The sequence below is a fragment of the Chanodichthys erythropterus genome, chromosome 7 (assembly GCF_024489055.1).
Source record: "Chanodichthys erythropterus isolate Z2021 chromosome 7, ASM2448905v1, whole genome shotgun sequence".
NCBI classification, from domain to species: Eukaryota; Metazoa; Chordata; class Actinopteri; order Cypriniformes; family Xenocyprididae; genus Chanodichthys; species Chanodichthys erythropterus.
The window spans coordinates 8,044,027-8,332,384 of NC_090227.1; the positions used below are offsets into that span (position 1 = coordinate 8,044,027).

Below are 288,358 nucleotides of genomic sequence, written 5' to 3' on the forward strand. Positions count from 1 at the left end.
TCGTTTGTGCTGCTTTGGTTTTTAAAATATAAAAAAAAAAAAATGTATAGGTCATTTTCAGGTCACTCAGCCCCCCCACATGCTCCAAATTTGGCCAAAACTGTCTCATTTGTTTGTGCTGGTTTGTGCCGGCGAAATTTTCGTTTGTGCTGCTTCGGTTTTTAAAATGTAAGACATTGAATTACAGGCATTAACTCACTAGCCTGAATGAAGAATCAGAAAAGCTTAATAGCCTAAATAATCTATTTTAAGTCTTCAAGTAAAAGGTTAAATAAATGTTTACTTTTAGCCTAACTTTACACTTGTAAAATATTTAGCCAAAAACGAAAAAAGATTGAATAAAAAACATCGGACTCTTTTCTCTCATAATATGTAAAAACAAACAAAGAAACAAACAAAAACAAGAATAACAGTTTCATATTTCAAAGAAATATGGAATCATCATAGAAAATACTACTCCCGGTACACAAATCATCATACACAAATCAAACTCAGCATGTCTTGCATGTCCCATCACGCAGTTCATCTGATGTAGGCTACAGCTCTGTATATTAGTTACAATTTTTCTATTTGGTTGTTTCATATATTTCTTGCTACTGTAGCTGTCTCGTGCAGAGCACAACAACACACTTCTCTGTCCGCGGAGGCGCCGGCGCGATCCCTTCCATTGTTTTCTGATATTTTGGGTTTTTCCAATGAAACACAAATTGTTATTTATAAAAAATAAAAAATCTTCTTGTAATAGTGAGTGAAACATGTTGCATCATGGAGGTTTTAAAACCAATTATTTTAAATAAAAATTTCCTCAATGTTGTTTTAGACCACATATAGCCAAAATTAGTATTTTAGGGGCCGCCCACACATTCGAAACAAATTTAAATAAAGCATTTTTTTTTCGACGTAGGCTAATTAATTGAACGAATTACACGTACAGATGCTGCACAACTTTCCGTTTCTGACACGCGCTTGTCACTGAAAAGGAGGAAAGCAGAGACTTAATTTGAAATCACATTGCTCCTAAGTGATTTCAGTGTCATTCAATTCAATCAATGTCTAATATTTATAAACCGAAGCAGCAAATAAAACTTTTATCGGCACAAACAATTGCGACTGTTTGGTGAATGAGCTATAAATGACATACAATTTGATTTGCAGCCTGATTATTATCGAAATATAGTCTAACAGTCAATCTAAACATCTAAACATAAAGTAGTCTAATCTAAACACCTTGGCCTAATTAACTGGTTCCAGCCAAGAAGGGAAAAACAAGGACTCAAAATCATATGAATTAATTTATAAACAACACTAATTTTATCCGTTAACTCGTTCTATTTAATGTAACAATTGCAATTCACTTTATACAGTGTATTTGTTTTTTTTTTCTTCATTATTATTGTTTTATTTAAAGAAAATTGCCTTCGCCTATAGGCTACTTTACATGGACAGTGATTAAAGTCTGTGTTTGTTTGAAAGGTGAATTGCAGTTAGATGATGAAATAATCTGAGCATAAGCAGTTCCACAAGAGGCCTGTTAGTTGCAGCGTTTTATCTTTGTCCGCGGAAGATGCGAATCGATGTGTTCAAATGTTATACACGCGTTCCTCTGGGTTTCTTGATTGCACAATAATTAATAAAAGAATTCCCTTCTCTGACGTGCCAAACAAATTTTAAATTAACCTGTAAATTACCCTGCACACATGACTTTTTTAGTCTCAGTGCATACATCTTTTCCGTATGCAGACCTTTATGCATTGTTTAATGTTTTTGAAGGGCGCAGAAAGACGTTAAACATGTATTTGAAAATTTACCATGCAATGGTATTGTATTTTATTATAATTATTTATTCAAATATCTGTCCCAGTGCTATAGCACAGCATAGAACACGCCTGGTTCCAGAAGTAGTCAGGTAACATGTAGGCCTAAGTGGTTGTGACAATATCTGGCACAAATTTAGTCCATTTAAGAAGGGGTCTTCGTACTTTTCAACGGCACAAACCTGGACAAACGAACAGCACCATTTTGGAACGATTTAAGATGACGGGGAGGAGATTTTTTTTATTATTAGGCCTATATATATATATATATATATATATATATATAAATATATATATATATATATATAAAATATATATATTAAAAAAAAAAAAAAAAAAAAAGGGGTAATCAATTACAGGGATTCTTTTAACGGCACAAACCGGCACAAACGAACAATACCGTGTTGGAGCAATATGGATGGCATGGGGTGTGGAGAGTTAGGCTACATAACTGTTAATAAAACATTTTTTCGTTATATTTAAGAAGAGGTCTTTGATACGGTGTTTGTTTTAACGGCACAAACCAGCACAAATCGAACGAATGGTACCAGTTTGAAGCGATTTGACCGACATGGGGTGGACGTCACAGCTCCCAAATTATATTTGTTATATCTGTGGAAGGAAAACAGATACAGTGTTTGTTTTAACGGCACAAACCAGCACAAATCGAGCACAAACGAACGACACCAGTTTCGTGCGATTTAGACGAAGTGGGGTGGAGAATGACGTCACAGCTCCCGAATTATATTTGTTATATCTGTGGAAGGAAAACAGTTACAGTGTTTGTTTTAACGGCACAAACCAGCACAAATCGAGCACAAACGAACGACACCAGTTTCGTGCGATTTAGACGAAGTGGGGTGGAGAATGACGTCACAGCTCCCGAATTATATTTGTTATATCTGTGGAAGGAAAACAGTTACAGTGTTTGTTTTAGCGGCACAAACCAGCACAAATCGAGAACAAACGAATGGCACCGGTTTGAAGCGATTTGAACGACATGGGGTGGAGAATGACGTCACACGACCAAAAAAATAATGCTTAATATCTCAAACACCAAACCAGCACAAACGTTCGTTTTTCGCGGCACAAATCAGCACAAACGTAGCACAAACGAATGACATATTTTTGGGGATTATTTCGCTTTATGGGGTGCCAACTTCACGGAGTTCTAAAACATTTGCAACGCTCATTTTATTCTGTGTTTCAGTCAAGTGTGCGCTCACGATACCGGTTTTCTTTTGCGCTGCACTTTTCTGTGCGGATCTCTTTATGGCAGTGGTTTGACGTGGGGGTGGAGTCAAGAAACGGGGCACGCCCCCGCGAAATGCATTGGAGGGGAACGTAATCGGCGACAGGTGAAATAATTCTTTGACATGGGTAAAAATAATGAATGGTTTGTTTTTGTTGGTTTGTTTAGCATATGTTGTCGCCGATTACGACACCCTCCAATGCATTTCTTATAGTAATATGACCCGTTGCGCTCTGTCTCACTGCCTGTATCCACTTTTGTGTCCTTAAATATTCGTTTTTTGGGGTCGACAGCTTATAAAAACTTATTTCTGGGTTTTTTAGTTTGTTAGCTGTACACCTTGTCACACAGCACCTTTTAGGTATTGTTCTGTTTTTTGTAATGAGTCAGAAAAGACAAGAAGGCAGCCTCACGTCAATGGAGACGGTTGGATTGTTTTTCCCTCGGTGGGCGTGGTTTTCAGATTATAGTAAATGCGCTCTGTCTCTATCTGCGTCTCCTGCCGATGACGTGTTTCGCAGGGGCGTGCCCCCGTTTCTTGACTCCACCCCCACGTCAAACCAGTGCCATAAAGAGCGCAAAAGAAAACCGGTATCGTGAGCGCACGCTTGACTGAAACGCAGAATAAAATGAGCGTTGCAAATGATTTAGTAGGTTTGAGCATGAAAAATATGTGGCAAGGATAAAATAGGATTACAGCTGTCATTGATTTTTGCAATTGATTATATTTTTATTTTTGCACTACTTTATTTTATTTTGCAATTTATTATTTTTATTTGCAAAACTTTTTTTTTCCGCTCAATACTTTATTTTTCCTTTGCAATTCTTTATTTTTGTTTGCAAAACATTTTTTTATTGCTCAATTCTTTTTTGTGTTTTGCAAAACTTTATTTTTGTGCTAAACTTTAAGGCATTAATTTGACTCCATAGAAAACAGCCATATACATAAACATAGTCCCCTCTTGTGGCCATTATGTGCACTGCAGTCCAACATTAACTATTTCAGTAAGTATATTATAATTTTCAGGAACGAGTTAAACATAAATTGTAACCATTGATCTCTAAGTACAGCATCCCTGGGAAGGCCAAACAAAGGTGATTGGACTGCGGGATGAAAATCAAACAGTTTCGACGACATGAAGACAAACACACTCTACAAACGTAACACTTCTCCTTGGGAGCGCAACAAGACCACACACCCTTTTTTGTGTATTCCTGTGGGCGGAGGTTAGTCAAAAAACTGTTTTAGTGACGTCATTAAAGAAGGAAGTAGAGGGATGTAGTCCAAACTGGCCGTTCGATGTAGGCGACTTCTGTTAAATAAAATATCTTGCTTGGCATTGAACTTTGAGCTTTAAAATTTTACAGATTTTATTTATACTCTAACAACAACATTACACACTAACTAAAGTTTGAAACATGGGATCGCGAAGAACGGGACCTTTAAAGAAGTTTGCCTAAAACTGGAGTAGATTGGTGTCATGACACTGGAGTAATTTTTCACTATTTACGGATGTGACGAGACATGCACTGTCTAAAATAAGCATTTATAATAGGAAACACGGAAGAAGGATTGATGATATATTGACTCATTATTTAAATTAAATACTTTTGAACAAAAAAGGTACAGAAAAATATATATATTTCAATCTGTATTATTTTATGTCAGGCACTGCAGGGTTAACTTCAGAAAATTATTATCATTCACCTTGAGGTCAAACTAAATATTATGTGTATAAGATGTATTGTATCGTATATGTTTGGCAGTTTTACTTTCTGTTCGTTTTTTATAAGGTTTGCCGTTTTTGCATCCCTGTTAATATTTTTAACACATCTAAATACAATTTAAAGGGTTAGTTCACCCAAAAATGATAATTCTGTCATTTATTACTCACCCTCATGCCGTTCCACACCTTCGTTAATCTTCGGAACACAAATTAAGATATTTTAGTTGAAATCCGATAGCTCCTTGAGGCCTTCATAGGAAGCAATGGACACTTCCTCTCTCAAGATCCATAAAGGTACTAAAACATATTTAAATCAGTTCATGTGAGTACAGTGGTTCAATAATAATATTATAAAGTGACGAGAATATTTTTGGTGCGGCAAAAAAAACAAAATTTATATACTGATGGCCGATTCAAAACACTGCTTCAGGAAGTTTTGGAGCATAATGTATGAGCGTGTCGAATCAGCTGTTCGGAGCACTAAAGTCACGTGATTTCAGCAGCTTGGCGGTTTGACACACAATCTCAATCATGACTCGACACACTGATTCATTTATGCTCTGATGCTTCCTGAAGCAGTGTTTTGAAATCGGCCATCACTAAATAAGTTATTATTTTGTTTTTTTGGTGCACCAAAAATATTCTCGTCGCTTTATAATATTAATATTGAGCTACTGTTGTCACATGAACTGATTTAAATATGTTTTCAGTATATTATTGGATCTTGAGAGAGGAAATGCCATTGCTGGCTATGCAGGCCTCACTGAGCTATCGGATTTCACCAAAAATATCTTAATTTGTGTTCCGAAGATTAACGAAGATCTTACGGGTGTGAAACAACATGAGGGTGAGTAATAAATGACATTATTTTCATTTTTGGGTGAACTAACCCTTTAATACAACCAGTTTAAAAAATTAAAAATAAAATACTGATTCAAGGATGAAACATAAAAAAAAAAAAAAATAAGCAAAATGTGTAACATTCACAAAATTTGCAAAATAAAAAATGAATATTTACAACTATATTGTGAATATTCAATATATCTACCATGATGTGGCTTAATGTGTCATATCTCAGGCGGAGCTTTTGAATTTATTGCATTTTTCTTCGTCATATTGCCTGTATTCTGAAGGGTGAAAGGACAGTTTCAAAAGAAAGATTTGTTTGCATTTGAATAGACGGACATGTCTCAGATACCTCCATTATTTAAAGTGTGATTATGCAGAGATTCAGTATTGGTCAGAAGGATATTAAAAATCTGGAGTCTGTTTGCTCTCTGATAATTGGAAATATCTAGATGGCCTTTTTGACTTCAAAGGAATGTAGCAAGAAACCTGAGCTTATGTTGCAAAGGTCTGTCAATGCATCTCTGCCAGTCAGATGAAAAGAGGAAACATCGCCCCCTAGAGGTTCATAAGCAAATACTGATTAACAGGCATTAGCATTGTAAGTAGCATAAATGTCTCAGCATGGCAATCCAAAGCTTAAAATGTCCTCTCTCCAGAGAGTGTAAAAACCACACCACTTTGTAGTAGTCTCTAATATCAAATACCCAAATATAAAATCAGATTTTACTTGTTTTTTTTTTTTCATGCTAAGAGCCTCTATATTGTGTGCAAATTTTCCCTCTGTGCTCTGCACTGCAACATGACATTGGATTTTTCCCTTTTTTTTTTTTTTTTCTATGTAATGATTTCTAATGTGCTCAAATGCCCGCCCGCAGAGGAGACATTAGCCAAGTGGCATGACTGGGTGCAGTGAAGCCATTTATCGGGCTGAAGAAGGGCGAGCGGTGGAGGAGAAAGCCCCACGAGCACTCGCCAGTTAAAAGTGGAACAAAAATGCATGTGCAGACATGCTACACGGACTTACCAATCCTGTGAAAGGGGAACTTAGCTATTTATCATCCCAGCCTCAGATTTGCTCTGGGGGCCCTAACCAGACAAGCCCCTCCATGTGAGTCATCAGGGTATAAGGTATATTAAAAAAAAGTGTTATAGGCAAACCTCTACTCGAGCAACATCTAAAGGCATCTAATTGCAATCTTTATAGCTTGGGATGCATTGCGCAAAGAAGCCAATGGGGAAAAGAGAGCAAGGAAGAAGGTAGTCTTAGAGTAATTTCTGCTCTTCTTAATGTCCTTTCAGGTGATAGATCAGACTGTGAAAGTTTACTGCTGAAAGGAAGGCAAGCAGCATATAATGTATTTGTCTGGCCGCTCTTTCAGAGTGAGAAGCAATAAACCTTTTAACTCAGAACCAAAATCCTAGTGAGTCGCCAACATTTTAAGGCATCATATTATGACACAAAGTGTTTGAAGCTGCATTAGGCTGCCTTACACTGTAAAAAATATTTTTCTGATTTGTTATCACAACCTTTTTTTCTTTTGTCAAATCAACTTAGATAATAAATGTAGTTCAGATAACAATATTTTGAGTTTCTGTTGATTTCGCCTTCATTGCCTTCATTGTATTAACTCAATTTTTTTATTTCAATGAACTCAAAATTTTAAGGCAACCAGGTTATTTACTTTTTTTTAAATTAAACCAACAATTCTTTTTTACAGTGTATAAGAAATTCATTGGTCTAATTCTGACAGGATTACATGTAAACTGCAAAAAAAATAATAATAATCAGTTAAATTTGTGGTAATATAATGCTGCATGACTTGGCCAAAAAAAATTATTGTGATTATTTTATCATATATTGTCATTGAACTGCGATATGGCATTTAATTTCATATGAAAATGTCTTATAATGCTACCAGGGCTATCCTTGTTCCGAACACATGAAATGCACACTTCTGTCCACAAAAATGTTGGAAAAGTGAACCTTGTACACATTGCGTTCAAATGCACATTAAACTTGCAGCGCTGGCAGAAATAAAGTTTGTGAGAAGTAGCATTTACTGTGAACTGAGCCGCTCTGAAAATATAAGCTGCAAATGTGTAAATGAACATAGTGCCACTTTTCACTCTGAAACACGCAGGTGATTATATACTTCAATTAAAGGTGCGATAGAGAATGTTTTGTTTTATACATTTTTGCAATATTACTTGAAACTGTCTTTACTAACTGATAAAAGACTATTTATTAGGTGCACTGAAAGGAATAATATTAATATACATCATCTGTGCACAAGGTAGGGCCTTAAAAACATCAGCCAATCGTTTACGCGATCATTGCATAAACGATTGGCCCTCTGGCTTGTCAATCACTTCCATGACATTCCTTGTGAGAGACGTGCATATGCTCCAGTAACTTTCCACAGGCACCGCATGCAGTGTTATTGTCAGGAGTAACAACTTCAGATTATGAGTTACCTGCAGTGAGTCCGACATAATGAATCCACTAACACGACACAGCAAATGCCGGTGGTAAACACTCGTGTTCCAATACTTGTGCACGAGTTTTGGGAGGCGTTCCCTCGAAATGAGTGTGAAGGAGGGGGGTTGTTCTTACGAATGCGCTCATTTCAAAAACTCACTAACAGTCTTTGGTTTCTCAGTCGTCGAAAACATCCTCTATAACACCTTTAAATTGCAGCCTTTGATTTGATAATTGTGAGTAGATATGATATATCATGATTTCAGTTTTATTTTGATTAATTGTGCAGCCCCATTTATTTGTTTTAATGTTACATTCAGTTTAATTATTCGTTTTTTTAAAAAGTGACAACCCCCCTGCAGTTCCCTCATGAACCCCTGTCTTAGGGGGCATTTACACACCACTGAAAATGGGAAACTTTTTATATATTTGGCCATTTATTTACACGACAATGGTGTTTTGCGGGCCTGAAAATGTAAACTTTTGAAACCTTTTGAAATTACGTGTTCAGTCTATAGGCGCATAGTGTTTCTTTACAAAGTGACATCGCCAGCTACTAGCCTGGCATGTGCAATACAGCGTTTTTAGTCATTTTTGTGGATCCAGGTGAATGGGGATTGTTTTGACAACGTTGTCGTACATTGTTGTCATGTAAATGTACCTTTAAAAGGAAGCTGCCTATATAGGCACCCAGCTAATGGAGAATGCTTTCATAATTTTGTATAATATTCTGGCAAGGTTCTCTCAAAGTTATGAACAATAGTTACTCCAGTAACATTAAAAGGTTAAAGACTAGATAACTTCTGTTAGCGTTCCACTGTACAGCTTGCAGTACACTACCTTTCAAAAGAGACCAAAACCATGCATATGTATACTCCAAATGCAATTTACTTTGGGTATGCCTTTTTTTTTTTTTATAGGTGTTTTAGGCAAATTTTAAAGGAATGCTAAGGGGTTAATAATGTTCTCAAAACATTAGACCAAAAACATTATTTATACATAATTCATGGAACCAGACCAAGATATTTTTCTCTCTCTTTTCCTCTCTCCCAGGTGCTGTTGCCACTGTAACGGGTCCTGAGCACATTCTCATGGGTACGCCTGGCCTGGGAGAGGTGATGGGGGCAAAGCCCCTGAAAGGCAAGCCTGCAACCTTTAGCCAAAAAAGCGTAACGGCTAATGCTAACACTCCGCCTCTGGCGGTACGCAGGGAAGGAGACCAGAGGCTGTTTTTTGAATGGATGTCAATGGATGAGAGGCTTCACTATGCTGATAAAACAGCTTTTGTGGGGAAATAGCTAATCGTTTAATTAATCGACAGCCTATTCGCTAATCTTCAGCATGTTTTACACTAAACAATACTTTCATTGGGAACTATATGTAGATTTATAGCTTGATAAAAATTAATTTTTTTAAGAGAAGGCAGACTAGGGAATGTTGGAACAGGTAGGACTCATTTACGGCATTACCAACAGCAAGTGTGCCGCATTACTGTTTAACAGATAGAACAATCGAGGTTGTGTAAAATCCACTGGAAGGCAAGCCTGCAACCTTTAGCCAAAAAAGCGCTAATGCTAAGGCTCTGATTGTAAGAGATACAGACCCTCTCACATCTCCCTATAATATACAATCACTGATGAGGGTATGTAGCAAACAGGACGACGCCGAAAGCCATGGAAACGAGCAAGGCGAGCGCTGCGATTGCTATATAGCGTCACCTGCAGACCGCATTGGCCCCGAGCTTCACAGAAGGAGATCTGGATGAATAAAAGGAGGAGTGATGACAGTACAAGACAAGAGAGGACCAGGCCTGGACATTTTATGTTGTTGTTTTGTTTATATGTGTGAGGCAGTCGTCCATGAGGGGCTGCTGCTTTACTTTCATTTTTTATTTTATGATTCTTTTTTTTTTATTTTTTTTTAATCAGTGTTATAACTGTTACTTTTGAATGTTCCTTAAACATTGTGAAGTGTTCCCATAATGTTTGCAAAATGATAACATGGAATTTTCCCTTAACGTTTGCATTACCAAAGAAAAACGTTTTTAAAACGTTTGAAAAACTGGACAAAAAAAAAAAATGTATAACTTAATGAGAACATTAGAAAAACATTCTTAGAACATATTTTTGTTAGCTGTTCAGCAGACAGCAAAGCAGGTTTTCAAAGTCAGACTCGCTAGGTTTTCAAGGACTCTGAAGTCACCCCTGACCTCCTTCTCTTTTAAAGATCTTCTCTTCCTCTTCTCTTTTCCAATTATATTCCCTCTCACTTCCCTGTCTTTTGTTCCCTCGCTCTGTCTGCCCACCCTACTCATTGTTCTCTCTTTATCTCTGTGCTTACCACTTTGTCTCATGAAAAAGTCATCAGGCCTAACCTTTCTGCTTACATGTGGGCAAGGGTGTCATCAACAATAGACTCAGTTTCTGAGAGTAAAAAGACCTTGCTTTGTGTCACGACACAAATAAATGCGGGAGGGGGACTTGTCCGGCAGTAAATGCCACACTCTAATTGATAAGAAATGAATCTCAATTAGGGTCATTAATCATGAGGAGAGGGAACCGGTGACAGGCAGAGCGCTCCACAGGCTGCCGTCTGCAGACGAGCCGAGCCGAGCGGCGGAAATTGTGAAATTACCTCAAACGTCAAACTGTGGAAGAAAATGCAACGCTGTCATCGCAGTCAATGTCAGGCGCTGAGACAATACATCCAGGCTGTAGGATCACATAACGTTACAATAAATGTGCGAACAGGGATTGTCGTGTTCCGCCCATGAATTATTTGTTTGTTAATCATCAGGGCCTTTGACGTACAGATATTTTTGCAGTGCACAAAGAACAGTGCGCTACACATGAAGTGACATTGTGGGCACTGACTTGCATATAGTTTTCATTACAGTTTTGATCTTTCAGTGCCAGATCACTATAAGATCTAATGTTGTGCCTGCCTGGTTTACAAAAACATCCATTTACAATTGATGAGCACTCCGCAGTAATTCTCCCAACACAGAATGTGAGTGACAGGCCCTCGTGGCAGTAAATACATCATCATTTACGCATTTACGCATTTGGCCATAACTGTTACAGATCCCCATGTTTCCATTTTCCCTGTGACCTAGTTTCCCCATTCTGTTCATTTGCTGCACCTGTGTCTAATCATCCCATCACCTTGTTAAGTTCCCTTTGTTTGATACTTGTATTTAAGCCCTGTGTTCACCCTCATTCCTCGTCCGTTCTCGTCTGTGTAAGGTTGTGTATATTCTAAGTGTTATCATTAAAGCTTGTATTCCTCAACTCCCCTTCGTTTATCCTGGTGTTTGCTACCAACTGTGACAGAAGAACGGACCAATACCGATATGGACTCACCGGCTGTCCAACTGCTTTACCTCGACCAGGAGCAGCAGTCCCTCGAGACCCACACCCAAAGGTTTTTAGATCTGGCGTGCCATACCAACATCCCGGATGAAACGCTGAGTGTTTTTTTTATATGAGCCTCAGCACAATGTCAAAAGCTCGTCTACCTGGTGTGGGTCCTTGGGGGAATTTCGCCGAGTACGTGGAGTGGGTGCTGGTGAACTGTGACTCTCCATTTACCATCGCCATCGCTGCAGAAATCACCAGCCCCACTCCCCATCCAGAGTTCAGCCTACCTTCACCCAGCGACACGGACGACAAGCCAGAGCCCACCGCAGATGGATGTAATCAGCCTGCCGCAAGAAACGAGCCGGAGCTGACAAGCGGGACCGAGTTTCACTTCACCCCAGAACTGGAGTCCCGAGGACAGACATCTGACCAGGTGTGTGAGCCAGCAACAACGTGCGCCAATGTGGGAGTCCTCGTAAAGTTCGAGGGGATGGAGTGGAGCTCCGCCCACACTCCCACCACAGAGGGTGAGCAAATGTTGGACAATTTGTCTTTTTATGAGGACTGTAGTGAAGAGGAAGATCCCCTGTGTCTCCTAACCCCGCTGGTCCCGTCCAGCCTAGAACTGTCCGTCTCCCCGCTGGTCCCGTCCAGCCCTGCGTCTTCTTTGGCCCCTCCCAACCTCCCTCTCCCACCTCCTCTCCAGCTACCATCAAGTTCCTCTGCCCACTCGTTGCTGCATCACGCTGGCACCTCAGTGTCTCCTCCACCAACCCTCTGTGGTGTGGATCCACCTCGGGCCAGCCATTCTACAGCACCGTCTGGACGCCTGGGCCCATTGGCTCTGCCTCCTGCCTTCGATCCAGTCTCTCCACCTCGGCCCGTCGTCCAGACTCCTCCGCCATGGCTCCTCCCCCCCTCGGCTCCGCCTGGGACCATCGGCCATTCGGCTACACCGGGCTCCCTCGGACCTCCAGCTACACCTTGGTCAGACGTCGCCACGCCTTCGCCACGGACTTACGAGTCGTCTGCGGCACGACGCCTCTCCACCCCTACGGCTCCATCGGGCTCCGCCCTCCCTCCGGTTCCGCCTCGGTCCTCTGTCGCTCCGGTTCCACCTCAGACCTCAGGCACCCCGACTCCACCTCAAGGGATCATCGCCACGCCTCCCTCGCGGCCTCCGAAACCTGCGGTGTCATGCCTGGTCGTCGACCATCCATCTGCGCCCTGGGCTCCTTCTCCACCGGCTTCGTCTCCATCAGTCCTACCCACGGTTTCGTCGAGGAATTCTACACCATGGCTCCTCCCTCCCTCGACTCCACCGTGGATCACCATCCTGGCTGGACTCTGGAGTCTCCATCCACTCGTCCTGCTCCTGGTCTCCCCCTGGCTCCTCCCACCCTCCACGCCCCCTTGGACTATAATTTCTGTTACATGGACTCTTTTCTTTTGTGTCTTTATGTTTCTCCGCCCTCCTCCAGAACCCCCTCCCTCCATCCCTCCTCTGGACTCTTACGGCGCGAGGACGCACCTATCCGGGAGGGGGCGAACTGTTACAGATCCCCATGTTTCCATTTTCCCTGTGACCTAGTTTCCCCATTCTGTTCATTTGCTGCACCTGTGTCTAATCATCCCATCACCTTGTTAAGTTCCCTTTGTTTGATACTTGTATTTAAGCCCTGTGTTCACCCTCATTCCTCGTCCGTTCTCGTCTGTGTAAGGTTGTGTATATTCTAAGTGTTATCATTAAAGCTTGTATTCCTCAACTCCCCTTCGTTTATCCTGGTGTTTGCTACCAACTGTGACAATAACCAGTTTCGTCAAATTCCTAGTTATTTGTTAACCACTTTTCACAACATAATCGTTCCGACTTCCAAAGCAGTTTTTAAAGTAACGTTCACTTCTAATCTTTCCACAATCTGATTCTTTATACTCTCATTGAGCAGGTAAATCTGTACTAAAGTGTCTTGACTGATTCATAATTTCACCGCTCATTATGATGATGAGTCAAACAGGACCCTTGGGACACTCTATTAGTATGTTCACATGGGAGACTCACGTGGCTGGGTAAGCCAAGGCCTCCAAACACACACGCCTCAGCCAAGATGCTAAATAATTCATTGACGTCAGCAAAAATTTAATCAGGAGCTTGCAAATAATAGACCCGTGCAGGGACGCTAATCAATGAAGTTGCTTACGTATCGATGTCTATTGTGTGTGTAATTACCTGACACAGAGATTACTGACTGCACTGGTGCTCCATTTTTGCCTGCATGTGTGTAAGCGGGTGGGATTGGATGCATGTGGGGTGAGGCGCCTCTGGGCTCCTTGGCTAACTTCTCCAAAGAGTAAATACAGAGAGGCTAATTTCTCCATCAACGGGCAGGGGCTTTTTTGTGGCAATTTTCTACATCATTTGGGGGTTGAATAGCACCAATCATGCCCCCCACCCCCAGTGCCGAACAGCCAGCTTTAGAATTTTCTTAATCTTCCCCCATGTTATGGCACCCTTGCATGTGGGAGTATATGGTAAGTGATGTCACTGCTATTGCAGTGCGGTCACAAGGTTTAACTGAGTGTGTATTTGTGTTTAAAACAGACTATACAGTAGCCATTTCCTTGCCTGGTATCATCCTAATTACAGAAAACTGCTTTGAAAGACACCACAGGCGGCCGTGCTACATTGCAATTAGCCTAGCCTCATGCAGCCTGCTATTGTACGATTGCTGTTAATTTTTTTTTTTTTTTTTTTTTTTTAAAGAACTTTTTTTGCACTGAATTTTCCCTCTAGGCAACACAATTACATTAAGCCTCACATTCACAGGGAAATCTCTCTGCCATTACCCCATCATAGGAGCATTTCTGAGCATCAGGCTGTGAGTAGGTCTCTGGTTCATCAACAAGACTGTGAAATAGCACCAATTCTCCCTGTCACCAGAACTGACTGTTGCTGAATCAAATAGGTTGAATACTGGATTCTGAAAGCGACATCTGTGGGAATTTACAGCCTGAACACCAAAAGAGTTGCTACGATTTGAGTTTTGCAAATATGAAATGAAATGCAACACTGCAGAAGTTTTTCTTTAGAAGAATTATGATGAAATAATGTAGGAACATTTCAAGACAGACTTCTCATGAGTATAAGATTAAGGGAAAAAAAAAAAAAAAAAAATTATATATATATATATATATATATATGTATCTGAAGAAGCCCTAAATTATATATATATATATATATATATATATATATATATATATATATATATATATATATATATATATATATATATATATATATATATATTATATATTATATATATTAAATTATCACCTTTACTGAAGTCAGTGTTGTCTTCATTAACACAAACTATTAAAAACATTTCCATTAATTAAAATAAAATCTATAAACAATAATAAGAAAAAGCGAGCTAAACTAAAATGTTGCCCTTTTTAACTGATATAAAATGTTTAAGTTCTAAAATGACTAAAACTGGAATAAAAATTAGGTTTTGCTTTATTTTGATGGTCCCTTTAACACATTCTGGCCTGGTTTCACAGACAGGGCTTAGCCTAACCAGGATTAGGCCTTTAGTTCAATTAGGATATTTAAGCCCTGGGTATACTTCGTTTTTTTACACGTACACTAGTGCACAGTCGAACGCACAGCCTTGGAAATAGGGCTGTCAAACAATTAATCGCGATTAATCGCATACAAAATAAAAGTTTGAGTTTGCCTAATATATGTGGGTGAACTGTGTGTAATTATTATGTGTATATAAATACAAACACATTAATGTAAATATTTATTATAAATATTTATTTATATTTTTATTTAATTTATATTATATATAAATAAAAATATTTTGTACACAAATAACATATTTCTCTTGAATATATACATTAATTTGTGTGTATTTATATATACATAATAATTACACACAGTACACCCACATATATTAGGCAAACTAAAACTTTTATTTTGTATTTGATTAATCGTGATTAATCGCGATTTATCGTGATTAATCGTTTGACAGCCCTACTTGGAAATTATACTTCATTTGACTCTTACGCACATGAGGAGCAAGGAAAACACATGACAAACAGGATCCAAAAGCATTTCTCAATACCAAGCACGCAAAGTTCGGACTTGGAAAGTTTGACTCAGTAGAACGGACTCCCGAGGATGGAGGGACGCAAGTCTGGCGATTCTGCAAATGGTACTCAATAGCGTCAGACAACTCGCTCTGGCTACTCCGGTTATCTCTGTATGTGTATTTCAGGCTACAATAAAATGAAATATGTTATAATGGTAACGTTACCGAGTTAAATTTATGAAACGATCTGCCAGTGAACGAATTATAGATTCATGAGACCAAAGATCGCCCATTAGATATAGCCTACACAAGATGAATTATATCTCAGGTTTAACCACTAGAGACATCACAGCCAGCGGTAAATGTTCGAAGGACTAGCAGAGTTCTAGCAGAGGCTGTTCTCGGCTGGGTACATAAGTGCCGGGTGATCGTCTGGATCTAAACTCAGAAAACTTCAGATCAAATTTTTAAAATAGGCACTACAGGATCTTTATCAATAGACCAGTAAATTCTCGCCTAAAAAACTCTTAAAACTACTTTTAATGACAGTAGTAATGGTTGGTGTGAGATGCATTCTGGGATACCTGGCTGTCTCAAGTCCGCACATGTCACCTCTCGATGCATCTTTGATAAAAGGGGTGGATCAAGAACACATCCAGAGATTTAAATTAAATTATACTTGGCTAGATGTGAACTTTGGCCAGCGACTGATTTCTTAAGTCTGTAAGAACACAAGTACAGACAAGAACACATATTGAGAAATGGCTCATGACTATGAAAATTTACAAAATAAAAGACATGAAAACATGAACTTAAAACAAAACCCAAAACAGACGTGACAGACAAAACACAACAAAATTATTAGAACTTACAGGAAAGCTGAATAATATGAAATTAAAACTAAAAACATAAAACTAAAAACAAATTCAAAATATTATGTGTTTTAGTATTTGGATTACTAGATTACACTTTATTTCAGTAGTGCACTTTAGACATTCTACTATCTGTAGGTAATTTTGCAATTAGGCTACATGTCAACTAACTTTCATTAATTTGCAATTACCTGTCAGCTAACTCTCATTAGAGTATTAGTTAGTGCTAATACTGTTAGGTTACGATTAGGATTAGTAGAATAAGTTGAAATTGTTGCAAGGTTACTTATAGTCAGTAGATCAGGGGTCTCCAAACTCGGTTCTGCCTGCCTCAACACACCTGCCTGGTTTTTAGTATGCCTAATGAGACCTTGATTAGCTGGTTCAGGTGTTTTTAATTGGGGTTGGAGCTAAACTTTGCAAGACAGTCGCCCTCCAGGACCAAGTCTGGACACCCATGCAGTTGGGGGACCATCAGAATAAAATGTTAGCAGATATTAAACAATCTACTAATACTCTAATGACTGGCAATTGAGATGTAGTTCCAAATTTACTTAATAATAAACTGTTAAATGTACTTTTGCTTGAAAATACAGTTTGTAATATTTTGATTAATGGCTTAGAACTCAACTTGCTGAAAAAAGTTTTGAAATGAAGAAAATAAATGTGGAAAAATACAGCAAAATGTCACTGAAAAAGCAGGTGGTCACTGCTGCGCTAGTCTTGTCACCTTACTTCACCAAATCTAATTGAAAATAAATGACCTTTGGTTGCTTTTTTCACTACTATGGTTGTCAGTGTGAACGCCTCTTTATAGGTTGTCTGTTATGTTGCTCTATTGTTTTACTTTGGTAGTTTCTCATTCTATTGCTGCTGTGCCTTTCAGTTTTGGAGTAATGGAAAGTGGAGCATTGCATATGCAAATGAGATGGCTAAAGTGTTTTAAATTCTTTCTCCTGCTTTGCGTCGACTGAATGCTCATTTGGAATTTGACATCATTATCGTTCCAGCGTGCCCTGTATTTGTGGCCGATTCTACCGGCTCCAATTAGGCTGAAGTCTAATTACTTTCATTTAGTAAGGTATTAATTCAGAATTCACTCTCTCCCCACTCTCATTAGTTCCGGCACGATCTATCAGAGAGTATAATTACAGTTGCCTGTTTGGAGTAGAAAAGGGGAAGAAAAGAAAAAATGTGCCCGTATGACATGACAATATTCATCGACTGACTTATAGGCCTAAATGTGATTTCTGTTTCTTTATAGTTCATTTCAGTTGTTTTATTTCCTTGGTTGACATTTATGTGAATTTGGTAATTTTACATCTAGGTTAAAGGTGGTGTGGGAGTTGTTTGAGGGTTTGGTTTATGGTAGCCACATATGCCTGGCCTGTTCTATCAGACCTTGAGAAACGCTGCAGGTCATCAGATATCCAGCAGCTTTACAGATGTCACACACAGATAGATGTAAACTGGTGTATGGCCCTTCAGGCTGTACAAGCTATTGTCAAAGCGATCTTTCTGATATGTTTCTCTGCCTCTCTTTCTGAGTATTAAATTAGTTGACCATGTTTGTTTTTTGTTTTTGTTTTTTAATTACGCAATTACATACAGACATCTCATTCACATGTTAACCCTCTGGAGTCTGAGGCTGATTTGGGGCCTGGAGAAGTTTTGACATGCCCTGACATTTTTGCTTTTTTCAGTTGTTCATAAACATATTAATGGCAAAAGTGTCATTACACTGTATTCAGCACAAACTAGGCTACAATAATATGTGAGGAACATGTATGTACATGTTTGTGTTTTTGAAGGAATAACATTTATGCGTGGTTATTGAAAAAACAAAAAACTTAAGTCACTGAAATAAGGCCAAAAAAGTATAGTAACTCTGTGTTTACAATACTTTAGGGTATTGGAGGTTGTAAACTAGAGTTTTTGCTTCAAAATTATGTAAAAATTATGCTGCCTACTCCTTCATATAAAACAATATGTTGATTTAGTTTTTGTAAGACACTTTTTGCCAAGAAACACAGTATGCGAGGAGGCGTGAATCACCACTGAAAATGGGCCATTCTCACCTGAGAAGACAGAAGAATTGGATAGTAATGAGCTGAAATGACTTGCATATTAATGAGGCATTTCAGTAGGTAGGATGTGAAAAAAACCTTCTGTGATGTCTTAAGCTCATTATGATATATGAAACATACAGAAAAATATTATTACAATATAAAGTAATGGTTTTATATTATACTTTAAAATATAATGTATGTCTGTGATGCAAAGAGTCTGAATATCGGCTTTTAGTTTAAAAGCATGCACATTTGGAGAAATATTGGATTCTCATATGTCAATTTTCTATACAGAGGAGTTATATTTATTTAATCCAATACATCTCAGCTGTGTGAAATAATCAAAGAGTAAATCTGCTCTGTTCATTTGTTTTTACATGCGTTGGGTTTAGTCAGGGTTGTTTTTAATCCCTTCTTAAAGTTTAAAACAAGAATTGACCATTTTGTTTTCATAGTGACTTTAATTTTGTCATTAGAAACTAAAAACGGAGATGTTTTTCTGCAGAGACGACAATCTGTGAAAACTATTAAAGGTTAGTTCACCCAAAAATAAAATTTCTGTCATTAATTACTCATTCTCATGTCACCTGTAAGACCTTCGTTCATCTTTGGAAAACAAATTAAGATATTTTGATGGATTTAATGGATTTATCATTCATTAAAAAGCAATGAAATGACCATTTTCAATGTCCAGAAAAGTAGTAAAAACATCATTAAAATATTCAACGTGACTACAGTGGTTCAACCTTAATGTTATGAAGCAACGAGAATACTTATTTGTGCACAAAAACAAAACAAAAATAACGACTTTATTCAACAAATTCGTCTCTCCCCGTCTCTGCTCTGCTACGCTAGATTTGTAGAAGCTTCCAGGTTCTATAGGTAACCTGGGGGTTGCTAGGGTGTTGCTAGGCAGTTGCTAAGGTACTAGGGGTGGTTGCTCAGGTGTTGCTAGGCGGTTGCTAGGGTGTTCTGGGTGGTTGCTAGACAGTTGCTATAGTAACCTCGGTGGTTATTAGGGTGTTGCTATGTGTTTGGTAGTTGTCAAAGATGGAGTTTTTATAAAGTTCTTAGCATGTTTTTTAGCCTGATTTAGCATTTAGCTAATTGCTATTTGCATTTAGCTATTCACTGATAGCATGTGTAGCATGTTGGAAGTCAAGTTTGCTAACATAAGTCAAAAGAGCCAACCCACATGTCTCTACGATGTTCTGATGCAGAGATATAGATCTTGCTGAACGGTTGCTAGGGTACTCTGTTTGGTTGCTAGGGAGTGGCAGCTCAGTATTGGCCGATGCCTCTTCGCGTGAGCAGCACGAGACGTCCGTGTGATTCTGACACAGGAGCTGGAAAATAATGAGCTGTCGTTCAGACACGGAAACACAGCACTGCGCCAAATGCTTAACAGACTGATAGGGTAGAGGAAAAATTGTTGAATAAAGTTGTTATTTTTGTTTTGTTTTGCGCACAAACGTATTCTGGTTGCTTCATAACATTAAGGTTGAATCACTGTATTCATGTTGACTATTTTAATGATGTTTTTACTACTTTTCTGGACATTTATTGTGATCAATTCATTGCTTTCAATGAAGGATAAAAAAAAAAAAAAAAAACCCTCTCGGATTTAATCAAAATATCTTAATTTGTGGTCCGAAGATGAACAAAGGTCTTGCGGGTGTGGAACGACATGAGGGTGAGTAATTAAATACAGAAATTTCATTTTTGCTTGAACTAACCCTTTAAAAACGCTGTATTATGCATGCCAGACCAGTAGGTGGCGATGTCACTTTGTAAAGAAACACTACGCACATATATAGACTGAACACGTAATACGCATATGCATAACATCACCATTTTTGTAGTTTACACGAAGATGACAACCTTATCATTTTCAAAAACTTGCACTTTGAAACCCATTTCAAAAGCTTGCGTTTTCAGGCTCCCCAAAATGCCATTGCCGTGTAAATGAATGGCCGAAACACATTAAAATTTTCAGTTTTTAGTCGAAAACAGTCCTTTAAAAAAAAAAAAAAAAGTGATCTGGACATTTTTATTTTTCCAGAATAAGGAAAGGAGTGGCATGTTGTTACTATTATTGTTTTTTGTTTTTTTTAATGTACTACTTTTTTAAATTCATGGGGTAATTATGCAATAATTTAATTTCAAACATCACCATTCATTAATAGCTATATAGGCCAATTGAGTGAAATAATTTATTTTATGCCTTTATATGAGTTATAGAATAAATTTACGTTTCAGATTTCTTTTTTGGGGATTCTGCTTTGTTTGTCAACAGTTATTTAATTATTTTAACAGTTTACAAAGAATGAATGGATGAATGAATAGGCGAAATAAATGTCACATTAACAAAAAAATAGATTTTTCTTTTTTAATTACGTTTAATGAAATTGTGCTGAAAGCCATTACAAATCGCACGTCTATGGGTGTTATCTAATGTAACCAGCAGGAGTCTCATAATCTCAGGCTGACTCCAGAAGTTTGGCTTGATGAAAGTTCAGAGCGCGGAAGTGAAGAGAAACTTTCGCATGAATCTCTGCAAGAGAGCGACTCTTCCCGCGTTTGAGTAGGGATGATGATGATGATGATGATGATAATGATGTTGACACTGATCCGCCAGTGTGTCTGAGGAAATACTGAGTTGCTTGTGAGGCTTTATTTCAGGTCTGATTATGGGGTTGCCGACTTTAGAGTTCAGTGACTCTTTTGTAGACAGTCCGGACTTTAGAGAGAGACTAAAATGTCACGAAATCGAGCTGGATCTTACCAACAAGTTCATCAAAGAGCTGATTAAAGATGGACACCAGCTGATCTGCGCGCTCAAGAGTGAGTACATAACATTTCAATTCAATACACCCGCATCTCTCTAACCGTTCATTTTGGCTGTAACTCAATACCTAGTAGCCTATGCTGTCTACCTAGACAGCATGTGGTCACTATAGGTGTGTACTAAAGCGCGCTTGTGCTGTCTAGGTAGGCGTCTCACTAAGTTTTGACACGTAGCCAACGTGATGAATAAAAACACTTTTTGAGTTTGTAAAAAAAGTGACAAAATTACCACAGCTAACAATTAACACACAGCATGAAACGTAGCTGGTTTAAACACATCAAACAACATGATTAATTTCAGCCTCACCTCACTGATCTTTCTCTGTAGGATCCAAGAATTCAATTCACAGATATTTTAATTCTTTAATGACCAAAACATAATATTTACCAACAACAGCAAAAAAAAAAAAAAACCTATGACACTCAAAGTAATATAATTTGGAGTGACATACCTCACATACATCAGCCTGACAGGGACACAAGTAAATAATATTGCATTTGACACACTAATTGTAGTGTGCTGACAGCATTTCTCAAACTATGTTCGACACAACTAACATTAGCTGCCAAAGATAACTGATTAAACAAATTTTAAGGAAATTAATTACCATAATCAAAAATAATTACTTTTAAGCTAAATGGCAGAATTGTTACATACAAAAGTGTTACCCAGTTGGACATGTTGTTAAACATTTAACCCTAAGATTTCATGAAAGTTTATTACCTTGAACTTAATATAAAAATGAAACCGCACATCTGATAGTTAGTTCATATAATGAGAAATATCACAAGTCCTTTCACTACCTTGTTGACAATTTAAGAGTTTTAAGTACTTTCAAGCCTTTTTAGTGACCATTAACAAGTAGGGTTGTGACGAGATCTCGTGACATGAGATCTCGCGAGACTAAAATGTGATGAAATTTCTCGTCGAGGCGAAAAGTAGTCTCATGATGTTGCCATGACAGCGTGGTTAGGATGATTAGGAAAGAATATGCCACCGCTACGTTTACATTACGCCTCCACTGTCGTTTTGCTTTGTATTTAAATAAAAAAGCATTTAATTCAGTTGGATAACGGTCGCCGCCGCTCCATATTCAAAGAGTACGCGCGATCACGAAAGTGAAAGTAAACGCGATCTCAACACCCCGCATTATGAAAGCGGCTCCCTTATGAATGCAAATATCTCTTAATATGAAAGCTATTTTAGACTGGGCAGTGTAGTTGTAACCATCTCTTAGCTCTGTATCAAAGAAAAATTTGGTCTTGCACTTTGAATATTGAGAGAGGGCGATTTTGGTTGCACTTAGTGTTACCATAAAAATGAATAGCAGTTTTCTCTTAATCTTATTAAGCACAAACAATAAGGTTTCATTTGTTAACATTAGTTAATGCACTGTGAACTATCATGAACTAACAATGAATATTTTTATTAACTAACATAAACAAAGATTAATAAATACTGTAGCAAATATGTTGCTCGTTGTTAGTTGATGTTGGTTAATACATTAATGTTAATAAATGAGACCTTATTGTAAAGTGTTACCATTTTTATTTATACTGTTTTTATTTCTGTGATCAGTTTGTGGAAAGGAGTTCAGTTAGGAGGTCTAAAGTTGTAGAAGCTCATAAATCATGTACAGTAAGGTCTAAAGAGACTGAAACAAAGACTATAGAATAACACAAGACGTGTCACTCATATTGTTTTGAATGGGAGAAAGTGTAACGCGCAATATGGCGGAATAAGTCCCGCCTTCTAAATAAGAGCCAATCGCCGACTGGTAAAATCATCGCGTCACTGCAGCAGCTGTTAGAAGCACTGGTTTCTATAGAAACAGTCAGACGCGCGCCTCTGAAACACGGCAGAAGAAACGCACATTTAGGTCTGCGCATGCACATTAGCTTGATCCAGCCTAAAAAATATGTTTTTTTTGTCATGATTCGAGCGTTTGGATAAAACATTTATAAGACAGCTGTTGTCAGATTTCATTGGTGATTTCAAATATGAAATGTAATCATAAGGTTGGCGAACAGTTTTGGAGAACTTGATGTTTCCCCATTCAAAGAGATAGGGCATAGATGCCCAGGATGCCCGAGAGGCGTTTCAAAGATGTCCGCCGAGTGAAATGACTTGTCTTAAAGGGACTTTGACTGAAATCATACAGCACAGAAGCCAGTCAGTTGAGTTAGTGGCAAAAACTTTTACAGTACTTGAGTATTGTTGTCTTTTACTGCATATGATAATTCATACTCAGAAAGTAGAACTGAAATGACATTCATTATAAGATGATTAGTTAAAACATTTCAAATACACCTACAGAATATTTTTTCTAGTCATGTATTTCGCCATTTCGTCTCGTCTCGTGAACTCAATCTCGAGTCTCGTCTTGTGAGATACCCGTCTCATCACACCCCTATTAACAAGCATTATTTCATTATGAATATGCTTGTCTGATCATAAATTAATGTACATTTAGATAGGCCTAGTTTATTAATTATTGTGTGACATAACTATAAAATTAACTATATATTTTTTTTTGCTATTCGGGGTAGAGAGACAGAAAAGGAGAAGATCAATTTTGAAATGTCAACATTTCTATTTCAGTTCATGTTTGTGTGATAGTATCTTTTCCGGGTTTATCAAAAGTTCTAAATGACAAATAGTTTACTGATCGAGGTCACAGATACATAGAGACTGTTGTGATTCCCAGTGTGTGTCACTAGAGGCCTTTGGTTTGTTAGCTTTATATTTCCATCCAAAGTTGTGAATTTAACTTGCAAAACTGGAATATTGCATAAACTATTTGCAAAAGTTGCAGCAATTGGTGAAGCCACTTTTTTCCTATACATCATAAATTAATTGCACCTATAGAGTTCACAGACAAAATGCAATAAACACTGACATGTTATTTTATCTTGCTTTCAGAGGCAGAAGCCTGTTGCTTGGGAATGCAGTTGTGTGAGACAGATCTGGGAGTTAAATAAACCCAACTATTTTGATGACATACTTTGGCTTGGGCATTTCAGAATGACTAAACCAATTTTTGAGATGCTGTGCAATGAAATTGGCCAGCTTAGTCCAGTTTATCCAGTCACATCCTCTGTTGAGACATATGCCTCTTTCACACAGCAATACTGTCATAGTTTATGATTGCAGATATATATGTTTGTATTGAAAATTTATGGAGCAACAGATTTTGTGTTTTTTTCTTTTGTTTAAGAATCTTATAAATGTATGAGGTGGCAAGGGGGTCTTTTACCCCACACATGCTATTTTATCACATGATATGATAAATATAATATTTTTTAAATTTGATGATTTAATTATAAATGATTATCTCTAAGGTAGGGCTGGGACAATAAATCGATGCATCGAGAAGGATTGATTCTGAGATTTTCCGAATGCACCTCGATTCTCTCTTAAATCGATTCTGAGCTTAGATTTTAACAGAAGATGACACTGCATGCTTTAGAAACAGCTATACTCTGCTTCCTTCCAATTTAAAGCAAATAAAAGCTTTCTGAGGTGCAAGTACATTCTTAGACGCATGAGTGCTCTTCTTCGTGAGCATTTGAGTGTGCAGTTAAAAACTAGCCTAGAGTGCCATCTGTTGTTAAAAACTAAGCTCAGACTCGATTCGAGAGAGAATTGCGATGCATTCGTTAAATCTCAGAATCGATCCACGAATCGGTGCATTGATTTATTGTCACAGCCCTACTCTAAGTTGGAAACCGAACTTAATATATGATATTTACTAGGGGTGTGACGAGACCAGTATCTCACGAGACGAGACTCGAGATTGAGTTCACGAAACGAGACAAGATGGCGAAATACATGACTAGAAAAAATATTCTGCCGGTGTATTTGAAATGTTTTAACTAATAATTTTGTAATGAATGTCATTTCAGTTCTACTTTCTGAGACTGAATTATCATATGCAGTAAAAGACAACAATACTCAAGTAATGTAAAAGGTTTTGCCACTAACTCAACTGACTGACTTTCCTCCTGTATGATTTCAGTCTCTTCAGACCTTACTGTACATGATTTATGAGCTTCTACAACTTTTGACCTCCTAACTGAACTCCTCTCCACAAACTGACCATAGAAATAAAAACAGTATAAATAAAAATGGTAACACTTTACAATAAGGTCTCATTTATTAACATTAATGTATTAACCAACATCAACTAACAATGAGCAATATATTTGCTACAGAATTTATTCATCTTTGTTAGTTGATAAAAATAGTCATTCATTGTTAGTTCATGATAGTTCACAGTGCATTAACTAATGTTAACAAATGAAACCTTATTGTTTGTACTAGTAAATAATAAGAAGAGAAAACTGTTATTCATTTTTATGGTAACACTTTACAATAAGTGCAACCATAATCACACTCTCTCAATATTCAAAGATCAAATAAGTCCAAATTTTTCTTTGATACAGAGCTGAGAGATGGTTACAACTACACTGCCCAGCCTAAAATAGCTTTCAAATTGAGAGATATCTGTATTCATCAGGGAGCCGCTTTCAAAATGCGGGGTATTGAAATCACGTTTGAATGCGCGCGCGTTTACTTTCACTTTCAACGGTCGCGCGTACTCTGTAAATATGGAGCGGCAGTTATCAAACTGAATTAAATGTTGTTGTTTTTTACTTAAATACAAAGCAAAACGACAGTTAATGTAAACGTAGCGGTGGCATATTCTTTCCTAATCATCCTAACACTCTGTCATGGCAACATCACGAGACTACTTTTCGCCTCGACGAGAAATCTCGTCACAGTTTAGTCTCGCGAGATCTCGTGCCACGAGATCTTGTCACACCCCTAATATTTACCATCTGAATCTAACCATGTCATGTCAACAAATGGAGAAGTCAGCCAGCTGTTTATTATCATGTTAATTATTGTGCCTTTAGGTCCAACAGCAGGGGTGATTTTCCTCCCAAATACTATACTTTTACATATTCTTCCATTACTGAAAAACCGTTGCTTTAATTACCTTTAAAGGTGCCATCGAACGTTTTTTTACAAGATGTAATTTAAGTCTAAGGTGTCCCTTGAATGTGTCTGTGAAGTTTCAGCTCAAAATACCCCATAGATTTTTTTAAATACATTTTTTAACTGCCTATTTTGGGGCATAATTAGAAATGCACCGATTCAGGCTGCGGCCCCTTTAATTCCTCACGCTCCCCGCCCCCAGAGCTCGTGCGTGCCTTAAACAGCATAAACAAAGTTCACACAGCTAATATAACCCTCAAAATGTATCTTTACAAAGTGTTCATCATGCAAGCTTCATGCATACATCAGATCATGTGAGTATAGTATTTATTTAGATGTTTACATTTGATTCTGAATGAGTTTGAGGCTGTGCTCTGTGGCTAACAGGCTAATGCTAACATTACACACTGTTGGAGAGATTTATAAAGAATGAAGTTGTGTTTATGAATTATAAGTGTTTAAAAATGAAAATAGCGACTGCTCTTGTCTCTGTGAATACAGTAAGAAACGATGGTAACTTTAACCACATTTAACAGTACATTAGCATCATGCTAACGAAACATTTAGAAAGACAATTTACAAATATCACAAAAAATATCATGATATCATGGATCATGTCACTTATTATTGCTCCAACTGCCATTTTTCGCTGTTTTCCTTGCTTGCTTACCTAGTCTGATGATTCAGCTGTGCAGCTCCAGACATTAATACTGGTTGCCCTTGTGTAATGCCTTGAACATGGGCTGGCATATGCAAATATTGGGGTCATACATATTAATGATCCCTACTGTTACGTAACAGTCTGTGTTACGTTGAGATTCGCCTGTTTTTCGGAGGTCTTTTTAACAAATGAGATTTATATAAGAAGGAGGAAACAATGGAGTTTGAGACTCACTGTATGTCATTTCCATGTACTGAACTCTTGTTATTCAACTATGCCAAGGTAAATTCAATTTTCCATTCGATGGCACCTTTAACAAAACTGAAAATCATTAAGAAGACCTTTGTCTCGAAATATATTCAATAAATTTAGTGATTGTCATTTGCTTGTCAAATCTACAATATATATATATATATATATATATATATATATATATAATATATATATATATATATATATATAAAAGAAACATAAAATAATAGATCAAATTAGCACAGAATCAACTTTGCGCTGCTGCCCTTGATCGCGTCAAGGATCAGCCAAATTTCTGCATGCATCTTGAAAAGCGGATGTTTTGGAAAGTGCTGCGGCAAGTTTTTGTGCCATCTAGCAGTTAAGAAGAAAATAAAATCAAAGGCGCCTCTTACCCCTGGGTGCCCTTTAGCCCTGTTGTACCCTACATACTAAATTTGGTTTTGAAACTTACTTCGAAAAAGATGTTCTACAACTTCTCATACTGATAAATTGCCAGAACCACCGGTACTTTTGAAAAAGTCCTGTTCAGACATGATCTCTTGATGGTAATTTACCTGTAATTTACCAGTAAAGACTATAGTAAAGTAAAGTCACATGAGGAATTTATTCAGTAAATGCGATTCCACTGTAGTTGCATGTCTTCTTTTGGAAAAAAAAAAAAAAACTGAGCACACAATTTTTTCATGTGCATTCTTAGGGGTATGCACATCTTGGCACTTCCATGCAGCATTTTTTTATGCAATATCCCAAAGTATAAAAAATAGGTGAATGGAAACATAGGCTATGTTCACACATTACGCCTTAGTGCTCAATTCCGATTTACTGCCCAGATCCGATTTTTTTGTAGCTGTTCACATTGTTGTTTTAAATGTGGCCAATATCAGATTCCAGTGTGAACAGATCATGGTCCTGGACTGACCCACATGCGCAAATGATAAAAAGATGTCACGCAGCTCACTATGCGGAAGTAAACACAGAGGACATTTAAGTAAGCGATTACGCATTTATTTATTGTGTGATCTGCCACAGAAGCCAGCGAATTTATACGCAGGCAATATAAAAAACATAGACAAGTATGTGAAAAAAAGTTTTTTAAATGATACGAGCCATCATGTTTTGCTTGTAGAGCTATCACTGTAATACTTATGAGTTATGACATATCACTGACCTTCCACTGTCTACTTTTCACAATTGTCTTGATAACATTGGGTATGTCAATTCTGACTCCCATGAGCACAGAATTATGATGAATGTGGATCTAGAGTGATGTAAAAGTCATTTGAATTCTGATTTGACTGTTGAGACTGAGGTCACATTGCAAAACATCTGACCTGTATTTAGGACCACATATGGAAGTGGCCCAAATCAGAATTGAAAAGATCAGATTCCATGTGGTTTGTGCTGTTCACAATGTCATGAGAAAAAACGGATCTGAGTCACATATGAGCAAAAAATTTGGATTTGGGCCACATTTGTCTGCAGTCTGAACATAGCCATTGCCACTGATGGATGCTTTTCCTGAGAAAAGAAATCAAGGCAGAAATCTTTGTCTCTAGTGTTTGTCGGCCAAATGCATGAATGTAGATGTACTGTGTGTGGAATGCTAGAATTGTGATTCTAGAGGATTGTGGGTAAATACAATATGCCCCCTGCCCCCCTCAAGGTTCCTGGATTATCTGATTTCTATTCCAAGGCTGTGCAAATGCTGCTGCTTCTTTTTTTGTAATAGAGGTTTTTACCTAATGATAATATTATGTGGCACTGCTGACCTTCAGATGTAGAAACAAAAGATAACTTGTTTTTAGTGCAGACAATAGAGAACTGTTTAATGTTGTTAAAGAAATAAATAACCCCAAAATTAACATTCTTTCATAATTTACTCACCCATGTCATTCAAAAGTTGTCTGACTTTGTTATTTTTCCAGTTCTGAATATTGTGCTGGTATTTATTTCTGTTTTTGTATTATTATTATTATTATATTAATTAATTAAGGGTAACACTTTATAATAAGGTCTCAATTTTTATGTATTAACTAACATGAGCTTACAATGAGCATTACATTTTTTACAGTATTTATTAATCTCCGTTAATGTTAGTTAGTAAAAATACTGTTGTTCATTGTTTGTTCATGTTAGTTCACAGTGCATTAATTAATGCTAACAAATAAAACATTTGAAATTTGAATAATGTATTAGTAAGTGTTGAAATTCCCATTAACTAAGATTAATAAATGCTGTAGTAGTATTGTTAACTACTTTAGGGAACATGAACTAAAATTAACTAATGAAACCTTATTGTAAAGTGTTATCTAATTAAAACTGGAGGTTTCAAAAAAATACACAAAAGCACCATAGAAGTGTCATAAAATGTCCTATATGACTAATTATCTCACATACTCTCAATATTGTGTCAAAGACAGCTAAGATTGATATCAACATTTTTAGAGAATAATGTGTTGAATTTCAGTCTGTTCATAAAGTTCATAAAAGCTATCAATTGACTTCAGAGGTACACAAGGCACACTTTAAGACCCAACAGTGGCATTAAATAAATGAAATGAGTTAATTGTATTTAATAGAAAAAAAGCTACATGAACTCAATAAATTATTATATTAAGCAGAACTTAAACTGAATGAGTTGCAACATATTTCTAGGCCCCAGCATGCTTTGCATCAAGCTGAGTAAGGAGAATAATTGTTTAAATTAACTGTTTTTGTACATGTGTGTTTTTGCATAAATATTAATATATGGAGAGATGTGTTTAATATTCTGTTATGTTTGGATTTATTTGGGGTTCTATTATGTTGTAATTTTGCAACAAAATTACAATTGTGCAGAGTAGAGCCTGTGGTTAATTCGAGGATGGGCTGTAAAACTTTGAAGTTATATATGCTGGATGTTGCTGAACTGTGTATATACAAGTGTGATAGTATTTTTGCTAAATACATTACCATATGCAAGAGTGCTATTGCTAGTGGACATGTGCTGGTATATGGTAATACGATATATCACGATAATATGAATATGTGCGATATTGTTATCGTGGGCGCTTCAAAATACCGTGAATTCTTTTTTATTACTAATTATTCAGATTTTTAGAATGCATTTTTTAGAATACTTTACCCATGAACCGTTTAAAATCCACAACACTGCTGTATGCTGCGTCAAAAAGAGGCACGTGCACTGATGTAAACAAACCCAATGTGCATGAGCAGCATGCCGGAACGTGTTAAGGAGATGCGCTGAATGAAAATGCTCTTTCACTTTCTGACTGCAGAGGGAGCTGATGGAACAGCAGAAATGCAGCGGTTACCCCAGTAACCCCCATAAACAAAGCAGCTGTGCTACAGCTACTGCAGTATTTAAATGTCTTAAACAGCCATTAAGATTTTTGTATTCAGTATCATGTTCATCATAGCACCAAATACTTAAAGACTTAAGGCTATTTATTTTTAAACTTAAATATTTGTATATTTTAATCTGGACTACAACATGCCCTATATATATATTGTTTTAATATATTCTGATTCTTTATTGATCAGGCACACTTTCCAATAAAGTAAATAAAGTTACAATAAAGTTACTTACGTTAACTAATGAGAACTTATTGTATAGTGATACCTTTTTAATTCTCTTGAACTTCAATCTGTTTGAAACATTTGTTTACTTTTACATTTTTTTTTGTGCATTGTTTTATTGTATTTATATGTTCAGAGTTTTTTGTTACAAGAAAAAAGTTATCAAACCTGTTATAGTATGACAAACATTTTTTTGCAACTTAATTAAATATCGTGATAATACCGTATACCATAATAAAAGCTTCAGCAATTATCGCAACATGAAAATTTGATACCGTCACATGCCTAATTGCTAGCAAACAGTTAACCATAAAATAGATGAGTTAAAGGGATAGTTCACCCAAAATTGAAAATTATCCCATGATTTACTCACCCTCAAGCCATTCTAGGTGTATATGACTATCTTCTTTCAGACAAACACAATCCAAGATATATTTAAAAATATCGTTAGTCCTCCAAGGTTTATAATGGTTGTGAATGGTAGGCCAAAATCTGAAGACAGAAAAAATGCACCCATCCATAATAAAATGAATCCATACACCTCCTGAGGGTTAACAAAGGCCTTTTGAAGCGAAGGGATGCATTTTTGTAAGAAAAATATCCATATTTAAAACTTTATATATTCAAACAACTAGCTTCGCTTCAAAAGGCCTTTATTATATCTCCTAAGTTGTATGGATTCTTTTTTATTTATTTATTTATTTATTTTTTTTATGGATGGATGCATTTTTTCTGTGTTCAGAATTTGGCCTACCATTCACAACCATTATAAACTTTGGAGGACTAAGGATATTTTTAAATATATCTCGGATTGTGTTTGTCTGAAAGAAGATAGTCATATACACCTAGGATGGCTTGAAGGTGAGTAAATCATGGGATAATTTTCATTTTTGGGTGAACTATCCCTTTAATATGATGTTTAAGTAGTTCAACTACTTTTACATCCTTTTTGAAGCTTGAAAGTTTTAATTCAGTTGCACCAAAAGAGCATAGAAGCTTTTTTTTAATTTCCATTTAACTGTTACTTACAGAGTTACTTTTATTATTTTTGACACTTATAAAACACTTTCGCTTACTTTGCATGGCACACAGACAAGACTACCATGCAGTTTAATACAAAAAAAAAAAAAAAAAAAAAAACTAAATACAATTTCCAAAATCGTACAGAGGACTAATTGTCCTAAAAGCTCTGTTTCAATAGGTCTTTGATCCTTCCCTGTCCTGTACATTTTGTGACTTTAACCTTGCTTTATACCCAGCAGGGAACTTATAAAACTAGCATTTCTTTTTAGTTTTTATCATCCAAAGATGCTTTTAAAATCCTTCTCTCCGGTCAAATGAACCCAAATGAATAATACTGCGTCTTTCACATTGATGTGTCACTGGGCGGTAGTGCAATTTTGTTCACTTCATTCAATGCTTCAGTGGGGTGCATGTTTTTGTAAAGGTCACATAATCCTGCGGTTAACGGCGGCACACAGTGTCTGTCGGTTAGAATCTGGGGTGGTAATTTTCTGTGGCTTTTTCTTAATGTAATATACTACATTCATTGAGCTACTGTACCATATTTCCACCTTCTTTGTAGGGGCTTACAAAAGTTTTGTTTGTTTTGGAATTTATAAAAATAAACCAAGAAAATTACAACGTGAATATGTGCAGTTGTTACCATCTACGTGATCTGACCCTTAAAAAATGTCTTCATTGGCATACAGCCTGGTCTCATTGTTTATATGTAGGTATTCACTTCATGAAGGCATGTATATTTTATTTAAATTCATACAGTATCTGAAACGATTACAGACATTTATTCATTTTAACATTTAAAGTATAGTCTTTCAAAGTCAAACAGAGCAAAATAAAATGAAACTGTGTTTTAAAGGGATAGTTCACCCAAAAATGAAAATTTTGTCATCATTTACTCACCCCCAAGTTGTTCCAAACCTGTATGAATTTATTTCTTCTGCTGAAACCAAAAGCAGATATTTTGAAGAATATGGGTAACCAAACAGTTGACAGGACCCATTGACTTCCATAGTACTTTTACTATAGAAGTCAATGGGTCCTGACAACTGGGTGCTGCTCATCAAATCTTTGGTTACCTATATTCTTCAAAAGTTGATCAGAATAAAGAAATTTATACAGGTTTGGAACAACTTGGCTGAGTAAATGATGACTTAATTTTGGGGTGAACTATCCCTTTAATAAATGTGATTTTGAAAAGATAATTTAATTGATCATAAATACAATAGAATCAACCAATTAATTTCATGAATTAAATATTCAGAGTTGAAATAAGGATTTGTTTCATCTCTAAACATTTGTACATCTGTAAAGTTGTTGATAAATGATTTATGTTTCAAATGCTGTCAATACGTCGTTCTTGTATGTTTAGTGTCTATGCAAATGCAAGTAATTATTGTACCTGTAGTAGAATGACATTTACATAAAATACATACAGTATCGATACTTAGGAGATCGTGATTTGACATAAGTTGCATACTAGACACTATTCCTGTTTAGTTTTGTGTGTGTTTGTACCATTTGAATACCCGAAACAAACATATAATACTTATATTACAACATACATTAATCTATTTACATTATGTTACATTTAGTCATAATTGTGATTGCTATTTTTAGGGATTGGCACTGAAAACTCTTAAATGTTGTGTAGGGACTACCGTCCGTACCAAAACACCCATTGGGAATAGTATCACATTCTTGTTAGATAATCTCATGGGACGTCACCGTGATTTTGCCAAGTAAGACATATTCCTAGATCAACATATTTTGTTGATCCTGGAACAACATTCCTGCCCAAAAATGTAGTCCTATCTCTACCCATAAGTTATCCCTAAAATCAGAGGGAAATGATAGGTAAATAACACTGATGTAGAATCACCTAACCCTGGGTGTAAGCCTAAACTTGACATACACTGTAAACATGTCCCTCAAATCTGATTGGTTGATTGGAATGTTGTTCCAGGATCAACAAAGATGTTGATCCAGGAACATGTTGTACTTGTTGAAATCACATTCACCCTCATGGGATGCTGGGTATTTTTGCACGCTGAGTAATTGGCCACAGATAATATTTTTTTGCTCAAGCATGTCTGTTAATGGAGATATTCCCACACAAATCACACCTTCTAAGTTAACTAACAGAACATTTTTAGAAAGTTTTATTATCATCATAATTTCAACATTAAATCAAAAGTGATGCTATATACAAATGACCTTCATCTAATTGTGAGTGTTTAATCAGTGCATATAAGAATCTAAACAAAATTGTTCATTTTATGAGCTAACCATCATACCACAACATTTTAGTTGAGTGGCATTGTTAACAAAGCCAATCTATTTCTACTTAAAAGTTGCTCACCCAGCAATGGAAGTTCGAAATGAACCACGGCCCTTCTGCAAACATGATTAGTCCCATCTAATTTTGCAGCAGAGTCTGTCAAGGTAATTAAGGGGAGCTTCAGTTGAATAGACTACTTACCACCCTAATAGGTTAGAGGTGCTGCCTGATCAAAAAGTCCTGTGCCTTATGAAGGTGATTAGTGATCTTCAGCCTTGAATATGCAGGATGACAGGGTCGGATTTCTGTCCATGTTAAAATAATGATGTTTGTGCAGCTGCTACACAATCGCTCCTCAGCACTGACTTAAATATTTAGGAAGAAGTATTGTGCACTTGAGCCCGAACCCGTAATTGTACAGGTTAGAATTTTTTGTATTAAAGGATGAAACTAATTTTGACCTTCAACTGTTTGGTGCCCATTGAAGTCTACTATAAGGAGAATAATCCTGGAATGTTTTCATCAAAAACTTTAATTTCTTTTCGACTGAAGAAAGAAAGACATGGACATCTTGGATGACATGGAGGTGAGTAAATTATCAGGAAAAGTTTATTTAAAAGTTGACTAATCCTTTAATTAGTACAATCTGACTTAAAAATGTTTAAATGTCACCATTTAAACTTCTCAAAATCATAGAAGTTTGTTTATTTTCAAGGTTAATCTGATTAGACTTTGAATAACAGATTTCCAATGTGACCCTGCTAAACCGCACAGTATGTGTGAATATTGTACGTCGGGGCTGTCCGTGAGAGAGATCACTCTGATTGGCTGTTCAGTTTAGCGAATGAGTCAGTGCACAAGAATAATAGTGAAAGTGATGAAAGTGAGCAAAGAAGTCAAGTTGGCACAGACAGAAGCCTAATTTTACGTTTTCTTACCTGAGCATTCCAATATGCAAATATTTTCTTAACAACATGAGCCGACTAGTATGAAGAATGTGATCAGCATGATTGATATGATTGCCTACCCCTGTGTTAAAGCAGTGTTCTAGGTTGGTTAACTTTATTTACAGTCTGTGAGAATGTTGATTACCACAGAAAATAATTTTTATAAATTTGAACATTTAGACCAAGGCACTCTGAAGGGTTTATAAAATCGAAAAACTACTCAAATATGCATTAGTGGCTTACAACAAGTATCAGCAAATTTAGGGTATATTTACCTGTCAACTATGTTCTAAAAACTGAAAAGACTTTCCTTTGCGTTTTTTTACCTACAGAGGACAACGTAGTTGTAATGATCCCTGTTCACACGGATCCGCGAAAGCGATTGAAGGATTAGTTTACTTCAGAATTAAATTTCCTCACCCCTATGTGATCCAATATGTTTATGTCTTTCTTTCTTCAGTCGAAAAGAAATACATTTTTGAGGAAAACATTCCAGGATTTTTCTCCATATAGTGGACTTCAATGGCTACCACGGGTTGAAGGTTTGCAGTTTAAATGCAGCTTCAAAGGGTTCTACATGATCCCAGACGAGGTATAAGCATCTTATCTTGTGAAACGATCTGCCATTTTCAAAAAAAAAAAAAAAAAGAAATTGGTGTGTATACTTTTTAACCACACCACAAATGCTCTGAAGAAAGAAAGACATACACATCGTGAATGACATGGGGGTGAGTAAATTATCAGGAATTTTTAATTCTGAAGTGAACTAATCCTTTAAAAATGCTGTATTGGCAATGCCACTTGGTAAAGAAAACCAACGAGCCTGAACAAATAATAAGCAATTACACATACGCATGATGCCGGCGTTTACACAAATTTGCATTTTTGTAGTTTACATGGAGACAATATTGTTTCTAAAACTTGCATTTTTTAAAGCAGTTTTCAAAAATTTGCATTTTCAGGCCCCCAAAACGCTGTTGTGTAAACGCATAAAAAGTTTTCCATTTTTAGTTGAAAACGGTGTTGTGTAAACGGCTCCTAAATGAACAATAATAGAAATTCTACAAGATAAACATCAAGACACAGATAGCCTAAATCTACATTACAAAAATATATACCATTAAGTCTAAGCAATGTTTTAAACCAGAATTGTAAAGTTTTTTAGTTTGTCAAAGCACTTATATTAACTCTTTCCAGCCATTGACGGGATTTTCTGGCAATCCGTGTTTTCAATGTGACATGGTGGGAGGCGCTATTACGTAACTTCTGAAAGAGTTCAGAATCTCTGCATCAAAACACAGGCGAAGAAGAAACAGAATCAAGTGACAGAAGTATTGCTTATACACGTAAAAAAAAAACGGGATCATCAAACCACATATAAATCAAATGTCGAACTGTCGCCCTACATATATATATATATATATATAGCAGAGGCTTTGTTCTTTATTTTGATATATTAATATGATTTATATGATATGTAATACAAAATATTATAGGTCCATGAAAGTTTTGTGAAAATGATAAAAAACAAAACACTGGTGGGGAAAGAGTTAAGGCCAGAACTAAGCACTCATGTCATGGGTAAAGATTCAGTTAATTCAAATACATTTTTAATACATGTTGCTTACTTTCTGAGCTGCTGCGTTAGCCCAGCGACAGCCATTGAGATTATGCTAATGGATAAATGCTAATGTATAGCTCTCTCCGGGTATTTATAATCTTGTATTGTGTGTCATTTACAATGAATATTATAAAAATTGATTTTTGAGTTGTTTTTGTTATTTATAAATGTAGAAGCAGCTTTTAGCAGCAACATTGCAGGCATACAAAACAACAAGTCCACATTGTGGAATTAATAAGTGACATTTGTGCTTCCCTACTCTTGCAAAGCACAAGCTGCCAGTGCATTAAATTTGAAAGCATTTCTCTTCCTCTATCTCTGCATTAGTAAGGTCTCTGTTTGGATTTCACTACTCTTCTGGGAGTGGTGTGTGTTTATGTGAGTTAGTGCAATGCTCCAGGGGCTTTGCCACAGGAAATGCGCTGTAAACAATGTTGTGTAGCCTTGTCCTTTCCTCCCACTGATAACTTTCCTCACTGACAGTACTGTAAGTGTGTGTCTGTATTTGTGCTAGTTGGTATCAGTAAGACTCGGGATGCTGAGAGGGTAATTAATCGGAACAAAGATTGGATTGTGGGGAGTTATTTACACAGTGAAAGGTTCTAATTCTTCAAAGCTCTAAGAAAGAAGTTACAGTTTCCACTGTGTTAGAAAATGTTACACTAGCCATTCTCTCTATAACAATGTCAGCTTGAATACCCCTCTATAACAATGTCAGCTTGAATATGGTTCTGACCTTTACAGATTCACTCCCAAGAGCTGTTGCCTGATTTGACCTGGAGTCCTTGTTCAGAGAAACACTCTTCATTGACTAAAGATGATGATACACGGGGCAACTTTTTGAGCAATGTTGCTGAGCAATGTTGCTTGGGCACTTTCCCATTGAGAATGTATTGCCCATTCTCAATGGGAAAGTGGCCAAGCAACACTGCCTGGCAACATTGCTCAAAAAGTTGCCCCGTGTATCATCACCTTAATACATCATTTAACATCTCAAGTGTTGATAAATAAACATACCTGTACAGTAGAGTTTTCTAAACCAGTTTTTCACTATTTGCTTTTGTTACTCTGTACAGATACTGTGATACAGTATATTATACCAGCCATATTTACCAGCAGTTCCAGAAGTACAAAAAACGTAAATGCTGTCATTGTTACAAACCCGATTCCAAAAAAGTTGGGACACTGCACAAATTGTGAATAAAAATGTGGAAATTTCAAATTTCAATATTTTATTCAGAATACAACATAGATTACATAGCAAATGTTTAAACTGAGAAAATGTATCATTTTAAGGGAAAAATAAGTTGATTTTAAATTCCACGGCATCAGCACATCTCAAAAAAGTTGGGACAAGGCCATGTTTACCACTGTGTGGCATCCACTCTTCTTTTTATAACAGTCTGCAAACGTCTGGGGACTGAGGAGACAAGTTGCTCAAGTTTAGGAATAGGAATGTTGTCCCATTCTTGTCTAATACAGGCTTCTAGTTGCTCAACTGTTTTAGGTATTCTTTGTCGCATCTTCCTCTTTATGATGCGCCAAATGTTTTCTATGGGTGAAAGATCTGGACTGCACGCTGGCCATTTCAGTATCCAGATCCTCGTTCTACGCAGCCATGATGTTGTAATTAATGCAGTATGTGGTCTGGCATTGTCATGTTGGAAAATGCAAGGTCTTCCCTGAAAGAGACGACGTCTGGATGGGAGCATATGTTGTTCTAGAACTTGGATATACCTTTCAGCATTGATGGTGCCTTTCCAGATGTGTAAGCTGCCCATGCCACACGCACTCATGCAACCCCATACCATCAGAGATGCAGGCTTGTGAACTGAGCGCTGATAACAACTTGTGTTGTCCTTGTCCTCTTTAGTCCGGATAACATGGCGTCCCAGTTTTCCAAAAAGAACTTCAAATTTTGATTCTTCAAATTTTGATTTTTTAAACGCCTGCGCTTCTGGATCATGTTTAGATATGGCTTCTTTTTTGACCTATAGAGTGTAACGAGGTTCGTAAATGTGGGAAGAAGGAGGTGGGAACCGGCGAACATTCAACGTAACTTTAATTCAAAATAAACAAAGAACAAAACGAAAGTAATGTCGGCAGACCCTCGCGGACGTCTGCCGGCCACACAAACATAATAAACCATAAAATAAAGTCCAGGCCTGGTCCTCTCTCGTCCTTCATTGTAGTCGCTCCTCCTTTTATGCCTCCGGAGCTCCTCCGTGAGAGACTCGAGGCCGGCACGCCTCGCAGGTGACGCTCATTATCACTCGCGTCATTGGCCTCGCACCGTTCCCTCACGGCTCTCGCCCGCCCTGCTCGTCACATAGAGTTTTAGCCGGCAATGGCGAATGGCACGGTGGATTGTGTTCACCGACAATGTTTACTGGAAGTACTCCTGAGCCCATGTTGTTATTTCCATTACAGTAGCATTCCTGTATGTGATGCAGTGCTGTCTAAGGGCCCGAAGATCACGGGCATCTAGTATGGTTTTTTGCTCCATTATTTTTCGCCGCAGCATTGGGGGAATTGGTGATCTTCTGCCCATCTTGACTTCTGAGAGACACTGCTACTCTGAGAGGCTCTTTTTATACCCAATCATGTTGGCAATTAACCTAATAAGTTGCAAATTGGTCCTCCAGCTGTTCCTTATATGTACATTTAACTTTTCCGGCCTCTTACTGCTACCTGTCCCAACTTTTTTGGAATGTGTAGCTCTCATGAAATCCAAAATGAGCCAATATTTGACATGACATTTCAAAATGTCTCACTTTCAATATGATATGATATGTTATCTATATTCTATTGTGAATAAAATATAAGTTTATGAGATTTGTAAATTATTGCATTCCTTTTTTTTTATTCACAATTTGTACAGTGTCCCAACTTTTTTGGAATCGTGTTTATACTTTATGGGCACTCAGTTGTGATAAATATTTTTTGAGACAATCACTTGAGCCGTAAATGGATGGAATGTGACTTATTCTGTATTATACCTCCTTACAGCAGACAAAGAAATAGATGTATGTCTATTTTACATCATAAACTATGTTAAGCTGTTTATATAGTATATTGCTTGCAGAAATATGTTCACAAAAATGGTACACAGTCCAACAGATCTTTGGCTTACTGGTTTGACAACCTTGATCAAAGCCTGTTTTATCCTTTGAGGTTTCATATCATAAAAAAAATCTAAATTGGGCCATGGGCCTATTTTTTTATTTTGATGCATGTTCCTAGTGTTAATTGTACATTATTCATCAGTTCAAAAAAAAAGTTATCTTTGTAATATTTTATCAAATGTGATTACATGCTCTCCCTTTTAAACAACTCTTCAAATGATTAGGAATCACTTTTACTTTTCAATCTCTTCTCCTCCAGCTGTTCCATTCTGGTATATATAATGGCCACATTTTTATTTATTTTTTTTATATCCTGGTTCCTGTCAAAATATGTGACATTATGGAAGTAAAGTTTCATGTGCCATGTGAGGATACAGAACTGAAAACTTCCTTCTTACTCCAAACTAGCCATTAACTGAAACTCGTCTTAACTTCCTGAACTAGGGCTACAATTATAAATTGATATATCATGATTCTTTTTCAGTATTTTTTTTATATATACTGTGTGCATGCACATGTTTCATTTCTTACAGTTCAATTAATGAAGCAGCACGTTGTCTAAGTAAGTGTATACAGCACTCTGAAACCGCCGTTTATCAATACAGTCTACAGAGCTGTTTCTATGCAAAGTGAAGTGAATTGATTGATACAGATACTGCAGATTTACCCACTCCAGAGTTTCAGTGATGATCTTATGAGATTGTGATGTATTGATCTGTATTGTGATATGTATTGTATTGTGGCATAGTTGGCAATACACAGCTATTGTACCAACCAACTGATATTTGGACATCAACAAGACTTTTTAGTATTCATCAGTATGGTCCACCCAATCAAAGTGAAGCAATAAGGAGAAAGGAGATTTGATACTATTATTCCATGTGGCATATAATTAACAGGAAGAGTGATATAAGAAATGCTTGCCAGATGCTGTGCTGTTTCTGACTGATATTTTTTTTTTCCAAGGTCACTGATCGATAATGTCGATAATAAGGGTTCTGCGAAGGCCCATTTCCCTTTCCTTTCCCTATGTATAGATAAAATGTTATCAAAATTATTCCAATTTGCATAGATCTGTGGATACAACCAATTTTTCTGCATTATGCAGACCAGTAAAGCAATTTGGCAAATATCACTTTTTTAAAAAGACCAAGCTTCTGCGCACATGCACACTCAAATACACAAACCTATAAACTAAACATGTAAATGAACGGTAAGAATGTATTAAAGGCATTCGGTTTTCAGTAGGAAAGGTGTCTTTTAAGCGGCCCCTAAAGTAATAATTAACAATTTTAACAATGGAAGTGATTCAATCAAAAACCAACTTTAGCTCGATAAGAATTTTCCTATTGTTACTGTGAAGCTGCTTTGAAACGATATGTATTGTGAAAAGCGCTATATAAATGAAGATGACTTGACTTGACTATGATTTCACAATGCGGAAAACACAGATGGAATCGCTGAATCCAATCATAAAAATGGAATTTACTGGAATTTGCCAAATTTTAGATAAATCAAAAGTAGAGTACAATTAATTAAATTGTGATATACTGATAAAACTATCATCAGATACACAGAAACTCAAAGGTCTTCACTACAACCTGCCAAAATAATAGTTAGATTTAACTTGAAGAAATTATGACAGACATATATTTCTGTTGTACAATAGAATATACTTCTCAAAGTAGTAATAACAACAACAACAATAATAATACAGTTTATTAAAACATTATTTTTTGACAAGTAGCGCACACTTTTTTGTCCATGTTTAAATTTAAACAGTGAACCTCTTTTATGCAGTACTTCGTTTGCCAAAAATATAAAAGGAATTGTTACAATTTTGTTTGATTACATTTGAAAAAATTAATTAAATCAATGAAAATACATTCATTCATTTGATTACCACCGTTTTTGGTATTGCATTTGTATTAAATCTAGGGCCATAACCACCATAGACATTGAGGGGGTCAACCATAGACAAGGTCAGATTGTCCCCCCAATATTTTATATTCTTGATGCTGCTCTGCTGCACTTTACACAATTGTCTCTTTGTTGTGAGTGCGAATTCCAACGGTTTAGTTTTAGCAATAAAAGAGTGCGTGGTAAGATGTAAGTAGCTAAACATTTAATATTTGACAATCGCTTTATGATAGAAATATTCACCTACATATTCAACTACAATTAGAGAACTTCTTTTACCGTTCTTATTTCTCTTTCTTTATTGCCTTAACTTTGTTTTACCCAATGTTCACGATACGGTTACGGCCTTGATCACAAGAATCTTGTCAATTCAGAAAAATTAATAGACAACACAGAATTTCTTTACAGAAATAGGGCCCTATTATTGTTAAAATTTTACTAAATGGTTATATTAAAGGATTAATCCACTTTTAAAATTAGAATTTCCCAATAATTTACTCACCCCTGTGTCATCCAAGATGTCCATGTCCTTCTTTCTTCAGTCGAAAAGAAATTAAGGTTTTTGATGAAAACATTCGAGGTAGGGCTGGACAATTATGGCATAAAATCAAAACCTCGATTAATTGAACATTTTACCTCGATTACGATTAATGAATGATTATTTTGTTTCTGTTTTTTTTTTTTTCTATTAAAGGTGGGATATTTTTTTCCTATTGAAAGAGTGATCTGACATAATAGCTCACTAGCAGTTATTTTATCTATGGTTTGTAACATTTCTTACAGGTTTTTGCTCGTTCAATCAGATAAAGATAAATTAGCACAGAACCAGAGTGATTGCGTGTGTGATTTAGTCATACTTTCTCTATTAATTGTGAAGCTGTGGGTTGTAAATAGTTCCTTCAAAAGTAGAAAAATATATGCTATAATATCTTTTGAGTTTCTAAGCTACTTTAGTGATAAATCACAGGACAGCTCTGACGAGTTTCTGCATTCCTCTTTGTGCACTCGATCTTCACATTTTGTGCAGCTACTGTTTGAATGAGCGTTCATGCCACAATGCAGCTGCACGAGCACAGTAGCTCGATATAATAATACACATCCGATCGTCTAATCGCTTGAATGTCCAAACCATAAAACAAATACAACTGACAAAGTTTAGTGAAGACGCAAGGCTCACCGCTCGCGCGCCATCACTATGTTTTGAACTGGCGTTCACCTCCGTATTGCTTTCATGTCACTGACTGGACGGGGCGAAGTCATGTGGCTACACATGTGGTAATGTTTTTAAGGGGGAAGTATTAACAGGATTAAAAAAAACGAAATAACCGACATGGGAAAATTACGTCGGTTACAGGTTCTGAATTTCGGTTTCGATTACTTTTCGATTAATCGTCCAGCTGTTTGGGGTCAATTGAAGTCCACTATAAGGAGAATAATGCTGGAATGTTTTCATCAAAAACCTTAATTTCTTTTCAACTGAAGAAAGAAGGACATGTACATCTTGGATGACATGGGGGTGAGTAAATTATCAGGAAATTTTAATTTGAAAGTGAACTAATCCTTTAAACATTTATGAATTCAATTGATTAGACAAGCTTTCGATATATTAAAATGTATCATTAAAACTGAATCCAGAAAAATTAAAAAGTCTATGGAAATTATATTATAATATAATATAATATATTAAGTCCTTAAATTCAGTGTGAAATCTTTTGTGAATCCATCACAATGTAATGCAGATTTTGCAAAGAGGCTGGGAACCAGACTGTAAAGTAATCACTGATTCTCATTTTACATGCAAATACAGAATTCACATAGAAGCTTTTTAAGGCATAAGAGTAAAAAATAAAATGGCCTGTTTAATTCTAAGGATTAGTGGAAGATGGTCATGGAAAACAATATTATGTTGTTTGTTGCCAGAAATCTTAAGCAATATCAGTGGAACGTAACCTGACCCAAATGACCGAGCAAGTACACAGTAACTTTCATGTTACACTTCTTTCTGTCTGACATTTTGTTATGAAACACACGTCAGGATCTGAACATTTTCAGTACTGTATAATTGATCATTTATGCAGATGAATTCTCAGATGTAACTGAACTTCATACAGCTAATGCATATAGCATTGATCTTTAAATAATCCCTGCAGATGTTAGTACGTGATGAGTTGTGCTAAACGGAAACATTTCCCTTTGCTCAGCAGAAAGGAGCAATTTGTACTAAACAGTATGCTCTTTGCTGCTAATTGAAAGTGACACTGTTTGATGCAATCTGAATGAGATGCATTTGTTTGTTCTGCTGGATGGCTGTTTGGCTTTTGCAGTTTATTTCAGGCATTGTTTTTCTTTTTTATGCATCTAGTGCATCAAAGCCGACACCAAGAAAGCTGGTTTTGTCATTCCGTCTTTCCTCAGCTTGTAGACATTCCGTGATTACCGCCTGAGATGCATATGTCACTTTGCTTGTTTGTGAGACTTGTAAGAGTGATTCTCTCCAGAATTAATGCATTTCTGTTGAGTTACCGTGAACAAAGTTGTTCGTAGTCTGTGGTTCTCATGTCTGACAGCTAGTATTTCCGTCTGAACGAGGCCGATAATGGAAGTCTTGCAACCCGTCTGATTGGCAGATATGTTTGGACATCTTATTTGCTGGTTGTGTTTGTTGTACTACATGAACCTCTCTTTAAAGATGGAACTGTTTCATAAGTTGGTAACAAATAGTCAACATTTTATATACATTTTTGACACAGTGTGTTGAAGAATTTTGTCAGCGCGTTGACACATCACATCAGCTTGCCTGAAACGTCTGATTAAGCTGCTGCTGGAAATACTGACAGACTTTAGGTACTAGCTCACCTATGAGCACAGAAAAACACAACCTTAAAAGGTTCATATCAGATATAAGTAAAAAAAAAACTAGAACAAAGAATAAGAAAAATGTGAATATGTATTAGCTTAGTGTTCAGCTGGAAATCAGATAATAATTGCCCCCGAATATATAGGCCATACACTATGGCTAAGGCAATATATTAGCAAAAGTTTGCCAAAAAATAATGCTATTAGGCCTGTCACGATTATGAAATTTGGCTGACGATTCATTGTCTGAAAAATAATTGCGGTTATGCCGATTAATTGTCATACATTTTTGTGTGCTTCATTCATTAAATAATTGAGATGAATTTAATTTAATTTAATTTATCATTTTGCAGAGTAAGATTACAGTTAACACATTTAAATATTAAAGAAATGTATACAATTCAGTAAATAACTGAAACGATCACAACAAACTAAAAAAGTAAATATTGAAACATTTTTTGGTGCAGAGTAATTTTATAAAATCTAAACATTAATAAAAAAAATTACAAATTATTATTTGTATTCATATAAAATAAAATCACGTATTCATACATTCAACAATTTTTATATTTACACACACATACTGTATATATATAAATAAAATCACATATTCATACATTCAACAGTTTTTTTATTTGTGTGTGTGTGTGTGTATATATATATATATATATATATATATATATATATATATATATATATATATATATATATATATATATATATATTGTAACAAGGTTAGTAGATGTGGGAAGAAGGAGGCGGGAACCGGCGAACATTCAACAAAACTTTAATATAAAATAAACAAACAAAACGAAAGTAATGCCGGCAGACCCTCGCGGACGTCTGCCGGCCACACAAACATAATAAAACATAAAATAAAGTCCAGGCCTGGTCCTCTCTCGTCCTTCACTGATGTCGCTCCTCCTTTTATGCCTCCGGAGCTCCTCCGTGAGAGACTCGAGGCCGGCACGCCTCGCAGGTGACGCTCATTATCACTCGCGTCACCGGCCTCGCGCCGTTCCCTCACGGCTCTCGCCCGCCCTGCTCGTCACATACCCCCAACGCCCCTCGCAGGCCGGGGGGTACCTCCGAGACTGCGCTTTACTCCCCCCCGGGGCCTGTCTCGGCGGCCGCAGCACCTGGGGGTAAGGACAGACGAGACGAGAGAAAGGAGACGGAAGCAAGGGGAGCGACAGGACGAGAGAGGGGAGAGAGGAAAAAGAAAGAAAAAAAAAAATGCTGGGTCCGGCTCCCAGACACACTGCCGCTCGGTCCTCAGCCTGCCAAGAGGCTCTTCTTCGCGGTGCCATGCGGTGGCACTGGACGCTCGGTGGACGGCCCGATCCTCGACCGCCTCCTGGCGGCCGGCGATGGCTCCTCCGACTGAGGGCAGCCGGCAGCGAGTCCCCCGTCCCCTGCTCCTCCCCTTCATGGCGGACGGCAGCAGGCTCCGGCCCACGGCAGACGGCGGCGACTCCTCCGCTCCCTCCAGGTCCAGGACGGCAGCCACCCCACCTCGTCCCAGGAGCACGGCATCCGGGTCTCCGTCCCACCTTTCACAAGGCTCCAGCACCACCGCCTCGGGCAGCCTTTCGCGGTCTTCACTTCCGCGCTGCCCGAACTCCGCAGCACCGCGATCCCCCTCAGCAGCGAGGGCTCTCCGACAGCATGTCCCTCCTTCCTCCCGGGTTTCGGCACCAATGTAACAAAGTTCAATGTCAGGAAGGAAGAGGACAGGGTCAGCTTGACTACTGACTGCTTTATTTGGTTTTCAAAAATAACAAAACAGGTGTGCAGACAGGCACAAAACGGTCCAATACAAACATAAGCAACTCCAGCCAACAATTCCAGCATCCAGGGGGTAAGCAGTCAGTAGTCCTTCTCTCTCTCTGCCACTCCTGTTTCTCCTGGCGTTATATACTCTCTCCACGCCAATTACTGAAACAAGAAACAGGTGTTCGTCATTTGCATTTAACCCACTCACTCAACCGCTCGTCTCCTGCCTCTCTCTCCCGCTGCAGACTTCGCTGAACCACGCCCCCCTCGCCACATATATATATATATATATATATATATATATATATAATATGTCGTTTGAATGATTGACAGTCGCAGCGAAGGGAAGACGGGTTTACGTGAACTTTAATTTAATGGTGTAAATATTCTTCTGTCCCTCATTGTAAGCTATGGAATGGCTTCAAATGACTTAATTGACAAAAACTTAATTGGTGATTGTCTATTTCTTTTGGTCCATGACTCCCACTTGTGCCGTAGGCCTATAAAAAGTGCAGTAATCATGATTGTCTGAAACAACCGCAGTTAGATCAAATAACCATCAGATGGTTATTTAAGTATCGTGACAGGCCTAGTCGCTATTCACTGCCATTATATGAATGAGGGTAAGCAGAACGTTTTAAAAAAATCTCCTTTTGTGGCCCATAAAAGAAAGAAGGGCACACGACATTAGAACAACAACAGGGTGAGTAAATGATGACTTAATTTTAATTTTATGGTAAACTATCCCTTTAAGATGGTGTCATTTAGGTTGAGATACAGCAGGCCTGACAGGGGTATTGGTGCTCAGAGAGGTGCTGACTGGAGGAGAGCCAGGCCTGATTTCCTCTGGCTGACACATGGGCACCCCCGCTGAGAGGCTGATGAGCGATTGTCATCGTTACCTGGAGCAAGACTCATCCTCTTTCGATCCCCTCTGAGTGGAATCAAAGGACAGGGAACTCCTAAGGTTCGATGAGAGAACAATCCCATGCTTCTTGTTAAGCTGGAGGTATAAGAGGGTCTCTTTGATGGGCTGCTCTCATGGCAAATCAGTATGGTCTTCCTGTCAAGAGCATCTGATTGGGTATCAGAGGAATACATGTGCTCTCTGAGATGTTCCCTAATACATTACCTGTCAGTTTTCAAAAGAACATTGTAATTTAGCAGTACTGTTCCATGACTTTTACATGAACCTCAAACAAAGGAAACGTTAATGGTCCCTTCATGTGTGTGACAGTCTGTAATGGATAAATAAATGATGATGTAAGCGGGCCTGCTGGTGTCCATATTTATGAAAATACATAGACATTTGTTAGATTCATATATACCACAGGTATTTTAGGCAAGGCTACATTCCTAAAAGTTGTATTATCATTTTCTGTATTTTGCAAATAGTTTGACAAATAATTTCAGAAATGCATCCACAAGCATTTAGGAATGCAACACAAATATTATTTTATGCAGTTGTTCATTATTGTCAATAAAAAGGCAAAAGAAATGCAAATTGTTTTAGATTTTTTAAGCTTTATAATGGTAGTGAATAGGGCTTGAGATTTTGAAGCCCCCGAAAGTGCATCCATCCACAATAAAGGTTTAAATATGGATATTTGCTTTTAGAAGGTCTATTAACCCCCTGGAGCCATATGGATTATTTTTGATGGATGCACTTTTTTGGGCTTCAAAATCTCAAGCCCCATTCATTACTATTATAAAGCTTGGAAGGATATTTTTTAATATAACTCTGATTGTGAAAGAAGAAGGTCATATATACATATAAGATGGCTTGAGGGTGAGTAAATCATGGGATACAGTATGTATATATATATATATATATATATATATATATATATATATATATATATATATATATATATATATATATATATATATATATATATATATATATATATATATATACACAGTACAGTCCAAAAGATTGGAACCACTAAGATTTTTAATGTTTTTAAAAGAAGTTTCGTCTGCTCACCAAGGCTACATTTATTTAATTAAAAATACAGTAAAAACAATAATATTGTGAAATATTATTATAATTTAAAATAACTGTTTTCTATTTGAATATATTTCACAAAGTAATTTATTCCTGTGATGGCAAAGCTGAATTTTCAGCATCATTACTCCAGTCTTCAGTGTCACATGATCCTTCAGAAATCATTCGAATATGCTGATCTGCTGCTCAAGAAACATTTAATGTGTACAATTGTACAAAATATTTGTGTACAATATTTTTTTTCAGGATTATTTGATGAATAGAAAGTTCAAAAGAACATTGTTTATCTGAAATCTAATCTTTTGTAACATTATAAATGTCTTTACTGCCATCCTTGCTGAATAAAAGTATTCATTTCTTTAATTTCTTTTCAAAAAAATAAAAATAAAAATTCTCACTGACCCCAAACTTTTGAACGGTAGTGTATAATGCTACAGAAGCTTTGTATTTCAGATAAATGCTGTTCTTTTGAACTTTCTATTCATCAAGGAATCCTGAAAAAAAAAGTACACAACTGTTTTCAACATTGAAAATAATCATAAATGTTTCTTGAGCAGCAGATCAGCATATTAGAATGATTTCTGAAGAATCATGTGACACTGACTGGAGTAATGATGCTGAAAATTCAGCTTTGCCATCACAGGAATAAATTACTTCGTCAAATATATTTAAATAGTACACAGTTATTTTAAATTGTAATAATATTTCACAATATCACTGTTTTTTACTGTATTTTTAATTAAATAAATGTAGCCTTGGTGAGCAGACGAAACTTCTTTTAAAAACATTAAAAATCTTAGTGGTTCCAAACTTTTGGACTGTACTGTATATAATTTATTTATTTATTTATTTTTGCATTTTTGGGCGAACTATCTCTTTAAGTGTATTTTCATGATTAATGTGTTTCCATGCATACTGCACGGTTTCAAATCCATAGTTTCACTTTATTTCGCTGATCTGGACAGCATGCTGTTCTACGCAAATAAAAATACACAGATCAGGCATAACATTATGACCACTGACAGGTGAAATGAATAACAGTGATTATCTCTTCATCACGGCACCTGGAAGGAACAGTGGTCAACCGGCAACAGGGTCACGGGCAGCCAAGTCACGTGGGGATCGAAGACTGGCCCGTGACGTCCGATCCAACAGACGAGCTACTGTAGCTCAAATTGCTCAAGAAGTTAATGCTGGTTCTGATAGAAAGGTGTCAGAAAACGCAGTCCATTACAGTTTGTTGTTTATTGGGCTGCATAGCCGCAGATCAGTCAGGGTGCCCATACTGACCCCTGTCCACAGCTGAAAGCGCCAACAAGTGGGCACGTGAACTGGACCACAGAGCAATGGAAGAAGGTGGCCTGGTCTGATGAATACTGTGTCTTTTACATCACGTGGATGGCCGGGTGTGTGTGCGTCACTTACCTGGGGTACACATGGCACCAGGATGCACTATGGGAAGAAGGCAAGCCGGAGGAGGCAGTGTGATGCTTTGGGCAATGTTCTGCTGGGAAACCTTGGGTCCTGTTACTTTGACACGTACCACATACCTAAGCATTGTTGCAGACCTTTCAGCGGTATTCCCTGGTGGCTGTGGCCTCTTTCAGTAGGATAATGCGCCCTGACACAAAGCGAAAATGGTTAAGGAATGGTTTGAGGATCGCAACAATGAATTTTAGGTGTTGACTTGGCCTCTAAATTCCCCAGATCTCAATCTAATCGAGGATCTGTGGGATGTGCTGAACAAACAAGTCCGATCCATGGAGGCTCTACCTTGCAACTTACAGGACTTAAAGGATCTGCTGCTAACATCTTGGTGCAGATACCACAGCACACCTTCAGGGGTCTAGTGGAGTCCATGCCTCAACAAGTCAAGCTGTTTCGGCAGCAAAAGTGGGACTGACACAATATTAGGAAGGTGATCATAATGTTATGCCTGATCGGTGTATATGATATCAAAAATATACATATTTAAAGTCACAGTTTATTTTTATTTTTGGCTAGTTCCGAATGGCTGGTAACCTTTGTAGCCAAATTGGCTGTTGAGTGAATAAGTTAATTTCAGACTGATTACGGAAGTAAAATGGGATTTGATTGACATTTTATGTTGACTTCTAAGCATCATCCAGTACATTTCATTGAATACACTGCATACTTTAAGTAAGTTTTATAGCGAATGCTCTCTCATTCTTTATTTATTGTTTTTTTAGAGACTTGCGTGTGAGATGGTATTATCATCACCATAAAAGGTGTCATTTGCCACATTATTGACTGTAAAATTCCAACTGTTGGAACATTTTGGAATGTGAAAACAGAACTGAAATGCCTTTTCTCTACACACACCCACACATAAAAAATAAACAGATACACGCAACCACCCACTATCTGCAATACACTATTAGACACAAGCACCGTCACTCTCTCTCTCTCTATGACTTCTTGTTTGTAGCAGCAGGGCCTGGAGGAAATGTCCTTTCCCTAACAGGCAGTGAGCTATGGAGGCACTCTTCCATGGCAGGCTGTGTGGAGGTGTGACATCAGATAAAACCTGTGATAAAAGCAGGCTGGAAGCCCATCATATGTGCACACTGCCTCTGCTGCTGCCAGCTTCCACAGCATGCCCTGTAATTACACTTGCTGCAAAATTACACAGCAGATGCATTGTGCTTGTTAATGTCATAACAGGAATGCCGCTAAGTGCCGACATGCATGTTCTGTGCACATTGGATCTTGTTTAAAGGGATAGTTGTTGCAAAAATCCAAACATATATGCTGTTATTTTTGGTAGAATATCAAATAAGATGAGATTTTCACACAACAATTCACAGTGACTAGTCTGTCAAGCTCCAAAAAAGACAGAAAAGCATCATAAAGTAGTCCATATCCATATCTGCTATTTTATCTGCAAGTCTTTTGAGGCCATGTGGTGGTCTCATTTCACAACCATGATATATTTTTGTGACAAACACCGGACAAGTACTAACATTTTGGGCTGTTCCTCATACAAATCTATCATATGGCTTCGAAAGACTTTGTTATCTTGAGCATAGTAACTAAAACCATAACATAAAATTTTTATACTTGAAATAAAATAAGCATTAACTGAAATGAAATCTTAAAAAAGTACTAAAAAAGTACTATATTTCTCATTTTTGTTTAGTTTAACTCGAGGTACTAAAATAACTAAAACTAATAAATAAAAATCCATTTGGACATTTAAAAAAAAAAAAAAAAAAAAAAACCAACAAATAAAAATGACAGATATACACAAGAAAATGATTAAAAACGAACTACATGTAAAGTGAAAAAATATACTAATTGAATATCAAATATAATAATATCAAAACAAACAAAAAATTAAATAGTATATCATTGATACTGAAATAATTGCATTTATTTTAATTGTTTTTAAATGTGATTACAATACATTGTGACAAGTGCTGGGTAGTAACTGATTACATGTAATCTGGATTATGTAATCAGATTCCAAGTTACTTGTAATTAGATTATATTCCTTTTTAAAATACTTGTATTGATTACATGATTACATATTATTCACACAATGGCAGTAAATCATTAATAATTTGATTCTCCCTAATTCTTCTTTTTCATGTTTTACATTTTCCTTTCTTAAAAAAGCTTATATATACATTCAGAAAGTATTCTATTTTTGTAAAATTGTACACACAAACCAGCCACTAGTCAGGTGGCTATAATTACATAGACTGAGGGGCCACAAAGCATTTGACCACTGGATTTACAGAAATCATTTCACTTTTAAGGAGTGTTTTCTCAGCATTGAAGTTCCATCATAATATATCCATATAATTTGGAAATGATGGTGTAAATTTAACACAAAACGAAAATTTGAGGAAAAAAAAAAAAAAAGAAAAGAAAAAATCACCATATGAGTTTGAATTGACATGAGGTTGAGTAAAAAATGTCTGAATTTTAATTTTTGAGTGAACTAAATGAAGTAAAAGGTAAAAGTAAATAAATCTAGTAAGGTTCGAGAGGCAGCTGGGTGGATGCATGTGACCTTTTGAGAAATGTCCTCTGAACATGCTCCTGTTCTGCTATCTAGTTTTGCCCTTTGAGCTCTTATTGTCTTGTAAGGGGATGTTTTGCTGTTCTAACCCTGAAACTGGGGAGGTAATGACACGTACTGTCTTTTAGTGTGTGTGTGTGTGTGTGTGTGTGTGTGTGTGTGTGTGTGTGTGTGTTTTATAGGGAGTTGTTCCAGCTGGTTTTATGTTCACTTGCATCTTTTGTAAGTCAGTTTGAGTGTGAAATGCTTTGTGACATCTTACAAGATAAAATCAGTATTCCATCTTATTCTCACTTGTTAATTATTGAAACCCAGTGTGAATGTATGCAAGTATATGTAAAATCATAATACTCATTCGGCGTATGTCCCATCATGCAGTGGTGAGAACAGCTAGTGTTACTCTTACCAGTGTGTTCATTGAACCAACTGTCGGAAATTAAGAGCTGTAAACCTACTGAGATGTGGTGTGCTTCTGATGCACAGACTGTTCCAAAAGGTCTAACAAAATGATGTGGCTGTAAAACATTCCTAGGGTTTGTTGACATGACAACGATGTACTAAAAACAGACAAGTTTATCCTTTCCTTTTTTCGTGTAGAGACAACAACATTGTCAAAATGATCCCCGTTCATAGGATCCGCGAAAACAACTAAAAACGCTGTATTATGCTGCCAGGCCAGTAGTTGGCGATGCCACTTTGTAAAGAAACATTACTCGCCTATAGACCCCTTAAAAGTTTGTAAACATTGCAACGTTTCCTGGTGGGCGGGACTTAGCTGGAGGCAAAAAGAGATGCTAGACTCAATGTTGACGAGCGTAAACTAGCATGTTTTAGGAGGGATTTATTAAACATAGATGCAGAAGAAGGTTCAGAACTGTCCGAATATGTACAGTCACTGACTCTGCGGGACCGTGACAGCTATATTTGTAAATTAACTTAAGTTTTGGATATTTCTTTCGGGTGGTTCGGGGAATTTTGTCAAGGCTTATTGTCTAATGTAACCTAACGCTGGGCTAACTATGGCTAGCAATGTGGATTATTTTAAGAGACCATTCATTGATGGCACACTCATCTATCGCTGTATGTTTGTTTAACATTTAAACTAGCTAGTGCGCTGAAAGTTGGCGACTTTTCACCTATAAAACAGAAACTTGCTGATTTGTACTAGATAAAACCAACACACCATTACATATGCATCGATTATTTTACCTGATATGAAGTGTGCACTGCAAACACGAGTATTATTTATGATCGTCTCCGTCCAGTCTGTACGCCGTATTGCATTCAACCAAAATTATCTTTTTGATTTCTGTGAAGGAATGTCTACCGGGATCTGGTAAAACTTTAGTTTTGAACCAAAAGTCCTGTTCTTTCTATTTTGGCAGCCAAAAACACAACAAGACGACATTTTAAAGTCAAAACCTCAAACTTTTAGCGCGCCTGCTATGAGTTCTTATTTATGTTTTGCCTCCAGCTAGTGCGGTGACGTCACAGTGACGTAGGCGATTAAGGGGTCTACAGACTGAACACATAATATGCATGCGCATGATGTCACCATTTTCATAAATTAGCGTTTTTGTTGTTTACGCAGAGACAATAATGGTCTAATTTTCAAAAACTTGCATTTTCAGGCCGCCAAAACACAGGTGTTGTGTAAATGAATGGCCAAAAAGTTGTTTTTGTTGTTGTTGAAAATGGTGTTGTGTAAACACTAGTTTGGCCTAAAATCTCTCTTTGAGAGAAAAGGGAATCCCAGAATGCATTGCAGAAATGTTGATTATGAATATGTATTTTATTCAGTACCAGAAAGCATTTATAAAAATAGTTCTCTACAAAAATTGTGTGCTCTGAGTATTTTTTATTTTTTTTGTGCTTATCAAGTTGTTAGCTTAGCCACATGCCACTGTTAGTTTTCAGTGCTAACTAAAGATTATACTCTGAAAATGCATTGATTTCAGTGAGTATTGTCAGTCTCAATGACATAACAGAAAAATGCAAATCCTTTTGCTGCAACACATTTTAACGTAGCTCTTTGTTGACCATCTGTGGCTGCCCATTTGTGTTTCATGAATTCAGTTTTATTGTATTGCATGGATTCAAACATACCTGACTATTTCCACACTCTCAAAACTGATCTTAAATGTGTATCCTACAAATGTTCAGTCAGAGATTTGTCTAATGCTTTAATTGAGTCTCTTGTGTGGTTCACAAATAAAACAGTAAATATATTGTATATCGTTTAATTAGAATCTCAAATGGAATGTAATCTGAATTCTGAATTTTTGTCGGTCTAGTTTGTGAAATATGTGCTGACAGCACTATATTAGCGTTTTACAGTGAGAAGCACGTCTGCAGCAAATGATATACGCACATCTCATCAATCTCATTTAAACGCGTTTATCGTGTATTATGTATTTTGCCCCATAAATTTCTGTTTGTGCATTTGAAACAGTACTGCAATTCCCAGAGATAATAAATTAATTCCATAGAACTGTATGTGTATATAATGACAATATCCAAAAAATGTTTAAAGGCGCAGTTAGCGAATTCTGAGAAATTTGTGAATTTGGGGGTGGAGCTATCAAGATAGGGGTGTGATCCTTTTAGGTAGGGGCATGTTTGTTTTGGTGATTTCCAATATCAACAGTATTTCTCAGAAATCGCTTACTGCACCTATAAATATTGGTGAAAAATATCAGTAGACTGACTATCGATTGATCTTTACAGTATTATTATGATTTCAGTTCAATTCTTTACAATGCTGATGCGGTCTTAGATGGCAGCTGCTAATGTTGACAGTAGGCAGTGAAGAAGCTCACTAGGGTTTGAAACAGAGCTAAGAACTCTCCATTTACAAGCCAGACTCAGCGATTCCCTAAAGGCATGAAGGCAGAATGTTGTGACAGGCGGCAGGTTCTACACTTAATAGGCGAGAGGAAGAAATGACAGCAGCAGAAAGTGACAGCTCAGTGGAGACGGACAGCAGATCTACGAGCCATTACCTATAGAGATAAAGAGACAGTTTGGAGAGCTGAGGTAATGCAGGAAGGAACATGAAGCAGAATGGCCACTGGGGAGACTTCAGTGACTGAGGTGCGATTTTTCTGGGTGTTTCCACGGCTTTGTGCTCAGAATCTGAAAGCTGATTGGACAGCAGCAGGTGTCCCCTTCATTCTCCCCTCAAGACACCCGTTTCCATTTTACCAACCTCTGATCTCGGGAAAAAGCCCGGCCTGTTAGACGTTAATGCTCTCATTGAAGACTTTAGGAAAGTACTGTAGTTGTGGATCAGTGCTGTAGTGGTGATGCTGTCTGTCAGTACAAGAGGTGAAGGGCACTGCATTATTGATGGGGCTCATTCAGCTTGACTGAGCAGACTTACATCTCAAACAGATTATTGACCAGCACCCTGGAGTCTTGGAGCTGGTGCATGCCATGAGATGATATACATGCTCGCTCAACACATCAGTGGATAACCTTGTTATGCGCTCTCAGTGCAACGGGTGACGCATAAGGCCACAGATGAAACCTGATCCTGGAGTAAATTCTGGAGTGTTTATCTCAGTTAGAAGCCATGACTAGACTTAAGCCTTTTTTATAATAGGAAGCAAGACATTTGCAAATAGAAAACTAAGTTAATTAGTGTTGTACATGGTTCCCAGGGTGTTGTTATGTGGTTGCTAAAGGCGCTATGAGAGGTTTTTAGTCTGTTGTTTTCAGGCTTGGGCAAAATTAGCTCCCTTGCAAATCATGAATTTTAAACACCTCACAGGAAGTTAAATTGGAATGACAGAAAGAATTTACTGAGTTGCATTTTTTAAAAAAATAAATGCCTCCTGCAAATGAAGTACTTTTCCCACAAATGTTAATTTATTACAAATAATTTAATTTTATATATATACCAAATACGACTTTTTATATATATGTGTCATATTTCAAACATCCATCTTCAAAGTTTCTGAATACAAACCTAACTTTTCAAGTTTTAGAAATATAGATTTATGAATTTATTTGAATTTTAATTTATTTGAATTTTATACACTTACACATTCTGTTTGCAACCTCAACTCAAATCCATTTCAATGCAAGGACTGATTTAGTATTATTATTAGTATTATTAGTGATATTAGTATTATATTAGTATTATTATGACTATTTTAATAGTCATTCTCAATCACTTCTAAAGACCAAGAATGATAACTACTGTAAAGGTAACTATAACAATATCTATACCAGCATCCACAACAAAAGATGACAAAACTCTGTTATAAGCGTGCACTGCAGTTATGTTGTCTGCTGCTTTAAATGCGCAAGATCTTTAGAGTCAGGTGGATTCTGATAGCCTATCAATGTTTTTATCATTCATCTGCTGGAAAAAAATCGGTCTGAAAGAGCACTGTTTTAAAAAAATTAAAGGAACACTTTTTAATCAGAGAATAGCATCAAGTCAGTTAATCTCCTGGGATATTGTTCTGGTCAGTTAAGTAGCAGAAGAGGTTGTTAATCAGATTCAGCTGCTTTGGTGTTAATGAAATTAACAACAGGTGCACTAGATGGGCAACAATGAGACGACCCGTAAAACAGGAATGGTTTTACAGGTGGAGGCCACTGACATTTTTTCCCCTACTCATCTTTTCTGACTGTTTTTCACTAGTTTTGCATTTGGCTAGGCTCAGTGTCACTACTGGTAGCATGAGGCGATACCTGGATACCTACAGAGGTTGCACAGGCAGTTCAACTCCCCCAGGATGGCACATCAATTCGATTGCCAGAAGGTTTGCTGTGTCTCCCAGCACAGTGTCAAGAGCATAGAGGAGATTCCAGGAGACAGGCAGTTACTCTAGGACAGGGATGGACAACTCCGGTACCGGAGGGCCAGTGTCCAGCAGAGTTTAGCTCCTACCCTAATCAAACACACCTGAACCAGCTAATCAAGGTCTTTAGGATTAGTAGAAAGTTATAGGCAAGTGAGTTTTTATCAGGGATGGAGATAAACTCTGCAGGACACTGGCCCTCCAGGACCGGAGTTGTCCATCCCTGCTCTAGGAGAGCTGGACAGGGCTGTTGAAGGCCGTATCTGCTCCTTTGTGCAAGGAACAGGATGAAGCACTGCCAGAGTCCTACAAAATGACCTGCAGCAGACCACTGGTGTGAAAGTCTCTGACCAAATAATCAGAAACAGACTTCATGAAAGTGGCCTGAGGGCCCGGCGTCCTCAATTGGGCCCTGTGCTCACTGCCTGGCACCGTGGAGCTCGATTGACATTTGCCACTGAACATCAGAATTGGCAGGTCTGCCACTGGCGCCCTGTGCTTTTCATAGATGAGAGCAGGTTCAACCTGAACACATGTGACAGACATGAAAGACCTCTACAGGCTAGACAATGGACCCTGACTGCCATTAGGTATCAGGATGAAATCTTTGGACCCATTGTAAGACCCTACGCTGGTGCAGTGGGTCCTGGGTTCCTTCTGGTGCACGACAATGCCCAGACTCATGTGTTGAGAGAATGCAGGCAGTTCCTGGAGGATGAAGGGATTGATACCATTGAATGGCCTTCATGCTTGCCTGAACTAAATCCAATAGAGCACCTCTGGGACATTATGTTTTGGTCCATCCGACGCCACCAGGTTGCACCTCAGACTGTCCAGAAGCTCCGTGATGCCCTGGTCCAGATCTGGGAGGACATACCCCAGGACACCATCTGTCGTCTCATTAGGAACATGCCCCAACTTTGTCAGGCATGCATACAAGAATGTGGGGGCCGTACAAACTACTGAGTACCATTTTGAGTTGCTGCAATGAAATTTCAGCAAAATGGACTAGCCTGCTGCATAATTCTTTCACTTTGATTTTTGGGGTGTCTTTGTATTCAGCCCTCTGTAGGTTGATAATTTTAATTTCTATAAAATCATTTGTTCCTAACACAATACCCAGTCCATATCAGTATAGATGTCTAGCATGATATTTTTCCCCATTGAGATCTGATGTGTTTTTAAAGTGTTCCTTAAATTCTTTCGAGCAGTATATATTGTTCCTCTGTTTATTTATTGTTATAGCTGTAGTGTGGACTTTTTTATTCTTAATAAGATTATTAAAACACTATAGTTACAGTTATTGGCCTTGATGTGAACAGCAGTTAAATGGGGCACAAGCCTGGTTGCTGTCTAGTTTCTAAGGTGTTCTGGGTTCTTTTTAGGATGTTGCTACTGTGTTCGTGGTGGTGTTGTTTTATTCCCATATTAACTCATCAACACCTGTTCAGTATTCAGCAGTAATCAGTTTTCAGTGGTGCATTTTTACTCATTTCCAGGCATTTCCAATAATAAGCAAGCCAATCTTATCAAACTTAAAGGTACAATTTGTGATATTTTTTTCCGCTAGAGGTCGCTAGAAGCCTATTCAAAACAAAGGCGTAGTTTGATGACGCCAAGTTTTAGAGCGGAAACTTGGGACATGTGGTCTCCATTTCAACGGACGGTGCAAAAGAATATGGATTTGAGTCTGGAATAACTCATGTTCGTGGATGCGATTACTAACATTACTGTAGTATGAAGCAGAGCAGGACCGAGTGTTGCGGGAGCTGAACGAGGAGCTGGAGCGATTGATCAACACACGCCTCACGAGCAGCGGGACTTTTATTATGACACAGTCGCCGGCGCCGCTTCCGCTTTTCCGGTCATGAGTTTACAGGAGCTGTCCTTGTCGACAGAACCAGCGGCAGATGGTAAACAGTAATTATGTTCCATAAATAAGTAACGCAATACACCATAAAACGTGCAAGAAGTAAATAAGGAACTGCTTGAAGCAAGCTAGTGGTTTACTGGACGCTAGACACTACTTTCGCATTTGTCCACGGCACTGTTGTTATGCGGTTTCCACGTCAGTAAAGGCGGTAACAAAGGTAACTGACGTCATTGACAGGCGACTGCACTGCCCCGTGTCACTGTTTAGAATGGGAATTTTCTCATGATTTACAAGTAGTTGAAAACATTAGAGATATTGTTTGTAATCAGCTGGACAAAATATATAACACTAGCCTAGTGGTTTTTGGATATTTTACTGCAAAAATTTTACATATTGTACCTTTAATTTGCATATATATAACCCCATTTCTAGAAAAGTTGGTATATTTTGTTAAAAGAATCTGTGATTTATTCATTCTCTTTAACCTTTATTTAACTGACAAAAGTACAAAGAAAAGATTTAAAATGTTTTCACTGACCATCTTAATTTTATTTTGAAAAGATACAAATTTTTGATTTTGATGGCTGCAACACACTCTAAAAAAGTTGGCACAGAGGCATGTTTACCACTTTGTCACATCAGCTTTTCTTTTAATTAAATTTTTTAATCGTTCTGGAATTGAGGATGCTATTTGTTGAATTTTTGCAAGTGAAATCTCGCATAATACAAGACAGCTGCTCAACAATCCGTGGTCGTCATTGTTTGATTCTGATTCAGGCCAGTCAAGCACATCCACTCTACAGTGTGGAGTGTCTAAGAAACCTCATTCCACACTTGTTGTAGCATATGCAGAATGAGGCCTGCCATTGTCATGCTTCCCCGGAAAGATGTTATCTTCTCTGTACAATCCCAATATATGCCTCCACATCAATGATATCTTCAAACATATGCAAGTCACCCATGCCGTTTGCACTGATGCACACTCATACCATGACAGATGTTTGCTTTTGCACCTGACGCTGATGAAAGTCTGAATGGTCCCCTTTGTCTTTGGGACTGAGAAATCGATGTCCGTTTTTTCCCAAAAAATGCAGAGGCATTTCCTTCTCAATGCAGAGGCAGACTATGTTAAGTGACAATGGTTCTCCAAAGTACTCCCGAGCCCACGTGGATATCACACAGTAGCATGACGGTTTCTCATGCAATGCTGTCTGAGGGGTCAAAAGTCATGCACATTCAAAAGAGGTTTCTTGCCTGGCCCTTTCTCTGATACCTTGAATCTTTCCACAATATTATGTATGGTAGATTGTGAAAGACATAAATTATTTGCAATCTTGCATTAAGAAATGTGATTTTTGAATTATTTGACAATTCTCTCATGAAATTTGGCACAAAGTGGTGAGACATGATGACCCATTTTTGCTTGCAAAAACTGATCCTTTAGTGAATGCTCCTTTTGTAACCAATCACGATACCACCTGCTCACCTGCTTATTGTGGACTGTTTCAAAACTTCGATGTTCTATATTCTTTTCACTTTTATTTTGCTTCGGTCCCAACGTTTTGGAGTGTGCTGCAGCCATCGAAATCAAAAATTGTTTATATTTACAAATTACAATTAAGTTGGCTAGTGAAAACATTGAAAATCTTTTCTTTGTACTTTAATCGGTTAAATAAAGGTTCAAGAGAATGAACAAATCACAGATTCTTGATTTTATTGTATTCAACCTAATGTCCCAATGTTTCTAGAAATGGGGTTATTTATCTTAAGATACAGGACAAACTTGTTAATTCTGTAGACCAGACAAAGGTAAAAAAAATGGTAATGAAATCAGCGACGATAGCCTAGTGGTTAGTGCGCCGACATATGGTGCAAATGCGTTCACGGTGACCCGAGTTCGATTCCCGTCTCGAGGTCCTTTGCTGATCCTGCCCCTCTCTCTATGCCCAATGCTTTCCTGTCTGCTTCTCTACTGTCCTCTCTGAATAAAGGCACAAAAGGCCCATAAATATAGCTTAAAAATTAAAGAAATGGTCAAGAAAATCTGTATTTCTAACTTTTGTGTGATTGACTAAATATTGTAAGTGGATCTTCAAAAATGCAACAGAAGTATAGAATATGACTCCTTTAAAGCAGTGGTTCCCAAAGTGGGGGTCAGGAGACATCGAGGGAGGGGTTGCGAGATGAATTTTTTTTTTTTTTTAAATGATTAGAAATAGCATATTTTATAAATAATTGTAACAAAATACTAAATGTAGTTAAATTAAAAACAAAAACCATGCAAATAAAAAAAAAGCTATCAACCTTTTGATTTTCCTTTCCCTTGAACATGACTCCTGAGGTGATTACGACAGATTAACGATATATTAGCAACAGCAACAGTTGTAGAAGGTTAGTTTACAGCACCATGTTAAACATTCTGACAAGTGCATGTAGGTAATTCTTTAGGCTTTGGATATTATTTTTGTCGAAATGAAACGTTGGTTAATATCGACCAAAGACAACGCAGGGATAGCGGAGAAGCACCGTCATGCCTTTGCAGTAGATATGCGGAGCAGCACACACTATTGTGCTTTCACATATGCCGCTTTTGCAACTGATCCATGGCTGTTTATCACAAACACAACATTTACTTATTTTTATTTCAAATCCAAAAGTTGTTACTGATCATGGCTTGTCAGCATTGCGATTCTCTGTATTTCATAGATGTCACGTTTAAACGCATTACATTTAAACGTTTTATTCAATTTATTACTTTATATTTATATAAAGTAATACTTTTGATTTATATGAAATTACTAGTTTTTCACGTCAATACATGTTTATTTTAATGCGAACAGTGCGTTATCGTTTTAATTCAACGTGGTGCAGCGCAGGAAAAATAGACTGCAGACGTAGCGCTCCTGGAACCCACTCCCGGACTGCATCCGTGTGCAGAGTGAACGCTCTAACCGTTAATATGGGCACACTGCAAACAGAGTAGGCCTATGTGTGAAACAGGCGTTAGTGCGTGTGCGCCATTGCGCCAATGCCAGTCACTGGCATTTTTATTTTGGGGGTCGTGGGCTGAAAAGTTTGGGAACCCCTGCTTTAAAGTAACACTATGTTATAAGATCTGTAACACTGTGTTGTTTATATGGAGTGTGGGAAAAATCATATCACATCCTGCTGTCGTTTGCTGCACTGTTTTCTTTAGTTAGGAATCATGACTAATTTATCCATATAGAATCTGTAGCCTTTGGAATTGAACCCTGGAAGTGGAATGTTCCAGTGTTTACTAAATGCGGGATTGCAGTGTTCTCTGTGTCCTCCTTAGTGACCTCTGTATGATCTAAACCGCATTCTATATGTTTGATACATGAGTCTCAAAGTGCCAGACGTTACAGAAATGTTATTCAAATGTTCAGAAATATTATACTCCTGACCTTCATATTAGTTCAAAAAGTGGGCAGAAAACACAAATTACAGTTTGCTGAAACTGTGTGATGCACAAATAAAATAAAATTATTTGAATAAAAACAAAAGTCACTAAGTGCAAATTACAAGAAAAATGGCCTCGAATACAACCTTAAGTTCACTTTTCTGTCCTCTCAGCTTTTTGTCAGTGCTCCGTGTCAGTGCTATGGTTGGATTTGACATAAGTGAACCATAATGCCCCAAATTAGACTTAAAACCAAAATAGCCACAGGACTGCAAATTATATGGAATGAACTTTTGATCTTTCTGGAATTACAAACTTCTGTTGCAGCAGATTGGTGTCAGTCTGCATATTAGCGCTGGTCTATCTAATGAGCCTTACAATGCATCCTTGTGACCTGTCTTGATAGATGTCAATGAATAATTCACTAAACCAACAGTCAAAAGTGGAAATTTAGTATTCCTCCCCGCTCCGTTGTGAATGCCTACGTATTGCTCTTTTGACAAATCTTATGCTCTTAAGCTTGAAAGAGACATTTTCCAACCCTGCGTTCTTCCAAATAGAAGATTAAGGAGAAAGTAATGAGAAGCCCTTTTCAGAGTTTTTTTTTTTTTTGGCAGAGAGCTTTTGAAGGCTTTTGTTGGTATTTGGAGGAGCAGTCGGGTCTATCACCTCTTTAAGACATGATGAAATGGCTTTTCTCTACAGTCTCATTACCTTTTTTTGATTGAGTTGCTTAGCGTTTTTCCTGTTCGAGTCCTTTCCGCCCACTCTTGATGACTGAGATGTACGTTTAGCACTCCAAATGAGAACTCATTTACTCTCAGCAGGGAGTGAAGATTATGTATTTGTCTTTTTGTACAGGTTCTCATAGTTTCGTGTTGAATAGAGGATACACCTTTGACTGAAGTGGATCAGTTTTAGTTTGATTCAAGCTCTAAGTTAGCTTTCATGTGTTTTTAAAGTCTTTGAATGTCATGACATTTTTATGCACCATGATAGTACTGTTAGGGCTGGTTCACACAGAACAGGTTTTTGGAGAAAAAAACTGTGAGACGCAAGTCAGTGGAACTAAAAATGTGCGTGGTCTAGAAACGTTTAACTTTAAAAATAAATAAATAAATAAATAAAGTAAAAGTCTAGCATGTTTACATTGAATAACAATGGAAAAGTAGAGCATTAGAATGGAAAAACACATTCTGTGTGAGTGGCCCCTTAAACTGTCCTACAGGAGATACAGGTGATTGTGTCACTTTCATTAAACCTTTATACTACTTTTTTTTTTTTTTTTTTTTTTGCCACTAAATTACGGAAAAAGCACATACTCTCGTTCTCACGATCTCACTCCCACTCAAATGCACACATACAGTCTGAACACACACTCACACAGAAATGTTGTCAGCGATAGTTTAGCAACTTAAAAACTCTATGACATTTCTCACTAGCGAGTAATAACAGCACTGTTCTTGAAGTAGGTAAACTTATAGTTTCACTATTAGAGAAGTCTAATTTGAGATGCTGCTACCAAACACTGTTCAGAGACTTAGTTCACCCAAAAATGAAAATTACCCTATGATTTGCTCGTGCCCAAAAAGCCATCCTAGGTGTATATGACTTTCGTATTTCAAATGAACACAGTTGGTTATATTAAAAAATGTCCTGGCACTTCCAAGCTTTATAATGACAGTAAATGGAGGATGAGATTTTGAAGCCCAAAAAAGTGAAACCATCCATCATAAAAGATAGCCACACAGCTCCGGGGGGTTAATAAAGGCCTTCTGAAGTGAAGTGATGCATTTGTGTAAAAAAAATATCCATATTAAAAACTAAAATATCTAACTTCGGACACAGCCGTATGCATCAATTTACGGAGAAAGAGTGAACTCTGACCCAACACGTGACGTATTGCCGAACACGGAAACGCAGAAGAGAGAGCAAAACAAAACACCGGTCACGAATTAGGTCTAAAATGCAAATTTTTACGATTTTATTTGGATGAGCCAGGCCATTAAAAAAAGAAAGAAGAAAGTCATATACACCTAGGATGGCTTGAGTGAGAGTAAATCATGGGGTAATTTTCTTTTTTGGGTGAACTATCCCTAATCACTAATCTCTCTCTATCTCTCTCTCTCTGTAATAACTGCATTAATAATGCCACTTTGCATCGTGGCCGCATTACCACTTTGGGTGTGCATTATTTTCTAATAATTCAATGGCCCTTGATTAATTATTCCTTATGTTACACTTATGGAACATTCATGGTAAGCTTTTTTGAACCTCTCTTTCTCTGTTCAGGCCTCTCGGTAGCTGTGCAGAAGTTCTCCCAGTCTTTACAGGAGTTCCAGTTTGAGTGCATCGGTGATGCAGAAACGGATGATGAGGTGAACATCGGTAAGTGTGAAGTCAATTGCTGATTTGCTACTGCTGATGCTGTTTCAGTCTTGTAAATGTAGGTGGGAATGACAAATCACAAGTGGGATCTCTTTAATATCTCTATTATTTCTCCTAGACAGCAATTAGATTAAATGCAGAGCAAATGGAAATGTTTGCTGAAGGTCTCCAGGGGTGCATTTCCCAAAAACCTTGTTAGTCATCTATGGTGGTAACTTCCATTGAACTCTATTGGTAATGACAGAACTTGCGACCATTGTTCACTTTTGGGAAACGCACCCCTGCTTAGGTTCCCCAGACAACCCTCTACACCCGCATTGGCAATAGAATCACCATTGGCTAGTACAATTTTTTAGTTTACCTACCAGACTTTAGATGGGCACACACAAAAATATGATATACATTATATGTATAGATTGTAAATTAAATCAGCTTATCTTCAAAAAATTACAGATTTTTACAAAGATACATTCATTTGAAAGCATAACAAATAAACTAACAAACATCAGGCAATCAAGCATGTTTTTTATGATAGAACTTGAGTAAATATAACTAAAATGTGGCAACCGTGCATGAAAGTGTATGAATGCATATGTTATATTAAACTGAACTTGGTGATGCTTGAGACGTCACTGGTCATTCAGTGTTTCTATAATACTAACATTAATGCTAATAAAATAACACTTAACACTACTAAAATGTTATAAAATGCGCCAAGGTTTGACAGGCTGCTGGGCTTTTGAATATTACTAATATTAACTAATTTGCTGAAATCAAAACCTGGACGGTGATAAATGAGCACTAGACATTGGGTTGCCATTTGTGCAATTGTTCAAAAAGTCTAAAATAATGACTATTTCCAAACGAACTCTGTCATTTTGACAGGAAAAATAATACGAGAATGAATGTAATGTAGTGTAGTGTCTGAATTCAAAGTGGTATGTAAGACTCTCTCTTTGCATTCATGCAAGAAAAAGCAACAAAGACCATAAATAACAGTGTCTATACACTAGAGCATTGGTTATCAACCTGAACGGCGGCTGAAAACAGCCACTGTATGCAAGCTACATCTCTCGGTTGGATCAAGCAAACCACTGTCAAGCTAGTAAAGTTTTGATGGATGATGATTGTAATGAAGGTAAAGAAAATTACAGTGACATACAGGAGTCTTGCATTAGGCACATGTGAGTCCGTTATTATTGATGCACTAACAAACCAAGGTTGTGCGCTCTCGGCGCACTAATCCCTATAACATTGTATTTTGCATGAACACATTTCAATATATTTGCATAGTTGCAAGTTAATGTCCTGCGAGTGTATTATAATGGATGCTTGCTGAAGACGCGTGTTTTGGAGGAATTTGTGAGGGTTGCTCACTGGTGTTTTTTGTACATATAGGCATCTGTTTCGACATATTCAAAATGTTTTTATTTTTAATTTGTATTTCACTGTGTATAATAATTCTGAATGCATCCGTATAGTAACTATATATGCAGTCAGGTCAAAGCGACAGTTTTAGTGATCTTTTGGCTTCTCCCTGTGGTTCTGTTTGGTATGGCAGGATGACTTGTGCTTATTTAAAGGAACACTCCACTTTTTTTGAAAATAGGCTCATTTTCCAACTCCCCTAGAGTTAAACAGTTGAGTTTTACCGTTTTCGAATCCATTCAGCCGATCTCCGGTTCTGGCGGTACCACTTTTAGCATAGCTTAGCATAGTTCATTGAATCTGATTAGACCGTTAGCATCGCGCTTAAAAATGACCAAAGAGTTTTGATATTTTTCCTATTTAAAACTTGACTCTTCTGTAGTTAAATCGTGTACTAAGACCGACAGAAAATGAAAAGTTGCGATTTTCTAGGCTGATATGGCTAGGAACTATACTCTCATTCAGGCGTAATAATCAAGGAACTTTGCTGCCGTTCCATGGCTGCAGCAGGCGCAATGATATTACGCAGCGTCTCTCACATACGTCTCCATGGTTGCAAGGCACGTTCCCTGTGCAAGCAGGGGCTCACGGGCGCTGCGTAATATCATTGCACTGCTGCAGCCATGGAACGGCAGCAAAGTTCCTTGATTATTACGCCTGAATGAGAGTATAGTTCCTAGCCATATCAGCCTAGAAAATCGCAACTTTTCATTTTCTGTCGGTCTTAGTACACGATTTAACTACAGAAGAGTCAAGTTTTAAATAGGAAAAATATCAAAACTCTTTGGTCATTTTTAAGCGCGATGCTAATGGTCTAATCAGATTCAATGAACTATGCTAAGCTATGCTAAAAGTGGTACCGCCAGAACCTGAGATCGGCTGAATGGATTCGAAAACGGTAAAACTCAACTGTTTAACTCTAGGGGAGTTGGAAAATGAGCCTATTTTCAAAAAAAGTGGAGTGTTCCTTTTAGAGCAGTACTTTTGAAATGTAAAGAATGTCTGCGTTGAAGTATTCAGGAGCTTTGAATCTGTCTTAATAGGGCTGCACTAATAATCGAAATCGTATCGAAATCATGAATCAGCTTAGTGAAATTGGCTGTGATTTTTTTTTTTTTTTTTTTTAGATTTTTAATTATGTAAATGTGTACACAGCGTGTTAGTTAAGAGCTGCTCTGTGATCAGTAGTAAATGATGTTCCATGAAAGCACTGCAAAGCAACACACGTCAAACACACAAACTTTCCAAACATGAAAAGCATTTATGAACCTTTTGTCCAACAAAAGACAACATTTAATTACGTTTTTACTCCAGACTTAATTCATAACGTCAGTCGAGTGTTTGAAATAGAATTTTGATTAGCATTGCATTATAAATGTACTTTATTATTACATAAATACCCACGAAGGCTTGAGGAACACATATAAACCATGTATTGTCATAGACGTCTGTTTATTATATTCATGTTTAATCAATAAAAGCGTTTCTATCTTCTTTTTAGTCCGTCACAGCGATAGTATGATGGCCATAGGGGATTTCCTGGAATGATGTGAGTTATATTGCAGTACTTCTGTGAGACATACACTCCTGAACAAAATCATAAGACCTGGGGGAAACATTACAAGTATTCGAATTTCACACTATTGGATCGTAACCAGGTTGTAAGTACTGCTTCAAAATGGCAAAAGAAAAAACAGGAGCAAGAGACAAATAATAGAGGGTAGGCAATTTATTAAAAACTGCATTTAAACTCAAACAGGCTGTTCATCAGCTTATCAAAAGTTTAAGACCATAGCCCCCCTGAAAAAAACAAAAACTCCACAACAAAACCAAAAGTGTCAAAAATGGACTCAGTAGTGAGTAACCACACCATTCTTGTTGATCACCTCAAACCCTGAAAAAAACCCAAAACTCCACATTTTGAAAGTCTCCTCTGTCTGACACACTCATTTCAGGTAGTGGAGTTTCTTCTAATTGGCTGATGAGTTGAATCAGGTGTGTTTAATTAAGGAGAAAGACAAAACCTGCAATGTTGGGGGTCCTCCAGGAACAGGGTTGAGAAACACCGGTGTAGTGGCTTCACGAAGGGCATCCACGGTCTGGAGGTGACGTTCGTTTTTTTTTTTAAACTTCCTTTGCCATCCATCCCCAAACATTCTCAATGGGATTTAGATCAGGGAACATGCAGGATGATCCAAAAGAGTGACGGAAGAAGTCCTTCATCAGGCGGGCTTTGTGAACTGCAGCATTATCCTGTTGGAAGACCCAGTCATTACCGCACAGATGAGGGCCCTCAGTCAAGAGGGATGCCTGCTGCAACATGTCCACATAGCCAGTCGCAGTTTGACGCCCCTACACAACCTGAAGCTCCATTTTCCCATTGAAGGAAAAAGCACCCCAGATCATGATGGAACCTCCTCCACTGTGCCACATAGAAAACATCTCCAGTGGGATCTCCTTGTCATACCGGTAACGTTGGAAGCCATCAATTTTTCTCATCAGAGAATAAAACTTTATTTCCACCTTTCAATGTCCCATGTTTGGTGCTCCCTTGCAAATTCCAATCGAGCAACTTTGTGGTGTGGGAGGAGACCTTTGAAGACGTTTTTTGTTCTTTTAGCCCTTCTCTCACAGATGCCGTCTTATGGTTATTGGGCTGCAGTCAGCATCATTAAGGGCCTTAGTTTGGGTCGAGGATCGACTGTGAACAGTCCGTCAGATCCTTCGGCTCAGTGCAGGTGAAATTTTTTCTGGGTCTATCATTTGACTTTTTTTGTCTCATAACTCTCAGAATCTTTTAAGAAATGTAAAATAACTGTCTTACTGCGTTCAACCTCAGAGCGACGGCGCGTTGCGAGAGCCCTTGCTTGTGCAGCTCTACAATCCTGCCACGTTCAAAGACAGAAAGCCTTTTTGCCTTTGCCATCAGGAGATCATGACAGTGTGACTGCCTGAAGGACAGTGACATGAAAGCCATATTTTTGCGCAGATTTGAACTTTTCAAGGCTATGGTCTTAAACTTTTGATCAGCTGACGAACAGCCTTTGAGTTTAAATGCAGTTTTAAATAAATTGCCTACTCTCTATTTTTTGTTTCTTGCTTCTGTTTCTTCTTTTGGCATTTTGAAGCAGTACTTACAACCTGGTTACGATCCAATAGAGTTAAATGCGAATACTTGTAATGTTTCCTCCGGGGTGAAAATAGGAAAAATAATTCCTCTCTCTAAAGAACTTTGAGGGAAACCTATAATTAATATGTTTTTCTCCAGTGTACAAAAGTGTACATTCGAATGATTTCTGAAGGATCATGTGACATTGAAGACTGGCGTAACGATGCTGAAAATTCAGCTTTGCATCACAGGAATAAATTACTTTGTGAAATATATTCAAATAGAAAACATTTATTTTAAATTGTAATAATATTTCACAATATTACTGTTTTTACTGTATTTTTAATTAAATAAATGTAGCCTTGGTGAGCAGACAAAACTTTTTTTTAAAAAACATTAAAAATCTTAGTGGTTCCAAACTTTTGGACTGTACTGTATTTCATATTAAATACATGGGCTCCATTTTTGCATACCTGCTGACAAAAATTAAGAAATTATTGTCACAGATTTTATCATAATAATATAATATTTCATGGTTTAAAAACAAACACATTTCTCTTTGCTGCAGAAGTACAGTATAAGAGGAAATGTCAAACATCTTAGGGGGGTCTTGCAGTATTGATTTGAAGAAGGAGGGGGCCTTGGAATAAAAAAGATTGAGAACGACTGCACTCGAGTTTATGATCTGTCAAAGAACAGTGTGAATCTATTCATATCAATGGGAATAGTACGCTGTAAAGGCGGAGTAGAAAACATAACTGTATGCGGTCCAGTTCACTTTATTCACGCTTTTTCAATATCGAATGGCTCTTTGCGTTCTCATAAATGAGATAATGCATTTTTTCCTGTCAAATGCTCAGTCAGCGGGTTCTAGTGTTGGTGCCCTAAAGCAGTCATAGGATACAACACACAGTCAAAATAAATCTGCGCTAAACTTATTCTAAGCCTATATCTAAAAATTAACATTTTATTAGCCAGTGAATGGCTAACAGCAACCATTATTATTTTGTCCCCTAGCTGGAACTTTAGTAGCAATTGATTTACTCACAAGGAGTTTCAGAAGAAAGCTCAACGATCACTCAAACTATGCTCATACCTTTTCTCATCAAATATAAATATTTTGATGTTTTTTTAGAAGAAATATCTGAGAAAGTTAATTTGTACATTATAAGAAGTCTATTAAGTCACCTAAGCTATAAAAGAGCAACATCTGAGTGATAAAATGTTCTTCCAAATCCATTAAAGACAATCTGCTTAACCATTCTGAGATTATTTCAATGGAAAGTTCCCTTAATGCTCTGAAGAATATTTTCCTTCCCAAATCCCAAATGTCCTGCACGCTGTCACAGATGGATGGGATTGTCATCTTAATCAAGACCTATCCTTGGAAATTCCATGAGTTCTTTTACTTTCGGCTATTGATCAGAAACTTTTTAAAGTCTTTAACATATGAGCAGGCACAGAAGGACTTTGTTTTGATTAATAAATGTATTCTCTTATGAAAGCAAGCATTGGGTATGCTGATATCCTGTCCCAATCCAGATTTAGCTCAACAGCTCAAGGCAGGTCTCAGTGAGATTGCCTGCCCAGCATGCATAATGTATTGTATTGATTTGCTTACATTCCAGACAAAAAGGTTTCATCTCAGCCCTTTAAAAGATCAGAGTAGCTAATTGTGATTTGTGTCAGAGATTAACGAAAATACAGACCGCTCACCCTCGGTGGTCACTGAGCAGATGTGCTGAGAGTTCAAATACTCTGAAGAGTTGATCACTCATTCTGTTCTGTCTCTTTTTGCATCCATTCATCTCTTCTTGTCCTCCTCTCATTCCACCGTTCTCTCCTTATGTGTCATTACTTGGTTTATTATCTTCCTGTCCTGCTCTGTGCATTGTGTGCTGGCTTGACACTCAGACCATCTGCATCTAACAGTTGGCTTCCTGTCTTTCCGTACTCCCGATCGCACAAAGCAACCTGTCATTTAGCCTACTACCTTTTCCCCTATTTTTCCTATGGAATCTGATGGGAGAAAAGCTAATTAAATGTGTTGAGGTGTGGCAAAGCAAGCTCATAATGGAGTTCAATTTGGCCCTTTTATATCCCCATCTGGTCATCAGATAGGAATGTTGTGAATATTTGGTGTATTTTCCCCCTATTTGTGTGGTTAAAAGGGATGTTGGGCAAGCTGACCATAGTGGGAATATTTTGGAAGGTAGCAACACAAAGGCATCTTTACGGCTGTTTAGCTGATGGACAGCTTTAATGGACAGAAGCGTTGATATGTAGGAAATAATAGGGCTACAGCTATTGATTTACACGTGTACTGTGGCGGAATGATTTTGGTTTGCATTCCATGGACAAGTGAATGTGGATGAATCCTGTGGCTGCATGTTAATGCAATCTCCTTGACATGAATCCAGCATTTTGTTCATAGTCCGTTCAGTGACACTCTGATGAATACTGCACACAAAAATAGCAGGCCAGGCACTTTGCAAAATTGCAAGATTCAATCTAACAGGTTTGGGCAACTTTCAGGAATGTAGTTGTGGAGATTCGCTTAAAGGGGACATCGGATGCCAATTTTCCACAAGTTAGTATGATTCTTTAGGGTCTTCATGAAAGCCTGTACCATACTTTGATTAAAATTTCTTAATGGTTGTGTAAAAAAGAACACCCTTTTTACCTTGTCAAAAACAGCTCTGTTCACAGCGAGCCATTTCAGTGCATGTCCCTTTAAATGATAATGAGCTACTGTTCACCCCACTCCTATCTTCCATGGGCGGGCTGTAAACAATATTTGGCAGGTACTAGTGTTGTCAAAAGTACCGACTTCGGTACCTATCGGTACTGAAATTTTAAAAACGTGATGCTTTGAGCGCTGTTGAGCGGATTCGTAAACATCTCTGATTGGCCATTGTGTTGACGCGCTCATCAGATATGCCTGTGATTGGCTACAATGATCAACGCGTGGGAGCATTTGAAAGCACACGGAAGTGTTTGAATTTGAAAGCGTTTTGTCAGTGGGAACGCGAGTGATTGAAAGCAAGCGTCTAACAGTGGACCGATTCGCGATAGACGCATGCTTTCAAACACTCCCATGTGTATCTGTGTAAGCGCTTAGTGAAGAGATTAACTGATGATTATTTACAACGTTTTTACAGCGTTGATCATTGAAGCCTATCACAGACATATCCGATGAGCCGTGAAAACAACGGCCAATCAGAGATGTTTACGAATCCACTCAACAGCGCTCAAAGCGTCACATTTTTTAAATTTCAGTACCGACTATGTATTGAAGTCGGTACTTTTGACAACACTAGCAGGTACTGTATTGCATTGAACTCACCATTCTTATTTATGCAGTTATAGATGCTCAAAAAAACGATTAAAATACATTTGAAAATTACTTGTTTGTCATTAACTAACACCTTTACAAACCTTATTGTAGTGTTACCATGCTATCTTTACATAAAATGTACACAGTTTGTAATAAGACAGTCACCTTAATGCATTGTTCATTATAAACGTGCAGTTATGAATTACAGTGAGAAGGTTCTAAATAGAAATGACGACATATATGTTTGTTCGACTGTATTATTTTGATAATGAACAAGCTGCAATGTCATGTTTGCAGTGCTTTGTTGTGTGTGCGTGAGGCGCCGGCGCGATCAAACAGCATTCTTTGCAGGAGACTTGCCTCATCGTCATAGCAACGGTTCGTGGCCAGGACAGAATACATCTGAGGTTGTTGTTGTTTGTTGGAATATCATACCACACTGCTCAGACATTCCCCGAAACATGTTCAGTTGGGTGAAAACAAACTCCGACCTATGGCAACGGATGCCGACAAGGGTATTGCACTAGCTGCATCTCATTTCGGAGGCTGCATCCTGATCCAACAAACTCCAATAGACATGTTTGTTGTCGTTTATCTGTGCGGTGTGAACTGGCCTTTAACTTTAGCCTTTAACTTTAGGCCTTTAACTTTAGAACTTGCTAACTAGCACATTATTAGGAAAGATTTGCAAAGATTCATTAAAAAAAAACTGTGACGATACTCACGTCTTCTGGAGGTACTGATCCATCCTTCAGGAACTTTTTAGCATAACAAACTTTTTAGCGCAGACATAAACGTATATTCCCTTCAAAAAAAAAATGAATCCATTACGTCTTCAGCGGCTCAGATGTCGAGAGTAAAGGATGACTGCCATGTTCATTCTTATATCCAATAACAAAACACCTCAGTTGCTTTGGAGACATTCTTGTCTACACTTGCATGACATCGAAACAATGGCCGACTGTTTACGGTGTACTCAGGGACGGGTCTATGCTAAAACGGCAGTGTCCGTCAAGAGTCGTGAGAGGGGCCTGTGCAAATTTACATCACTTTGTCAGATCAAGCCGTCCACAGATTCTTGGCAAAGTGCTTATGATTTGTGGGGATTAAAAAAAGCACTGGGTGGATTTTTATCATTATAGGGTGGTTGTGTAGACACACAGTCAACACAAGTGAATTTTGCATCCGATGTCCCCTTTAAAGGGTTAGTTCACCCAAAAATGAAAATTCTGTCATTAATTACTCACCCTCATGTCATTTCATAAGACATTTGTTCATCTTCGGAACACAAATTAAGATCTTTTTAATGAAATCTGAGAGCTTTCTGTCCCTCCATTTACAGCCTATGCAACTACCACTTTTCAAGCCCCAGAAAGGTAGTAAAGGCATCATTATTATTTACAAAATATTAATCTCCAACGCACGTTCACGCAACAAAATCTGTTCTCATGTCAGCACAACATGCATGCGTCATGGTGCTCTCGTGAACGTGCTTTAGAAATCCAGAAAGGGCTGCCACAATTTAAATTCAGCAATGATAGTTGGGCTCAGAAAACATCCTCCATTGGTATAACTAAAACCTGAGTGACGTGAGTGGCATGACTTGACACAACAAAAGCAAATGTAACCCATATAATTAGTGACACAACAATTATAATGGTGCGTTCACACCAGACACGACTTGTGCGAATAAATTGCGCTATTCGCGCGTAGTTGTATGCTTGAACATTTTGAGTTTACTCGATTCATTTGCGCATGACATTCGCTACATTCGGGGGTAAAATTTACTTCACAACAGACGCGAATTCGCGTCATGAGAGGGGCTCTCCCCCTTCTTTAAATATGTGTCCCAGACTCTTCCACACACTTCCTCTGAATAAATACACAACTCGTCAGCGGAAAAGTATAATAGCGGAAAAGGCGAATAAGCTCAATTTGCCGGCTTTAGCTAGCTTGTAGTCTCAATAGTTATATAGCCTGTAGCTCAAACTTACCAGATTGTCCGACCTCCTCACTTACTTTCTTCCAAGCAAGATCATTTTTATTCCTTTTTCTATAAAAGTATGAAGATGTATCTTACAGCGACAATGATTTTGTCCTCCATTGTTGTTTCGGATTTCTGCCTCCATTTTTTTTACAGGGGACCTATAATGCCCCTTTTACAATATGCAATTTAAGTTTTTGTTGTCCTCAGAATGTGTCTGTGATGTTTCAGCTCAAAATACCCCACAGATAATTTATTATAGCTTGTCAAATTTGGGTGGGAGCATAAACACGCCGTTTTTGTGTGTGTCCCTTTAAATGCAAATGAGCTGGTGCCCCCAGCCCACTTTCCAAAAGAGGGTGGAGCTTTAACAGCTTGCGCTTCAGTTGCTCAACAAGCTTTCAAACAAGCTTTCTCGGCTTTCAAATTTTTGTCCATTTTTTAATGAAATTCAAATAATAAATGGCTTTTTGACGCTCTTAAAGGGATAGTTCACCCAAAAATTTCTCATTATTTCCAAACCCATTTCCAATTGCCAGGCCATGATTAGACTTTTATAGATAAGATCATTTAAATTTAAAACAGTTTATTTAATTGCTTAATAAAAATAAAATAGTTTTTAAATTATACTTAAATTCACAGCTGTACAAAATAGCAGTATTATAGCAGCCATCAGCTATTCTGCCTTCTAGATAATGCCACTGTTGGCATCGATCATTGAAGACCCCATATCGGTTGTCCATTAGAAACAAGTTCTCATCTATCACTCTTCATGGAAAGTTTTCAAAGTGTCTGGTATTTCTGTTGTGCTCCCATAGTGTCCCAGCCCTAAAAGGGTAAGATTACTCTTACTGAAGAAAAATGTAATTGTCTTGTGGAATCAATCTGGTCATCGATGAAAGTGAGCTTGACCGGACCTCTCGTGTGCTGTGGGACCAGAATCTTGATGTAGCTGAGCTGCAATCTACTTTGAAGCTCCAACCAGTCTGTGTCGCATCAGCAGTCTGTCTGGGAGTACAGACAGGGTCACCTGACCTCCTATCGATTTCATTCCATGACTTCCTGCTGTGACATTCACAATCCACACCAGTTATCCTGAAATCAATCTCACTGAAAGATTGATGTAGCTATAGAAATATTAATTGTCCTAAAAGTACAAGTTTCATTTCAACTGTGATCGGCCGATGACTGTTGCCGCCCATACTTTCTGTCTTTTTTACTTTTATTGCTCTTTGTGTCTTTCCAATTGTCTCACACAACTGAGCTGTTCAGCTGTATTTTCAAATTAATAAAATACGATTACATACTTATTCTTTAACTGACCAAAGTGTGTAAAGGGAGAAGGTTACATTAAAAACATGCATTTTAACATTAGATGTTAAATTTTGATGTTAAATCCACTATTGTTTTATATAGAATTGTTCTATTGTCTACACAGTATTTAATTTAATGCAATTACATTGCAATATTAGAAATAACTATTAAATTACAGAAAAATTTAGCAAAATCCCTTACTTTACTTTTTCAATGGAAAAGTAATTAAATAACAGTACTTAGTAATTAATTATACCCAACACTGTATCAAACATTTTGATGAATCATCTTGCACTACACAGCTTTTTGTCCAATCAGATGCCTCCTAGAATGTTAAAGGGTTAGTTAATCCAAAAATTAAATTTCTGTCATTAATACTGAGAGGGCGTTCTGACATAGAAGCCTGGATTGTCTATACAACTTAAACAGCGTAGGAGACTGACAGGTGAGAGAAGAAATTGTTTAATAAAGTCGTTATTTTGTTCTGTTTTTGCACACAAAAAGTATTCTCGTCGCTTCATAACATTAAGGTTGGACCACTGCAGTCACATTGACTATTTAAACGATGTCTTTACTACTTTTCTGGACCTTGACTGTGGTAATTTTGTTGCTTTCTAATGGAGATTAAAAAAAAAAAAAAAAAATCTATTAATTTGTGTTCTGAAGATGAACAAATGTCTTAAGGGTTTGGACCGACATGAGGTTCATGAGTAATAAATGACAGAAATTTAAATTTTGTGTGAACTAACCCTTTAATGCCCTGACCCCATTTTCACCTGACTAGGAAGTAGCTAAAAAAAATTGTATCCTTTTGATATGTCCTACCTAAACTTTCTGTTCCATAGGAAATACTGCAATAAAGAACACTTTTAAATTAAATTTTAAAACAATTTCTTGTTGAAGCACAGTATCATGTGCGACTGGTCTTGATTTATGGATAATGCATTCGGGGTTTCTAAATGAGAGGGCGATTCCATGTCTGCCTATTTCATCAGGACTTCTCAAAAGTATGTATGTCAGATCTCTTTTGTCTCGAGCCAAAAGCCCATTTCACAGAATGACTCATCACTTCTGTCATTCTCCCCATTAACCTGTGAATGATACATACGCTCTAACCCCTTTTAGCCGCTATATCCTGCCTTAAGTACCTCATATAGTTCAATAGAGACATTTATCCACAGCTTCTACCCTTATCTTCCACATCAAATCTTTCTCAGTCTCTCCCGTTCATTTCCTGTTCTCTTCTTATCTTTTCACATTCAGTTTCTTACTCTCTCTACTTCTGATAAATAAATACACAAAGACACTTTCACTCTGCTAAAATGTGGTATTTCCCAAATTCTCTATTAAAATCTTAAAACATAATATATCTAAATAAGCTATATATTTTTACATTGGGAAAATGATTAAATTTATAAATATTTTAGTTCTTGAAATGTAACATTTCATAATCCTCTTGGGCAACAGTGGCTGTTATGTCAAAATGTTGGTTCATCTGATAAATATTTTAAACGAAACATAAACTATATATTGAATTTCATCAAAAGCTAGACATACAGGAGCTAGAAAAATAATATTGCCCAGCCATAATGTTGAGTGTTTTTTGTGCATAGCTGTCATTAATGAGTGTTTCTGGATTCTTTTGGGAGATGGCAGTCTTGCGTTCAGCTGTTCGTGGCTGCTAAAAGCCAGGGAGCGTAAATGGACACAAAGAGAGTGGACAGGCTATCTGGGCCGGTGGTTTGATAATTGTGTTTATAGAGTTGGCAGGCTGAACTTGACCAAGTGTCCAAGCTCAAACAGAGGTAAAGTCCATCCAGAGAGAGACAGCAGCTGTCTCTCATCCACACCTTGTTTAAATGAAGCGATGGATCCATCAGTGGCATGCAAACGCTGTTCTGAGGATTCACAAGCTGCTATTGTGCCACAGCAATATGCAGAAGGTAGTGCCAATGCTTGATAAGATGGTGGGTATTATTTTGAAGGAGGTTTACGTCGTAATGAAGCATGAAAAATTAGCTTCTGTTATCATATATTCACGTTTTTGGCTACAGGAAAAGAAAGCATCATAAAAGTAGGGCGACAACTAATGATTATTTGAATTATCAATGAATCTGTTGATTATTTCTTTTAATAATTGATTAATCAGTCAAAGAAAAAAATCCAAAGATGTTATGTTGTCCTCCAAACAGTGTGCAATTTAAAGGCAATGAAAACCAATATAGTGAATGTATCTGTGTAGGCTATGTGCAATTATGTACGAAAAAGGGGGTTGAAATTTAAACTGATTCCTTTTCTATTGAGCTTCATCTGTTTGTTTGATTATTTATTTCCAATTTTATGAAATATTAAGTAAAATAAATATAAATTCTAAATATATTGGCTTTATATCGGCCACTCTGCTCTAAGATATGGCATCAGCCATCAAAAAATCTATATCGGTCAACCACTATTATGCACTGAAAATAAGTCTTGAGCACATTAAGTGGCACAGACATCCGTCAAAGCACATGAAAGGGCAAGCTGAAGTCAAACTATAAGCTTTTGTTTGAATATGTTTAGGACAACCTAGGTTGTGCACTTTTCCCACATCAAGTAAGATGCATTTTGTCCATAGAATATTTTCACTGATGTAAAGTGACATGACTGGCAGATGTTTTTCTGCGCATAGTGTGTTTGCGCGATTAATTGATAAATAGGTTATTTTCATTATCGATTATTATTAATTAGTTCACCATATAGATATTTTTATTATCTCATCATTTGGCAGCAGATATATTAGGCTGCTGTCACTTTAAGACCTGACGCATGGATCCATTATACAGTTACACATGCCTTAAAACTAGGGGTGGGACAGTTTGCTGTAAAAAAATGAACTGTTTGGTTCCCCACCCACGGTTCGGCACGCGCTTGCACCACAGTTCATCCTAAATCTAACGACGGATCTGTAATATGGTATATAGAAAACAAAGTGCAAAACAGACAGACGGATCCGGCTAATGTATGTTTCAGCGATGATCAAAAGAACATGGACGAAACAGTCGCTCATTGTTTAAAATAAACTCATTTAAACCGTGCCAATTTAAACATTCATCTGCAAGACGTGAAAGAGAACTCGTGTGCGCTGAGATTTGTGTGTGTAAATGGAGAGCCGCGTCACAGCGCGCAAATACTCTCGTGCAAATTCTCTTTCAAGTCTAAATGGACAAATTCACACAAATTATGTCAACATGCCCATCTTAGCAAATATCCTAGCAAACAGAGTTAGTTGTCTTGGGAGAAAAACGAGACAGACAACACACGTGTATCAGTATCAGTGTACAGGATCTTTGAATTATGTCTTAAAGGGACAGCACTCTAATATTCCTGCTCTATGTGTTTTTAATGTTAATCAAACGACAAAGCACAAAGAAATCACTCTTGACTGAATAGCTTTTGTAACTTCAATAATGTTTAATCTTTATTTAACTATTCAAAGAAGTTTATAGCAGTGTTTATATTTGATTACTTTATTCAATTTCTGTACCTGCTAGCTGAAAAACCTGTAAAGCATTGTTTATTTCATTTGTATCTTAGCTCTCATGTATTTATTTCTGCTGTTTATTGTAGTTAGATTATTTGTTTTTGTTTTATTTATCTTTATTTGACAATTGTCCTATTTTTTACTGAACATAGCACATACCGAACTTTTAAGGTGTCCCCTGAATGTGTCTGTGAAGTTTCAGCTCAAAATACCCCATAGATTTCTTTTTAATTATTTTTTTAACTGCCTATTTTGGGGCATCATTAAATATGAGCCGATTTAGGCTGCGGCCCCTTTAAATTCTCGTGCTCTCCACCCACAGAGCTCGCGCTTGCCTTAAACAGTGCTTAAACAAAGTTTACACAGCTAATATAACCCTCAAAATGGATCTTTACAAAGTGTTCGTCATGCAGCATGTCCAATCGTGTAAGTATGGTATTTATTTGGATGTTTACATTTGATTCTGAATGAGTTTGATGGTGCTCCGTGGCTAAAGCCAATGTTACACACTGTTGGAGAGATTTATAAAGAATAAAGTTGTGTTTATGAATTATACAGACTGCAAGTGTTTAAAAATGAAAATAACGACAGTCTTGTCTCCGTGAATACCTTAAGAAACGATGGTAACTTTAACCAGATTTAACAGTATATTAGCAACATGCTAACGAAAAAAAATTTAGAAAATTTAGAAAGACAATTTACAAATATCACTAAAAATATCATGATATCATGGATCATGTCAGTTATTATTGCTCCATCTGCCATTTTTCGCTATTGTCCTTGCTTGCTTACCTAGTCTGATGATTCAGCTGTGCAGCTCCAGACATTAATACTGGTTGCACTTGTCTAATGCCTTGAACATGGGCTGGTATATGCAAATATTGGGGGCGTGCATATTAATGATCCCGACTGTTGCGTAACAGTCTGTGTTATGTTGAGATTCGCCTGTTCGTCAGAGGTCTTTTAAACAAATGAGATTTATATAAGAAGGAGGAAACAACGGTGTTTGAGGCTCACTGTATGTCATTTCCATGTACTGAACTCTTGTTATTTAACTATGCCAAGGTAAATTCAATTTTTAATTCTTGGGCACCTCTAAGAGGCAGCTTTATATGTGCACACTTTGGGCGTGAGCACAAAATCTGCAGAAATTAATAAAATGATGCACAATACACGCAATCCCACACAGAAATTAAACCCTGTAACACTAACAATATTCATCTGGAGCAAATTAAACAAGTGAATGGGGGGAGCCGGGTTTGTGTGTCAACTCGCTGTCAAAGAGATGAGAGAGTGAGAAAGCGCAGCTGGTATCATGTATCTATTCCACGGAAAATGAGTATTAGAAGTTTTTCATATACTGCAGTATGTATCGAAAATCTATATTTTTGACAACATTGCCCTTAGTTTATTATTTCAGATGCCCTTTTAAAAGACTACAACTGAAAAATGTATATTTAGGCCATATATTTAACCCGCCAAAGTGGCTAGAAGGAGTGACTGCGTTACACGTCACTGCTGAAATCCACCCGCATTTGGCGGGTTGGCGGGTGTTAATGTCGAGCCCTGCCATCTATTTGTCATGCTAACCAAAATGACAACATTCATTGGTTGAACTTTTTCATTTCAATTGAGTGTATGGTAAATGTTATGTATGTGCAAATTAGGATCAAGGTTAGTTGTTCACACCCGCTTAGTTATCTGTCATTTATCTGATTTTTTTTTATTTTTATTTTTTTATTCCAAGTAGCTCATATTAACACTAATTGTAGGCCCAGTATCTCTGGTGTAACCTCTGGGTTAAGTGCTTGGCTTAAGGACTTAGTGGGGATTGTGGGAATTAAATTAATTTTCATGTCACAGGTCACCTCTACCTGGGATTGAACTACATTCAATTCAGCAGTTGCCCCTTGGGTCAAGGTTTTGCTTGTTAGACCCTGCTGGTAGATATTGCAATATCACCATCGGACATTAAAACCCATCTCAGTTCTTGATTGACAGCCATTCATTGATTGCCTTATATTCTGATTGAATAAAACTTTTTGAAAGCAACATTTAAATTGTAAAACGTTCATTATATTACAATAGATGTTTTACCAGTGCTTGATACTTTTTTTGGAGGAGCTTGAAGTGTGAAATTGTCAAGATGTCATTGTCCAGCTCCAGATTGATTAGTCACATGTCTTTTATAGCTGATGTCAGATGACATGAAATGTAAAATTAGCCTGAAATACGTTGAAGCTTTAGCACCATAAAAGCCTATAAGTGCTCTGATAGCTGTGAATAAATTAATGAACATTTTTTCAGACTCTTTTAGGTGACCAGAAGTGGAGGAAGGTCTTTTTTAACGGTTCCATATTGATTTAAATTCATAGAAAAATCTCCATTGTTCATTCTGCGTTCTTATTAAATGCTGAATCATTCATATAAGTAGCTGTGGCAATAAATCAATGCTAACAGCATTTACTTAACTGCATTTCTATTGACTCACATGAATCAAGTTATTACTATAAATCTGAACTTTAACCAGCAAATGCAAATGAATTAATAACTCAATTTTTCTCCTCCAGCTCAGTCCTTCAAAGAGTTTTCCCAACTGCTAAACACCATGGAAGAGGAGAGAAGACGGCTGGTAAGTAATGAGTATGCATGCTATAAATACCTTTATGGTAGACACCTGCATTCTCATGGGGCAGGACAAGATTTGATGGGCTAGTGCAGGTGCGGGAGGTAAGACACTCGTGTGTGCAGGTTGCGGGAGAATAAAATAAACATATCTGTGTTTGAGCTCTGGAGAATATCAAACGTTTCTATTCATAACGTGTTTTTGCAGCTTCGATTTGACAAAGCCTGAGTTGACAAAGACCTGATTGGGTTTATTTGGTTTTGTCAAATTGAAACCAATCCTGTAACCCAGATTTTGTTCAGCTAGCTTCATGGTACTGGCCCCTGGTTTCTGTGGTTGTGTGTGTGTCTCAGCACTCAGAGCAGACACACCAGTGAGATCCAGAAGAGACGGTATGGCTAACGGTTCACTCATCACATCTCGCAGTGACATCTGGCGGATATCACATACTATTCCAGTGTGATGTATATTTCTGGGAATTTGAACCCTTATACTGTAGTTTGACACCAAAGGTTCAGTTGTTTGCCTGAGGTCAAGCCCTAGGGCCTTATTTTATTTCTAAATGTTGAAACACTTCCAGCAATATGCAGCCTCACTGATTTATAAAGACAAATGTCCTTATAACCACAAAGATGTGAGAATAATTTAAAATGCTTAATAGCTCACTTACTGTAAATGGGACCTTAATGATGTGTGTGGTTATCACACAGTTACCAGCTGCTCTTATAAACCTTTAAACTACCTAACTAAATGGCATGAATTATACATCAGGGAATTATACAGTCTGTAACTACATTTGGTTACAGACAAATACAAAAATCAAGCCATTTCTCATTCTACACCAGGTGTGTCAAACTCATTTAGGTTGAGGGCCAGATGGAAAAAAAATGTAACCATGTGTGGGCCAAATTTATTTAATTTTTTTAAACCTTAGTGAGCTGACAGTTACATATTAACCATAAAAACTACACATTAATTTGCAAGAAAAAAGACACTGCTCTTTGAAAACTGCATAAATTTTTACTGCGAAAAGACTTAAAATAATGTTTTATTTAATATAAATTTTTTTGTTTGTTTTTTTTTATGGCCAATTCCATTTTTTTTTTTTTTTTTTTTGAGCAAATTTGATACCGGTTGCCATTTTTTTCTTTTATTTATTTATTTATTTATTTGTAGTTTATTTGTTCTATAACAGGCCATAAACAAAATTATTTGTTCTATAACTGGCCTTAAAGCTGCAGTCCGTGATTTTTCCTCTTTGTCGCCATCTCTTGTTTGAAACATGCAATTGAAGTCATATGCGGAACAGTTATCTGTACGTACGTTGTGCCTCGGCACAGCTCGTCAGCGCGGATGATTCTGTCAGTCACCTTATCGGTGTGGATACTGAACTTCAGAATCACAGATTCAACGTCTTGAAAGTATGACCAATATAAGAATTTCCATTGGAAAATTTCATCTGAACAAGTAAGTAACATGTCTGCCACTTTTGTTCTGACCAACTGAGGAAAAAATACATTAGGCCTACAATAAATCACGCTGCCAATGATGATTAAATCTAACGATCGCTTAGCTCAGATCACGCCAAAGCGTGCAAATTATTATAACTGTTATACTTTGCTCTCAAATTGTTATTGTTAACAACATCAGCATTGCATGACTGTTTATTTAGTGTGTATTAGCGTTACCTGTAGATTTCAACTTCTGTTGCCACTCCACAGTCCAAAGTCTTTTGCTTTTGACTACAGGTGAATCTCCAGTTGTCACTGATGATTGTCATTTGGATCTTTCTGGATTACAATCCACCATCAAAATGATCAGTTTAATTATTTCAGCTGCTGTGAGAAAAGGCTATAAATGATACCAGCAGCGTCTTCACGTGATAAAACGACTAGCCTGAACGGGACTCCTTCCTTTCTGTTTACGGACGTGACGTAATGACGCACAGAGGAACTGCTGCATGCTCAAATTTCCCATGGAAATCCACCATGTCGCTCTTATTATAAAACATTATGACAAGCTTACCGTTGTGAATCGAGCTAAGATAATGAGATAGTTTTGAACACTGGCTGGTTATGTACTTGCTCAAAAATTGATTTTGGATCATTTTTAACCAAAAAAAGTTATGGACTGCAGCTTTAAGCAAAAATAGGTGTAGTCATTTGGTATACAGGCACCACTGCATTTTGAGCATGAGCAGTTGTTTTTGATTTAAATTAGATTGTATAATTTCAAGATTTACAGAAAAAAAAAAAAACCCTGCATGGTCTGACTTTATAGCTTTGTGAAATTATGCTACATAAGACACCTGCACAAAACAAAAATAGCAGACAGACTGAATGAAAATGCAAATTCACTCTCTGGCAGTAGATGGCGCTTGTGGAACAGCAGATATAGTGTTTTCTTGGTTACCGCTGTACAAAAAGCAGGCTACTTGTACTGAGATCAAAACTTTTCTAAAGACAGTTCCCTTCTAAGTTACATTCATATAAAACCCAGTTCAATATTTATATTTTTCTTCGTATATTTCACAAACAGTGAGCTTATCCTCGTACAGTATTTGCTCTGCTGACGCGTGTGTGTTCTTCTCTTTGCGTCCGTATTCAGCATGTGGTTGTGTTAACGTTCTGTTTATAGACTTCGCAATATTTCCACACAGACATGACATCAGTTTGGGAAATGATTGCAGCAGTTTGTTTACAAGTCCAGAATAGATATTGGCCAAAATAAAACTAATAATCATTCGGATTTGTGGCCGGAGGACCATGCATAACTGTTTTTTTTATTATTGTTCAAATCATCCCCCGGGCCGGATTGGACACCTTTGTGGGCCGCAGGCCTTGTGTTTGACACCTGTGTTCTACACCTTCCTACCAAGATCGCATAAGGCATCAACTCTTGCGCCAGTGCATATAATCCCAGAATTCATCAGGATGAAAAATTAAAAAAGATAGCAGAGTCGATTATAAATATACTTTCTTTCAGTGCCAATATAAAGTCTGATAAATAGCTCAGTCTAATTTAAATTGGACTATTTACAGCTAACTAGAGTATTATGTTGTTAGCATATGTTGCATAGCAGCATGCTAACATCAAACTCCAACGGAAACAGTTTTGAGTCAAGTCTACCATATCTTCACATAAGAAGTCCTATCTTTTTGCCCAATGAACTGTGTTCTAATTGGTCACTTATGAGGTTAGATATCAGTTAGGATGTTTCCTTGGAAGACTGCTGTCAACATAGGCAGTAGACAACAAGGAAGTTGCTGTGTTTACGTATTTGTGTTTGTAAGTGATCCCAACAGGGATCATTAATGTTTGGTTCCTGAAAAATGTTTGAAGTTACAGAAATAAAGGAAGTTTGATAAAATGACTAATGGTTTGTTTTCGTGACCCATGTTGTTGTTTTTTCCAGAAAAACTGCTCCTTAATGTCTTTGTGTCGAGCGAAGCTCTGAGATTCATTCGTATACCGCGACCCCTGCTCTCTGATCTCCATATGCGGGGAAAAGCAAAGTCTGTTTCATTTCAGACAGTGAGTAATGGGCTGAATAAGATAAAAAAGGACCTTTAAGATATATATTTGCTCTTAAATACATAACTTATGGATTTATGGCTGGAATAAACTCATTTGTGTGGACTCATACAGTCAGACACATTAGTTTTATTGAGAACAAAACACTTTTGAGACTAGCAGCCTCAGTGGATTTGATTTAATTTTCCTCTCCTTCATCTTAAACATCTAATCTCTTTTTTAGCAGTCTTCATGCATAGTTTGCTGCAAAGACACCCTTTGCAAAGTAGAAACTCAACAGATTTAGACAGAGAAGAGGCCCACAGGACAGAAAAAATCTCAAATTAGATATTTTTAATATGTTTTTCCTAGAAAGAAATTAGGTTAAATGGAGATCAAATGAAGGCTTAAAGGTACAGTCACACAAAAGCATTAGAAATTATTTTGGACCCCACAAAAACAAATATGGGCAGTAGGATACTGTATATCATGCTTTAGTGGTCCTCTTTTTAATTAATAAAAAATAGGTAACACTTTATAATAAGTATACAGTAATAAAGTACTTACAAATAATTTGCAAACTATAATTTATAGTTAATTCATAGTTAATATATTGTAGTCTCTACATTGTTAATATATTAATAGGCTATATGCAAATAGTGAGTTCTTTATTAATTGTCACTATAATTAACCCAATTATTATTGCTTAATTAGCTCATATGTAAAGAGGTTTGTTAACAGCTTATTAACTGTAAATAGTTCTGACTTTAGATTAGGTCACAAAAAATGGAAAAATGTCATTAATTATGTTATTTAAACCAACTTTTATTAGACATTCAGTGCATTAAGTGTTCTTTAAAAAATGTTAACACTTTAGTTTAGGGTCCAATTCTCTCTATTAACTAGTTGCTTATTAGCATGCATATTACTAGGATATTGGCTTTTTTTAGTACTTATAAAGCATATTTATGCTTTATTCTGCATGACCATATTCTACATCCCTTAATCCTACTCAATACCTAAACTTAACAACTACCTTACTAGCTATTAATATTCAGTAATTAGGAGTTTACTGAGGCAAAAGTTGTAGTTAATAGTTAGTTTATAGTGAGAATTGGACCCTAATCTAAAGTGTGACCATACAGTGACAATGAATAAGGAACTCACTGTTTGTATATAGCCTATTAATATATTAACAATGTAGAGACTACAATATATTAACTATAAATTAATAGGTTGTTAATGATTTGTAAGTACAGTAATAAAGTATTCTTTGTTGTATAGTTTGTATTTTGGGTAACACTTTAGTATGGGGAACACATATTCACTATTAACTATGACTTTTCCCTCAATAAACTCCTAATTTACTGCTTATTAATAGTTTGTAAGGTAGTTGTTAAGTTTAGGTATTGGGTAGGATTAAGAATGTAGAATAAGATCATGTAGAGTCATTAGCATTAATATGTGCTTAACAAGTAATACTAAACAGCCAATATTCCAGTAATATGCACGCTAATACGAAACAAGTGTTACCGTATTTTGTATTAAACCAAGAGATTTAAATCTTCTGTTGGCCAAACATCTTTTTTAACTTGTTTCATTTTGTTCCAAAATGTGTTGCTATTGTTGGATCTAATTAAAAATAGACTATTTCCACTAATGTTTTGTTCTTGGCTCATTATAGAGTAGCATCTTAGCAAAATACTACCTTTCCAATCAATTGTGGGTTAAGTATCCTGTGCATCACAAATGAGAAGTACTATTCTATTTGTGAGTTGATGCCTTGAGCATTGCAAATCGTTCATTTATGAGGTTACATTTGAGTTATTCTGATGTTGAAGACAGCTGTACGTAGGCGGTGGACAGACAGGCTAGGATTTGAAACGGAGCCATTATCTTTGTTTACGTTGTGCGGCTCACTGCTCCTGTCCATTCTCTCTTTCAGCGATTGACTTTCCTCACTGCTTAATCAGACATCCCGTAATCCAGGGCCAGCCTTGGTTAATGAGAAACCACATGGAATGTAGCTGCAAGTCAACGAAACTTTCCACTTTATTCAGTTTATTCACAGTCTTTTTTCGTGTTGTCTTCGGCTTAGTGTTTCATCACTTTGGCCTGTAAGATTACCTTTTTAATAGGATATAATGGCTGGTGTGAACTTTTTCAGGAGTCTGTTTTTTATGATAAAAGCACAGCTCAAAAGGAGTTTTGAAGTGCTCCTGTTGCTTCATCCTGCAGCACCTTGTGTCATACATTTTTGAACAAAGGAATATAAGAAAGGAAGGAAGGAGATTTTCCAAATATTTTCCGTCATGGAGTTGCAAGTGCATTCTTGATCTCCTGAGCCCAATCAGTCGTGGAAGGCAGCCGTATATACATGCAAACGTCAGTTCTCTTCAGTGGAGTGGGATTGAAGCCAGGCCCTTGTGATGCAGTTATTCTGTCAATAATGCCGACCTTTTGACATGTGCCAATGAGAGCAGAATTCTGATTATCTGTCCATGTCTTCATTAATATTTCTGTCTTGTGGAGATCAGAATGCTAAATGCCTTTTCAGATTTTAGGCATTCTGTCTGTAGGTTAACACACAAAATCACAACTGTACTAAAATTTATCATCTCTGACATGTACAAAGATAGCTGTCTAAACACATAATCTTGACTGCAAAGTATAATTATTATTTACACTGAAAAATTATATTTACATATAATTATTATTTACATTGGGACCAGAAAATCCCTAGCAACACAGAGCAGCCTAGCAATGCTTAAGCAACCCCCCAGAACACCTTAAGGCCCTGAAAGACATCACATGAAAATGAAGAACAAGTTGGTGTGACATAATTTTGAAAAAAAATCTCGTAATATGTGGTTGTGTGCTGGGGCTAAACCTTCTTTGACATGGAAATCTTTTCACCTCTGACATGCACAAATACATAAATACGTAGATATTAACATAGGCATATATTCTTAAGCGATTTTGCGTCCTTGTGTTCTTCCATTACGTCATTATCAACCGTCGAAGTTCAGTTCCAGTACTCAAGAACGTAAGAACTGAGGACGCATTAAAGTACCCGGATGTGTTCTTGATATCGAGGATGCATCGAATGCAGACTTGAGAGAATCAAACCGTTAAAAATCCCATAAGACGCAGCAGGGGGTCGACATACGGAAGCCTACAAGCTTTAAAGTTCTTGTTCTCACTCTGAGATTCCCGCTCGCATATACGTGACGGCTCTTGAAAGTAAACATTTGTCCGATTGTTTGGCTTAATTTTAATAAAGTGATAACCTGAAGAAAGCCTGCAGTATTTTTAGTGGATAATAAAAAAAAAGAATCTTAATATTGTTAAAGCATGTAACACAAAGGCTACTCATTTTCATAAATACACACGGTGAAATAAAAAGATATAAAATTATATGAAAACAGTGCTTAATAGGTAATGACATTTGTTTGTGATGTTATGTTGTATTTATTGTGCATTAGCCACTTATAAGATGCTCAGTTGAGTAACAAGATCGCAGCACATCTCAATTCTCAAATGATGCGTTCTGTGTCCTCGTGTCTTTCCGAGTTCGTTCTTTTAAGGTTGCCTGGCAAGACCGGACTCCACAAGAATGCAAGTCCATTCTCTGCATTCTTGGAATTGAGAAACAGCCATAATCTTGACTGGCCAAGTAGGGACCCTGCCAAATGCAAAGACCATAAAAACCCTATAGAAGCCACCTAGTAATGCCTTAGCAATGACCCAGAACAGCCTAACAAATCCATAGCACCACCTTAGTAACCACCCAGAATTCTCTGTATACCACCAAACAGTGCTATAGCCCAGACCAGCTAGCAACCACCTAGCAAAATTGTAGCAACCACCCAGAACATCCTAGAAACCACTTAACAACATCTCAACAACCCATCCAGAACAACCTCTAGCAAAAACATAGCACCACCTTAGTTACCACCTAGAACAGCCTATCAACTACCTTGCAACATCTAAGCAACCACCTAGCAATGTCTTAGCAACTACAGCCTAGCAAAAGTATAGCACAACCTTAGTAACCGCATGGAACAGTCTAGCAACATCTAAGCAACCACCCAGAAATCCCAAGAAATTACCTAGTAGTGCCTTAGCAACCACCTAGACCAGCCTAGCAGCCACCTAGCAACATCTTAGCAACCACCTAGAACACCTTAAAAACCACCTAGCAACCCCTAAGTGACCAGCTAAAACAGCCTATTGATTAAAAAACATGGACTAATATGCCTCCAGAACATAATAGCTAACCAATAGTAACATTCTAAACCACTTAGAACACTTTGACTACTGAATAGCAACACCCTGGCAACCACTAGAATTGTACATAAATTATTTTTTGATATACACTACCGTTCAAATGTTTGGGGTCGGTATGACTTTTTAATGTTTTTGAAAGATGTCTCTTCTGCTCACCAAGGCTGCATTTGTTTAATCAAAAATACAATAGTAACTGTAATATTAAAAATAGCTGTCATAATCCAAATAGCTATGCAAATATATTGTAAAATGTAATTTATTCATGTGATCGAAGCTGAATTTTGTAGCATCATTACTGAAGTAATGATCACATGATCCTTCAGAAGTCATTCTAATATGCTGATTTGCTTCTCAAGAAACATTTCTGATTAATATCAATGTTTTATATACAGTTGTGCTGCTTAATATTTTTGTGGAAATGGATTTATTTGAAATAGAAATATGTTGTAAGATTATAAATGTCTTTACTGTTACTTTTGATCAATTTAATGCATCCTTTCCAAACAAAAGTATTAAAAAAAAAAAAAAAAAAAATCTTACTGACCCCAAACTTTTGAATGGTAGTTTATGTACAATATGAAAACCTGAAATGGTTTGTGAATGGATGGTTGAAGGAATTGACAAATAAACTCAAAGCAAACTCAGAAGTCCACATCAAATTTCTTTGGCGGCTTTGTGAGCGTGTGCTTTCACAGACAAGAAATTGAAACAAAATCCTCTGTCCTCCAACCCCCCGCGTCCCCTTGTCACATCTGGAGTCAATCAACATCCCAAAATAGAAAAGACACTGAGCGATAAGAAGCTGCTTTTGCTCACTGCCTCACAGATACATGTGTCTCATATTAGTGTCACTTCCTGTTGGAGTGGTTTATTACCTAAAATTTATATTTTGGTGCCAGTACTAATTTAAGGAAGTTTTGGAATGGTTTGAATGGTGAAGTTGGGTTATTGCCACTAGAAAGGCATGAAGGTTTTATTACCGTTATGATGGTTTGCTTGGCTCAGAGCCACAGAAGAAATCGGTATCCGTGTGTGTGTGTGTGTATCCGAGTGTGTGTGTGTGCCAGCCACCCAAGTGTGTTATTGCGGAGCACAGACTTATCAAATTCCACCGTTTTAAAGAGAAGTCTGGTTTAATTCCCTCGGTGTGAGACAGCAGAAAGAGAGATGGAAAGCTTGTGTGTGTGTGTGTGTGTGTGTGTGTGTGTGTGTGTGTGTGTGTGTGTGTGTGTGTGTGTGTGTGTGTGTGTGTGTGTGTGTGTGTGTGAAAGAGAGAGAAACTGTTTTGTTCTCTGCATGGTTGGAGATTGTTCAAGGCCGTTGACTTCTGATGGTATTCAGGGGCCAGGGGCCTGATGTTGTGGTGCTTTCTTTAAAGGTGATCATATCCTTAGGGAAATCCTCTTGAAGCTTTTCCAGAACAAATCTGTCCTTAGAGCCGATAATATTTTGAAAGCAGTGAAATTTAGTTCCCTTTTTGTCAGTCTAGCCAGGTGTGGTTATCTTCAGCCTGCACCCTGTTTAGTAATTTCCTCACTTGCTCAACACTGTTCCTCTTAGCTTGTTTTGTGTTTTAGACAGCTCAAAGCATGCTTTTACATCCCATCTTATATTAAGGCTATTAAGAAGACAGGGGCTCAGCTGTGATCATTCATGTAATCTTGAGTTACAGGGAACTCACTAACATTTATGCTTAAATTCTGCCCTAAACCACTCACAGCTTATTATACCCTCATATTAAGCTTCGACTTGACGTGATTTGCATTCAAAGGTACTTTTTCATGAGCTTAGGTTTGGCATGCAGTTACAGTATATTGAAGTTCATCTGTGTTCCTGTGAGTGCAGCCAAGTGCTAAAGCTGTGCTGGGGTAAAGCTCATGAAATACTGTGTGTGTGTGTGTGTGTGTGTGTGTGTGTTCAGTGTATATATATATATATATATATATATATATATATATATATATATATATATATATATATATAAATATTAGAGGTGCAACGGTTCTATGTAAAAAAACGAACCGCATGGTTCTCCACCCACGGTTCGGCACGCACTTGCGCCACGGTTCTTCTTAAATCTGGCAACACATCTATAATATGGTTTGTTGAAAATAACAATGCATAAACAGACAGACACAGAGTTCGGCTAATGTATGTTTCTGTCAATGGATATGCATTCTGATTTCCCAATATACAAGATAACAGTGTTGTTTAAAGTTGCCCTAGAATTTAAAATTGAATTTATCTTGGCATAGTTAAATAACAAGAGTTCAGTACATGGAAATGACATACAGTGAGTCTCAAACTTCATTGTTTCCTCCTTCTTATATAAATCTCATTTGTTTAAAAGACCTCCGAAGAACAGGTGAATCTCAACATAACACAGACTGTTAAGTAACAGTTGGGGTGTTCACCCCCAATATTTGCATATGCCAGTCCATGATTGAGGCATTAGACAAGGGCAGAATGTCTGGATCTGCACAGCTGAATCATCAGACTAGGTAAGCAAGCAAGGAAAACAGCGATAAATGGCAGATGGAGCAATAATAACTGACATGATCCATGATAACATGATATTTTTAGTGATATTTGTAAACTGTCTTTCTAAATGTTTCGTTAGCATGTTGTTAATGTACTGTTAAATGTTGTTAAAGTTACCATCGTTTATTACTGTATTCACAGAGACAAGAGCCGTCGCTATTTTCATTTTTTAAACACTTGAGTCTGAATAATTCATAAACACAACTTCATTCTTTATAAATCTCTCCACCAGTGTAGCATCAGCCTCAAATTCATTCAGAATCAAATGTAAACAATATAACAGTATACAATACTCACATAATCCGCCGCATACATGCAGTATGCATGACGAACACTTTGAGCGTTATGTTAGATGTGTAAACTTTGTTTATGCACTGTTAAAGGCAAGCTCGAGCTCCGTGGGCGGAGAGCGCGCGATTTAAAGGGACCACAACCTGAATCGGCGCATTTCTAATTATGCCCCAAAATAGGCTGTTAAAAAAAATTAATTAAAAAAAAAAATCTATGGGGTATTTTGAGCTGAAACTTCAGACACATTCAGGGGACACCTTATACTTATATTACATCTTGTAAAAAACATTCGATGGCACCTTAAAAAAAAAAACAAAAAAAACATGGACAAAACAGTCACACTTTGTAAACGTTATATGATCATACATTTACGTCGTCATCACTCAGGTGTTGACAGGTGAGACCTGCATAGCTCACATTGCTATCTGTGTTTAAACTAAACTAAAGATTACTTGCGCACGCTGTGAGAAGATTTGTGTGTGTGCTCATCTGAAGCGCGCACTCGGAAAGCCGTGTTTCAGACAGCACCAAATATTGACTTTTCTTGAACTTGAACGGACAAATTCAAACACATATAATGTCAGCATGCCCATCTTGGCTAGTACGTAAAGTTGAGAAAGACAACGCATGTGTATCAGTATGAGTATTTTCGATCTGTGCATCATGTCTTAAAGTGACAGCAGCTTAATGATCCTGCTATCTATGCTTTTAATGTTAATAAAACAATGAAAGACAAGGACATCACTCACAGCTCTTGACTGAATAGCTTTTGTAACTTTATTTAATTTATACAGTAATGATTGTAAGCAATGCTTTTTAACATTTGATTACTTTTGCTTGTGTACCTGATACCTAAATAACCTGAAAAACACCTTTTATTTTATTTTATTTGTATTTTTGCTCTATTGTATTTATGTGATATTTTTTTTTAGTTTTTTTTTTATTATTATTATTTGACAGTAGTCCTTTTTTCCCTTACATAGTACATACCGAGCCATACCGAAACCAAAAACTGAACTGTGAGTAATTTGAACTGCTACACCCCATATTTATATATATATATATATATATATATATATATATATATATATATATATATATATATATATATATATATAATATTATTATTATTATTATTATTATTATTATTAAACGCAAAGGGTGGAATGTGACCACCCTTTGCTTTTGTTCTTGGTACACTTGCGCATTGTTTTTCAGGTAGATTTAAAGTTAGGTTTCTTCAAGCGTCTTGGAGACATTGCCACAGTTCTTCTGGATTTAGTCTGTCTCAATTTTTTTGTTTCTTCATGTAATCCCAGATGGGCTCGATGATGCTGAGATCAGATCTCTGTAGAGCACTCCTTGTGTATACTGAAATCTCACTGGATTATTTCAATTAATGACTAAAAGAATGTTTAGGAATGTAAACTGATATTTCCTAGTACAGACACACTACAACACAAGATAACCTGCTTAAATACTTTTATACCTTATATTTGTTAAATATTATAAGTAGTTTTTCTTAAAATATTTGTCACTACATGAAATGTACAGAGAGATTTAATGAGCATATGGGAGTAAGTGTCTAGCTGTAGTTTTTTTTTGTGTTCGAAAAATGATCTCTCCTAATTTACAGTTAAATAATATGTATTTATTTATTTTATTTTGCAGTGCAGTAATGAGAAGCTGGGAAGAAAATATCCTCAATTGTCATGCAAATGATCATGCATAAAAATTAGATCAACCCTCAAAGTTCCAGTATGCAGTACTATCTCTGAGTTTATGCAAACTGTAACCTGGTTTAGGCTAGATGTGGTGAGCTGTCCAATCTCCTGGTGCTTTTGTTTATCCTTGCTGTGATTGCGTTCCGCAATGTGGGCACACAGTATGCTGAGGCCAGTCTTATGGAATGTCACATCGAGCGTGACTACAAGGAGGGTACACAGACAGAAAAGAAGTGATTGTTTCCAAGGTTTACAGAGTTTGTTAATGGGACTCAAGAGGGCATTTATGGGTAGACACACATGCACTAAACTATAATGTAACTCCAGGACTCGAGACGAAATCACTGCCCTACAGCCAGAACCAGACAACAGGGAAGTTTATTTGAGTTTACAGTAACTAAGACAAATGTGTCTTTTGAATAAAAGACATTGTATGCCTCTCACAGCTGTGAGGGGAGGGATGGGGGGGTACAGAGGGGATACAGCTTGAAGGATAAAGTCTATACACTACCAGTCAGAAGTTTGGAATAATTAAGATTTTTTTATGTTTAATTTGATCAAAAATACAGTAAAATCAGTAACGATGTAACATATTATAACTGTTAGGGTTCTAATAGAATATTTTTTTTTACTTAATCATCTGATGGCAAAGCCATTACAACAATTACTGTAATCTTTTAGAAAGCATTCTAATATGCTGATTTGGTGCTCAATTATTGGTAAATAATATATACACTCACCGGCCACTTATTATAGGTACCTATTACCGGGTTGGACCCCTTTTTGTCTTCGGAATTGACTTAATTCTTTGTGGCTTAGATTCATCAAGTTGCTGGAAACATTCCTCAGTGATTTTGGTCCATATTGACATGATTCAACGTTCAATATGTTGTGCATTCAGAGATGCTCTTCTGCAGACCTTGGTTGTAATGAGGTTATTTGAGTTATTATTGCCTTTCTATTAGCTCAAACCCGTCTGGCCATTATCCTCTGACCTCAGGCTAAAAGAACTGCCGCTCACTTGATATTTTCTCTTTTTTGGACCATTCTCTGTAAACCCTAGAGATGGTTGTGCGTGAAAACCCCAGTAGATCAGCAGTTTCTGAAATACTCAGACCAGCCCATCTGCCACCAACAACCATGCCACCTTTAAATCACCTTTCTTCCCCATTCTGATGCTCAGTTCGAACTTCAGCAGATTGTCTTGACCAGTAATTCCAAACTTTTGACCAGTAGTGTATTCAAGGCATTCACAAACCATTTTTGTACCAGAATTTCTTGAACAAGTAAAAGATCCATCAGGAATTTAATGGAATACCTATACCTTTTTGGACCAGAGGGAAGCTACCAACCACAGTTCTCTGATTTAACATCTCATTTATGAAATCGGACTATTTTGGGCAAAATGAAGCACTCTTCACCTCATACCTCTGCCAGTGATGAGTTTGAGTGCAACTTGCATCACCTTGAATGAAGCAGCTTCGCAGTCGTGAGCAGAAAAAACATCTCTTATCTGCTCATCTACTCTGTCCGCAGACTGTCGCCCCAAGTATCCAGTGTGTGAAGGATGTGAGGCCTTGTCCGGGAAGCAGATATTAGGCTGCATCAGCACCTGAGGTGGTAGAACGGCTCGTGAGATTTGTGTCTCGCTGAGAGCGCAGTTAGCATAAGCGCAACTTAATTGATATGTTAGAAAATGCTGTCGTGGAAAATCAATATAAGTTCATCATAGAAATTAGATGTACCTTGCTTGTGAATACCTTACGGGTAGAGCTACGGAGCCCAAATGGATTTCCCTTTGTTAGGTTTATAGGCAGCATGTGTGCTGCAAGAAATGTTGAACACTATCCAAATGAGTTCAGCAGACATTGAGTTTTCAGCTCAAAGCAAATTTTTGCAGTCAACCTCACTGACACCAATTAGAGTCATATATAGATCACAGCAGACTGCTCTCAAATGCCTGGAATGAACCAGGTGCTTTTGTTCCTTGTGGGCATTTACTTTGGTCTCTTATGAAAAGTTTTTATGAGTAACTTGAAAGAGTTGATGAGTTTGTTATAATATTATTAAAGAAAAGTTATGATTTATTATAAACAATGAACAGTTTAAAGGCAGGGTAGGTAAAAAAATGTATAAAAAAACTTTTTTTCAAAATTTGTTTAAACTTTATTTATATATCAATACATAATTAAAATGTAAGTACTCTGAAAAAGAAAGTATAAAAATCGAGTGTCTGTAGACCTCTCACGACTGTTTTAAAGACAGCTCATTATTTCCATTCACTCCACCCCCTCCCTTCTGGGCTCCTTTCAAAGCCACGCCCCCAAAACGCATGAACGCGCGACTCCGACCACTGAGCTGGAAGACGCATTATTTACCTGAGACGAGCGGAGAGGAAGGAGCACAGTGCATGTAGTGACATCATGTTAGAATCACATGTAATAAAAATAACTTTATAATTATGAAGATAAACAAACAAGATGTATTTTAGTACTCACTATCAAGCTAGCATATTGATATTGGTAAAGTTTAAAATATATATTTTTTGATTCGCTAACGAGCTAGTTATCTGTAAGGCAAAGCTAAAAACAGGTTGCATGATACACGTTTTTCCATTACCATCATTTACACTGTGATGAAGATGAATTTCGTGTAAGATTCATAACATATACGTTGTTCTACAGATAAACAGAGTAACATACACTCAAATATCAACTCACAACTGCATTGCAGACACAAAATAATAACACACACATACAACAAAGTGTGTACGACACACACAGATACAAGATAAAGACATCAGTAAACATAGGTAGAGAATATAAAAACAAAACAAAGGCGAAAAAAACGTGCAGGTAAACTTACAGGTGAACATGGTAAAAGAGTTAGACAGAGGGTAAATATAGTTCTAAGAAAAGTTCCTAGATGCGGAGTAACGTTAGGCCTACTATCTGTTAAACATGTATTTAGTTATCTAAAGCAAAATGATGCACAATTCAACACTATAGCTATCATCTTGAGCTAGGCCTATAGATTATTTATCGTCTCTACTACGGCTCGCTAAGTAATGTTATGTTAGTTATATTACGCAGCTACATGTGCTAATGACACATGCTTCATGAAAAAATAAACAAAAAAATATGTATGATCAAAATACAAAAAGAAAGATTTACCTGTCCAGCAGAAATAAAGCCATCAAGGAGTCACTTTTCAGCCCCTTGAGTTCCCTCAGTTGAGAGGGAGTAAAATCTTTGCGTGGCAGGGGGAGCTGCCACTGGACCTGCCCCAGTTATGCGCGCCTGCCTCGGGACCTTCCGTGGTTATATGCGCCTGCCTCGGGACCTTCCGTGGTTATATGCGCCTGCCTCGGGACCTGCCACTGTTATATGATGCATATATGATAAATGCCGATTGATGCATGCGTGCAAACTGTGCACAATCCTGCTCTCAGTTCTCGCCATCGCTGGAAAGCCACGCCGAAATTAACTCGCGTTTTATTTCTTTGTTTATCCAAAGACTTTTTGTTCATTGCCTTTTCTTGTACTGTTACTGTCTTCCTTTTTTTGCCTGGTTTGCCTTTACTAACTGCATAGGCCGGTACTGTGAATTTTGCTTGCTGTTTCTCTGCCATTGTTTTGGTATTCCTAGGATCGCGTGCCTCTTGAATTCCCCAAATCAAACGTGCGCGCGCAAGTGGGCAGGTCATGTGTGGCAAAAAGGTGGTTGCCATGGTTGCGAGAGAGTGACAGTCGCCTAAGCCAATCCTATGTTTCGTCCCGGATGGAAATAATGAGCTGTGTTTAATACAAATTAAACGGTCTAGAGTCACTCGATTTTTATACTCTTTTTATCAGAGTTCTTACATTTTAATTATGCATGGATATATATAGAAAGTTTAAACAAATTTGGAACAACATTTTTTGCCTACCCTGCCTTTAATGTATTGTTCAGTTGTGTTGTAGAACTCGAGACAGGTCTTTGTCTCAAGACTATTTTTTGAAGGTCTTGGTCTTGAAGGATTTTATGCAGGGATATCACTAAATTGTATGGAAGAGGATTAGGGCCAAGCAATAATAAAAAAATAAAACCATCTCGAGATTAAAGTTGTTAAATTTCGAGAAAAAACTCGTTAAATTTCAAGAAAAAAGTTGAGATAAAATGTTGAGAATAAAGTCATTAAATTACGAGAACAAATTTGTTAAATTATGAGAAAAATGTTGTTAAATTTCGAGAAAAAAGTTGAGATAAAATATTGAAAATAAACTCATTAAATTATGAGAAAAAAGTTAAAATTTAAATTACGAGAACAAATTTGTTAAATTACGAATTTGTTCTCATAATTTAATGACTTTTTCATAATTTAATGAATTTGTTCTCATAAATTAACAACTTTTTTCTCGTAATTTAATGATTTTATTCTCAACATTTTATCTCGACTTTTTTCTCGATATTTAACACGTTTTTTCTCGAAATTTAACAACTTTAATCTCGAGATGGCCCTAATCCTCTTCCGTAAAATTGCCAGTGAGAGTCTAATTTTTTTTTTTTTTTTTTTTTTTTTACATTCATTTGATTGGATGTAAAACTTCCTGCTTCAAATGCAATCAATAATTTATTTCTAATTTGATTTCTGACCCGACACAATAGTAACAAAAAAATTCAACTTTGGTCTTGGCTCGGTCTCTCCTAGCCTTGGTCTTGGTCTTGGCCTCAACCCCACAAAGTCTTGGTCTTGTCTTGGTCTTGGTTTAGGTGGTTTTCTTGACTACAACACTACTGGTCAGTGGATTTCAAAGAAAGCATGATGTCTTTAATGTTCATTTAAAAGGTATGCTTGTTTATCCACCTCAACTGACATATCTAGTCATGTTTACCAAGTATCATTATCATTATTACCATTGCTCATACAAAATCCTAACTTGGAGTAGTAATGCACAGTATGTGCTATAAGACATGAATGATACATCAGAATGTGCAACTTGTTATATATGTGAATCACTTGTTTTCCACATTTGTCGTTTTGGATAAAAACTAGTAGTTATAGCATGAAATAAACATGAATGAACATTAGAAGGTCTGTTGAAAGAAATGGTACAACTTACTGAAATATATCATATATATATATATATATATATATATATCATATATATATATATATATATCATATATATATATATATATATATTACATATTAATTTAATGTTTGAATGAATTGGACATGAAAACAAGTGTTTGTATAAATACTGTTTAAATGCTTATATTTCAATAATGGATTGGAGTAGAAACAATTATATCATTAATACATTGTTATAAAGACTGCGTTACGTGCAATTCTTATGTTTTATTAGATTGTCGATTAATAAATAAATTTCTTGAAGTAATTGGTTATTAAATAAACGTTTTTTTTTTGTTTTTTTTTTGGTTTACACTTAAATTAAGTGTAATTGGTAAGAAAATCTTAGATACATATTCGCTTACAGCTTCTTTAACACTTGAGAATGTATACACTGACATAAGTAGGGCTGGGCGATGTATCGAATGCTTTTTTCACGCGCATTTCTTCAGTAAAGCCGGTTCCCTGATTACCGCTAAAACGCCGTCACTAGCTTTCAAATGAAGCGGCATTTAAAAGACAGAAACGGAGATCACTGATAAGACACGCAATATCGGGTTCAATATCGATATGAATCGCCGTCGATATTGAACGCGATATTGTCATGATTGATCACAGGAAGCAAATGCAAGTTAACTGGTTTATTATGAAGAAGACAGAATAGCACACAGTCACTGAATAGGCGGGCCTCTGGTGACGCAGGGATTGAGATGGTCGGCTGGTGATGCGTGGCTGTGATGAGAAGTGCTGGTGAAGTAATCCAAGGTCCAGACATAGAACGAGAACACGAAGAACACCGAACTGGAACAGGTGAAAACACGACTAGAACTCCGGGCAGGAACAGGACGGAACAACACAGCAGCAGCTTGTGAGGTGATGACTTGCAGCTGGTTCCACTGATGAGCCACGTGGCCTGGACACACACACACACACACACACACACACACATACACGCCCACTGCTGTCACAACACAGAACACGCAACAGAAAGGAAACAATGCATCTGCGAACCGTGACAGTACCCCTCCTTCTAGGAACGCCTCCTGGCGTTCCCCGACTCCCTTACCTGTCGATTGTAATCATCGATAAGGGTGTGATCCAGAATGTCTCTGGCAGGTACCCAACTCCTCTCCTCCGGACCGTAACCTTCCCAGTCCACCAAGTACTGAAATCCGCGTCCCCTCCGCCTAGAGTCCAGAATACGGTTGACCGAATAGGATGGTTCCCCGTCTACGATCGCGGCGGTGGGGGAACCGGGGCTGGCGGATTAATGTTGGAATGAAACACGGGCTTAATTTTAGAGACATGGAAGACGGGATGAATCCTCCTGTACGCCGGAGGAAGTTTAAGGCGGACTGCCACCGGACTAATGATTTTGTGACAGTAAATGGACCAATAAATTTGGGAGCAAGCTTGTTAGAGACGGATCGGAGAGGAATATTCTTGGTAGAAAGCCACACTTTTTGACCCACAACGTATACGGGAGGCTTTGACCGGTGGCGATCGGCCTTGGCCTTGGTGCGCTCCCTCACTTGGAGGAGAGTCTCACGGGCTCTCGTCCAAGTGCGGTGACACCTCTGGACAAAGGCGTGGGCAGAGGTGACCGCGACCTCGGATTCCAGACTAGGAAAAATAGATGGCTGGTAACCTACACTACACTCAAACGGTGACAGGCCCGTGGACGACACTGGTAATGTATTGTGGGCGTACTCCACCATTGAAAGTTGCTGGCTCCAGGAGGAAGGATTCTTGGAGACTAAACATCGCAACGTTCGCTCCAAATCTTGATTGGCTCTCTCAGTTTGACCATTGCTCTGGGGATGAAACCCTGAGGATAAACTGACAGTCGCCCCCAGCAATCTACAAAACTCTTGCCAAAATTTTGACACAAATTGGGGACCCCTGTCGGAAACCACGTCCATCGGGAGGCCATGAAGCCGAAAGACGTGGTCCACGACAATAACCGCTGTCTCCTTGGCTGATGGTAATTTGGGCAAGGGAATAAAATGAGCCGCCTTCGAGAACCGGTCCACTACGGTCAAAACAACCGTGTACCCCTGGGAGGGTGGGAGGGCGGTGATAAAATCTAGCGAGATGTGGGACCAGGGTCTCGAAGGGACTGGCAGCGGTTGGAGCAACCCATCCGGGGAACGATTGGAAGTCTTACCAACGGCACAAACTGAGCAAGCCAACACAAAATCGCGGACGTCCCGAGCCATACGAGGCCACCAGAATCGTTGCTGGACTAGAAATTTAGTGCGTTTAACCCCTGGATGACACGCTACATTGGAACAATGACCCCACTGGATGACCATGGACCGTAATCCCTCCGGCACAAATAAGCGGTTCGGTGGACACCCGGGCGGACGCGTTACCCCTTCTAAGGCCGTCTTGACCCTCGATTCGACTTCCCATGTGAGTGTGGATGCACTCGGGAGTAGACGGGCGTTCGGAACGATCAAAAATGCGTGATAAAGAATCAGGTTTGATGTTTTTAGAACCCGGGCGATACGAGAGAATAAAGTCAAAACGTCCGAAAAAAAGTGCCCACCGAGCCTGCCTGGAGTTCAATCCTTTGGCAGTCCTAATATATTCCAAATTCTTATGATCGGTCCATACAATAAAAGGCACCCCTGAACCCTCTAACCAGTGGCGCCATTCTTCCAAAGCCAACTTGACTGCCAGCAACTCCCGATTACCAATGTCGTAGTTACGTTCGGCAGGAGATAAACGATGGGAAAAAAACGCGCACGGGTGCATCTTATCGTCTGCGGGAGAACGCTGGGATAACACTGCACCTACCCCCACCTCCGACGCGTCGACCTCCACCACAAACTGCCGTGATGGATCAGGGGCAACGAGAATGGGGGCTGAAACGAAGCAACCCTTCAGTTTGCCAAACACAGCCTCAGCTGTGTCTGATCACCTGAACGTAGTTCTGGGGGAGGTCAAGGCAATCAGAGGTGAGGCTAGTTGGCTGAAACTGCGAATAAAACGCCGGTAGAAATTGGCGAACCCCAGAAACCTCTGTAGGGCCTTACGGGAATCTGGACTTGGCCAATCCACCACAGCCTTAACCTTCTCAGGATCCATGCGTACTCCCTCAGTCGACACGATGTACCCTAGGAAAGGAACAGACTGTGCATGAAAAACGCATTTCTCCGCCTTGACAAAAAGCCCATTCACTAGCAACCTGTGAAGCACTCGTCGAACATGCTGCACGTGCTCCTGGAGAGATGAGGAAAAGATCAATATGTCGTCCAGGTAGACATATATGAATTGATCGACCATATCTCGCAGCACGTCGTTGACGAGTGCCTGGAAGACCGCGGGGGAGTTGGAAAGCCCGAACGGCATAACCAAATATTCAAAGTGCCCCCTAGGGGTGTTAAAAGCGGTCTTCCATTCATCCCTCTCCCTGATGCGGACCAAATGATAAGCATTCCTTAAATCCAATTTTGTGAAAATAGATGCTCCCTGCAACCTCTCGAAGGCTGAAGACATTAAGGGCAAAGGATAGGTATTCTTTACCGTTATGTTGTTCAGCCCCCGGTAATCAATACAAGGTCGCAGCGATCCATCCTTCTTACCCACAAAAAAGAATCCCGCCCCCGCTGGAGAAGAGGAAGGGCGGATGAACCCCGTTGCCAGTGAATCAGAAATATATTTCTCCATAGCCTCCCTTTCTGGAACAGAAAGTGAATATAACTTGCCTTTAGGCGGAGATTTACCTGGCAATAAATCTATGGCACAGTCATAGGGATGATGCGGAGGGAGAGAAGCAGCCCTAAACTTACTGAACACCTCCTTCAGGTCATGGTGCTCAGCGGGCACGGTAGACAGATCGACTGCTTCCTCCTGCAACACAGAACCAGAGACAGACGAACATGCAGAGACAAGACAAGACTCATGACACTCCTTGCTCCAGGCCACAATGGAATTCTGGGTCCAGTCTACTCGGGGGTTGTGTTTGGTGAGCCAGGGGTGACAAAACAATGGGTGTGAGGGGGGAATCAAAAATCAGGAAAGATGTGAGTTCGGTGTGGTTTCCGGAGGTGATGAGTGTGATGTTCTCGGTGCTGTATGAGATGGTGGGTAGACTCTGTCTGTTGAGGGCGTGCACCGCAATTCTGTTGGTAAGAGGGTTGAATGGAATATGGAGTTTAATGGCAAAAGATCTGTCCAGAAAGTTACCCTCGGCCCCGGAATCCAACAGTGCTTTGCAGTCGTGCGTGTGATTCGACCATCTCAATCTCACCGGGAGGAGCGTAGATGTAGATGAGGTCTTCTCGGCGGAGGTCCCACCCGACAGTAGCCCCATACTTACTGTCGGGCTTGCCCCTTTTAACGGGCAGTTGTACGCGAAATGGCCAGCTCCGCCACAATATAAACAAAGTTCCTGGGACCTCCGCCTTTCCCTCTCCTCCCGGGAAAGCCGAGCTCGACCCACCTGCATGGGCTCGTGATCTTGAATCGGGCTGACCGTGTCCCCGCCGCTGGATCGCGGACCTTCCATTCCGCCAAGCGATCTGTGGATAGGAATCCTTTGCTCGACCCTCGTCAGTCGAGCATCAACTCTTAGCGCTAGATCAATGAGTCCATTGAGTGTAGTCGGAAGATCCAGCGCCTAGATCTCCTTCTGGACACGGTCAGCCAGCCCATGCAGGAACATGTCCCACTGCGCCTCCTCGTTCCAGTGACACTCAGCCGCTAACGTGCGAAATTCGATGGAAAAATCAGACACCGACTTCTCTCCTTGACGTAGTTCCGCCAGTAACCTGGCGGCTTCTCTCCCAGCGACCGACCGGTCGAAAACACGCTTCATCTCTGCGGAGAGTGCCTGGAACGAGGCGCAGCATGGATCTTGGTTCTCCCACACCGCCGTCCCCCAAAGAGAAGCCTTCCCGGTGAGTAGGGTGAGCACGAACGTCACTTTGCTTTGCTCCGAGTTGAAAGTTCGAGGCTGTAATGCAAAATGCATAGCACATCGAGTTAGAAAAGCTCTGAAAAAGTTCGGTTCACCTGAGTAGGATTCTGGCACCGGAAGACGAGGTTCGGGACTGGCGGCGTTCTCAGATGTCGGGGGGAGGACGGCCGGTGTGGGCGGCGCAGCGGGACTCCGAAGAAGCTGGAACTGCTGGGTGAGCTCGGACACCTGCGTCACCAAAGCTTGAACCGCCCGCCCGGTCTCGTTCAAATTCTGCTCTTGGGAATCCATTCTGCGAATACTGCGGTTGATAAACTCCTCCAACGCTGTCTGCGGGTTACTCGCTGCTTCCATCCCTTGGTCAGATCGTTCTGTCATGATTGATCACAGGAAGCAAATGCAAGTTAACTGGTTTATTATGAAGAAGACAGAATAGCACACAGTCACTGAATAGGCGGGCCTCTGGTGACGCAGGGATTGAGATGGTCGGCTGGTGATGCGTGGCTGTGATGAGAAGTGCTGGTGAAGTAATCCAAGGTCCAGACATAGAACGAGAACACGAAGAACACCGAACTGGAACAGGTGAAAACATGACTAGAACTCTGGGCAGGAACAGGACGGAACAACACAGCACAGTACACCAAACAACGATCTGACGGGGAAGAAGAGAATGAGGTGAGCTATTAAGGGGTGAGAGAATGAGCAGCAGCTGGTGAGGTGATGACTTGCAGCTGGTTCCACTGATGAGCCACGTGGCCTGGACACACACACACACATACACGCCCACTGCTGTCACAACACAGAACACGCGACAGAAAGGAAACAATGCATCTGCGAACCGTGACAGATATTGCGTGTCTTATTAGTGAACTACAGCTCTGTCTATTAAATGGCGCTCCATTTGAAAGCAGGTGATAGCGATTTAGTGGTAATCGTGGGAACCGGCTTTACTGAAGAAATGCGCGTGACAAAAGCATTCGATACATCGCCCAGCCCTAGACATAAGAATGTATTGGAAAAAAGTAGGAAATGAGTTTATTCTTGTTCCACACACATTTGTATGTATATCTAAAAGTACATGTAGTACACATACTTTTAAATGTATTTTGAGTTATACACAACATATATTATATTTTTGTTTTCTATTTTTATTATTTTTTATTTAGAACATATATTTATTTCAACCATGTTGTTTAGAACACAAATTTATATGTTTTAAAGTTACCCTAATATACTGTTTTAAATGTTCCTAATTTTATTTTGCAGTTCTCCTACAATAGGTTTACATGCATCCAAGGTCAAAAAAACACATTCATTTTCTCATAATATACATTGCATATCACCTCATTTCTCAAAGAGTCTAAAAACAGTTTGTTTGAAGATTCAGTCTTTCTAAACCCCTCCTTTCTGAGAGATTACTCTGCTTTTATTGGTCAGATGGCCCAGTCTGTTGTGATTGGTCTACTGCTTACAGTGCATGTTGGAAACGAAACGCCTATCTGAATAATACTGTGGCATCCAGCCATAAAGTATCACCCATCTATTTTTATTCACAGATGCACTGTTTTTCTGTGCACTTTTCCTTTAGATGTTTTTTTTTTCCCCCACATAGTTTTCACATACATCCTACATTCTGTTCTTTAAGCATTATATTCATGCCTTTGTGCATGATTTATTTTGGTACATTAAACAGTTCCAATGAGTGGAATGTAAAAGCTTGCTTTGCATGTATGTTTTACATAAACTTGCTGCGTGATACAGCAATTATTTTTGATTTAAGCCCTTTTTTGATGTCTCCAGTGACATGATCCCTACAGGTGAGACCCTCTTCAAAGGCCCTGTCAAGAAGACAGGCCATTCCAGATAAGGCTGATTATGGCAGCTCATCCCGAAATGAATTCCAAAGGTCAAGTGTTCTGAGAACTGCCTCTACAACTACAGAGGAAAAAATGCAATGAAAACCTTCACTGTTGATATCAAGTTATTCAGATTCAGATTAGTCACAGTGTCTGAGCACTGCATCGCAGGATGTTTTGGTCTACTTCTAGGGAAGTTAAGGCGGTATGAAATCAGCCGTGAGGACGTTCCACTCCAAACGAGTAATAAATTGCAGCCAAGGTGTCGATTCAGCTCATGCATTAAAATCATATAGATCTGATCCCTTTCAAATCTAAGCATTATCCTAGGAAGACACACACACATAGACCTGTTTGGGCCAGACAAATTATTCAGAGTTCCAAATACACATGCTTTATTCATCAGTCATAAAATAATAATCAGGGAATGAGCTGGAAATTTGAGTATTTATTGAGTTGCTTTCCAGTTAGCCACATTTAGCCATTATCGTCTCCGCTAGCCGCAGGGTTGACGCTCGCATCGCAGTTCTTCCCTTGCGTTGGAATATTAATCCAACCAGTAATTCTTTTGATAAAGTTATGCTTTCAGAATTCTTTGTTCAAGGCTCAAGGCTCCGTCTTTGAATACCAATGAAGCGATGCTTCCTAAATTGAAATAAAAACAAAGGAATGAAATGAGAAATGGATACAATTGGTACAGGGTTTGGGGTTTGCGGTTAATCACAAAGCATTTGGATGTAGATGAGGTTTGTGTGCCTTTGTCAGGCAAAGGTGAGGGTGACCGTGTGTTTCAGGGGTTTTGGAGACAATGAAAACAATTCTCTTGATTTATGGGTGGAGGGAGACACTCTCCAGAGATGGTGGAGGAGAAAGGTCTCTCTAAAATTAGACCAGGTATTATGTGCTGTGTTATAGCTTTATCACACACCCTCACGGCGCAGAATAACTCTGTTAATCAAACCGAGTGTCATGTCACACCACCACGGCAGGTCTGCTCCACATACACAGATGTGCATCCTGACCTAATATGTTTGCATGTTTTTGGGCAAGGAGGTTTATGATACCTGAAGAGAGAGCTATTCGTTAGCATTCCCATTTATCTCAATGGCAGTTGCAATGCACTGCAAAAAAAAATCTACTGCAAAAAATTTACTTGAAGCAAGATTGTGTAAGCAGTGTGTGCCATTAAAAACAAAAAAACAAACAAAAAAAAAACCTAGAATATTTGCTGCTTTGATGCAGCTTATATATTATTGTTATTTACACTAAAATGTTTCATTTTTTTTATATTTAGAGATGAATAATAAAATATAATATAATATAATATACATCCATTCTCCAAACCACTTGTCTTATAGAGTTTGTGAGGATGCTGGAGCCTTCCCAACGTCTCGGGCTGTAGAATAATACAATATAATACGATAATATATGTGATTAACACTGATGACTTGAATGAACAAACAACACTGAGACACTTCATCTATAAGCAGGGCCAAAGCTGAATGTACTTCTTGAGAAATTTTTTCAATGTGTGTAGCTGCACATGTTCTTTCAGCCTACCTTGTTCTGCACTGTAGTTTGCTGGGGCTCTGGGAGTAACAAGGAGATGAACAAGCCTCATCAAGAAAGCAGGCTTTTTTTTTTTCATTGGAGAAGGCTGGAACCATCTGGAGGTTGTAGAGAAGAGAATGATGTCCAAGCTGCTGGACAACATCATGGACAGCACTCCCAACCCCCTCTGTGACATGCTTGTTGAAATAAGGAGTATGTTTCAAAGTAGGCTGATTCAGACCTGGCCCAACAGAGAGCACTACAGGAAGATAATCATGCCTACTCCAATGTAACCTCATAATTCATCAACCATGTGCAGAGGCACCATTGACCTTTAGTGAATTAGACCCTGAGTAACCATCAAAAGAACCCCTCATGCTAGCAACCACCCAGAGCACCATAGCAACCACATAGCAACATCCTTGCAAAGCCTGAGTAACTATCAAAAGAACCACTTATCAACCGCCTTACAACATTCTAGCTATGTCCTGTCAATCACTTAGAACTAGGGCTGTAACGATATGCGATATGAAATCGAAATCGCGATACGGAGGTCCACGAACCTGTATCGCGATGTGAGAAGGCAGAATCGCGACACACCCCTACCGACTCCCAGAGTTATCCTTCCTGTCCAGATCCAATGCTACCACATTTTTAAATTACTATAAGTATTAGGGGTGTAACGATTTATCGTAGATGGTGTGTCTCAATCAGCTCTCTAGTTCAGTAAGTGTTTCGGGCACACATTGAATCTTGCAAGCAGGTTTAAACGTTTCTCATGTCAGTCTCTTGCATGGTCGCGTGAGAAAAGTCGTAGCTTTCTTTCACCGCAGTGCACAGCAACAGCTGTGCTCACAGAAAAGCAAAACACGCTTCGATGCTTTGCTTTTAGAAGTTCTGTGTGGCCGTTCACATATTGCGTCTTTTCCGCGTGCAAGTCAGTTATTATTTTCAAATGTATGCAGGCGCGCTCATAATGGGATCGACGCGCATGCAATTCTCAACTTCTCAGAATGCCGCAAGCGCACCGCAGGTCGTGTGACAAGAATCAACCGATCAGCTATGGCCTTTCCGTAACAAAACATCAAAAGCTCAGCTGAACAGCTGATAATAGCTGTACATGGTGGTTTTTATATCTTCTCTCCATCAATATATCTCGTAGTAAAACTAATGCAAGGGCTAGAAATCATTTATCCTTTGCAGAAACATCCTGATCCTCTTGGAGAGCTCAGTTCATGGTTGCATAGCAACGACCGACGCCACGGGAGCCCAAGCACTTTGGAAAGAAGAAGCGGTGCGGCCGCACCTTCCACGCATTTTTAGACGCGATATGTGAACGGCCCCTATTCATAATTCTAAGTTCATGTTAAATTTAACATTTTTTTTCAGTGACAGACAGCCCTATTCAACTGTTAATTTGAATACAGAAGGTTTTTATTAAAATTTTATATTTATTTATTTTATTGAAATGTGATCTTGTATGTACAACAAGGAATATTATTGAAATTTGTTAATGTTTTTTAATAAATCTTGTTTGAATTTCAGTTTCATTTAGTTCAAAATATTGTGATACGTATCGTATCGTGAACTTCGTATCGAGATACGTACCGTATCGTGACCTGAGCGTATCGTTACACCCCTACTTAGAACATACTAGCAACCACCAAGAGCACCATAGCAACCACAGAGCTACATCCTTACAAAGCATGAGTGACCATCCAGAGAACACCCTAGCAACCACCTTACAACATCTTAGCATCATCTTGGCGACCACCCAGAACACCCTAACAGCACACTAGCAATGCCTTAGTAACCACCCAAAATACATTAACACTCATCTCAAAACATCCCTAGCTATTCCCTAGCAACCACTCAGAACACCATGACAACGACTTAGTAACAACACCTAAGCAATGATCTTAGACGCTCTAGCACCTGCCTCATAACATCCTAGCAACACTGTCAGCCAGTTTAATCATGATAGCAACCACCCATAGCAACAACCTAGTGACATTTTTGCAAAACCTGAGAATTCTTAAGTGCCTTAGCAACCACCTCATGGCATTCTAGCTAATTCCTAGCAACCACTCAGAGTACTATGACAACCACCTAGTAACAACACCCTAGCAACAACCCAGTATACATTAGCAACTGCCTCACAACATCCTAGCTATGCCCTGTCCCTGTTTATGATACCTGGAGAGAGAGCTATTCGTTAGCATTCCCATTTATCTCAATGGCAGTTGCAATGCACTGCAAAAAAAAATCTACTGCAAAATATTTACTTGAAGCAAGATTGTGTAAGCAGTGTGTGCCATTAAAAAAAAAAAAAAAAAAAAAAAAAAAAACCTAGAATATTTGCTGCTTTGATGCAGCTTATATATTATTGTGTCCTTTTTTACATTTACACTAAAATGTTTCATTTTTTTTATATTTAGAGATGAATAATAAAATATAATATAATATAATATTTATAATACATGCCAGCAGCCATAGCATCCACCTAGCAACATCCTAGCATCACCTTAGTGACCCCTAAGGCAATGCCTTAGTAACCACCCAAAATACATTACCAATCACCTCACAACATCCCAAGCTATTTCCTAGCAACCAGTCAGAACACCATGACAACCACCAAGTAACATTCCCCATCACAACGTCCTAGCAACACCCTGTCAGCCATTTACTTACAACATGCCAGCAACCACTCAAAGCACCATAGCAACAACCAAGCAGCATCCTTGCAAAACCTGTGAATTCTTGAGTGCCTTAGCAACATTTAGTCATAACATTCTAGCTATTCCTTAGCAACCAATCAGAATACTATGACAACCACGTAGTAACAACACCCTAGCAACCACCTAAGACACCCCGGCAACCACCCAAAACACATTAGCAACTGCCTCACAACATTCTAGCTATGTCAACATGCCAGCAGCCATAGCATCCACCTAGCAACATCCTGTTAAAGCCTGAGTGACCATCCACACAGCACCCTAGCAATGCACTAGCAACAACCTGTCCTATCAATGTCCTATCAACTACTGTACCTTGCAAATACCCAGAACAGCATAGCAGCATCATTATTGTAAATGTGACGGACGCAATCACTTGTTATCTCCGTGAGGCTGGAAAGAGTGTGAGTCACGAGGGTCTTTTCGAGGGTACGCTATGATACCCACAGCAAACACAAATATACAGTATAGAGACAAATTTCAGCTTTCAAACGCATGCCTACGGTATCTGGGCACATAAAACTCATTCTCTGGTCGTTGATGGCCATATTTCTCTCAGCTCTGACAATACTGGTGTGTTTCATGGCCCGTTTAAAACAAAAGCCATTTTCTTATTTCTTTATTGCTCGAATTCACAATGTCTGTATTATTGCTCATTTTCCTCATTTTAATAGTCCGTGGAGTGAACTGCTGCAGTCTTCTCTGGAATTCTCATTAAATGAATACTGATGAATGAAATTCTATCACACTAATCATTACTGCTGTTCTGAAGTGTTGGTGTGAATGTTCTCACAAGCCTGCTGCAGAAATGTAAACTCACACCACAAATTTGCTCATAATGGTGAGCTTTTTAAAATTCTCAGCCTTCGGCGTTAATGCTGCATGAACCTTCTAACTTTAATTAAAGCTGTGAACTTCACAGAATTTAATGTAGTTTAATGAAGAGTGTTTTCTCATGAAAAACCTTACATCTATATGCTTCATTGATTGCAGATACAGAATGCGGATGATGTTCTAATCACACCCTTGGAAAGATTCCGGAAAGAGCAGATCGGAGCAGCCAAAGTAAGTCATCCTATATCACTTTTGACAATAACCAAAAATACCTTTGGTATTTGGACTAGGTACCAACATGGCTAAAATATGCAAATGATTCATGCTTGTGTATGTGTGTTTGAAAATGCATTTGTGTTTAGACTGTGGACAAATCTTGTTTGGACAATATTCTGTTAAAATCTGCTACTGTGTTATTTATGACTTAAATTATTCCTTATAAGGCTTTTTGCTGTTAGCATGATTTGATGGATTTATTAAACACCTGAAGATAGTAATATTTTATGAATGTTTATCCATTACAAGAGTGCTAAAAATGTCCGAAAGGTATGACCATGTTTACCCTGCCATGTATTTTTTGAAATATGGTGGAATACTAAGTAAATACTATAGTATATTATGAATATGGTAATTATTCAGTATCTACGTGTACATCTGGGTGAACTAACTCTTTAATTTCTGTGATGGTGCAATGTTTATTATGCCCAGCAATCTTTCAAATAGTGAGTAAGTGAGATATACTGTGCTGCAAAGCATAAATAAACTACATTCTCCAAAACTTTTTTTTTTTTTTTAATTAATATTTATTGTATTTTTTTTATACTTGCAGGTACCCTACAAAAAGTACTGTGATGGTACCTCAGTGCAATAATGAAATCAGATATAAAAAAAAATAAAATACCAAAATGCTTTGATGTACACTTACCTGTAGATCCTGAATTATTACCATATTCATATACTTTATTCATATACCAGATTCATATACTATTTAAAAGAAAACATGGCAGGGCAAATATGGTAATACTGTTGGCACGTTTAGTTCCTTTTTAGTTAGTGGTATGAAATGGCTAAACATTTATAAAATATTATTACCATTAGGTATTTAATAGGTTTATTAAATCATGTTAGCAGCTAAAACCTTATAAGGAATCATTGCAATCATAAATAACACAGTAACAGATTTTGGCAGAATATAGTCCAAACAAACTTTGTCCACAGTCTAAACACAAACACGTTTCCAAGGACAGACACACACATTGGCTGCACTGCTGTAAGGTAGAAACTTGTTATACATTACAATCAGCAACATCAAAATGTCCAGCAGTTTCACCCCTTTGGGGTCTAAAAGATCATACACACTTATTCAGTCACACATATGTACAGCTACACTCCCTCATACATAAATATACCTATACACACTCAAACACACATGCTGAGTGTCTTCTCAAAGCGAGTGTTAGGCTCACCCATCTGTACACAACCCAAACCCTCTGATTTATAGCCCTACCTCAAAGTCACTTTTGATTTATTTTGCATTAAAAGGGTTTGTGCTTGTGGCTCGCTCTTTGTGTAAGGTTCACTTGCAGGACCAGAGTACCAGTATTCTCTCTGCTTCTCAGCGGATGGGTGGACACAATGTAAGCAGGGCCTGATTCTCATAAATCGAGATCAACCGCTGTGGTGTCGCGTTTGATTTTCAGTAAAAATATTTGAAAAACAGTTCATTTAAAGGTGCCCTAGAACCAGTTTTTACACAATGTAATATAGGTCTAAGGTGTCTCCTGAATGTGTCTGTGAAGTTTCAGCTCAAAATACCCCATAGATTTGTTTTAATTAATTTTTTTAACTGCTTATTTTGGGGCATCATTAACTATGCACCAATTCAGGCTGCGGACCCTTTAAATCGCGCTCTCCCTTCCCCCGAGCTCTTGACTATAATACAGTGCATTTACAAAGTTCACACAGCTAATATAACCCTCAAATGGATCTTTACAAGATGTTTATCATGCATATTGCATGCATGTGTCGGATCATGTGAGTATAATATTTATTTGGATGTTTACATTTGATTCTGAATGAGCTTGAAGCTGTGCTCCGTGGCTAAAGCTAACTTTACACACTATTGGAGAGATTTATAAAGAATGAAGTTGTGTTTATGAATTATACAGACTGCAAGTGTTTAATAATGAAAATAACAACAGTCTTGTCTCCGTGAATACAGTAAGAAACGATGGTAACTTTAAACACATTTAACAGTACATTAGCAACATGCTAACGAAACATTTAGAAAGACGTCAGGTTTATGACATTCACCTAAACGTCTCTCTGCAGAAAGAGCACTTTTTAAAGTCGGCATGAAACGGAAGTTCTGTCATGACAACTCTCGGAGTGTTTAGTATGGTAATGGGTATGACAATGTTGATATGTTTGGTCTTGGCGGAAGAGATCTGCTACGCTTCTGCTGCTGCAGAGCAAGTACGGGACTTGCTACTGCCAATACACACATGACACGATGCTGTGAGCAAGTAAGACATGCTGCTGCTGTACAATATAACGTACATGAATTAGCCATAGCAAATCTATACAGGTGGAGCTGGGGAAGGTGGAGGGTTTCTGAAAGCACGCTGCACTGCTAAGACAATTTCTACTCATGTATTTGAAGATTGAGCATGCAAGTTCATTGGCTATTAATAGAGCAGGAACCAATCATCTGTGTCCTATAGATAATGTGATTACGAGAACGTTGAGTTAAGGACCTATTAGCCTGCGCATCTAGAGTTTCATGACATAACTTTGAATTTGCAATAATATTCTCTTCCCTGTTATGTATATCTATTGAAGCTTTTCAAAATTGTGGGATATTAACTTGCAATTGCGGAAAATAAAGTCAGAATTGTGAGATATAAACTGACAAATGTCAGGAATTGATTGGATGGTTGGATGGTTGTGGTTTGCGAGTTATAAAGTCAAAATTTGCGGGATATTAACTCGCGATTGCAAGAAATAAAGTCAGAATTGCAAGATAAACTCACAATTCTGACATTTAAAGTCCAATATAAGGGAAAAAAAGACTTTTTTTTTTTTCAGAATCGCGAGTTTATATCTCACAATGCTGAGAAAAAAGTCACAAGCTTCGGAATATATATTCTTGGCGGAAACAAGCTTCCATATACAGTATATCCTTGTGAAATGGCTTTTCGAACAAGAAAAATGCAGGGTGGGACTTGATTTTTTTCCACCAGAAATTGTTTGGATGGTTGTATGGTTGTATGGTTGTGGTTTGCTATTGGTCGATCTCATGTGAGTGACAGGTTGCCCCGCCCTCATGCCGGTAAACGTCATCAGAGACGAAAAGAGATGCCACTTCAAGAGGGAGAGGAAGCTATTTTGATTAAAGATTATAAGTGCGCATTTATTAAAAAAAGTAAAATAATGATGACGTACACAGGTAACGTTTATAATAAATAGTGCAATATTCCCAAAAAAAAAAAAAAAAAAAAAGATTTTGTGGTGACAAGATTTCATCACCCAAATCTCTTCTTTCACTCCTTGAAAGACTTGAATTTTTCCATCAGGAATTGATTGGATGGTTGTGGTTTGCGAGTTATAAAATCAATAAATATATATATAATATAACAGCGGGATATCGCAGTTATGAGAAACAAAGTCAGAATTGTGAGATATAACTTGCAATTGCAAGTCATAAAGTATAATATACTAAATTCTGAGGAATTTTTTTTCTCAGAATTGCGAGTTTACATTTCAAAATGCTGAGAAAAATGTTAGAATTATGAGATGTAAACTGACAATTTTGAGAAAAAAGTCACAAGCTTCTCGAACAAGAAAAAATGTAGGGTGGGACTTGATTTTTTCCATCAGGAATTGTTTGTATGGTTGTGGTTTGCTATTGGTCGATCTCATGTGAGTGACAGGTAAATACGTCATCAGGGAAGAGATGTCACTTCAAGTTAAAAAAGTAATAATGATGATGTGCACAGATACTGTTTATAATAAATACTGCACAATTCCATAAAAAAACAAGATATTGTGGTGACAAGATTCCATCACCCAAGTCTCTTCTTTTACTCCTTATCTCCTTTTTAACCACTTGCCTTTAATAGCTGATCCCTTTCTCCTCTACTATAAACACACTCTAAATTCAGAGAATGGATTGAACACTAGCTGTGGAGTCAGGAGCCGTACTAAAGGATTATGGGAATTTGGGGAATCGGCCAGCTGCCAGGCCTCCCCCTCACTCAAATTTAGTGTTCAGAGGGTTTGCAGGGAGGTATAGACGTCCTTATTAGGGAATTACAGCCTCACTGCAGCTCCAGCTGGTTAACAGAGTGAGGTCAGTGGCCGATGAAAGGGCTGCCCAAGCCCAAAGCCTGAACAATTTATTTCCTGTTGGCCAAGCCGCCCTACCCACCACCTCACAGGCACAAGGCTTTTACTACAAAGGGAAGAGCACTTACATATGGGTCATCAGAGCTCAGAATCACAAGCTGTGCAACTTTAAAGGAACACAAGGAAAATTTTGAAGAATTGTCCTGTTTGTCTTTCCATGCAGTTACAATTAATGTGTCTTTTTTTTTAAACAAGCACTGACTTATTGGTATTTAGTATAGTTTTTCCATATTTGTCTTCAAGATTGATTTTGTTTTATTAATGATTTGGAGTTAGTTCACTTTTGCCTTTTGCCTCTGCAAATGTCACTGGCACAAATCTACCCCAGAACAGAAGTTAATGATCTCAACTAATGGCAGTATAAGTCTGGCGTGTGTAATTCTCTGTGAGCCACATCTCATAAAACTGTCCCCAACAGGCCATCAAATCGGTATTTCAGATCAAAAAACTTGTAATAAATAAAGCTACACCCTCAAACTGGACCACAAAAGTAACATATGCTGATGCATTTATTACGAACAGTAACAGTATTTTCTGGTTCATTAAACTAAAAACTGCAGCAAGCACTTCTTACCTTGGCCTTGCATTGTTTATTAATAATATAAAATGAAAGCCAGCTGGGTCATTTGTTGTCCTTCATATACTCAACTTTAACCATGACTAGCTGGTGCCAGCTTGTACTGTGTGTTAATGTGACATTTTTCTACAGTTGATATTTTTGTAGAAGCACCACATGTAAATTCCCATTCTAATAAGCATCTTTTAGTTTCATGACCTCAAATTTGTAAAGTCAAATACAAACATAAAATTCTCAAACCTATTTCCTTCAACCCTTTTACCTTCCTAAGGCGCAATTATACCCCAACAAGTATTAAAATGTATTAATTTAGCTTCAGATGGCAGTTTTTATCTGATAGAATTTGAATATCTTATAAAAATGTACTTTAAAAATCACCTTATGAACTTTAAAAAGCATAAAAGCCTAGCAGCAGTTAGATCATCATGGCCTACTGAGAAATATAGGGTAAAGATAGATGTGGGCCTGTGGTTTTCTGTCACAGTGACGGCTGGAGATACGAGGCACGTGTGAAGCCACCTCTGGACTGATGGTGGCTGAAGCAGGTGGCAAACGGCAGGGGGTAGATGAACATCTGCCCTGACTGAGACTTTGCTAATGAAACATGCCGTTATGAGATTGACTAAGGTGGTTAGGCAGACAGATTGGCAGACAGGAGATCTCAAATGACATACATCTTCTAAATAGATTCTACAGTATATATAGCTGGATAAGTTACTGTGGACTTCAACTATAAAAAAAATAGCTGAAAAGACGTGAAGGAGGAGTGATAATTAGGTCTGTGTGTTCAGAGTGTTTGTGTTGAAGCCGAGGTGTCATGCCCATTCACATGCCCTCTCAGATTTGTGAGCCAAATGGATTTGAATGCAGCTTCCAAAAAATAATATTTTTACATTTGATGATTAACGCTTTGAAGTGTACAATCACACCGTTGTGATTAGAGTGTTCAGTGTGTCATGTTATTAACTGCTAAATTTAAATCTATGTTCGAGATGGACATGCTCAGCGCTCGTGATGTTTTTCTATGATTCTGACATTTAAATACAGATAAGTACTATTAAAAAAAAAAAAAAAAAAAATATATATATATATATATATATATATATATATATATATATATATATATATATATATATATTAGTTTGTAAAATATAATCTGATGTATATGGGATGGCAATAATCCTTTCAAATATAATTTGACAATGTGTTTTATTGATATCCGATATTCTACTACACACTGTGTAGGTAACTATAAAGTTTACATTAAATGATTAGTCCACTTTCAAATACAATTTTCCTGATAATTTACTCACCCCCATGTCACCCAAGATGTTCATGTCTTTCTTTCTTTCTTCATTCGAAAAGAAATTAAGGTTTTTGATGAAAACATTCCAGGATTATTCTCCTTATAGTGGACTTCAGTGGCCTCCAAACACTTGAAGATTACAAAATTACAGTTTCAGTGCAGCTTCAAAGAGCTCTACATGATCCCAGACGAGGAATAAGGCTCTTATCTAGAGAAACGATCGGCCATTTTCTAAAAAAAATGTAAATGTATATGCTTTATAAACAAATGATCGCTTCTGCTTTCCGTATTCTTCAAAAAGCTTAAAAAGCGTAAGTAGAATAGGGAAGGCGTAGGACATTCAGCATAAGCTTTTTGAAGAATACAAAAGTGCAGTTTTGGTGGAACCACTTGGAAGGCGATCATTTGTTTATATAAAACATATTTTTTTTTTTTTCGAAAATGACCGATCGTTTCGCTAGATAAGTCCCTTATTCCTCATCTGGTATCATTTAAAGCTCTTTGAAGCTGCACTGAAACTGTAATTTTGACCTTCAAGCATCTGGAGGCCACTGAAGTCCACTATAAGGAGAATAATCCTGAAATGTTTTCATCAACAGCCTTAATTTCTTTTCGACTGAAGAAAGAAAGACATGAACATCTTGGATGACATGGGGGTGAGTAAATTATCAGGAAAATTTTATTTGAAAGTGAACTAATCCTTTAATTGAAGAATGTAGGTACAAAATGAATAGTGCCTCAAAGTTGACATCTTTTGGTGAAATTTCTTAGTTTTGAAGCTAACATGTCACACAGCTTAAGCAATTTGTGCAGAACCATCGAGTTTTCGCATGCGGGTGGTTGGGAGAATCCGTCCAAAATTTTACAAAACATACATTTTTAGACTTCTGTTAAAATGACTTTTACCGATCAACCGAACTACCTAGCATATACTAGGTAATTGAGGATCCTAGGTTTGAATAACTTCAAAGAACAGCCTCTGATTCACAAATTGTTTTATTATAAATAAGAATAAAATAAAATAGGAAAAAACTACATTTTGGTAATGTCTAACTAATGATTATCAACCAGTGTCTCTCTTCAGGATTAACAAAAATAATTAAAGGTGCCATAGAACACGTTTTCACAAGACGTAATATAAGTGTAAGGTGTCCCTTGAATGTGTCTGTGAAGTTTCAGCTCAAAATACCCCATATATATATTTTTTTTAATACATTTTTTTAACTGCCTATTTTGGGGCATCATTAAATATGCGCCGATTCAGGCTGCTGCCCCTTTAATTCCTCGCACTCCCCGCCCCCGAGCTCGCGACTGCCTTAAACAGCATAAACAAAGTTCACACAGCAAATATAACCCTCAAAATGGATCTTTACAAAGTGTTCGTCAAGCATGCATCGGATCATGTGAGTATAGTGTTTATTTGGATGTTTACATTTGATTCTGAATGAGTTTGATAGTACTCCGTGACTAAAGCTAACATTACACAGTGTTGGAGAAATTTATAAAGAATGAAGTTATGTTTATGCATTAATACAGACTGCAAGTGTTTAAAAATGAAAATAGCGATGGCTCTTGTCTCCGTGAATACAGAAACAATGGTAACTTTAACCACATTTAACAGTACATTAGCAACATGCTAACGAAACATTTAGAAATACAGTTTACAAATATCACTAAAAATATCATGTTATCATGGATCATGTCAGTTATTATCACTCCATTTGCCATTTTTCGCTATTGTCCTTGCTTGCTTACCTAGTCTGATGATTCAGCTGTGCACAGATCCAGACGTTAATACTGGCTTGTCTAATGCCTTGAATGGCTGGCATATGCAAATATTGGGGGCGTACATATTAATGATCCCAACTGTTACATAACAGTCTGTGTTATGTTGAGATTCGCCTGTTCTTCGGAGGTCTTTTAAACAAATGAGATTTATATAAGAAGGAGGAAACAATGGAGTTTGAGACTCACTGTATGTCATTTCCATGTACTGAACTCTTGTTATTCAACTATGCTGAGGTAAATTCAATTTTCCATTCTATGGCACCTTTAAATCATACAAATCACACAAAAATGAAAATTCTGTCATCAATTGTTCATCTTCAAAACACAAATGAAGATATTTTTAATGAAACCTAAAAGAATTTCGTCCCTCTATCAAATGTCCATTCCACCAAACCTTTGACACTTCAAAAAGTTCATAAAGACATCATAAAAGTAATCTATAATAATGGTTTAATCCAAGTTTTCTGAAGAGAAACAAACACTTTATATGATGAACAGATTAAATTTAAGCCTTTATTCACATATAAACATCAACGCACATACAAAGCACGAATATGGTAAATGGAAGCTCAAACATGCTTGCTGGACGCATGAGAGGTGTGGGTGTTTTTATGAAAAACATGTCTTAAAATGTCTTCATGAACATTTTTAAGTGTGAAAGTTTTGGTGGAATGGCCTTTCTAAATTATGGCTCTGTTCTAAAAACTAGGGATTCACCTACCTAGACAGCATTTTTAGGCATCAAAGATGTGCTCCAAGTGTGTTCCAAACAGTAGGTAGTAAAATATGGTGTTTTATAAGAGAAAAAAACATCAGAATTGTACTGAATGAGTATCTATCATTTGCAAACAAGGTGATCCCAGAATGCATTTCAAAGAGCACACTGACGATTTTCAAGATGGTGGCTGGATTTAAGGTTTATGTAATACTAAAAGTATAATCTAATTAAATTCAGTATTTCACCCAGTATTTGAGTGTGCTGCTTCTATTGAGATTATTATAGTATAGAGTCATTAACTCTTTGTTAAGTCAGACTCTTTGTTAATCAACTGAGCATTAGCAACTACACACTAGAATTTATATAAGAGATCCATTGGTGGTGCATTGTACAGATGTAGAGAGAATGAAAGTAATAAAACCATAAGTTGAGAAAAGGTTTCTTGAAAGTAACAATTGCACATTGCCAATTTTTACAATGTACTTATGGTATGTTTGAGAAACCATTGACCATTGAGTTGCTGGTGCATTTTAAATCAGAAACTTGTGAGGTTCCTTTTCAGTTAGGATACCACAAGGTACAAGGTAAACAAAAGCGTCTCACTGAGATTGTAGAGTGGAGTCGGTGGGTTCAGTTGAATGTTTATCTCTGAGACCTTGCATTTCCAGCTGGCAGGTCAAACTAACCCTGGTCAAAAACAGAGCTAAAGATTTGTTTGCATCCTTAACCACTCAAAGATCCACAGACTAGACCTCGCTTACACAAAAAACTCACACAGTCAATCTCGACACACTCCCACTTCCCTAGACCGTTGCATATCTGATGACATTCAAGGTAACCACAAAACTCTGAACATTGTGCAAACATGCAGTTACTGAAAGAAGTACATTGTGAAAGGAATAACTTGTAATCATGGGCAAGAATTACACCATCCATTGTTTATGTTCACAGAGTTCTTTAGCTATTGTAGATGCCTGTCCTTTCATTTGTAGCTGCTTAAATAATGGATTTAAGCAACTAGTATGTCTTTTAAAAGGATGTCTACCATCTACATCAGCAACTGCTTTTTTGGATATATATATGTTTTTATACATACTTTCCAGTTCAAAACATCAAAATATTTATAAAAGAATATTTATAAATTTTAACCTAAAATCTTAAAAAAAAAAAAGTAGTTATAGGTCCACATAGATCTTCATTTGTGAATTTAATTTTCACCAGTTTTAAACACCTTTTCTCATAAGCTGATTATTATGAATTCATTGAGCGTCAGTCTTTTTGACATATAGTAAGTAGGATTTTTAATTTATATTGATAATCACTGCTATGGAAACTTGCCTACAATTGCAAGATCACAATTCTGACTTTATAACTCACAAATGCAAGTTTATATATCAAAATTCTGAGAAAAAAAGGCAGAATTGCGGGATATAAACTTGTAACTCGCAATTGCGAGTTTATATTTCGTAATTCTAACTTTACAACTCACGATTGCAAGTTTTCAAGTTGCAGTTGTGAGTTTTCTTCCATGGTGAAAACAAGCTTCCATACTGTCTAATAGGGTTGCATGATTATGACAAAAATCATAATTGTCGATTATTCCCTTGAAATTGTAATTGCGATTATTAGTTGCGATTTTCACAATTTACATTGAATGATGTTTTGAATAGCTTTCTACGATTGTTTGAAGCAACTGCATGCCAGATTCTTATATAAAAATAAAATTTTGTTTATTGCTTTTCTATAGCATTACTTCTCAAATGTCAACTGTACATTCGTTTGGTTTTATCTTTAAATAATAATAAAAAAAAAAAATAAACACATGGGCCATTTCCTTGTTGCATTCGCACCGCCAGTAGGAACTCTGAAGTGACATAAACTGTGCTTGTTGTTGTGACTTATTTTGACGGCGCAGCAGACTTTTATGTCTACGGCGATGAGAACAGCTCAGCCAGATCCTGAGCCGTCTTCATTAGTTTACAATCTGTTTAACAGTCCTGTCTAATACGTTATTAGACAGAACTGTTATACAAAAAAAAGTAGACAGTATATGAAAAAGTATTGCTGTGTGGCTAATGCCCAATGTCCCTTGCTGAGCAGAAATACAAAATCATGTTTCGCTTGGGCTGCTCACAGTCGTGCTGGATTTTCTCCTAGCATAAGGCTGAGATGTCCATCTATCACTGTTTTCCATGTTTGTAGAGTTAGTTCGTGGAGTAAATATATAGGCTGTGTATACGGCTTTTTAAAAATGGTGGGTGCTCGTGGCATCCGTAATCAGAAGCATGATTAGAAATTCGATTAATTGTGCTGCCCTATTGTGCCATAGCATAGTCAACATTCTATATAAACATTCTATATTATATATATTCTATATAAAAAGAATTTACAATCAAAAAAGATTCTGAGCTTTTTACAATGTATTCTGGGATTGCATAATTCGTGAAGGATACATGCAATGCTGCCTTCTGTTTGGAACAAGTCTGTGGTGCCTTACAATTCTGTCTAATGTTAGGTAGGCAACTTTGGAACCAAATAATGATCTCTGTTGCTGGACAAGAGCTGCGTCTAGTATCTGAGGTGTTCCTGTCGGGCTTTTCTTGGGTTTCAAAATTCATGATGAATGGGTATGTGTCCAGGTCATCGTTGTTAAAGGCCCCTCTAATCTGGGGCACTTCCTGCTGAGTGCAGTACAGTGTATTTTTAAATAACTTTTCTCAATGGGAGGCGGACAGATTCAAGGATTACTGCAAACCTTCATCAGAAGGAGAGCTATGAGAGAAGCTTCTTGTCTGTAGAAATATTATAAAAAATAAGGGGTGGGATGTTGGCCTTTACCCCTCGTGTGCTTGATAGGAAATAATAGCTTTTATGTCTTAGATGAAATGCTGAAGGAAGAACACGTCTCTTGTCTCTGCGACGCTTCTGTAAAGCAAGAAGTGAAATGCACTGTGGGTTTGTTAGTATTCAGTTCTGTGATTACAGAGCACTGATGTTTGCATAATAATGCTTAATAATAATAATAAAAAATGACAGCTTGATAACTGTTGTGCTAAAGATTTTTGAACCAATCATGATAAATTATTTGTAGCTTCCTTATGATCACAAATATTGCTTTTTTTAGGGTGCAGTATGTAATTTCTGCACCACTAGAGACAAGGTCTATAATAACAAAAAGCAAGCCATTAGCATTCCCATTCATCTCAATGGCAGTTGTTCAGCTATCGCTATTTCATGCTTTTAAGAGCTTTTCAAAAACTGGGGACTGGTGAAATATCTACAATGACATAATGAAATATTAGAGAATTTTATAGAGTAGCTTCCATCAATGAATGGAGAAAAAAGCCCTTTTGTTCACAAAATGATGTAGTTACCATAATCTACCAGTAAATTGAACCAGAATAATGCTAAATAATGATTATTTGCAACCAAGTTTCATGAACACTCCCACTGTCTGCCATTGTTCCCCAGTGACATACTCGTATTTGTTTCTGCAGAATCTGCACCATGTATTGTTTTGGGATTAAATATTTTAACATTGATAAATTGCACTTTACCTTTTTTTATTTAGAAACTCTTTAAATGTTTGAAATGCAGTCTTGGTTATCCTATTTCATTAAAATTAGACAGTCAAGCACTTGCTTTGTAGGACAGGATGCTAATATAAAACTCTATAAGACTCTAGCTAGTAAAAAATAAGGTTCTTTTGTTTAACACCGTGTTCAGTATTGTTCAGCCACAATTCCCAATGCTACAAGTGATGTGTGCATAGAATATTTTAACAGAATCTACTTTTTTGTACTTTTTTTTTTTTTTTTTTTACTGTTCTTATTATGTACTGTTCTTATTATGCAGTATCCTTTAAGGATGTTTGTTTTTGTGTTTTTCTTTGGTTTTTATGTTGTAGTAGGAAGGTGAGAACATGCTTTGAATGTCATCAAAATAGCTCATCTAGTTGAGATGCTACTGCTTAATTATCCCTGGACTCTATGTGCAATTAACCATGTGACAATTTGCCAAAAAAGAGCTGTTTCTTTCAAGAGCACTGCACTGCATCAGTAGAGCTTCAGATGTTTCCAAGCGACTGCTCAGGCACATGTAACATCCCACCTGCTCTTATTAGGTAACAGAGGACTGATTAACCCTTAATGAATGTAATTGAAGTGTTGTGGGAAGATACTGAGGATGTCACTGCTCATTATGATCCTCAGTTCTCTAGGGAGCAGCACAGGACAGGACTCTTCTCTTTAGTCTCTACCTCTTCTCTCATTAGGGGTGTGAATTGTCACTGGTTTCATGACGATTCACTGTTATCCATTATTCATGACGATTAACTATTATCCTGTCAACGATTCATTTCGATTCCACAATGTGTCGTGATGCATCAATTTTCAATATTAGTGCACATGGCTACATTTAGCAGTCAGATATATGAACTTATTTTATCTACTCCAAGAAAGTTCACTTCCTGAATATAGCAAACATCAAACAAAATGTAAGTCTGAACACAGCATACCACAGAAGCATTTAGAACTAATAAACAATAAATACTAAGGGCCCTATTTTAACGATCTAAACGCAAAGTGCGCAGGTGCACTCAGGGCGTGTCCAAATCCACTTTTGCTATTTTAACAACGGAAAAACGGTCTGTACGCCAGGGTGCATTTTTGAAATGAGTTGTCCCTATTCTCTTAATGAGTAATGGGCGTAACGTTCAATGAACCAATCGGAGTGTCATCTCCCATTCCCTTTAAGAGCGATTGCTATTTACATGGCGGAATTTGTTGGCGGAAAAGCTGAATGCTTTTCAAGCGTAGAGAAACTGATCTGCTTGTGCGCGAAGTTAAAGCGCGCGAGCAGATCATCTACGGGACAAGCAGGAATCCAGCAAAGCTTCCCGAGGTGAAGAAGGCGTGGGATGAATTAGCAGTGATTGTGTCCGTTATAAGTAGTAATAGGCTGAATTGAAAATAGGTAGCCTAATTCTAATACACGCAATGACTTTTCATCTTTACATTTTTATATTTATGTAGCCTACACAATAATATTCTTTTACACTGTAATCCTTTTGTTTTTAATATTTGGCATGTTTGTGTGATGCGTATCCCTGTGTGTAATAAGCAAAAGTCAACGCGCACTGTGGACGCGCCCAGAGGCACAGTTTCTACCAACGCGCTCTAACAAAAAAATATTGCGCCATTGACTTTAGACTTTAGACCAAGTTTAAGTTGGTCTATGGCGCAGTCTATTTTCAGCTCCTTAAAATAGCAATGCGCCTGGACACACCTCTTTTTTAGACCAGCACGCCCATGGGCGCACTAACTGGCACAACTGCATTTACTAATTTAAGGACGTGGCACTGAACGGGTAAACGCGAACAGCGCCGGAAGCAAACTAGCAAACATACTTGCACTGCGCCTTGCGGCGCATTGCACCGGGTGTATTATAGGGCCTTAAAAGCGAATTAAACTGTCAAGTAGTGTTCTTAAAGGGGACCTATAATGCCCCTTTTCACAAGATGTAATATAAGGGTGCATACACACTTGTAGTTCGGTTTGTTTGGTCCGGACAAAAAAGGAAAAAAAACAGTCCTGGTCTGATTAGCATTCAGATTGGCAATTTTATCTAAAGGCATAGGGATACATTCACAACCTGATCCATCGGATCTTATAACGCATTGCCTATTTTTAGACGGAACTTACCGAACATCCAAAACAATGCTGTGTGCTGAGGTAAATGCGCTCGTGTAGCCTGCATATGATGGTATTTTGGCCAGCTGGGAACTCATAAAGAGCTTATAAAATGTGTAAAGTAGTCAAAACAGTGGCGGGAATCCATCCGTCACACACACAAACGTTCTGCTGCGTGGAGACGCGTCTGATGCCTGTGATGGGCAACTATGCGAGAAAAAAACGATATGCCTGAAGACTCTGTCCTTTTTAGGGTCTCATCTTCCTGTTTTTGGTTCGTTGCTTTCATATATCATTCGAACCCCACCAGAGTTCGTTTGGAAGCGGACCGAGACCCACCTTTTCAGCGATCTTGGTCCGCTTGTTTGGTGCGCACCAGAGTTCGAATGGCAGCATTCACACGTTCAAATGAACCGCACTAACAGAGCAATCGCACCAGGGTTCATTTTAATCAAACCAAACATGCCAAGTGTGAACGCACCCTAAGTCTCTGCTCAACAACAACAAAGCTGGAGAATCTCACGCAGCCAAAATGACGATCGTCAGTGTTCAGCCTTACATTGTTCAAATTGGAGTCGGGCATTGATAGAGAGACTCAGGAAGAAGTTACATCTTTAAGAATGCATCTGGACATTTCTGAATGGTTAGTGGATAAATTTATGTAGTTGCTGTGGAGGTGATGTAACTCATCAACTAGCATGTGCTGTCATGTCAATCTTTTATGCACAATGGATGCCCACTATACATGGCGTACCTGTTTGCCAAACAGAGCAACACACAAAGCTAACATTTTATGATTGCTATCACATGCTGTGATTGGTCTAGTATTTTTTCCAAAATATCGTTTGGACAGAAACGCTCCTTTTTTAGCAATCCAGGGTCAACTTGCAGGCTATCCAAGCTAACAAGACTCTAAATAGTGTTCTGTGCAGCCAATGACAGAACAGTTAGCATGCTTTAATCAAACTTTTGCCACGGTCTTAGAACTGGTACACCGTTTTTGCTTGCGAAAACAAAATGGCGGCACCATGTGTGGAAACAATGCAGATTAAGGGGCGGTGATATAATAAGATCTCCTTCCTACGTCACAAGGGTTTTTTTTACATAGTTGCAAAAAGAAAGTTATTGGGTTGTCCTTTTTCACGTTTTCTAGGCACTTAAACATGGAAATATATAAAACTTTATTGCACTTAAACATGGAAAATCAGATTTTCATGATATGTCCCCTTTAAGTTCCAATAACGCTTACACACTCGCACGCACGCACGCACACAAATGCACTTGCATTTTATTACTCGTTTGTGTCTCGTCTCTTTCCGCCATTTTAACCTAGTGTGAGAAGCTTGTATGTGACGAATGACATCAGACAAACGTCAGTGGGCTATTTGCAATAAAGCTATTTGAATCTATTACTGCATAGATGCAGAATCGCCCACATCCACACCGTGATGCATCATATAAACGATTAATTTCAACACCCCTATATATCTCATCTCATCTTCTCTTTCTCATTTTGTCTTCACCCCTTGTCTTGTCTCAACTCAGTTTTCCTCATTTCTAATCTTATCTTGTCTTTTCTCTTTGTCTCTTACTGCTTATCTTGTCTTAGTTTGTCTTTTTTCTGATCTTCTCTCATTGTGTATCGTCTCCTCTCCTCTGTTCTTGTCTTTCTCTAGTTTTCGCCTCTCCTCTCTTTTTTTCTTTTGTCTCATCTTCTGTTCTTCTCCACTTCTCATCTTGTCTTGTATTGTCTCATCTGCTCTGTTCTTGTCTCTTGTCATTTGTTTTCACTGCTCATCTTATCTCAGTCTGCCTTTTGTCAAATATTCTCTCATTTCTTTTAGTCTCTCCTCTGTTCTTGTCTCTTCTCGTCTTCACCTCTTGTTTCATCTCGTCTTTGTCTCTTCTCGGTTTTTTGTCATCTCTTCTTCACTTTTGCTCTTTCATTATTGTTTTCTATCCTTTCCCCTCATCTTGTCTTCTCTGTTCTGTCTCAATTTATCCTTGCGTTTCTTCACATTGTCATTTTTTCTTCTCTTCCTTTCTCTCCTATCATACTATCTTGTCTCATCACTCTTTTCTGTCTCCTCTTCTCTCTTCTCCTCTTCAGTTTGTCTGTTCTCATCTATTCTCATCTCGCCATCTCTTCTCTCTTCTTTTCTCTTGTCTCATCTTGTGTTCTCTTCTTCTCTCTCTTATTGTCCTCCCCTCTCATCTTATCAGTCTGTCTCCTCTCTTCTCTCCTCTTCTGGTACTTAGTAAGTTGATCCAATCATATTTTTTCATTGAACTTCTATCAGAGTGTAATAAACAGTGGCAAGACATTCCATCACAATTGTTTAGACTTGGCACCACGCTCGCAAAATTGGAATATTGGCTAATGACTCCTAAAAGCAGAAGAGAGAAAGCATAAGGCTGTTTGTGCAGTGCACCCCTGGGGGTGTTGGTTTGTTTCCCCTTGGAGCTGTCAGTATCTGAGGCAGTGATCACTCAAAATCTGTGCCATCAGCCTGTCTGGCCAGGTGGCTCCGCAGGCTCCAAGATTCTCTGTGAGTGTGTGTGTGCTCATGCACATATGTTTGTCTGCCTAGCTTTTTTTTTGGTCACTCTGTGGGGGATCTGAAGTCTGCCTGTCATGCAGGGCCCCTTCCATGGCACAGTGGTCTTTAACCTGGCTGCAGTTCAGACTGCCCCAATGAGCATGCGAGGTCATGTGAAGTCAAGTCAGTAGAGGATGGCAGTAAATTGTTGAAAGTCTGAAACAAAGCCCTGATGGTCAGCAGAAGCCCTGCTGGGCCAACAGAACAGAATCACACTGGGTAGCGTGACTTACTGATTTATGGGTCACCCTGCATTGATTCTGTTCCTGTAGAAGCATAACATTTTCCTGGATTTTGAATGTGTGCCATTCACAAAGTTATACTTAACCCCTATGCAGCTTTGGGTGCTTTCACAATAGCGCTTTTGGTGTGCACCTTTTTTCTTTTGACATCAGAGTTTGGTCCATTTGCATGATGTGAACTAGGGAATGTTAACTATCTATTAATTGTTGATAATAATTTAAAGGGTTAGTTCACCCAAAAATGAAATTTCTGTCATTAAGTACTCGCCCTAATGTCATTCCACAAACATAAGACCTTCTATCATTTTTGTAACACAAATAAAGATATTTTTTGATAAAAATCTGTTTTTTTTTTATTTATTTATTTATGTTTTTTTTTTTTTTTTTTTTTTTTTACCCCCAGCAGAAAGCAACATAACTACTGTCATTTAAGGTCCAGGAAAGTACTAAAAACATTGTTAAAATAGTCAACATGACTGCAGTGGTTCAACCTTGATTTTATAAAGCGAGATGAATACTTTTTGTGCGCAAAAACAAAAATAACAACTTTATTTAACAAATTCTTCTCTACCCTGTCAGACTCGTATGCAGTTGACACAGTAAACGCAGTTCAGCACTTTTGTGTTTACATTCGAACGCCGGCTCAGTATTGGCCAATGCTGTTCATGTGAGCAGCACGACACATGCGTGTGATGCTGACATCAAATTAAGGGTGCTTTCACACTTGGTACAATTGCCTGAACCGAACCCGAGTTCGATTGCCCCCCCCTCCCCTTGCCCCCACTGGACTGTGTTCATATTATTTGTTATTTGGGTCCGACCCATGGTTCGTTTGCACCATCAAACCAGCAGCTGTTTACTCCGTTAACGATGGCGCAGGATAAGGCGGCAAAATGTATAACGTTGCTCTACTCACTTTTATTTTTGTTTTTGAACCGTTGGTTTTGTTCATAACGGCACTTGCGTCTATCTGCCATGAATGTAGAAGGCAGACTACAGCTCTCCGCCTGCAGCACGTCAGTCACGCTCTTCAGGAAAGTGAGTGAAACACACACAAACACACATTTTTACCAAATATTACGGAATTAATAGCGGTTCACTTCTGCAATTTGGTACGTTTGCTTTATTATCAGAAGCGAACCGTACCGGAGTTCACTTGAACCGCACCCCAGACCACCCTTTTCAAGTGAACTCGGGTACGGTTCGCGGGTGCGAAGACAGTGTTCACATCGTCCAAACGTGCTGAAGTCTGACGTCAATCGAAGCCGGTTGCGCACCAAAAAGGGCTAATGTGAAAGCATCCTAAGAAGAGCTGGCCAATACTGAGTCGGCGTTCGGACTGAACTGCGTCAACTGTGTACAGGTCTATTAGGGTTGAGAAGAATTTGTTGAATAAAGTTGTTATTTTTGTTTTTTCTGCACAAAAAGTATTCTCGTTCGCTTCATCATTGCGTCACATTGACTATTTTAATTATGTTTTTACTACTTTCCTGGACCTTGAATGATGGTAGTTACATTGCTTTCTATTGGGGTTAATAAAAAACCTCAACACAAGGGTGAGTACTTAATGACAGAAAATGTAATTTTTAACATTTCTAACACTTTAATAGAAAAAACTTATCAATGGTCAATAAGTCAAGGTCATCATTAGAGTCAAAAAGAGCAGACACACAAGGAAAGCTGTAGTTATGGATGCTGAATGTATTAATGTCTTCTAGCCATTCATTTGATTAGGTAGTCTAGTGGTTTATTTCGAAACATTACTAACAAAGGGTACATAAACCCTGCAAACAAGTGATAAACAATTAATAAGTTCCTGGTGGACTAGTAATGATCTTCCAGCATTGTTTCAGCTGTTTGCTCCTATTATGTGGCGCATGGTAAATCAAGACCTGTCAATCTGAGCGATCAAACCAATCAAAGAGCACTCCAGCTGCAAAAAAGTTTCTGATTGGTCTCGACACGTCCTTACTCAGCACATCCAACGTTCAAATGCTATCTCATACAAATACTTGGTATAGTTTGGTCTCTAACTGAAACAAATATGCTTGTTGCATCATGCTAGTTTAGACATTTTCAGGAATATATGCATAAGTTCAAGGTTAATGATTACTTGATTAATTGATAGTTAATTTATGCAACAATCTATTATGGGGAATTGTCAATAAGGGACAGTTCGCAGCAATGTTATCCAAACTCAGAAACCGTACCTGAGTCCACTTTAAAAAGATGGTCTAGGGTATGGGTCATGTGAACTCCGGTATAGTTTGCTGCTGAAATAAACAAAATCATACTAAATTGTGGGAGTTATTTGCTAGTGATAATGTATGATTTAGTTTTTTTGTTGTTTTTTTTTTTTTCTAATTTCCTGACAAGCGATACTGATGCACTAGCCTGGGTGCCAGCCCAAACCCCGTCCAAAAAATGTTGTGGGCGGGGTTCGGGCTGGCACCCAGGCTAGTGAATCAGTTCAGTCTGGACTCGATCCATTGTGGAGTAATTATGCTCGGCTCCCAGAAGGCCGAGCCAATCAAATTGCCAGGGCGGGCTTTAATCGATGATGGACAGGCTATCTTCGGTTACGTAACCACCCACGTCATCAAAGAGCGCTTGGGTTGAATTGGTTTTCACCAACGATGACTGCAGCTGGAGAAGTAAGATGTTTAGATTCCGCTATCACGTCTGTAATAAAAGAAATCGACAGCGCATTAATTTTAAAAGGCGAACAAAGAACCGCAATCAAGGCATTTGTCGATGGGAAAGATGTGTTTGCCGTCCTTCCAACGGGATTCAGCAAAAGTTTAAGTACAAGTTCAACATACGTCACTTACTGCGTTGCTCTGATTGGTTGTAGGTCTATCCAATTGAGTGCAAAGTTTTTTTTTTTACTGGTTCGGTTAAGACACGCCCCATAATTCAAGTGCAATGGAGCAGTATCAGACTCACATTCTGCCTAGAATATGAGTATGACGAAGTCAGGCTACTGATGCACTGCAAGCAAAGAGAATGTATTTCTCATTTCTGTAGAAATGAACTCCCATATTCTTTAAAATATTTTCAATACATTTGCTGCAGACACAATTGCCATTATGTGGTGCTTTGGAAACAAACCCAAATGTTTAAAAACCAATGTATAAAAGGGAGGCAAGGAACGCTATACATTTTACCGCCTTCTCTTGCGTCGTTGTTACTGAACAACAGGAGTAAACTCTTGCTTTAATAAAGCAAACAAACACAGTTCAAATTGAAACTGAAAACAGTTAATGGGACAAGGGGGTCAAGCTCAGGTTCAGACAAAGCGATTGAACCAAGTGTGAATGCACCCTTAAAGGGATAGTTCACCCAAAAATGAAAATTTGATGTTTATCTGCTTACCCCCAGTGCATCCAAGATGTAGATGACTTTTTTTCTTCAGTCGAACGCAAATTATGATTTTTAACTGCAACCGCTGCCGTCTGTCAGTCAAATAATAGCAGTAGATGGTAACTTCAACTATAACAGTAAATAAAACTTGCTTAGACAAATCAAAATTAAAACCTGCGGCTCGTGACGACACATTAATGTCCTAAGACACGAAACGATCAGTTTCTGTGAGAAACCGAACATTATTTATATCATTTTTTACCTCTAATACACCACTATGTCCAACTTCGTTCAGCTTCCTGTTAGTGAGGTCAAAAAACGCGTTCTGAAGACGGAAGTGATGTCTCGCCCATATACTTCAATGAGCGCGAGACATCACTTCCGTTGTCAGAGCGCGATCAGACCTCACTAACCGGAAGCTGAACGGAGTTGGACATAGTGGTGTATTAGAGGTAAAAAATTAATATAAATACTGTTCGGTTTCTCGCACAAACCGATCGTTTCGTGTCTTAGGACATCAATGTGCCGTCACGAGCCGCAGGTTTTAATTTGGATTTGTCTATGGACGTTTTTTCGACTCTTATTGTTCAAGTTCCCAATCACTGCTATTATTTGACTGACAGACTGCAGCGGTTGCAGTTAAAAATCATAATTTGCGTTCGACTGAAGAAAAAAAGTCATCTACATCTTGGATGCCCTGGGGGTAAGCAGATAAACATCAAATTTTCATTTTTGGGTGAACTATCCCTTTAATTTTGATCAAATGTGTCTGTGGCCATTGTGCCAAAGAAAAAAAATTAACCTCAATTGGCATATGGATTAAGAAAATGAATTAGTAAATATGAAATTGTGATTTAAAAGTTGCACTATTAATTGTTTTATTGTTACATTTAAAGAAGCTTTTATTCATTCCACTTGTATTGGATTTTAGGTTGAGCACTGTTGGCATTTAAGCATGATACATTGGGATTCATTCACTAAGTATGCGTACGCACAAATTTGTGCGTGAAATCTGCGTATGAACGTTTTTACGAACAAGTCATGTTTCACCAAAAACCTTTATAATGTCGTAACTGAAACTACGCATATGCAAAAAGCATTTTTGGTTTGTTCTGGTTTTGAGAATGACACACTTAGCATTGCTCAAGGATCTGGCAAGAGCGCGTCTGCAGAGAGCGGCATATGTATGATAAAAGTGACTAAAGGCTGTAAAGGAAAGGTTGTGTGGAAAGCCCTTATGTGGAAATGGTTTGGGCATGTTTTATGCAAAGACTAACCTTCTGTATACGGCCACTCATTTAGAATACTCCAAATTCACTAACATTAGAAGGAGATTAAGAACAAATTCATGTGCGTAAACATGTTGTGAATCATACAGAGATTTTTCGTCAGAAGCTCTCCTGTGCGTATAAATACACAATTATTAGTGAATGAGACTCATTGTCAGTGTGTCCTTTACTACATGAATCAAAATGTACATTCCCAGCATATTACATTGTTTCCTGCTAGTTTGAAGCCGGTTTGCCGCAATCTCTCTCCATAACTCAGTGCAGTGTTTGTGGATGGAGCCGCTGTATGTTGGACTACTAAGGCATTTCCTGGTGTGGTGGCTTTGGCTGTTGTGTGTTTGTGGAAGGCCCTTGAGGTCCTGTCGTTTATCCTCACTGTGTGGCGTGGGATCTACAGGTCAATGTAGTTTGTTTCTTTGCTCCAGCAGAGACTGCTTGTTTGCAGAATTTATTTCCTCCCATACTCTGGACTGTATGGTCAATCAAAACCTATTTTTGACCACTGGTATGACTGGATTCTTCATCGCATGTGACTACACATTATTTTAATGTTTAAAATAGGTCTAATTGTCAATTTGTAAAATTATGTATTTACAATTTCTTTTTTAAATTAATAAGAATGTGATTCCTCTAACACATTACTATATTCAAATCGATTTTGCAAACTTCAGTTTTTTAATCTGAATGCAGGTACTGTATGAACCTACTTATAAGCAAGCTCTAAAGTTTTTTTGTGGACTTTTTATGGAGTTGATAGTATTATAGTCTTTTTATTGCAGATATTCTTATCAAATTAATTCTTGACTTTTACTGTGTGGTTACACTAAATTATTCATTGATTTAAAACAGTAATGGGGCAATCCCAAAGCATTTCAAGCATTTCAGTTTAATTCTCTTGAGTCTCTGATTGTCTCTTTCTCATTGTATTTGTGTTGGAGAGAAAGAATTTGTGTTTCATCCAGGATTATTTATTTATTTTTATTTTTTTTATTTTTTTTTTTTGTGGTATTCAGCTCACAAAAAAAGTAATCAAGCCCAAAGATACAGTATATTGTATTCCACTGTCATCCTCATAAAAGTAAACAAACCCGAAGGGAAATTTATTGGCTGTCAACACACTATCTAATATATTTATTCATTTATTTGTCTGTTTTATTATTTAACTCTTATCCCATAGGAGTCTGTCAAGATATAGACACTACATTTTCCTCTGGAAAGGTTTTCTCTTTTTTCTGGACACCGTAGAGGAAGTGTCTAAAGATGCAGTCATGAAATTATTGATTGATTATGGTCAGAAATTTGACAGTGTGAAGGATGCAGGACTGTGATTATTTTGTCACAAAAATTGCGTTGTGGCACAATGTTGTTTAAACATTAGTTCACTTTCAAATAAAAATTTCCTGATAATTTACTCACCCCCATTTCATCCAAGATGTTCATGTCTTTCTTTCTTCAGTTGAAAAGAAATTAAGGTTTTTGATGAAAACATTCCAGGATTATTCTCCTTATAATGGACTTCAATGGCCTCCAGGAATAAGGGTCTTATATAGCGAAACGATGGGTCATTTTCGGAAAATGTAAATGTATATGCTTTATATAAACAAATGATCGCCTTCCAAGTGGTTCTGCCAAAACCGCACTTTTGTATTCTTCAAAATGCTTACGCTGTATGTCTTATGCCTTCCCTATTCTACTTACGGAAGGAACCCAGCGCCAGTTCCATTTTTTCCTGGAATGTTTTCATCAAAAACCTTAATTACTTTTCGCCTGAAGAAAGAAAGACATGAACATCTTGGATGACATGGGGACGAGTACATTATCAGGAAAATTTTATTTGAAATTGAACTAATCCTTTAAAGTGCACTGTTTAGCTATATCATATCAGTAGCCGTTATACTGAGTCAGGGGTTAATGAAGGGTCATGGGAATGAAAATACACACAAGTTCGAGTTTCACTGGCTGTTTCCTTTCACTGCATGACTGTGTATAACTACAACTATTGATCTTTTCAGAATAGCATATTACCATATTGTGTTTTTTTCAATATGCAGTAATAATAATATGTTTATTTTATATATTATTGAGTTTCTTTCTGCAAACTCATGGTCGCTTTACAATATGATAACAAGTAAACACAAAAGCAGGCAAAGAGACAATACAGTTACACTGAGCGTAGATAATATAACATACATAACATGAAACCAATCATATATTTAGGGATCAGAGAAACAAGAAGCAAAAAGATATGCTTTAAGGTGGGTTTTTAAATCATGTAATGATAAGAGGTCGTGGATGTGTTGGGGAATAGAATTCCAGAGTGTGGGGGCAAAGATACAAAAGGCCCTTCCAACAAACAATGTTAGTTTGTGCCGTGGGACCAACAACAGATCAGTATCAGAGGACCCAAGTGTGCGAACTCTGGTGTAGGTATGAATGAGATGAGAAATATATGGGGAGGGCTTTGAATGTGATAAGAAGTATCTTGTGTTGAATACGAAAGTGAACAGATAGTCTGTGTAGAATAGGAGTAATGTGGGAAGATTTCGTGGTATATGTGAGGACCCTAGCTGTGGAGTTCTGAATATATTGGAGCTTATTTATTGTTGTGTTGGGTAAGCCATAGAAAAGGGGATTACAGTAGTCAAGGCAAGTAATAATGAAAGCATGAACTATAGGATATCAGCATCATTGATATTTAAAAATGGATGTTAACAAGTGATATTACAGTGAAAGAAGGCAGACTTGGTAAGTGAGGAAATGTAAGGAAGGAAGGACAGAGAAGAATCAAAGATTATTCCCAGGTTTTTAACAATGGTGGAAGGTCAAACCAAGACTCTAGTGATATTAACATTGTCAACAAAGAAGCAGGATATAATTTGAGGGGAACCAAAAAGAAGTTTTATCAGTGTTGAGTTTGAGAAAAATACTGGTCATGCATGCATTTATGTCCTCAATATAAACAGATATGGAGTTGGTGGGCAAAGGAGCAGGGCATTGAGAGTGGATGTAAAGTTGGGTGTCATCTGCGTAGAAATGGAATTTAAAGCTATGATGATGGAGAATGTTACCTAATGAAAACCTCTAGATGATGAAAAGTAAAGGTCCAAGGACAGAACCCTGGGGAACACTGTGTGTTTGTTACTGTATGTGCTCAGTTTGGACATTTTTCTGTATGTTTTCTTTAGAAAATGTAAAAATCTAGTACTTCTGCTTATAGATATAGTAGTGAGGTGTTAGAAAATTATTGGGATTGCGTGGTTGAAGCTCTTGCATTTGGCTCAAACAAACCAGCTTGCTTCTTTTGACAGTGGTCCAGACAAACCCTCTGTCATCTCCCATGCTCCCACTCAGAACAGCACTTGAGTTGCTGCAAAGAAATAGAGCACTTTAAAATTTACATATGACCTTTGAATATTGCGATAACCGTAGAATCCAAGTATTGCATCGCTGCATGAAAGGCCTCGGGCAGACAACTCAGGTGTGAAAACAGACTGAATGGAGTCAGGGCCTTTAGAGGGTTCAGTGTTGTGGATTCTTCTGTGGAAATTCATCTCCTCTTGTGAAGTTAGTTATCTTGTGATTTGTGACAGGGAATGGAAGGAGCAGATAGATATCCAAATTTTAAATTCAAAATTCTCCTCTTCATCATTCATATTTCTTTACTCTTCAACCTCTTTGTTTTCATCTAACGTGCACTAGGTAAAGTTTTCCACTGAAAAAAACCCAGCAGTTTTATTTAAAATATGGGTCAGCTCCTTATAGTGGCTGCCATGTTGAGATCACATGACTGGCTAAATACTACTCACTTTATCTCAGTAACCCCTTTATTATCAGACACTACCAATTATAGTCATGTGTTACACATATGCATGTAAATATTTTTACTATTTTACCTGTGTATTTCTACAATAAAAAATGTGTGATGGTGCCTCCACTCCAACAGGTGTCAGTGTAATTGAAGTGAAAAAAAGAATTCTTTGAATACTGAAGGGCTAGGCAGCTGACTTGTTGTCTCGCTGCTTTATCAGGCAATAACTTTGCAGGTCGCATTTGCACACAAAGGTACCTCACAAAATATTTTAGGCAGCATAACAAAATAGAGAGCTTTGGTGATACAGTAACTAAGAGAATGTTTAATTACTAATTTCCAGCTAGAAAAAAAACATCAAAAGTAGAATAAAGTTGGTCAAAAACTTACATTTAGGGTGTGTTCACACTTGGCAGGTTAAACTCTGGTGTGATTGCCGTGGTTCATTTAAATAATTTTGAACGTTGCCATCCAAACCCTGGTGAAAACCAAACAAGCAAATTAAATTTTGGTGTGGTTCGACTGAAATATGAATGCAACATGGACCAAAGACATCTAAAAAAACCAAAAACAGACATAATGTGACAAGATGCAACCCTAAAAAGGGCAGAATGCTCAAGCATACCTGTTTTTTCTCATCAAAGTTGCCCATTACAGTTCATTACAGGCATGAAAACCATTTTTTCTACAGATCTTTGTTTGTGTGTGTAATGGAGGAATTTCTGGCACTGTTTTGACTCCTTGACACATTTTATAATCTTTTTGTTTTGTATCTTTCAGTTCAGTGTTAAAAATCACAGTGTGAATTCTAAGTGAACCAGGACTAAATGTATAATTTTCTGTTTTGATCAGGACCAAAAGAACCAAGAGAAGCGAAATTCAAGTGTGAACATACCCTTAGACAGAAACCGACCACCAACTGCAGATGCCATTTTTTTTAGATGCCTTTTTTTTTTTTTTAAGCTCAGGAATCAAACCTAATTAAACACATAGGATTGTGGGATATCATAGTCAGCAACATCTATGCAGTCTTCAAAAGTTGATCAGATGCGTCTCAGTAGACAAAATGTCGCACTATCATTGGATCACTTGTTGCCTTCTTACCTCTGTATGCTGTCAGACACACCCAAGGGGGCAGAATTTGGCCGGGCAGTATGGTCCAGTTAGCCCCTGATGTTAAATGGTGGAACTACACCATTGTGCTGCCAAAACAGCATATTTGCATTGATGGCCTTTCAAAAATGATAGTGATTTATGACAAAGTAACTTTTGCCATCTTGACTTTTAATACCCATGACATTGAGCCTACTTTGTGAGATTGTGTTTCTCTAATTTGATTTGAAGTTTGAAATATTTTTGTTTGATTTTGAAATATTCCACTTGTATGCTTGAGCGAACAGCTCTTGTGTGCAATTCAACAGAAGCCTGTCGATCAGAGGGTACAGAATATACTACCTGTGCCATTAATGAGTCAGCATTGAGACTAATGCAAACCTTTTCTGTCTGCATGCATCTGTCAGGAAATGTTAATTTATTAAAAGCTGACTCATAGACTTTTCCAGATTTTCATTCAAATGGCAGTAAAGGCATATTTTCAAAATGGACGGAAATAATGTTGTGTGATTTGCTCTTCTGTGTCTGCTGAGAACAGAAAGAGATTAATCTTGTTATCTTGTAACTATGATTAAGTATTATCTTAAAGCTTGGTTTGTGTCATTTCATTACAGAGTGACAATATATTTAATCATATGCAATATATCAATTATGGGCTAAACTTTTTCTATAGCAGTACCAAAATATATCAGTAGGAGACAAGAACAGGCTCTCTGTGATAAAGCATTAGAGTGCCACCTAATGGGCTGAGAGGAACATCACAAGAATACGAGGGTCCCACTTTAAAGAAAGATTTTCACACTTACCTTCTCACAAAATGTTTGTTTGTTCGTTTTTAAAGAATAAACACCATTGGTTACTCTGTTAGGACACATATAACTGAGTTCATACACTAAAAATCTGTTATTAACAATTTGTTTTTCATAGGAGGGGAAGAAGAAATTTGATAAGGAGACGGAAAAGTACTATTCCACACTGGAAAAACATCTCAACCTGTCATCCAGAAAAAAGGAATCGGCTCTCCAAGAGGTGAATCATTCCACAAATAAGTCTAGTTTTGCATTTTCCAAGGGAAATACCAGTGCTTGCGAGAAAGAATATTAGTACGTTTAGAGTTTAGTCTTAATTTGCTGCATTAGAAGTGTCTTACCATCATATCTTGCTTTCTGTCTGCTGTACACAAGACTTACTATAGCTGTTTCCATACACCTATTTTTATGTACATTTTGGGATATCGCATATTAAACACTGGATGGCATAAATTCTAAAAATATGCATAAAAAAATACAAAAACGTTCCACTCTTTCCATTCAGTTACAATAAATTGGAACTAATTAATAAGTCATATGAACTACTTTTATAGTCCTTAGTGTTCTTTTTGAAACTCACAGAAGAAAGCCATGTCTTTTAAACAACATATGAGTAAATAATGATCAAATTTCCATTTTAGGATGACTAATCCTTTTAAAAACATCAGTGTTTAAAAGCTTTAGTTCTTGTTTTTTTTTTTTTTCTTCTTCTTTATTCCTCTTTCCTGCTGTTCAGAGATGTTCCTATGCGTTTGTTTAACTTGTTGTTACACAAATTCTCACAAAGCTAAGCCAGAAATTCTCACATGTAATGATTAACCAAAGCCCAAACACGTCCAAATGAGCGTACAAGCCTGGCAGTCATAGCTTTCTGTCTGTCTCTAGGGTAACGGCGCTCTTTGTTCATTTGCAGGCTGACGCTCAGATTGATAAGGAAAGACAACTCTTTTATGATGCCTCGCTAGAATACGTCTTCAAAATCCAGGAGGTTCAAGAGAAGAAGAAATTTGAATTTGTTGAGCCGGTAAGATCTTTGTGATACATATTATAACTCTTATATTTAGACATAAAGTTTCTGTCTCCAAACTGAAGCTCACAAATACACACAAAGCCTATGTACACAAAATGTTCCTGAAAAAAAAAAAAAAACAGAAAAATCAGATGCCTGTGTAATGTAATGAGAGTCAAGCCATCTGGTCAGTAATGGATTTGTAGCCAACAGGAAGTAGGTGGAGAGTTTGACCACTGAAGTCATAATCACATTATGCCAGCTTACTGAAACATCAGCTGTAATTTCCTGTCCCACAATCACCCCTGAGCTATTAAAGAGATAGTTCATGGAAAAATGTCATAATTTACTCAGCGTTATGTCATTCCAAACCTGTGTGACTTTCTTTATCCATGAAACACAAGATATGTTGTTGTAGATTGTTGGCACAAAAAAAAAAAACACTGAGACATTCCTCGAAATATCTTCTTTTATGTTCCACAGAAGAAAGAAAGTCATACAGGTTTGGAACGACATGAATATGAGACAATTGAAAAAAAAAAAAAAAAAAAAAAATATTTGAGTCAACTATCCCTTTAAGAGTCTATAGTAACTGCAACCAAAAGTCAGAAATCTCAATATAATCTCAAACGTCTCAGCAAATTTGTCCAATACCAAATGGTCTGAGATGCTATCCACGTTCATTTTTCCAATTCTTTTCTTTTGCTGGACGTCAACAGTATGTTCATTTGAGTCTATTTTTATTTCTTCTAATTAATTTTTAGGAGGACCCTGTAAGACAAAGTTAATCCTTTCTCTTAATATGAAGCAATAATTGAAAGTGTCCTTCTATTAAACATTGGGGAAGCGCTCTTACTGTTCTTTTTTCAGTCCTTTTCAGTCATGTTTGTCATCTAAATCAGTGTTTCCCAACCCTGTTCCCGGAGGAACGCTAACAGTACACATTTTCCAAATCTTCCTAATCAAACACACACATTCAACTCATCAGTTCGTTAGTAGAAACTCCAAGACCAGAAATATATGGTTCAGATAAGGAAGACATTCAAAATGTGTACTGTTGGTGTGCCTCCAGGAACAGGGTTGGGAAACACTGATCTAAATCTCCACTCAGCAGATAGATCGCATAAAATACACAACAGCTGAACCTCACATATTACAACAGTGGACAGAATTTACATGACTCATTCCTGCATTAAGCATATTTATATGCATAAGTGTGCGCAGTAAAGTGAGCCAGAGAATGTGCTGTATAGATTTAGAGGGGCATCCATTGTTTATCACCTGGCATGGAAAAAACGACCGTTAATCTCCCAGAAGCACTGCGGTAAGGTCTGCTATTGAGTTTCAGGGTGTGACATCAGCATCTTTGAAGTCTTCAAAGAAAGAAAGTCAAATTGTTGCAGTGGCCTTAAGTATGGGAGATATGGGAAACTGTAATGCTCAATCGATGTATAACTCAATGCACAATGCACTTACTGTACTATAGCCACATCAGGTCTGTGCACTAACAATTCAGTAAGTGTTTTAAGTTAAGTAAATGTCTTCCTTAAGTAATTTGAGGTTGCAGGGTTGTAATCATATTTACAATAAATCGTTTCTCCCCTTCTCTGAGGGAGCATTTACGACGCCATTTTCAAATAAAAACGGAAAACTTTTCATGCGTTTTGGCTGTTCATTTACAAAAATGGGTTTCAAAGTGTACGTTTTTGAAAACTATACCGTTATTGGGTATGTCCCAATCAGTTTCCTAGCTCCCGAGCTCATAAATCAGTAAATTGCATACACATGCATATTTGGGCACTGGTAAGGACAGTAAAGGACAGTGGTTCACTACACATTGGGACACTGATGCTCTATTTCTGGCCACATGACAACATTTTTTGTTGACAACATCATTACTGGTACTATGAACAACAGCAGAGCTGATTTCTGACGTTACTTGTAATGTTATTGAAAGTACATTATAATAAATACTTTGCTTGTTACATATACGTGCAACATTTCAGACGGAAACGAATTATAAATGTTAGCTAGATTGTGTTCGAACTACCTGTCTAACGATGTATGTTAATGCTGAAATATAATAAAATAACGGTTTCTGTTTTAAAAACATATATCACGTGTCATTATCAGTCGTTATGTGTAGTGAGTTGGCTCATGTGATTTATGTTTCGTGCTTCAGAACTTCCGTTAAGGGAACATAGTGAGCATCGATGCACCCTAGGTTTTGTAGTGCATTGTGGGACTTTTTAGGAAGCTAAATATCAATTACACTTGAAGGATTCTGCGATTGAGACAGCCCTTAAAATGGCCGACTACCTGATCAGTGCCCTGACTACTGAACTAGGGAGCTGAAACTACAAAAATGCGAATTTGTGAAAACGGTGACGTCATGCGTATTACGTCAGTGCTTCACACACATAGACTTTACTTGGGTGGACCGCCCACGTATAATAACGGCCACCCAAGTATATTTGGAGACACATTTCTGCTTTTATTATTTGTATCCTCTTATACTTTTATATCCACGCAAGATAATGAAACCATCCGCAAATCGAATATGTAATTAAAATTAATTTCAATAAATAAAAATACTGTTAAAAATCACACATTATTTGTTTGTCACATGTAGTAGACGATTTTTGTGCCGTGGGTAATAGGAGGATTTTTCGCCCGGCTACCAACACAAGTATATTTCAAACCTGTGGGAAGCACTGTACATGTTCAATTTATAGGAGCGTAGTATTTCTTTACAAAAGACATCACCAACTACTGGCCTGTCCTGCACAATGCAGCATTTTTAATCGTTTTCGCTGATCCGTGTAAACAGGGATTGGTAAGACAACAATGTTGTCCATACACGAATAAAAAAAAAAGAAAAGGAAAAACATTTCCGTTTTTAGTTCATCGTTGTTGTGTGAATGTAGCCTGTCTGACTTGTACTGACGCCTAGTGGTGTGGATGCAGAAATATGCAAAAGAAAATGTTTTCAGTTACCAATGCCATTGTAGAAATACAATAATTGCTGGCAGCCATCGTTAATTGATTTTTGTCAGAAAAAAATGTCCAATAACAGGAAGATTTACAGAGATAAAGCTAGTTGTATTCGGCCCGTCATGTGATTTCAACATGGCTGCCCCCATGAGGTGACCTGCTTCATGTAAAATTAAACACTTTTTATTAAGCTACTGATCTCATGTGAGTGTACATTGTTTTAAATATTTTACAAAAGTACTATTAATGTCTTTCTTTGTAAAACTTTTTAATAATAAAAATACTTAAAGAAGAAATACTATAAAGAATTTTGTGTGTAAGTCTTTTGATTAAGCAGTTATGTGACACCTTTATCCATTCAGAAAATTTGCGAACTGATTCAAAAAATTGAAAAATATTCACTGAGAAACAGGAATAGATAGTATTACAGGCATAATATGGAAACATGTATTTACTTCTTGTTTGGGTTGCAGCTCTTGGCCTTCCTACAGGGTCTGTTCACATTCTACCATGAGGGTTATGAGCTGGCCCATGAATTTGAGCCCTACAAACAACAGCTACAGTTTAACCTGCAGAATGTAAGTGCACATCTCCTGTGAGTCATCCAGCTTCTCTTTCACTTTTTCATTAGCCTCCATTTGACCGAAAATATGTTTTCACTTTTGAAAATATTTGTAAAGCCACATGGTGTTTAAAAAGAGGCTTGCACATATAAAAACCTTTTGCCCTCTGTTCTTTAGACTGTAACCTGCTCTGTGTGTCTTTGATCAATATTGGCCTGTTATAAACCACTTCCTGCTGCTTGTCAGCATCTCTGTGCCTGCGATCCATGACCTTTGACCTTTTCTTTGCATCACTGTCACAGTAAGCTCAAAGCTGATTTAGTGTCACAGAACTTCAGCTTGTTCTAAAGCACAAAAGACCTGTGCTGCAGTACTATGCCAGCACTGCAGTATACAGACGCTAAATTAACACTGCTGCAAAAGCATGAGATTTTAGCCTTAACAGTAATTCACTACCTCAGGACAAGCACCTTTAATATTGTAGGAATGTCATTGATAATTCACATTGATGTATTTGGTTGTAATGTCAGTACTCCAGAGGACAAAAAAAAGGATATGAAGCCATTTATTTTCCTTTTCCTTTCTTTCCAGCAAACCTTGACAGACAGTTAATTTTGAAAGCAAAATTTGAATGCAATTGGTGTACATGCACTATATATAAGGGAAAATTCACGTGCATTAAGTAAGGAATAAAGTAAATTCAGCTGATTCTTGTCGAAAAATAAACTCAGACAGGTTGATCAGGACAGGTCTTGTGTCAGGGTTTATTTTGCGATAATAACTGAATTTTTTGGCTGAATGTACATTATCCAGCTTATTACACGCTACTTGGCACATAAGTAAACATTTGGTATATGCAAATATACATTTTTATTTGTAAAGGCCAGTTCACACTGCATCGACAAACGCAGACCAATGTCAACAGTCACCAGATTGTCGACAGTCACACTGATCCAACAAAACCCAACGAAGCCTTAAAGGTTCAGCGAAGAAAAAGTTTGAGCAAAGAAAAGGTTTGAGCGATGTTGAGAATAAAATCATTAAATTTCGAGAATAAAGTCGTTGTCTCTCGAGAAAAGTCAAAATATAATATGACACTGATCGAATGCATGTTTATTCTGAACATTTTATTTCGACTTTATTCTCGAAATGTAATGATTTTATTCTCAACATTGTATTTCGACTTTTTCTCTCGCATTATAATGACTTAAATCTCGACATGGTTTTATTTATTTTTTTATTGCTTGGCCCTAATCATCTTCCGTACTTATTACATGACTTTTCACAAAATTAATAATTATGCAAATGTAAAACATTGATTTGAGCTGAAATTTTTTTTAATCCATTAGAGTGTACGAAACAATCGTTGTGGCAACAAGGAGAACACTAGTATCACAGTACTAAAAAAACCTAAGTTTACCATCCCATTTTTTTTTTTTTTTTTTAATTCTTCTGATTATAGCTCTGTTTCATAAACTGATGAGCTGCCTAGCTAGGCAGTATTTTAGGTTTCAATGTGAAGACTAATTCATATGATAGGCAGTATAATTATGCTCCCAAAATTTTAGCCAAAATCTAAGGCAGCATTTGAAGATAATGGAATCATATAATGCAGATTGGCAAATGATTTAGGATGGTCCAGTCAGGAGAAATGGCACCTATAAATATGCTGAGAATTATAGCTAAAAAAATCAGTTTTAAATTGGACTGTCATCCAAAAGGTTTGTATTTTATGTGCTTGGAGTATTGCATTGTCAGTATAGCACCAACAACCTACTAACATCCAGTACTATTAAGCACAATAGTAACTGCACACTTTTCAGCATTCTTTCTGTCAGAAGTATCTTTCCCATTCATTTTCCCCATAATTTACTCTCCCCCATGTCATCCAAGATGTTCATGTCTTTCTTTCTTCAGTCAAAAAGAAATTAAGGTTTTTGATGAAAACATTCCAGGATTATTCTCCTTATAGTGGACTTCAATGGCATCCAGACGGTTGAAGGTCAAAATTACAGTTTCAGTGCAGCTTTAAAGGGCTTTAAACGATACCAGACGAGGAAAAAGGGTCTTATCTAATGAAACTATCGGTCATTTTTTTAAAAAATGCAACTGTATATGCTTTAAAACACAAATGATCGCCTTGCACATGCTTCTGCTTTCCGTATTCTTCAAAAAGCTTACGCTGTATGTCCTACACCTTCCCTATTCAACTTACGGAACGAACGCGGCGCCAGTTCAGTTCAGTTTTTTTATCTAAGTAGAATAGGGAAGGCCACTATAAGGAGAATAATCCTGGAATGTTTTCATCAAAAACCTTCATTTCTTTTCGACTGAAGAAAGAAAGACATGAACATCTTGGATGACATGGGGGAGAGTAAATTATGGGGAAAATAAATAAATTATCAGGAAAATGTTCTTATCCTTTAAGAGCTATATACTAAACCAACCAGATCTGAGATCAATTGCAACATTACAAACTTTGATTTGACTTGAAGCAAAAAAGTGTTTGAAAATAATTAAATCAGGTTCTCTGTGGAGAGCATGAATGGGATTTTTACCTCCAGAACGTTGCTCTATATCAGGGGTGGTGAACTCCGGTCCTGGTGAGCCTCAGTCCTGCAGAGTTTAGCTCCAACCCTGGTAAAAACTCACCTGCCTATAGCTTTCTAGCAAGCGTTCAGACCTTTTGATTAGGTTTGGAGCTGAAATCTGCAGAGCTGATTACAATATAGAGCAGGGGTGGCTTACGTTGGTCCTGGAGAGCCACAGACCTACAATAACTAGAGAGTTGTCATGCTTTTTACTTCACACTGTTCCAAATAAAGACAACATGGTGTGGCCCAGATCCGGCCCACATCTGGTACATGCGGATTACACGCGGACCAGATGTGGACCGGATCCGGGCCGACACTATGTTGCTGTCAGGGTTAATTATACATTATGCATTATTCACATTAACTATGAACATGTATATAGTTGTTCTTTGTCCTCTGGGAGGTATGGAAAAATAGTAGTTATTGATTAGCTAATATTGACCTACCACATTCAACTGAGCACTATAGACCACTTTGGAGCAGACGTCACAATGACGTCACTTGCAGTTGCGCGCGCATAGTGGTTGCAGAAAAATAGAGGTAGCAATTGGAGGAAAATTTGCAAAATCCACAGAATAAGAGAAAAATGTTTTGTTGTGCCTCTGGATTACATTTACATTTACATTTATGCATTTGGCAGACGCTTTTATCCAAAGCGACTTACATTGCATTATACTATACATTTGTATCTGAGTATGTGCAATCCCTGGGATCGAACCCATGACCTTGGCATTGCTAGTGCCATGCTCTAACCACTGAGCTACAGGAAAGCTGGATGTTGGAATCGGAATGCAAAAAAATATAGTCTTCATTTTTAAAGAAAACCATCATTGAAAACGTCATTTGAAGCTAAACGGAGACGTTTCACAGACTGGACTGATGACACCTGCAAGGATTAGTCTACTATTAAAGCAGGAATTTGATGTGTAAACAGTAAGTCTACATAATATTCACATATGCAGTTTAGAGGACACACATACATAGCAGTTACAGCATTGAAATAATATTTAAACCTATAACATTTCACATAGATAACTTTTAAACAGTCTACAATTTTAATTTCACAATTCTGACTTTTTTCTTGCATTTGCATGTTTATTACTCCCAGTTCGGACTTTATTACTCGCAATTGTGAGTTTATTTCACAATTCTGAGGGGGAAAAGTCAGAATTGCGGGATAAATTGCAATTCAGAAAAGACAGAATAACGTATATCTCACAATTTTGTTTTTCTTTGTAAGAAATGTGAGATATAAACTCAGATTTGCGAGAAATAAAAGTCAGAATTGTGAGATATAAACTCGAAATTAACTTTTTATTCTTTTAATTCGTGACTTAAACAAAAACAAAACAAAAAACAAAGTTGTACGCGTCAAGAGACTTATACGCTTTTAGCTTCTCCTGAGTATAGGCTATACACTTGAGGTGTCAATCAGGTAAATATATATCTCTGGCCACTGGATGCTTGGCCATTTCATTTCGTCATTTAACCACTGACAAGGTGCTATGGCAAACGGATCCGTAAGCTGTATCCCACTCGGTAATGTTATTTTTTTTTAAATAACAGTGCTTATCGCTGGGTGAAGCTGCTGTGATATGCCGACAACATTTAAAAAAAAAAAAAAAAAAATCAAAATATTCTATTATGTTTTTAAATCTTAACTACTTTGAACCGCTTCGTCGTAACTCTCTGGTTATCACTCCCGGGTTTTCTGCAACCATGATGCGCGTGCATCCCGAATGTTTACAAACATTAAATAGGCCTATTACTTCATTAATCCAAGTTCATTGTTAGGTAATAGTAGTTACTAGATTAATATTGTGTTGTTTATTTGGTCTTGTGTAGTTATTCATTAATGACTGAACAGTATTCTAAAGTGTTACCAAATAGTCTTCATTAATCGATAAAATGCCTCTGTAATTAAAATTGGTTGATGCCTTACTAACACTAGCGTTCATTACAGCTGGAAACTGCATTGAATTGTATGTATAGGTGCGTTTTTGAAATTTTGCAAAAGTGTATGTAGAGGCCAATGAGCCTAGATTGCATGTGATGCTCATGAGCATTAATGATATAGAGTGTTACAAATCAGTCACATACAGTATGTGGTAACAGATCTTTTGCTTCCTATGCATGTTTATCTACTGTAGATGCTAATTACTTATTTCAGTAACATGTATGGTTTTATATATACATATCTGTCAGAACAATTATGAATGGCTATTTTAAAATGGCAATTGCATTACTGAGATATGGTTCCCATGATCTGTTTGCATATGTGTGTTTTCTTGTTGGATGAAGACAAGAAACAACTTTTTGAGCACCAAGCAGGAAGTAGAAATGCTGATGAAGAGAGTTCGATCTGCAGATCAAGACCAGAAGCCCCCGGGCCAGTGGACCATGGAGGGATACCTCTATGTCCAGGAGAAACGTGAGTATTATATGGACAGTCTTTAATCTTTCAGGCAAGAGTGATGAGCAAACAGAAGGACAGACAGCCTGTAGCCTTCCATGCCAGACACTTTTTCAAAACATAGTGATAAAAGGTCTAGAATTTGGTTTTCATGTGTCTTCATAAGTGACCTCACTCTGGTCTTATCCTGTTTTTTCCTGTTCCTTCACACTGCAGAGGAAATACCTAAATAACATTGCTTTCCACATGTAAACATATTACTTTTGATTATCATCAAATAATTTCAGATACAACAGAGAATGACCTGTTCTAGGAAAGAAAAACATTGCCATCTTGTGGACGGATACATAACACAGAGTGAAGATTTCAGTGAAGTTATATGCAAAATATATTGCTAATATAAAATATATAGCTTTTTTACATTTTAAAATCAAAATATATAAATATCATACAAAACATAAAGAATTTATGCAAAAAAAATGCAAAAATATCAGATAAAAATACAAATTATAAATACATATTTAGTACATAGATTTTATTTACAATTTTTAACATAAAATAAATGTTCTTTTCTTAAAAAAAATAAATAAATAAAATAAGTAAAAGTTTAAATAAAGCTACTTGTTGCTACTTAACCCATTTATAGAAGAAGTTTTTGAGTCCACACATGTTGCATTTATATCTAACATATCTAACTTATGTTGTTGGAAATATATTTCATTGTTTGTAGTGCTCTTTTTTATATTTGGGGGGAAATCATGTTGTGCTATTTACAACATACATCATATTTAAAAAACAGAAATTGCCCAAAGGATTTTCAAGAGCTGCAAATGAACAATGCTTTCCCAAATACCTCAAAGCAAATATATCACATTTGCACTTTTCATGCATGTGTTGCAGGGCCTTTGGGCTGCACATGGACACGCCATTATTGTACATATGAGAAAGATAGCAAGACCTTCAGCATGTGCAACACAGAGGCGAAGCCCACGGCTAAACAGGTACAAAGATGCTCATGTGGGAACAGAGGTGCTGTTTGCATCAGATCCTCACTGTCTTTCTATTTTCTCAGAATGGTGTCATGTCAAATCCCCCAGAGAAGTTCAGACTGAAGTCCTGTATTAGGAGGAAGACTGACTCGATTGATAAACGCTTCTGTTTTGATATCGAGGTGGTTGAAAGGTGGGTCTCTGCACTGACAATACAGTACAGAGAGTTTTAAAATTTTAAAATATTTCATCCAAAGATGAACATTTTGTCATCATTTATTCATGCCATTCTTCAATGGATCAAAAGAAGAAGAAAAAAAAGATTTAAGAATGTCTAGGCCACTTTTACGGAAGAGGATTAGGGCCAAGCAATAATAAAAAAAAAATAAAACCATCTCGAGATTAAAGTTGTTAAATTTCGAGAAAACTCGTTAAATTTCGAGAAAAAAAATTGAAATAAAATGTTAAGAATAAACTCGTTAAATTACGAGAAAAAAATCATTAAATTTCAAGAAAAAAGTCGAGATAAAATGTTGAGAATAAAGTCATTAAATTACGAGAAAAAAGGTCGAGATAAAATGTTGAGAATAAACGTATTAAATTATGAGAAAAAAGTTGTTAAATTACGAGAACAAATTCATTAAATTATGAGAAAAATGTCTTTAAATTTCGAGAAAAAGGTTGAAATAAAATGTTGAGAATAAACTCATTAAATTACGAGAAAAAATTCGTTAAATTTCAAGAAAAAAGTTGAGATAAAATGTTGAGAATAAAGTCATTAAATTACGAGAAAAAAGTTGTTAAATTAAGAGAACAAATTTGTTATATTATGAGAAAAATGTCATTATATTTCGAGAAAAAAAGTCAAGATAAAATGTTGAGTATAAACACATTAAAGGTACAATTTGTGATATTTTTTTTTCCGCTAGAGGTCGCTAGAAGCCTATTCAAAACAAAGGCGTAGTTTGATGATGCCAAGTTTTAGAGCACAAACTTGGGACATGTGGTCTCCATCTCAATGGACGGTGCAGAAGAATAGGGATTGGAGTCTGGAAGAACTCATGTTCGTGGATGCGATTATTAACGTTACTGTAGTATGAAGCAGAGCAGGACCGAGTGTTGCGGGAGCTGAACGAGGAGCTGGAGCGATTGATCAACACACGCCTCACGAGCAGCGGGACTTTTATTATGACACAGCCGCCGGCGCCGCTTCCGCTTTTCCGGTCATGAGTTTACAGGAGCTGTCCTTGTCGACAGAACCAGCGGCAGATGGTAAACAGTAATTATGTTCCATAAATAAGTAACACAATCCACCATAAAACGTGCAAGAAGTAAATAAGGAACTGCTTGAAGCAAGCTAGTGGTTTGCTGGACGCTAGACACTACTTCCGCATTTGTCCACGGCACTGTTGTCATGTGGTTTCTACGTCAGTAAAGGCGGTAACAAAGGGAACTGACGTCATTGACAGGCGACTGCACTGCCCCGTGTCACTGTTTAGAATGGGAATTTTCTCATGATTTACAAGTCGTTGAAAACATTAGAGATATTGTTAGTAATCAGCTGGACAAAATATATAACACTAGCCTAGTGGTTTTTGGATATTTTACTGCAAAAATTTTACATATTGTACCTTTAAATTATGAGAAAAAAGTTGTTAAATTTCGAGAAAAAAAGTCGAGATAAAATGTTGAGAATAAACTCATTAAATTATGAGAAAAAAGTTGTTAAATTTCGAGAAAAAAAGTCGAGATAAAATGTTGAGAATAAACTCATTAAATTATGAGAAAAAAGTTGTTAAATTACGAGAACAAATTCACTAAATTATGAGAAAAATGTCGTAAAAAAAATTCGAGAAAGAACGTCGAGATAAAATGTTGAGAATAAACTCATTAAATTACGAGAAAAAGTTGTTAAATTACAAGAACAAATTCATTAAATTACGAATTTGTTCTCATAATTTAACTTCTTTTTTCTTGTAATTTAATGAGTTTATCCTCAACATTTTATCTCGACTTTTTTCTTGAAATTTAACAAGATTTTTCTCATAATTCAACAACTTTAATCTCGAGATGGTTTTATTTTTTTATTATTGCTTGGCCCTAATCCTCTTCCGTACACTTTTTACCATTCAATGAATTGGAAATTGTATTTTTATTATATTTGTGATATGGCCAGAAAAAAAATGTTGCCAAAATAAAAAAGTAATAATTGGTGAGCTCTGACAAATCTAACAAGTCTTCAGAAGAGATTGATTGATTGATTGATTGATTGATTGATTGATTGATTGATTGATTGATTGATTGATTGATTGATTGATTGATTGATTGATTGATTGATTGATTGATTGATTGATTGATTGATTGATTGATTGATTGATTGTGTGAAAAACAGCATGATCATTCTTCATAATACAACCTTTTTTCGTAAGAAAGTCATACTGGTTTGGAACTACTTGAGGGCGAGTAAATGATGACCGAATTAAAATTTTTGGGTGAATTCCTGTTCTTTAACGTTTGCTGTAGCTTCTGTTTCTCTGTGTGCTCAAATATGAAAGTTCCTTCCTTGTTTTAAGAGTGGCCTGCATTTCTGTTTTCTGCTGCTACTTGCGCCTTTTTTCACACTAACTGTGTAATCTGTCTTCTATATAATCTAACTGTATAATCTTTTTTACCTGCATCTGCCTTCTTGGCACAGTCTTACGATATTAGGTGGCAAATATGTATGTATTTATGTGTATGTAAGCATTTATTACACTGTGCACACTCAGTAGAACATGCATGTTCTACTAACACTCAGCCAGACCCGTACGTTGGTAAGTAGCTGCAAATGTAACTACCTGTCTGTTCATGTACTTTGCCACCTATAGTGTAAGGTTGCACTGTTGTTTTCTGACAGTTTACCTTGTATGTGCCCATTTCCCTTGTCCCTTCTCTGTGTTTATTTCAATCTAGAAATACCATCTATCGTGGATCTCTTTTCAGACCACTACAATTTTTCTGTAAAGCCCGGTATGTGACCAGCCCTGTGCCCTACAGCGCAAAAGCATGTTGTAGCGCATGTGTGCTGCTTGTGATCTCATGCATTCGCAATCCCACGCTGATCAAAGCTCATTTCTCACCCCAGAGTTTTTAAAGGATTGCATGTTGAAAATCCAACACATTTCCTGCACCCATAATTGGTGGAGTAACAGTTTGATTTGATTTAACTGGCTGAGTGATTCTACCAACTCATTTTTGATCTGGAAATCACAAACTTATCACTTGACATCAAGGAGCAAACATCACAACATCAAATCAACTTTATCTGTACACCAGGCTTAAAAAAAAAACGGTTGAACTAGGCAAAGTTTATTTAATATTTATTTCTAATAAGTGTTTTTATTTAAAAATTAATAATTTGAATTTTACATCTTATGATTTGATTTATTAATTGATTAGCTTTTCATCAACTCATGAACTCCCTTCATTCCCTCACAAACCCTTCTAATGTGACAAGTTCTGTGAAGAATCCAAAATAAGAAATGTTGAAAATAAATGCACTTTTTTTAGTCAAAACTCTGAAATATCAATAAAAATAGCTTGTTTTACATAATATTTACACAAAAGTCTGTGATATGCTTTTATGCTAATAAGAGTATCATATGTTAGCTAACTTCAAACTATTGGAATCAAATTAAATTTGTGTGAGGAAGGCAGTTTGTGTGATTTGTGGATTTGCTGTGTATATTATTTTAAATCAGTCATTAATGAAGTTTTATGACAAGTTACTTTAAAGCAGTGGTCACCAACCTTTTTAAGCCCAAGATCCCTGACCTCGACCTTTTTGAAAGACAAGATCTACTTCATAGAAAAAGACAGCCCAGATTTTATTTAGTATTTTTTTCGTGGTCAATGTAGATTCTGATTTATTTAGCGTTTTTATTTATTTATTTTTTACAAGCAAATTGGCCGATTCTGATACTGGTTGCAGATATTTATTATTAATATTATTATAATAAACAAAAATATATAGCCATTTCAAATTAGAGGGAACCACTGCTTTTTAATCACAATCCAAACAAAGATGCTATGCACGTTGCATGAACAGTTGTTTTCCCTCCTGAAAAATCCAGATAAAACCAGCCTAAAATGGTCAGGCTGGTTTTAACTGGTCTCCTAGCCTGGTCATAGCTGGTTTTAGAGGGGTTTTGACTTTTGACCAGCTTAAACCAGCTGAACACCTGCTAACCCAGGCTGGGAGACAAGCTAAAACCAGCTACTTCCAGCTTAAACCAGCTAAGACCAGTCAACCAGCTTAGTCTGGTTTTACCTGGATTTTTCAGCAGGGTTTTTATTTGAATTAGATTTAATTTCAAGATTTAAAGCAAAAACAGTTCGGTCTGACTTTATCTTTGTGAAATTATAAATGCTACACACAAAAAAAAGGCATGAAAAAAAAAAAACAGCAGGCTGAATGAGATGCAGATTCACTCTCTGACAGCAGGTGGCGCTTATGGAGCAGCAGTGATACAGTGTTTCCTTGGTTACCGCTGTAAACAAAGCTGAAATGCGCTAATAATTAGCTACTTTATTCGGAAGTAAGAGGAAAATAAAATGCCATTGCCATCGAAATCTTCCTGAAGACTGATTTCCTTTTAGAGATGAATTCCTAATCCCTCACCCCCAATTCAATATTTATATTTTCTTCCTATATTTCGAGCATCGTGAACAGTGAGCTGCTCTGCCTGCTACAGAATTGTCTCCTCTTCGCGTCCATCTTCAGCGTCTCTGGCCTCTTGTTAACGGCCGTTTACAGACTCAGACGTAATGTGGGCTATTTACCTTTATCTGTCTGCCCCAGTAGTTCCAGAAAATAACAAAAAAATAAATACAAAAATACAGTACAAAGACTGGAGAAATGTAATGTATTTTTGTACTCATATTTCTGTTATTTTCGCGAGCTACTGGAACAGTGATAAAGATCGACCGGTCGATCGCGATCGACGGGTTGGCGACCACTGCTTTAAAGGGATAGTTCACACAAAAATTAAAATGTTGTCATCACTTACTCACCCTTAAAGGATTAGTCCACTTTTAAATAAACTTTTCCTGATAATTTACTCACTCCCATGTCATCCAAGATGAAGAATGGACGTCTTTCTTTCTTCAGTCGAAAAGAAATTAAAGTTTTTGATGAAAACATTCCAGGTTTATTCTCCTTATAGTGGACTTCAATGGGCACCAAATGGTTGAAGGTCAAAATTAGTTTCCCTGCAGCTTCATCCCAGATGAGAAATAAGGGTCTTATCTAGTGAAACCATTGCTCATTTTCTGAAATGTTTTCTGTTTTAGCCAGAAATGCTCATCTTGAACTGGCTCTCTTCTTCTTTATTAGTATTCCAGCAGTGCAGACACTGCTAAGTGTATTATTGCCCTCCACAGTTCAAAGTTTGAACTAATTGTTATATACTATTGAACTAGCATATTGCATATAAAAATGAGTTCAACTAGTTAACTTCAATTAGTTAACTTTGAAAGAATGACATGGACATCTTGGATGACATGGGGGTGAGTAAATTATCAGGAAAAGTTTATTTAAAAGTGGACTAATCCTTTAAGTTGTTCCAACCCTGTATGAGTTTCTTTCTTCTGTTGAACACAAAAGATGATATTTTGAAGAATGTTGGTAACTAAACAGTTGACTGTACCCAAAGACTTCCAAAGCATGGGGGAAAAACTAGTCAATGGCTACCCTCAGCTGTTTAATTAACAACATTCTTTAAAATGTCTTCTTTTGTGTTTAACAGAAGAAAGAAACCTATACAGGGTTGGAAAAACATGAGGGTGAGTAAATGATAACAATTTTCATTTTTGGGTGAAGTATCCCTTTAACGGTCTGCTGCCTATGTAGATGTAATGCAGTATTGGAACAGAGCTGTACAGCAGTTTACTTAAAGGGTTAGTTCACCCAAAAATAAAAATTGTCTCATGTCGTTCCACACCTGTAAGACCTTCGTTCATCTTGGAAACACAAATTAGGATATTTTTGATAAAATCCGATGGCTCAGTGAGGCCTCCATTGACAGCAAGATAATTAACATTTTCAGATGCCCAGGAAGCTACTAAAGATGTATTTAAAACAGTTCATGTGACTACAGTGGTTCAACCTTAATGTTATGAAGCCACGAGAATACTTCTTGTGTGGCAAAAAAACAAAATAACGACTTTATTTAGCAATATCTAGTGATGTGCGATTTCAAAACACTACTTCATGAAGCTTCGAAGCTTTACCAATCTTTTGTTTTGAATCAGTGGTTTGGAGCGTGAATCCAACTGCCAAAGTCACATGATTTCAGTAAACGAGGCTTCGTTACGTCATAAGTGTTTCGAAATTTCAATGGTTCACCACTGGGGGGCGTGACTTTGGCAGTTTGATACGTGCTTCAAACCACTGATTTGAAATAAAAGATTTGTAAAGCTTCAAAGCTTCATGAAGCAGTGTTTTGAAATCACCCATCACTAGATACTGTTGAATAAAGTTGTTTTGTTTTGTTTTGTTTTGTTTTGTTTTGTTTTGTTTTGTTTTGTTTTGTTTTGTTTTGTTTTGTTTTGTTTTGTTTTGTTTTGTTGGCGCACAAAAAGTATTCTTGTCGCTTCATAACATTAAGGTTGAACCACTGTAGTCACATGAACCGTTTTAAATGTGTCTTTAGTAGCTTTCTGGGCATCTGAAAGTGTTAATCATCTTGCTGGCAATGGATGCCTCACTGAGCCACTGGATTTTATCAAAAATATCTTCATTTGTGTTCCGAAGACAAGTCTTATGGGTGTGGAACAACATGAGGGTGAGTAATTAATGACACAATTTTCATTTTTGGGTGAACTAACCCTTTAAAATTCTGTCTCAGAATGTTCTTTTTCTGGAAGAATTGGTGAAAGATGCTTCATTATAGGCATATAGTTTTAACTGTAAATTCTGGTTTGATGAGCCACATTCAAAGTCATTCTTAATGATCTGATATGCATACACTTCCTGATATACACAAATCTCCTCCTCATACCATCACCTTAAAACTGCACTGCAGCGTGCTTGCTCTAACAAGCAGGATGGTAATAGTCAGAGCATAACTGAGCGTATAGCTCATTCATCCATGCACAGATATTAGTGACAGCTGTTGCACAGGCATGGCTGTATATGCAGCGAGGAACCCATTAATAGCTATGAGCTCGCTCTAACGTTCACCTTACAGTTGCCGTAATCGCAAATGCTGTCAAATCATGTGTGAAGAAGATTCGTGGGTGAATTTATGGGTGAATTAATTGGTTCCTGTGATTCTAATTGGTGTGAAACTCAGAGTGCAGATATAGAATACAGTTAAATTGATGTTTATGTAAATGAAATAGTACTTTCATGCTTATTTTTTCCCAAGAGTGTGTAGTGTTGCTGAGCATGGGAAGGTGAAATGCTTTAAGACCACCACACAACACGCTATTTGATGTTATTTCAGACATTTAAGGGAATAGATTACCAACATCATGTATTCACCATATGTCATTTCAAACCCCTGTGACTTTCTGTTTCTTTGATTTCCATGAAACACAAAATGAGATGTTTTGAAGAATGTTCATGCTGCTCTTTTTCATACAGCAACAGCATATAGTCATCAGAAGCAAAATGAGGGGAAAAAAAAAACCTAGATAAAAATTCACCAATATGATTTATATGATATGCTCCAAGTCTTCTTAAAGGAATAGTTCACCCAAAAATGAAAATTTGTTCTTAATTTACTCACCCTCAGGCCATCCAAGATGTAGGTGACTTTTTTCTTCAGTAGAACAGTAAAGAAGATTTTTGCAGAAACCATGGTCCTCTGTGATTTAATGGAAGTCAATGGGTGTCGTTACTTTAAGATTCAAAAAAACATATGCAGACAAAACAAAATTAATACCTGTGGCTCTTGGCAAAACATTGAGGTCTTAAGAAAGTCACCTACGTCTTGGATGGCCTGGGGATAAGTAACTTACAAGTTATAGCGGCTCGTTTTTTCACACGCTTTCAGAGAAAGGCTTGCCAAAACAGTTACTGGGTTGTCCTTTTTCACATTTTCTGAGTTGGTAGTTGCACCAGGGACCCAATTATACCACTTAAACATGAAAAAAAAATGAGATTTCCATGATAAAATCTCTTTCGTGTTCATTGTATGGAAAAGAGCAGTTTGAACATTATGCTAAATTTTTCCTTTTGTGTTCCATGTAAGGACAAAAATCATACGGGATCTGATTCATACAGACTAATTTAAAGGGACAGTTTACCCAAAAAGGAAAATTATGTTATTATTCATTTACTGAAAAAAAGAAGATATTTTGAGAAATGGAAGTCAATGGTAACCGAAACTGTTTGTTACATGCTTGCAAAGAAAGGCTTGCCAAAACAAAGTTACTTGCCAAAACTGTTTGGTTACCACGAGCATTCTTCAAAATATCTTATTTTATGTTACACAAAGAAAAGAAAGTCAGGTTTGAAACGACTTCAGGGTGAGTAAATGATGACAGAATTTTCATTTTTGAATCGATTGTCAGTGATGCTGCGACATTTAGTTTGAGTCTAAATCCTTTCATTTAGCTACATGCTTCAGTTTCTTTAAGCATTTACGAGCAAAGGCTCTATACAGGAACTATAGTGGGTGAGCAGGATATTTCTGGAGCATGTCAGACTTTAAAGTTCTGTGTTGTCTTCAGGCATGGCATTATCACGCTACAAGCACTGTCGGAGTCCAACAGGAGACTCTGGCTGGAAGCTATGGATGGCAAAGAGCCGGTGAGTGCTGGAGAAACTTTCTCCCCCGATTTAATACAATTTTGAATTAGTTGTTATAATTGCTTCTGTATTGATTCAAGCTTCAGAAGATCCTCAAGTTCAGGTATTTTCTTCAAAACGTAAAAATGTATTATCTGCAATTGCTTAACAAGGAATTCACAATGAAATCAATATAATAAATAGAATTTTTCACTCTTTTAGATCTACAATCTTCCTGCTATTCTGAGCAAGAAAGAGGAGAGTAAGTAGTTAAATCTCTTAGCAGTGTATTGATATTTATCATGTGAAGGCTTCATTTGTTTTTACATATTTCATTTTATTGTCTTGCCTTTTTTTTTTTTTTTTTGCTGTGAGCTGATGGAAAAAAATGTTTGCTTTTTTCAGTGAGCTTAATCTTTGAGTCTGACCTCATGCTTTCATCAGATTAACTGTGTTTAACCAACACTTATTCAGATAATGTGTTCTGTTTCCCTTCACTACACCCTTTGTGTGTCTCTGCTCTCTCATTTCCTTTTACAAGGTCGATAGCATTACATTGAGAACAACCGGAGTAAGCCGTATCCCCTTGAGTGTGACTTAAGCTAAATCCATCTATTGAACATGTTGTTTCTTTTCACCTGTATTTTGTAGCGTATTTAAACGAGGCTGGCTTTAATTTTGTGAGGAAGTGTATACAGCTGGTGGAGATGAGAGGTGAGTTTTGTGTTTACTGGAGTATTGATTTACTCTTACTTTATATATAGGATATTTATTCTCAATAAAGCATTTCCTATTGTAATAATAATAACAGCAATAATCGTAGTAAAAATAATAATATTCCAAACAATAACATAAAATATGAAAGAAATATGTATTGTGTGTGTCTATATATATATATATATATATACACTGTGTGCAGAATTATTAGGCAAGTTGATTTTCTGATCATATTTTTTTTCCAAGCACATTTTACCAATTCCAATCCACATCAATCTTAATAACTACTATTAATATTGTTTTAATCATTTATAAGTGATATATAATTGTTCATGAAGGCTGGAAATGAAAAATGCCTTATATTCAGGTGTGAATCACAAGCTGAAGTGTTATAAAGTACATGAAGATTGGGTTTTTATAGGCCTTATAGACAGACAGCTTGAGAGTGACTCCTGAAGGACCAGCACCACATCCTCTTGTACCACTGTTTGAAGAATTTATCTTCCAGAATCTGGCAGTAAGTTTTGGAAGATCATTTAGTCCATCTCTGCAAGATGGACATTTCAGGATAAGAGATGGACTAAAAGTGAACTCCCACACCTTACTGCCAGATTCTGGAAGATAAATTCTTCAAACAGTGGTACAAGAGGATGTGGTGCTGGTCCTTCAGGAGTCACTCTCAAGCTGTCTGTCTATAAGGCCTATAAATGGTGTTTCCTTACTTTACTAATACACACACACACACACATATACATACATATGTATATATATATATATATATTTGTATATGTATATATATATTTTCCATAGCTGTATATATATATATATATATATATATATATATATGTATATATATATATACAGCTATGGAAAAAATTAAGAGACCACTCCAAGTTCACAAATCAATGTTAAGTGGTCTCTTAATTTTTTCCAGAGCTGTATATATATATTATAGTAGTTGTAATAATAACCTAAAATGTATGGGGTGTGTGTGGGTGTGGGGATTTAAAAAAATAAAAAAAAACTACTGACTGGATTTTTATCATTATAGGGTAGTTGTGTAGACACACTGCCAACACACATTTATGTCCAATCACCATGCAAAAATGAATTTTGCATCCGATTAGCATGTACCCTTTAAGTAATTTATGTCATTTAGTCTCCCTCTTTGGGAATTTAGAGAGCAAGTGTGCATGTGTGTTGTGTTTATATATTTACTGTATGTTCTGTGTGTATATATTCGTCTCTCAGCAGGGCTCAACACTATGGGTTTGTACAGAGTCGGTGGAATAAACTCAAAAGTGCAGAAGCTCATGATCACAGTCTTCTGTAAGTCACTTCACTCTACACAACTAATGCCAACTCGAGAACTAGACACAGAAATGTGTGATTCAGACCAGGGTAGCAAAAATCCTTTGATTTGCAGTAGTCCGCTCTTGCAAAAACGTGTCAAATTAATTTATTTTGGAGTTTAACTTCACATCTGGTGACTATTAATTTTGTTCTGAAAGATCTCAAAAAATGCCTGGAATCAGTATGTCTGTAAACCCTAAATCAAGTATAAAACCTTCACAGGCCAACTTTAACCCTCTGGAGTCTGAGGCTGATTTGGGGCTTGGAGAAGTTTTGACATGCCCTGACATTTGTGCTTTTTTCAGTTGTTCATAAACATATTAATGGCAAAAGTGTCATTACACTGTATTCAGCACAAACTAGGCTGCAATAATATGTGAGGAACATGTATGTACATGTTTGTGTTTTTGAAGGAATAACATTTATGCGTGGTTATTGAAAAAACAAAAAACTTAAGTCACTGAAATAAGGCCAAAAAAAGTATAGTAAATCTGTGTTTACAATACTTTAGGGTATTGGAGGTTGTAGACTAGAGTTTTTGCTTCAAAATTATGTAAAAATTATGCTGCCTATTCCTTCATATAAAACAATATATTGATATAGTTTTAGTCACCATGAAACCAAAATTGACAATTCTTATTTTATTTATGGGATATTGCATTGTTTATTATAAATTATTTCTCCATGCACATTTTATTATTCATGTGTCCTCAGAATCTTTAATAAAAAAAAAATTACATTCCTCCTTACAGTGCCATCTCCTCTCTTACGACATGTTCTCTGATGACAGCTTCACAAAACCTGTCATTTAAAAAGACGCTAAGAAAAAAAATATTATAAAGATATTGTGGTTTAATTAAATGTTTACATTTTTAAATGATTTTAATTAGTATAAACACAAACTTTTATGTTAGATCGTGATTAATCGATTTGACAGCACTAAATATAAAAAACTTATTGTATGATTTTTTTAATGGAAGAAATAAGAGATTGTGCTTTGAATAGGGAAAATGAGGCCTATTTTAGAATCATTAATATGTTTGCATTGTGACACTTGACTGTTAAGCACATTTTAACCTGTAATGAAAAAAACTCAATCTCAAATCTCAATGGTCCTAAAATCACCTAAATTTTGTTGCAACATTTGTTTCTTTTATTTGTTTTGGTGTAAAATATAAAAATTCACCCAAATTACTTATATTTTGGATGAACCATTTCCATGAGTCATAAATATTTAAAGTTTAATATCACTCCAACATTTGCTCACAATGTTGTGCATGTGCCTCTGTTTCTCTTACAGCACCCAAAGCAGCATCAGATATGGATCTGGACCCAGACACATGGGACAACAAGACAATCACCAGCGGCCTCAAGAATTACCTCAGGTTAGTGTGTTCAGGCTGACCTCATGACTTATAACGGAGATTCTGGAAACCGTACATTCAGGGAATTGCCCTGAAATAATGTGCACCTTTCTCTGTTCGAGAGAGCTGAAAATAACCAAAAGCTTTTCTGAGAGAATAGTTAACAAGATGTCATTCTTGTGTCCGTCCACTAGGTGTCTCTCTGAGCCGCTCATGACATACAAGCTCCACTCTGACTTCCTCATGGCTGTCAGTAAGTTATAAAGCTATTGAATTACATGTTAAACATATTTGATTTGATTTTTAACACACTCTTTTAGGAGCCTGTTAGATTTACGTCGAGTTTGTGCTCATGGTGTGTTGATGTGTTTGGTCTGTTTTCTTTCAGAGTCTGATGATCAGAACTACAGAGTGTGTGCAGTTCACGCGCTGGTGCATAAACTACCTGACAAAAACAAAGAAATGCTGGAGATATTAATCAAACATCTACTCAAGTACGACTCAGTCCTGAACGTGTAGATTTAGGTTACATTTTTACTGTTGATATGAAAACTTTCCTCAAAAATGAAAACTTTTATCTCTCTAAACTCACTTTCTTCTTAGTGACACTTTTGTAGATTTATTTATAGCAAAATGTTATATAAAATGATTGTTCGGCAGCGTACAGTATGTTGTTCATGGGTGCGGTCACCGTGATTTTGCCAAGACATGTTCCTGGATCAACATATTTTGTTTATCCTGGAGCAACATTCCAGTCTGAACATTCTTAACCCTATTCCTACCCATAAACCTAATCCTACCCACAACTTATCCCTAAAATCAGAGGGGAAATATAGGTGAATAACATTGATGTAGAAGCACCTAACCCTGGTTGCAAGCCTAAACTTGACATAAACGGTAAACTTGTCCCTCAGATCTGATTGGTTGATTGGAATGTTGTTCCAGGATCAACAAAGATGTTGATCCAGGAACATGTTGTACTTTGTGAAACCACATTCATCTCATGGGTGCTGGTGTCTTAAAGTAAGCAATTTACGAGAAACACTGTTGGAAATTGAAATCAACACCCAAACAAACATTTTTTTGTGAATATTTGCTGAATGTCTTCTATGGAAGCTTGTTTCCGCCACTGAATAAAAAATTAAAAAGGTCAGTGCAACTTTGTATCACAAAATTCTGACTTTTGCATGATATAAACTCATACTTTTTTTTGCACAATTTGCAATTGTGTGTTAAAAATAAATAGTCATAAAGTCAGAATTCTACGGAAGAGGATTGGGGCCTAGCAATAATAAAAAAATAAAACCACCTAGAGAATAAAGTTGTTAAATTTCGAGAAAAAAGTCTAAATACAATGTTGAGAATAAACTCGTTGAATTACGAGAAAAAAGTCGAAATAAAATGTTGAGAATAAACTCGTTAAATTACGAGAATAAAACTCATTAAATTTTGAGAAAAAAGTTGAGATAAAATGTTGAGAATAAAGTCATTAAATTACGAGGAAAAAGTCACTAAATTACGAGAACAAATTTGTTAAATTATGAGAAAAATGTTATTAAATTTTGAGAAAAAACTTACGAATTTGTTCCCATAATTTACGAGTTTTTTCTCGTAATTTAACGAGTTTATTCTCAACATTTTATCTCGACTTTTTTCTTGAAATTTAACACGTTTTTTCTCGTAATTTAATGAGTTTATTCTCAACATTTTATTTAGACTTTTTTAACAACTTTAATCTCGAGATGGTTTTATTTATTTTTTTATTATTGCTTGGCCCCAATCCTCTTCCTGAGAATTGTGAGATATAAACTCGCAATTCTGAGAAATAATTTTTTCTCAGAATTCAACTTTAGAGCTCAAAATTGCGAGTTTATATCTCACAATTCTGACATTATAACTGACATGAGGAAAAAAGTCAGAATTTTGAGATAAAGCGTCACAATTATCTTTTAATTATTTTATTCCGTGGCTGAAACAAGCTTCCATACTTTTCAGCATGTGTGCTGAAAAAAAATTGTGTTTGTCCTGGCTGAGAAAAAACCAAATGGATAGGACCAATCCGACCAAGCATCACAACACTCTTGTAGCCAATCAGCAATAGGGGGCGTATCCTTTCATGATGTGGGAGGAGAGAGAGTGAGCAAGTGAAACATTTGTTAGTATAAGACTGTTGGTAAAAGAAAGGTAGGCAAAAGCTAGGACCCACATTAATATTGGAAAAGCTTTTCAATGCTGGAAGGCCTAAAAAGGACACAGAGGATGCTTTGTTCCTGCTCGATACATGAGTAACTTTTTCGCAAGATATGCAATTTCAAATGTCAACAGTGTTTCTCAGAAATCCCTTAATGCACCTTTAACTACTTTAACCAACAAAACTTTCTTGTCATTGACCTTCACCATTTAAGATTTAGTGGTAGACAGCATGTCCACTAGGTAGCACAAACAAACATAGCCCAGTCTAGTTCAGAAAGTATACGTTTTTGTTGGTGTAAGTGGATTTTGTGGGGTTATTATTATTTGAATTTTGATATTGCGAAGAGGATTTGACTGACATGTGTTCCTGCAGTGTGTCCACTCACAGTGAGAGTAACATGATGACGGTCTCCAATCTGGGAGTGATCTTCGGCCCCACGCTCATGCGCTCACAAGAGGAAACCGTTGCCGCCATGATGAACATCAAATTTCAAAACATTGTGGTAGAAATTCTCATCGAAAATTTTGAAAAGGCAAGTAATTATCAATCTCCTGTAAAAAGAAATATGCATTCATATCTATATATAGCTGTGTAAACTACCGTTCAAAAGTAAGGGAAGATCAGTAAGATTAAAAAAAAATTGTTTTAGAAAGAAGTTTATTTTGCTCACCAAGGCTGCGTTTATTTGATCATAATACAGTAAAAACAGTAATATTGTGAAATATCATTATGAATTTATAATAATATTTTACAATTATACAGTGTTTACTGTTTTCTATTTGAATATACTGTATCTCGGTATCACACTTGAATTCACTGAGCTCCTGAGAGCGACCCGTTCTTTCACAATTATTTGTAGAAGCGGTCTGGATGCCTAGATGCTTGATTTTATTCACCTGTGGCCATGGATGGGATTGGAGCACCTGAATTCAATGATTTGGGGGGGTGTCCCAATACTTTTGGCAATAAAGTGTATTTAAAAATGTAATTTATTTTAAAATCTAATGGTAAAGCTGAACTTTCAGTCTTAAGTGTCACATGATCCTTCAGAAATCATTCTAATATGCTGATTTGTTGCTGAAGAAACATTTCTTATTGTTATCATTATTTTCAGGAGTCTTTGATGAATAGAAAGATTAAAGGGTAAGTTCACCCAAAAATGAAAATTCTGTCATTTATTACTTACCCTCATGCTGTTCCACACCCGTAAGACCTTCGAGCAATGGACACTTCCTCTCTCAAGATCCATAAAGGTACTAAAAACATATTTAAATCAGTTCATGTGAGTACAGTGGTTCAATATTAATATTATAAAGTGACGAGAATATTTTTGGAGCGCCAAAAAAAAAACAAAATAATGACTTATTTAGTGATGGCCGATTTCAAAACACTGCTTCAGGAAGATTCGGAGCACAATGAATCAGTGTGTCAAATCAGCTGTTCGGAGCGCCAAAGTCACATGATTTCAGCCGTTGGCAGTTTGACACGCGATCTGAATCATGATTCGACACACTGATTCATTAATGCTCTGATGCTTCATGAAGCAGTGTTTTGAAATCGGCCATCACTAAATAAGTCGTTATTTTGTTATTTTTGGCGCTCCAAAAATATTCTCATCACTTTATAATTTTAATTTTGAACCACTGTACTCACATGAACTGATTTAAATATGTTTTTAGTATTTTTATGGATCTTGAGAGAGGAAGTGTCATTGCTCCCTATGGAGGCCTCACGGAGCCATCGGATTTCAACTAAAATATCTTAATTTGTGTTCTGAAGATTAACGAACTTACGGGTGTGGAATGGCATGAGGGTGAGTAATAAATGACAGAATTTTCATTTTTGGGTGAACTAACCCTTTAAAAGTCCATCATAGAAATGCTGTTTTTACATGTTTTTGACATGAAATAGATAGTCTTTACTGGCACTTTTGATCAATGTAATAAATGCTTGATAAGTAAAACTATGTTCTTTATTAATGGTAGAATGTGTATGTATGTATATATATGCTTTTTGGAGCTTGCATCCCACATCAAACATCATCCTTCATATTTATTTGGGTGTGTCTTTACAGATATTTCATCAAGCTCCGGACCCTAATGTTCCCCTTCCGCAGCCTCAGTCTCGGCCGGGGTCTCGCAGGAGCAGAGCCATCTGCCTCTCATCTGGACCGCGCAAACCCAAGAGCCTCTACACACCCTCACTGTGCCTGGCTGACGCGGACAGTGAGTCTCACACTACCAGTAATCCTCACATTTCACATTCTCTGTTGATAGTACATCCACTCTGTACTGTTTCATTACAACATAAGAAATTCATTTAATATTTTGACACCAGTACATTATTTAACACCATTACTTACTTTAATGGTGTTTGCTAAGGCTCGATAAAACAGGTGGAAAGAATTCATATACTTTCGTTATAGGAGGGACGGAGGCTGCATTCCACTCCAGTTTTAGACACGCACTCGTGAACTTCCCTAAGCACTTCCCCTCTGGGAAATCCCTGCCAGTTCCACTTGAAGTGGACAAGGGAAGTTTATATGGACAGACTGTCGCTCCCTCGATTTTGACAGAGGGAGCGAGTCTACTTCATATGTACACTTCAGGCAGCTCCATAACCCACAATGCAACACGATTGTGACATCACCGCATATCACATTTAATTTACCCCACCACAAACAACTCTGATATTTTTTTTTTTTTTTTTGATATTTAAAACACACATATATACATATAGAATGCTGCATTAAACAATTTTGCAAGGGGAAAAATTAAATAATAAATCAACTCCATGGCAGATTCCAAGTGATCAAGGGCTTAAGACATTCCAATTCAGCCCACTGCAAAGGTTCCGCCAGTAGTGGGCACTCATGCAACGTAAGAAATGATGTACATCCGAGTCAACGAGACTGAGGGAAGTTAGCGAGGGAAGGGCATAAAAAAACGAACTGGAACGCAGCCTAAGTCTTATAGTGACCAGAATATTATAGAAACTTTTATCTTACTTGGGCCAGTAAGTACCCACCTAGCAATGCCGTAGCATAGGGTGACCAGTCCCAGTTTCTGATGTCTTGTCCCCAACTAGAGCTGTCCATGGAAACGAGTATGGAATTTTATACCAATATATCCTGCTATTTAACCTGCTTGTTAAATTAAAGTAATACTGTTTGTATGTACTATAATTTAAAACATTCCAGAGAGATCCAACATCACAACGCAGTAATTTATACACACACACACATCAAAACACATGGGTGAAAGTACACCCTGATATGTATGAAAAATAAAAAAGTAATTATTAACAATTACATTTGGAAAAATTGACTGATATTGTTCTCTAAAATGCTAAATTATATGCCCAATTAAACATAAAATAGCATTTGAAAAGTTGTAATTACTGGAAACAGTGTATTTACAGGTTATACAATATTAGTTATTTCAATTAGAAAATGTTACAATTATTTGGTAAATTCTGTTTTATCATATTTTTCTCTTTTGTCATTTCATATTTCAATATTTGTAAAGACATAAATTTGTTATAATATAATACTTCTTTTATCTGTTTGCTATACTTTATTGTTTTTCATAGTGTAATTTTTGGTGCAGATAACCCTATACACCCTATAAACCTTAATACAGACATCATAATACTAATTATTGATCATAACAAATAATTCTTACAAAAATGTATTATCCCTGTTTTTTAATTCATGAAATTTCATGAAATGTTAACATATCTGGGTCATATTTCATCTAAAATCAAAAGCAAGAAATATGAATTCATATTTACTTTTCTGCTTATTATTATTATTACTTTATTGTTGTTTATACTTTGTGATAGCATTTATTTTACATCCTGATTAAAATATAAAATGGTGACAGTCTAATCGCTATTAAAGGTGCCCTAGAACTTTTTCTAAAAAGATGTAATATAAGTCTAAGGTGTCCCCTGAATGTGTCTGTGAAGTTTCAGCTCAAAATAAAAATATAAATTTTTTTAACTGCCTATTTTGGGGCATCATTATAAATGAGCCGATTCAGGGCTACTGGCCCTTTAATTCTCGTGCTCCACGCCCACGGAGCTCACGCTTGCCTTGAACAGTGCATAAACAAAGTTCACACAGCTAATATAACCCTCAAATGGATCTTTACAAAGTGTTAGTTATGCATGCGGCGGATTATGTGAGTATTGTATACTGTTATATTGTTTACATTTGATTCTGAATGAATTTGAGGCTATGCTCTGTGGCTAACGGCTAATGCTACACTGTTGGAGAGATTTATAAAGAATGAAGTTGTGTTTATGAATTACACAGACTGCAAGTGTTTAAAAATGAAAATAGTGACGGCTCTTGTCTCCGTGAATACAGTAAGAAACGATGGTAACTTTAACCACATTGAACATTACATTAGCAACATGCTAACGAAACATTTAGAAAGACAATTTACAAATATCACTAAAAACATCATGATATCATGGATCATGTCAGTTATTATTGCTTCATCTGCCATTTTTCGCTGTTGTTTTTGCTTGCTTACCTAGTCTGATGATTCAGCTGTGCAGATGCAGACGTTACTGGCTGCCCTTGTCTAATGCCTTTCATAATGTTGGGAACATGGGCTGGCATATGCAAATATTGGGGGCGTACATATTAATGATCCCGACTGTTACAAAATGCTGCGTTCACACCGAGCGAATTTGACGCCCCCAGATGTGTCTAGTTGGACGCTTGAACATTTTGAAGTCAGACGCTTCGGACGCGTGTAAAATTCGCACAAAAAGTTTTACAACTAACCAGTTTGAGTCTCACTGTATGTCATTTCCATATACTGAACTCTTGTTATTTAACTATGCCAAGATAAATTACATTTTTCATTCAAGGGCACCTTTAACAAGAAGAATGGGATTTAGTGAAAAGTAAAACATGCTGATACATTACAGTAAATCTGCTAAATTGTCGTGAAAATCACACTATGCAAAAAAAAGGTTTATAGACTCTTTATTAGGCATGTGACGGTATCAAATTTCCATGTTGCGATTAATTGATGAAGCTTTTATCACGGTATACGGTATTATCACGATATTAAAATAAGTTGCAAAACCATTTTTGTCATAGTTTAACAGGTTTAAGAAATCGTTTTGTAATAAAACAAAAACAACTCTGACTAAAATTTTCAAACAGATTAAAATGCAAAAGAATTAGGCTATAAAGAACAACAGATAACACTTTACTCTATTTAATGCATTAACTAAGATTGAGCAATAGCTACATTTGTTACAGAAAGTGTTATTTTTAGAAACACAACTGATCATTATCAGTTTAGTGATAATGAATTAACATGTTAACTAATGAAGCTGTATGTTTTTTTTTACTGAACAATAACAAATAATCCGAACATTTCTAATTATTAGGGCATGCTGTAGTCCAGATTAAAATATAAAAATGTTTAGGTTTGAAAATAAATATCCTTTTAAGTCTTTTTTAAGTATTCAGTATTTGGTTCTGTGATGAACAACACTGAGATTACAAAAAAATTAATGGCTGTTTGAAGCATTTTAAAAACTTCACTAGCGCAGTTACTTTGTTTGCACGGTTTCCGTGGTAACCGCTGCACGCTGCTGTTCCATCAGCGCCCTCTGCTGTCAGAGAGTGAACGCACACTTTCATTCAGCTCGTCTCCTTCACTGGTTCCGCCATGTGCTTCTCGTGCACGTTGGGATTGTTTACATCTGAGCGCGTGTCATTTTGACGCAGAATACAGCGGTTTTGTGCATTTTATACGATTGATGGGTAAAGTATTCTTAATTTCCTTATAAAAATTAATCATTGGTAATAAATTATTATTTACGGTATTCTGAAGTGCAGACGATTACAATATCGTGCACATTCATTATCGCGATTTATCGCATTACCGAATATCGGCACAAGTCTACTCTTTATTTATTTATCTTCATATTTATTTTCATTTTAAAGTGAACTGTGACATGGACATTGTGACATTTTCATGTTCCACCTACAGTCTCTGTATAAATCTATGTAATAAATCTTACTGTATCACTTTAAGATATGTAGGTTTCAGCTGCTGTATGTCTTCTTCCTGCCCTTGCAGGCGATACGTTCAGCAGTAGTTCAGGCAGCACTCCAATCGGCAGCATGGACTCCCTCTCTTCCCACTCCTCAGAGCAGAACAGCTCCTCCAAAACCTGCTCCTCTCCACAGCCCAAAGACAAGCCCCCCTTCCCCGGCCTGCGGCAGACCCCTTCCTCCCTGTCCTCCAGTGAGCCACAGGGCCCCACCTGCACCAGCAGTCCAGACTCCAGCTCCAGAGAGGACACGGCCCGTGTGGAATGGGACTCCTGTGGTGTGAACTCAGCTGCCAGATCTTCACCAGCACCCACAAAGGCTCCTCACTTAACAGGAATCAGATCAGCACAGCTTAACCGCTCCAACGCCCCATCTCTAAGATCTTTACACATCATAGAAGGTAGGAGCCAAACGCATACTGCTTGGAATAATTAAGAATTTGAATTTGAATCTTCAAGTCAAGGTTGCATTTATTCGGTCAAAATACAGTAAAACAGTAATATTGTGAAATATTATTACAATTTCAAATTGTATTATGTTTTAAAATGTAACTTATTCCTGTGATGGCAAAGCTGAATTTTCAGCAGCCATTGCTTGAGTTTTCAGTGTCACATGATCCATCAGAAATCATTATAATATACTGATTTGCAGCTCAAGACACATTTCTTATTATTATTATTAAAGGTGCTACTTGAGAAACCAAAGACTGTTAGTGAAATGCCTCCCAAAACTCGTGCACGAATATTGGAACACGAGTGTTTACCACCAGCATTCGCTGTGTCGTGTTCGTGGATTCATTATGTCGGACTCACCTCAGGTAATTCATAATCAGCAGTTGTTACTCCTGTCTCCGGACAAAAACATTGCATGCGGCGCCTGTGGAGTGTGGAAAGTTACTGGAGCGCGCAGCTGCGCACGTCTCGCACAAGGAACGTCATGGCAGTGATTGACAAGCCAGAGGGCCAATCGCGTAAACGATTGGCTGATGTTTTTAAGGCCCTACCTCGTGCACAGATGATATATATTAATATTATTCCTTTCAGTGCACCTAATAAATAGTCTTTTATCAGTTAGTAAAGACTAGGGGTGTGACGAGACAGGTATCTCACGAGACGAGACTCGAGACTGAGTTCACGAGACGAGACAAGATTTTTACACACTATTTTTAAGAAGTCCTCAATGGTGAAATCATGACTAGAAAAAATATTCTGCAGGTTTATTTGAAATGTTTGAACTAATCATCTTGTAATGAATGACATTTCAGTTCTACTTTCTTAGTGTGAATTATCACATGCAGTAAAAGATAACAATACTCAAGCACTTTAAAAGGTTTTGCTACTAACTCAACTGACTTCCCTCCTGTATGATTTCAGTCTCTTCAGACCTTACTCTACATGATTTATGAGCTTCTACAACTTTTGACCTCCTAACTGAACTCCTTTCCACAAACTGACCATAGAAATAAAAACAGTATAAATAAAATGGTAACACTTTACAATAAGGTCTCATTTATTAACATTAATGTATTAACCAACATCAACTAACAACGAGCAATATATTTGTTACAGTATTTATTAATCTTTGTTTATGTTAGTTAATAAAAATAGTCATTCATTGTTAGTTCATAGTTTACAGTGCATTAACTAATGTTAACAAATTAAACCTTACTGTTTGTGCTTAATTAGGAGAAAACTGTTATTCGTTTTTATGGTAACACTTTACTATAAGTGCAACCATAATCACACTCTCTCAATATTCAAAGTGCAAATAAGACCACATTTTTCTTTGATACAGAGCTGAGAGATGGTTACAACTGCACTGCCCAGCCTAAAATAGCTTTCATATTGAGAGATATCTGTATTCATCAGGGAGCCGCTTTCAAAATGCGGGGTATTGAGATCGCGTTTGAATGCGCGCTCCTGTTTACTTTCACTTTCAGCGATCGCGCGTAACTCTGTAAATATGGAGCTGCGGCATCCGTTATCCAACTGAATTAAATGTTTTTTATTTAAATACAAAGCAAAACGACAGTGGAGGCGTAATGTAAACGTAGCGGTGGCATATTCTTTCCTAATCATCCTAACACTGTCATGGCAACATCACGAGACTACTTTTCGCCTCGACGAGAAATCTCGTCACAGTTTAGTCTCGCGAGATCTCGTGACACGAGATCTCGTCACACCCCTAGTAAAGACAGTTTCAAGTAATATTGCAAAAATGTATAAAACAAAACATCCTCTTTAGCACCTTTAATGGTGAAAACAGTTTTTGCTGCTTAATATTTTTGTGGAAATGTGTGCGTTCCCTACCATTCAAAAGTTTGGGTAGCACACATTTAATCGACATTTATAATGTTAAAAAATTTTAAATTTCAAATAAACACTTTTTTTAAACTTTCTATTCATTAAATAATCCTGAAAAAAAGGAACAGTTTCAAACATCAAAAATATTAACCAGCAAAAAAACATTATTAATTATAACTTTATCAAAACATTATAACTATTATCAATACTTGAGCAGCAAATCATCATATTAGAATGATTTCTGAAGGATCATGTGACGCTGAAGAATGACAAAGAAAACAGCATTTAGTAATTTTGTACTTTTCTGTTTTGGGCTATCTGGAGGTTTTAAGAGCTCTGTGGGCTCTGTACAGAGTCTAGCATGTGTGGAGCATAAAGACGGCACCAGACCCGCCACCTACCATGATCTGCCACCTAAAACGATCCTGCGTCGAAAGCTGGACAACAGCAGCTCTACAAATGGCTATCAGAGACCAGGATCGGTGTAAGTGAAACTCTTTATCAGTATCCAAGCCACTGATGCTAAACCTCACCCTGTGAGCGAATCAAAGGTTTACGGTTCAGTGACAGATCCCATGTGAGGATGAAGATGCCTTTGAAATGAATGTACTCTTTGTATTTATGTTGTCAAACATGTCATGTGTTGTTTTTTTTAAGTGAGTGTCCTCATCCTCAAGTTTTCAGACATATCAGACAGACAGACTTTTTTTTTTTTTTTTTTTTTTTTTTTTTTTACAAATATTAATTTGAACTGTTTCCTTTTAGGTGACACTAAATAATAAATAAAATTAAAATTATGTCCCATTAGTTAACATTAGTTAATGCATTAACTAACATTGATAATGAGCAGTAATTTTTTAAAGTATCTATTCATCTTTGTTTACATTTGTTAGTAAAAATACAACTGTTCATTGTTAGTTCATTAAATAATATTAACAGATACATTTATTATTTTAATCATGTGTTAGTGAATGTTAAAATTAACGTTAAGATTAATAAATGCTTAGAAGTATTTTTCATTGTTAGTTCTTATTACAAATGTTACAAATGGATCCTTATTGTAAAGTGTTACCCAAAATGCCTTTCTGCATGTTGATTACACCACACTGACTTTTGAAGAAATTGCTTTGACAGGCAAATGTTTTAAAAAATACTAGTAATAATTTAAAACAAAACAAATAAAATTAAGATCTCAGTGCAGTTGATTTGATCATGTAAGCTGTATATTGAACTTAGTGTTTGTGTGAATTGCATTTTCATTGTGTTTAAAATTAAATGAAATGGGTATAATTCACCTGAAAATGAAAGAAATATCATTTACTCATCCTGAATGAATTTCTGCGAACACCTCAGAAATAGATATTTGAGGAATGCTGGTGACCAAAACACAGAGAAAAATACAGGTTTGAAATGGCATGAGAGTGAGTATATATGGCCAGATATATATACATAAACTATAATATATATGGCCACTGTATATTTGGCCATCTGCTATTGTCTTATATCCACTCCACTATAGTACACAGATCTGGTAGCCGGATACCATTTGATAAAGTCAACTTTTTAAAATAACATTCTCTGTCTGTGTTGCTTAATCCGCTCGTAGCTTGACACGCTGCTGATTCTGCACGCGCATGCGTTGCTACGTCATCATTGTGTACAAACAGTAAAAGGGTCTATATGTTTCTGTCAGGTTTTAGAAAAACATTACATCATGAGAAACATAAAAGAATGTATTAAAAGTACATAGTGAGGGAACATTGTGCAGTAATTTATAGTGTAGTTGTTGGCTGGGGTGGAAGCTGCTGAATGGAGACTGATTGCAGTTGTTTTGTTTTGTTTTTTTGGCACAAGTTTTAATTACACTGCTGAAAGGGTTGATGTGACCCAGCATTGGTTTTTAAAACCCTCTCTGCAAGGAAGGATATATCGTTTTGTTTGAGTTATCATGACAGAGGAAGAAAAGAAACATCATGACACTTAAGTGGACTTGATTCAAATAACCTTTTTGCTTATATAAACTTCAAGTGTTAGCAACATGTTGCTTTGAAAAATGTTTGCCCTGAGATGTGTAAGTTACTTTAACAGTTATAAATTGTACATTAATCACTGCTTTAGAGGTGATCCTAACATCTGTATACTATGCATTATGTGCATGTTCTTATTCTTCGTTTGTTGAACTCCATATCTACTAGTACTGAATGTAGAATTTTGGCTCTTTTCCTTTTTTCTTTTTTTTTTTACTTTTTGTGTAAATCACACTGTCGCCACCTGCCTAGTTAAAATGGTTTGTTCAGCCAGCCTAATTCTTGTGACGTTAAATCATGACGTCCGTAATCATCCTGAAATTTGGCATGGTTTTATGTTCCAGGGTGGCTGCCAGAGCGTTGCTGTTTGAGAACCCATCAGCTTTAAAACCTCCTCCCTTAGGAAGGTAAAAATTGGCACGTTGCATAAAAACATAACGGTTTAATTATTATATATTTGATGGCAATCAACTTTATAAAACCAACAAATTGTCTTTTAAAACAGTGTATGAGCACATCCTTGAATTTTATCTTTTCATGATTTTAATCCACAGAGATGCCAAAGCCATATATTCCTGTGAAGCCGAACACAGCAATGAGCTGAGTTTCCCACAGGGGGCTCACTTCTCCAACGGTGAGTCAGTCTGTCTATATATCATTCTGTCTATCATTCTGTCATTCCATTCTATCTATATCTATCTGACTATCCATTAGGGGTGTACGGTTCCTCGGCTTTGAAGTCACGGTTCAGTATGTTCTCAGTACAGCAGAGAGGAAAAACTATTTTTTATTACCTTTTTATTAAACAGTGGTTTACTGAACAAATTGTGGCTTTTAAATGTCTTTAAATAAATAAATAATTAAGGTTATGAGGTGCATTATGTGAATAATTGGCTAAAGAGATGTGTCTTTAAACTAGATTTAAACTGAAAGAGTGTGTCTAAGCCTCGGACATTATCAAGAAGGCTATTCCAGAGTTTAGGAGCCAAATGCGGAAACACTCTCCCTCCTTTAGTGGACTTATATATCCTAGGTACTACCAAAAGTCCAGAGTTTTTTACCTTAAAGAGAGTGATGGATTGTAGGGCGATAGAAGATTGGTTAAATACACAGGAGCTGAACCATTTAGGGTTTTAATCGATATGGAACTTAGTTAGTTCACCCAAAAAATGAAAATTGTGTTATTAAGTACTCACCCTCATGTCGTTCCACACCCGTAAAACCTTTGTTCATCTTCAGAACACAAATTAAGATATGGCTTAGTGAAACCTACATTGCCGGCAAGATAAATAACACTTTCAGATTCCCAGAAAGCTACTAAAGAAATATTTAAAACAGTTCATGTGACTACAGTGGTTCAATCCTAATGTTATGAAGCGACGAGAATACTTTTTGTGCGCCAAAAAAACCCAAAATAACGACTTTCGAAGTTTTACAAATCTTTTGTTTTGAATCAGTGGTTTGGAGCGTGTATCAAACCGCCAAAGTCACACCCCCCAGTGGAGAACCATTGAAATTTCAAAACACTTATGACGTAATGAAGAATCGTTTACTGAAATAACATGACTTTGGCAGTTGGAGAGGGAACCTACGGAAGAGGATTAGGGCCAAGCAATAATAAAAAAATAAAACCATCTCAAGATTAAAGTTGTTAAATTTCGAGAAAAAAGTCGAGATAAAATGTTAAGAATAAACTCGTTAAATTATGAGAAAAAAATTGTTAAATTTTGAGAAAAAAGTCGAGATAAAATGTTGAGAATAAAGTCATTAAATTACGAGAAAAAAATCATTAAATTACAAGAACAAATCAGTGTTAATTTTGACAGCAAATTTTGATTTAGTTTTAGTCATATTTTAGTAATTGGAAATTGTTTTAGTTTTAGTCTAGTTTTTGTCGACTAAATATCAAAAGATTTAGTCAACTAAAGATTTAGATTTAGTCAACTAAAATCTAATTTAGTTAAATTGTAATGCATTAAGTAAACATTTCTCTAACAATACACAGATCCAATACACTGATATACATCTGATATTCTCCAAACGGTTTCTGTTCACTTAAGACAACCAACTGTACTTTACTCGCCATAGCAAGTTTAGTTAAAAGTTTTAGTAATTTTTGGTGTTTATGTTTTTTAGTTTTGGCTTTTAAATGTCTATATAGTTTTTGTTGTTGTTGTTTTGTTATTATTTTTATTTTTGTTGGTGTAATACATGAGGTTAAGCTAAAGCTAGATGAAAGAAAATAAGTTTACAATTTTATATATAGGCTATTTTTTTTATTTCAGTTAACGTTTATTTCAAGTAATGACGTTTTTTTATGTTTTTAGTTAACTATAATAACCCTTATACTTGTAAAATATATTGAATAATGTGTCAAATAATGTTCTTAGTCTTTCCTTCCTATGACAGAAGATACAGTAGTTTACTGTGAATTAAATAGAAATTAAATTAAATACAGTTTATGTAAACAAAATGACAATAATGACCAGGAAAAAATAATTATAAACCATACTGAAATACACTGTGACTCTTATTCTGAAATGTCTGCAGTCTGCACTGTAGCAGGCTGCTCATGAGGGAGATAAAATATGCATTCTTACAACCGTCTAAAACATACTACCATATAAACATTGTGTAGTAAACATTGTCATAATTCATCAACATTAGCTTATAAGCAATCGCTTGGCATAAATGTGCGCTATTCATTAATTGCGACGGAAGTCAGATGTGCTGCTGCGCGAGCCTATAGAGCGCGCAACAGCGCCGCTTTTCCCGCGGTTAGATCAGCACGTTACACTTCAAATGTGCGCATCTTCCACACAGCAGACCTCACTGGATATCTTCCCAAATCGTCCCTCTCTTTCATTTTCGTCTCGTTTTTATCCGTTGACGAAAATTAGAGTAGATTTTAGTTATAGTTTTAGTCATTCAAAACGCATTTTTATTTAGTCATCGTCTCGTTTTCGTCCGTGAAAAAATGTCGTTGATGAAAATTGTGACAAATTATTCGTCAACGAAATTAACACTGGAATAAATTAGTTAAATTATGAGAAAAATTTTCAATTTCAAGAAAAAAAATCGAGATAAAATGTTGAGAATAAAGTCATTAAATTATGAGAAAAAAGTCGTTAAATTACGAGAACAAATTCGTTAAATTACGACCTTTTCTCGAAATTAAATGTTTTTTTTTTTCTCTAAATTTAACAACTTTAATCTCGAGATGGTTTTATTTTTTTAATTATTGCTTGGCCCTAATCCTCTTCCGTAGGAACCATTGTAGAGATGATAAAATTGGGTTTATATGATTTGACCTGGTAAGAACAGCATCTGCTGCATTTTGGACTGCATTTTGGACTAAATGTAGTTTGGTTATTGAGGATGCAGGACGACGACCTTGTAGTGCATTACAGTAATCCAGTCTAGTGGTCATGAATGCATGAACTATTTTTTTTGCATCAGAAACGGATAACATGTTTCATAGCTTAGCGATGTTTCTGAGGTGGAAGAAGGCTGTTTTTGTAACATTTCAAATATGATTAGGTCTTTAACTGGAGAGGAAGAAGTAACAGTATGTAGTGAATGTGACAGACATAATTCACCTTTGTTATTAAGTGTAGTTCTGTACACTGTGTTTCTGCATAACTGTTTAGGGATCGCGGTCCCTTTAAATGTTAGGAATGCGTGATGACGTGAAACGCTGGTCAGTACCTTCTTTCTGTTTTGTTGTATTTATTGAAAAATAAACGACACACGCATTTGTGTGCTCAAAGTGAGAAGTTGTCCTTTGCAAATTACTGCAATTTCCACAAGTACATCCTTCTAAGTCAGGGGTTGCCAACCACATTCCTGGAGGCCCCCCCAACACTGCATGTTTTCCATGTCTCCTTAATCAAACACACCTGATTCAGATCATCAGCTCTAGAGATTTGAAATGAGTGTGTCAGACAAAGGAGAAATACAAAGTATGCAGTGTTGGGGGACTCCAGGAACGTTGTTGTGAACCACTGTTCTAAGTGAAAATGACTTGACATGTAGCCAAATATTGTTCTCCCATATTTGGAATTTGTGCTCTGCATTTCACCCATCCAAGTGGACAGCAGTGAGTGTTGAAAACACACACACACCGTGAGCACACACCCGGAGCATTGGGCAGCCATTTTTGCTGCAGTGCTCAGGGAGTGATTGGGGGTTAGGTGCCTTGCTAATGAGAGTAAAAGAGAGCGCTGGTCATTCACTCCCCACACCTTATGCGGTTTTGGTCCAATACGTAATACCTAAGTCTCAGTCTCTAATAATATTACCAAGAAACAGCTTGAATATTGAAAATAGCAGAGGGCCTAGAACAGACCCTTGCGGCACTCCATACTGACTTGGATAATTCCCTGTTTAAATAAACTAAATAGTAGCGGTCAGATAGGTTCGATCTAAACCACCCTATTATTTCATGATCTATAGTGTTGAACGCAGCACTAAGATCAAGTAAAGCTAGTATTGAGATGCAGCCTTGGTCATTAGCTAGAAGTAATTTGTATTTTTAACAAGTGCAGTTTCTGTGGTCTGTAATTTGTCTGTAATTAGTTGTGGTTTCTTATGAGAGGCTTAAGTTTGAATGGCCTTGGGATGTGACCCAGAGATAGATACAAGTTAATAATATTGAGAAGAGGCTCTTCTGCTACAGATAACAACTCTTTCAGTAATTTAGTAGGTATTGGATTTAATAAACATGTTGTTGATTTAGATGCAATGATACGTTTATTTGGCTCTTCCTATCCTATAGTTGTAAATCGCTGCAATTATTCTTGAAAAAATGGACAGAATTTGAAAGATGACACTTTGTTTCTTATTGAAAGGGGGTGTGCTATGTAATGTCCAGAAGTTTTATTCATGCATCAACTGAAACATAAACTAAAAGATTGATTTTGCGATTTAAGAATCAATATCGATTAGTTAAAATGAAGGTATATAAAACTAGGTGTTTTAGATGAAGTTCTGCATGTGCAGAACTATTTTTCTATTTATGGTTCTGTCATTCCGTTGTTCTATCGTTCTGCCATTCTATATATGGTTATGTTGTTCTATCTTTTGTTCTATCTATCTATCACCCCATCCCTCTGTCGTTCTCTCATTTCGTTGTTTTATCTGTCTATTTTATGTGTAACAAATGGTCGGTAAATGGACTGAGTGGTCTGTGGGTAGGCTGTCTGAGGATCACATAATTTCTCAAGGGATCTAGATCTTCACTTTAGTTCTTGAGTGACTTTTTATGAACTGCAACTGCAATATACACCAAGAAACATGCTGCAATGTTGGTTGAATTATATATTAACTCTGGGAGGTGTATTGCTGTATTCAGAATGTGGTTTGGTGGATGTTAAAATATATAAGTCTTGCAGTGACGGTTACAAAAATGAAAGGAAATGAATTATGACTGAACTGGTGCATTTTGCTGTATACCAGGGCATTAATATCAATGGAAAATAATTGTTCCTGTTTCTGTTCTGTGGAACAACCATCTGTTGTTCTTCCTCGAACATGTCAGGACTAGGAATTTATTGCTGGATGTATTTTCCGCAAGGAATCAACTTGGCTGGGCACCAGGGCATTGAAACAGGTCACAGTAACCTGGTGAAGGCAGGTCTTCCCCTCTCTAAAACTCAGCAAACACTTAGCACAACATAAACCCTCACTTGTCACTGTTGACATTTGAGTGTTCCGCTTATAAAAACAACTTACAAACACTTTATTTTGCAATCCCATCTGCCTAATGCTTTAGTCTAAAAACAGATGCTTTGATAGTTTAGATTATGTTGATATGAGTCATTACGGGCAAGTCGTTTGTGAGGTCCTTCTGAAAGCTTTACGGGGGTAATTTCTCAATGCAAAGTGACCAGACTTTGTCTGTTATTAATTACTTGCATATGTGGTTCACTTGTGCCTCCCTTTCCTGAGGCAACTATTGTTTTGTACAGATAATGGTCAAACAAATCGCTTTATGAATAGTCAACTTAAATTTAAGGCTGAAGAAACAAAACTAAATAAAAGTGTTTGCTTATTCTGGTCTATAAAATCTCAGTAAACCACGTGATTTGAGGTAACATTCAAGTCTGTACCAACAATGCAGGACAGCTTTTATGCTTAGGGTTGGAGGGTTTGGAACAGTAATGTCCGGCCAAGGAAAATTGACATCTTCACACTTTATTAAATAGTATTATAAACTTTATCAATTAAAAAGCTAATAAACATGCATTATCACTAGAGCAAAATGCAATAGCCTATTAAACATAGGGCAGCACAATACGAAAAATAACATTGAACTTAAACGCCATTATCGCTTAAATGCGAGTCTTAATGTGATTATGAAATTGCAAAGGCTGCGATTTTTTTTTTTTTTTTTTATGCACAGCTTTAAATGAAGTATGGCTCAAACTGCCAATCCATCGGAAAGCACTGCGAGTTTGATTCGCTTATAATGTACATTTGAAAAAGCAACATGCGTCAAACATCTTTCCAGATGTGTGAAGCATTTATTAACATCTTGTCCAACAAAAGAAATTTTAATAACATGTTTATACTCCAAACTCACTTAATAAAGACTGTAAAGGAGTTTGCAGCTATGTGCTGATCAGGAAATTGTACTCGCTCCAGAGTGTCAGTAAAAACACATCACAGGATTCAGAATTTTCATCTTTACTTTGTATTTCTTTGCGTGTGTGGTCTGCAATAAACAGATGAATAACATATTACAATAAATAATCACAATATACATACATAATAGCAATTTACATGCCATTCTACATTCAATACAATCCTCAGGGTTTGTACTGCGCTACCGAAATTAACCGCTAGAGGGCGCACGAGGCCCATATATCAGGGATCGCGAATTCTCCATGACTGAGAAAAAGCTGCGTCATCATCATATTGGCAGAGCCACGGGAAAATACGACAAATATTATTAACTTGAAACTGATTAAAGTGTGTTAACATTGCACAAAGTAACCACAAGCAAGGAATAAAGGAAATACTAACTTAAGTAACTTAAATAACTTTGTATCTCTATTATATTTATGGCTTTAAATACAGCTCGAATGCTGAGATTATGAAGGAGATAAACAACTCGATAATTTACATTAAACAATGCTGTAACACAGCAGATAACTATACTAAAGAGCACAAATATGTAAACAAACTTACATTTTATCATGAACGCACACATATGAGGTAAACTTTGAAGGTTAAATGTAGGACGATGTGCTGCGTGTTCTGCTGGCTGACTGTTCAGGAAGTTTTCCTAGCTCGCCACCTAGTGTCCTTTCCAACATCACCAATAAGCTCGTCACTGATTGGTTAAGTCTCCTTAACAAAGACAGTGTGAGCAGATGTGGCTTCTTACACAGAATAAAGCAGTTGTGTGTTTATTAGTCATGTTTAATCAATCAAAGCGTTTCAATCTTCTGTTTTTTCAGCTACAGCGATATGATGTGTGTTTTCTTCTGCGGCAGGGCATATTTGAAGTTTCTGTGCAAGAGCGGCCTCTGGCTTTCAGATGGGGAAGCATTTACTACTGATCACAGAGCCGTACAGCTCTGACAAGATGTGTATTAAATAATCGCAGCCTTTGCTAAATATTGTGTGGTTTAATTGCTATATGTTGTCCAGCCCTAGTTAAACATGAAAGTATTAGGCTGCATTCACACGGGGCGTCTGCGTTAACGTTTGACGGAGGTCGTGTCTGAAGCTTGTGTTGACGTGACCGTTATAGTGATAACAGCCAATCACATTACTTTCCGGTGTTGCATGAGCGCAATTAGCTAGCGACTGCTCTTGTGTATTTACATTAGGCGATCTGATTGGCTGACGCCTGCGTTGGCGCTTGAAAAGTTGAGAAATCTTCAACTTCTGCCGCTTGCAACGTGAGTGAAGCGACGCGACGGAACCCACAATTCAGTTCGACGACGCATGACGTCACCCGTTCAAAGTAAACGAGAAGCGTTAACGCCGACGCCCATGTGAATGCAACGTTATGCAATAATTTAAGACATTTCTCCTAATATAGAACTTTTTGGGTGTAAAGCATTCTTTAAAGGTGCCCTAGAACATTTTTTTAAAAGATGTAGTATAAGTCTCCCCTGTATGTGTCTGTGAAGTTTCAGCTCAAAATACCCCATAGATTTTTTTATAATTCATTTTTTTAACTGCCTATTGGGGCATCATTATAAATGAGCCGATTCAGGGCTACTGGCCCTTTAATTCTCGTGCTCCACGCCCCAAGAGCTCGTGCTTGCCTTGAAAAGTGCCTAAACAAAGTTCACACAGCTAATATAACCCTCAAATGGATCTTTACAAAGTGTTTGTCATGCATGCGGCGGATTATGTGAGTATTGTATATTGTTATATAGTTTACATTTGATTCTGAATGAATTTGAGGCTGTGATCCGTGGCTAACGGCTAATGCTACACTGTTGGAGAGATTTATAAAGAATGAAGTTGTGTTTATGAATTATACAAACTGCAAGTGTTTAAAAATGAAAATAGCGACGGCTCTTGTCTCCGTGAATACAGTAATAAACGATGGTAACTTTATGGTTATTTAACAGTACATTAGCAACATGCTAACGAAACATTTAGAAAGACAATTTACAAATACCACTAAAAATATCATGATATCATGGATCATGTCATTTATTATTGCTCCATCTGCCATTTTTCGCTATTGTTCTTGCTTGCTTACCTAGTTTGTTGATTCACCTGTGCAGATCCAGACATTCAAGGTATAATACAAGATCAACAAATATAAGCTGCTCTGACCCAGTGATGGTTTTTATCATTTGTCCTAAAACTTTTCATGTCACACATCCGTTGTTGTGCCCCAGTTTATTCAAACCCCCAAGTATGAGCAATAGAAGTATTCTCCACAGCTTAAACCTTGTCATTTTCTTCTTTGTAGTGTATCCTTCAGTGGAACCAGGCTGGCTCCAGGCAACATTTGAGGGCAAAACAGGACTCGTTCCTGAAAATTATGTGGTGTTCCTCTGACAGCGTCCAACCAGGAGAGGCCAAGCATTTCATGGTATCCATGGTAACATGAATTTTAGACCAAGAGCTTAAAATATATATCAAACATTAAATGATGTGTAAGTGAACTGTATGGATTAATCAATATGACACTGAATATTAAGAAATAATGTATGGTACACAAACCTCAGTGATACAGCACAAGAGTGATTAAAGCCTGAATCGCAGCTGTTATTCTAGATAAAGCTTTTGCTGAGGCCGAAATGTCTTCTGGTGGAAGCCGAACTGAAATCATTGATTGTAGATAAACAAATTTACATACACTGAGGCCAGGAGGTGTGATGTACTGCACTAATGGTCTTTTTAGGTCTACTGTGTGGTGGAATACTGCAATGAACTTTCAGCTTATAGGTCTAAGAGACAGGCTTTCTTTTATTTTAGCTTAATTCTAATGGTTTTGAAATGAAGGGAAAGAATGTTAAATGTCACCATTAATTTTTTTGAGCTGTGAATCATTGTCATATTTAAAGGGTTAATTCACCCAAAAAATGAAATTGTCATTAATTACTCACCCTCATGTCGTTCCACACCCGTAAGGCCTTTGTTCATCACAACACAAATCAAGATATTTTTTGATAAAATCCAATGGCTCAGTGAGGCCTCCATTGCCAGCAAGATAATTTACACTTTCAGATGCCCAGAAAGCTACTAAAGATGTATTTAAAATGTGTCTACAGTGGTTCAACCTTAATGTTATGAAGTGACGAAAATACTTTTTGTGCACCAAAAAAAAACAAAATATTCATCAATATCTAGTGATGGGCGATTTCAAAACACTGCTTCATGAAGCTTCGAAGATTTACGAATCTTTTGTTTCGAATCAGTGATTCGGAGCACCAAAGTCACGTGATTTCAGTAAACAAGGCTTCGTTACGTCATAAGTGTTTCGAATTTTTAATGGTTCACGTGACTTTGGCAGTTTGATCCGTGCTCCGAACCACTGATTCGAAACAAAAGATTTGTAAAGCTTCAATGCAGTGTTTTCAAATTGGCTATCACTAGATATTGTTGAAAAGTCGTTATTTTGTTGTTTTTTTGCCACACAAAAAGTTCTCGTCACTTCACAACATTAAGTTTGAACCACTGTAGTCACACGAACTGTTTTAAATACATCTTTAGTAGCTTTCTGGGCATCTGAAAGATTTAAGTGTCTTGCTGACAATGAAGGCCTCACTGAGCCATTGGATTTTATCAAAAAATATCTTAATTTGTGTTCCGAAGATGAAGGTCTTATGTGTGTGGAACGACATGAGGGTGAGTAATTAATGACAGAATTTTCATTTTTTGGGTGAACTAAGCCTTTAAGTCAATTCAGCCAAGTGTGCTGTGTGTGTGGGTTCTCATTATAAAATGACTTCCTTTTAAATGTTCAAAAATCTAATTTTTTGGATTTTTAACATTTTTAACAGAGAAACTATAACAAAATGAACACAAAATATCTCAGATCCTGCCTTATTTCTAGCTTACTAGTCAATTAATTAAATTTGTGATCTTGATCATGTGGTCAAACACTGAAACTCAAGATTTTCTTTTGGAACATTTTCAAATCATGCCAGAGAATGTGATCATAAGGTTTAGTTTATGTAGCTCAAGTGCTGTGGACATAAATTCAGGAATTTCCTTTTCAGTTATAATATTCATTTATCACATTCTGCTGTTTATATAATTTTTGAAAATATAAAGGAATAAAAAAAAAAAAATGCTAAATATTTTTAGTGGTCTCAGACTTTTGGACCCTGCTGTGTTATTGACAAATAGAATTCTACATGCAGTACTGAAATCAGACATTCAAGCACAAAGTTTTGATGGAAACTTTGAGAACAGTGAAATATTCCAATTCTGTGCTTGAAATTTCAGCATCCTTGTCTAATATTTTCTAATACACACAAAATTAGACAAAATTATTGCTATTCCTGAAAAGTCTGGAAACCACTGGCTTGGCATAGCAGTGAATGATGCCTCAGTTTTGCATCCAGGTCATGTCAGTCTTTAGAAATACTAATGAAGCATGTCCAGCTGTAATAACTTCACTGTACAAGATGTTCTGGCTGCATTATTCCTTCTGATGTTTAAAATGACAGCAACTGTCAATGCCAACAACACCAACACGGTACGTTGGTTGATGAACACGTCTTATTGTCCCCCTAATGAAACTTGTATTATGAAGATAACTGATGAAATGCTAGATGATAGAAATTTATATATGGATGATTATTTTGCAAATCATATATTTTTCTTCTTAATTCATTTTGGTTTTGTCAATAAATTTGTTTACAAAATGAGACCCACTTCTTGTCTTCCATTTAAGAAAAGATGCACAAGCTAAATCATCAGAAGTAAATCTCAGACATCAGTGACTTCTTTCCAAAAGACTTCTGACGCCGTTTCTCCTCGGATCTCTGCAGAAAAGGAGGCGACTGCCAAGATCCCAGTGTTCATTCCCAATTAAACACATGAGAATGCTCCGTGCCCTTGACTGCTGATGCTGGACCGATACTCCCTTCAGATAGGCCATCAAGGTCACAGGGAGGAAATTATAGGAGCTCCAAGAAACGTTTTTCTCATTTATGTTTTTGCCTTCTGATAAAACATTTAATATTCTGCTTTAAAAAGCAAACCAGGCTGGATCAAATTGAAGAGTGTTCCTTTACATAGGCTACACTGTGATCTCTCAGCCAATGTACAATTGAGCTCTATGTCTTTCAAGCATTGTAATTGTATGCAATTAGGGGTGTCCCTGACTACGGATTTACATAGTCGAATCAGATTACTTGATTCGAATTATTATCGATTATTTATAGATTATTATTATACACGGAATATGTAGTCAGGCCTATACCCGCGGCTTAAGACAACTTTTATTTTCTTTCACACACAGCACAGAGAAACAACTTTCTAATAAAGCAGCCAAACTGCCTGTCAAGTGATAGACGACACTAACAATGATTTTTATGTTTTAAACAAATGAAAGGCAATGTGGATAAACATTCACAGCCATGATGTACAGAACACTCTCAAAGATAGCTATAGAAGAGAATGAATAAAAACATTTTGGATCAATAAACCTTAAAATATATATAACTGCAGAATGACCACACTGCAGATAGATATGCATTTCATATGTCGCCAAATCAAATTAAATCGGCTAAATTGCCTGTGCAAGCGCAACATCGATGCACCCAACAAAAATTAAAATTAAATTAATAAAATTGTTTAATCAAACATTAATTTACAGAATTGAATTAGAACAGAACATATACCGTTCTAATACATAAAAATAGCCTAATTAAAATGAAACATAGGGGAACATAGCCTATATTCAAAACACAAGCCACAAATAGTTAAATTAGATAACCCAGAGTGATCAATAAATAAATTAAAATGAAAGAAATTATTAAAATAACGAAAGTATAGCCAGAATTGTCAACTTTTGTCTTTTTAACTGCAGAGACAATAAACGCTAAACTGGAGTGGCAGTCTTTTTAGCTAAACATTCACAGCATCCAAAAATCAAATTAGAACCGGATGAAATGTTTTGAAATCCTACGGAAGAGGATTAGGGCCAAGCAATAATGAAAAAATAAAACCATCTCGAGATTAAAGTTGTTAAATTTCGAGAAAAAAGTCAAGATAAAATGTTGAGAATAAAAAAATATTTTTATTCTCAACATTTTATCTCAACTTTTTTCTCGAAATTTAACACGTTCTTCCTCGAAATTTAACTAGTTTTTTTCTCAAAATTTAACAACTTAAATTTTTTATTATTGCTTAGCCCTTATCCTCTTCCATAGAAATCACTTGTACCCTACCCGATCGAAAAAATCCAGTCTTTCACGCGATCTGCCTGTGTCCGTTTGAGTCTTTTCAAATAGTGCGCTAGTCAGCTCGTTAACGTTGGCCGGCAGAAGCGCGCCGCAATGTTTGACGTTGTTGAGTGGTAGGACAAGAGCTGTTGGCACAGCTTGCATCATTCGTTTTTTGGATCATCTTTTACCACCATTTCAAATTGCATCCAATTCTACACTTTAGATTTTCTTAGCCCAAGATTTACCGCCAAGATGCTCCTCTATCGGTCACGGATCATGGTTCATCAAGTGAAACTTAAATCTGTCACAGGGGTGGTTGGATTTATTCAATATTCAATATTTATTAAAAGCTTCTTTCTATTAACATTTTTATTTACAGGATTAACATAATAGGATGTATATTAACCTATTGGGAGAGAACCGGGTACATATGTAAAATCAGATATTGAGCGCACCCATATCTCATCTCATAACACCTCTGCGCAGATTCGACTGTGAGATTGGTAGTCGAATCAGGCTCCTCCTATCAAAGCATCGAATCGTCGACTATTCAGGGTCAGCCCTATGCAATCAATGTTTTTTATTAGATACATCACATGTATTTTTCATTTGACGTGAATAGAGCGGTTACTGTGTAAATAAGTACAATCAATGGTGGCTGGCATTGAGAGTTTATAAAATCTGACTATGAAAATCTGAGTGAGACTGATAAGTATTTCCTTTTCATCACACTCAAACACATTTTCAAGAAAATCTAGGATTTAAAATGAAAATAAAACTTTAAAAAGGGTATAAATACGACAAACAACAATTAAGTCTAAAAAAAAAATAACTTAGAAAATTAGTTAAATCCAAGCATTACATTTTTGCACAGTTATGTGTTCACACTTGTAGTTCACTTCTCTTGGTACTTTTGGTCCGGACCAAAATAGAAAATGATACATTTAGTCCTGATTCACTTAGCGTTCATAATGTCATTTTTAACACTGAACCTACAGATACAAAACAAAACAAAAAACAGCTTTTATGATGCACTATGTAATGGTATTTTTACCTGCTGAGAACCCAGGAAGAGCTTATAAAAGGTGTCAAAAAAAAAAGAATATAGTTGCTCATGTATTGAAACAAATTAGGTTTAATATTTAAATAGGGTTACTGATATTACTTGATTATACTAATATTTTAATAGGTTACTCTAAACTGGTATGTTTGGAGTTAGGGGTTGGTTAGGACATTATATCAATTAATTTTTTTTTTTTTTACAATTAAACTAAATAATTCCTGAAAAATAATAATTAAAATACAGTCCTGAAATTGTCTCCGGTACTGCAGGAATACTGTTCTTGAGTAACTTGAAGTACTGAGTTAGCTAACTCATACATTTTGATAGCAATTAACATAAAAGTTTTAGTTAATTCACTTTTTTTGTTTTGAGGTCTTTCAAATAAGTTATTTACTTCACTGTAAACCCTAATAAGTTGTCAGAACTCAAAAAAGTTGAATGAGAATTTTTTACGTTAAGAAACTCAAAGTTTTTAGGTAAGAATTTTATTTTGTACTCTTGAACTTGAAATATTTGAGTACACTAATTTATACATTTAACTTCAAATTATCAGGTTATCTCAACATAAATATTTTGCTAGTTATAACAAACTTATTCAGAAAATGCCAACATGTTAATTTTCAAACATGTTAACAATAACATGGTATATAACACTTACTGAATGAGTACAGCAACTTAAAACATGTAACTTACCTGCTCTCAAACCAAGCAGCATGCGCCACTTGTCGCCATGCGTTAACTCTCCAAAAACACACATTAACAGAAACTCTTCTAAATTAGCATAACAAAACATTAATAAATCTCCCTTACCATTAATCTTGCACAAAAAAAAAAAAACATTATATAACACTTAATTTTAGCATTTACTCTCCCTTTCGAGTGCCGTGGGCAAAGCATGCTGGGAAATAGAAATCCCAGCCAAGTTTCAGTTAAACTTAAGTTAGTCTAAATTAAAAGAAATGAGTTCATACAACTCAAAACAATGAACCAATTCAGTTTTCTTGAAATATGTCAGTGCTGTGAACTCAAAAGAAAAAGAAAGTTCTAAATACTCATAACAGTTAATTTAACTGAACTCATTTGTTTAATTTAAGTTCATCCTACTCAAACCAATTAAGCATTTTGAGCATTAGGGTTTACAGTGTGTTTTGGTGTGCACCAGAGTTCAAATGGCAGTGTTCAAAATTCAAATGAACCTCACAAACAGAGCAATCGCACCAGAGTTCATTTTAATCTATCCAAACTGCCAAGTGTGAACACAGTCTTAAGTTATATGCTGTGTATTTCTCATAACAATGCTCAGAAAGATTGTCATGATTTGTAAAATGCAATAGCAGGTTTAATAATATAGCAGAGTACATTCTTTCTTTACCATTCAACTGTGAGAGATTGTTTTTTGTTTTGTTTTTCTCCTATTGAAAAATTGTTGATTTTCAAATAGCACATCAGATCAGAACTTATGACTATTAAAAGCAGAGGAATTGTATATGGAAAGATACATTAACTAGATGTGATACACGTACACCAGAGACACAAGGAGTCACAGACCCAAGCGTACTGTCTGGATCACATGGCTTCACTTGTTGTGAAACAGGAGGGGTCTGACCATGCCCGCCAGCACTTTTGGCAGCTGTGATGCAATGACCTCTGACATCATCTCTGGAAACTCCACCTTCATGGCGTCCGCCTGGATGTATGTGTTCAGACAGTAGAGATTGACCTTCTTCACAATCTACACAAAGATAAAGTCAACGTCACACTTCAAACTCCCCTATCACGTTTTGCGCATTCTGATATATAACAAGTGATGGCGTGAATAAAGCCGCTTCATTAGTAATGTGACCTATTTCATATTGTGTATTACGCTTGTGTGATGAACTATTCATGTGATGTATTTTACAGCTTATCTGTGTGTTCTGAAACAACAGATTAACCCTATAAGGCGTACTGTACACATTTCTAAGGCCTCCAAATTATGAACATGATCGAAACTGCTCTGAAAAATGTGTTGTACACAATCTTTTGCATGCCTTCTGCCATCTGAATGATAGTTTATACTTTTTTAGGTAGTAAAAGGCCTTGGTACATGTCTTTTTGCTGTGAAATCTTTACTGATTTTTAGGTAAGTAAGCATAAGAATTACTTTTCTATCGTTAGTAATATTTCAAAATGAACACAGACTGAAGAAACTTGGGTTTACTTGACTATCCATACATAATTTCTTAGAAAAATCATGTTAAAATGAAAAATAATGTTAAAATCAGGCTTTAAAGGATTAGTTCACTTTTAAATGAAAATTAGCCCAAGCTTTATTCACCCTCAAGCCATCCTAGGTGTATATGACTCTTCATTCTGATGAACACAATTGGAGTTATATTAATAAATATCCTAGCTTTCTAATGGTAGTGTATGAAGCTCAAGAAAGTGCATCCATCCATCATAAGCGTACTCCACAACATACTTTTTGGCCATATAAACTTATGAAACATTTTTTGTAAATTGAATACGGAAGGCACAGGGCGTAGCGTAAGCGTTTTGAACTGTGAGAGGCGTTACACTTTCTTCCTAAATTAAATACGGAAGGCGGCCTGGTGGAAACTAGATATTTTACATTATAAATTGTTAAATATAGATATTTTCCTTACACAAATGCATCGCTTCATTTCAGAAGGACTTTATTAACCACTTTATTAAAGTTTATATGGCCAAAAAGTATGTTGTGGAGTATGTTTATAATGGATGGATGCACTTTCTTGAGCTTCATACTCGTTGGTCCCATTCACTGCCATTATAAAGCTTGGATGCATCAGGATATTTATTAATTTAAAGGTGCAATGTGTAATATTTTTGCAGTAAAATATCCAAAAACCACTAGGCCAGTGTTATATATTTTGTTCACTTGAGTACTTACATTATCCCAAATGTTTCCAACTATTTGTAAATCGTGAGAAAATTGTAATTTTAACCAAGGCTCGGGGACGTGTGAGGAGTCGCCTGTCAATTGCGTCATACCCGCGTTGCCCTCGGTTTCCCATTTTATTTTGTAAAAACCATGGAAACACCAAAAACGCTTTTATATATTGCACGTTTTAAGGGAACATATGTTTTGATATATTTCTAGACAGAAAATGAATTGTTGTCATATAGCTCAACACGTTTAGTCTTATTGTTTAAATCAATTTTCTTGATTTTTTTAGAGTACCATGCTTTACCGTGACTCAGAGAAAAACACTATTTTATGAAGTCGCTAACATAGCATAATCAGATGCAGCTTTATTTTTATTGACAGTAATACATAATTTTCTCCATCATACAAAACGTTTTAAAATTAATTGCATGCCATTTATCAACACAAGCCATCCAATATTTAATATGATATTCTAAAATCGGTCAGCCTAATTGCAGTGTGTAACAGTCTCGCATCATCCGCCGAGCAAATGCACAAAGTAACCTTATAATATTTTCAACAAACTCAAATGTATCTAATATGATAAACAGAGCTGCGTTACCTCATACTCATGACCGGAAAAGCGGAAGCGGCGCCGGCGACTGTGTCATAATAAAAGTTCCGCTCCTCATGAGGCATGTGTTGCGCAATCGCTCCAGCGGCCTCGTTCAGCTCCCACAACACTCGGTCCTGCTCTGCTTCATACTACAGTAACGTTAATAATCGCATCCATGAACATGATTTCTTCCCGACTCCAATCCCTATTCTTTTGCACCGATGTCCCAAGATTCCACTCTAAAACTTGCCGTCATCAAGCTACGCCTTTGTTTTGAATAGGCTTCTAGCGACCTCTAGTGGACAGATTTATTACATATTGTACCTTTAACTCCGATTGTGTTCATCAGAAAGAAGAAAGTCATATACACCTAGGATGGCTTGAGGGTGAGTAAATCATGGGGTAATTTTCATTTTTAAGTGAACTAATCCTTTAATTGTACATCTCTCAGTCATATTGTATTGCATTATATGTTTTGGCCCCATAATAAAAACTACAGAGCTTTGATCATAAAACTAAGCATTTAAATATCATCTTACTATTATTATTACTATCTGTTATTGGGAGATACAGAGTGACAAATTATATTTATATGCAATTTATGTAATAGTCTGCTATTCTGTTATAAAATGTCATTGATTTACATTACAAGCTATCAGAATTTAATCGTACTTTTTGTCCATATAAATATCAGCATTGGCCCTGAGAATATCTGCACATTGCGCTTGAGAATAGTAAAATAGGATTTTATGAGAAACTCATTAGCAACCTTTTCAAATGATTTTTTTTTTATTTTTTTTATTCTGAAACTTAAGCATTTCCTGAGAATGACCCATGTATATTAAGTCTATAACTCCTGCTATACCTCATGCATGGCGTCCATGAGTTTGGTCAGGTGGTAGAATCTCTGTGAGCTGGCCACCATTCCTTTCTCCTTCAGCTGGATGGCTTTCACCAACTCACAGATGTAGCTCTGTCTCATTTCATCAAAATGCGATTGACTCTTCAGGCCCTCCAGAGGAACTGTCACAAATACATCAATGTTAAAACATTCAATAAACTACTGCCAAGAGTCATATTCGAATTTACCACAGCATTAGTGTCACAGATAAATCAAAGCTTCTGTAAGCTATTTCACAATGCATAAAATTTCCCATCTACTGTAAATCACTGAAATGACAGCTCTGTAACCGGTAAAAAAAAAAAAAAATCTCTTCAGTGATGTGGCAGTTTCACAGTGTTCTATTAATACAATAATGTTGCAGTCAGCACAATTGAAAAGCTTCTTTTGCATTAATGTTAATCTAATTTAAAAAAAAAAAAAAAAATGTTAGCTTGGAATTGAAACTTAGTTGGGATTTTCAAGGTCTCACGGTCTGCCAAACACATATCTCTGTCTATCCATGTGGACTGGCATGAAGCCATTGGTTTAAAATTACCCAGATTGTTAATATTCCATTCTGGAACACCGATCTGACCTGTAGAGGGTCAGATAGTAAGAGTTTTATGGGTCCAAGAGAAAACACAGAGGATTTATTACCAGTGTTAAGGAGCATCAAAGCCTTCATGCACAGATACTCTTCCTTGGTCACTTGCAAGTTAGCGAATTCTTGTGGAACAAACTGCATAGCCAAGCACAAGTCGTAGATCGGAGACCTCCTCATTTGATCCCTAAAATTTAAAGAGCTCTACTGAGTACATGCATATTTCAATGTCTGTCAGTTAATGCATATATACTGTATATACACCTGTTTACTAAATGTAGCTATTAAATATGGCAGGCACTTTCCACAAATAGGGTATGAAATAGTTATCTTATTTTGTCCGTGAAAGGAGGTACATAAACATCAGAAAATGTTGTATTTTGTTACAGTGCTCAGCGTAAATGAGTACACCATTTTAAACAATATCTCAATGAACACAAAAACAATTTCCAAAATGTCGACAAGACTAAGTTTTATCTAACATTTGTTTAACTTATAACATGAAAGTAAGGTTAATAATATAACTTAGAGAACTAAATTTTCAGTTTTACTCAAATTAGGGTGATGCAAAAATGAGTACACCCCACTGTAAGTCTCTGGAGCAAAGCTAAATTTTAGACTACAAATGTCTAATTTAACAAGACGTCAACCACAGGTGAGTCTAATTATTCATTACACAGGTGTCCAGCAGACAGCTGACTATAAAAGGGTGTTAAAACCCCTTCCCATTTCATGCTGTCAGCAATGGCGCCACATGGAAGAGAAATGTCATAAAACCTGAGAAAGAAAATTATTTCTTTACACCAGAAAGGTGAAGGCTACAAGAAGACCAGCAAAGCTTTACTTATCAGTCAGAATACTTTAGCAAAAGTGGTACAAAATTTTTAAAAAGATGGAACTGCAACTATCTCACAGAGACGTCCAGGTTATATTTACATTGAACTTAAATCCTGTACTACAGCACTGCTTTTGTACGTTTGACTGAAATGTTTACTTGTGTTTATTTCCTATTGTAAAACTTGGGTCCATTAGTGATTGTAATTTCAACTACAGTTAAAGTTACATTAAAGGGGTACTTCACCCCTGGAAAGATGAATGTGTATTTAAAATTGGTCATTTATGTAGTAGCAATGTGAAATTATTTTTTAAATTTGGAGCTTTCTAGACTGATAAAAGGCAGAAAATGTATTTTTGACTAATGTGGATGAAAGACAACAACTCCCAGAATGCACTTGTTTTGCTGCCCTTGCGAGGCCACGCCCAAACCACGCCTATCGTTTACAGGCGGCATTCAGGAAAATTCAAACAAATAAATCGTGAGTTAGTTCATACAATTACAGCGAAATGGTGCTAAATTGCTTTGTACCTGGATGTACACCCAAAACCAGGAAAGGACAAGTAAGTTTCCATCATTTTCCGATTAAGTTAAAGATTTGGAGCGATGTAAATTGGCTGCGGGCCATCAAACACCCGAAGTTTGGAGATGACACCGTCATAGAAAACCTAAAAAAACGCAGAATATGTAGTCTCCATTTCAAGCACGAGGACTACAAACCAAATATCTTTGCAATGAAGAGAACCATTCTGAAGGACACTGCGATACCATCGATATCCACTTTCCCAGAGTACGAACAGCCTGGCCTGATCTATGTCCGTGAGTAACCTCAAACGCACATATTTATGGGCGTGGTGAAAAAATGCGGAACTACCTGCTATTACTGGCTGTAGTTTTAAGCCTCTGGCCAAAAAAAGCCTCCGATGACGCAAAATGGCGATTTTTGCTTCATCGGAGGCTTTTTTACAGAATAAAAATGCATAAATCTCTCATCTCGGGCTGATATGAAGGGGGAAAGCATGCTAATTCGAAAATACTAGTGGTATTCTACTAATACAAAGCTTAATGCTAAATCCTGAAGTAACCCTTTAATATGCCATTAAATGGCGGCAAAAACTGTCTTTATGAGTAAGTCAGTCACAAAGACTTTTATTTTGAAAGGGATTGAAGGTTTTAAACAAGGACATTGTTTATACTTTAAACAACCTTATAAGACACAACTGACAAATGCATTGACTAGCGTTCTCATGGGAAATCCCCTTAAATGTTAAAAGGACAAAGACAAAGATATCGCTTTCCTCAGCAGATATTCAAACTGATTTTGTAATTATAAATATGAGATTACATGAAATATATAATCTATAGATGCAGATAATGCACTCGCTTAGTCGATCTCTCTCTCATAAAAATCTACTCTACATAATGCAATAAGCTTCAATGAAGCAGCTCAGCATTCCTTCGTTACTAGTTCTAAAGTGACGTTTTAGAATTAGTAACCAAGGCTTGGGCTCAACTGTTAATCTGTCAACTTGAGATTTGGATCCATGGCAGAAGGAACTAGTTCCTCACAAAAGAGGGTTTTTAAGACACTCCATTGTTGTTTCGTATTTATTTACACTCTTGTCCCATCAAACTGTTGTATAAATGCAACATTTGTAGCCGTGCGATATGGCTCTATATCAGCACAGCTGTGATTACCAAAGGCCGAATCACAGCCGTGCTGATATAGAGCGATATCACAAAGCTACTTGTGTGATATTGCTTATATAGCACTTCATACAATAGATTGCAGATTAGATTTACGGTATTAAACATGAAAAAACGGTGTCAGTGTCACTTTCAATTCGAATTTCAACTTCTATTTCTACCATAATTCAGCTCTCCAGTGGACGGAACCTTAGAGCCACACCTACCTATTACGTAATTGCCACGGACCAATGGTCAAGCTGCTTTGAACTCTCGAATGAAATTTGTTTTGGCTGATTTTCTTCGAAATGACATCACTCCAGTTCATTCTTCAACTTTCCTTGAAGTATGTCAGACCCTTAGCATTTGAACAGATTTTAATCCAATTGTTTTTAATGTTACTTACTGGCTCAAGACAAGATCGGGTGCAAAGTACAGGTAATCAGAGGTGACATTCTGGAATGTTCTCCAACCCAGCGAGAACAACATTAAACCCATCCAGGAGTACTGGATTAGCGTCATCTGGTCATTGATGTGCAAATTGCGAAAACCTTTTAAACACAGATGAACAAGAAAAGTCTTTAGTGAAGCCTTAGAACTCATTGTAGCATTGTACGATTCTGAAGATCTCCATTGTTTGTGCTTTGATCTCATAGTCAATCAGTAGGTAATGACTCATGAACGCTAGTCTCTCTTAATCTAAAATGTTTGTTAGGCTGATTGTGGTGGGGTTACCTGGAAGAGACTTGGACCATTTGACAATCCAGAGCAGCTGCCTCTCACAGAGTCTGTTGAGACTGTTGAGGAGAATGTGGGGAAGCTCTGGTTGCGAGCTGTCGTAGCCAGAGTAGACCACCTGTGGCTCAATGCCCTCCAGAATGCTGATCATCTGCGGGGCCAGCTGCAGCTCACGGATGGCTGGCATACTGGGCAGGGAGGACACAGTTTGACCATCAGCCAGCAGGGTTAACGGACCCTGGAACATCAGTGATGGACTCAACCCCGTGACCTTCATACTTACAAACCGCTTCATCTTACGGCCTGAAACACACAAATGCACTTTAATGGGGATTCATATTGATCATCTTGTTGCTCTTATAGAACGATATGCTACTGCACATTAAAATACTAATTACTTGTGATTCTTTAGAGTGTCTTGCTTAATGATCTTAAAGACGGTCACTATTTCAATTTATTTTTCTTCAAATTAAAGGTGCAATATGTAAGATTTCTGTCTGCTAGAGGTCGCTAGAGTCCTATTGAAAACAAAGGCGTAGCTAGCAACTTTGAGCGCAAAATCTTGGAACATCTTGGGTCTTCGCCTCAACGTTCTGTAAAAAAGATTCGGGATAGGACTCAGGAAGAAATCATGTTCATGGATGCGATTATTAACGTTACTGTAGTATGAAGCAGAGCAGGACCGAGTGTTGTGGGAGCTGAACGAGGCCGCTGGAACGATTGCGCAACACATGCCTCATGAGGAGCGGAACTTTTATTATGACACAGTCGCCAGTGCCGCTTTTCCGGTCATGAGTATGAGGTAACGCAGCTCTGTTTATCATATTAGATACATTTGAGTGTGTTGAAAATGATATTATAACGTTACTCTGTGCGTTCGCTCAGTGGCTGCTGTGAGACACTGTAAAGCAAGGTAAACCCATGGAAACCGAGGGCAACGCGGGTATGACGCAATTGACAGGCGACTCCTCACACGTCCCGGAGCCTTGGTTAAAATTGCAATTTTCTCACGATTTACAAATAGTAGCAAACATTTGGGATATTATAAGTACTCAAGTGAACAAAATATATAACACCGGCCTAGTGGCTTTTGGATATTTTACTGCAAAAATATTACATAATGCACCTTTAATGTATAGTTTACCCAAAGATATCCTTTACTCTTTTGAATGTCAATCAAACCTTATGGATTTTTTGTTGTTGTTGTTGTTGTTTTGTGGAAGACAAAAGGAGAAGTTTAGCAGAATGTCCAGGCTGCTGTTTACAAGTGAGTGGGGACTGAGGCTCAACAAGCATCAAAGAGATTTGAGAAGATTTCAGTCTGTTCCTCACAAAAAATTACACCTAGTGCAAATAGCAAATAGTCTGCAGAGGCTATTATCACTAACTCCGTCTATCATTTTCTGATTGAGCAGACAAAATTACTAAAGAAATCCATCTGATAACAGGATCTGTGGAGAGTAAGGTGAGTAATGTTAGCTTTTACACAAACAACCCGAGTTCGAATTCGCTTTTTCCGAACTCATTCCTCTCCCTTTTCCCATAGCATATCAGCTTAAAGAGGCATTTATTTAAAAAATAATAAAAAGAAGAAAGCATTCGAAAAGTGGAAACCAGCTAACGGTTATAAAGTGTAACTAATTAGCATCTATCGCTATTTGCACTTAGTGCCATAGCCGCTGCTAAAAAATTATTATATGACTTCAGAAGATTTTTTGGTCCCACTTTGTATATTAAGTGGCCTTAACTACTATGTACTTGCATCAAAAAATAAGTACAATGTACTTATTGGGTTCATATTGAATTGCAAAACACATTTGCAGCTATTGAGGTGGGATACGGGTAAGGTTAGGGAAAGCTTTGGTGGTATGGGTAGGTTTAAGTGTAGAGGTAAGGTGTAAGGGATTGGTCAGCAGTGTAATTATAAATGTAATTACAGAAATTAATTACAGATGTAATTACATGCAAGTGTTTTTAAAATATAAGTACAATGTAAAAACATGTATGTACACAATAAGTTCATTGTATCAAATGATTAATTTAAATGTAAGTACATAGTAGTTAAGGCCACTTAATATAAAGTCATAGTTATCGAACTCATGTGAACACCTTTTATGATACTTTAATGGCACGCTTTGATTTTGAAAGCCCAAGTCCTCATTGACTTTCACTGTACATAAATAAGTAGCTTGGACATTGCGCTAAACATCTCCATTTGTGTTTCACTAAAGAAATAAAGTCATTTGGGTTTAGAACAACATGAGGTTGAATAAATTACGTCAGAACTTTCATTTTTGGGTAAACTACAGTAACACTTTTACAATAAGGTCCCATTTACTCACATTGGGCAATACGTTTGATATAGTATTTATTACTCTTTGTTAATGTTAGTTAATACAAATACAACTGTTTATTGTTAGTTCATGTTAGCTCAGGTCCTTTAACTAATATTAAAAAATACATCTTCTGATTTTAGTGATGTATTAGTAGATGCTTAATTAACATTGCATTACCTAAGATTAATAAATTATTTAGAAGTGTTTTGCATTGTTAATTCATGTTAACTAATGTAATTAACTAATGTTCACAAATGAAACCTTATTGCAAAGTGTTACCAACAATACTTAAGATTGGCCCTTTAGAGAATATTCAGTATTTTAACATAATGACTGTCCATTAAGTCCAAGAAGCTTATGTTTTTAATATATAAATACAAAGCTTATATTCAAAAAGTGATACCTCCAAGCATCATCCCTGCCTGGTAGCACTTTCTAAGACGACATGCGGGACAATTTTTTCTCCTGATTTTATCAACAATGCAGTCATTTCGTCCCGCACACAGGTAGTTATGGTGACCTACACAAAAGAAAAAGGAAAAAAAAGATTTTTTTTTTTTTTTAAGGAAGATGATTTGGAGATTACAGCGAGAGAAAAAAAGAAAAAGGCACAGAGTGAATTGGTTTGAAGCAAGGCTGACAGGGCATAGTGACATGGCCATGGTGAGACATAGTGGCTCTTACATATCTGTCCTCAGCGATAAGAATAACAAGAAAGAACACTGTGAACATTGGTCCAAATGATAATTACCTTCTTCTGGGACACTGTATACACACTGACTCACAATCTTCGAAACATGAAATAAAAATTTCTGTTTGCAACAACACTTTACAAAAAAACCCTGATATTAAAATAATAATAAAAAAAACATGCTAAAACCTTTTTTGTGGTTGTTTTGTGGTTTGTAGTCCACGTCGGTTTACATCCTGTTTAGGAAGTTTCCCATTTACGAAATACATCAACACAGATGGGGTCTTCAATATTCTAAGACATATTGTACTATTTGGTAACACTTTATTGTAAGGTGACGTAGTTACACGTTATTACACATACTTACTATAGTAATAACGTAAATAATGCATAATTACAACAAGTAACTAACCCTAAACCAAACCCTAACCATAACTCTACAGTAAGTACATGTAGTTAATTATTTTTACTCTGTACTTATTTTGAGTAAGTATACTATAACCACGTCACCTTAAAATAAAGTGTAACCTCCTATTTTGACAGAATTATAACAGTTTTAGCACAATGTTGCTCACCCTCAACAGCTCTCTTGAAAAACACCTTGCAGCTTCCACAGGTAAGAACTCCATAGTGACAACCCGAAGCCTCGTCTCCACATATAACACACAGTCTTTGAGATGGAACCCTGAATATAAGCAAGACACAATGTTCTCTGGATGGTGTAACCAAACCACATCCTAAACGACAGTGGCTTAAACATGTATTTAGACCGGATGGTTTAAAACAATTCCAAATGTAATTGCAAATAGCTGTAGATTTGTTTTTGTCTAATACAATAAAACTTCCACAAGCATCCACATACTAAGATAGGCCACTGTACATTATGTTCTGACCTTTGACCTTCAGATTAATGAGCTAATGGTTCGCTTATTCAGTGCTAAATTATGTTCTCAGGTTCCAGCTCACTTCAAGTGGATCCAAAAATCTTGATGTGCTGGTTCTGATGTGATGTAAAATGTACAAGAGGAAGGCAGTTTTTAGGAGCAGAATTAAAGGATTAGTCCACTTTCAAATAAACTTTTCCTGATAATTTACTCACCCCCATGTCATCCAAGATGTTCATGTCCTTCTTTCTTCAGTCAAAAAGAAATTAAGTTTTTTGATGAAATCATTCCAGGATTATTCTCCTTATAGTGGACTTCAATGGCCTCCAAAAGGTTGAAGGTCAAAATTACAGTTTCAGTGCAGCTTCAAAGGGCTTTAAACGATACCAGACGAGGAATAAGGGTCTTATCTAGCGAAACGATCAGTCACGCAACTTAAATGGCACTAGTTCCGTTTTTTTCCGTAAGTTGAATAGGGAAGGTGTAGGACATACGGCGTAAGCTTTTTGAAGAATACAGAAAGCAGAAGCATGTGCAAGGCGATCATTTGTGTTTATAAAGAAAATGACCGATCGTTTCACTAGGTAAGACCCTTATTCCTCGTCTGCACTAAAACTGTCATTTTGACCTTCAATCGTTTGGAGGCCATTGAAGTCCACTATAAGGAGAATAATCCTGGAATGTTTTCATCAAAAAACGTAATTTCATTTCGACTGAAGAAAGAAGGACATGAACATCTTGGATGACATGGGGGTGAGTAAATTATCAGGAAAACTTTATTTGAAAGTGAACTAATCCTTTAAGCACCCTTGATTTAGAGAATAACTAAAATATGATAGCATATTTTTTTAATCGTAAGAGGAATTCAAACTGAATTTGCAACACCCCATGTCTGAATATAATACATTTAAAAAATGGGCAAAAACAGATCTTAAATCATCTGTCTCCATCTTGTAAACGTCCTTCATGTTCGACTCCATTTTGAATAATTTGAGGTGAAACAGAGCATTCTGGGACATGTTGTTCCATCATGTGCCATAAAATTAGTTAATTATATATATATATATATATATATATATATATATATATATATATATATATATATATAATTCAATCTACACACATTTCATTTCGACTTCTTTTAATTAATGCACTTCTGCGTCATGTTTCTTAAATTCAATTCTGAATGGCGCACAACATCGTTCTTACCCTGAGAAAGCCGAGTAGACTGTCTGTGAGCGCGGGATGACGCCATCTGCTGAAGAGTATCCAGCGTGCTCGTCATTCACATTAGTGGACTGATACCAGAACGGGGAGCTCGCGGGGGAAACCCATTTAGAAATGTCCGATTTGGACATCATGGGAGCTGCGCTTGTTCCATCGAAATTCAGCATACCCCTGCCAAAAGAAGGTGATACTCTTCTCGGAGGTGGCAAAACCAATGTAGATTGATTCATGTCCAACTGAAAGTTAGAGGAACTGTCCACAACTACCTGTTGGGCAGCTTGAGATGAAAGCAAAGCGGAATACTCTTCAATAAACCCACACAGCTGTTTCCTTTCGATAGAATCGTAGGAGCTTTCTAAGGCGCTTATGTCAAAATCAGTGTTAGGTGGCTCCATAATGAGAGACTGTTCTTTCTCATCTTTGATAAACGAACTCTCTGGAAAAGCTGTCTCCTTCGGCAGAAGCGCTTTTGCGCTCCACTGTCCGGTTTCGATTTTCAGAAATTCATCTACGTGATCAGTATACGTTTTAGTACCGAGAGGCAAGTCAAGCATAGATAGTTGATCCAGAGAGTCGCTGCTTGTTCCAGGCGCGCAGCCGCGTAAAGACCCCGCATGTCCAAAATTACGCACGGAGACACTGCCGTGCCCAAAACTCACGTCCGTATATTTCTCCATTAAATTACTTACTTCAATCCTCATCTCTGTGGAATCAGCGAGAGAAGTGTTCACAGTGTCCATTCTACTGTTAGTTTTGGTTTCCATTATCACAAATCTGGAAATGCGTCCTCTCTGTTTGGTTGGAAGTTGTGATCTGTGGCGTATAACCGTCTCTGTGTATTACTCCTTGTGGTGAGAGGCTGTACAAAAATGTCCAAGCAACTTATTCCTAAATATTAAACAACAACCACTCTAAAAAATATGCTTTATTAATTATAATGTTTATTTTATAATATAAAATATATGATATTTGATATTGCCTTGATGTAGAAATCATACTATATTTAATTAAACTATAATTCCTATGTTAACAACTGTGCTGCCTCTTATTTTTAATTTATAAGAGTTTTTGAGTAGACTGTCTATATCAAAACAAATTAGAGGTCAATTTCTTACCTTTTGAGTATAAGTCAATGACATAAAATTAAATATAGACTCATGTAAAAGTGTGATGGGCGAAGACGCCAAAATATCATGGTAGTGACCTGGTAGTCATGGATAAAATGCTGAAATATTATCCACAATGCTCCAGACGCATGCTCCACAGACTGTGTTCAGCACGAACGGGGAGAAAGATGTCCTTCTAATTTATCTACACAGAAGTTACACATGGAGTGGGTTTGACAAGCAATGTTTCCAGATTGAATATAAAAACTATGTACTAAAGTATCTGTCTGCTTCATAATTCAATTGAAATGTGTGTGATGTCTGAACTTCAGAAGAAAAGGAAAAAAAAGTACTAAGAATATAGGCTGGTTTTATATTGTAAATCATCTTTTTTTTGTGTGGTGACTCATTAATGTGATGTGAACATCCTGTACTTGTGTGCCTAGTTCCAGAAGGCCGGTTAAAAGCTCTCTTTGAAGCTCATTTCCTCACAGCAAAGTCTTATTTACTCATTTTCACACCAAATGATTTTCCGCTAAAGCATTATTTTAGCCCAGGTGTCTGATGAAGGAATAAAGTTTAATTATCTTTTCAAAGTGTCATTTTCATAATCTTCTTTTACTATGTTTGACTAATAAAAACAATGTTCTGTGACATCCTGGTTTTCGATTTACTTAAAGTGAATAATTGACAAGTGCCAAACACATCAAACTTTGTTCAAATCCTTAATCTTAAAGTCAAATCAAAATGTACTATTCTTATTTTTTATGGAACATTGCAGAATTTATTATAAATGATTTATCTGTGCACATAATAATTTTTTTTTTTAATTCATGCACTCTCATAATCTTTCATTTAAAAACTTCTCCTCCTTCTTGCAGCGGCATCTCTTCCCTTCTCTGATGACATGTTTACTGGCTCGAGGGCGGGGCAACCTGTCACTCACATGAGATTGATCAATAATAATTCCTAATAGACAAAAATCCTAAATTTTTTCTTGTTCAAGAAACAGTTTCACTCGGATATACACTGCTCAAAATTTCAAAAAATTAAAGGAACACTTTGAAAACACATCAGATCTCAATGGGGAAAAATATAATGCTGGATATCTATACTTATATGGACTGGGTAATGTGTTAGGAACGAAAGGATACCACATTGTTTGTTGGAAATAAAAATGATCAACTAACGGTACACGTATTTGTACCGAACCGTTTCGGTACAGGGCTTTCGGTACGGTGCACGTGTGTAACGAAGCATTACATTGCAACCAATATTCACCACCAATAACCGCAATAAGCTCTGCGTTTTGTTACTTTCGATAAGAAACAAAGTGTCATCCTTCAAATTCTGTCCACGAAATCATGAAGTTTAAACAGAAAATGCCATTTTGACGTGATTTGATGTGGGGTGACAGATCACTGTACAAGCGCCTCAGTTCAACCGGCAGCGCGAGCGCGGAGCGCAAGTGAACGTGTTCATCTCTTCCTCCTTAATACTAGTTACAGAATAAACATGAAAGAACATCTGAAGGTATGTTGCAAGATTCAGTACAACTTACTGAAACGGTCATATCTCATGTAATCGCTCATTCAGTGTTTCAACGGTGGAAAGACATCAATGAAAGCGTCCGTATTCAACAATATGATGCATTTACCTCAGAAAAGCCATTCAGTGTTCACAGCTTGTTAGTTCGCTAGAGAAATTAACTCTTTCGCTTAATATATGCACTGTATTAGCCAATATATTCGTTATTTTACTTAATCTTTTAGTGATATCCTAATTAGGCTATTTAATGTATGTTTAAATAGATCTGATGTTAAAATAACAGCCACTGTGTAGAAATGATTATATTTCAACAACGAATTGGAGTAAAAACATTTAGAAGTTAATGCAAAAACTGCCTTAGGTGCAGCTTACAGGTTTGCATACAATTTGTTATTTGAGTGTTGATTAGTTTATCTAAAAATAAAAAGCAATTGAATTTAGGCTAATAGTTTGGGCTTCTTTCAAGTTAGGGCTCCCTACGTAGTTTATAGCATTAGCAAAGATCGGTTTTTTTTATCCTTAAGAAACTTTTAGTTTTAATTTAATTTAATATATTTAAAGACAAAAACACAATTTGTTCAGTAAACCTCTGTTTAATAATAAAAAAAAGCAATTTTATGTTTAGTTTTCTCTCCACCTGCTGTACCGAAAACTGTACCGAACCGTGACTTCAAAACCGAGGTACGTACCGAACCGTGAGTTTTGTGTACCGTTACACCCCTACAACCTACTGAATTCAAAGACACCCTGAAAATCATTGCAGCAACTCAAAATGGTACTCAGTAGTTTGTACGGCCCCCACATGCTTGTATGCATGCCTGACAACGTTGGGGCATGTTGCTAATGAGATGACGAATGATGTCCTGGGGTATTTCCTCTCAGATCTGGACCAGGGCATCACTGAGCTCCTTGACAGTCTGAGGTGCAACCTGGTGGTGTCGGATGGACTGAAATATAATGTCCCAGAGGTGCTCTATTGGATGTAGGTCAGGCAAGCGTATCAATTCCTTCATCCTCCAGGAACTGCCTGCATACTCTCGCCACATGAGTCCGAACCCAGGACCCACTGCACCAGCGTAGGGTTTGACAATGCTAGAGATACCTAATGGCAGTCAGGGTCTATTGTCTAGCCTGTAGAGGTCTGTGCGTCCCTCCATGGCTATGTCTCCCCAGACCATCACTGACCCACCACCAAATCGGTCATGCTGAATGATGTTACAGGCAGCATAACATTCTCCACGGCTTATCCAGACCCTTTCAAATCTCTCACATGTGTTCAGGTTGAATCTGCTCTCATCTATGAAAAGCACAGGGCGCCAGTGGCAGACCTGCCAATTCTGGTGTTCAATGGCAAATGCCAATCGAGCTCCATGGTGCCAGGCAGTGAGCACAGGGCCCACTAGAGGACGCCGGGCCCTCAGGCCACTCTCATGAAGTCTGTTTCGGATTGTTTGGTCAGAGACTTTCACACCAGTAGTCTGCTGGAGGTCATTTTGTAAGGCTCTGGCAATGCTTCATCCTGTTCCTCCTTGCACAAAGGAGCAGAAACCGGTCCTGCTGATGGGTTTAAGACCTTCTACGGCCCTGTCCAGCTCTCCAGTAACTGCCTGTCTCCTGGAATCTCCTCCATGCTCTTGAGACTGTGCTGGGAGACACAGCAAACCTTCTGGCAATCGAATTGATGTGCCATCCTGGGGGAGTTGGACTGCCTGTGCAACCTCTGTAGGTATCCAGGTATCGCCTCATGCTACCAGTAGTGACACTGACCCTAGCCAAATGCAAAACTAGTGAAAAACAGTCAGAAAAGATGAGTAGGGGAAAAAAATGTCAGTGGCCTACACCTGTAAAACCATTCCTGTTTTAGGGGTCGTCTCATTGTTGCCCATCTAGTGTACCTGTTGTTAATTTCATTAACACCAAAGCAGCTGAATCTGATTAACAACCTCTTCTGCTACTTAACTGACCAGATCAATATCCCAGGAGATTGACTGACTTGATGCTATTCTCTGATTAAAAAGTGTTCCTTTAATTTTTTTGAGCAGTGTACTTCGCAAGAAAAGATTATCGCAACTTCGGTTTCATGTCGACTTTAAGTATAAGCAATAGTGATGCTTTTCTAAATACCACTAATTAAATCATGTTCCATTTTTCAGTTGTCACTGATAACAGTTGAATAGCCTTGGCTGTATGATATCACCCACGTCACAAGTAAAGCACAATCACTGTGTCTGTCAGACACAATAACTGAATCATTCAGCAGATTTCTAATAGCAACAGCCCAATCTAGATAAAACTTCCATGTTCCCCAAATCTGATTCAAAGCTCTTTTCTCACACACTTCTTGTAGAGTTCTCGGCTGAGAGGGTCAAAGTGACCAAGCTGGTTTTATTCTTCCCTTTCCTGCATCTTCGAGGCATTATTTTTTATCACCTTGACAACCATGCTACAGTGAGCTGTAACAGTCGTGTGATCCAGCAAACTCGCCATTAAAAACACCCAAATTTGATCTTGTGCTATACCATAATTAGAATGATTAGAGAATGATAATGTATTGCATGTATCTCTGGAATACTTCATTCTGATTGGTGAACCTTTTTTGCATAATGACTGGCTTATATTTTTTGCATAATCAATGTGAAATAGTTGTCCCTGGCAATCATTCTACTACATTGATATGCAAATTTTGTGTCACTTTTCTTACAAAATAATTTTAAAAATCAGTATTTCATATCTTTTTATTTACTTATTTGGTCACACAAATATTTTACTGCTCAATGCTGTGATTGGCCAATCAAAATATCAAGTAATCAAGTATCCTGAAATATTCATACATTATTAGAAATTTTCTCTGAGATAGTTCATTCTGATTCATCAACCTTTTTGCATAATGAGTGTGAAATAATTGTCCCTGGATATCAATCTACTTTAGATATGCTAATTTTGTGTTGTTGTTTTTTTCTTACAAAATAATTTTAACTCAAATCAACATTTCATGTCCTTGCATTTACTTATTTTGTAATTATAAAAAAAAATATTTGACTCTTCAATGCTGTGATTGGCCATTCAAAATCAAATATTCCGGAATGATATGCAAAAACTGGAACACTTGCTTCTGATTGGTCGATATTTGGTAACACTTTATTTCGATAGACCACTTTAGACATTCTACTAACTATAAGTAACTGCAACTACATGTCAACAAACTATTTGTAGACTGTTTGCTTAATATCTGCTATCACTTTATTTTGATGGTCCCCCAACAGACATTCTACTGACTATAAGTAGATTTTCAAGTACATCAACTTACTCTACTAACCCTAATGTTTAGGCCGATTTTCACTCGCCAACAGATTTTGCGAAATCACCGACCAATGCCCAAAATCAGAAGCAAATCGGTGCTCATTCTTGTGCGTAAAAAACATGCAATTTTGAATTATCAAAAACGTGATCTAAGAGAATCGACAATGCGTCGTTGATGCCCGTTTGATATTTCGCATGCTAAATCTGTCTGCGATTCAAAAATCTTGCTTTGTGAAATGTCTTCTGACTGAAAATAACATTGGTGATGGCCTACAGCCAACGAGAGAGCAAGATACAGGGCAGCGAGAAGTTCGGGGAGGAGTTATAGACCCGCGTCCCCGCTAATTAACTCGGCATGACCCTAACCTAACAGTCTACTTATACTCTACTGAGAGTTATAGTTGAAAATTTAATGAGAGTTTGTTGACATGTAGTTTCAAAGTTACTTATAGTTAGTAGAGTGTCTAAAGTGGACTATCAAAATAAAGTGTAACCAAATAATTGAATAAAAAATGTCAAATTCAATCAATATTTCCACGTATTTATGTTTTGGTTAAAGGGTTAGTTCACCCAAAAATGAAAATTCTGTCAAAAGTCAGTCACACCCCCAGTGGTGAACCATTGAAAGTTTGAAACACTTATGACATAATAAAAATCACGTTTACTGAAACCACGTGACTTTGGCACTGATTTAACCCTTATGTGTTGTTGGGGATGTTTTCATCCACTATGGGGTGATTTTGAGTCTTAATTTGGCCACAACTTTCTCTGTGTTTCAGCAAATGGAATGATTTTTGGTGACAAATCTTATTTTGATATATTTTGGGAAAATGCTTTGAAAATTTTCAAAACCTCAAAAATACACTGGGCAAATTCACTACCCTTTCGTTACATTCGGGCTGAAAACATCCACTAAATTAAACTGCTGTAAAAATGTATCAGATAAATATTTTTTTCGCATAAATCTGTTAATCAACCTCAGTCCTGATCAAAACTACTAAATGTGTAAAAAAAATCCAAGATTTTTACTTTTTTATTGCAAAGTTTATAAATGATGTCACTGATTTGGGTGAAAAAAACACAAAAAATGACTTATTTTCAATATAAAAAGTGATTGTGGACTTTTTTTTTTTACCTTTTATCACAGTCTTGGACATGTCAAAGATTACATTTACATACATTTACATTTATGCATTTGGCAGACGCTTTTATCCAAAGCGACTTACATTGCATTATACTATACATTTGTATCTGAGTATGTGCAATCCCTGGGATCGAACCCATGACCTTGGCATTGCTAGTGCCATGCTCTAACCACTGAGCTACAGGAAAGCTGTAGATTAGTAACAACATTGGTTTTGATGAATTGTTAGTTTTTGTGCAGCATCAGATTTTAATTTTTTCTCCCTCATTTATTGTTCGTGGCTGTTTTTGCCCCATTGACTTCCATTATAACGACATTTTTTGATTGCAAAGCCATGACACCATAAAATCATGCATTCTTGATTGATGGTGGTTTTCCCTGTTGGGAAGAGGTAACATTTCTCATTTTTACAGTTGATCACCAGGTGGCGCCATTAACACTTTAGATAGGCCTGTGCAAAAAAAAGCTTAGTTACTGGCTTTATATGGAATTATATGGAGTATAACAGCATATTATAAAATATGACTCAAAATATGCACCTCAGCTCTCAGAACTACACGGAGTAAACAAAAACAAAGTAAGTGTATTTATACACCTTTTGCCTTTTGATGGTGAGAATTGCTTTGTCTTTTCTTGCTGGTAAAGCCAGTTTAAAACCATAAAAAATCCTTCAGTGATACACTTTTCCATTTTTTTCTGTAAAAAAAATCTACTCTGCATCAAATTTATGAACATAATTTATTATGAACCAAAGTTGAACAACTCTTTGAAAGTTTGAAACACTTATGACATAATAAAAATCGTGTATACTGAAATCACGTGACTTTGGCACTGATTTAAAACAAAAGATTCATAAATCTTCAAAGCTTTATGAAGCAGTGCTTTGAGATCACCCATAGATACTGTTGAATAAAGTCTTTTTTTTTTTTTTTTTTTTTTGGCGCACAAAAATTATTCTCGTCACTTCATAACATTAAAAAGGTTGAACCACTGTAGTCACACAAACTATTTTAAATATATCTTTAGTAGCTTTCTGGGCATCTGAAAGTGTTAATTATCTTTCTGTCAATGGAGGCCTTACTGAGCCATCTGATTTTATCAAAAATATCTTAATTTGTGTTCCGAGGATTAACGAAGGTCTTACAGGTGTGGAACAACATGAGAGTGAGTAATTAATGATATAATTTTCATTTTTTGGTGAACTAACCCTTAAAGTAGCAGTGTAATAATAAGCTGGATAATGTACAATGAGATGGACTGTATTGAAAAAAAAAAGTCATTATGTATTAAAAACCTCTACGCTCCATGTTAGGATATAATTTAATTCATGTAGCTAAACAGGCTGTTATTGAGGTCAGAGCACTGGTAGGCAAGTTAACCAATGCTGATAAAAGCTTTTCACTTCAGCTCTCTATTTCTGACTCACTTCCAGGCAGAGTAGCACCTGGTGAATTACATCTGCATGGGCCGCACTCAGCACGCAGCTGGTGGAAATAAAGGGGTACGGAGTCTCCTGAGAGGTCAGGTTGAACTATTGAAGAAACATCCATGCCTGTTACTGTGAGACCCGAGTTTAAAATATGTGTAAAATATCTATAATTAGATGTCTTTTACATAAACCTCTAGCATAACAGAATTGTTTTGTGTGTAAACTACCTGTAAAACCTGACATGAAAAATGAGAGACGGAGCAAATTAGTTGAAAGTTCAACTTACCACTTTTGTTAAAGAAACATTTATTTTTACATTTCCATTTTTTTATTATTATAAATATACTATTGACTGACACTGTCAGACTTCACAAAATGTATAATTAATAATTAGGGTTAATAAAGCATGTTTCAAGGGGTTGCAACACATTTGTAGTGTACCCTGATTCTCAAACATAAAATCATGACATGCTAAAATATGACACATTTCCACATTCATTAACATCAATACCACCATGCAAAACAGTAACAACACGTTTACAGTGGTCAAAAATTAGAAACATTTGGTCTCAGACTGTTCTGCTCTGTGACATAAGTTTGGCTCCACAATGCTCAGCTTCACTGAAAACAGTTATGAAAAATAAATGAAAAATCACCATTAAAAAAAAAAACAAACAAAAAAACTTTTTTCTTAGTCTTGCTGTTACTGTGTTTTATATGTGTAACGTTGCATATTAAGAATATGACACGGCATGGCAACACAATGGCAAACGGCAGCATTAGCATTTTCAGAAGCAAAAACTTTTCTAAAATATTCTAAAATATAATAAAATATTTAATTTAATTTCTTTCTTTTTTTTTCTGCAGAATTGGTGCTCTCCAGAGGAAATGTTGCTTATATAACAAGCAACTATGGCTTAGATGAAAGAGGAATGTAACAGAGTAATTTTTACAAACCCTGTTAAAAACATGTTCCAGGGCCAGTTGCATAGTTTGTTCTTGCTGTTTAATAATCATATGAAACTTAGCAAACTGGCATCTCCAGTAGTAATTAAAAGATTTATCTTAAAATCTTTAATGGAAAATTGCTTGTATAAAGCTTAATTAAACAATTAAAAATTAATTTATACCTACATGATATTACACTGTACCCACATTGGACCAGCGGTTTAAAAATTGGATGGATGATTAAGCAGCAGGCGCCATCTTCTGGCAAGTTGCGGGAATTCATTCGGCATGCAAGTCTCACAGTGCATTATGGGTATACTCCTCAATTGTACACTTGTTCCTGCAGTGCATTGTGGGATTGAATTAGTGCACCTGATAACATCCGCTATGGTTTCGGACAGCACTACAAATGGCTGTGCCCTATAAAAGGGTATGGGGCGATTTTGGACACAGCTTTAGTTTTTTTTTTTTTTTTTTTTATGTAAATTTTCATTTAAGACATTTGCATAAAAACTTTGATTGGTCTAATTAAAAAATAAAAAGTAAGACTTGGCTATCTGCTAGTTGGTCATAGTATTTCTTAAGACAGGGGTTTTCAATTTTTAGATGCCACATACCTCTAAATATGAAACATGAGAGGGACACCCATCCTAAATATTAAGCAAATACTAAATATTAAGCATCTAAATAGTTTCTTGTATAAAGAACTAATTTGTACTGTGAAAAAAGTGCCCCCCCCCCCCCCAGCACTTGTCATACTCAAAGAAAAAAAAAAAGAGAAGGAAATATTCTGCTTTAAGAAAGCGAAGCCTTTTTTTTCAGTACTATTAAATCATTTACAGTATGATATTTTCATGAATTTAGCACCCCAGGTCTGATATGTTTTTAAATTATATTATTTAAACTATTTTTCAAGTATTTATGTCATAGTATTTATTGTACTACCTTTAATACATGATATTTTAAATAGAAAATCATAGAATTCATTTTGTATTACACTATTGACTAATAAGAATCCTTTGAGAAAAGTGAAAAGAGGGTTCCTGTTGAGAAAAACTACAGTTTCTGTTGACTGGCGAGCCTCTCTCCCAGTCTCCTGACCAGTTCTGCTAGCTCCTCTGTCTGACGGGACTTCTCCTCCAGGAGCTCATAGCGTAAACTTGAGATGTCCTGCTTTATCTCCTTTAGTTCCCCTTTAAGACACAAAGTCAAATGGATCATTACATGACCAACACATAACCAGAAGTTCATCCACCTAGAAAGGTAGTTCAATCTGAAACCACATTTTAGATAATAAAACTTTTTTTTTCCTTTTCCTTTTTTTTGGCTAAGTGCAAACTAAGGGTTTCATGCAAAGTTACAATGCATTTCCCCATAGATTTATTTTCTTTCAAGAGCTCTCACCAAGTGCTGTGATCTGTTTAATTAACACACAATTTCTGGTTTGGAACAATATGAGGGTGAGCAAATGATGGCACAATTGTAATTTTTGAGAAAATAAACAGGGTCCGTTTTGATTTCATGTTGACTTCAAGAGCAAAGCTTAAAGTGCCCCTATTATGCTTTTTCGAATATTACCTTTCATGTAGAGTGTAATATAGCTGCTTGTGAATGTAAAATGTCTGCAAAGTTTCAAAGACCAAAGAGCATGATAAAGTGCCGTAGAATGTCTTTTCAAAAGATGTAATATAAGTCTAAGGTGTCCCCTGAATGTGTCTGTGAAGTGTTATCTCAAAATACCCCATAGAGTTTTTTTAATTAATTTTTTTAACTGCCTATTTTGGGGCATCATTAACTATGCACCGATTCAGGCTGCGGCCCCTTTAAATCTCTCGCTCCCTGCCCTCCCGAGCTCTCGATTATAAGTGCAGTTATACAGTGCACAAACAAAGTTCACACAGCTAATATAACCCTCAAATGGATTTTTACAAGATTTATTTTATTTGGATGTTTACATTTGATTCTGAATGAGTTTGAGGCTATATGCTCTGTGGCTAACGGGCTAATGCTACACTGTTGGAGAGATTTATAAAGAATGAAGTTGTGTTTATGAATTATACAGACTGCAAGTGTTTAAAAATGAAAATAGTGACGGCTCTCGTCTCTTTACAGCAATGGCACAGCGAACTTCACATACTTTTGAAAATCCAGCTTTTAGTTGATCCTGATAAGTGCTCTGCACGGTTGTAAACACAACGGCTTCCTTCTTCCAGGCAGACCAATAAAAAGAATACGAAACACACGTCTCCCAGAAATCCAGTAGAATTCAACCAATCAGATGATGACTTAGAAACTGTAGTAACCAAAAGTGTTTCCCATTTTGTGTGCCTTATGCATCCGACGTTCAGCCAACGGTCCGTGGACAAAACGTCTGAGGCTGAGACTACGCTAAAACTGACGTCATCGTTAGTGTTCATTTCACTCTGTATACAAGTGCTGAGAAAGCTGAAATTTAGATACGGTAATGGGTGTTGCGTTTCTGACACACGCTGTATTTGGTAGACCAATCACAACAGATTGGGCCATCTGACCAATCAGAGCAGTGTAGGCTCACGTAAAGGAGGGAGAGACTGAGTCCTTGAAAAGCCCCAAACGTTTCAAACACTGTGAGAAAAAGAGGGAAGCTGTAATGTATATTGTGAGAAAATGTAAGTGTTTTTTGACCTTGGATGCATGTAAGTCTGTTGTAGAACAAAACTGGGAACTTTTAATACAGCACAAAATAAGGGCAATTTAAACATCAAAATGAATCAATTTTCTCATTCTGAACTCAAACCCCAATTAACTAGCTATACTCAGTGATTAACATTCTCATTCACAATGTTTCCTGTTTGATTCATTTTGCAACAGTCTAACTGACTTTGTGTGGATGTGTGCTGAAACACAGATATGTCTAGCGCATCATCAATACAACAGAAATTCACACTGTACCTTCATTAACTTCATCTCCCTCTTTGTCAGTCTGTGCTTTGATAACATATCGTTTGATTAGCCGTTTCATGATCCTCTGTGGATACAAAAAAAAAAAAAAAAAATAGCAGGAAATCTACACAGTTGTGTAGATTTAGTACAGGTATCACAAAATAAAGCCCTTCAGCATGAAATAAGACTGGTCAGAAATGTGTGTATTACCTGGTAGCGACTTGTATGAGGCGAATTCTTCTCACTGGACTCTTTTTGTTTACCTGACTGGGGGAAAAAATATTTCTTTGTGAATATTTAACCAAAAATATTTTGTTCTCTCAATAAATGAAAAGCTCCTCATGTTGTCTGGCCATTAGAGGGCACCAAATACCAATAAAAGGATTTCATTTTCATTGAGAACCCCACAGACAGACCATTATTATATAAATAAAACTGAAAGAAATGTTGTGAGAAAATCTCACGCATCAGATGCATTTTGAGTCATTTAAAGAGTCTCCCCTTCATCTCACCACATTGAGCTCTGTGTCTTCTTTCAGGTCCTCTTTGTGTCTGTGAAGGGGTATTAGCAGGAGCTGTTTGAGTTTTATAGCCAGGCTGATGACTGATTTGGGGCTGGGGATGAGGTTAAATGGCACAGGCAGCGTCCCTCCTTCCTCAAAGTAGGAGAACCACAGCTTAGCTCTGGCAAACTTCCACTCCACATCTGCATCATCCTGTCAAAAAGACATATTTTATGGTTTCATTGGAAAATGGCATACACTAATATCAGTGTATTTCCACATAGATACATATAGAGTGGCCCCTTCTTCCCTGTTTTTTTTTTCCTCAAAGTGTATGGGTGTCAGAGATTGTAAATCATAGAGATGGTCCCAATTGTGCACCGCTACACAGGTGCACATGCAAACACCCGTCCAAAATTACGAGGTGCTATAAGGCAATTTGCATTTTTGATCTTAACTTTGGAACTCTAAGGACTAGAAAATACATTTGTTTCCCCCAGAATCCATTGAGACAATTTTCCTAACAATGTACTTTTTCGAATTCCTCCTAGAAAAAAGAGTTTTGATTCGTCAAAGCATTGCAAAGTTATAATTTAATTAATTGGTCAGACAACGCCCATTTTTACGAGTTAACCTATAGCTGCTGAAAGCAATGTCCAAGCTTAACAAAACTTGACACAAAGACAACAGGACATTCTGAGGACGCACACAAAGTTTCATAAAATTGGGGGCGCCACAACTACACGGTGTGAAGAATTATTAGGCAAGTTGATTTTCTGATCATATTTTTTTTCCAAGCACATTTTACCAATTCCAATCCACATCAATCTTAATAACTACTATTAATATTGTTTTTAATCATTTATAAGTGATATATAATTGTTCATGAAGGCTGGAAATGAAAAATGCCCTATATTCAGGTGTGCAGAATTATGAGGCAGGTTTTCTTTTACAGATAAAATGAGCCAAAAAAGAGATTTAACTCAGACTGAAAAGTCAAAAATTATTAAATACTTATGAGAATGACGCAATACTAATGCAATACTAGAAATTGCAAAGTTAAAGCATGACCAAAGGACAGTGAAATGCTCATTTGGTCAGCAGGGTCATACAAAAACAGCTGGAGAAGAAAAGACACATGTTAACTGCAAAAGAATTAAGAATTAAGGTGAAGAATTAAGTGTGAAACATCAGGAACCCTTTAGTCTCCAGCGCCACCATTTCCCAGTACTGAAACCTACCTGGAGTCTCCAGAAGTGCAAGGTGTCAGGATCTCAGAGACTTAGGTTAGGTGAAGAATCCTAAAAAATGAAGTGTATTTTGAAGTGTTATAAAATACATGAAGACTGGGTTTTTATAGGCCTTATAGACAGACAGCTTGAGAGTGACTCCTGAAGGACCAGCACCACATCCTCTTGGACCACTGTTTGAAGAATTTATCTTCCAGAATCTGGCAGTAAGGTGTGGGAGTTCACTTTTAGTCCATCTCTTATCCTGAAATGTCCATCTTGCAGATGGTTCCTGATGGTTTCACACTTAATACTTCACCTTAATTCTTAATTATTTTGCAGTTAACATGTGTCTTTTCTTCTTCAGCTGTTTTTGTATGACCCCGCTGACCCAATGAGCATTTCACTTTCCAATGGTCATGCTTTAACTTTGCAATTTCTGGTATTGCATTAGTATTGCGTCCTTCTCATGAGTATTTAATAATTTTTGACTTTTCAGTCTGTTAAATCTCTTTTTTGGCTCATTTTATCTGTAAAAGAAAACCTGCCTAATAATTCTCATTCACAATGAATATTTTTTATTTTATTTCCAGCCTTCATGTACAATTATATTTCACTTATAAATGATTAAAAACAATATTAATAGTAGTTATTAAGATTAATGTGGTTTGGAATTGGTAAAATGTGCTTGGAAAAAAAATATGATCAGAAAATCAACTTGCCTAATAATTCTGCACACAGTGTAAAAAAAAAACATTATAACTCCACAACGTTTGATCCATAAACTGGTATGCATCTTCTTTGGCGGATGTTTTAACATATCCTCAAACATGACTCGATACATAAAACTAAGTTGTTTTGGATAAAAGCATCTGCTAAATGCATAATTGTAAATCACAAAAATGAATGTAGGAATATGATTGCACTAAAGAAAACAAAGCAAGTAGTATTTATAAAGATAAAGATCACACAAACATACTTTTAAGTAAACCATTCTACAAAAATAAGTTTAAAACTTAGATTTAAAATGATAAAACAAAGGTTTTATAATATTGAGATTTTATTTTGGATGACAGAAACCACAAAAATAATCTTAATTTTCAACTAGGTATTTGAAACCAACATAAAAATCCACTGCTAGAGAGAGCATTTGTGTAACTGGATTTTTGACTGATCATTGATATATAGAACATCAACATGTGACCACTAGCCCCAGTCTCCCTGTGTACTTAAGAAATAAATGACATGTAACTGGAATTTGTAGCTTCTGTAAATGCACTGATAAAACCATAGCATGCTAAAACAGTAAGGGGCAGTATGATTGGAACAGTTAAGTGTGTTGGCATATTAGTAATGGTCAACAAATAACAAGATCCCCAGATGGCAACAAAATGCATCAAAAAATAACTTCCTCTGTTTCCTGATCAGTCCTCCCTCCCTCTTATTATTAATGACGTTCTATTATTATATACTTTGCAGATATGTTTCATTCAGTGCATGAGCAATTTATATTCCACTGTTGGATGCTACTGTAATACATTGTGAACAGCCAGTTTTGACAAGTTTTTTCTGCACAGTGTACACAAACAGGCTGCAGTTTATGAGATAATCAATTTCTACTGTCACCAGAAAGGACATCCCATTACATTTCAACAAATGTAACAGTAATATAAAGGATCTGTATCTCATTTGAAAAGGACTATGAATGTGAAATGGTGGGGTCTGGACATTTACCCTTGGCCTGTACAATCCTATCCTAACGTCTGGTCGTTTCACAGATCTCATTTCATAATATGATTACCTCAATTTCCTGGAATGAGTTGTTGATCATGGCGATGAGCATGTTGAGTAAGACGATAACCATGGTAACGTTGTAGACTCCATAAAGTACATAGCCAATATTTTCAATGAATTTGTGCCCGTTGTTGATGACGACAGACTTGACCTCAGAAAGTCCAAAAATAGCCCAGAATAAAGTTTTAAAGCTCTCCTCCACACTGGAGAAGAAGAAGAAAAAACAGATGACTTCCTTTAGGTCTGGGGTGTGTTATATAATAGTATTTCATTCATCAATGTCAATTAAAAAAAAAAAAAATCAATAAAAGATTGCTGTGGCAAGGATAATTATTGCATACACATAAACATATGAATGTTTAAGAACATATACTGTATGTTTATGCCAATTTACTTAAAACTAAATTTGGTAACACTACAATAAGGTTCCATTTGTTAACATTTGTTAACTAGCATAACCAATGAAAAAATAGTTCTAAAGTTTTTAATAATCATAGTTAATATTCATTTCAGCATTTACTAATACATTATTAAAATCAAAAGTTGTATCTGTTAATATTATTTAATGTAACTGAGTTAACAAACTAACAAAAAACAGTTGTATTTTTATTAACTAACATTAACAAAGATTAACTTTTAACAAATGTATTGTGCATTGTTAGTTAATGCTATTTAGTGCATTAATGTTAACTAATAGAATAGAATAGAAATGCTTCTGCTGAAGACTGCTGAAGCAAATCAACATTTGTAAATGAGTAGTTTTATGTTTTTAATTTGATTATGCTGTTTGATTATGCTTCATGGGATTGTAGTTCTTTCCCTCACTAAAGCCATAAAGTACACAGTCTTGTACCTTTGTATTTTTGTCCGATTTTTCTAATACTTTTTTGCTTCAAATCGAATTTTGTAGTATTGTGATTCTCTTGGTTCATGGCTTATAACACTTTAATGAATACTTTTTTTAAAGTCCCTATGGGAAAAATGAATGGAAAAAAACACTTCTGGAACCAGCGCTGCTGGAAAAGGGGCCAGGCACTAATGCACTCTGTCTGTAAGCTTCAAGAACAACTCTTATAAATTTAGAAAATATACTTTTTGCAAATATACTTTCTCATCTGGGGAATTTTTTGATGACTCATCTTGTAGTCACAGTGGTATTTTGACCAAATCAAATGCTCTCTCAAATTAACCTACCTGTAATATAAGTTGTCTTTGACTAGGAATAGAAAGTAACAAATGATTCATGGCTCTGACTAAAGACTACAGTATGTTAAAAAAAAACTTTGCAACAAAGCTAAAAGTGATCGCTCACTTTTTCAGAGAAATATTTTTCAATTAATGTTCTCCATAGGCATATTTCCAATAAACAATTCTAATATACAAAACTGATGGTGGTAGAATGTCATTCAACCACAAGTTGTGGTATGTTTTGAACACAGATGGTGATAGAGAGTCCAGAAGTGCAGTAAACGGTAAAACTATTTGCTCTATTTGGGAATTCGCTCTTGAGAGCCCCAATCACCTCTGAGAGTATCAGAAAAGGCCAGTGAAATTGGCGTTCCGTAGCCGAGACGTTTTCTCATGAGACTAGTTTGGCGAAACTCACCTATATGGCCTAAAAGCTACAGTATGTACTAAATGGCAGTCCAATTTTGATTTCACATTCTTTAATGAATTCATTTTGAATTTAAATTAATTACTTATCTATTTCATATCGACCTGAGGCTTTTTAAATATCAAGAGCATGAAGAGTCCAAGACTCTTATTCACTCTCATGTCCACATGGACATGGTCGTGGTGTGGCAGTCATGATAACTGAATTTGCCAAACGCCTACATCCAGTATGTCCTAATGCATTGCTGCCAAGGCTCTGGGCATTTTGTAATCTTATAACGAATAAAGACATTGATGTGATACCATTACCAAGGAAGAGATAAACAATCATCAAAGGAATTAATGTCAATCAAACAGATATGTTCATTGCTTACGTTGTGAAAGCACCGTTTTGCTTTGCTCCACGATAGTATGAGTAGAGGTTAAACATTCCAATCATGAAGGCCACAAACACCATTATGAAGATCACCATGAATTTAAATATGTCTTTCACAGTCCTGCCCAGAGAGATCTGCAAGGGCCCAAAGCTTTCATTGGCCGGCAGGATGTACGCAATCCGAGAGAAGCTCAGAACCACTGCGATGGCATAAAGGCCCTCGGAGATCAGCTGAGGGTCTGAAGGAACCCAGTGGACACGAGCTGAAATATATAAAAAGGAAACTTGTAAAGGCTGAGAATCTGGTCTTTCAAAACACAGGTCTTTCAAAAGTCAAGCTGAAGGTATTCAACATGGAAAGTCATTGGTAGAAAAAGTGTGATCTGCTACATTGATGTTCCCACTTGTCTCCCATTTCATTAAAGGAAAAGTTCAACCAAAAATGAAAATTCTATCATTTACTCACCCTCAAGTTGTTCCAAACCTGTATGAATTTCTTTCCTCTGCTGAACACAAAAGTAGATATTTTGAAGAATATGGGTAACTAAACAGTTGATGGGGCCCACTGACTTCCACAGTATTTTTTCTTTCTATACTATGCAAGTCAATTTGGTCCATCAACTGTTTAGTTACCAACATTCTTCAAAATATCGTCTTTTGTATTAAGCAGAAGAAAGAAATTTACACAGGTTTGGAACAACCTGAGGGTGAGTAAATGATGACTGAATTTTTGGGTGAGCTATCCCTTTAACTCTTTCCCTGCCAGCATTTAAAAAAAAAAAAAAAAAAAAAAACTTTTTTAATAATTTTTTAAAAATGTCATGGCCCCAAGAATATTTTGCTGAATGAATGTGAATATAAAATATATCAAAAGAACAGAGCTTCTGCTTTAAAAAAAATTCTAGTTTCATGCATTCTTTTATCAACACTTAAATGTGGGGAAGTTTCATAAAAAAAGAACATAGATTGAGTAGATAGAGTCAACCAACACTCCCCAAAGCTTCAGTCTTATACCTCTTTGTAGGTCGACATTTCATTCAATAACATGAGGCAGTTTTGATCGGCTGTTCAGTTTAAATGCACATTCATAATAAGGAAGACAAGATAAATAGTGAAAGAAGCTGCATGTATGATCAACATTGCATAAAACAAAAAAAAAAATCTTTTGCAAAACCAATTTTCGCATTGTTAAAGTAATGTTATAGAAATCATAATCATCATTTATTTATTTGGCAGTTTTGATGCTCCATAGACCACATTCTTGAGATAATGTCAAATTAAAGTGATTTTAAAAAGGTTGCTATTGTTTTTTTTTGTTTTTTTTTTTGTATGTTTGTTTTTTTTGTTTTTTGTTTTTTGACATTTTCAACTTTCTTTAGTGTGTATTGTTGTTGTTTGAGCATGAAAAAGTTTTAGTGACTTCCGTTGGTAGTGTGTTGAAACTCGACCAATCAGAGCACAGTGCACTTTTTGGTAGGAGGGGCTTCTTAGAGACAGGATTAAACAGAGCATTACAGACAGACTGGGAAGAGAGGTGCTGCAAAAAAGTAAAATATGTGAAAAATAATGTGTTTTTGTGAACATTTAAGCATGAAACCCTAGTTAAGACCCCAAAATCAAGACTTTGAAAAGGGGCATAATAGGTCCCCTTTAAATGGACAAAGCATTATTTCTTCAGTAAAGCTTGACAGCAGTACTCACCAAGACGATAGTATTCTATCTCAAGGGGCAAGGTGATGTTTGATAGATCTGTGTAGTGCTTGTCGACGTAACTCTGAGCAACATTTGCATGCCAAAATGCCATAAATCTGGCAATGAAGGAAGTAACAAAAAGGGCCAGCATTCCAAAGTCCAGCAAATTCCAAGGCTCCAGCAGATATTCCCGAGGACCCTGAGACCATATTTCTTTGCATTCAGCCCAAATCATTCCTTTAATCAGAAGAGACAGATAATTAATTTATTATAAAAATATTTATGCACCCAGTCATTCAGTGCTTGATATTTTTAAGCAAACGGCTTGAGTCTGTAGTGAAATTATTTTTTTCTTTTCTAATTGAACAATATCACTTTTACAGATCATTTTTACAAATATTTCTAATATATTTTCATAGGGCAGATGTGGCAGATGTGACAGATGTTAGAGAGTTTGAAGAGTCGTGACCCTTCTGTGGATCATTGTGTTCTTGCAGCAGTCATTTGGGATTTATTTTAGTACATAGCTGTGGGAACTTTCCTTAAAGTTAATGTCTAATGTGTCATCTTTTACTCACCCTCATGTCATTCCAAACCCATATGTACTGGTCATACGGACTACTTTCATAGTGATTTTATGATGCTTTATTGTCTTTTTTGGAACTTACTCACCAATTGTCATTCTGCAAAAGTTCCGGTTGTGTTCCAAATATATATATATATATATATATATATATATATATAGGTTGGGAATGTCATGTGAGCAAGTAAATTATCTTATTAAGAATAAATGTCTGATTTGTTATTTCCGACCTATGACCCAGGAAATGATCAACATTTCCATCCAGGTAAAAGGTGTGGTCTTCATGCGGAACAATTGGGAGGGGTGGTCGTGGATGGTCATATTTGGTAAGAGAGTTGTCCCTTCAAAACGGTCAGCAGCGTTCATGATGAGAAGGCCAAGAAAGATTGTGAAGGAAGCTGCATGTGCCACAAATTTTAGGAAAGGACCACGTATGATCTTCCCCAACTTGAATTGAAAACAATGCACAAAACAAATAAAAAGTTGCATTGTTAAATGATTGATATTGTATTAATTCAAAAACAGCACAGTTAATATTAAGAATAAATCCATACACAATAATATTGTTCTTTTCTCGCTTATAATATTACGTAAGCATAACAGAAATTCAGTGCCATGGCTGGATTCACATTGGCTAAAGGTTAAGGTTATTGCAGTCTGACCTTGCTTGAGGGTGCTATCCAGTACAGTAAGGCCAGGATGGGAAGTCCAACCACCACCCCCAGAACCACAAGTAACTTGACAGCTGTGGTCTGCTGCCTGAGCCCAGACAGATTCTCATACCATATGGACAAAAGCTGCTGTTGGCAGTTTGGATGGGCTACAAACTGTGTAGGAGGCATAAAAGCAGGCAGAGATACAGTTAACAGATATGTTAATATTACTGTACTATTATCCACAGTAATGAAGCATTTGTATTTCAACACTTAAGGCAACTTAGTTGAATCAATTTGCCTAATAACTATATAATTTACTGAAAACTTTGTTCGCATTATTAATGTTTATTATGAGAGAGACACACCTTTTTCAGCTCATATTTGATGGCCAGTTTTAACCGAACTAGATTAGGTCTGTCGCTCTTGTCAAAGTGGCCACCTGTCTCTGTGTCTCCATTTAAAACGGCTTCCACCTCCTCTGTATTCCGACACAGATCCAGAAGTCCAACTACAAAATCCTTGCATTGCATAGACAGCTTCTTATAATCATTCTGTGAATGGAAATTAGCATAGATTTGTTGAAAATACACACAAGTATGATGAAAATTACTCCATTTTGACCCCAAACCTGAAGTATATGTTAAAGGTGAAAATTTAATTTACCTTGGCACAGTTAAATTAGAGTTCTGTACATGGAAATGACATACAGTGAGTCTCAAACACCATTGTTTCCTCTTTCTTATGTAAATTTGATTTGTGCAAAAGACCTCTGAAGAACAGGCGAATCTCTACATAACACCGACTGTGACGCAACAGTTGGATCATTAATATGTACACCCCCAACTTTTGCATATGCCAGCTCATGTTCAAGGCATTAGACAAGCCAGTATTAACGTCTGGAGCAGCACAGCCGAATCAACAGACTTTATGCAGGTAAGCAAGCAAGGACAACAGCGAAAAATGGCAGATGGAGCAATAATAACTGACATGATCCATGATATGATATTTTTAGTGATATTTGTAAATAGTTTTTTAAATGTTTCGTTAGCATGTTGCTAATGTACTGTTAAATGTTACCATCATTTCTTACTGTATTCACGGAGACCAGAGACGTCATTATTTTCATTTTTAAACACTTGCAGTCTGTATAATTCATAAACATAACTTAAATCTATATAAATCTCTCCAACAGTGTGTAATGTTAGCTTTAGCCCATTAGCCACACATAGGCTACTATCAAACTCATTCAGAATCAAATGTAAACATCCAAATAAATACCATACTTAAATGGACCGATATGCTGCATGACGAACACTTTGTAAAGATCCATTTTGAGGGTTATATTAGCTGTATGAACTTTGTTTATGCAATGTATTATAGAGCTGCGAGCGTGGGGAGCGCGAACATTTAAAGGGGACATGCACAGAATCGCCGCATTTTTAATTATGCCCCAAAATAGGCAGTTAAAAAATGTAATATTACAAAAAATCTATGGTGTATTTTGAGCTGAAACTTCACAGACACATTCAGGGGAAACCTTAGACCAGTGGTCTCAAACTGCCAGCCCGTGGGCCATTTACGGCCCGCCCTCCCCCTCTACCCGGCCCGCAACTGATCTCAAAAATAAAACATAATCCGGCTCGCTGAATTATTATTATTATTATTATTCTCTAGTTGCTACCTGTCTGATATGCAAAGAAAAAGTCCCTGTTCTATGGGGCATTCACATATCGTGTCACATAAGCGGCCGCGCCGCATTCTCTTTCTTTCCAATGCGCTTTCGCTCCAGTGGCGTCTGTCGTTGCTATGCAACCATGAGCCGCTCTCTCAACCGCGTCACTTCTATTATGAGCACGCTTGCCTAAATTACAATAAAAGCACGCGACTTTAAGCCCAGAGCGTCGAGCGGTTAAACCACCGAAACGCGTCCGATGCAGCCATTAAACGTTACCGATGCTCAAACGGCATCTTGGACAAATGCGCTGCCAGGTGTCTGTCAAGAAACAGAAGAGTGTACAAATGTATATATATATAGCTCCAGTTTTTTGTTTATTTCTGACCCCTCCACACCACAAGTGTTGATGTTTTTTTTCCTAAATTACAAATTTTTCCATGCACCTTGTTGGATGTGAGAAGTTGCACCAGACTATTGCAATTAATAGTATATTAGTAGTATTATATTAATATATTAGTAGTATTATATTAGTAATAGTATTATATAATTATATTACACTCTGTAACAATGAGAGACACACTGTTTACATTTAGTATGGTAAATAAAATATTTATAGTATAGGTATAAAGATATTTTAGAAGGCAAATTTGATGTAAATGAGAAATAATGCAAAGGAAAGTAAATTTTCTGAAATGTTGCGCTTTCTTGCACTTGAATGTTAATATGGCCCTCCTATGAGGTGTCAATCACAGAAACGGCCCCCCGCCAATTTGAGTTTGAGACCCCTGCCTAAGACTTACATCTTGTGAAAAAGGGTTCTAGGGCACCTTTAAAATAAAAGGTATTTCAAGTAAATTTCTACAGAGTCCCACACATGACATGTGGACAAAAATATAAATACTGTGGCCATGAATTAATATTTCGTTCCCACAACTTGAGAATTATTTTCCTCGTTTTAGTAAATCATGGCTACACAGTTGTCTCATTTGATTTAACTAAAACAAGGTAACAGTTATCACAACATATCACAACTTCTTAATTTGTCACAAATTCCTAATTCGTGGCCAAGATTTAACTAAAAAGAGGGGCCAAATTTGTAAAAATGGCCACAATTTGTTAGGTACACCTTGCTAGTACCAGGTTGGAGCCCCTTTTGCCATCAGAACTGCCTTAATTATTAGTGGCATAGATTCAACAAGTTGCTGGAAACATTCCTCAGAGATTTTGGTCCATATTGACATGATAGCATTACGCAGTTGCTGCATATTCGTCGGGTGCACATCCATGATGCGAATCTCCCATTCACCAATTCATAACGGTGCTCTATTAGATTGAGATCTTGTGACTGCGGAGGTCATTTGAGTATATTGTTATATTAAAAAAAAACAGTTTGAGATGATTCAAGCTTTGTGACATGGTACATTATCCTGCTGGAAGCAGCCATCAGAAGATGAGTACACTTTACTCATAAAGGAATGAACATGGTCAGCAACAATACTCAGTTAGTCTGTGGCATTTAAATGATGCTCAATTGGTACTAAGGGGCCCAAAGTGCACCAAGAAAATATCCCCCAAACCATTACACCATCTTCAGAAGCCTAAACCATTGATACAATGCAGAATGGATCCATGCTCTCATGTTGTTTACGGCTAATTCTGCCCCTACCATCTGAATGTTGCAGCAGAGATCAAGACTCATCAGATCAGGCAATGAATTTTCAATATTAATATTGTTCATACTCAGGGTAAGTGATTTGAACAATCTGATATCTGAATAGAGACTGTAAGCAATCTCCATGAACAGAAACCACCTGACAACACCAAACACCCAGAACACCCTGGCCCTGCAAACATCCAAATTAACCTAGAAACCATCCTCTAATGCTACAGCAACCCCCAAAATAATGTTGACATACTGTAGGTGAGCGCCACTCACTTAATGACTTAATGAAAGATATTGTAAAGTGTTACAAAAACATTTCGTGGCAGAATTACGGTCACAGCCAGAGATTGCCACCTATGATTATCCTTAATGGTTGGAAACTGAATGCAACTGGCATGTGATTATGCACATGTCATAGCAGATAATAGTTATGTTTTTTCTTTCTTTCTAGAGAACCATCTTACCATCTGTTTAAGACTGAATCTGCATACAAAACCTTACACCCATCAAAATTAATATAAGCAAGAAGAGAAAATCCACCCACTCTAAGGCAAAGGCTGCAGACTCACTAACTACCAAGCAAGACTGCACACCCACATCCATATGCACTCTGCATAAAAAGTTAAAAGAAAAAAACCTGAATCAGATTTCTTAAACCTATTAATTGCTTGTCTTTTTACTAATTTACTTCCAGCCTGATGTTGATAATAACCTATATCTACTGATTTTACCCAATGAAATGTTTGGACAAACCCGTTCTTCTTTACTGTGTTGACAATGACATATAACCTATTGAAAAAGTAAGTTGGGATGGGAAATATCACATTCTTCCATGTTCCATAATTTAGAGAACCTATTATGCTTTTTTACCTTTCCTTTAGTATGTATCTGTTTGTGCATGTAAACAATCTGCAAAGTTACAAGCCACAAAGTCCACGCGTAAACCGCTCTGACAGAAAACACTCACCTGAAACACCTTGTTCGCAATCCTGCCATTATTTCCATGACGTGATTACTTCACCATTTGCATAAATTAATTATTAGGCCAGGAAGAGTTTATGACAAGTTGAGGAAACTTATTTTTTTTTGTTTTTGTTTTTTACTTAGAGGGAAAAACATTTACCTGGACTTCCACTTTGTTTTCTCACCATTTTTCTAACTACTGCTTCTTGAACCGTGCAGTTGAATGCAGTGTGTTAACGGACATACCGTTTTTACTGTGATTTAGAGAAATAACAGTTATAAAATCACATCTGAAATGTAAGAGATGTATAAAATAAAATAAAAAAACTTCCACTTGTAAATGACCTGCTCAGGTTGTGCTAGCGAGACTGTCATTATCAGACTTGGCTCAAATTGATAATGTAACTCCCCTTACCGATTATGTAACAACGTAAATTATAAGAAAAAGAATGAATTTTTTTAACATTAAATTATGTTAACCTATTCTAGTAGACCTACTGAACAAAATTATAAACTTGTAAATGAGAATAATAGGGGCCCTTTAATAATAGGACCTCTATTTTCTCTTCCTTTATACTATTATGTATGGTGGCCCAGTAGTGCACAACACAACAAAATTAAAGCAAACATAAGTTCACAACACAACGAAATAAAGCCACAACACAAAGGAAACAAGCCACAACACAAAGGAAACAAGCCACAACACAAAGGAAACAAGCCACAACACAACGGAATAAAGCCACAAAACAACGGAATAAAGCCACAACACAACGGATACAAGCCACAACACAACGGATACAAGCCACAACACAACGGATACAAGCCACAACACAACGGATACAAGCCACAACACAACGGATACAAGCCACAACACAACGGATACAAGCCACAACACAACGGATACAAGCCACAACACAACGGATACAAGCCACAACACAACGGATACAAGCCACAACACAACGGATACAAGCCACAACACAACGGAATAAAGCCACAACACAACGGATACAAGCCACAACACAACGGATACAAGCCACAACACAACGGATACAAGCCACAACACAACGGAAACAAGCCACAAAACAACGGAATAAAGCCACAACTCAACTAAATAAAGCCACAACACAAAGGAAACAAGCCACAAAACAACGGAATAAAGCCACAACACAACGGAAATGCTCCCGACCACTTAGGGACTCTCAGAGCTCGGTAATATTAGTATTCTATGCCACTGTTCTATAAAGTCGACAGTCTTACAAAGATATCAATACGATTAGTTTTAAGTATGTAAACATTGTATATCGACATGAAATATTAATAAAAAAAATCAACTATAGCAACTACCACAATAGCTTCATATCATGTATACTTGTGAATGACACAATACCACGAAGCATGATGAAGGGAACATCCACCAATTCCACCAAGTCGTTAAAACGTATAATTTGTATTCATTACAATGACTTTGTTTAACATTTAAAAACAGACATGTTCAAATGGAATTTGAATATTTTGTTTTTAAATGTTATTAGTAATTTTAATGAATACAAATTATACGTTTTAACCACTTGGTGGAATTGGCAGACGTTCCCTTCACCATGCACAGTGGTAGCGCGTCAAATCATTCACAGGTACAAATATGAAGCTATTTTGCACGTAGGTGATTTTGAATTAATATTTCATGTCGATATACGGTGGCTACATACTGTTAAAACTAATCGTGGTATTGATATTACTGCCGACTCTATAGAACATTGGCAAGGAAAACTAACTTTACCGAGCTCTGAGAGCCCCCTAGTGGTTGGGAGCATTTCCGTTGTGTTGTGGCTTTATTTCATTGTGTTGTGGCTTTATTTCATTGTGATGTGGCTTTATTCCGTTGTGTTGTGGCTTTATTCCGTTGTGTTGTGGCTTTATACCATTGTGTTGTGAACTTATGTTTGCTTTTTTAATTTTGTTGTGTTGTGCACTACTGGGCCACCATAATTATGCCTACCTTAAACTCTTTTTCTATGTTGGCCAGTACTGCCAGTTCATTGCTGAGCTCTAGAGCCGTCAGTACTGGGTCCTCACTGGACAGGGACAGGTAGGCGGGGCTAGCCAGCCCTTTGTAGGCATTGATTCTGGAACGGGAATGGCTAAAAGAGTCATGCCTCTGGTGATAAAGACAGCTGTTGCATTTGCAGAAGTAGTCATGTGGGCGCGCAATGCGGGCACCCTTCCTTAGCAGAATGTGCACAATTTCGTATTCGTGGCAATGAGAAGCTAGTATAATGGGTGTAATATCATGGGAAAACCGAGTGCCATCCTCATCATAGGCGAAGAAGTCGTCTTGTGTCTCTGCCTGGAGGGGGCTGCTTGTAAGTTTGGTTGTGTCTGCAAAGGCCTGGTGGCCCAAAATGGCCTCCACAATACGAATGTATCCTTTACTTATGGCTAAAAGCAAAGCATCACCTATCCTGGCCAGGTTCTCCTTTTTCAGCAAGAGTTCTGTAACTTCTAGGTGCTCATTGGCAACCGCAAGCTGCAATGCACTCTGGCCCATGTAGTCCACACAGTTGACATTAAGTTCTGGAAGTTCTTCTAGCATCCTACGGATGACAGGGATATTTCCATACTCAGCCGCCTCTAGGAAACGCTCTTCAGTTGAGGACAAACTATTGTAACGGGCGTTAAACATGTAGGCCGGTCTTCGTGTAGCCATGCGCCGGCTCTTAGCCAATGCGTGCCTCTGAATGTCATCATTGCTCCACCTAGTCCGACAGAGAGAAAATCAAAATCACAAACTTGTTTAAAACAAAGTATTGGTAAGTGAACAGGGGGGTGAGGTGAGAAACAACAGGGGCCGGGTAAACATGATGCATACAATAACGATCTGGCACAGGACATTTGCTGAAGCACCCATGCCATTTTAGCTTGATTCTAAAAATCTTCGAGCTTTTCAATTGTGATTCATGTTTCATTCCCAAGCACTTCACATCGCAAGTGCCATGCTGTACCAGGGGAGCTATTGAGCAAGTTTACTATATCAGAAAATCCATATGGAGCTATTAATGTGATGCAAATGTCAAAATGTATTAGTTTACAAATCATAAACTATGGTAAAAGTGTTTATGAGGTCATTATATAGTATTGTGCCACGAACCACACAAAATAAGTTGATAAACTTTTGCTGTACTAATAATTTGTTTGAAAAGGAATACAAGTTTTTTTTTTTTTTTACTGCCACTAGTGGTCAATTTTGCTAAAAACTGCAGTTAATTGTATAGTATGTATGTTTGTGGAGTCTTGCAAAAAGAGGCATATTATGAATTATATAATATGATTATAAATATTATTGTATATTTTAAACATGTATTTAAAAATATATTTTCCCTTTAAATAGCTACTTCGAATTATAAGTAGCCTGTTAGCTTGACCCGTTAATGTTTAGCTGTATATCATCCTCACGGGTTTCCAAGGTTGAGTGTTTAGAATGAAGAGGTTTCATGCCATGTTCATAGTTAATGTGATGAACTACACCTGTGATTACCCTGATAGGACAACTGTGTGAATTTGAAAAGAACTGCAGTTCATACAGTCTATATATAAAATAAATATATATAGCACAGCATAAATGAGTACACCCCCTCTGAACAAATACAAAAGATGCATTTTCTTTATGATCACTAATACAATTCATGGAAAGATGGCAAAACTAAAATGTATTAAACATATACATAATAAAAACTGAGAAATATATGTCATTAAAGCTGCAGTAGGTAACTTTTGTAAAAATGTATTTTTTACATATTTGTTAAACCTGTCATTATGTCCTGACAGTACAATATGAGACAGATAATCTGTGAAAAAAATCAAGCTCCTCTGGTTCCTCCCAGTGGTCCTATTGCCATTTGCAGAAATACACCGCTCCCGGTAAGAAACAACCAATCAGAGCCAGGAGGAGTGTCTTAGCAGTGTCAATCAAGCTCGCGTGCGCGCCGATCTCGCCCCTCTCATGCACAGCGCCAGCGCATACAGGCGTTCAAATTCAAGATTACCGGTGTGCCGCAGCTTTGCTTATGCCGGACAAACAATGCAAACTGCCAATTCCTCGAGTGGCACCTGCTCATAAAATAAAGACGGGTCAATGGAAAAAGACAGATGACGATGATAAAAAGCCAAAAAGAAAGAATTAGATAGAGCCCGAAATAAAACGAGGGTAAATATCGGAGTGGCTTTTCCGAGGTGGAGGGAGCTACGTGTCCTGAAAGGATTAAAAACCGATGCAGAGTCAGCCACATTTCTGCTTGACGAGTAAGTATCCCTGCTTGATTTGTTTCGTTTTTTAAGAACTACACAACTAAGATTATTTCAAAACAGGCCTGCCCGTCCCCTGCCTGATGCTTCCTCTTCTCCCCGCCCGTTGACTCCTCAAAGTCGCTGTGGGTGTGGATTCCTCGTCGGAGCCCATTGACTCGGTGTCAAAACTCTAGCCGCATAACATACAGATAATATGTCACGCACTGTGCAAAGCAACTATTGAAACCTACTAATTCACTGGCTTGTCATGTTGCTGAAATAATGTACTAGCAAACCTTATTTAGCATTACATATCGATAGAATAATTACTTGCATACTGTAACGTTAGTTACCGTTAGCTATATTATCATACTAGCTATTTATTACTTATAGAAATAGTGCAATGTCATATAGTTACATTACATGTATTGCAAAATACGTAATGTTTTGAGGACCAAGTTTGTAGTCAAAGTATGGGCAGGCCATAGTCAGTGTAAATCATATTGATGATGTTTCGTCTGTACCAGCGAATGTGCCATAACTGTTTATCCGCCTTACTAGCCTGCGCGTTCACGGCAGAATTTTTTTTTACATTTTCTTTTATTTAGTAACTTTTAGGAGGGTGTACTCATTTTTTGCTATCACCTTGATAAGAAAATCTTATTTTCCTGAATAATTTTGACATGCATCTTTGGTAATTGATTAAGCAGACTTGCTGGAACATTATCTCTAAAGAATCATAACATGTCTTCTAAGTAATTGAGTAAGTGCTGACTTTCAGAAGTACACTGTTCACTGTACACAGATGAGATGTTTATAATCTCTTTTTCAGTTTATACTTGAATCAATGTTAATGGATCTAAAATGCTTATTAATTTAAAACAACAACAACAACAACAACATTTTAAATGTGAAACATCTGAGCTTTACCAAATTACAGAGTTGTTTAATATGTTGTTGAAAAAACCGGGTAACAAATGTATATGTCAGACAAAGAATACAGGATGAAAATGTGCCTAAATGATTGCATTTAAATTGCCTAATTTTGTTTGAAACATTTTGTTTGTTTCCGTAGCAATAACAGCGCTGAATCAGAGATTGATGAGCCCTCCCACACAATGCTGTCTTGGTTAATCAAGAAAATAATCATTTCAGAAGTCAAGGGGCATTAACTACTGTTAGATAAATCAGATAAATGTTCTCTTCTTTACACCTAAATCTGTATATTCCCTTTAAAATTCAAGACAAGAACAACTATATCTTCATCTTTGTATTTTGAGTGATAATAATAATAATAATAATAATAATAATGCATTTTATTTTAGGCGCCTTTCAAATCACTCAAGGTCAAGAAAAAGCAACAAGAACAATATTAAAATAATAAATAACAGTAAATGCCAATAACCGAAGTAAAATGCAGCAATTACAAAACATGACAGCTATAAGAATAACAAAAAACAAAAGTGCTAGACTTGAGTGCAAACAGTAATCATGAAGGATAAGCTTCTGAATAAATGAGTCTTAAGAAGTTTAACTTTAAATTAGATAACGAGAGATATTAATCCTAAAAAAAAAAAAAAAAAAAAAAAAAAATACTAAAACAAAAACAAACAAAAAAAACAACCCCAGGCCAGAATAGACTGTATATGAGTGGCTAAATCTTTTTTGATCTTGGATCAAATGTGTCACAGATTTACAAAAATCCATAACATGATGAAAAACTAACTGATCCTTCAAATACAAACCACATAAAGACAGATGAAAGAGAAAAGAAAGAAAAAAACATTTGAATCTTTGACTCAAAATGTGGTATAGTTACTGAGATTTCATGCTTGTGACAAATTCTCTGAGTGACAACTAGCCCCAGTCTGTTTTAATACAAAAAAATATATATATAAAATAAATAAATAAATCCCAAAATCACATCATAATGTTAAGCTATTCCAGTCCTAACACATTATTATAATACAGTAGGCCCAAATTATAATGTTTGTCTGAAAATAGTCATATGTGACGACAGAGTTATTAAAGTTATGTCATTTCTTTATAATTCAATATCAATGTTTAAGATCAATACATCTGTACATGTAACATGGGTGTCAATCATTTATCTTACGTTATGTGCAGCTGAATCATTAAAAAAATACAATAACAAAAATCAGGAAAACAATGAAAGGTTATGAAAAAAATATTGGTAAAACTTTGTTTAACTTTGTTAATGTTGTAACATGTCTATGCATCTCCAAAATGTCCAAAAAACAGAACTCACCTCTTGCAATACCGTGGCAAAGGATACTTTTCAAAGTCGGTGTTCATCCGTTGATGAACAGAAGTGTGTTTGACAGAAGTGTGGTCACTGGACATCGGTTTGCTGTCTTCATGAATCTCTCACCTATACTGGTGCGCACGAAAGAGCCGCTCACATTAGGAATTGATGTGATCCTGCAAAGTTGAGCAAAATTCTTCTCAAACTATTTTTCATTAAATATGCGAATTCTACTGTGGGTTTGATCCGTAAAACTACCCGCGCGTTCCCGAGAAGCTCATTGAGCGTGTTAAACAAATCGAATGTGTGTGGTGATGTCACGGCTACATCATTATACGAGTCGTTCAAAGAAACCTTTTTCAGTTTTATTAGGTGATTTTTTAAAGTAAATTATTGTAAGATTTTAGAAAATGTAGGCGGAAAAAACTGCAAAAAACAAAACAGTTTAAGAAATATTAAAATGATCACAAACTGTACAGGAGGGGGAGAATCCATACAGCCTACAAAAGAGCTGTTTTATTCCAAGTGTAGCGAGTCGCCCCCTCATGGGCGCTGGCATATATGCAATTGTCAGAGTTAATAATAATAACAACACAATGATAATACATTTACTTTACATAATGATTTCCAACTGTGCTCAATGCGTTTTATAAAGTGTGAATATAAAAGTACAAGACAAACAAAAACAATCTACATACAAGCCTATACAGACAAACATAGCAATGGAACCTGCATCAACAGTAGCATAGCCTATATGGATTAGCATGATCTAATACTGAATATCTGTGTAGAGAGGAAAATATAATTTATATTATGTTGAAATAACTGTGTCTTTTATTATTTAAATCGTTATAACCAGACCAAATTTTCCAAATGTAGCCAAAATCATGGTAGGGTGCCTATAAGATGTACTGTAACTTAAAGAGATTGCTTCCTAAATGGATGATAATTTCACGTATATCTTTGTCAGTGTTAATGTCAGTGTATTCAGCACTCTGAATGTACATTTATGCTGCAATACATCATCATTATACAGCATTTTATATATAAAAAAGCAGACATGTCACAAATTGATATTTTTATTTTACTGACCATCAGATTTTAGAAATTGGCACACTTCATTCCAATTTTCAAGATTTTCTTTTAGAGTTTGAAAGCTTTACAAACCCTCTGTAAACGTTATTTTGTATGGATGTATACTTTAACGAATGGCTTATTATATTCTATATTCTTATACCCTGTTTTCCTGACAGTAATAATATTATATAGGCCTATTATTCTGATGTGATGTCACAATTGCGTCATAACCGGTGGAAAATGGGGGGAGTGATCAATCACTAGCAATTTTGGCATGGCTGTGGTTCGGCAGTATGCATGAACTTAAAGGGTAAGTTCACCCAAAAATGAAAATAATGTAATTTATTACTCACCTTCATTTCGTTCTACACCCCTAAGAGGTTCGTTCATCTTCTGAACACAAATTAAGATATTGTTGATGAAATCCAATGGCTCAGTGAGGCTTGCATTGAGAGCAAAGCCATTCAAACTCTCAAGGTCCATTAAGGTACTAAAAACATATTTGAAACAGTTCATGTGAGTTCAGTGGTTCTATCTTAATATTATAAAGCGACAAGAATACAGTGTTTTGAAATCAGCCAATATAGATATTGTTAAAAAGTCGTTATTTTGTTTTTTTTTGGTGCACAAAAAGTATTCTTATCGCTTTATAATATTAAGATAGAACCACTGAACTCACATGAACTGATTCAAATATGTTTTTAGTGTAAACAACATGAGGGTGAGTAATAAATTACATTATTTTCATTTTTGGGTGAACTAACCCTTTAAGCAATCATAGCCATGTCAAAATTCACAACAACAGCACTCTTGTGCATGTTGCATGTGGTATTTTCAACATTTTTATTTGCACAATAATAATGCTTGCATGTATTACCAAGAGAATTATATATATATATATATATATATATATATATATATATATATATATATATATATATATATATATATATATATATATATATTGTGAGCAAAACCTACTATTCTCCACATATAATAATAAAATACGTGGAGGTTAAAAGGAGACATGAAATAAGGAGAGCTGAAAAATAATTAATGAAAAAAAAAAAAAGATATGAATGTCCATCACAGATTCAGAAAAGTGAAAACAAAAACTACAGAAGACTACTGAAGAACTATAGTAGACATATATACAATTAATATATCAAATAAATACATAAAAGTGAAATCATACAGTACAAATGCAACCAAAATCATTCAATGGATTAAAAAAAAAACATGATTTGTTTATCTCATTTCATTTTTCTTGTTTCAAGAACAAAAGTTTTTTTTAGAGGAAATGGTTAGGAGAATTTAGGGGCAAATGGTAAAAATTAACTTGACTGTTCTTAAAAATATAGGTGCCAGTATTTTAAGACATCCAGCCAGGGGCCTGTTTACAGACAACTCCACTGAGAGACCGATCTGCGTGTCTGCAGACCCGCCTACCTCAGCCATTTTGTTTCTGCACCTCTTCGCCATGGCGGAGATGGACGATGGTGATGAGCCGGTTTTAGTGCACACTCGCAGCGGTTCTTCTGGATCCAAATCAGGGGGAGACAAGATGTTCTCCCTCAAGAAGTGGAATGCGGTGGCAATGTGGAGCTGGGATGTGGAGTGTGACACCTGCGCTATTTGTCGGGTTCAAGTAATGGGTAAGTGTTTCTCTAGCTAACAGGCTAACGTTACCTGAGATAGCATTTATATGATTGTTAGCTGGTTTAACGTTACCTCAAAAGACCGTGAATGTAGAAAGCGTTCGCCTGTCACACTTGTAACAGTTAAAAGTGAATGACATACTGCTGCCTACATACACAACATTTGTGGAAATCATAAGTGGTTGTATAAATGCAGATACAAACGTTGGAACGTCCTATTATTATGCCCAAAATGTTTTGAATATGACAATCAAACGCCCTTAGTTAAAAAAAAAAAAATGCGAAAATCGAATCTTGAACCGTTTCTGCTGAAAATATGACAAATCAAAAGTTTTAAACGCGAATATGATCGAAGAATCATCTGCATCGAGTGTTGAATGCGTAACTTATACATTTTCAAAATGCTGAATGATCGAACAAATGTCGCTTTAATGCTCAGAAATGTGCATCAGGTTTTTTTTATTTTATTTTTTTTAAACTTATGCTGCTACAACAAAAGCCAAATTAAACGTGCTAACAACAATATGATGCTCTAACCCTCTGAATCAAATGCTTATTTTTTACGATGCTTATCAGTATTACAGCGAATGTATTCTCAGAAATGCTGCATTAAAAAAATGCAAATACATCTGCGCAGACGTCAAAAACAACTTGAGCAATGTCCAAAAATGCTGCATTGAATGTGCAAATGCACTTGCTATTGACAAAAACGCTGCATTGAACATTCAAATGCATAATATAAATAATATACCAAAATGTTCAGGCTTTGAGACAAACCTGTTTTGTATTTTACTGGTGTAAGATACGCAAATGTAGTTACCATGCTCACCATCTTAATCAAAGAGTAATTGTACACACAGTCAGACTGTGACTTTAGCATGTCTGTTGTTTGAAAGTGTTTTAACATGATTTAGATTTCAACTTATTTCTGTCCTAAATGAACATAAAGAACTATATATATATTTTTGGATTGTGTGTATTTTTAAATGTATTTCAGATGCATGCTTGAGATGCCAGGCTGAAAACAAACAAGAGGACTGTGTTGGTAAGTCGACTGTAACATCACTAATTACCTAATAATTACCTACTAATATTATTAGTATAATACCTATAATATACCTATAATATAATTATATTAAGCCCCTAGAAGCAGATGGCAGCACAGTCCATTGTTCTGTCGTCATATATTCACCTTCAAATCTATCTTCCTTCTGTGGAAGATATTTTGAGGAATGTCTCAGTGCTTTTTTTTGTTCATACAGTAAAAGTCAGTCACTTTCTCTTATTCTGTCTTTCTCTCAGTGGTATGGGGAGAGTGTAACCACTCTTTTCACAACTGCTGCATGTCCCTCTGGGTCAAACAGAACAATAGATGCCCACTATGCCAACAGGACTGGGTGGTACAGAGGATCGGCAAGTGAGGATTGGAGCTTTGTACCCACATTTCCTCCGTCCACTTTGGCACTACTCCACTTAGGAAGACGAGACTGATTATCAGAGCATCTGCAGCCACTGAATGTGTAGGAATACCTGTCTGCATGTATGTGACTGTCAATGTGAAACCATGGATGTAGGCAGAAATCCAGGTGACACTGGTTAGCTTTATCTTTCTGTCACCTCATACAGCATTAAAAAGAACCAGTCAGAAGAGCTCCAGGAAACGGCAGATTCATTTGGGTGTTTGTGGCAGTATGTGTGACCTTCTAACTGAAGCTGTACTATGAATGTGTGTTTTAAGTGTGCTAGAAATAAATTAAAAAAATTACTTTTATAAGTGTGTTATTATGATGTATATATGTTTAAATTATTGTTCATTATAAGTGTACACAAGTCTCTCAAAATCCCTCAATGGACTGAATTTAAGATTCAAAAATGAATTTTTAAATAATTAAACTTCAGTATTTATCAAGCAGGTAAATTTTACTTTTACTTGAGTGCTTACAAAGAGAGAAATATGAAATATCTATGAAATATTTACAGCACAAAACTAGAAAAAAAAACAAATCCTTGACTTTTCCTAAGCCTATGCAACTTTTAGACCTCATTGAAAAGGCATTTTGTAAGTCTTCCACCAATACGTTGCTTATTGCTTCATCCTCTGCTAATTGTAGTGAAATACTTAGCTCAGGATTTGAGTGCTTATGATTAATCCAGAACCCATAAGGACAATTTCCAAGACCAAGATTTAGGTACTAGTAATTTGACACAGCTTTTCAGCCAGCGGCACTGTAAACTATTTTTTCTGATATCCCCCTGGTGCATTCTGGAGTTAAGGGGTTTTCTCAAGAGTGCAATGAAGACTAAATAGTATGCACTAAATTGTATTTGGGTAGTTGACATGACATGTTTAGCAGTGTGACAAATGTCCTGCTATACTTTATTTAAAATTACTATAAACAATATGTAATGTAATAGCTTCTTGTGAAAACTTGAGGCTGTGCATGCTACTGAATAATGTTAACCAAGAATAAAGCTACTTAGACATGTTTTAGGGAGTTCACATTCAGGTCTGGCAGCATTCTGGTAGTTCCTGATGGATATAATCAAGGCTTTCCCAACATATTTTTTCATTGAATATTATGTATGCAGTCTATACCTGTCATGTGCAAGAACATACAACTTTTTAAAATTACACTGATATATGTAGAAAAAGATTTCCACACTTAACTGGCAGGGCAGAAAACCATTTTCACTGACATGTGTTCTAAAACTATGGTGAATATTCTTAATGCACATTTTAAATCAAAACACGGAAGTGTAAACTTAGTTTATGGGTGAATTTCAGGCGAAGGAAATAGGTGAAGTTTAATTCTAAATTGGGCATATTTGATTTCTGTAATGCTAATGAATATAATTTTTCTTTATTGCTGCAAGCCAAGGGATTGTGGAATGTATTTTTCATGTTAGACTTGAATTTCTGCATGGCAACTTCATTATGTTCCTCTTGGGATGTATTGAAGAAGTTCCCATCTGTGCTGGACACTTGTTGGCTATCTGTTCTCACTCATTTAAAAAAATAGATACATTTTTAGTAGTGTAAAGTCATTATAAGCACAAGTTTTATTACTCTACAAAACTCACGTCAAGCATTTGAAGTTTCGTTACACATTTTTAATTTATAAAAAAGGAAAATCTTGCCATCTTAATAAATGCAAATACAGATACATTTATTTTACAGCATGTGTACTTAGCCAAGAAAGTACTGGTAATATACACTGATCAGGCATAACATTATGACCACCTTCCTTGATCCCCCTTTTGCTGCCAAAACAGCCCTGACCCATCGAGGCATGGACTCCACTAGACCCCTGAAGGTGTGCTGTGGTATCTGCCCCAAGATGTTAGCAGCAGATCCTTAAGTCCTGTAAGTTGTGAGGTGGGGCTTCCATGGATCAGACTTGTTTGTTCAGCACATCCCACAGATCCTCGATTGGATTGAGATCCAAACCTAACCCTAACCCAACACCTTGAATTCATTGTTGTGATCCTCAAACTTTTCCTAAACCATTTCTGCTTTTTGTCAGGGCACATTGTCCTGCTGAAAGAGGTCACAATCACCAGGGAATACCGTTTCCATGAAAGGGTGCACATGGTCTGCAACAATGCTTAGGTTTCAATGTAACATCCACATGGTTGGCAGGACCCAAGGTTTCCCAGCAGAACATTGCCCAAAGCATCACACTGCCTCCGTCGGCTTGCCTTCTTCCCATAGTGCATCCTGGTGCCATGTGTTCCCCAGGTTAATGACGCACACGCACCCGGCCATCCATGTGATGTAAAAGAAAATGTGATTCATCAGACCAGGCCACCTTCTTCCATTGCTCCGTGGTCCAGCTCTGATGCTCATGTGCTTACTGTTGGTGCTTTTGTGGTAGACAGGTCACCCTGCTTGGTCTGTGGCTTTGCAGCCCCATACGCAACAAACTGCGATACACTGTGTATTCTGACACCATTCTGTCAGAACCAGGATTAACTTCTTAAGCAATTTGAGCTACAGTAGCTCATGTGTTGGATCGGACCACACGGGCCAGCCTTCGCTCCCCACGTGTATCAGTGAGCCTTGGCCACCCATGACCCTGTCGTCGGTTCACCACTGTTCCTTCCTCGGACCACTTTTGATAGATATTGACCACTGTAGACCAGGAACACCCCACAAGAGCAGCAGCTGCAGAGCTAATCCTTAGGCTTATGCTTCTAACGCATCAACTTTGAGGACAAAATGTTCACTTGTTGCCTAATATATCCCACCCACTAACAGGTAAGAGATAATCAGTGTTTTTCACTTCACCTGTCAGTGCTCATAATGTTGTGCCTGATTGGTGTAAGGTAACTACATGGGTAAAGGTTAGGTTTAGGGGTAGGTTCAGGGTTATTACCTAGTTATAACCCAGTTATTGTAATTGCAATAATATAGTATGTACATGTGGAACAGGACTACCACAGGTACTGTAAAGCTGTATCATTATTGTAATATGTCAGCTGCCTGCCAGACAACCTATTAATGCTAACATGGCTGCCCCAGTCCACAAAGCTTGATTAAAAACAGCCAAGAGGAACTCTAAGGCCCGGTTTCACAGACAGGACTTAGATTAAGCCAGGATTAGACCTTAGTTCAATTAGGACATTTAAAAGTATCTTTTATAAATGTGCCTTAGCAAAAAAAACATTACTGGTGTGCATCTTGAGACAAAACAATGGCACTGACATATTTTAAGATGTGTCAGTGCAAGTTTCTTTCAGCTAAAACAGCTCAAACATGCATTTTAGTCTGAAATTATGCCTAAGCTTTGTCTATGAAACCAAGGGTATAAGTAGTAAACTTTCAAATACAACAATTGCTATTATTTCACTATCACCTGGCAGACACAATGAAGTGGGCATCTTTAAGGTTTGTTCACACTGGCACTAACATTGAAGGAAGGCTCTGGAACCAGAATGTCGCTTTTTACTTGGGCTAGTAAAACACCAAGAAACCAATCAGGTGCAGGAGGTCAGCAGAAAAAAAAAATTAAAGGGGGGCTTGACCAAAAAAGTTTGAGAACCACTGCATTTACAACTGGATAGCAACACCCTATAGCATTAAATCAACAAATTTTGCATGGGCAAGCACCACTCACATTTTCTTAAGAAACCCATAGTTCTATTTATTTTCTTGAACTGAAGTTGACTCTAGAGGACTGAACACGTCAGAGACAACAATTGCATTGTCTATCCCTTAGCAGTGTGGCTAAACATAGTACAAAGCCTCTTAAGTTATGAACGCATAAGTTCCTTTCAGTGAGAGCAGTATCCATGAATTAGCATACAAAGACACTTACTTAAGAGAAAATCCTTACTGAGGTTTTTAATTCTGACTGAGCAATTACATGAGGGAGGACTCGGACTTGAGGCGCTGAAGCCTCATTCTTGCTTGCCACTGTGCTGCCTACATTTCAGACCTTTTTCATTGTTACCCGCAGTGTCACATAGTTAACCCCTCACCTCGCCACGGCCATGTGTGACATGGGTGGACTGGACAATCTGGTGGCCAACACGACCTACCTGAAAGCACAGGGTCTAGACAACAAGGAGATGAGGAAACGCAGGCCTAGCCTAATTCTTCCCCAACTTGAAAACTGTACAAAGGTGCGTGCAGCCATTCCCAAGGACTTTGAGCACATCTGTGAGCAGCAGCCCATTGGAAAAACATGCTTCCGTCAGTTCCTCTTATCCTCCAATCCAGGATACCTTGCTGCTGCAGAGTTCCTGGAGGAGTTGAATGACTGGAATTTGGCAGAGGCAGGTGCTAAAGAAAAAGCCAGGCAGAATATCATTAACAAATTCTGCAAAGCTGACTCCAAATGTTTCCTGGCTTATCTGACAGAGGACATGGTGGAGAAGTGTAAAGCCATCTCTGAGAAGGACTTTGAGGAGGTGATGATGGGACAGATGAAAGAAGCCACACAAGAGTTTCTGAGAGGAAAACCTTTCAATGAGTATCAGACCAGTGGAAGGAATTCGAGAAGCAGCCCATCTCTGATAAATACTTCTATGAGTTCAGGACTTTGGGGAAAGGAGGATTTGGAGAGGTGAGTGTTTGCACCTCTTACCCTATCACAAACAAATCTACAAATTAAATGTATTAAAAATGTATTGTTTTAGAAGTTGTCTGTTTAAGCTGTGGATTCTTGCTTTGGGTATCAATAGTTGTATGAATCAATAGTTATTGTTCAGTTCAACTCTAATTATAGTATATCATGTATTATAAATGTAGGTTAACAAATTCTTATTTATTATGAAACTATATTCCTTTCTATTATCCTTTTGTTAGAGGTATATGTGTAATTTTATGTTATGTTAGAGTCTAAGTGGATTGCTGTTTGCAACCCATTGTACTTCCTTAATTTGACTATGTTTCAACAGTATTCCAGAGGGAAGCAGGATATTAAATGAGAAAAAAAAAAAAAAGTAGAACAGTACATGATCCATTAGGAATGGATTAGATCATATCCAGTAGCCCGTGCAGTGACATCAACAGAAAAGGCAAGTGATTTTAAATGAACAATAAGTTATTACATTTTCATTAATAATAAAAAGACAAACTATGATTATTTTTTTCATTCAGACGTTGTCTTGCAGAACAAGACCAAGAATGTGCATTAAAGTCACCATTAAATCAAAATGGAAAATTCTGGGGGTTTTTTTTGTTTGTTTGTTTGTTTGTTTTTTTAATGTACACACTCTAAAAAAATGCTGGGTTAAAAACAACCCAAGTTGGGTTGAAAATTGAGTTTGGGTTGTTTTAACCCATGGTTGGGTTAAATGTTTTCCCAACCCGCTGGGCAGTTTTATTTAACCCAACTAATGTTTAAAAATGACTATATGGCTGGCTTAAAATGAAACCAAAATCAGACACATAATTACTAGAGGCAACAATAATAATCAAAAGGTGAACATTTATTAATCAGCAGTTTAATAATGTTTATTGTTTAATTATTATTCATTAAATGAATGAATAAATGCTCATTGCTTATTTATTACATATATTAATAAATGTTAATTTCCAACATATTTTGGGTTCATTTTAAGAAAGCAATACAGTAATTTTTAAACAATAGTTGGCTTATAGAAAGTTTGAAATTTTAAAGTCCTGCCCTACATTCTTTCTTGTTCGAGAAAATGTTTCATTTAGATATAATTCAAAAACTGACTTTAAGAAACTACATAAATTCATTTTTGTTGTCATGATGACTATGTTGCAAAATCTCCTATCCCAGTTCAATATGCAGATAGAGCTAAGTAAGCCATAGTTTGATTTCACTGAATATTTAATTTAGTGGTGGGCCGTTATCGGCGTTAACGTGCTGCGTTAACGTGAGACTCTTATCGGGCGATAAAAAAACATATCGCCGTTAATCTATTCTCAAAGTTGGGTGGGAGCTGGGTCTATACTACGCAAGCTGATGACTTTCACCTTGATATTTTAGCGCGGATGTATACCTAGCCGAACTGACCCTTCGCAAAGACCCGCCCCCCTTAGTTACTGTTGCTTTGTCCGACAAGCCATGGCGTTGTCACGCCACACAGAGTGATAAATGCATCACGGAGCAAAGAGGACACTGACAACACGTCGACACACAAGACAGAGCAGGTTACTTATGATATTAAACAAAGTCCCAGCTTTAAAACTGTGTAGTTTTTTTTTTTAAGAAATTCAAACAATAAAAACCCCTTTGTTGTTCTTTATTGTTTCGTGACAGATTGCTGTAGCGCCTCAGCTCAAGAGGCTCGTAAACCGATCATCTCTTACTACGAGTCCATTTATAGCATCAAATAAACATCAATGAACATGAGAATCAATGTTGTTTCAAACACGGAAATATGTCAATATACACAATTTTTCAAGTTTAACTCCACCGAGGTTAATCTTCTAACTCCTGACTGCTTTGTCTGACAAAATGGCGGATTACTTTTAGTCATTATTTGGGTAGCTCACATATTCTGAATGTTTTCGGCAGAATTCAAATGAGCCATTTTAATCTAGATTAATCTAGATTAATTCCAAGATTACAGTGAGATTAATCTAGATTAAAAAAATTTATCTATGCCCACCACTAATTTAATTACTGTGGTACTATCAAATGTTGCTGTGTTCAGAAGCTGGCGTGTCCACTGTCACCACACTCGCCTGAGGTGTGTGCTGTTCAGGTCAAAAGCACAGGTCAGATGTATGCCTGCAAGAAGCTGGACAAGAAACGCTTGAAGAAAAAGGGTGGGGAAAAGATGGCTCTACTGGAGAAAAAAATCTTGGAGAAGGTAAACAGCCTTTTTCTGGTGAACCTGGCCTACGCATTTGACACAAAGACCCAGTGTGTCTGGTCATGACTCTGATGAATGAAGGGGATCTGAAGTACCACATTTACCACACTGGGGAGCATGGCATTGAGATGGAGCGAATCATTCACTACACAGCTCAGATCACCACTGGAATCTTGCACCTACATGCTATGGATATTGTGTACCGTGACATGAAGCCAGAGAACGTCCTACTGGACAGTCAGGGCCAGTGCAGGTTGTCAGACCTTGGTCTAGCTGTGTAACTACCGAATGGGAAAACTATCTCACAAAAGGTAAGGACATGTAGACAGGACATGCTTTTATGAAGATAAAAAAAAAAAAATCTCCTTGCAAATGTTATGTTTAACGTTCTGGGGTGACAAGTGCTTAATCTGGCCTGCAGATGAAACGTTTGAGGATTGAACTCCACATACATACAGTGAGAGTACTTGAAAAGGTAACTGCAGAACGCCTGAGTCCTAAAAAATCCTGATACTACCCCCAATCATGTAAAGTATTCATTAATACTAACCCTTAAGCAGGGCTAGCCAACCCTGCTCTTGGAGAGCTACCTTCCTGCAGACTTTAGCTCCAACCCTGCTTCAACAGCCCTGCCTTTCATTTTCAGTAACCCTGAACACCTTAATTAGCTGGATCAGGTGTGTTTGACTGGGGTTGGAGCTGAACTCCAGGGGCCCGTTCTTTGTACGTGGATTACTCAGTTATCTGGATTTTACTGTTAAGGATTTGATATGATCCAGGATTGTTAGTTTCTTTGAAGCTCATCCCAGAGTTACTGTAATAGCAAAAGGTCCGTAAGCTCGGGAGCAGGGCTTACCCAGGTGCGGCTCATGACGATACATTGATGTCCTAAGACATGAAATGATCAGTTTGTGCGAGAAACTGAACAGAATTTATATAATTTTTTACCTCTAATACACCACTATGTCCAACTGCCTTGAGCATCCGGTGTGTGAGGTCTGAAAACACGCTCTGATGACAGAAGTGATCTCTCACGCGTAGAACGTCAATGAGTGCGAGAGATCACTTCCGTTGTCAGAGCACGTTTTCAGACCACACACACCGGATGCTCAAGGCAGTTAGACATAGTGGTGTTTTAGAGATAAAAAAATTATATAAATACTGTTCAGTTTCTCGCACAAACCGATCATTTTGTTCTACTGAAGAAACAAAGTCACCTACATCTTGGATGTCCTGGGGGTAAGCAGATAAACATCAAATTTTCATTTTTGGGTGAACTATCCCTTTAACTTAAGATCTTAAGAACATCTAAGTGTAGTCAGCTGTGCTATTTTGAGACACCATAAATATGAGCTAAAATGTGCTTTTAACATACTATCTCTGTATTAAAAAATGTATTTAGTCACAATTTTAGTACACTTGAACTCGAATACTATAGGACGTAGCGTAAGCTTTTCGAACTGCGAGAGTTTTACAGTTTCTTCGTAAGTTGAATGCAGACGGTGGTCTGGCAGAAACTACATATTTTATTTCATGTTAAATATGGATAGTTTTTTACACGAACCCATCGCTTCGCTTCAGAAGGCCTTTATTAACCCCCCGGAGCCATGTGGAGTATGTTTATGATGGATGGATGTGGAAGGAGGCACTTTCTTCAGCTCATACTCGTTGATCCCCCTCACTTCCATTGTAAAGCTCGGATGCATCAGGATATTTATTAATATATCTCCAACTGTGTTCATCAGAAAGAAGAAAGTCTTATACACCTAGGATGGCTTGAGGGTGAATAAAGCTTGGGGTAATTTCCATTTAAAAGTGAACTAATCCTTTAAGCGAGGTACAAAGAATGGATCCCTGGATAGTTCTCCATGAGTGGATTTGCCTACACCGGCTCTAAAGAAATATTTTCCAACCCTGTTCCTGGAGGCACATCCACTCTTACTCAAACCATTTTGAGCAGGATTTGAACCAGAATCAACTGGCATGCATGAGAGACGGGCACACTAACAAGGACACTGCAGCCACTAGCGTAATTTGCCTCCTTGACGTCAGGGAAGTGAGGTTTACCTAAACAGCTCTTACTAGCTGGCCTCAGTTACACCAGTAGTAGACATTTTGGATGTCCCCTTTGTCTAACCCAAGTCTCCACTAACAAACTGATGAGTTGCATCAGATGTGCTTGATTAGAAAGAGTTTGAAAATGTGTTAGCTGTTTCCATAATCACATGTGTAGTATGAATGTAATCCAGACATAATACATTTGTCATGTTGTCATTATCATGTGACCTATCAGCATCAGTTGCGTCACTTTACTACCATTTGCAAATCCTCTCTCATGGCCTCATGGGGTTGTAAATTGTCCATCAGATGCACACTTCAACATCTTGCCAGAAGTAGTTGGTCTTTCAGGTACATTTTGCCTACTGTTTCACTAATGCTGTTTCACATACTGTTTATCATTTACCATATTGCGGGGAAGTATACGTATACGTGATGATGTGCCTCCAGGAACAGGGTTGAGAAACACTGGCCTAAAGTGCTACATTATTTAAATCATGTTTGGAATTGATGTAATTTGATAACTTTTGAGGTGATAGAGTACCACTCAGTTTTATAAATCTCTCATAATTGGGGGACAAAAACATGAAATCCATCCAGCCATTTGCATTTCCAAACCACTTGTCCCTTGTTGAGTTGGGCTTGGGCTGTAGGCCATGAAACCCTTTGAAAGGACGGACAGTCTATCGCAGGGCAACCAATGAAATGTCTCATGAAAATTTGCTGATATTCCTATGACAAATAAACATTTTAAATGAAATCAGTGTTTTATTTTAAAAGTTCATTCTATTAGACATTTAAATCTACCAAATAAGTTCAGTATCCTGTTAACTGTATCATGATGACATAGATGAAACTTAGAATGACTCTAATACTTAAAACACTGAACTCATTTTTCCGAGTGGCAAAATGAGGAAATTTTGGACTATTTCATTAACAAAAATTTTAGCCAGGAGTACCACAAAACCTTGAATAAGCCCTTTCAAATGCTAATCACAGTATTACCCAAAGCTGACATCTGGGTTGGCACAGCATGTCTTTACAAAGAGTCCTTGGAGATACTGATGAAATTGGAAGAGACTGTTTTTCAGTCTTTAACTTTTTTCAGGAATCTCTTCTGAAATGGGATTTGAGAGGGGATGAAGAAAAGGCTAAAGAGTTTATACCATGATTGATGTCTTTAAATATGATTTGAACTGCTTTTTCAGGTGGCTTCAAGAGGGCCGAATGTTTTTTCTCATAACCCCTCTTGTTGTCTTTTCCATCGTAGGCTGGCACTAAGGGGTATATGGCGCCAGAGATCCTGAAGCAGGAACCATACTGTATGTCAGTGGACTGGTGGGCTTTGGGCTGTAGCATCTATGAGATGGTGGCCGGCCGTCTGCCCTTTAGAGATCACAAAGAGAAGGTGACTAAAGAAGAGATAGTAAGGAGAACTCTTGAAGATGAGTGCAAAATTGAACACAGGACGCCCCCTCCAAGGACATCATCAGTCTTTTTCTGAAAAAGAATGTTGAAGACCGCCTCTGCTGCAAGTAAGTGGCAGATTTTCTGTGTTTCATGGCAAGAGGACACTGTTTCCATTGGTCATTATTAGGACATGGTCAGTCCAACTCTGCCCTCCGTGTGCCAACAGAGGAGCAGAAACTTTACTCTGTCAGCAAAATTAAGCCAGTGTGGCAGCAAATCGAAGAAACAGGCAGTTTCTGTCAGCCTTTCTCAGTGAGAGCAGTGGGTTTGGAGCCTCAGCACTGGGTTTGGATGAAGTAAAGCATGAATGTTAAAACAAAATAGCTTTGGGTCTTTTTTCATTCTGTGGGTGAAGACACCAAGAGATTTAATACCAGTTTCATTGCTCATAGGTTTAAATTACATATTAACATATAATACTATTCCCAATGTCAGTTGCTGAAACTATTTCAACCCATTAAAATTTTTATATGAATCCTATTAAAGGAACAGTTTCACCCAAAAGTGAAAATTTTGTCATTATTTGTTCACCCTTATGGTGATCCAAATCCAAATTTTGCCACGGAACACAGGAGAATTTTTAAAGTATCTTTATGCAGCTTCTTTCACATCTGTCAAAAATGGCCAAAAACCATAAAAAATAAGTAGTCAATATGACTCATGCACTTTTGAGTCTTCTGAAGTCATTTCATAGTTTTGAGTGAGGAACAGACTGAATTTTTAAGTTATTATTTACTGTCAATCTTAATTTCAATGGCATTTAGTCACAAGGCCTACAAAACCCAATGACCTTTTATGTCATCAACATCCAATCTGCAGTATTGGCTCCATGTTTGATTTGATTTGATTTGCGACAAAGGGGAAGATTGTCAGTATATAATGACTTTTGTCTGTTTATCACAATGCAGTTGCATGGCTTCAAAAGGCTAATATACTGAGATGAATAGGTGGCTCAGTAGTTAGCTCCTCCACAACATGAGGACTTGAGTTCAAGGCCTCTTTGTGTGGAGCTTGTGTTTTGGGCATCTGATGTTATGTCTTAAATTTCCCATAACTAAGGAAAAAGTTGTACGTTCTCAGAACTTTTGGAAATAACATTTGCATAATTTAATGGGGACGTTTTGAAAACATTGTTACCACATTATTATTATTATTATTGGGGGCGGGGGGGGGGGGGGGGGGTACTTGTGTCCAACCCTAATTAAACACACCTGAACCAGCTAATCAAGGTCTTCAGGATTAGTACAAACTTCCAGGCAGGTGTTTTGGAGCCAGTAGCAGCTACAATCTGCAGGACAGTGGCCCTCCAGGAGTTTAGTTAGTGCTTTAATATTTTGGCTAAAATAATTGTGGGTAAACTTCATGCCATAACCATACATTTATCCAAATATACCATATTTCTCACTGTAAACTGTTTTTTGCCCATAGCGGTGACCCTCAGAAACATGAGTTCTTCAAATCCATCAACATCCCTCGGCTGGAGGCGGGGCTTATTCCACCTCCATGGGTGCCCAAACCCAACGTTGAGTACGCTAAAGACACAGGTGATATCCAGGACTTCTCTGAGGTTAAAGGGGTTGAATTTGATGCCAATGATGAGAAGTTTTTTAAGGAATTCAGTACAGGAGCAGTGCCGATTCCATGGCAACAGGAGATGATTGACAATGGACTCTTTGATGAGCTTAACGACCCAAACAGGAAGAAATTGTCAGCGGGACTGGATGATGATGAGCAAAAATCCAAATATTGCACTTTTCTGTAATAAAATAAGAACATATTGCACAAAAGACAAATGTACTTTTTTTTTTTTTAACAACAATACATATTAGCTATTATTATTATCATTATTATTACTATTATATAGTGTTATTTTCTTTTAATACCAAGTGCTTTTATTGAGCATTTGTATGAAAGATTATGAATTTTGTGTTCTGATGGTTGGTGGATTGGCAAAGTCATGTGTGATTGCTGTGCTGTTAATATTTTTTCTGAAATTAATGTTAATTTTTTTTTTTTAAATGTTATATGATAATATGGTTTATAATAAGTTAAAATGTAAAATCTAGCAAGATATTTTTGCAGGTGGTCTCAAATTTTTGGACCTAAATATATATTTTTAAAGACATAGGTCTCAGTTACTGATGCTTTACTGATGCATGCACTTCATCATGTTTGCTTACATCTTAACATGAGACATTATTAGTCTCTTATTTTATATTTGATATCTGCATGCTTTATTCATTTCAGCGTCTGTTTGTTTTGTTCTTTTTTTTTTAACCATGTCTATAGTTTATTTTTTTCCTCATATGCAGAAGTCTGATTGAAGTCTAAAAATAAAAACACCTAATGGCCAAAGTGAAAAAAAAAAAAAAAAAAAAATTAATGTCTTTAATGTATGTGTGAATTGCTGTGTCAGTTGTGACAAGGTCCCTTTAGTAATAAACCGGCCATTAAAACAACACCAGAGCTCAGTGGAAAGTTCCGCCACTGGCTTGCATGCATTGCCGACACGCTTGTCAAACACACACTTCCAAACGCTCTTCAAGATGCAAAATCTACTGACTGCTATACGACCAGCAGAGGTCACTGTCCACAATGAGATACTGCTTTATATTAGGCGGGAAAAACGACTTAGATGAGCAACAACACTGATAAAGTCATCCATGGTGAAGAAAGTTTATCCATTTCAAAGGAATACATTTTTATGTGAGCTGTTAAATATTTTAGCCGTGTTCATAAGTAGATTATCATAAATCCTGTTCTTGTCATGGGGATTATTAATGAAATATGATGAAGGATGGGGTCAGGCACAGCATGGGAAAGAGAGGCTTGCGGTTTTGGACAGGGTGCAGATATTTGCCCTTCTCCTCCACGTTCCTGGATGACACTTCAGCTGTGATAAACAAGCTCTCCTGAGGCGGGTGGAAATCTCTGGGTGTGGCCCGGCCAGACAGGGACGGTCTCAGCTCTCAGACCCACTGCACTGCACCCTGCGCCACATGCTCAAGTGTTTTGTCCACAGCTAACGGGAACCGACTGAAATAGCAAGTGGTTTCATTAGGAAAACAAGCCCCGTCTGTTTGTATTATGGGCAAAGGTTGACATTATTAAATGTGAATATTTTATGCTGCTTTGCTCTTCATGATCCCACAGACTGTTCTGTTATTGGAATGTGTGCCTGAATGTGTCTGGGTCTCTTTTAGTCTATTTTAATGGATGGTTTGCCTTAAAGTCACCATGAATCAAAATTGACCATTCTTTTTTTTTTTAATGGAACATTGCTGTATCTATTACAAATTATTTATCCGTGCACATCATTATTTTAAAAAATGATGTGCCCTCATAATCTTTAATCAAAATAACTCCCTCACGCAGTGAGGTCACAATTCACATAAGATCATCACAGCAATAGCAAACCACAACGATCCAATTCTGATGAATTCCAATTAATTCCTGGTGGACAAAATGAAGTCCGATCCTGCATTTTATAATAGGCCTATTTTGACCACTGAAATGTGAAATGACCCTAGTTTCCATTTCAGAAATCTGGTCACCTTGAAGACAGCAAGAAATGGAAATTGCGATAGTCCCTATTGGGACGTATATCTGAGTGAAACTGCTTCTTGAACAAGAAAAAAAATGTAGGGTAGGACTTGAAGAAATTGATTGGATCGTTAGATGCATGGCTGTGTTTTGTTATTGTTTTCATGTGAGTGACAGGTTGCCCCACCCTCATGCCAGTAAACACGTCATCAGAGAAGAGAAGAAATTTCGCTGCAAGAAGGAGGGAAAGTTATGTTGATTAAAGGCATCCGGTGCGTGAGGTGTGTACGCGCTGTGGCGTAGTTTACGCAAGCGATCTCTCGTGTGTATATGCCACTCATTGTTTACACAGTGCACAAACATTGTAGGTAGGACGGCTAATCAAAATGGTAGCCTACTTACTTGCGCTTATCCAGATTGTTCAAACCGACTTAAAGATAAAAGATAACGTTCTCTTGCGCGAACTCATTCGGGAGTGGTGACTTTCCACGTATTCCCAACTTCTGAGCCTGCTCGCCTGAAGTTATGGTTGATTGCTCTTCGGCTGTTCATTAACGCACTTAAGTTGTTGAGGGTCTGCAGCGATAATTTTTTCCCCGGATGATTTTACATACCCAGGAGAGGATCACGTTCGACTTAAAGCATCAGCTGTGCCTATGGTTTTTCTACATCCAACTGAGGTATGTGAACAAGATCTTTGTATGTGTCCTTCTTATTTGTAAGGCTGCCCTTATGAAAAGTAACAAAATAAAAATTTATAAAAAAAAAAAAAAAAAAAAGTTTTGATGTAATAAAACCATGTTTTTTAGTGGTTTACTTCCATTTGTATAACAACTGTTGTACTACAGGCACCATGTTTAAACTACGCCAGAGCGCGTACACGCCTCACGCACCGGATGCCGTGCGCGCGCTCAAGTTGGACATAGTGGTGCATTAGAGGTAAAAAATTATATAAATACTGTTCAGTTTCTCACACAAACCGATTGTTTCATGTCTTAGGACATAAATGTGTCGTCACGAGTCGCAGGGTTTAATTTGGATTTGTCTGTGCATGCTTTTTTTACTCTCATAGAATTTGTTAGCATTGCCATGCATATATACGACTGACAGACTGCAGACGTTTGGAGTTAAAAATCATAATTTGTGTTCTACTGAAGAAATAAAGTCAACTACATCTTGGATGCCCTGGGGGTAAGCAGATAAACATCAAATTTTATTTTTTGTGAACAATCCCTTTAAGTATGCAGTGTGGTTTGCAGCCCCTTCTGTTGGTGAAAATAATCACTAGACGATTGCTCTGGTAACCAGAAGGCTATAGTCAGGCTTTTTTGAACTCCAGACGGACAAGATACCAAAACTTAACCAAAAATTTCACAAATGCAAGAGAGGTGTAAGCACATTTTTTTGTGTGTATGTTCGTTTTCTGAATCACACGTACGCACATTTAAGAAATGATCTTAAGATCAAGCCCAGCGACTTTAAATTTTTACCCCCCTAAACATGACGCTGAACAAAACAAACTGTGATTGGTTGCTTTACATGTTGGTCAGACATCCTCATGGGTGGTCCTTGGTGAGTGAAAGTTATAAGGTCCAGGCCTTCTGCTGTCTGTCTAAATGCCTGGCTTCGCAAGACTAATTTCTACATTGCAGACAATGACAGCAGCTGAAAGACAATTGAGCTTCACAGCTGAAATAACACACATTTTTTTACGTTAAATAATTAATATAAGCACTTTAAAGGGGTCATATAATGCCACTTTTACAAGATGTAAAATACGTCTCTGATGTCCCCAGAGTGTGTATGTAAAATTTCAGCTCAAAATACCCCAGAGATCATTTTTTTATAGCATGTTAAATTTGTCACTTTTTGAGGATGAGCAAAAATGCTCCGTTTTTGTGTGTGTTCCTTTAAATGCAAATGAGCTGCTGCTCCTACGAAGAGGGCGGAGTTTCAAGAGCTCATGTTAGCAGCGCTGATTACCTCACGCAGACTCACTTAAAATGTCAGAAATTGTTCAGCCTTTTATGTTCAAATGGGAGTTGGACAATGATGGAAAGACTCGAAGAAGTGACAACATGTAGAATGCAACAGGACGTTTCTGAATGATTAGTTGATGAATTTATGTAGCTGATTTAATTAACTTAGTTATTGATTGCATATTCTGTCATGATAATCTATAAATCGGATAAATGTGGGAACTCTTGATGCCTACAGAGCCAGAGAATATATGCTGTATGAAGATAGAACAGGTATAGTTTAGTTTAATTACGGTTATAACTTTTCATGTTGTCATCTTGCTTTTATGACATGCTATTGCATTTGTGTTATGTACTGTATTGCAATAACATGGCCTCACCCCTTTGTTGCGTGTTCTCGGGGGCAGGGTTTATGTCAATTTTAGGGTTAGTGTTGTCACCAACCCGGGATAAAGATCGTTGTAATCCCTACCAGCCGTTTGTTGTAGTCCTTAAACAGAATTCTTTAAAAGAAAATATCTCCGTTTGCATTGACCTTTGAGCATCCTAACTTCGCAGATGTTGTTTATGCTCTAACAGCAACATTACACACTAACTAAAGTTAAAAAAGTGAAATCGCAATGAACCACCCCTTTAACATAAATGTGAGGTGCACATCACTGCTGTTTAACCATCTGGTATGCTTTGCATCATAGACTTTCATTGTAAAGGCATTACTGGAAACTATTTTTGTCTTAGCATACCAATATGCCAGTTTGAAATGAATCTCGTTATTAAGCTGGCAAATACACAAGAATGCTTTATATGAATGGGGAGATTCTCTTCTCAGCTTGACGACACATGTTACATTTCCTTTATGTGGTGTCAGCACCTCTTACAAATGATCTTGTCTGTTCTAATGCTGGTTGAAAGGGCATTTATAATAATTGATCATGCTTTTGAATACAACAGGCATAATTGCTTAGAGGTTTTGCTTGTGTTGGACTAATATGCTGTTTTTAAGTTTTTCCAAACCGCCATCTAAAGGCCCCCTCTTCGGGTATCTTCTTTTACATTGAAATTATTAGGTTCAGATTTCACCACAGCGGCACAGACAGTGCTCTATAATCTCATTTAACAAGCTGACATATGGCTGTTAACACAATACTCTCATGAAACCCTCCACTTCAGCCTTCTGCTTCACACTTTAACAGATTGTGGTCAGCCCTACAACATTTTAGACGGGTTAATGTCATTTTGAGTCTGCTTGTACATATGCATAGACATATGCAGGTTGAGACACTTCCATTTTCAAATTACTTAATAATGGACAAAGGCAAACAACAATATCTATTGCTCTAGTTTTTCAAGACCTCTAACCCAAGTATTAAACTTTTGTGTGTAATTCATCTTGCACAAATGAATGACATCTCAAATTGTACAGCTTGTTATGGAGAGGAGTGCTATCATTTTTCTGAGACTATTTTCACATTACAAACAATAAAATGTCTTTAAATCCTGTATACCTACATTGAAGAATCAGTCGGATTGTGAATTGGGCAACCATGCAGAACACCCTAGCAACCACATAACAGTGCACTGGAAAATACCCACAAGGATTTGTGGTGTGTTTTTTATGGGCACCAGTTTTGGTGGTAATGCATTACAAGTAACGCATTTCTATAAGTAAGTGACGTGACGTGTAGCCAAGTATGGTGTCCCATACTCGGAATTTGTGCTTTGCATTTCACCGATCCAAGTACACACACACAGTAGTGAACATACACACCATACAGCCGTCTTTGCTGTGGCACCCGGGGAGTGATTGGGGGTTAGGTGCCTTGCTCAAGCGCCCCTCAGTTGTGGTAATGAGAGTGGAAGACAGTGCTGTTCATTCGTTGCCCCACCTACATTTCCTGCCGGTACTGAGACTCGAACCTTCGGGATACAAGTCCGACTATCTAAACATTAGACTACAGTTGCCCCCCCTCTCTACTCCTCAAGGTTATGTAACACATTACTTTTAAATTTACAACAAAATATCTGAGTTACTTTTTCAAATAAGTAACGCAAGTTACTTTGTTTTTCCATTTATTGGCTGATACCTCTTCTGTCCCCATGTTGAGAGAATGTTTCGCTTTTCTGACATAACAAGCTTGCTTGGAAGCACAGCTGACATAGAGTTGGACCTAGGACGAGGAAGCCTTGGGTATGAATCCAGGGGAATATGTGTCACGGTAAAAGAGCTCAGAGATGAGAGATCAAAACAAGCTAAATAGGCACGATTACGGATGCTTTTTATGTCAAATATACTTTTGTTAACACTATCGGGAAGGTTTAGGTGTAGGGTTGGTGGTATGTTTTTTTATAAAATAATGGAGCATTACACTTTTAGCACCACTCACCGGACAATATTTCAAATCAGAACTGCGGTGATTCGTATAAAAACCAACGTCATAAAAACGTACCATATTCACGTTTATCTGTTCTGGCAAAAAACTGAACATGCTTTTAGCACCACTCAGTGGACATTTCAGATTGAAACTGCAGTTATATTTACATATTGGTACGTATTTGTAATACGAAACCGTTCCCACAGGTACGTTTTTCTAATGAGAAGAGGCTCGAGAAATCAGGAGGGCAGAGGTGTTGTGTGCGCTGTGCAAACATAATGGTTATTGTTCTAGACTGTTCATTTTTTTGTGTTAAAGTTAGGTTGTATTTTGTAAGATATCGCTCTTTGTGCGATAAATTTGTCAACAAAATTAATTTCAGCAATTTAAGCTTTTATCATGTCGGGTATTTCCAAATGTTTGAATGCTACTACATTAACTCTTTTATTTTTAGTTTTAACTTACGGTGCACCAACAAAGACAGATGCTAACAGGGTTTTTTTTAATGCAGGCATGCACTGAGAGATTAGTTCCTGATTAGGGATAATGGGGTCAGAATGGCATGCCCTATGAAGTGTGCTAGAGAACAAGAGTGCTGAGATTCACACCATCGTGTAGATGGAAATCCAAGATGCTCCATGATTTTGGCTATAGGCTACATAACCAGGGTGACATCTGTGGCTGCCGCAGTGACAGCTGGAACTCCATGGAAGATCTCAGAACATGTTTTTCCCAGGCTGGTCTGTCATTGTGAAACTGTGATACTCTTACAAAGACTATCTCTTGGTAATGGAAGTTGTTTATCAAGTCACCCAAAGAAAGCCGCCATCCTCCTCACAAAACACACACACACCCTCAAACACACATTCACACCTACTTGTATAGACACTAAATATTTACTGTCTCAGCACACACTCTCAACTGTGCAAAAACCATAAACACATGCACACTTTTAGCTCTTGTGCGGGCAGTTGGGGTGTGAGATCAAAGTGACAGTGACGGCAATTTGGAAGTCATGTTTGAGATATGATCTGGCTCCACTTCACAGGGTGGAATAGTGTAAAAAATCCTACTCACAAATCTGATAACTTGACTTTCTCCACTTGTGTAATAGTGGGGCACTGAATGTGACTTTATACATGTAGATGACAAACAAGTATGGTACAGAGTGATGAAATAAAATAAAGATAATAAAGATAATTCTTAAAAAAAAGCTAGTTTAAATTCCATGTGGCAAGGTCATAGAAATGTAAGTAAAGTTATTGAAGAGATTCCATTTCTAAAAAGTTTTTTTTTTTTTTTTTTTTTTTTTTTAGGTGATGCAATTTTTTCATTTATTTCAGTGATGTCTGCCAAGTAGGATATTTAATACATGGCACCTTTAGAGTTGAAGTGTGCCATTTTTTATGTTAATATATTCTTTCCTTTTCTCTCCTAAAGTGCCCCTATTATGCTATTTTAAATGTTCATATTTTAAAGGTTTACATGCATCCAAGGTCAAAAAACACTTGAAGTAGTAGCTCCCTCGAGGACCACATGTGACGTTTTACAACTGGCCTGCCTCACTTACTTCCCTGATTGCTATATATATATATATATATATTATATATAAAATATACATATTTTATTTATTTATTTATTTTTTCGTGGAGTAAGTACTGGCTAACGAAGACTCCCATCTGACCGTCTGCCTTGCGGATGAGACCAACGCCAACACCACTCCGGACCCAGAACCCAGCCAGCAACCTCCCACGTCCTGCATGGAGCATATGCCGGACCTACTCTCACGGACCTTCTCCGGGACTGTTCCTGGCTGGTGGAATGACCTACCACGCTCTATCCGAGCAGCCGAGTCTCTAGCCATTTTCAAAAAAATGCTAAAGACGTATCTTTTTCGTCAGCACTTGACCCAGTAGTAGTAGCACTTACCTTGACTAATATTCTTCTCCTATCTGTGTATTTATTTATTTAAAAGAAAAAAAAAAAAAAAAAAAATTCGCTATGAGCACTTTACTGACATAACTGTGACTTCACTCAGCACTTATACACTGTTGTTCTCATGTTGATTTAATTGATTCTACTACTCTCATTTGTAAGTCGCTTTGGATAAAAGCGTCTGCTAAATGACTAAATGTAAATGTAAATGTAAATATGCCAGGATCCACCACAGAGCCCAAGCCTGCCACGATGCCAGCACCAGAGCCATTCATCACCCCAGAGCACAAGCCCAACCGAAAGTCTGACTAGGTGCGTGAGTTGGTAAAATCGCCCATCCCAGTGGGTGTGCTCATGGCGTACGAGGGCATGGGGGAAGCCCTGCCTACACTCTCGCTGCTGAGGGTGAGCTGTGCCTGGTCTCTGTAATATTTGATGAGGAAGTAGAAGAATTTATTCCCCATCTTCTCCTGCCCATCTTCAAGTCTCCTTCGTCTCCGCTGGTCCCAACCAGCTCCAAGTCTCCTACATCTCTGATGGTCCCACCCAGCCTCCCTCTCCCACATCCTCTACCTAAGCAAGCCAGTCCTCCGGCCCTGCTTCTGCTGGTTCCCTTCAGTTCCTCTGCTCCTCCTCTGTTTGATTAAATATGATGCGCGGATACGCCTCTGGTCTTCCGGTCTCCAGCTCCGCCTTGGCACGTGGATCCCCTGTCCTCGCCTCAGGCCGCCAAGCCTGTCTCTCCACCTCGGCCCATCGACCAGTCAGCTCCACCTTGGCTACTCCCTCCCTTGGCTCCATCAGGCTCTGCCTTCCCTTCGGTTCCACCTTGGTCCTCAGTCCCACCAGCTGTGCCTTAGTCTTCCATCACCCTGGGATTCCTCAGCCTCTCCTCACCACAGCTCCACCTTGGCCCCAGGACCTATGGTGTTGCCCGGTTTCTGTGTCTCCACCTGGGTCTCCAGCTCTCCTGGTTCCACCGCTGGTTGTCAGACCTCTGGCTTCACCCTGGCTCTTCCCACCATTGGTTTCACAGTGGGCCTTCATCCTGGCTGTACTCTGATTTGTCATCTGGATCCTCCCTCCATCAGCTCCTCTCTGGTTCTTCCCGCCATCATCTCCACAGTGGTGTTTCCATATGCCAGTCCTGCCTTGTTCACCTCCCTCTCCAGCTCCACATCATCCTTCAGAGTTCCCACCCTCCCTCCTTTATTGGACTTTGTTAGTCGTTTATGATGCTAGTTTCTATGGATGTTAATTGAGTTCCACACCTGTTCCCTGTTGTGTTAATTATCTTCCTTGCGTATATAAGCCTTCAGTTTATCTAATAGCCTTGTGGTTTATCTCCTGTGTACTCCTAGTGATCTCCTGCATTTATCATTAAAGACTATTAAAAGTATTCCTTCTTCCAATCTACATGTGATAATATGAACTTTTCTTGAAGTTATTTCTTTTGATCTGTGAACATGAACCAACTTTGCTATGTTATATTCTTGTCAATGACAACAGCTTTCTCTATGTTGAAAAGAATATATACTGTAGATCACTCATTCCCAAAGGCGGGGTCCCGACCCACAAGTGGGTCGCGGGAGATTTTGTATGGGTCGCCAAGTCGAGCACTATTTTTCAGTGTGCTTGTAACACAGTTCGTAGATACGGGAAGAAGGAGGCGGGAACCGGCGAACGTAGAATAGGGAACAAACCGAAAGTAATGCCGGCAGACCCTCGCGGACGTCTGCCGGCCACACAAACATAATAAAACATAACGTAAAGTCCAGGCCTGGTCTTCTCTCGTCCTTCACTGTAGTCGCTCCTCCTTTTATGCTCCCGGAGCTCCTCCGTGAGGGACTCAAGGCCGGTGCGCCTCCCAGGTGAAGCTCATTAACACTCGCGCCACCGGCCTCGCGCCGTTCCCTCACGGCTCTCGCCCGCCTTGCTCGCCACAGTGCTATATACTCTTGATTAAAAAATTATATGTGTAGTTCACCAATTAGCCGCACGAGGGAGCTCGTCGTTTTCTTCCGTTTTTTTTGTTTTGTTTTGATCTTTAGCTGCGCTCTGCACTCGGCAACCAGCCATAAAAATGGACGCTTGGCTAATTAAGAAGAAAAAAACAGCTAAAGACCAGGCTAACACTGCCAACAGCCAAAATACCGTCCCCGAGGGAGGCCAGCTTGACACTGTAATGATGAGAATATGAAAACAATGAGATGACCTGACAACTCTTCCTTTCTCATTTCACTTCTGCATTTTACTTATTGTAAATAAAGGTAAATAAAAAATAATTGTGCTTTGTCAAATATCTGTATCTCTTTTAAATAGTTAAGTGGAAGCTTAACTGACCTTAAAAATGGTCATACATATTTTGTTAATGCATAAATTCTCTTTGTGATATATGAACTATATGGGCCTACTGTTTTTTTGGGTCACAAGGATTTATCGAATTTAAAATGTGGGTCCCCAGAAAAAAAGTTTGGGAAACACTGCTGTAGATGATTTATAGATATATAGAATATGTATAAATGAAAGAAGTCTCTTATATTTACCAAGGCTGCATTTAATTGATCAAAGATAGAGGTAAAATGAGAGAGAAGATCGTTCACAGGTCCGGTTGTCATGGTTCCTCATATGCTGAGGATTGCAATTATTTTTCTGTGTTTGACTGTGTTTAGTAGGGCCCATTACTTGAATTCTTAACATTTCCACAAATAAGTGAATTCCATAGAGGAGGCCAAAGGAAACACAAACCTCAAACACTGGCGTGTTTCTCTCTTGTTTCTCCTAATGTGCACATTTGTCATGCCCCAGTGTTATAATAAAGAAATAAATGTAGCTTATCGAATTCAGCTTTATCCATAGACCCACTGACCACCACAACCGCCATTGTGATTTTACAACTGGAGCAAAACAAAGTCAACAAGGTACTTTCACATTCAGACTTTTTCTGATCAGGGAACAAAGTTATGATTTATTCCTGTTTACTGTAAGCAGGTCAAGTATGAAGAATCAGTTGATGAGTTTTATAAGGACAGTCATCTAGAAAACATATGCTCTCATTGTTTCTGTGGTCAGACTGTTTACATCAGTTAAAAATATTCCAGGACGGTTAAGTAAACTTTGGTATTATCTGTGACCAGTGGTGAAATCGTGTCATTTTAAACCTGGAGAATATTTTTTTTTCTCTATTTCTGTCTCTGTCTATTTGTTTGTCTTGTTTTTTCTTCTCTTGCCTGTTTTTTTTTATATACAGAATTTTTCTATACAATTGCTTATTGTCGGGTTCTCAGTTGTTATACAATTTATGTGCAATTTATGGGAAGTTTACAACACAAATGTACAAATGATCATACCATTCAACCAAACATATCGAAAGATGACTGGGATTAAGATGTAAATACATGACCTTAAGTGGGTCAAAAAAGTACTCTTAATTTAAATTATAACACATTTTCATTTAATTGAATAACATTCACTTAAGTGTCTGATAACATTACATTGAGTTCATCCTTAGGTATTTCCTATTAAAGTACATTATTTCCATAAGTACTCTTGTTAAAAGTGTGCTAAAGTGTACTTTTTATCACAAGGGTTATTTCTCATTTGTATGAACTACTGAACAAATAAATGGATAAGAGCTTTTCTCACTGTAGTGCTGTATGGTATAATCTACTCAATGGAGCTATGGGAGGCCTTCATAAACATGTTGTCCTGGCCCCCAAGATTCTAAGTGATCACCCTGATGGGAATATATTCCGCAAACCTCAAACAATAATTACATGCTGCTGCACGCTGTCAGACTTAACATAGAGATATCATTACATGTGCAAATTTACTTAAAACAAACTGCAATTCCCCGCTTATGTGGCCAGAGGTTTGGCTCAGGCATCTATGCATGAGTGCTAGGAAGCGAAGGAGTGAAAAGTGAGAATAGATGGAAGGAGAAAAATGGACAATAATAGTTGATTTAACAATAGTAAAAGTAAAGAGTGAAATACTCTATTAATGATGAAGAATAGAAAATCATTGAAGGCATTAGAGAGACGATATGAAAACTATGACAGCCAGGCTGGATCGCTCTTCGGGTGTGGAAAATGAGGTATCAGATTCAAAGCTGATCATGAAACACTTATCACATTCCCTCTCAGTGCTGTCATTTGGTGAGTTGGCACAGTGGCAAGCTGGAAACGTCCCAAAGCCATTATTATTTCTGCTGTCATCTGTCCCTCTGTCTGATTTAAATTTATTATCCATTCTCTCCATGTGATATATTGTGTCTGTCATTATTAGATTTAACGCAGTGTAATATATCTCTTCTGTCTGTCTCTCATATCTTTCTTCTCCTCTCTCCCACTTTCAACCTAAAGCTCTAATACACAGTATTAGATAATACATGTAAAATCTGTATTTTATTAAAAAAAACTGTGTTTGGGCGAACTTTATATTAGGTGCATTTAATTGCTACTTACACAAAAAGTTAGGTACAGTGCACTTATTGTGTTCATGATGTATTGCAAAACACTTCTGCTGCGATTGAGGTGGGATACGGGTACGGTTAGGGTCAGGTTTGGGGGCATGGGTAGGTTTATAGGTGGGTTAAGGTGTAAGGGAAGGTCAACAGATGTAATTACAAAAATTACAGCTGTAACAGGTTTATATATATGTATATATACAATGTTAAAAATATGTGCAATGTATCTAATGACTAATTTAAATGTTAGTACATAGTTGTTAAATACACTTAATATAGTGAGACACAGTATTTCCAATTTAGCTGACCCTTAATTGTATTGAAATACTTAAAGATTGTCTTTTTTATGACTGTTTTAAAGGCACACTTATTTTGATGTGTTGACTATAACATACTAAAGCACAAGTACTTGCTTAAAATTTTAACTGTAGTATGTTTTTCGAATGGCAAGTTTCAAATGGCATTAAAGTATATTTTAGTTTACCATAATGATTGTCAGTATATTCAGCAGTACACTTTTAACCATATTTTAAAGACAAGAGAATAAATGATAAAATTTACATATAAAAATGTTCTTACATTTTACATAAGTGGGTGAAAAAAGCACTCTAAAGTTAATTTAATATAAAGGGAAATAATTACAAAAGGGAAATACATTTTTATTTAATTGCAGTTACTGTAACATGCAATGAAGTGTCCAAAAACATTACTTTCTGTTCACACTTTAGAATATTCTTTTAAAAATATATGTATGTAACAACTACTCTTTTTAAAAGTATGCTAAAGTGTACAACTTTTTCACCCTCATGTATGACTATTTCTGAAGATGTTTTTGAGATTTATTTATTTATTTTTTTTTTTTTCCTACAATGGAAGTCAGTGGTTACCAAAAATATTTGGTTGCCAACATTATTCAAAATATCTGCCGAAGAAAGAAAGTCAGACAGGTTTGGAAACACATGAGGGTGGGTAAATGATGATCATTTTCATATTTAGTTGAACTATCCTTTTAAGTCTTTGATATTATGATAAATTGGCCACTAAGGGATATAGGATTTTCTATTTTCTATGTCCATAGAACAGTTGCAATTCGTAATTATGCAGAAATTGTCTGTTTGTTGTTGTTGTTGTTGTTGTTTATTTTTATATTTACTCTTTTTTTATTTTGTGTGTGTGTTATTTCTTATGTGTTTTATGTTTATCTGGGAATGAGGTTTGTGATATGCTGCCCATGCCTTATTGTAATTGCCGCTTGTGGGATTAATAAAGTGGTTAACTAACTAACAGTTCAAGACAAGATACATGTTTATATCAGCCTAAAAATCAATATACTAAGGAATACTGAATCCATATATTCCATAATTAGAGCAAATTGGGATTCATCGCTTATATTTGGTACATACATTTGAACCCTTCAGGTTTTTTTAGTGTCTTCTGGTTTTCTGGCCCGGTATGCCGTTCGCATGTCCAGACTCCCATGTGCCTATTGAAAGTGCCTTGGTGATGAGTCCTATGTTTAGAACTCCTGTAAGTTAATATGTTAGTCATATTTTTAGGTTTCTCTGACATGTGGTCATCGTTGGCTTTGGACTTTCATTGCACTCTAGCTTTCTGTCTGCTTTTTTGGCCCCTGTTTGACCTTTGGCATTCAAATGAAAGGAGACTCATTGTAATTGATTTGTTTACATTACAAAATATATTTGAAGAGAGGTTTACCTAAACTGGAACAAAATAAACAGAATACTGAAATTAAATTATATTGAAATGAAATATCATGAAACAATGTCATTGCATTCCAGAGGGGTTTTTTTTCACTCTCAAGATCCTAGACACTGTTTGTGCATAAAAAAATCCATCAAAACCAGCACATGTTGAATGATGTTCACTAACCAGGCAAAGTTTTTTCAATTGAATTGGTGTTTATTCTCTTTAGTATGCAGTGTGAAGTATTTCACTCAGTTCCCTGATCATTCTGATTCATTTTCAGTGAGTGAAGGACAAATGTATACTTGTGTGCATTATGTATTAGTTACATTATCGTCTCTCACACACACACTGTTCCCAGATGTTGCCCTGGGTCTGTCTGACAGTAGTGTATTTATCTTCTCAAGACCAAAGATGTTCCCTATTCTAAACACAATTGCTCTGTGTCCACTTTTCCATTTTTCTAGACCACATCATGATGAAGACATTGCATTGACTTCAGTTGTTTTCATATTAAATCATACTGTCTATACTCTACCCCTAACTCTCACACGAACAGATTTGCATGTTTAGATTTATTTCACGAGTTCACACTTACAAATAATCAGATAATAAATGCATAATGTGTAATAGTATGCATATTTGGCATGCTGTCCGAGGAGAGGGCTTTGAGCTCTGTATTTGGCCCGAACCCAGAGTACTCCCCTCGTATTTCTGGTGAGGAAGTGATAACCAGGTGAGTGTGAGGAGACAGGGTGGTGGAGGGATGCTGGAAAACACTGTCCAGGAATATAGGTGAGTCTACTGTGTTAGTTAGACTTACTGATTGTTGACAGCTGGCTGAAATGATGTGATGATTAGTCTGATTATTTGAACATTGCTCCTCCCGAATTTCGTTAATAAAACATCATTTATTTAATCATTTGTTCATTCATTTTAGTAGTGATGTGCCACAACAAAGCTACAACAATGCCATTATACAAAGCTGTACACTGTAACATTCTGTACACATGACAGAATGTAAATATTCAGTGTCTTTTAGAAGGTGTTTTAATGTTGGGCTGCACAACTAGCTGTACTGTCAGTTTATGTTAAAATACAAAAACATTTTTAGTAACAGCATTGCCTTGCCAATTTAGCAGAAAAGGGCTGTTGGATTTACCAGTTAAAATTTACAGGTTCTTTAAATATGTTTACATTTTTACTGTATTTTACAGAGCTGATACGGTTTTTTGGAAAATGCTGTTGTGTTTTTCATATCTTAAAGAAATATATATATATATATATATACAGCTATGGAAAAAATTAAGAGACCACTCCAAGTTCAGAAATCAATGTTAAGTGGTCTCTTAATTTTTTCCATAGCTGTATATATATAAAACTCTTTCTTTTGACTTCCCCAAGGGGCTTAAAGCCCACCCCAAACTCTCCTGTACGTCACATCCTGGTTGCAAGAATAGACAGCACTATCTTATCTTAAAATTGCCTATTTGGTTGTATAGAATGAATTAAAAGATGACACATGTAAAGCTTGTTTCGGGAGTAACTTCTGTTAAAGCGGAACTACTGTTAGAGCTCACGTCAACTGGGGCCTCATTTATAAAGCGTGCGTACTCAAAGATTTGATCTTAGAGTGTGTGTACGCTTAAATCCATGGCAAAGCTCATATTTATAAAAACGGTCTTTGACGTGGAAAGTGCTTAGCGGCACAGCAGGGTCTGAGCAGACATTCGCACTTTTCTTAGTCAGATTACTGCAGGTTTTTGTAAATCTAAGCTATTCTTGCAGCGCGCTAAGGAATTGGACGATGACTGGTGATCTTTTATATGTAAATGGCATTGATTAGGTGTCGTTTACAACGCAGAGAACGGAAACCATTCAACTGCTGTTCAAGATCATTTGCGATTAATACATTTCACGTCTGAAAGAGAAGTGTACGCTCGTTTTCTGTGTGTACTGAGAAATGATCATAGGATCACATTTAGGATGGTTTCTGCACAACATTTTATAAATGAGGCCCCTGGACTTTTAGTTTTTTGGCAAGTCCACAACTCTCCGGTGGCTGATGTCAGGAGATTAAAGGGTAAATTATCCAGTATAGGTCTGTGGTTTGAAATAAATCCACCTAGAGATACAGATCTTTGATTGTATGAGTTTTTAATATCTCAAATGAAACACTGTGGTGAACTGGCCTGAAATAGCACATCCTGCAGTAACACTTTAGAATTCTGTTTCCATCATCAATGACTACATAGGAAATGTCAGGATTGGCTGTAACTAGGAACGATGCACACGATGCAGGATTATATAATACAAATAGTCTTTAATCCAAAAACTAACAGGAGCACTCAGGGAAACAGAAGTAACAACCATGTCGTGCCGTAACAGTCCAACTGAGGAGGGAGGGAGCTCAGGTGGAGGACGTGGAGCTGGAGAGGGTTGATACAAAACCAAACTGAGACAGGCAAAACAGTCAATGGGGGAGTGGAGGGTGGGAGGAGCCAAAGGGGAGCCAGGAGCAGGAGTAGCCAGGCAGGGACCACAGCCAGAAAGATGATCCAAGGAGGAGTTACAGGTGGGAGGAGGTGGAGGCCTGGGAGGAGGGGCCAGGGATCTCCTGTGACAGAGCTGACTGTTGTGGAGATCCAGACGGAGCCGAGGAGACAGAGCCAGGGTGACACCGTAGGTCTGGATGGCCGAAGGGGAGTATAAAGTTCTTGGGACAGAAGCAGGGATCCTGAAGGCCATGGTGGAGCCAGAATGAACGAGAACCGCGCCAGAGACGGAGGGAAGGTGGAGCCTGATAGACCCAAACAGATTGAGGGCAGATGCACAATCGGAGGCCAGGAATCCATGATGGAAACGGTGTTGCCTGACCAAGGCGGAGATGGAGGGACAAAGGAGCCCAACGAAGCCAGTTGGATGAGGGGCCATGGTGGAGAGGAGGGAGCAAGGAACCAAGGCAGTACAGAAGGGTCGGTGGGCCAAGGTGGAGCCCGGGGTTCAGAGGCTCAAGGTGGAGACAAGGGATCTTCACGCCAAGATGGAGCTGGAGAGCGGAAGGTAAAGGGCGGATCCACACCACCAGATGAGGATAAGCCAAGGGACTTACATTTTTCCAATCTTCTGTTGTCCAATTTTGGTGAGCCCATGCAAATTGTGGCCTCAGTTTTTTGTTCTTAGCTGACAGGAGTGGCACCTGCTGCTGTAGCCCATCTGCTTCAGGGTTGAACTTCAAATGGCTTTCAGAGATGCTCTTCTGCATACCTCGCATTTTCACTCACAGAACTGCTGCACTGAATATTGTCTCTTTTTTGGACCATTCTCTGTAAACCCTGGAGATGGTTGTGCAAGAAAATCCCTGTAGATCAGCAGTTTCTGAAATACTCAGACCAGCCTCTCTGGCACCAACAATGCCATGTTCAAAGTAGCTCTTTCTGGTGGGGTGAAAGCTGACTGGGCTGTGGGGCTGGAGTGGGGCTGGTGTCATCCTCCACATGGCAGCTGGTGAATGGTAAATCGTTGTTCACCAGCACCCACTCCATGAATGCGGTGAAGTTGTCCCGTGGAGCGCTCTCTGGGAGGTGTGCCCTAAAATATGCATGTACATTTTTTATTATTTACTTTTAGGTTTTGAAGTACACTAAAAGTACACATACAATTTAGTGCACATATTTTTTCACAAGAGAATTCCTGGAGAAACTTCTCTAATTTGGAACAATTTTGGAATCTTATAAAAAAAAAAGTGCTATTATAATATTGTGAATGTATGATTTGTGTCAGTCTTTTAAAAACTATTTAGAGAAATTAAAATATACTTTTTGTGAAATAACAACTATAACCTTGCGTCCTTAATTCTAACCCTTACAACAAATGGAATAAAAAATGTAGTAGCTAATTCTGTGTATTTTATGAACAATGAAAAGTTGCCTATATACTGTAGAAATAATATGAGTAGCATGGAATTATTCTATCTGAAACATAGCCAGGGTAGAGGAAGTGGATGAGATGGAGGCTGTTCATCACATGCTCCAGGCAACAGCCCCAAAGACCCAGGGGGAGTGAGAGAGAGCAGTCAAACTCTGGAGCAAGAAACACTCATAACTCAGCACTCATTTAGAGCAGGCCTCCTGTTTACACACGGCAGCAGCTACACAGCAAATTTATCTCATTTTAGCATTTACACAGAAAGCTATTTTTAAATGGTTGAGATTTATGGTACAGAAAGTATAGCTGTCAGCCAAAGAAATAAAACTTTCAGAAAGACTGCTATTTCAGCATTCTATGAGCTAGTTGGTTGTTAGGCTAATTCAATCAATGCTTGAACACCTGCATGTCTTATTTTTGCTCCTTTCTTTTGCCTCTTCCACAGCTACCAGACGCATACAGTCTGACAGAGCAGCACAACATTAATGTATACTCGTTTTGATATATACTCATTTTACTGACGTATACTCGTTTTGTCTTCTTAATGGCATAGATTCAACAAGGTGCTGGAAACATTCCTTAGAGATTTTGGACCATATTGACATGAAAGCATCACAAAGTTACTGCAGATTTGTCGGACATTGCACATCCATGATGTGAATCTCCTGTTCCACCACATCCCAAAGGTGCTCTATTGGATCGAGATCATTTGAGTATAGTGAACTCATTGTCATGTTCACAAAACCATTTTGAGATGATTTGAGCTTTATGACATGACATTTATCCTGCTGGAAGTAACAATCAGGGTACACTGTGGTCCTAAAAGGGATGGGCATGGTCAGCAACAATATTTAGGTAAGCTGTGGCATTTAAACAGTGCTCAGTAGGGAACAACATTTTTCCAATCTTCTGTTGTCCAATTTTGGTGAGCCCATGCAAATTGTGGCCTCAGTTTTTTGTTCTTAGCTGACAGGAGTGGCACCTGCTGCTGTAGCCCATCTGCTTCAGGGTTGAACTTCAAGTGGCTTTCAGAGATGCTCTTCTGCATACCTCGCATTTTCACTCACAGAACTGCTGCACTGAATATTTTCTCTTTTTTGGACCATTCTCTGTAAACCCTGGAGATGCTTGTGCAAGAAAATCCCAGTAGAACCCCTTATCAGCAGTTTCTGAAATACTCAGACCGGTCCCTCTGGCACCAATAATGCCATTTTCAAAGTCACTTAAATCACCTTTCTTCCCCATTCTGATGCTCAGTTTGAACTTTAGCAGATCATCGTGACCATGTCTACGGCTGCATCCCAAAACTGAAAATCCTGCCTTCAGATGACGCATTCCAAGGCAGTAAGGCATCAAGGCACGTCCAAATCCAAAGTTAGCTTCACCTGTCTCATGAGATACCTTCATCTGAAAGTTGCAGTTGGTGGTCAGTTTGTGTGTAAATGTATGTTTTTGACCATTGTTTTCCACTTTTGATGTCATTTCTAGCAAGAAATTACTAGTGATTAAATATTCGCTTAGTTATCACCATAGCTCACGTTATTTTGCTGTAGATCTTTAAACCGTTACGCTGCCTCAGAAGTCAGTTTCGTGAGGTGCCTTCATGCGCAAATTCTGCCTGTGAAGTGATTGACTGACGGCAGCGAGGCAACAAGTCAGCTGCCTAAGTTTTCGGATGCAGCCTACATGTCTAAATGCAACAATAGGCGCTGGCTGCAGCCTGAGGGGGCGAGTGACCTCCACTAGTGGAGCTAGCTACAGCTATGGTTGCTGGGCACGCGCCAATCAATATTGCGTCATTTAATTACTGTAATTATATTATTGTAAGGGTATGCTTATGCTGTGTTCACACCAAACGCGAATAGAGCGTCAAATTCGCGTCTACCGCGTCTAGTTTGCCGCTTGAACATTTTGAATGCATTCGCGCGTCTAGAGCGAAATAGACGCGCGTACAAAACAAGCGTTTGAAGCTAAATTGACGCGCGTCCGAGGCGAGTGGGAGGGGCAAGTGCTAGGCGGTTGTCTGTTTGCAAGATGGCTGATGTTGATCGTGCGTTCATCGAGAGAGCTACCACTTTGTATTTGCTCTGGAGAGCAGAACAGCGGCGTAGGAGTCAGCGTCGCGGGAAGGCCGCGGTTCGATAAACGTGTACGTGATTTAAAAGTGAAATGTGTATTAACAACTTACCAGGTAGCCCAGTCTCCTCACCTACACTCTTCCAAGCGAGGTCCTTTTTATTCCTGTCTGAAGTATGAACTTGTGTCATAAATCTGTGGGTGACTGCTCACTGATAATATCAGTCGTTCCTCCATTTTGAATGAGTGACTCCGGGCGGGCCTGCCGCCACAGCAGCAAGCAGGCTCCTGATTGGTTAACGCGGCGCGAATTTACGCCAAAGTTCAAATTTTTCAACTCGGGCGTCAGACGCGAATTTGCGTCAAACGCTAAATGCACAAAAAGCACCATTCGCGCGTATCGCGCGAAACGCTCAATTCGCGTCCTCCAGACGCGCGTAAACGCGTCTGTACATTGACTTAACATTGAAATCATTCGCGCCAGACGCTCTATTCGCGTTTGGTGTGAACACAGCATTAGGGTTGGGGTAGGTGCAGATGTTAATAAAACACAAATCAATATTGCGTCATTTAATTACTGTATTTTCATTATTGTAAGGGTAGGTTTAGGGTTGGGGTAGGTGTAGATGCTAGTAAAACACAAGTGGAGGTGATATATTTCCTGTTCGAGAGTGAAGCTCCACTCACCCATGGTCTGCAGCCAGACCCTTCTCAAATGCAAAAGAGTTGCTGCCATAGATGTTTGTGTGACTGAGCAGTTGAACAGGTGTGCCTAATAAAGTGGCCAGTGAATGTATATGCAGCACATGCTGATCTAAACACAGATGAATTCATGACTATGGCAATCCAAAATAAGCCTGTCTATGGTACTGTGGTGATGTGTTAATTAGAAGTTTGGTTCAGGAGTCTGTAATTTTGCGGTCATCAGTTTGTCACTGAATCCACCACACTGCTTCCACAAGTCAAGGCCTTGTGACATATGGTTACCCTTAAAAACATGGACTAGTGTTTGCCTGCTTCCACATAAAGGTTTTTTTTTCCCCCTCAGTCATTATTTAAAAAAAAGATCATGTTTACAGTAATGCATTTACAATAGATGCATATGCGGCAGGAGATTGCATTAGAAAAGTTATTGGAGGACAGGGAGGGCAAATAAAAATGCAAAAATAAAAGAGATTGATTTATTATAAAAAAAAAAAAAGTCATCAAAATTAAAATAATTTCTCTTAATAAATCTCAGATCTATATATATTCATGTCTAATATTCATGAATAATTAATTAGCACAGCTAAATCTGTTTTGTAATAGATCAGCATTTACATGCATTGCATAAACACAGTAGAAACACCTATCTTGTGATTTATTATGACGATTAACACTACAGACATTCACAGTAATATAACTTTGAAGAAATAAATTGTAAAAACTGCTTACATCTAAATGAATGAATATAGTAAGACTCAAAAGTAATGTGACTGGGTTATTTGTGTTGAAAGAAGCTGTTTAGACATGCAGACTACTAAACTGGCAAAATAATGAAACCTTATTTTCTCAATCTGTGAGTGCAGTGGATTTCCTACCCATAATGTATGGGGTATGGTACTTCCTTCACAAATCAAATATTTTGTTTGTTGAGGTCTGATTGGCATCATTCAGTAAAGCTGAAGTATGATAAGACAGAATGCTTACAGTCAGATGTTTGATTGCTGAAGTCGCCCATCAGAGACGATGCTATCATGCTAAGATGTCTATCCTGCCTTTTGAAAGGTCCAGGCACATCCGCACATCACACATATACAATCTTAAAGGGATAGTTCACCCAAAAATGAAAATTATCCCATGATTTACTCACCCTCAAGCCGTCCTAGGTGTTTATGATTATCTTCTTTCAGATGAACACAATCAGAGATCTATTTAAAAATATCCTTAGTACTCCAAGGTTTATAATGGTTGTGTATGGCAGCCCAAATTCTGAAGACAAAAAAAAAAAAAATGCATCCATCCATAAAAAAATTAATCCATTCGACTCCAGGGTGTTGATAAAGGCCTTCTGAAGCAAATCTATGCGTTGGTGTAAGATAAGTATCCTTATTTAAAACTTTATAAAGTGTCAGGCGGATGACTGTACGCATGCTGCACAAGTCAAAAGAGTAACCTACTGACGCGATATATGACGCAAGATGTAAGAGCAGCAATCTTAGACGTCTCTCACGGTTCAAACAAATAAGGCTGTGCAACAAACTCAAGCTCCTTTTCTCTTATATCGAAATCCTCTGACATTTCTCTTTAAAAATTCTCATTTTTGACTTCAAATTCGTGACCGGTGTTTTGTTTTGCTCTCTCCTCTACACCTCCCCGTTCGTCATTGCGTCATCGTGTCAGGTCAAAGGTTGCCCTTCCGTCTAAATTGAATTCTGTGTCGACTTGCGCATTTGTCCGCCGGAAGCTAGTTATTTGAATTTATAGTTTTATATATGGACATTTTTCATACTAAAATGCATCGATTCACTTCAGAAGACCTTTATTAACCCCCTGGAGTCGTATGGGTTACATTTTTTATGGACGGATGCATTTTTTGTTTTGTCTTCAGAATTTGGGCTGCCATTCACAACCATTATAAACCTTGGAGGGCTAAGAATATTTTTTAAATATATCTCTGATTTTGTTCGTCTGAAACAAGATAATCATAAACACCTAGGATGGCTTGAAGGTGAGTAAATCAGGGGATAATTTTCATTTTTGGGTGAACTATCCCTTTAAGTTCAGCTAATTCTATTTAATATAAATTTAAAGGATAATACATTTTCATTTAATTGTAATTAACATGCAATAAGGTGTCCAAAACATTACATTGACTTTGCACTTAAGCATATTCTGTTAACCCTCTGGTGCTGCTCACGTGGCAGTCAAAAATGACCGATTTGTTTCATTTCAATAGAATTAATATACTATATTTTAGTTTGATAATGTTTTTTTATTTAATATTTTGTATTTGTAAGGGATTTTATGGTAGTAAAATATATTTATTGCATAGTTATGATTGATTTATTATTTTAATCTGAAAAAAGTTAATCAATTTTGAATATAAACCTGAAAATGAAATTTCCAACTTAAACTGTTATAAATCTTGAATGCTTTGGTGCACAGTCTTATGTTTGGTCTCATTTTAAAGAAGATATACTTGGCAGTTTATTGCTGAAGTGAATAGTTTAAAAAGTGAAACTAAAAAAGTAACACTTTATTTTAAGGTGACATAGTTACACGTTACTACATGTAGGCCTACTAACTAACCCTAAACCAGACCCTAACCTTAACCGTAACTCTATAGTAAGTACATATAGTTAATTAATATTACTCAGTACTTATTTGAGTAAGTACAACGTATCTATGTCACCTTAAAATAAAGAGTAAAGGCCCCGGTATACTTCAAACGAAATCGAAGAACGAACTGATGTGACGTCATTTCGAACCAAATCAGGCCAAAACGAAGTTCGTTTTGTGTTCTTTTTGGAACGGCTCGAAGCGGCTTGCCAAAGCGAAATATCAGGAAAAGTTCGCTTCAGCTGCAAAACAACTTCGTACTGCCATTGGTTCGTGATGATAACGTAATAGGAGGTGTGCGCCGAGGCTCCGCCTTCTCTCGCGTGGAACGCGTCTTTGACTCATTTCGTGTATTTGAGTTTGTTGAGGTAAGAGCTCCGTGGGTGAAAACATGAACACATTGGATAGCAACTTTATAGTACAAAATGAAGTTGTGCTTGTAAAAAAAATAGGGCACTAACACTGTTTTTCATGTTTGATACTGTAAAGCTGCTTGATTTTATACAATCTATTGAATAAAGTGCTATATGAAGACGTGACGTGACTGGAGTGCTAATTTGCAGAGCTCGTGCTAACATAGGCCTACCCATGGTGTTATGATCAAACGCTTTTCTTATGCTTTCTATAATAAATGCTTGCTGTTTTCTAATTTTTGTTGTGTTTATTTTGTTACTGAGAAGAAAATGCATGGCACATATTTACATATTCATATAACCGTCGATCTCAGCAGTGTGGGCGGCGTCAGATGTTCGATTACAGTTTATCGCTAGTCACGCATTTCGAACTTCGTTTTACCCCTAAAAGAAGAACCCTTAAAAAGTTCTAAAAGTATTATTATGAAAAATGCATAAAAATTTCATTTTTAAGTTTTATATGAAATATATATTTTCCAAAACATGTTTTACTCTAAAACTGTGAGAAAATCAAAGCTTAACAAGTGTAACAAGTTTCTTGTTGATTTCTCAAAAAATTAGCTTGGAGAAAGGTTTTCTTTGGGCGCAGTACCAAACATTTCCACTAGATGAAATTTGCTTCCGACTCGTTTCAGTACAAGTGTGACTTATTTTTTTCCAGGATCATTTAACCTTTTCGAATCATGTCCATGATTTTTTTGTTTGTGTGTTGACATAGCAAGTGTCAAAAATTTACCAAGTTTCGTACCATTCTGATGAAGTAAAAAAAATTCTGAAAAACCAAAGCCTAAAATATTTGGTCAAAAATGACCGAACAGCACCACAGGGTTAAAGCATTTTTTTTTTCTGTGACAAGTACTCTTTTTAAAAGTATCCTAAAGTATATTACTTTTTCACAAGGGCAGGCCTGGAATCTGAAAAGAGATTCAAACTTAGTTTGTCTGTAATAAAACACCTTTACTAGCAAATGATTACATATATATATATATATATATAAACTTGTGGAGATCCAACTCTGACAATTTCAGCCAAACAAATTAAGTAAAGCCACAATCTCTGAAATATTTGTTATTATGGAACACTGGTTCTTTTAAACCTGGCTGAGGTGGGGATGTTGACCTCGCTATTGAACTTTCGATTGCCCAATCACAGCTCTGAAAACATCTGAGGGTAACAGGATGTTATGCTACTTAGTTTCTTGTCAGGTACTTTTGTGCTTCCGTCGCTTTCTTTATTCACTCTCTCTTTCTTTTTCATTTTAAGCCACTGAATTGTCTTATTGTCTTGTTTCTTTATAAATCTTTTTTTTTACTCTAGGAAGTCTGCGTTGGTTCCTGCAAAACAACCTCTTGCTCGCAGACACGCCTTATCAGACCTTTTATCTCTTCAATCTATTTCCTGAGCAGAGGATGAGGGCCTTCTATCCCTTGCTCTGTTTGCTTTCAGTTGAGTGTGGTTATGAATGAGAAGAGCAGGTCTGAATCGGTCTTGTTTTGAACGCTTGAACTCCTCTGCTTATGAGTAGCTTACAAATGACCTGTTCTTCTCTGAGCTGTGACATAATTACTTACAGATTTCACTACAGAGCACAGCAGATATTCACGGTGGAGGTCAAACCTGAGCTCTGAGCTGAATAAAAGAGACTTTTGAAACTTGTTTCATTTAATGGATTTGAGGTTTAGGATGAGGGGGATGTGGGCATTCTCTCATTTTCTCTCCATCCTTCTTTCTCTTATTTGATGGAATGCTAGTCTGGAGGCAATGGAAACGCAAGTGCTTTATGACTGATAGCCTTTATATGTACAGTGGCATGTGACTCAATCAGGACTATATTATTCTAGGTGTGTTTTTTTATGTACTTCTTTGACTGTTAATCCTGGTTATGTGGTAACCTGGTTAATCCATAGTTTAGTTAACAAATCTAGTAAACTGTCCCTTGTGAAAAAAGAAGTATGCTTTAGCAGACTTTTAGAGAAGAAGATGTTTTACAGAAATAATGACCTTTATACTTAAGTGCGAACTGAATGTAATGTTTTTGTAATGTGTTATGTCATGGATATATTATTACACGTCTAAAAATATATTAACTTTGAATGTAATATCAAATAACACACTACAATAACAATTATAATCAAGTACTTTACATGTGCTTTAGTATGTTAGTCAACACATAGAAATATGTGCATTTCTTTAAGGGGTTAGTTCACCCAAAAAGGAAATTTCTGTCATTAATTCTACACCCTCATGTTGTTCCACACCCATAAGACCTTTATTCATCTTCAAAAAACAAATTACGTGCACGTGAACAGCGTCGGCCAATACAGTGAACCCGAAAGCCTGCACTGTCTATACAATGTAAACAGCATGAGACTGACAGGGGAGAGATGAAACTGTTGAATAAAGTCGTTATTTTTGTTTTGATTTGCGCACAAAAAATATTCTCGTCACTTTATAACAATAAGGTAGAACGACTGCAGTCATGTTGACTATTTTAACGATGTCTGTACTACTTTTCTGGACCTTAAATGTGGTAATTATGTTGCTTTCTATGGGGGATTAAAAAAACTCTCCGATTTCATCAAAAATATCTTAATTTGTGTTCCAAAGATGAACGAAGGTCTTACGGGTTTGGGACATGACATGAGGATGAGTAAATATGACAGAAATTTAATTTTTGGGTGAAATAACCCTTTAAAGCACCAGTCCAAATTGACTTCCCTTGTGAAAACAGAAGTGTACTTAAAAATTAATATTCTGTCATTTATTACTCACCCTTATGTTGTTCAGCACCCGTAATACCTTCGTTCATCTTTGGAGCACAAATTAAAATATTTTTGATGAAATCCGAGAGGTATTTGACTCCATAGACAGCAATTTAATTACACTGTTAAGGTCCAGAAAGGTAGAAAAGATATTGTTAATATAGTCCATGTGACTATAGTGGTTAAACCTTAATGTTATGAAGCGACAAGAATAATTTTTGTGTGCAAAAACAAAACAAAAATAATGATTTCATTCAACAATATCTTCTCTTCTGTGTCATTCTCGTTCGCAGTTTACATTCAGCACTTCTAGGTTCAACGTCAGAATGCTGGCTTAGTATTGGCCGATGCTATTACGTACATTTTTAAAAGTATACTTTGTACTGATGTAAAATGAAAAGTGTTATTTCAGAGTACATTTTAAATCATCATGCTTTAATAATATTTTTTCATGCTTTAAAGAAATACACTAATTTTGATGTGTTGACTAACATACTAAAGTACTTGTTTATAATTTTTACTGTAGTATATTATTTGATATTACACTCAAAGTTTATATATTTAAAAATTGCAACTTCATCATCACAAATGTGCAATGACAAATGACAATAAAGTACATTTTACTCCGCTTCGCGTCGTAGCCGCATTATTTTCTAAAAATTCAATGGCCCAGAGTCAATTATTCCACTTATGCTATGGTTTCCACTCCTCAAGACACTGTTCCAATGTTGTATTTCAAGACATTTGTCAGGTTTTTGTCCTTAAAACACTCTTGCGTGTGCGATTAATTTCTTACGGTTCTCATCCCAAGCCTCCGTTGCTAATTCCAAAATGTCATTTCAGAACTAGTAATGGAGGCTTGAGCCTTGATAGCAGAATAATACAGTTGATACAGTTATTAACGCACTCAAGGGAGAGAGAGAGAGAGAGAGAGAGAGAGAGAGAGAGAGAGAGAAAGAGTTAAATCAGCTCTGCTCAGAGAACATATGGTCCCTCTCTACATAGAGTTAAAATAACACTGAAGCAGAGTTAAAGTTAATGAGATAATATGCTGTTTGTGAAGTTGTTTAATCAGATCTTGAGAGATTTAATGTCTTTTATCTTGAGCAGATTTCATCTAAGGCTGTGGCTGGAAGTCCTTTGCAGTTATTGTGTTTCTCTTCAGTGATCATGCTTGTTAACAGCAGGTGTTCATCACTAATGCTCAGTCATAACTATATCACTTAATTATCTCATTAACTTTAACTCTGCTTCAGTGTCACTTTAATAATAATACTTTACTATATAGAGAGGGACCATATGCAGTCTGAGCAGAGTTGATGCTGTGTATGTGAATTAGCCTATCAGAGTCTGTGTGCCTCTCATGGCAGCAGTGTCTCTACTAATAGTAAAACTATAAGTTCATCTACCTCAAGAACCACACAGTTATTACCTCACTGGTGAGTCATGTATCTTTTAAGAAGTTGCTAAACTATTTTACTGATTGATTCATCAGAGCAGCACTGACAAAACATTTCTGTGTGAGTGTGTGTCCGTACTATACAGTACGTGTGTATGTTTGAAAGAGAGAGAGAGTGAGAGAGTATGCGCTTTCAGGACACAATAAAACGTATGACAATAATTTGTAATTTTCATCCTATTGTTTTACTGTATTTGCTTGGTCAGGCTGTAGGACTATTGAAATAACTGATATGGAACTGCAGTGCGATCAAGTCCTGCAGAACTATAGCTGTGCATTTACCTGAAATATAACTGCACACCTTAGAAAGTTGGTCAACCAATCAGATTCTACTTCTAGTAAATTGTTGGCTCTCTAAAAATAAATGTACCCGGCAATGTTTTCATTTTCAGTTCATTTAGTATGGTTTGCAGCATGTATGTTTGGTTTATTATTTATTTTTTCAATTTTTTTTTAAAATTAGCCACTTAGCAGCGCATTTATTCTCTAGTGGCACCAGCAGTTGCTACGCTTGTCAAAACAAAGGATACGCTTTCAGTGTGAGGGATTTCTTATTGTTAAGTAGGGTTTTTTCCTCCTCCGATTTGAATTTGGATAAATATCCCCTTCATTGTTTTCTATAACAATGCACAAAAGGCTGCATTTGATGTTAGCACTGAATGCCCTGCACCTCTGCCCACAGCGGCTAGTCTTTTGAGGCATGGGTTTCTTTTTCCAATGGTTTGGCAGGGCAAGCTGGATGCTTATGCAGAGGAACAGAGAGGGGGTCTATGATGGGGTGAAAACTTGCAGCAGCCTTTGGGACAATTACAAGAGAAACAGCCGACGGCTCCTGTGTTTCATATATCCCCCCCTCCGAACTCCTGCGGCTCTGTGTCTGTTGGCCTGCAGTGAATGCCTGCTTTGTGTTCTCACACCTCACGTAATGAACTGGAGTATTATGGACCCGGTCTGAGGTGTCTGCACTCACGATAAAGCATACAAGATGTCAATTAGCGCTGGAAGCCAACCTTTCATTCATCCTTTATTTATTCTATTTATTTTTGTTGGACGCAATTATTTCTGACATGGCAATTCATTGGCGTGAATTGTGATGTAAAGCCATAAATTGCATATTGATCGGGCTGTTGACAGGGCCGGTCGCGCTGTCCTCGAGGAGCTGGTTTGTGTCACATTTCATCTTTGGTCGTAGAATTGCATGTTATTGTTCTGTCCAGACTCAAAATTTGGTAGCTGTACTGTACCCTGCAAAACGACTTAATTCCACTCTTCCTATGGAAGAACCTTGGAAGTTAGAAGTTAATTCTTAGGATTATGTATTTACTGGCACAACATCACCATGAAATGAAATGCTGGAGACCAATAAAATACATGTATTTACATATTATTAGAACATTTTTTTCCCTTACAAAACATGACCATGGTAACCACAGTTTTGTTGTATCTGAAGTATCTGAAGATGTATTATTAAAGCTGTATATTTGTATAATTTATATATAATGGAGAATCGTAAGGTTTTGGGTCCCACTTTATATTAGGTGGCCTTAACTATTATGTACTTACATAAAAAATAAGTACAATGTACGTACTTATTGTGTTCATATTGTATTGCAAAACACTTGCTGCAACTGAGGAGGGATACAGGTACGGTTAGGGACAGGTTTTATATGAGTAGGTTTATGGGTGGGTTAAGGTATAAGGAATATGTCAACAGTGTAATTATAAATGTAATTACAAAAATTAATGATTGGCATCACATAAAAACTTATGTAAAATACCCCTTTTGAAACTTTATTTTTAACTGTAACATTTAATTTGCACTTAACATTTTTGTAGTGCACGTTTTACACGTATGTTTATCATATTTTTTCAGTAAATTTATCTAATCATGGATTTTGAACTCAAAACCTGGTTACACTTTATTTTAAGGTGACATAGTTACATTGTACTTGCTCAAACAATGAGTACTGAGTAATATTAATTAACTACATGTACATACTATAGAGTTACGGTTAGAGTTAGGGTTTGGTTTAGGGTTAGTTACTTGTAATTATCCATAATTTACTGTTATCACTATACATGTAACTACATCACCTTAAAATAAAGTGTTAACCCAAAGAACCACGGAAAGGTTCCATGGATTTTAAAGGTTCTGAATGGAACCATCAATGTCAGCAAAGAATTTTTCATTTCTAAGGATAAGAAACATTTAATTTTTCAATATTTTTCAATATCTGTACCAATTATGCATTTTTTGGAAACTATGGTCACATTGGTAATTTTTTAATGGTCTCTTATACTGAATTAACAATGTTTTTTCAGGCCTTACTCTGACACACCTCCATTACTTCCTTTACTTCCACTCTATCATCTTGCTATCACTCCCCTGCCCTGTTTTCTCTCTGCCGTCTCTGTAATCTTATCTCTGCAGATAAATGGTCTCATCCTCTCTCCTGGTGGTGCTTGTCAAACACGTCTGACCTCAGGCCTGCTCTCCCTCTGATGACTGATCACACTCTCTTTCACAGTGGAGGGATTTATGGGTCAAAGATGCTCATCAGAACTTAGGTATGATGTTGAATGCTATCAATGAGCAAATACATTGTACATTGATTCTCTGATTGTTCTCTCTCTCTCTCTCTCTCTCTCTCTCTCTCTCTCATTTTCTCTAGATATCGCCCTCTAACTTAGTCTTATATCATTGATGGGCAGTTGATGGACAGGAGGGGTCTTTTCTTCTAGTAAACCTCTAAACACAATGTTCCTTCTTGGTAATCTTGTTAACAAACTAATTTTCTTCACTTTGCTAACAAATGATGCATATATGATGGTAATAAAATGGTAATAAAGGGATGACTTAGAATCCACCCCCCCCACCCCTAGTCTTTCTTTTCGGATTCAAATTAGACAAATCTACTTTTTTATGTAAATGACTTATTCTTGAAGAAAAAAAATGATGAGTTTATGCAACCAGCCACTTTATTGTTAAAACTGTATATTTGTGTAATTTGTATATAAAGACACTTTTATCCAAAGCACACTTTTTACACGGACAGTCCCTCTGCAACAACCTGAGGTTAAAGGTGACAACTTAATCTACCAAAGAGGTTTCTATGCACATTAGGCTGGGATAGAAGAAAGCATTTTAACTTTGAACAAAAAACACACTTCTCTATAGCAGTGAAATATCTTTGAACCTTTGTAGCTGTCCGCAGAGCTCTCAAAAAGATTAAAACCAGGACACCCCTGTCTAACAATGCCATGCTCTGCAGGGTGTCCCGAAGACACTCAGTGTACCGTCAAGTTTTTTGGCTCGTAACTTGTGTCATGTTTCCAGATTGTACCTGGTAAAGAGGAACGTCTGTCAGCCTGGCACCAGGAAGCCTTGTGTAAACATCCCCACCTGGCACCCAGTAGTGAATGAGTCGTGAAAGCTGTCCTTCTTTCCAAACACACATCGCAGACAGACATGTAGAGACAGAGCAGAGTCCTAAAAAGGTGCCACATGCACAGAAGCACTAGTGCTCACTGCCTTTGGAGAGACTAAAACGATAGCTTCCCAAGATACAAACTACTCATTATTTAGTTCAATTAGTCAAACTGACTATTTGAAAAAAATTGAATTAGGTGTCTTTAACTACTTTGTGCTTACGTTTAAAAAAGGTTAGGTACAATGAACTTATTGTGTTCAAGTTGTATTGTAAAACTGCTATTGAGGTGGGATACATGTAAGGTTTGGACAGGTTTGGTGGTATGGGTAGGTTTAAGGGTGGGTTAAGGGGTAAGGGATGTACTGTAATAACAGCTGTAATTACATGCAGGTATTTTTTAAACATAAGTACAATGTTAAAACATGTATGTGCACAATATGTGCATTGTATCAAATGATTAATGTTAGTACATAGTTTCATTGTTTCTCCCACTCCGTCCTCTTTAGACTCAACGCTCACACAGGTTGCCAGATTGAGGAAATGCAACAGGAATGTGCATAATTGACAATGGAAAGTGTCTTATACTGTCTTATACTGTATCTGTGTTTAAATATGTCATAGAGCTTTTAGATGGATACTGAGGCTTTTTAGGTCGGGTAGGATCTGTGATCTCTGACCCAGTTTGTTCGCTGGCTTTTGTGGCTGCAATATGATGTATTTTTCATAAACTGGCAACCGGGGGTGTTGAAATGCTATTGGGTAAATTAGCAGTGGGCGGGATCACACAGAACAAAACAAAAACAGATATTCTGACACGGAACACACATTTCAAAGAATAACTGGCTGTAGCATTGATTTTCAGAGAAACAAGTATGGCCGCTTTTCCACCAAAATTACCCGGAACAACTTGTTCCAGGAACTTTTTTTCAATTGGGGTCTAAAATACCATGAAGATTAAGTCCGGTGACATAGGACTGCGTGCAACTTTCTAGTTCCCGCTGGATTGGTCCTCCTCATATAAGCTTAATAATCCCTGAACCTCATCGTCGGTCCATCGGTCATAATTTTTAAACTCTGTTGTTGATTCCAATTGCAAACAGCTATTACTACAGGCACCACAACAGACTTTTAAAAATGGTGATTGAAATAAAATGTTGCATGGAGTCAACCAATGAAAATGTTCAGCACCCAAGTCCCACCCCCGAAAGTTCCTGAACTTTGAAAAAGTACTACCTCGTGAGCAGGTACTTTCTGAGAGGGAAATTTTTACCCGGAACTTCATTTAGACCCTGGTTCTTGCGGTCAAAACAAGTCAAGTCATCTTCATTTATATAGCGCTTTTCACAATACAGATTGTTTCAAAGCAGCTTCACAGTGATAATAGGAAAATTAATTGACAGAGATTGTTTTGGCTTTACAGCATCTCTAAGAAAATATTCTTATCGAGCTAAAGTAGGTTTTTGATTGAATCACTTCCGTTATAAAAATTGTTAATTTTTAACTTAGGGGCCACTTAAATGACACCTTTCCTACTGAATACCGAAGACCTTTAATGCATTCTTGCCATTCATTTACGTGTTTAGTCTATATGTTTGCGCATTTGAATGGGTATGTGCGCAGACGCTTGGTCTTTTTTTACAAAGTGATATTGCCAACTTACTTGTCCACGGATCAATGTGAACTGACTAATTTTGATAACATTTTGTCTATACATAGGGAAAGGAAAGGAGGCCTTCACATGGGGATGGTTTAGTTGACACTTCAGGTCTGTGTTTTCATCGTGTCTAGGCGCAGGTCCTTCATCTCAACTGGATACGGCCTAGATCTGGCAGGCTACGGCAAACCTCGGAATACACAGAGACAGATTAATATTAGCGTAGATGCCATTCTTCTTATGATGTAGTGAGTATATCAGGTGTTATGCACACCGAGTACCACAGCTAGTTCCTGGGAAAAGTTCCTGCGGTGGAAAAGCGGCTTTTTTTTTTTTTTATATAAATCTAGAAACATACTAATATATATCCAAAACAGTGACAAACAGCAGCATCCAAAAATATTGCACTGCAAAATGTCATTGCAGGGAATTAACTGAATCAACGAATCTTGTAAACAGGTTAATTTCCAAGAATTGTCCAGACAATCCAGGCTTCCCAGCCTTATATATGAGAAAGAATGTTTGTTCTAGGAAAGCCACAAAATTCTGAAAAAGCTGTGCTACTGTCACCGCTACTGACAAAAAATGTAGTTAAGTTAGGAGAGCTGCTACTTTAAGTTAGTTTTTGTACTTGCAAGAGAACAAGGAACAACAGTGTCTTTCTGGCCACTGCCACCATATGCCAGAAATTATCATACAGATTTGCCTTTGTATCCATTTTTAACACGCAAGAGAAGAATCAAGTCTTTATTCAGGCCGGGGTTCCACTGTTTACTCTTCTACCTCCAGGGCCAGAGGACAGAAAAAGAGAGAGGGAGACTCTGGTTTGAGTAAATGAAGTGAAAGGTAGAGAACTGTAAGGTATAGAGGGAAGGAAAGGAGTGGAGGGAAGCAAGAAAGGAGCCCTTTGAGTGACAGTAATTTAGAAACCTGTGCTTTTTATGAGTTTCCTGCTCTTAGAAAAACATACAGAGAGAGAAAAGAGGCCTGATTCAAAGCGTGCTCCTTATGCAAAGGCTCTCATGGCAGTAAGCTGGATTGCATGTTTGTACATGTCTTTATATTCTAGGAAAGTCTGCTTCGTTGGTGACTTGAAAATATATATTTGCATGTATTAGCTTTATGTTTGTGATATATTATGCGTCAAGATTTACTCTGTCAGTCACTCCAAACCAGTATGACTTATTCTGTGGTACAAAAGTATTTCCCAAGATATTTTATTGAAAATCCGAGCTGTTTCTGAGCTTCTTTTTTTTTCATACACTGAATGTGAGTGGTGGTTTTATTTTAAAGCCACAAATATAGACTCAGTAAATAGTCAAGAGACTAAATTCCACATGGTCTTCAAATCAAAATAGTCAATTCAACACACCACCTTGCTGTTATGAGATGCACAAGAACTAATGATATTTGACATTATTGAGGTCAAACTCATGTAATGCAATCATATAGTTTTAGAAACCTTGTGAAAAAGAAATACACTATATCATACTTTTAAAAAGTGTTATTATTATGTAAATAACATACACGCACCGGCCACCTGCACACCTTGGTAGTACCGGGTTGAACCCCCTTTTGCCTTCAGAACTGCTTTAATTCTTTGTGGCATAGATTCAACAAGGTGCTGGAAACATTCATCAGAGATATTGGTCCATATTGACATGTAAGCATCACACAGTTGCTGCAGATTTGTCTGCTGCACATCCATGATGCAAATCTCCCTTTCCACCACATCCCAAAGGTGCTCTATTAGGTTGTGATCTGGTGACTGTGGAGGCCATTTCAGTACAGTGAACTCATTGTCGTGCTCAAGAAACCAGTTTGAGATGATTTGAACTTTATGACATGGCACGTTATCCTGCTTGAAGTAGCCATAAGAAGATGTGTACACTGAGGTCATAAAGGGATGGACATGGGCAGCAACAATACTCAGGTAAGCATTTAAACAATGCTCAATTGATACTAAGGGTCCCAAAGTGTGCCAAGAAAATATCCCACACACCATTACACCACCACCAGCAGCTTGAATCGTTGATACAAGGCAGGTTGGATCCATGCTCTCATTTACATTGTCTCATTCTCCTCGATTCGAGGACGCTGGTGGAGTACTTGGGATGGGTACAACGGGACAGCAGTTCCCCTCTCTCCATCTATGAGCCAGAGGAGAAGCCCGTCAGCACCGTCTATACCACACATCATGAGCCTGAGCCTGCCACCTAGGTCATCCCAGAATTGTTGCCCAGTCCATCGAAGAGCCAGGAGTGGACCACTGCCTTATAGACCTGTGGTCCGCGGATCCAATTCACTCCTGAGTCCCCACCCTTAAAGTGATGCCTATTCTGCCAGTCCCTTCTGGCTGTTTAGATGCTCCAGTTCAGTCTGGAGACCTTTCTCCTTCTATGTTCCCACCCAACATCTTGGTCCCATCTCCTTCGCTTGTTATGTGTAGTCCCCTGGATCCGTCGGCTCCACTGAAGTCATTCTGATCCTCGGCTCTGCCCCCGCCACTAACACTGTGCAGCTCTTCAGCTCCATCTCGGGCTTCCCGAACACCAGCTCTGCCCCCACCGCCAACACTGTGTGGCTTTTCGGCCCCATCTCCGGCTTCCCGACCACCAGCTTGGCATGAGGTTGTTTTACCTCGGACCTCCAGGCCCATGTCTCCACCTCAAGCTGTTAGCCATTTGGCTTCACCCCTGCTCTGCATTCCCTCATCTTCACCGTGGTCCATCAGCCCTAGGACACTTCTGGGCTCCCTCATCCCTCTGGCTCAGCCTCAGTCAGTTGTCACTCTGCCACGGACTTACGGGTGTCCAGCTTCGCCTCGACCCTCCATCTCCTCGGCTCCACCAGGCTTCTTCTTCCCTCCAGCTTCCCCGTCTTCCTCACTCCTTCCATCATTGCCCCGGTCTGCCGAGCCCCTGTCTCCGCCTCAGTCCCACGAGCCAGCAGCTCTACCCTGGGCTTCCAGGCTGTGGATGTCGCCCTGGTCCATCAGCCTCTCTGCTCTGCTGGTTTCTCCATGCACCGTGGTTCTGTTTCTATGCAGTCAGTCCCCGGGTTCCACCCGGGCATTCAGCCAAAGCTTGACCCTGGCTCCTTCCACCGTCAGCTCCACCATGGTGTCTCTTTCCACCAACTCCTCCATCCCTGTCTATCACTAGCTCTGCACCCTCCAAAGCCCCCTCCCTCCACACTCAAAATATCTATTACGGCACAATTACGCACCTTCCGGGAGGGGGGAGTACTGTCACAGTTATGGACTCTTATTTTAATATTCTGTTTTGTTTCCCTTAGTTCCTGTTTCCCTGCTCTGCTTAGTTTCGGTTTCCTTGGTTTCTGATTATGTCCCTGTTTGTTTCTTTGATTACTTATACTTATCAGCTGTGGCTTATATAGTTAATTGTTATCTACTTAGTATTTAAGCCATTTGTTTCTGTTTCTCGTACGGTCTCCTGTGATTCCAGGATAATTGTGTTTTATTTAATTAAAAGACTATAACTAATCACTTCTTCTGCTCATCCTTGCCGAGTATGTTACAAGATCATTAAAACAATGAAAAAAAATGTACATTGAAGTAAAACATTTATTTTTATATCAGAGTATTAGGAAACATGGTCATAAAAGTGTCCTCTCTTTAAATACACTTAAGGTTTAAATTATATTATCTGCAAGTGCAGTTTTTCAAAAATATACTTTTATGCTACAAGTCCACATTCAATACAATTAAGTACACTTCTTTTTTACAAAGGAAGACTAAATCTATGGCTAAACTACTGTCACACTTTAAATCCAAGTAAGGTGGTTCTTCATTATCAAATGTAATTTCAAAATCACTTTTGGATAAAAGATGATATATAATAATAAAACTTAGGCCTACCTGTCATAATATACATCTCCATCATATGTCTTGGGACCTTGGAAGCAACTACCACTGTGCAGCCAAGAATTCCTGTTCTAGGTTTTTAAATAGTTTTCTCAGTTTTGTGAAACATGAGGAGGAAATAAATGCTTTAGTTTAGTGGTTTTCCACAATGCCTTCAAATGCATAAAACAACATGATCCACCTCCAAGGGTAACAGCTTGTCTGGTCAAGGAACGCTGTGTAGAAGTCATAAGAATGACTAACGAGATGCTGCAGCGATCCAGCTTCTAATGGCTGCATTGATTGATTCGTATTTTCATGTTCAGTAAGGAGACACAGTTATGAGGTTGTTCCCCCATGGGTCTGCAGCTGAAGACCAGGAAGAGTTTGTGGATTTGAGGTTTTGAGAACCTTTCTGACCCACACTCCCATGTTTCCAGGCCTTCGTTTTTTCTGAGCTCCGTGAAAGGAAACACTAGATAAATTATCGGTCGTTCTGAAGGAGTCCTTGTTCCACAGAAAAAAGGGAGAAAAAGTTAACATAGTGATATTTCCACAAGCATTTTTATTTAACATTAAACACGAGTTTTCTTGAATAAATGAAGGGGGTCCAAACGTGGGGGGAGAGGATTCCCTATGTTATGGGGAAAATGTCTTGAAATTTTTTGTGAAATTATGGTCTTGTGGGGATATTTTTCCCTATGAGGAAAACAGCTTATAAATCTTTTTTTTTTTTTTTTTTTTTTTTTTTTTTGAACATGTATTTTATGTCAACATTATAGAATAAATGGTTTGTGCAGTATAAAAATTATTATGTCTATGGAAAGCTCCCGTGCATGTGTGTGTGTGTGTGTGTGTGTGTGTGCTCAGAGGTTAGTGTTAGGCCAGTCAATCCACTCAGTTTTGTCTGTCTCATTTGCTATATGATTGATGGCATCATCGGTGTGTGTCTGTACGCTTACAACATGCTTAGGGGCCCTAGTGGAAAACACATGTGCCATGTGACAAAAACAGAAGCCTCACACTCTTGCTACTTAAATCAAGATATGTACAGGCAGTTCTGAAGAAAATATTCTTGCCAACTGTACTGTATATTGTAGTTTCTTGTGTGTTTTGGGTGGTTG

At 37.2% G+C, this 288,358-nt stretch overlaps 5 protein-coding genes across 11 annotated transcripts; 3 read left to right on the forward strand and 2 right to left on the reverse strand.

Moving 5' to 3' along the window:
* Positions 1-21,028: 21,028 nt before the first annotated feature.
* Positions 21,029-186,092, forward strand: LOC137023097 (rho GTPase-activating protein 42). Of its 5 annotated transcripts, none has more exons than XM_067389737.1 (25): positions 21,029-21,359; positions 64,862-64,957; positions 82,223-82,284; positions 111,813-111,884; positions 139,482-139,583; positions 140,277-140,387; positions 143,840-143,944; positions 148,825-148,954; positions 149,837-149,937; positions 150,009-150,118; positions 152,878-152,934; positions 158,644-158,722; positions 158,924-158,963; positions 159,353-159,415; positions 160,670-160,747; positions 162,072-162,156; positions 162,330-162,388; positions 162,524-162,629; positions 164,702-164,861; positions 166,404-166,572; positions 170,443-170,817; positions 173,045-173,204; positions 175,092-175,154; positions 175,302-175,381; positions 183,692-186,092. In XM_067389737.1, exons 1-25 carry the CDS (start codon positions 21,206-21,208, stop codon positions 183,778-183,780), a joined length of 2,706 nt encoding a protein of 901 aa, XP_067245838.1. In that variant the 5' UTR covers positions 21,029-21,205; the 3' UTR covers positions 183,781-186,092. The 5 variants fall into 5 exon arrangements, with proteins under 5 accessions (XP_067245838.1, XP_067245839.1, XP_067245840.1 ...); XM_067389738.1 differs by having other exon boundaries at positions 166,404-166,554; XM_067389739.1 differs by lacking the exon at positions 152,878-152,934.
* A 1,439-nt stretch (positions 186,093-187,531) lies between these two features.
* Positions 187,532-203,482, reverse strand: pgr (progesterone receptor). Of its 3 annotated transcripts, XM_067389743.1 has the most exons (9): positions 203,188-203,482; positions 202,055-202,931; positions 200,537-200,646; positions 199,674-199,790; positions 196,932-197,237; positions 196,603-196,747; positions 193,732-193,862; positions 193,057-193,214; positions 187,532-190,420 (listed from the first exon to the last, which is right to left on the reverse strand). In XM_067389743.1, exons 2-9 carry the CDS (start codon positions 202,834-202,836, stop codon positions 190,265-190,267), a joined length of 1,905 nt encoding a protein of 634 aa, XP_067245844.1. In that variant the 5' UTR covers positions 202,837-202,931; positions 203,188-203,482; the 3' UTR covers positions 187,532-190,264. The 3 variants fall into 3 exon arrangements, with proteins under 3 accessions (XP_067245844.1, XP_067245843.1, XP_067245845.1); XM_067389742.1 differs by having other exon boundaries at positions 202,055-203,482; XM_067389744.1 differs by lacking the exons at positions 193,732-193,862; positions 196,603-196,747 and having other exon boundaries at positions 202,055-203,482.
* An 8,863-nt stretch (positions 203,483-212,345) lies between these two features.
* trpc6b (transient receptor potential cation channel, subfamily C, member 6b) lies at positions 212,346-233,947 on the reverse strand. The gene is made up of 12 exons (XM_067388974.1): positions 233,768-233,947; positions 229,214-229,970; positions 223,282-223,467; positions 222,923-223,087; positions 222,491-222,707; positions 221,687-221,914; positions 219,984-220,248; positions 218,003-218,198; positions 214,982-215,185; positions 214,680-214,736; positions 214,479-214,554; positions 212,346-212,740 (listed from the first exon to the last, which is right to left on the reverse strand). Exons 1-12 carry the CDS (start codon positions 233,860-233,862, stop codon positions 212,604-212,606), a joined length of 2,583 nt encoding a protein of 860 aa, XP_067245075.1. The 5' UTR covers positions 233,863-233,947; the 3' UTR covers positions 212,346-212,603.
* A 2,342-nt stretch (positions 233,948-236,289) lies between these two features.
* Positions 236,290-238,269, forward strand: rnf7 (ring finger protein 7). The gene is made up of 3 exons (XM_067388976.1): positions 236,290-236,496; positions 237,497-237,544; positions 237,802-238,269. Exons 1-3 carry the CDS (start codon positions 236,322-236,324, stop codon positions 237,918-237,920), a joined length of 342 nt encoding a protein of 113 aa, XP_067245077.1. The 5' UTR covers positions 236,290-236,321; the 3' UTR covers positions 237,921-238,269.
* A 3,723-nt stretch (positions 238,270-241,992) lies between these two features.
* grk7b (G protein-coupled receptor kinase 7b) lies at positions 241,993-250,087 on the forward strand. The gene is given in 7 exon segments (XM_067388977.1): positions 241,993-242,479; positions 242,482-242,567; positions 244,672-244,843; positions 244,846-245,108; positions 248,126-248,318; positions 248,321-248,390; positions 249,754-250,087. Coding segments are annotated over 7 exon segments (1,605 nt in total).
* The last annotated feature ends 38,271 nt before the right edge of the window (positions 250,088-288,358 follow it).

Coding starts and splice junctions, on each gene's coding strand:
- LOC137023097 (XM_067389737.1), top strand. CDS start 21,206: ATGGGGTTGCCGACTTTAGAGTTCAGTGACTCTTTTGTAGACAGTCCG. Junction 150,119..152,877: donor GATATCGAGGTGGTTGAAAG/GTGGGTCTCTGC, acceptor ATTTCAATCTAG/AAATACCATCTATCGTGGAT. Junction 166,573..170,442: donor CAGTGAGTCTCACACTACCA/GTAATCCTCACA, acceptor CTGCCCTTGCAG/GCGATACGTTCAGCAGTAGT.
- pgr (XM_067389743.1), bottom strand. CDS start 202,836: ATGGAAACCAAAACTAACAGTAGAATGGACACTGTGAACACTTCTCTC. Junction 200,647..202,054: donor GTCTACTCGGCTTTCTCAGG/GTAAGAACGATG, acceptor GCTTATATTCAG/GGTTCCATCTCAAAGACTGT. Junction 193,863..196,602: donor CCCGATCTTGTCTTGAGCCA/GTAAGTAACATT, acceptor TTTAAATTTTAG/GGATCAAATGAGGAGGTCTC.
- trpc6b (XM_067388974.1), bottom strand. CDS start 233,862: ATGTCCAGTGACCACACTTCTGTCAAACACACTTCTGTTCATCAACGG. Junction 220,249..221,686: donor GATAGAATACTATCGTCTTG/GTGAGTACTGCT, acceptor TATATATTTCAG/CTCGTGTCCACTGGGTTCCT. Junction 214,555..214,679: donor CTCATACAAGTCGCTACCAG/GTAATACACACA, acceptor TTGTATCCACAG/AGGATCATGAAACGGCTAAT.
- rnf7 (XM_067388976.1), top strand. CDS start 236,322: ATGGCGGAGATGGACGATGGTGATGAGCCGGTTTTAGTGCACACTCGC. Junction 236,497..237,496: donor TTGTCGGGTTCAAGTAATGG/GTAAGTGTTTCT, acceptor AATGTATTTCAG/ATGCATGCTTGAGATGCCAG. Junction 237,545..237,801: donor CAAACAAGAGGACTGTGTTG/GTAAGTCGACTG, acceptor TCTTTCTCTCAG/TGGTATGGGGAGAGTGTAAC.